The 288,358-nt window shown below is 46.0% G+C and overlaps 1 protein-coding gene across 1 annotated transcript; it reads left to right on the forward strand.

Annotated features, from left to right (window-relative positions):
- The first annotated feature begins 33,101 nt into the window (after positions 1-33,101).
- On the forward strand, positions 33,102-156,864 carry LOC144767727 (persulfide dioxygenase ETHE1, mitochondrial-like). The gene is made up of 7 exons (XM_078651111.1): positions 33,102-33,256; positions 116,066-116,210; positions 137,862-138,010; positions 146,801-146,930; positions 150,288-150,377; positions 156,371-156,487; positions 156,658-156,864. The coding sequence occupies exons 1-7, from the start codon at positions 33,143-33,145 to the stop codon at positions 156,702-156,704; spliced, it is 792 nt and encodes a 263-aa protein (XP_078507237.1). The 5' UTR covers positions 33,102-33,142; the 3' UTR covers positions 156,705-156,864.
- The last annotated feature ends 131,494 nt before the right edge of the window (positions 156,865-288,358 follow it).

Here is a 288,358-nt window from a genome sequence, read left to right on the forward strand (position 1 = left end):
TGACCACGGTCTCGATTCCCAGAGCACGGACCCTGAAGTAAACTGTCACACTTGAGGGGCTAATTTCCCCGGCGAGAGGAAACCTAACAGACTCATTCCTCCACAATCTGGGACAGAAGATTGAAAGAACCCTTGAACTAACCCCTAATATGTTGTTGCCACCAACATCCTTACGGGGCCCTAATCCAAAAGCCGACCACAATCTTGGGAACGTCAGCATAGACGCAGATCTGGAGAAATCTCCCCTGACCGAGACAAACTCTTCCACCAACAAAGCTCTTCTCTGACAGTCATCCAAAATGGAAGTCCAAATGGACCTCCTACAAGCCATTGCAGCTTGTTTAGTCAATATAAGCACCAGGGTGAATGAATTGAACAACAGGGTTTATCAGTACTCAACCGCCAATCCGGGGGACTGTACCTGTTGCCACTCAACCCTTATGGAGAAATGGGCTTCCCTCCCCGAGATCCTAACGGACATAGTTGAAATAGCCAAAGGAATGCTGGGAGACATCATTTATATCCATTACTGATGATTCAGAGTTGTCAAACCGCAAACACCTGGAGGCAAAAAAGCTAGCAGGATCCCAAGTGGGCCTGGACTCAGAATCTCAAGACAAAAAGCTCAGCCCCCTAAATGCCAAAGGGACATCAAGCACAATCCAGGGGCAGTGTGGGGGGCGCGACACCCTGGTAGTCGACCTGCAGGAACACACCCCCAGTACAACTAACGCACAAGACTCCACTCTGTCAAAACGAGCAAAAAAGAAGCTAAGGAAACAACGAAAAAAAACAAAGACAAGAGGGAGGCAACTGCAGTTGAGGAGGAGTATCTCCCAACCCCTGCAAGGGAACATCAATCCTGTCCAGTCCTATCCTATTTTTTTGGGGGCTAATAACTGGGATAAAAAGGTCCCCCATGGCGTTCACCCACGGGCAGAAGAGCAAAGCCAATTAAGTTCTCTGAGCACCTCAGCTGTGATGGACCATAAACCTTCAGCGAGGACAGAATTTTCAGCAAAGCTAGACCATTTCATCGGACATGTCTCAACAGCCACAATAAGCCGGGCACCAAGTGAAGCAAGACCCCAGACAGCAACAGCCACAACAGTGCCACAACCGCCGGACCTATCTTCATTTGAAGCAGAACTGGGACAAGAGGTTGACGCTGGGGCCAATCAAGGTCACACCAACTGGTCCCAAGCAGGACACTCATCGAGCAAACAAGAAAGCCAACATACAGGTTCAGGTCAGGAAGAGCCCTCCCCATATAGGGGAACAGTGGCTTCAATCCCGGGCTCACCAACAATAGACCAAGAGATAATCCTCACCTCTAGGTATCAAAGTACGGGTCAGCACGACATCTTGAAGAGGAGCAATATACTCCGCCTGTGTAAACATCTGGCATCCCTAGATCAAATACAATCGGGTGACATAGAATGGGCGAAATTCTTGAGTATGAAGGGGGACACACACGGCGACTCAACAGTGGTGGGTCTAAAGCATATAAAACAAGCCATCACAAACAACGCCATTCAAATAGCCGAATGAGGCATCAATGTCCAGACGGTGCCGCACCCTCATATGCTGCCACCGAATAACAGAGCAAAGGCCCCGTGGTCAATCTTGCACCAGACAAATAGCTTGGGCACATTTGGCAAAATTCAGACAGACCCCAAGGTCCCAACGGGTATCAGATCTCTTGCCAAAACAACCACCGGGTCATTAGTGCAGGCCCCTCTGTCCCTAATCAACCAGGAAGGGTACATGGGGGGAACCAGCATGCCTAACATTAGAGATTCCAGGCTGGCAAGGGGAGAAACAATGCGAAGATCACTCCACAAAGAGAAATTAACCATAATCTCCCCGAACATAGCAGGAATAGACTAAATCAGTGGCAATGAAATTCTGAAGCAGTTTCTGGAAACCGCCCACATACTCTGCCTTCAAGAGACCTGGGGTGACAAATGCAAAAACAACAGTTTGCATATGGCCATGTCTGAACTGGGGTGGTGTGGAGTGCAAAAAAACAATGGATTTACGCCCAGATCTCTGTACTGGGGTGAATGTATGACATTGTTCTGCATTCTGTCCATCAACTGTTGTTTTTGCATTTGTCACCCCGAGTGGGATGGGTATGCTCAGACGTGAGTCCCATGCTCTCCACACCTCTGGAGTCAAGCTATCCTGGCTGAAGACGGCTGATAACCAGAAACCGGACCTAGGATGCTTGATTCCCGTCCAGGAAAGACATGGCTTGGCAGTTCGGGCTGGACTGTTCCCATGAGGCACAGGGTCAAGGCTGATTTGCATATGGCCATGTCTGAACTGGGGTGGTGTGGAGTGCAAATAAACGATGGATTTATGCCCAGATCTCTGTACTGGGGTGAATGTATGACATTGTTCTGCATTCTGTCCATCAACTGTTGTTTTTGCATTTGTCACCCCGACTGGGATGGGTATGCTCAGACGTGAGTCCCATGCTCTCCACACCACTGGAGTCAAACTATCCTGGCTGAAGACGGCTGATAGCCAGAAACCGGTTCTAGGATGCTTGATTCCGGTCCAGGAAAGACATGGCTTGGCAGTTCGGGCTGGACTGTTCCCATGAGGCACATAGTCAAGGCTGATTTGCATACGGCCATGTCTGAACTGGGGTGCTGTGGAGTGCAAAAAAACGATGGATTTAGGCCCAGATATCTGTACTGGGGTGAATGTATGACATTGTTCTGCATTCTGTCCATCAACTGTTGTTTTTGCATTTGTCACCCCGAGTGGGATGGGTATGCTCAGACGTGAGTCCCATGCTCTCCACACCACTGGAGTCAAGCTATCCTGGCTGAAGACGGCTGATAGACAGAAACCGGTCCTACGATGCTTGATTCCGGTCCAGGAAAGACATGGCCTGGCAGTTCGGGCTGGACTGTTCCCATGAGGCACAGGGTCAAGGCTGATTTGCATATGGCCATGTCTGAACTGGGGTGGTGTGGAGTGCAAAAAAACGATGGATATAGGCCCAGATCTCTGTGCTGGGGTGAATGTATGACATTGTTCTGCATTCTGTCCATCAACTGTTGTTTTTGCATTCAAGAGACCTGGGCCCTGTCCACCACCTCATTGGCAGGGCACTACGAACACTTCATTCCAGCCATAAAAAAGAATCTATTCGGCCGACCGGCGGTCTATCAGTTTTTATAAAGCATTACAGTGCTCTTGAAGCTAAAGATATCATCTTAAACACAACGGTATTGCAAGCACTAAAAATCAGAGGCCTGAATATTAACTTACATTCTATGCTTCTTTTAATAATTAACTGTTACATCAATTCGGCCCAGCTTACCATAAAAGAGAAGTTGAAGGGGCTACTGGGGAAACTAGAAGACTTCTTGTGTAAATATAAATCTCACCAGGTTACCCTAGCGGGGGATTTCAATCTGAGGGATCTGGATATTAACAAACCCCCTCCCCTGAGTTCAGGCAGGGCAGCACCCTTGATCAACCTCATCAGTAACCATAAGCTGACCTCAACTCATGCACTGAAAAAAGCCCACTCGAACATATGGGACCCTCTTCCTACCTTCCGAGACATCTCAAGAATCGACTACATCATGATCAGCGAAGCATTGGTCGGAAGACAGAACGGAAAGTGATCACAGGCCACTGAGAGCGGTCTTCCTGATGACAGTTTTGAAAGCTCCACACCATCAAACCATCGGAGCATCAAGACGGTACGAAAAACACTGTGTCCTGAGGAGGATCAAATGGTCAGTCAAGATAGGCAACATATTACAAACATGGCAGGAAGAAAAACAGGAAGGTTATTTGTCTACGCCAGAATCACCAATAAAGGTCTGAGAAGATATCGTGGAGGACTTACAAGAAAAGCTTGGAAACCCCCAGACAAAACACATCAGGCCTAAAGGACAACCAAGAGGGTGCAGCGTAAGGTAAAATAAAGACATACAAGTTTGTAAACGCCTCCTGCGTAAGGCCCTAGTAAAAAAGAAAAGAGGGGACGGCGTTTTGGAGGAACCGTCGGTCGCCGCACTGAGGGCAGCACTAAGAAAGAAAAATTGGGAACATAAAAACGCCATCACGGAAAGGGAATGGCTAAAAGTCTTCGCCCTGATAAAATAGAAGAACCCAGACCATCTGTGGAGACATACAAATCAACTGAGCAGCAGAGGAACCTCAAGAGAGCACGGAGTAGCCAAAATGGCCTGGCTGATTTACGTCAAACAGCTTTACGCAATTACCACTGACAATAAAGACAGCCCAGAAGGTGCCAGTGGCAAAGAGGGCCCAGACCGGCAAACAAACATCATTCCATGAGACACGAAAGTGGGCCCAGACCGGCAAATAAACATCATCCCAGGAGACAGGAAAGCCAGCAACACAACTGACCTGAGGGTAATAGAACGCCAGCGGAAGCCAAGCTATATCCCCATACGGTCAGTAAGATCATTAGGAACATGAAGAACAATGGGGCCCCCGGACCAAACGGAATTCCAGCATCGGTCTTTAAAATGGCCCATGACTTCTAGGCAGGCTTGCTAACTCCTTTATACAACCACACATTCCAATCAGCATCGACCCCCGATTCTTGGAGGGGCTCCATATTGGTCCCTATTTTCAAAAAAGGAGACCGCTTAAAACCATCAAATTATAGGCTTATTGCCCTGCTTGACCTTGAAGCCAAGGCTTACGCTCGCCTTCTACTAAAGGATTTGGAGGGATGGGCAGATGAGAATAGCATCATACAATCCTATCAAACAGGCTTCAGGTCACAGGCAGTGACCATGGATAACGTACTGGCACTGGCCTACTTATCCACCCAGGCTACCATGAAGAACCACCCCCCACTCTTCTACTGCTTCGTTGATTACAGCACAGATTTCGTTAAAGTGGTGCGCATAAGACTATGGTGGAAGCTAGAAAACAGGGGCATCCCACCGAACCTACTGAAGGCAATAAGATCGCTCTACGAAGACACCTGGGTAAGAGTCAAAACCAGTGCCAGCACGGTGTCCTCGAAAATTAACACGGAGAATGGGCTGAAACAAGGTTGCGTGTAGGTTCCCATTCTTTTCAATCTGTACACGGCGGATCTGGGAGACGCCCTGAAAGGAGCTAGCCTAGTAACACCTAGACTAGGAAACGTGAGGCTGCAGGTTCTTCAATACGCTGACGATTCCGCCATAATAGATCATACAAAGACGGGTCTACAAAGAGCCCAAACTGCATTAAATCACTTTAATAACATCAATAATCTGACAGTAAACCAAGGAAAGACCAATCTTTGGGATTTACCATCAGAAAAAGAAGGCACAATGGCATTTGGGCAACCTGCAAATCAAGACGGCGGAGTCATACAATTACCTAGGGGTCTGGCTGACGGAACGGGCTAAGGTGACTGCCCATTTGAAACAACGGAAAAACAAGGCCAACTGGGTCATATATCTACTCAAGCAACTAAACCATCATCTTATCAGTCTGACTAACGGCCCAATATTGAAAGCCATGAAAGCAAAACTGCTACCAGAAATTAGCTATGGTCACCAGGCTTTCCCCAGGTCACAGCATGCATGCCTAAATACAGTGCAATCTAAAACTTATAAAACAGTTCTTCAAATCCCAAGGGCAGCAAGGAACACAAGGCTAAGGCTGGAGCTAGGAGTGGCAAGGCCGGACTTTATGTGCCAGGGAGACACAATGAAACTCTATCTCAGGATCTTAAGGGCTCCAGTTAATTCCTTAAAACACCAATTAAGACCAATCTCCGCAGAGCCTTGGACGCCCTATCACTCCGCCCTTGATAAAGCAATCAAAACATTGAATATAGTGGAAGAAAGCATATTGAGGCTGGAGATCCCCTGAACACATGAAAAAAATTGATTAACAAACAATTGTGCGAAATCTCATTTGACCTGTACTATAAATCCCTCCGTTCAAGTTCACTCTTACACCCGCTGAATAGTTCTTACACAGCAGATAAAGCCCAGCCTTACCTAAGTGACGCTATCACACAATTAGCTCGAACCAAAATTTTGTTCATGAGACTAATCACCTTAGGAATCGCGGATATTATTCCCGCGTGGGCTCTTAGAGGGGAAACCACTAAATGCAGACTCTGCCCATACAAGAGGGAATCGTGGCTCCACCTTCTATGTAGTTGCCCCAATCTTATCAAGGAACGAAGGCGATTACTGCGCCTGATTTGTTTCATCAATGGAACAAAATTCTGCAGCGAAGTGTCAGCCAATATTTTCTTTACTAACATGAATAATAAACTCTGGAACACGGCATCCGGGCTACATTCTCAACCCAGGAACTGCCATTGCAGATCACTGTAACTTCATTGTCATCACTCAAATGATGACACTAATCCACTCAACCAAACAGAAAGTAATACTACGATCTATGTGGAAAAGGCTAAGATTTAACTGATTGGAAAGTAAAATCACATCAACTCTGTGTGTTCATGTCATTTTTGCACGCCCTCGCTTTCCTATGCAACCTGTGTTCTCATTACATGTGCATCACAGTGTAGTGACCTGACAGATGGGCGACTGGACAGGAGGGGACACTAGGACCCTGTGGGTCTTGAGGGAGGTGACCAGGTCACCGGACACCACATCCTGTTAGAGGACAGGAAGGGGACGGACACAAGGAGGACTGACCAAGAGGACGGGACGTGCTGAGGCTCGCTGCTGCAAATACAATAAAGAAGATTGCATATACTCACCTGTGTCCCGTGTGTGGTGTATCGGCAGTCCGGCTACAAGGACATGACAACTGGCGACGAAGGGAAATGAGCCGACGCGCAGATCGACGTGTAGTTCTACGCGTGGATCGACATTCGCATGCTGACCTTGCCATCAGGAGTAACCAGGTGCCCACCCTGGATAAGCTGTTAAAAGAAGATACGAGGAGAGGAGCAATATCGGAGCCCACCCGACAGCCTCTGAAGCAAGTAAAGAAACGTCTGCGGTAAGCGCGAAGCTTCGAAATTAGACGCGCGAGCTCTCGCGAGAGGCTGAGATTCTCGGTGGCCATTTTAGATCCAGGCGGCTGGACCAATAGGAGGCGAGAGCGTGGTGGGCGGCCATTTTAAAGTCAGGCGAGAGCGAGATTTCGAGCGCGAAATCTCGCGAGAAGAGCGGAGGCCATTTTAAAGAGGACATCAAAACAGAAGGGCATTGGAAACAACAGAGCAGCCATAACAGAGTCAGGCAAAAGAAGAAAAAGAAGGAAAGGTGTTAAAAGACTGAAATAAGAGCAAGAGAAGCTAAAGAAAGGTTCAGAGAAAAGCGAGAAAAGCCAAAAAGTGCCAACTTAAGCACCAATGGAGCAATAAAGAACAGGCAAATGCAATAAAAAAAAAAAAAAGAGAAACAACAAAGAATAGAAGAGTGCCAGGAAGAGCACAAGAAACAATAAAAGAGTGCCTGGAAGAGCACAGAGAACAGAAGAGTGCCAGGAAGAGCACGGGAAACAACAAAAGAGTGCCAGGAAGAGCACATAGAATAGAAGAGTGCCAGGAAGAGCACAAGAAACAACAAAAGAGTGCCTGGAAGAGCACGGAGAACAGAAGAGTGCCAGGAAGAGCGCGGGAAACAACAAAAGAGTGCCAGGAAGAGCACACGAAAGAGTGCTAGGAAGAGCACAGAAAAGAAGAGATAGCACAGGAAACAAACAAAGAGTGCCAGGAAGAGCACAGAGAACAGAAGAGTGCCAGGAAGAGCACGGGAAACAACAAAAGAGTGCCAGGAAGAGCACACGAAAGAGTGCCAGGAAGAGCACATAGACTAGAAGAGATGGCAGAAACTAAACCAGAAAGACAAAGTGCACAATACAGAAGACCGCCACCCTTCAAGTTGTCTGAGCCACAAGTAGGAATTAAAGAACCAACGTCACCAGAGAATATCCCGTCGCTAGCAAGAGCGGAGGCAAGAGCGAAGGACACGCCAAGGAAATGGAGCGAGGAAAACACAAACGAATGGAGCTACAAGGACATGACACACAGCTCTTGCCGTACATGTCAGTACAACAAACACTGCTAGGCTTCAGCGCTCTCTTTTCAACGTTGCAGAATCTGCAATATCTGTCAAGTTTCAGATTGCCCAGGTCTCTCATGTTGCTGCATTGCTCTCTCCTGTGTTTGCCTCATTTTTCGCTGCACGTCTATCAATTTCACCTCTCTCGTGCTCTCTCTCTCTCTCTCTCTCTCTCTCTCTCTCTCTCTCACACTCTCAAACAGTCTTTCTCTTTCTCAGACACAACACTTTCCCAAACAGACCTTTATAAGAAATGCTTCTTGAGTTGTTTATCAAACACATTCTCATGGACACATTTTCTCTCAAATGCTCACAACCAATTTATACCCACACACATTTCTCTTGCACATGGTTTCAGACACCTCTCCCTTCTCTCACACACTATTTCACCCTTACAGACACTCTCTCACTAAAGCTCTTTCACTCTCACTCTCAGCTTGCCCTAGCTGATATATTCCTTAAACGGTGACCCTCCACATTTTGAGCAGGTGAAAGAAAAAAAATCCCTTTTCATCGTTCATTTTCCCCTTAAATATGTCGCTTTGAGCAACCTCTAACTTTCAGAAGAATTGAATGTTAAAGAACATAGATGTTGCAGTGCTCAGTATAATGTGCTGCATGGCTAAATACTTACAATGTCCCAAAGCTGAGACCGATTGCATTGCAAATGCTTGTTTTATCCCACTTCGACCATTGTCCTAGACACACACACACACAGACACACGCCATATGAAGGGGCGTAATAAAGGCTACTATGAAGCGCCCCTTTAGTAGACATCCATTAGGACCGGCCCCGTTTGGGATGTAGGGGATAAGCCAAGGAGCATTACGGGGGCCCTCCACCAAATATTGCCGAGGATCACACATTTAGCTTTAAACCACTCACTGTATACATTTCGGTTCCTGTTAAACAATTCCTGACGAATATCGGCACACTTAGAACATGGATATATAAATGTACCCCTGTAAGATAAGCGAGCAGTTCACATTCGTGTTTTGCGATCAATTTAAAAAAGCAATTCCGAAAGAAAAAGCAGTATTACAACAGTCACATACACGGAACAACGGTACCCATTTGGCATTAATAGTTAATTCCCCACCGCCCTTCCCCCCTCCCCCCCCCCAAAAAAAAAACCTTTTTGTAATGCTAACAAGACAAAAAGTGTACAGAACAAACCTAAAGGGCACAGAATAGTTAGCAGGTTCGAGACTTCATATCGTGGGAAAGGAATCATCCCATTTATGAAGTCGCCCAAAGCTCTCCTGGAAAAAAACCACATCCCTCCAGCATCCTGCAACAAATGGAAGGGTGGCCGCCTTCCGGCACCACAGCTGTCAAATACAAGTCTGTGTCATTGATTCCAGACCATGTGTTCTGACTAGATGTGCTCCCCCGTCGGTTTGTACCTTCCCTACGTTGCGCAGAAACGCGGGGGGAGCACATACAGAGGGGGAGTTGGGAACAACATAACACCGGCGCCTGCCCTTTGGGCACAACTCCATCCCGCTGCCCAGGGCCACCCCCCCCCTCCACACCCCCTCCTGCCCTCCCCCCTCTCCGCTCAGGCCCTCCCACACCCTTCTTGGGCTGTCCCCCCTCACCCACCTCATGCTCCTCCCCTGCACGCCCGCTGCTGTCAGTGTCACCCTCTGCCCCAGCCCTGCCGGCACCCACTCGTCTCTGGTGCGCTGAGGATGTTGGGCTCCCTCTGGAAGGCCGGCCCACGGGCCCTTGGACACCCCGTGTCCGGGGGGCTCAGGGGCTACTGTGCCCGCGCAGGGCAGCTGCAGGGGCTGATCTTCCGGCAGGTGAGACTTGTGGGGGCAGCGAGGTCAAGGAGCATCGGGATGGGAGGTGGGCAGGAAGGGCAGGGGTCATTGGGAATGAGCGGGGCTCTGGCCAGGACATTGACCCTGGTGTGCGGGAGGGGTCTGGGAGAGGGCTGGACCAGGGTGTGGATAACAAGGAGGGGTCAAGGGGCATCGGGATGGGAGGTGGGCATGGAGGGCAGGGGTCACTGGTAGTGGGGAGAAGGACATAGAGGGAGAGTTGGTCCGGGATCCTGTAAAGGGGATCGCAGAAGAAGGCAGGGGGTGGCTAGGTGTTTCAGTAACGTGGGCACTTGAATAGGGCGGATGAGGAAAACTGGGACCAGAAGGGTCACAAGGAGTAAATCTCTTACAGACAATAGAAAGGAAATACTGCAAAACGCCGCACAAAATGGCTCGATAATGCATTTCCTTAGGAAAAGGACTCTATGAACCCAGACGATGATACAACCCATGAGACACCCCTTGGTGATCTACCTCATGGCTTCAGAGCGCCCCAAGTCAGCAGTCCCAAGGGGCTGGGCAGAGCAGCTCCGGAGTACACCCAAAAAGGCAGGGAGGGTCAACTCCCGAGTAAGGAATCCAAGGGACAGGAGGACAAACGCAGTCTAAAAGCACAATTATATGTCCAACTCCCCTCCAAAGCTCTGTTATGTGGCAAGATGCCACACCCACCAAGTTAAACAAACCGGCTTTAATCAAGGAAGCACCAACATTTGTGACAAAAGCACAAATTCATCAAGTCAGTGACCACGGTCTCGATTCCTAGAGCACGGACCCTGAAGTAAATTGTACAACCACGTGGTCCCACTCAGTTAACGAGGGACTAATTTCCCCGGCGGGAGGAAACCTAACAGACTCATTCCTCCACAATCTGGGACAGAAGATTGAAAGAACCCTTGAATTAACCCCTAATCTGTTGTTGCCACCAACATCCTCACGGGGCCCTAATCCAAAAGCCGACCACAATCTTAGGAACAACAGCATAGACGCAGATCTGGGGAGATCTCCCCTGACCGAGACAAACTCTTCCACCAACAAAGCTCTTCTCTGGCAGTCATCCAAAATGGAAGTCCAAATGGACTTCCTACAAGCCATTGCAGCTTGTTTAGTCAATATAAGCACCAGGGTGGATGAATTGAACAACAGGGTTTATCAGTACTCAACCGCCAATCCGGGGGACTGTACCTGTTGCTGCTCATCCCTTATGGAGAAATAGGCTTCCCTCCCCGAGATCCTAACGGACATAGTTGAAATAGCCAAAGGATGCTGGGAAACATCATTTATATCCATTACTGATGATTCAGAGTTGTCAAACCGCAAACACCTGGAGGCAACAAAGATAGCAGGATTCCAATTGGGCCTGGACTCAGAATCTCAAGACAAAAAGCTCAGCCCCCTAAATGCCAAAGGGACATCAAGCACAGTCCAGGGGCAGTGTGGGGGGCGCGACACCCTGGTAGTCGACCTGCAGGAACACACCCCCAGTACAACTAACGCACAAGACTCCACTCTATCAAGACGAGCAAAAAAGAAGCTAAGGAAAAAATTAAAAAAAACAAAGACAAGAGGGAGGCAACGGCAGTTAAGGAGGAGCATCTCCCAACCCCTGCAAGGGAACATCAATCCTCTCCAGCCCTATCCTATTTTTTGGGGGGTTAATAACTGGGGTAAAAAGGTCCCCCATGGCGTTCACCCACGGGCAGAAGAGCAAAGCCAATTAAGTTCTCTGAGCACCTCAGCTGTGATTGACCATAAACCTTCAGCGAGGACAGAATCTTCAGTAAAGCTAGACCATTTCATCGGACATGTCTCAACAGCCACAATAAGCCGGGCGCCAAGTGAAGCAAGACCCCAGACAGCAACAGCTACAACAGTGCCGCAACCGCCGGACCTGTCTTCATTTGAAGCAGAACTAGGACAAGAGGTTGACGCTGGGGCCAATCAAGGTCACACCAACTGGTCCCAAGCAGGACACTCATCGAGCAAACAAGGAAGCCAACATACAGGTTCAGGTCAGTTAGAGTCCTCCCCATATAGGGGAACAGTGGCTTCAATCCCGGGCTCAACAACAATAGTCCAAGAGTTAATCCTCACCCTTAGGAATCAAAGTACGGGTCAGCAAGACATCTTGAACGGGAGCAATATACTCCGCCTGTGTAAACATCTGGCAACCCTAGATCAGATAAAAAATGGGTGACATAGAATGGGCAAAATTCTTGAGTACGAAGGGGGAAACACACGGCGACTCAACAGTGGTGGGTCTAAAGCATATAAAAATACAACAAGCCATCGCAAACAACGCCATTCAAATAGTCGAATGGGGCATCGATGTCCAGACGGTGCCGCACCCTCATATGCTGCCACCGAAACCCAGAGCAAGGCCCCGTGGTCAATCATGCACGGAACAAAAAGCTTGGGCGCATTTGGCAAAATTCAGACAGCCCCCAAGGTCCCCCAACGGGTATCAGATCTCTTGCCAAAACAACCACCGGGTCATTAGTGCAGGCCCCTCTGTCCATAATCAACCAGGAAGGGTACATGGGGGGAACCAGCATGCCTAACATTAGAGATTCCAGGCTGGCAAGGGAAGGGACAATGCGAAGATCACTCCACAAAGAGAAATTAACCATAATCTCCTGGAACATAGCAGGAATAGACTAAATCAGTGGCAATGAAAATCTGAAGCAGTTTCTGGAAACCGCCCACATACTCTGCCTTCAAGAGACCTGGGCACTGTCCACCATCTCATTGGCAGGGCACTACGAACACTTCATTCCAGCCATAAAAACGAATCTATTCGGCCGACCGGCGGTCTATCAGTTTTTATAAAGCATGACAGTGCTCTTGAAGCTAAAGATATCAACTTAAACACAACGGTATTGCAAGCACTAGAAATCAGAGGCCTGAATATTAACTTACATTCTATGCCTCTTTTAATAAATAACTGTTACATCAATTCGGCCCAGCTTACCATAAAAGAGAAGTTGGAGGGGCTACTGGGGAAACAAGAAGACTTCTTGTGTAAATATAAATCTCACCAGGTTACCCTAGCGGGGGATTTCAATCTGAGGGATCTGGACATTAACAAACCCCCTCCCCTGAGTTCAGGCAGGGCAGCACCCTTGATCAACTTCATCAGTAACCATAAGCTGACCTCAACTCTTGCACTGAAAAAAGCCCACTCAAACTCATGGGACCCTCTTCCTACCTTCAGAGACATCTCAAGAATCGACTACATCATGATCAGCGAAGCACTGGTCGGAAGACAGAACGGAAAGCGATCACAGGCCACTGAGAGCGGTCTTCCTGATGACGGTTCTGAAAGCTCCACACCATCAAACCATCGGAGCATCAAGATGGGACGAAAAACACTGTGTCCTGAGGAGGATCAAATGGTCGGTCAAGATAGGCAACATATTACAAACATGGCTGGAAGAAAATAGGACGGTTATTTGTCTCCACCACAATCACCCATAAAGGCCTGGGAAGATATCGTGGAGGACTTACAAGAAAAGCTTGGAAACCGCCAGACAAAACACATCAGGCCCAAAGTACAACCAAGAGGGTGCAGCGTAAGGCCAAATAAAGATATACAAGTTTGTAAACGCCTCCTGCCTAAGGCCTTGTAAAAAAGAAAAGAGGGGACGGCGTTTTGGAGGAACCGTCGGTCGCCTCACTGAGGGCAGCACTAAGAAAAAACAATTGGGAACATAAAAACGCCATCACGGAAAGGGAATGGCTAAAAGTCTTCACCCTGATAAAATAGAAGAACCCAGCCCATCTGTGGAGACATAAAAATCAACTGAGCAGCAGAGGAACCTCAAGAGAGAACGGAGTAGCCGAAATGGCCTGGCTGATTTACGTCAAACAGCTTTACGCAATTACCACTGCCAATAAAGACAGCCCAGAAGGTGCCAGTGGCAAAGAGGGCCCAGACCGGCAAACAAACATCATTCCAGGAGACACGAAAGTGGGCCCAGACCGGCAAATAAACATCATCCCAGGAGACAGGAAAGCCAGCCAACACAACTGACCTGAGGGTAATAGAACGCCAGCGGAAGCCAAGCTGTATCCCCATATGGTCGGTAAGATCATTAGGAACATGGAGAACAATGGGGCCCCCGGACCAAACGGAATTCCAGCATCGGTCTTTAAAATTGCCCATGACTTCTGGGCAGGCTTGCTAACTCCTTTCTACAACCACACATTCCAATCAGCATCGACCCCCGATTCTTGGAGGGGCTCCACATTGGTCCCTATTTTCAAAAAAGGAGACCGCTTAAAACCATCAAATTATATACTTATTGCCCTGCTTGACCTTGAAGCCAAGGCTTACGCTCGCCTTCTACTAAAGGATTTGGAGGGATGGGCAGATGAGAATAGCATCATACAATCCTATCAAACAGGGTTCAGGTCACAGGCAGTGACCATGGATAACGTACTGGCACAGGCCTACTTATCCACCCAGGCTACCATGAAGAACCACCCCCCACTCTTCTGCAGCTTCGTTGATTACAGCACAGCCTTCGTTAAAGTGGTGCGCAGAAGACTATGGTGGAAGCTAGAAAACAGGGGCATCCCACCGAACCTACTGAAGGCAATAAGATCGCTCTACGAAGACACCTGGGTAAGAGTCAAAACCAGTGCCAGCACGGTGTCCTCGAAAATTAACACGGAGAATGGGCTGAAACATGGTTGCGTGTAGGCTCCCATTCTTTTCAGTCTGGACACGGCGGATCTGGGGGACGCCCTGAAAGGAGCTAGCCTAGTAACACCTAGACTAGGAAACGTGAGGCTGCAGGTTCTTCAATACGCTGACGATTCCGCCATAATGGATCATACAAAGACGGGTCTACAAAGAACCTTAACTGCATTAAATCACTTTAATAACATCAATAATCTGACAGTAAACCAAGGAAAGACCAATCTTTGGGATTTACCATCAGAAAAAGAAGGCACAATGGCATTTGGGCAACCTGCAAATCAAGACGGCGGAGTCATACAATTACCTAGGGGTCTGGCTGACGGAACGGGCTAAGGTGACTGCCCATTTGAAACAACGGAAAAACAAGGCCAACTGGGTCATATATCTACTCAAGCAACTAAACCATCATCTTATCAGTCTGACTAACGGCCCAATATTGAAAGCCATGAAAGCAAAACTGCTACCAGAAATTAGCTATGGTCACCAGGCTTTCCCCAGGTCACAGCATGCATGCCTAAATACAGTGCAATCTAAAACTTATAAAACAGTTCTTCAAATCCCAAGGGCAGCAAGGAACACAAGGCTAAGGCTGGAGCTAGGAGTGGCAAGGCCGGACTTTATGTGCCAGGGAGACACAATGAAACTTTATCTCAGGATCTTAAGGGCTCCAGTTAATTCCTTAAAACACCAATTAAGACCAATCTCCGCAGAGCCTTGGACGCCCTATAACTCCGCCCTTGATAAAGCAATCAAAACATTGAATATAGTGGAAGAAAGCATATTGAGGCTGGAGATCCCCTGAACACATGAAAAAAATTGATTAACAAACAATTGTGCAAAATCTCATTTGACCTGGACTATAAATCCCTCCGTTCAAGTTCACTCTTACACCCGCTGAATAGTTCTTACACAGCAGATAAAGCCCAGCCTTACCTAAGTGACGCTATCACACAATTAGCTCGAACCAAAATTTTGTTCATGAGACTAATCACCTTAGGAATCGCGGATTTTATTCCCGCGTGGGCTCGTAGAGGGGAAACCACTAAATGCAGACTCTGCCCATACAAGAGGGAATCGTGGCTCCACCTTCTATGTAGTTGCCCCAATCTTATCAAGGAACGAAGGCGATTACTGCGCCCGATTTGTTTCATCAATGGAACAAAATTCTGCAGCGAAGTGTCAGACAATATTTTCTTTACTAACAGGAATAATAAACTCTGGAACACGGCATCCGGGCTACATTCTCAACCCAGGAACTGCCATTGCAGATCACTGTAACCAGTGCTTTAAATGGGAAAAAATAAGTGCAGGTACTCATTAAAATGCGCTAGAGGTGTAGTGAGTGGGCGGGGCTAGGGGCGGGGCTAAGGGCAGGACATGATGATACTTAACGACTTCTATAATAGTTGCAGCACACACCAAAACACATGATAAATGTGGTTATATAAACAAAGCAGGTTAACTCATTACATAAAATGAAAGAGAAATGCAATAATATGTTAACATTTACTTTTTTTTGCAATATTTGCACTTTGTTAATTGCTGTTTAGCACAATACTATATATTTTTGAGCAAGTGAGTAGGAAGAAACTGAAAATACCCCCACTTCGAACCAAAGCTCTTATGGCACCAAGCAAATCATCATGACCCTCCCCATAAGATATCTCTTGTCTCTTCCATCGATCTATCCATTCATCCTTTCATCCAACCATTTACCTGCTGATGTTCACCATTTACCGTTTACATTCTGTTGTCTATTCAGTTTTTCATCCATCATTCAGTTGATTTTCACCATTCCGTCTGTCCACCCTTCATATCCAAACCTATCCATCCCTCCTTAAACCTATCCATTAATCTTTTCACTCATCCATCTCTTTATACACCTTTTCACTCACCCATCAATCCTTTCGCTCATCTATCCATCAACCCTTTCACTCCATCTACCCTTTCACTCAATCCCTCCTTTCACTCATCCATCATCCACCCTTTCATCCATCTCTACCTTTCATTCATTCATCCAATATTTAACTTATCCATCCACCCATCGTCGGCCCTTATATCCAATCATCCACACTCTTTCACCCATCCATTCACTCATCCATCCATTCATCTGCACATCCACCCTTGCTCACTCATTCACCCATCCACTCACTAACCAACCCTCCCTACTACGTTATTTATGAACCTTTGTCGCCGAGCAGACATGTACACACAAAGGGCCACCCATTTTCTTTAAAATACCTCCTGAGAGTGTCTTGATTCTTTCTCTCTCACTTTTTTCTTACAAAAAACAGGCTTACAAATGCAGGCAAACAGACAAACAGACAAACATAAGCAGACACACAAAAAATTTTGGTATGTTAAAAGCCATGTTATACTCTTCAGTATGGCTTTTTTAATTGCCACTGCCAGGGGATTGCCAGGATTCCTGTGTTTACGCAAATGCAGAGGATGGTGTGAATGTGTTGACAGCTCAGGACCAGAATGGACCCCAGAGCTGCCAAGGTTTCAGATTTCTATGTGTGACATTTTCATATTTTCATTGTAATTATGAGTGACATTTCAACGATGTGAGTGACACTTTCTCACTAGCAAAATGAGGGTATCATATAAATATAAAAACAAATACACATTTGAGTCGAGCTGCTGTTTCAGATTGCTTATGTGTGACATTTTCATAGATTCAGTGGATTTACGAGAGTCAGGCAACAACTAGATGTGTAACACTTAGAGGGGCACATTCTTGCGAGCATAACCATGGTATGGAAGTCAATGGAAGTAGACAAATATCAAAAATCACACTCATTTGAGCAACAAGGAAGTCAAACTCGGCAGCAGGTGCTTTTGAAGCTATTATTTAATTTCAATAAAAATCAGCACCCTCCACCCCAACCTCAGCTTCAGGTGCGGCCAAACCACATGTAACAAAGGGATCTCTGTGACAAAAACAGCAACTCATTGAGCTATCCACATACAATACAATACGCCTTTTGAAGACCCATTAACCATCTACGCTACTTATTGGTCAGAGTGCGAACTGCCAGTAGAGAAAACTCTGACTTCTCGACAGCGGCAACAATAATCCCATGAGTTATCTCTGACTTAGCAAATCTAACTGTGCTGAGAAAATAAAGGGTGCTGCTTTGTAGTGTCACTGTCAAGCAGGGATGGTAAACACTTTGCACTATTAATAAATCAGCAAAACTGCTAGTTTAGACAAAACTTAGCGCATATTCAGCACACACAGAGAACTCTAGTGTGCCCATTTGCAAGGCCCTATGCCGTGCTGGAGCCCTAATCATTTTTGTAACAAACAGTTTAAATGTCAGCAGCAGGAGAATATTAAATGATCTCTTTATTGCTGTACGAACGATCCACGAGGAGCTGCTGGCTGGCACTGCGGGGATCGCTAGCCTGTCTCTTCTTCAGAGAGTCAGACAGCGAGCCCTGATGCAGTGTCTCTGCTTGTGCCACCTGCTTCCACTATGAGACTCACGATGGCGTGGTGAGTCTGGGGCAGAAGTCGGGCTCTACTGGGCAGAGCAATAACAGGCAGCAGGGTAATTTCATGGGTGCACTGGGGCACGGCTGTCAGGCAGGAAATGAAACATCCTGCCACAGCATTGGCATATAAGAAGCAGACCGGCCAATGGATGCCTTTGGAAGGTAAGCGCCTCAATGCAGAAAACAGATTAGCGCTCCAGGGGCCACTTCAATCGCATTGTCTGGGCATTAACACTCACATCAAACCGAAAGGACGTGTGAGATTCCGCCGCCCTTTTGTCTGAACACATTTATGTTCAAAGTGTTACCCTGCACTGACTTACTTTTCACTTATCACTACCTGAAGTGCGGCGCTTTGAAAATCACACGCGCACACTAGCAGGTAAAATGAATCCTGACCCACCTCTTTTAAGCACAGCATGACGGCGAGCACCGGACATTATCCAAAAGAGCTCTGCTGAATAGCTCAGCTGGGGCTCTGATGGGTGGGAGGGGGCTGCAGAAGCGGCGCCTCGGCTGCCAGTGACATGTCCCACTCCGGCTCACCAGCACAGCCACGAGTCTACCTTTTTATGAGTACCGGTACTCTCCTTTTGAAGAAGAGAAGTGCCGGTACTCAAAGTGATAAATTTAGGAAGTGCCGGTACTCAGTACCGGTGAGTACCGGCCCATTTAAAGCACTGACTGTAACTTCATTGTCATCACTCAAATGATGACACTAATCCACTCAACCAAACAGAAAGTAATACTACGATCTATGTGGAAAAGGCTAAGATTTAACTGATTGGAAAGTGAAATCACATCAACTCTGTGTGTTCATGTCATTTTTGCACGCCCTCGCTTTCCTATGCAACCTGTGTTCTCATTACATGTGCATCACAGTGTAGTGACCTGACAGATGGGCGACTGGACAGGAGGGAACACTAGGACCCTGTGGGTCATGAGGGAGGTGACCAGGTCACCGGACACCACATCCTGTTAGAGGACAGGAAGGGGACGGACACAAGGAGGACTGACCAAGGGGACGGGATGTGCTGAGGCTCGCTGCTGCAAATACAATAAAGAAGATTGCATATACTCACCTGTGTCCCGTGTGTGGTGTATCGGCAGTCCGGCTACAAGGACATGACAACTGGCGACGAAGGGAAATGAGCCGACGCGCAGATCGACGTGTAGTTCTACGCGTGGATCGACATTCGCATGCTGACCTTGCCATCAGGAGTAACCAGGTGCCCACCCTGGATAAGCTGTTAAAAGAATATACGAGGAGAGGAGCGATATCGGAGCCCACCCGACAGCCTCTGAAGCAAGTAAAGAAACGTCTGCGGTAAGCGCGAAGCTTCGAAATTAGACGCGCGAGCTCTCGCGAGAGGCTGAGATTCTCGGTGGCCATTTTAGATCCAGGCGGCTGGACCAATAGGAGGCGAGAGCGTGGTGGGCGGCCATTTTAAAGTCAGGCGAAAGCGAGATTTCGAGCGCGAAATCTCGCGAGAAGAGCGGAGGCCATTTTAAAGAGGACATCAAAACAGAAGGGCATTGGAAATAACAGAGCAGCCATAACAGAGTCAGGCAAAAGAAGAAAAAGAAGGAAAGGTGTTAAAAGACTGAAATAAGAGCAAGAGAAGCTAAAGAAAGGTTCAGAGAAAAGCGAGAAAAGCCAAAAAGTGCCAACTTAAGCACCAATGGAGCAATAAAGAACAGGCAAATGCAATAAAAAAAAAAAAGAGAAACAACAAAGAATAGAAGAGTGCCAGGAAGAGCACAAGAAACAATAAAAGAGTGCCTGGAAGAGCACGGAGAACAGAAGAGTGCCAGGAAGAGCACGGGAAACAACAAAAGAGTGCCAGGAAGAGCACATAGAATAGAAGAGTGCCAGGAAGAGCACAAGAAACAACAAAAGAGTGCCTGGAAGAGCACGGAGAACAGAAGAGTGCCAGGAAGAGCACGGGAAACAACAAAAGAGTGCCAGGAAGAGCACACGAAAGAGTGCCAGGAAGAGCACAGAAAAGAAGAGATAGCACAGGAAACAAACAAAGAGTGCCAGGAAGAGCACAGAGAACAGAAGAGTGCCAGGAAGAGCACGGGAAACAACAAAAGAGTGCCAGGAAGAGCACACGAAAGAGTGCCAGGAAGAGCACATAGACTAGAAGAAATAGCAGAAACTAAACCAGAAAGACAAAGTGCACAATACAGAAGACCGCCACCCTTCAAGTTGTCTGAGCCACAAGTAGGAATTAAAGAACCAACGTCACCAGAGAATATCCCGTCGCTAGCAAGAGCGGAGGCAAGAGCGAAGGACACGCTAAGGAAATGGAGCGAGGAAAAGACAAACGAATGGAGCTACAAGGACATGACACACAGCTCTTGCCGTACATGTCAGTACAACAAACACTGCTAGGCTTCAGCGCTCTCTTTTCAACGTTGCAGAATCTGCAATATCTGTCAAGTTTCAGATTGCCCAGGTCTCTCATGTTGCTGCATTGCTCTCTCCTGTGTTTGCCTCATTTTTCGCTGCACGTCTATCAATTTCACCTCTCTCGTGCTCTCTCTCTCTCTCTCTCTCTCTCTCTCTCTCTCTCACACTCTCAAACAGTCTTTCTCTTTCTCAGACACAACACTTTCCCAAACAGACCTTTATAAGAAATGCTTCTTGAGTTGTTTATCAAACACATTCTCATGGACACATTTTCTCTCAAATGCTCACAACCAATTTATACCCACACACATTTCTCTTGCACATGGTTTCAGACACCTCTCCCTTCTCTCACACACTATTTCACCCTTACAGACACTCTCTCACTAAAGCTCTTTCACTCTCACTCTCAGCTTGCCCTAGCTGATATATTCCTTAAACGGTGACCCTCCACATTTTGAGCAGGTGAAAGAAAAAAAATCCCTTTTCATCGTTCATTTTCCCCTTAAATATGTCGCTTTGAGCAACCTCTAACTTTCAGAAGAATTGAATGTTAAAGAACATAGATGTTGCAGTGCCCAGTATAATGTGCTGCATGGCTAAATACTTACAATGTCCCAAAGCTGAGACCGATTGCATTGCAAATGCTTGTTTTATCCCACTTCGACCATTGTCCTAGACACACACACACACACAGACACACGCCATATGAAGGGGCGTAATAAAGGCTACTATGAAGCGCCCCTTTAGTAGACATCCATTAGGACCGGCCCCGTTTGGTGTGTAGGGGATAAGCCAAGGAGCATTACGGGGGCCCTCCACCAAATATTGCCGAGGATCACACATTTAGCTTTAAACCACTCACTGTATACATTTCGGTTCCTGTTAAACAATTCCTGACGAATATCGGCACACTTAGAACATGGATATATAAATGTACCCCTGTAAGATAAGCGAGCAGTTCACATTCGTTTTTGCGATCAATTTAAAAAAGCAATTCCGAAAGAAAAAGCAGTATTACAACAGTCACATACACGGAACAACGGTACCCATTTGGCATTAATAGTTAATTCCCCACCGCCCTTCCCCCCTCCCCCCCCCAAAAAAAAAAACCTTTTTGTAATGCTAACAAGACAAAACGTTTACAGAAGAACAAACCTAAAGGGCAGAGAATAGTTAGCAGGTTCGAGACTTCATATCGTGAGAAAGGAATCATCCCATTTATGAAGTCGCCCAAAGCTCTCCTGAAAAAAAAACCCACATCCCTCCAGCATCCTGCAACAAATGGAAGGGTGGCCGCCTTCCGGCACCACAGCTGTCAAATACAAGTCTGTGTCATTGATTCCAGAGCATGTGTTCTGACTAGATGTGCTCCCCTGTCGGTTTGTACCTCCCCTACGTTGCGCAGAAACGCGGAGGGAGCACATACAGAGGGGGAGTTGGGAACAACAGAACACCGGCGCCTGCCCTTTGGGCACAACTCCATCCCGCTGCCAAGGGCCACCCCCCCCCCCCCTCCACACCCCCTCCTGCCCTCCCCCCTCTCCGCTCAGGCCCTCCCACACCCTTCTTGGGCTGTCCCCCCTCACCCACCTCATGCTCCTCCCCTGCACGCCCGCTGCTGTCAGTGTCATCCTCTGCCCCAGCCCTGCCGGCACCCACTCGTCTCTGGTGCGCTGAGGATGTTGGGCTCCCTCTGGAAGGCCGGCCTACGGGCCCTTGGACACCCCGTGTCCGGGGGGCTCAGGGGCTACTGTGCCCGCGCAGGGCAGCTGCAGGGGCTGTTCTTCCGGCAGGTGAGACTTGTGGGGGCGGGGGGTCAAGGAGCATCGGGATGGGAGGTGGGCAGGAAGGGCAGGGGTCATTGGGAATGAGCGGGGCTCTGGCCAGGACATTGACCCTGGTGTGCGGGAGGGGTCTGGGAGAGGGCTGGACCAGGGTGTGGATAACAAGGAGGGGTCAAGGGGCATCGGGATGGGAGGTGGGCATGGAGGGCAGGGGTCACTGGTAGTGGGGAGAAGGACATAGAGGGAGAGTTGGTCCGGGATCCTGTAAAGGGGATCGCAGAAGAAGGCAGGGGGTGGCTAGGTGTTTCAGTAACGTGGGTACTTGAATAGGGCCGGATGAGGACAACTGGGACCAGAAGGGTCACAAGGAGTAAATCTCTTACAGACAATAGAAAGGAAATACTGCAAAACGCCGCACAAAATGGCTCGATAATGCATTTCCTTAGGAAAAGGACTCTATGAACCCAGACGATGATACAACCCATGAGACACCCCTTGGTGATCTACCTCATGGCTTCAGAGCGCCCCAAGTCAGCAGTCCCAAGGGGCTGGGCAGAGCAGCTCCGGAGTACACCCAAAAAGGCAGGGAGGGTCAACTCCCGAGTAAGGAATCCAAGGGACAGGAGGACACACGCAGTCTAAAAGCACAATTATATGTCCAACTCCGCTCCAAAGCTCTGTTATGTGACAAGATGCCACACCCACCAAGTTAAACAAACCGGCTTTAATCAAGGAAGCACCAACATTTGTGACAAAAGCACAAATTCATCAAGTCAGTGACCACGGTCTCGATTCCTAGAGCACGGACCCTGAAGTAAATTGTACAACCACGTGGTCCCACTCAGTTAACGAGGGGCTAATTTCCCCGGCAGGAGGAAACCTAACAGACTCATTCCTCCACAATCTGGGACAGAAGATTGAAAGAACCCTTGAATTAACCCCTAATCTGTTGTTGCCACCAACATCCTCACGGGGCCCTAATCCAAAAGCCGACCACAATCTTAGGAACAACAGCATAGACGCAGATCTGGGGAGATCTCCCCTGACCGAGACAAACTCTTCCACCAACAAAGCTCTTCTCTGGCAGTCATCCAAAATGGAAGTCCAAATGGACCTCCTACAAGCCATTGCAGCTTGTTTAGTCAATTCATACAGGGTGGATGAATTGAACAACAGGGTTTATCAGTACTCAACCGCCAATCCGGGGAACTGTACCTGTTGCTGCTCATCCCTTATGGGGAAATAGGCTTCCCTCCCCGAGATCCTAACGGACATAGTTGAAATAGCCAAAGGATGCTGGGAGACATCATTTATATCCATTACTGATGATTCAGAGTTGTCAAACCGCAAACACCTGGAGGCAAAAAAAATAGCAGGATCCCAATTGGGCCTGGACTCAGAATCTCAAGACAAAAAGCTCAGCCCCCTAAATGCCAAAGGGACATCAAGCACAGTCCAGGGGCAGTGTGGGGGGCACGACACCCTGGTAGTCGACCTGCAGGAACACACCCCCAGTACAACTAACGCACAAGACTCCACTCTATCAAGACGAGCAAAAAAGAAGCTAAGGAAACAATGAAAAAAAACAAAGACAAGAGGGAAGCAACTTCAGTTGAGGAGGAGCATCTCCCAACCCCTGCAAGGGAACATCAATCCTCTCCAGCCCTATCCTATTTTTTGGGGGGTTAATAACTGGGGTAAAAAGGTCCCCCATGGCGTTCACCCACGGGCAGAAGAGCAAAGCCAATTAAGTTCTCTGAGCACCTCAGCTGTGATTGACCATAAACCTTCAGCGAGGACAGAATCTTCAGTAAAGCTAGACCATTTCATCGGACATGTCTCAACAGACACAATAAGCCGGGCGCCAAGTGAAGCAAGACCCCAGACAGCAACAGCTACAACAGTGCCGCAACCGCCGGACCTGTCTTCATTTGAAGCAGAACTGGGACAAGAGGTTGACGCTGGGGCCAAGCAAGGTCACACCAACTGGTCCCAAGCAGGACACTCATCGAGCAAACAAGGAAGCCAACATACAGGTTCAGGTCAGTTAGAGTTCTCCCCATATAGGGGAACAGTGGCTTCAATCCCGGGCTCACCAACAATAATCCAAGAGTTAATCCTCACCCTTAGGAATCAAAGTACGGGTCAGCAAGACATCTTGAACAGGAGCAATATACTCCGCCTGTGTAAACATCTGGCAACCCTAGATCAGATAAAAACGGGTGACATAGAATGGGCAAAATTCTTGAGTACGAAGGGGGAAACACACGGCGACTCAACAGTGGTGGGTCTAAAGCATATAAAAATACAACAAGCCATCGCAAACAACGCCATTCAAATAGTCGAATGGGGCATCGATGTCCAGACGGTGCCGCACCCTGCTGCCACCGAAACCCAGAGCAAGGCCCCGTGGTCAATCTTGCACGGAAAAAATAGCTTGGGCGCATTTGGCAAAATTCAGACAGCCCCCAAGGTCCCCCAACGGGTATCAGATCTCTTGCCAAAACAACCACCGGGTCATTAGTGCAGGCCCCTCTGTCCATAATCAACCAGGAAGGGTACATGGGGGGAACCAGCATGCCTAACATTAGAGATTCCAGGCTGGCAAGGGAAGGGACAATGCGAAGATCACGCCACAAAGAGAAATTAACCATAATCTCCTGGAACATAGCAGGAATAGACTAAATCAGTGGCAATGAAAATCTGAAGCAGTTTCTGGAAACCGCCCACATACTCTGCCTTCAAGAGACCTGGGCACTGTCCACCACCTCATTGGCAGGGCACTATGAACACTTCATTCCAGCCATAAAAAAGAATCTATTCGGCCGACCGGCGGTTTCTCAGTTTTTATAAAGCATGACAGTGCTCTTGAAGCTAAAGATATCAACTTAAACACAACGGTATTGCAAGCACTAGAAATCAGAGGCCTGAATATTAACTTACATTCTATGCCTCTTTTAATAAATAACTGTTACATCAATTCGGCCCAGCTTACCATAAAAGAGAAGTTGAAGGGGCTACTGGGGAAACAAGAAGACTTCTTGTGTATATATAAATCTCACCAGGTTACCCTAGCGGGGGATTTCAATCTGAGGGATCTGGACATTAACAAACCCCCTCCCCTGAGTTCAGGCAGGGCAGCACCCTTGATCAACTTCATCAGTAACCATAAGCTGACCTCAACTCTTGCACTATAAAAAGCCCACTCAAACTCATGGGACCCTCTTCCTACCTTCAGAGACATCTCAAGAATCGACAACATCATGATCAGCGAAGCACTGGTCGGAAGATAGAACGGAAAGCGATCACAGGCCACTGAGAGCGGTCTTGTAATGTAATGTAAGTATGTACTTATATAGCGCATCTGTCACTCCAGGGAGCATCTTGGCGCTGTAGCCCGTAGCCTAGATGGAATGGCCGGAAAAGTCAGCTCGCACATCAATCTCATCCATACTGATCACCCTGTGTCTAAACCAAAGTCATGCAAACTGTATCTGGGAGGTTGAAAACCCAGGTTTTCAGAGCCTTACGGAAATTGTTCTCAGCGGGAATAAGGCGCAGGTTAAGTGGAAGTTTATTCCAAGCTTTTGCGCCTAGTGTTGCGAGGGATTTTCCTCCCTTTGTTGACAATCTGAATTTGGGGGTAAGTAGCAGATTCATGTTGGCAGATCTAAGGGTGCGTGTTGGTACATACTGTTTAAACCAGGGGAGGAAATATTTGGGTCCTTGTTGGTGGTATGCTCTGAAGGTAATCACCAAGATCTTAAACAGTATCCGTTTGTGGACAGGCAGCCAGTGTAGGGCCCTGAGTGCAGCCGAGGCAGATGACCTCCTCGGCCAATTTAGGACCAGGCGGGCAGCAGCATTTTGGACAACCTGCAACCTATGCAGGACAGATCAATTTGATCCTGCATATAAACTGTTGCAGTAGTCCAAGCGTGATGTTATAAGCGCTACTGTCACCGTCTTCCTGGCTGTCAAAGGGAGGAAATCAAAGAACTTTCTGAGTCCTCTAATGATGTTAAAACAGGACCCTGCCACTGCCCCTGCCTGCTGTTTGAAAGATAGGGCTCTATCAAACCTGATCCCTAGGTTGCGGGCTGCATCGATAGTATCAGGGGGAATCTCCGCGTCCAGTGGCCACCATAGACTAGGGGAGAAAGGGTTTTGGGGTCCGAACGGTATAATTTCGGTCTTCCCGGTGTTACATTTTAGGTGGTTTTCACGCATCCAAATAAAGGTTGCGGTGAGGCAGTCTTTTAGATTTTCCTCTGCCTTTCCATTTTCCCTATCTAATACCAGAATGAGCTGAGTATCATCAGCATATGATATAGTGCTGATGTTAAAGGATGAGATCAGCTCAATCAAGGGGGTCATGTATAAATTAAACAGTACCGGGCTCAGGCTAGAGCCTTGAGGTACCCCTGTTTGTGTGATTTTTTCTTCGGAGCAATATTCTCCCAACAGCGTGACCTGTCTACGGTGGTCAAGGAAATTCTTTAACCAGTCCAGCACAGTGCCCGCTATCCCTGCTGCTACTAGGCGACTGATCAGTATTGAGTGGGACACCGTATCGAAGGCCGCCGATAGATCGAGTAGGATGAGGACGGCCTTCTTCCCCTGATCCATGGCGGCCTTCAGTGTCTCCACAGTGTAGAGGAGGGCAGACTCGGTGGAGTGTGAGGCCCTAAACCCGGATTGATTAGGGTGCAGAATGTCCTCGTCCTATAGGAACTTAGTCAGTTGTTTGTTCGCCACAGTTTCAGTCATTTTAAAAAGCAGCGGAAGCAGGGAAATCGGGCGAATCTTCCTGATGACAGTTCTGAAAGCTCCACACCATCAAACCATCGGAGCATCAAGATGGGACGAAAAACACTGTGTCCTGAGGAGGATCAAATGGTCGGTCAAGATAGGCAACATATTACAAACATGGCTGGAAGAAAACAGGACGGTTATTTGTCTCCGCCACAATCACCCATAAAGGCCTGGGAAGATATCGTGGAGGACTTACAAGAAAAGCTTGGAAACCGCCAGACAAAACACATCAGGCCCAAAGTACAACCAAGAGGGTGCAGCGTAAGGCCAAATAAAGACATACAAGTTTGTAAACGCCTCCTGCCTAAGGCCTTGTAAAAAAGAAAAGAGGGGACGGCGTTTTGGAGGAACAGTCGGTCGCCTCACTGAGGGCAGCACTAAGAAAAAAAAATTGGGAGCATAAAAACGCCATCACGGAAAGGGAATGGCTAAAAGTCTTCACCCTGATAAAATAGAAGAACCCAGCCCATCTGTGGAGACATAAAAATCAACTGAGCAGCAGAGGAACCTCAAGAGAGAACGGAGTAGCCGAAATGGCCTGTCTGATTTACGTCAAACAGCTTTACGCAATTACCACTGCCAATAAAGACAGCCCAGAAGGTGCCAGTGGCAAAGAGGGCCCAGACCGGCAAACAAACATCATTCCAGGAGACACGAAAGTGGGCCCAGACCGGCAAATAAACATCATCCCTGGAGACAGGAAAGCCAGCCAACACAACTGACCTGAGGGTAATAGAACGCCAGCGGAAGCCAAGCTATATCCCCATACAGTCAGTAAGATCATTAGGAACATGGAGGACAATGGGGCCCCCGGACCAAACGGAATTCCAGCATTGGTCTTTAAAATTGCCCATGACTTCTGGGCAGGCTTGCTAACTCCTTTATACAACCACACATTCCAATCAGCATCGACCCCCGATTCTTGGAGGGGCTCCATATTGGTCCCTATTTTCAAAAAAGGAGACCGCTTAAAACCATCAAATTATATACTTATTGCCCTGCTTGATCTTGAAGCCAAGGCTTACGCTCGCCTTCTACTAAAGGATTTGGAGGGATGGGCAGATGAGAATAGCATCATACAATCCTATCAAACAGGGTTCAGGTCACAGGCAGTGACCATGGATAACGTACTGGCACTGGCCTACTTATCCACCCAGGCTACCATGAAGAACCACCCCCCACTCTTCTGCTGCTTCGTTGATTACAGCACAGCCTTCGTTAAAGTGGTGCGCAGAAGACTATGGTGGAAGCTAGAAAACAGGGGCATCCCACCGAACCTACTGAAGGCAATAAGATCGCTCTACGAAGACACCTGGGTAAGAGTCAAAACCAGTGCCTGCACGGTGTCCTCGAAAATTAACACGGAGAATGGGCTGAAACAAGGTTGCGTGTAGGCTCCCATTCTTTTCAATCTGTACACGGCGGATCTGGGGGACGCCCTGAAAGGAGCTAGCCTAGTAACACCTAGACTAGGAAACGTGAGGCTGCAGGTTCTTCAATACGCTGATGATTCCGCCATAATGGATCATACAAAGACGGGTCTACAAAGAGCCCTAACTGCATTAAATCACTTTAATAACATCAATAATCTGACAGTAAACCAAGGAAAGACCAATCTTTGGGATTTACCATCAGAAAAAGAAGGCACAATGGCATTTTGGCAACCTGCAAATCAAGACGGCGGAGTCATACAATTACCTAGGGGTCTGGCTGACGGAACGGGCTAAGGTGACTGCCCATTTGAAACAACGGAAAAACAAGGCCAACTGGGTCATATATCTACTCAAGCAACTAAACCATCATCTTATCAGTCTGACTAACGGCCCAATATTGAAAGCCATGAAAGCAAAACTGCTACCAGAAATTAGCTATGGTCACCAGGCTTTCCCCAGGTCACAGCATGCATGCCTAAATACAGTGCAATCTAAAACTTATAAAACAGTTCTTCAAATCCCAAGGGCAGCAAGGAACACAAGGCTAAGGCTGGAGCTAGGAGTGGCAAGGCCGGACTTTATGTGCCAGGGAGACACAATGAAACTCTATCTCAGGATCTTAAGGGTTCCAGTTAATTCCTTAAAACACCAATTAAGACCAATCTCCACAGAGCCTTGGACGCCCTATCACTCCGCCCTTGATAAAGCAATCAAAACATTGAATATAGTGGAAGAAAGCATATTGAGGCTGGAGATCCCCTGAACACATGGAAAAAAGTGATTAACAAACAATTGTGCGAAATCTCATTTGACCTGGACTATAAATCCCTCCGTTCAAGTTCACTCTTACACCCGCTGAATAGTTCTTACACAGCAGATAAAGCCCAGCCTTACCTAAGTGACGCTATCACACAATTAGCTCGAACCAAAATTTTGTTCATGAGACTAATCACCTTAGGAATCGCGGATTTTAATCCCGCGTGGGCTCGTAGAGGGGAAACCACTAAATGCAGACTCTGCCCATACAAGAGGGAATCGTGGCTCCACCTTCTATGTAGTTGCCCCAATCTTATCAAGGAACGAAGGCGATTACTGCGCCCGATTTGTTTCATCAATGGAACAAAATTCTGCAGCGAAGTGTCAGCCAATATTTTCTTTACTAACAGGAATAATAAACTCTGGAACACGGCATCCGGGCTACATTCTCAACCCAGGAACTGCCATTGCAGATCACTGTAACTTCATTGTCATCACTCACATGATGACACTAATCCACTCAACCAAACAGAAAGTAATACTACGATCTATGTGGAAAAGGCTAAGATTTAACTGATTGGAAAGTGAAATCACATCAACTCTGTGTGTTCATGTCATTTTTGCACGTCCTCGCTTTCCTATGCAACCTGTGTTCTCATTACATGTGCATCACAGTGTAGTGACCTGACAGATGGGCGACTCGACAGGAGGGGACACTAGGACCCTGTGGGTCATGAGGGAGGTGACCAGGTCACCGGACACCACATCCTGTTAGAGGACAGGAAGGGGACGGACACAAGGAGGACTGACCAAGGGGACGGGACGTGCTGAGGCTCGCTGCTGCAAATACAATAAAGAAGATTGCATATACTCACCTGTGTCCCGTGTGTGGTGTATCGGCAGTCCGGCTACAAGGACATGACAACTGGCGACGAAGGGAATTGAGCCGACGCGCAGATCGACGTGTAGTTCTACGCGTGGATCGACGTTCGCATGCTGACCTTGCCATCAGGAGTAACCAGGTGCCCACCCTGGATAAGCTGTTAAAAGAAGATACGAGGAGAGGAGCGATATCGGAGCCCACCCGACAGCCTCTGAAGCAAGTAAAGAAACGTCTGCGGTAAGCGCGAAGCTTCGAAATTAGACGCGCGAGCTCTCGCGAGAGGCTGAGATTCTCGGTGGCCATTTTAGATCCAGGCGGCTGGACCAATAGGAGGCAAGAGCGTGGTGGGCGGCCATTTTAAAGTCAGGCGAGAGCGAGATTTCGAGCGCGAAATCTCGCGAGAAGAGCGGAGGCCATTTTAAAGAGGACATCAAAACAGAAGGGCATTGGAAACAACAGAGCAGCCATAACAGAGTCAGGCAAAAGAAGAAAAAGAAGGAAAGGTGTTAAAAGACTGAAATAAGAGCAAGAGAAGCTAAAGAAAGGTTCAGAGAAAAGCGAGAAAAGCCAAAAAGTGCCAACTTAAGCACCAATGGAGCAATAAAGAACAGGCAAATGCAATAAAAAAAACAAAAACGAGAAACAACAAAGAATAGAAGAGTGCCAGGAAGAGCACAAGAAACAATAAAAGAGTGCCTGGAAGAGCACGGAGAACAGAAGAGTGCCAGGAAGAGCACGGGAAACAACAAAAGAGTGCCAGGAAGAGCACATAGAATAGAAGAGTGCCAGGAAGAGCACAAGAAAAAACAACAGAGTGCCTGGAAGAGCGCGGAGAACGGAAGAGTGCCAGGAAGAGCACGGAAAACAACAAAAGAGTGCCAGGAAGAGCACACAAAAGAGTGCCAGGAAGAGCACAGAAAAGAAGAGATAGCACAGGAAACAAACAAAGAGTGCCAGGAAGAGCACAGAGAACAGAAGAGTGCCAGGAAGAGCACGGGAAACAACAAAAGAGTGCCAGGAAGAGCACACGAAAGAGTGCCAGGAAGAGCACATAGACTAGAAGAGATGGCAGAAACTAAACCAGAAAGACAAAGTGCACAATACAGAAGACCGCCACCCTTCAAGTTGTCTGAGCCACAAGTAGGAATTAAAGAACCAACGTCACCAGAGAATATCCCGTCGCTAGCAAGAGCGGAGGCAAGAGCGAAGGACACGCTAAGGAAATGGAGCGAGGAAAAGACAAACGAATGGAGCTACAAGGACATGACACACAGCTCTTGCCGTACATGTCAGTACAACAAACACTGCTAGGCTTCAGCGCTCTCTTTTCAACGTTGCAGAATCTGCAATATCTGTCAAGTTTCAGATTGCCCAGGTCTCTCATGTTGCTGCATTGCTCTCTCCTGTGTTTGCCTCATTTTTCGCTGCACGTCTATCAATTTCACCTCTCTCGTGCTCTCTCTCTCTCTCTCACACTCTCAAACAGTCTTTGTCTTTCTCAGACACAACACTTTCCCAAACACACCTTTATAAGAAATGCTTCTTGAGTTGTTTATCAAACACATTCTCATGGACACATTTTCTCTCAAATGCACACACCCAATTTATACCCACACACATTTCTCTTGCACATGGTTTCAGACACCTCTCCCTTCTCTCACACACTATTTCACCCTTACAGACACACTCTCTCACTAAAGCTCTTTCACTCTCACTCTCAGCTTGCCCTAGCTGATATATTCCTCAAACGGTGACCCTCCACATTTTGAGCAGGTGAAAGGAAAAAAATCCCTTTTCATCGTTCATTTTCCCCTTAAATATGTCGCTTTGAGCAACCTCTAACTTTCAGAAGAATAGAATGTTAAAGAACATAGATGTTGCAGTGCCCAGTATACTGTGCTGCATGGCTAAATACTCACAATGTCCCAAAGCTGAGACCGATTGCATTGCAAATGCTTGTTTTATCCCACTTTGACCACTGTCCTAGACACACACACACGCCATATAAAGGCTTCTATGAAGCGCCCCTTTAGTAGACATCCATTAGGACCGGCCCCGTTTGGTGTGTAGGGGATAAGCCAAGGAGCATTACGGGGGCCCTCCACCAAATATTGCCGAGGATCACACATTTAGCTTTAAACCACTCACTGTATACATTTCGGTTCCTGTTAAACAATTCCTGACGAATATCGGCACACTTAGAACATGGATATATAAATGTACCCCTGTAAGATAAGCGAGCAGGCCACATTCGTGTTTTGCGATCAATTTAAAAAAGCAATTCCGAAAGAAAAAGCAGTATTACAACAGTCACATACACGGAACAACGGTACCCATTTGGCATTAATAGTTAATTCCCCACCGCCCTTCCCCCCTCCCCCCCAAAAAAAACCTTTTTGTAATGCTAACAAGACAAAACGTTTACAGAAGAACAAACCTAAAGGGCAGAGAATAGTTAGCAGGTTCGAGACTTCATATCGTGGGAAAGGAATCATCCCATTTATGAAGTCGCCCAAAGCTCTCATGAAAAAAAAACCACATCCCTCCAGCATCCTGCAACAAATGGAAGGGTGGCCGCCTTCCGGCACCACAGCTGTCAAATACAAGTCTGTGTCATTGATTCCAGACCATGTGTTCTGACTAGATGTGCTCCCCCGTCGGTTTCTACCTCCCCTACGTTGCGCAGAAACGCGGAGGGAGCACATACAGAGGGGGAGTTGGGAACAACAGAACACCGGCGCCTGCCCTTTGGGCACAACTCCATCCCGCTGCCCAGGGCCACCCCCCCCCTCCACACCCCCTCCTGCCCTCCCCCCTCTCCGCTCAGGCCCTCCCACACCCTTCTTGGGCTGTCCCCCCTCACCCACCTCATGCTCCTCCCCTGCACGCCCGCTGCTGTCAGTGTCACCCTCTGCCCCAGCCCTGCCGGCACCCACTCGTCTTTGGTGCGCTGAGGATGTTGGGCTCCCTCTGGAAGGCCGGCCCACGGGCCCTTGGACACCCCGTGTCCGGGGGGCTCAGGGGCTACTGTGCCCGCGCAGGGCAGCTGCAGGGGCTGATCTTCCGGCAGGTGAGACTTGTGGGGCAGCGAGGTCAAGGAGCATCGGGATGGGAGGTGGACAGGAAGGGCAGGGGTCATTGGGAATGAGCGGGGCTCTGGCCAGGACATTGACCCTGGTGTGCGGGAGGGGTCTGGGAGAGGGCTGGACCAGGGTGTGGATAACAAGGAGGGGTCAAGGGGCATCGGGATGGGAGGTGGGCATGGAGGGCAGGGGTCACTGGTAGTGGGGAGAAGGACATAGAGGGAGAGTTGGTCCGGGATCCTGTAAAGGGGATCGCAGAAGAAGGCTGGGGGTGGCTAGGTGTTTCAGTAACGTGGGCACTTGAATAGGGCCGGATGAGGACAACTGGGACCAGAAGGGTCCCAGAAGGGTCACAAGGAGTAAATCTCTTACAGACAATAGAAAGGAAATACTGCAAAACGCCGCACCAAATGGCTCGATAATGCATTTCCTTAGGAAAAGGACTCTATGAACCCAGACGATGATACAACCCATGAGACACCCTTTGGTGATCTACCTCATGGCTTCAGAGCGCCCCAAGTCAGCAGTCCCAAGGGTTTGGGCAGAGCAGCTCCGGAGTACACCCAAAAAGGCAGGGAGGGTCAACTCCCGAGTAAGGAATCCAAGGGACAGGAGGACAAACGCAGTCTAAAAGCACAATTATATGTCCAACTCCCCTCCAAAGCTCTGTTATGTGGCAAGATGCCACACCCACCAAGTTAAACAAACCGGCTTTAATCAAGGAAGCACCAACATTTGTGACAAAAGCACAAATTCATCAAGTCAGTGACCACGGTCTCGATTCCTAGAGCACGGACCCTGAAGTAAATTGTACAACCACGTGGTCCCACTCAGTTAACGAGGGGCTAATTTTCCCGGCGGGAGGAAACCTAACAGACTCATTCCTCCACAATCTGGGACAGAAGATTGACAGAACCCTTGAATTAACCCCTAATCTGTTGTTGCCACCAACATCCTCACGGGGCCCTAATCCAAAAGCCGACCACAATCTTAGGAACAACAGCATAGACGCAGATCTGGGGAGATCTCCCCTGACCGAGACAAACTCTTCCACCAACAAAGCTCTTCTCTGGCAGTCATCCAAAATGGAAGTCCAAATGGACCTCCTACAAGCCATTGCAGCTTGTTTAGTCAATATAAGCACCAGGGTGGATGAATTGAACAACAGGGTTTATCAGTACTCAACCGCCAATCCGGGGGACTGTACCTGTTGCTGCTCATCCCTTATGGAGAAATAGGCTTCCCTCCCCGAGATCCTAACGGACATAGTTGAAATAGCCAAAGGATGCTGGGAGACATCATTTATATCCATTACTGATGATTCAGAGTTGTCAAACCGCAAACACCTGGAGGCAAAAAAGATAGCAGGATCCCAATTGGGCCTGGACTCAGAATCTCAAGGCAAAAAGCTCAGCCCTCTAAATGCCAAAGGGACATCAAGCACAGTCCAGGGGCAGTGTGGGGGGCGCGACACCCTGGGAGTCGACCTGCAGGAACACACCCCCAGTACAACTAACGCACAAGACTCCACTCTATCAAGACGAGCAAAAAAGAAGATAAGGAAACAATGAAAAAAAACAAAGACAAGAGGGAGGCAACTGCAGTTGAGGAGGAGCATCTCCCAACCCCTGCAAGGGAACATCAATCCTCTCCAGCCCTATCCTATTTTTTGGGGGGTTAATAACTGGGGTAAAAAGGTCCCCCATGGCGTTCACCCACGGGCAGAAGAGCAAAGCCAATTAAGTTCTCTGAGCACCTCAGCTGTGATTGACCATAAACCTTCAGCGAGGACAGAATCTTCAGTAAAGCTAGACCATTTCATCGGACATGTCTCAACAGCCACAATAAGCCGGGCGCCAAGTGAAGCAAGACCCCAGACAGCAACAGCTACAACAGTGCCGCAACCGTCGGACCTGTCTTCATTTGAAGCAGAACTGGGACAAGAGGTTGACGCTGGGGCCAATCAAGGTCACACCAACTGGTCCCAAGCAGGACACTCATCGAGCAAACAAGGAAGCCAACATACAGGTTCAGGGCAGTTAGAGTCCTCCCCATATAGGGGAACAGTGGCTTCAATCCCGGGCTCACCAACAATAGTCCAAGAGTTAATCCTCACCCTTAGGAAACAAAGTACGGGTCAGCAAGACATCTTGAACAGGAGCAATATACTCCGCCTGTGTAAACATCTGGCAACCCTAGATCAGATAAAAACGGGTGACATAGAATGGGCGAAATTCTTGAGTACGAAGGGGGAAACACACGGCGACTCAACAGTGGTGGGTCTAAAGCATATAAAAATACAACAAGCCATCGCAAACAACGCCATTCAAATAGTCGAATGGGGCATTGATGTCCAGACGGTGCCGCACCCTCATATGCTGCCACCGAAACCCAGAGCAAGGCCCCGTGGTCAATCTTGCACGGAACAAATAGCTTGGGCGCATTTGGCAAAATTCAGACAGCCCCAAGGTCCCCCAATGGGTATCAGATCTCTTGCCAAAACAACCACCGGGTCATTAGTGCAGGCCCCTCTGTCCATAATCAACCAGGAAGGGTACATGAGGGGAACCAGCATGCCTAACATTAGAGATTCCAGGCTGGCAAGGGAAGGGACAATGCGAAGATCACTCCACAAAGAGAAATTAACCATAATCTCCTGGAACATAGCAGGAATAGACTAAATCAGTGGCAATGAAAATCTGAAGCAGTTTCTGGAAACCGCCCACATACTCTGCCTTCAAGAGACCTGGGCACTGTCCACCACCTCATTGGCAGGGCACTACGAACACTTCATTCCAGCCATAAAAAAGAATCTATTCGGCCGAACGTCGATCTCTCAGTTTTTATAAAGCATGACAGTGCTCTTGAAGCTAAAGATATCAACTTAAACACAACGGTATTGCAAGCACTAGAAATCAGAGGCCTGAATATTAACTTACATTCTATGCCTCTTTTAATAAATAACTGTTACATCAATTCGGCCCAGCTTACCATAAAAGAGAAGTTGAAGGGGCTACTGGGGAAACAAGAAGACTTCTTGTGTAAATATAAATCTCACCAGGTTACCCTAGCGGGGGATTTCAATCTGAGGGATCTGGACATTAACAAACCCCCTCCCCTGAGTTCAGGCAGGGCAGCACCCTTGATCAACTTCATCAGTAACCATAAGCTGACCTCAACTCTTGCACTGAAAAAAGCCCACTCAAACTCATGGGACCCTCTTCCTACCTTCAGAGAGATCTCAAGAATCGACTACATCATGATCAGCAAAGCACTGGTCGGAAGATAGAACGGAAAGCGATCACAGGCCACTGAGAGCGGTCTTCCTGATGACAGTTCTGAAAGCTCCACACCATCAAACCATCGGAGCATCAAGATGGGACTAAAAACACTGTGTCCTGAGGAGGATCAAATGGTCGGTCAAGATAGGCAACATATTACAAACATGGCTGGAAGAAAACAGGACGGTTATTTGTCTCCGCCACAATCACCCATAAAGGCCTGGGAAGATATCGTGGAGGACTTACAAGAAAAGCTTGGAAACCGCCAGACAAAACTAATCAGGCCCAAAGTACAACCAAGAGGGTGCAGCGTAAGGCCAAATAAAGACATACAAGTTTGTAAACGCCTCCTGCCTAAGGCCTTGTAAAAAAGAAAAGAGGGGACGGCGTTTTGGAGGAACCGTCGGTCGCCTCACTGAGGGCAGCACTAAGAAAAAAAAATTGGGAACATAAAAACGCCATCACGGAAAGGGAATGGCTAAAAGTCTTCACCCTGATAAAATAGAAGAACCCAGCCCATCTGTGGAGACATAAAAATCAACTGAGCAGCAGAGGAACCTCAAGAGAGAACGGAGTAGCCGAAATGGCCTGGCTGATTTACGTCAAACAGCTTTACGCAATTACCACTGCCAATAAAGACAGCCCAGAAGGTGCCAGTGGCAAAGAGGGCCCAGACCGGCAAACAAACATCATTCCAGGACACACGAAAGTGGGCCCAGACCGGCAAATAAACATCATCCCAGGAGACAGGAAAGCCAGCCAACACAACTGACCTGAGGGTAATAGAACGCCAGCGGAAGCCAAGCTATATCCCCATACGGTCAGTAAGATCATTAGGAACATGGAGAACAATGGGGCCCCCGGACCAAACGGAATTCCAGCATCGGTCTTTAAAATTGCCCATGACTTCTGGGCAGGCTTGCTAACTTCTTTCTACAACCACACATTCCAATCAGCATCGACCCCCGATTCTTGGAGGGGCTCCATATTGGTCCCTATTTTCAAAAAAGGAGACCGCTTAAAACCATCAAATTATATACTTATTGCCCTGCTTGACCTTGAAGCCAAGGCTTACGCTCGCCTTCTACTAAAGGATTTTTAGGGATGGGCAGATGAGAATAGCATCATACAATCCTATCAAACAGGGTTCAGGTCACAGGCAGTGACCATGGATAACGTACTGGCACTGGCCTACTTATCCACCCAGGCTACCATGAAGAACCACCCCCCACTCTTCTGCTGCTTCGTTGATTACAGCACAGCCCTCGTTAAAGTGGTGCGCAGAAGACTATGGTGGAAGCTAGAAAACAGGGGCATCCCACCGAACCTACTGAAGGCAATAAGATCGCTCTACGAAGACACCTGGGTAAGAGTCAAAATCAGTGCCAGCACGGTGTCCTCGAAAATTAACACGGAGAATGGGCTGAAACAAGGTTGCCTGTAGGCTCCCATTCTTTTCAGTCTGTACACGGCGGATCTGGGGGACGCCCTGAAAGGAGCTAGCCTAGTAACACCTAGACTAGGAAACGTGAGGCTGCAGGTTCTTCAATACGCTGACGATTCCGCCATAATGGATCATACAAAGACGGGTCTACAAAGAGCCCTGACTGCATTAAATCACTTTAATAACATCAATAATCTAACAGTAAACCAAGGAAAGACCATTCTTTGGGATTTACCATCAGAAAAAGATGGCACAATGGCATTTGGGGAACCTGCAAATCAAGACGGCGGAGTCATACAATTACCTAGGGGTCTGGCTGACGGAACGGGCTAAGGTGACAGCCCATTTGAAACAACGGAAAAACAAGGCCAACCAGGTCATATATCTACTCAAGCAACTAAACCATCATCTTATAAGTCTGACTAACGGCCCAATATTGAAAGCCATAAAAGCAAAACTGATACCAGCAATTAGCTATGGTCACCAACCTTTCCCCAGGTCACAGCATGCATGACTACATACAGTGCAATCTAAAACTTATAAAACAGTTCTTCAAATCCCAAGGGCAGCAAGGAACACAAGGCTAAGGCTGGAGCTAGGAGTGGCAAGGCCGGACTTTATGTGCCAGGGAGACACCATGAAACTCTATCTCAGGATCTTAAGGGCTCCAGTTAATTCCTTAAAACACCAATTAAGACCAATCTTCGCAGAGCCTTGGGCGCCCTGTCACTCCGCCCTTGATAAAGCAATCAAAACATTGAATATAGTGAAAGAAAGCATATTGAGGCCGGAGATCCCCTGAACACATGGAAAAAAGTGAATACAAAACAAGTGTGTGAAATCTCATTTGACCTGGACTATAAATCCCTCCGTTCAAGTTCACTCTAACACCCGCTGAATAGTTCTTACACAGCAGACAAAGCCCAGCCTTACCTAAGTGACGCTATCACACAATTAGCTCGAACCAAAATTTTGTTCATGAGACTAATCACCTTAGGAATCGCGGATTTTAATCCCGCGTGGGCTCGTAGAGGGGAAACCACTAAATGCAGACTCTGCCCATACAAGAGGGAATCGTGGCTCCACCTTCTATGTAGTTGCCCCAATCTTATCAAGGAACGAAGCCGATTACTGCGTCCGATTTGTTTCATCAATGGAACAAAATTCGGCAGCGAAGTGTCAGCAAATATTTTCTTTACTAACAGGAATAATAAACTCTGGAACACGGCATCCGGGCTACATTCTCAACCCAGGAACTGCCATTGCAGATCACTGTAACTTCATTGTCATCACTCACATGATGACACTAATCCACTCAACCAAACAGAAAGTAATACTACGATCTATGCGGAAAAGGCTAAGATTTAACTGATTGGAAAGTGGAATCACATCAACTCTGTGTGTTCATGTCATTTTTGCACGTCCTCGCTTTCCTATGCAACCTGTGTTCTCATTACATGTGCATCACAGCTCTTGCCGTACATGTCAGTACAACCAACACTGCTAGGCTGCAGCGCGCTCTCTCCAACGTTGCAGAATCTGCAATGTCTGTCAAGTATTAGATTGCCCAGCTCTCTCATGTTGCTGCATTGCTCTCTCCTGTTTTTGCCTCATTTTTCGCTGCACGTCTATCAATTTCCCCTCTCTCGTGCTCTCTCTCTCTCTCACTCTCAAACAGTCTTTGTCTTTCTCAGACACAACACTTTCCCAAACAGACCTTTATAAGAAATGCTTCTTGAGTTGTTTATCAAACACATTCTCATGCACACATTTTCTCTTAAATGCACACACCCAATTTATACCCACACACATTTCTCTTGCACATGGTTTCAGACACCTCTCCCTTCTCTCGCACACTAATTCACCCTCACAGACACACTCTCTCACTAAAGCTCTTTCAAGCTCACTCTCAGCTTGCCCTAGCTGATATATTCCTTAAACGGTGACCCTCCACATTTTGAGCAGGTGAAAGAAAAAAATACCTTTTTCATTGTTCATTTTCCCCTTAAATTTGTCGCTTTGAGCAACCTCTAACTTTCAGAAGAATTGAATGTTAAAGAACATAGATGTTGCAGTGCCCAGTATAATGTGCTGCATGGCTAAATACTTACAATGTCCCAAAGCCGAGATCGATTGCATTGCAAATGCTTGTTTTATCCCACTTTGACCACTGTCCTAGACACACACACACGCCATATAAAGGCTACTATGAAGCGCCCCTGTAGTAGACATCCATTAGGACCGGCCCCGTTCGGTGTGTAGGGGATAAGCCAAGGAGCATTACGGGGGCCCTCCACCAAATATTGCCGAGGATCACACATTTAGCTTTAAACCACTCACTGTATACATTTCGGTTCCTGTTAAACAATTCCTGACGAATATCGGCACACTTAGAACATGGATATATAAATGTACCCCTGTAAGATAAGCGAGCAGGCCACATTCGTGTTTTGAGATCAATTTAAAAACGCAATTCCGAAAGAAAAAGCAGTATTACAACAGTCACATACACGGAACAACGGTACCCATTTGGCATTAATAGTTAATTCCCCATCCCCCCCCCCCCGCCCCAAAGTTTACAGAACAAACCTAAAGGGCACATAATAGTTAGCAGGTTCGAGACTTCATATCGTGAGAAAGGAATCACCCCATTTATGAAGTCGCCCAAAGCTCTCCTGGAAAAAAATCCAGCAACAAATGGAAGGGTGGCCGCCTTCCGGCACCACAGCTGTCAAATACAAGTCTGTGTCATTGATTCCAGAGCATGTGTTCTGACTAGATGTGCTCCCCCGTCGGTTTCTACCTCCTCTACGTTGCGCAGAAACGCGGAGGGAGCACATACAGAGGGGGAGTTGGGAACAACAGAACACCGGCCCCTGCCCTTTGGGCACAACTCCATCCCGCTGCCCAGGGCCACCCCCCCGCAACCCCCCGCTGCCCTCCCCCCTCTCCGCTCAGGCCCTCCCACACCCTTCTTGGGCTGTCCCCCCTCACCCACCTCATGCTCCTCCCCTGCACGCCCTCTGCTGTCAGTGTCATCCTCTGCCCCAGCCCTGCCGGCACCCACTCGTCTCTGGTGCGCTGAGGATGTTGGGCTCCCTCTGGAAGGCCGGCCCACGGGCCCTTGTTCACCCCGTGTCCGGGGGGCTCAGGGGCTACTGTGCCCGCGCAGGGCAGCAGGAGTGGCTGATTTTCCGGCAGGTGAGACTGGTGGGGGCGGGGGGTCAAGGAGCATCGGGATGGGAGGTGGGCAGGAAGGGCAGGGGTCATTGGGAATGAGCGGGGCTTGTGGTAGCGTTCTAGTTGTTCCGATACAGGAACAGGAAGCAGTTAGGCAGGAAGCGGAAGGCGGCCATGATTGTTGCTGGCGCCGACCGCAAAGACAGAGCACAGCCCCGGCGCTCCTAATAAAGATTCCCAAACTTATCTCACGGTGTGGAACTCGCATCTTTACAATGGCGACGAGTCGGGATCCATAAAGACCCGTACACACGCGCGACGTATGCGCGAACACCCGCATTACGCGTGAGAGACAGCAGAATCACCGGAGCGCGGCAGAGGAGCTGGAACAAGCAGCGTTTTGGCGCGAAAATATACACATCGCGTCCCCCAGCCAAATAAAGCCAAGTAAGCCACCAGAGCCCCATAAACCACCCTGCCCAGCAAGTATCACTCCCACACAGCGCAGAGGGAACAGAAGGGCAGAGAAGGACAATCCAGTGGGACAGAAAGGCACACAAACTCAGTGCAAACCTTAGGGACCTCACACTGGGTCCTGGCACCAGGCGGTGAGGCGCAAACTGGCGGAGACAGCAGGACCATCGCGTCCAGGTACAGGAGGAGCGCCGCAGGCGACAGCCGTCCTCGTTAGGAGCACTCAAGAAGAAGACAGTGAAGGAGAGAACAAGGAAGACGGCGGAGAGGAACAGGACGCTCCAGGCAGTCCGGCCAGACAGCAAACTACCACAGCCACAGTCAGGAGGAAAACACCAGCCATGGCAAACCAAAGCACGTCTCTCACCCAGCTGGTACCTTTCCTGACGAAGAGCGGAGAACCAGAAAGAAAATGGGAAGACTGGAAGAGGTACTTTCTTAATTACTTGGAGGCGCTAGAAGAGGAGGGAGACACCCCGTTCACTAGCAAAAGAAAAAAGAAAATTTTGCTCCACAACTTAGGCCCAGAAGGGCTCAGGATATATGACACCATCGTTAAAGGTGAGAGGAACGCGGGAGACCCTGAAGTGTTTGATCATGCCATCGAGGACCTGGACGCACATTACAGACCGGTGGTGTGTGTCGCCATTGACAGGTTCAACTTCTTTCAGAGGAAGCAGAAAAACGGCGAGTCAGTAGATGAGTACGTGGTTGCGCTGAAGAAGTTGGCCCTCACGTGCAAGTTTGGAGGCTTGCACGATGAACTCATCAGGGACCAAATCATTATGCATACCTCCAGCTCTCACATACAGGAGAAGTTGTGGGTTAACGGCGACGCCCCTCTCAAAGAGATCTGGGCGATGGTCAAGAAGGCCGAGCTATCGAAGAGGTGTGCGCAAGCAGCGAAGAGAGATGCCCAGGAGTCGCAAACGGTATGCTGAGTGATGACGGCAAATAGAAATGACCGATGGAAACAGAACGAGTCGCGGAGGAACCAAGGTGGAGGTAGAGCTGATTTCGCGTCCAGACCACAGGTGGACATTAAGTCACACAAAGCAGGGAAAACACAATGCTACCGGTGTGGCAGCAGCAGTCATCTAGGAAACGACAAGGCATGCCCCGCCTTCAGAGCCAAATGCTCCTACTGCAACATCTTTGGACACTATGAGAAGGTATGTCGCAGGAAGCCCAAAAACGCCATGGTGAGGTTGGTGGACCAGGAGCAACGAGACGACTCCAGCGACCAGGAAGATACGGTGGAAGAGGAGGAATTTCTGTACATTGACGTACAGATATTGGAGATGGATAGCTCCAGCTCGGACAGACCCAGGTTAGACATGCACATAGGTGGAGTACCCTTGGAGATGATTGCGGACAGTGGAGCGCCCATATCCATCGTTCAGAGAAAAGTGTGGGAAGACAACTTCGCGACTAGAATCAAAGATTCTCTGCTACCCATGGACGTGAGGCCGGTGACGTACACAGGACAGAAGATTCCCATGTTAGGGTACTGCCCGCTCATGTTTGAATTCAGAGGACGGCACGCGCAGTGCAAACTGTATGTCGCGGAAAAAGGCCCGTCCGTACTGAGTTGGAAGGACCAAGGAGCATTGGGGATCCAGCTCAACCCAGGAGGCATCGAGAAAGTTCTTCTCATGGACATGGAAGTCAAAGAAAATGTACAGCTGTGGCAGACAACGTATCCGAGAGTATTCAACGGGCAAATTGGTGAATTGAGTAAATACACTCACCTGATCAAGCTTAAAGACGGAGCGGTGCCAGTGGTGCACAAAGTGAGGAACATCCCGTTCCGCAGCAGGGAGGCGGTGCAAATAGAACTGGAAAGACTAGAAAAGGAGGGAGTCATCAGGGCGATCGAGAGCGCGGAGTGGCTGTCTCCCCTGGTCGTGGCCCAAAAGCCCAACGGTAAAGTCCGTCTCTGCGTGGACCTGAGGGAATTAAACAAAAACATTGTCATAGATAAATTCCCCCTACCGCGCATCAGTGAAATGTTGGCTAAAACCAAAGATGTCACATGGTTTTCCACGGTGGACCTATCATCGGCCTACCACCAAGTGAAACTTCACCCTTCATGCACCCACCTCACCTCGTTCATCACTCCATTCGGGTGCTATGAGTTTGTGAGGATGCCGTTCGGCCTTGCTTCGGCAGCGGCTGTGTTCCAGAAGATCATGCACAAACTCTTGAAGGATCTGAAGGACGTACTCTTCTTCCAGGATGACATCTTGGTGATGGGGAAGTCAAGACAAGATCACAATGTGAAGCTCCACAAGGTGCTGCAAAGACTGCAAGACAATGGGCTGACTGCTGAATGGACCAAATGCAACTTAGGAGTCCAGTCGGTTACTTACCTCGGCCATGAAGTGAGTGGGCAGGGTATAACGCCTAAGTAGTCGAACATGAGAGCCATCGTGGAAGCACCCACTCCAGAAAGGAAGGAGGATGTCCGGTCATTCCTAGGAATGGCCGAGTATTACAGCAAATTCATTCCTCACTTCGCGACAAAGACACACTTCATTAGACAACTACTCAAGGAAAGAAATAAATTCCAATGGGGAAAGGAGGAACAGACAGAATTTGATGCACTCAAGCAAGAAATGAGCACGGCCATCCCCCTCAAAGGTTTCGACCCAAGAGCCGAGTCCATCCTCACCACTGATGCAAGTGACCGCGGCCTAGGGGCGGTCCTGATGCAGAGAGAGGAGTCCGGAGAGATATCTACCGTCAGCTTTGCCTCTCGCTCGTTGGCTCCCAATGAAGAGAAGTTCAGCGTGGTGGAGAAAGAGATGCTGGCGGTGGTCTGGGCGGTAGAGAAATTCAGGCAATATCTGTGGGGAGCCAAGTTCCTAGTCAAAACGGATCACAAGCCTTTGGTCCGTGTCCTGACGTCGAGCGGGCATGATCATGCCACACCCCGTATTGCCAAGATGACCCTTCGGCTATTGGACTTTGTCTATGAAGTTGAGCACATTCCGGGGCCGCAGAACAAAGTGGCTGACTTTCTTAGCAGGGCGGCAGCAATGGAGGAGGCAAAGGACGAAGAGAAGCACGAGTGGGAAGGCTATGTGGTAGCCACCATCCAGGACACCGAGGGAGTGATAAGTGCCCAAGACTGGGAGTGTGCCTACAAGGAAGACACAGATCTGGATGCAGTGAAAGGATACGTCATCCACGGCTGGCCTGAAAAAAGGCATCTGAAGGAAGAGCTGAAAAGGTACTGGGAAGTCAGGGAGGAGCTGTCAATAGCGGACAACCCAGTGTTCTTACTCCGTGGAGACAAGGTAGTTCCACCACAGAGCATCTTGGAGCGGCTGATGTCCTTACTCCATGAAGGGCACCAAGGGATCACGAAAACGAAAGCTTTGGCCAGGCAGGCTTACTGGTGGCCGGCCATTGATGCGCAAGTCGAACGGCACGTGCGTGCCTGCGAGTCATGTGCAAAGTCGGACAAATCCCAGAGTATGCTTAGGCCGCCATTAGGGAGATTCCCTGTTCCGGATGGTCCATGGGAAATGTTGTCTGTGGACATAATGGGGCCAGTCCTCGACAAGGAGGGCATTGCGAAGTATGTGGTGGTGGCAATTGACAAGTATTCCAAATGGCCGGAGTTGCAAGTTTTGGAACAAGTGGACACGGAGGCAGTAATACGTTTCTTGCGCACCACATTCGTCAGTGAAGGCATCCCAAGGATCATCATCTGCGACAATGGTCCTCAATTCACGTCTGAGAAGTGGGTCGCATTTACCAACAGGAACGGCATTGAGGTGAAGCACACCCCGATCTACCACCCGGCAGGCAATGGACAGGTGGAACGCTTCAACCGTGTAATAATGGGCACCATACAAGCAGCCATTGAAGACGGTCTAGATTGGGAAAGAGAGCTAGAAAAGATGATTTGGGCATACCGCATCACACCAGGGAGCACTGGCTACAGCCCCTTTAAGATCTTGAGAGGTAGGGAAGCATTCACCAAGGACAATACAGCCTGGAGGAAGTTGATTGTACAGAGCAGGTGGTCCCCGGCGGTGGTCAGAAAGAATCTGGAGAGACCACAAGATGTCTACACGGCTCATTACGACAAAAGAAGGAACACCCGCAGTACGGAATTAGACAAGGGAGATTGGGTGAGGGTGAAGCTCGCCATCAGGAAAAGAAAGGGGGAAAGCAAGTTCTCCCCACCCCTCAAGGTAGTGGAGCCCTATGCCCGGTCTGCCCTGCTGAGCGATGGAAAGGTATGGTCGATGGACAGAATGGCAAGGTGCAGCAAGATTGTAAAGTGGGAAGAGGAAGTAGAAGAAGGCGTGGAGCAGGTTGTCGAGAACGAAGAATCAGAAGGAAGAGAAAGGCAAGAAGAAAGTGTTGGAGGCAGTGGAGAGAGACAAGGAGAGAACGTCGAGAGCGCAGAAAGGCGAATAGAAGGTGAAGAAAGAGAACGGAGGAGATCAACAGAAGGAAGAAATGGAAGTGAAGATTGCAGTGAAAGGAGAATGAAGATCAGAGAAGGGGAGAGTGCGAGAGAGCGTAAGGAAGACAAGACTACAGAAGGAGAGAGAAGGAACGAGGGAATGGAGACTCGAGTAGGAAGAAGGATCAAGGTACCGGAGAGATTCAAAGACTTTGTAATGGACTAGAAGTAAGACTTTTTGTAAATATTGTTGGGTGCACAAAGGGGGGAGATATGTGGTAGCGTTCTAGTTGTTCCGATACAGGAACAGGAAGCAGTTAGGCAGGAAGCGGAAGGCGGCCATGATTGTTGCTGGCGCCGACCGCAAAGACAGAGCACAGCCCCGGCGCTCCTAATAAAGATTCCCAAACTTATCTCACGGTGTGGAACTCGCATCTTTACAGGGCTCTGGCCAGGACATTGACCCTGGTGTGCGGGAGGGGTCTGGGAGAGGGCTGGACCAGGGTGTGGATAACAAGGAGGGGTCAAGGGGCATCGGGATGGGAGGTGGGCATGGAGGGCATGGGTCACTGGTAGTGGGGAGAAGGACATTGAGGGAGAGTTGGTCCGGGGTCCTGGGAAGGGGATCGCAGAAGAAGGCAGGGGGTGGCTAGGTGTTTCAGTAACGTGGGCACTTGAACAGGGCCGGATGAGGAGTGGACAACTGGGACAGGTGGGCTGGGGCAGGAAGAGAAGTGCGGTGCTTTGAGGAGACGCCGTGGGGGAAGTAGGCGAGGCATGGGGAGCATCAGTCTGGGGTTGACTCCGACTATTAGGGCTCAGGATACGAGAATGGGGTTGTAGAGACACGAGATAGCGCCTACAGCTACCTTTCAAGATATTGGCACTTCATTAATGGTGATCTCAGGTGTATACAAGGGTGCAGCCATTCAGTGGACATAAACTGTTTCATAGGGTGGTGTAGGTTGAAAGGGGGAGCTACTGATGCGTCTTCCTTTCAGGAGGGTGAGTAGCACTGACAGGAGGGTGATACCGTCCAGGAAGAGAGAGTTCAGAGGTGTGTGAGGGGTTGCAGCAGGAACGTGTCATAGGTAGAGTAGACTATGGGTTGGAGCATGGACATATTGGAATCGGAGGCATGGCAATAAACATGTATTGGCTCTCGGGTCACATGTCGTGTGTACCAAATCCAGCCAGCCATGCATTGTTAGCCACCAACGCACTGCATTCTAGGGCCTGTAGTTTAACAGCGGCTGGAACATTACGTACGAAAAGCGTTGTGGGGTGAAAAGGTCAGTCTGTCTTAGGGTGTCACATGTGGCAGGGTGTCACTTTATAGGTAAGGGCCTGTGGGCGAGGCGACAGGGACGGGTGAATAGATGAACAGCGACTGGGGGGTTTTGATCTGGATAAATATACATGGGCATGGGACACTGCTGGGTGGCGGCCCAACAGTACTTGTGTGGTTGAGTGTTGTATTCATGGTTTGTAGCCCTCTGGGGCCCAGAGGTGAGCATGAGGTAGGATGGGGAGCGCTCCCATCACACGTGTGACCTGGCACTTTTTAGGTAGAGCATTGGGGACCTCTTGCATATACTTTAGTATATACTTATATATTATTATCTACTTATATGTGTATGTAATTTGTGGGCTCTGGATATCAGCCCTAGGACTTGTCTGCTTCCGCTTCAGGATTTTTTTTCTGTTTAACTGCCTCTATTTAACTGTCTTAATAAAAAATGGCCAGTAGAGGTCAGTAAAATACCAGAATTACTTTCTGCTGAGGGACTTTCTCTTTCAAATTTTTTGGGACACTGACTCCACTTAACTTTATTGATAGAAAACGACCAGCAGAGGTCAGTAAAATACAAGAATCACTTTAGCATACTCTAGATTCCAGTCCATAGAAATTGTCTTCCACGAGCACCCATAGACAATATTTTTTTTCAAATCTTGTATTTTCAGTGATATGACAACCTAAGCCCTGATTTTATATTAAAAACAGAGCTTTGGGCTACACCATTTCTTGCTGAAAGGCAATATTTCTCTTCATGTGTTCCCATACCTGGCGAATCACACAGTTTGGTGCTTACTTTTCACCATGTTAAAGAACAGTAGATGTTTCAGCACCTAGGCTAATGTTCTGCATAGCTAAAAACATATAAGGTCCCAAAGGCGTTCCCAACAATAATGAATGTGTCTGTCTGTAACGCAACTGGTGCTCATGTAAAGCGATCTGATACCTAATATCTTTGGGTCTAGTTTGTGCTATTTAAAACTCTAAAAAAACAAAAACAAAGAAAAGGAGAGACTGATTGCATTGCAAATGCTTGTTATCCCTGTAGTATCTTCTACCCGGACACCAGGGCTTTAAGACGGGAAAAAAACTTAGGGTGCTCTAAAAGTGGCGGGACAAACCCCTTTAAGGGGCGTGGCCTATCCATGTGGGGGCGTGGTCTAAATAAAGATATGTATGGATAATGCCATACACCCTCTCCAGAGGCGCAAGTAGAGTCAAATTTCGAGGGGGGGGCTAAGAAAACTTTTCGAGGGGGGGCTAATTCTTCATCAATAGGCAGAGTGGAGCTGCAGGGGCTCTACAATGGGGTGAAAAACAACTAAGCCTCATTAGTTCTAGGTAACTTGCCGAACAAACAATGATTTACTCAGAATGACTTGGAGATAGGTGCCTGAAAAGTCATTAAGAGAGGACTTTCTGTCCTAGACTGTGATACTTCCCCACAGTCCTGTGTCATATGATAAAAATCTGCGTGAAAGGATCTACAGCATGCACAAAGGTCAGCGGCCTCAGGATCTAGCTTGGCAATTCCAGCTAGAGCAAAATAAGTTTGGTGCAAGAAAAAAAAAAGAAAATGGACTACCCCTGCGAGGCTCGAAAATAAAGCCCGATAGAGACCCATTTTGAAGCCCCCTGAAAATAACTGCCGGTGCTCTGACCCGGACAGACCCGGTCCACCTAAAGCCCTGCCCGACACTGTCATTGTACCCGTGCACTCCCCGTACTTCCCCAGGCGGAGCAACTTGGACCTCACACCCCCTGTGAACTCTAAAGGGGGTTCAGGACAGGCTGTTTCCGACGTCACTTCCTGCCGCCTATCTTCCCTTCCTCTCTCTCACCCAATTTTGAGCAGACGTCCGTTTGCAAAATGTCGTAGAAACGTTGGCAAGCGAGTTTCCAGAGATTTAACTTCCCACACAATATACAGCCAGTGACACCTCATCTCCCCCCTAAACACTTGTCTAATAATGCTTTGACTCTGTCCCTTAAACGTCCTCCCTGCGCGGCCACCTGTCACTGTGACATTCCTCGGTGACAGGCAGTACATGACCCAACAGCCAGAGGCTATCCTGACTGGATGTGACGCTGCCTGGGGGCAGGAGCCAGCATTCGCAATAAAAACTGAAACAGATCACTGGCATAGAAGTAGGACTGCAAGGGGGCTCCAACCAGAGATCGGATGAAGGACCACTGTCAGCCTTCACCAACACAGAAGAAGGGCGACGGAGCTCTGGAAAGACTACTTATAATAAAAAATGTGAACAAATTTGTGACAAGAATTTTCAATTCTATTACTGGCACAGAGGCGAGGATTATGCCTTCTCATTTCTTTTCTACTAAAACAGCAGCCAATGAAGAAAACTGTACATAAACACTACATTACCCATGAGTCACCTGATCAACCATAGAGTGTGCCCATATATAAACACATGTAACAGTAGTAGAGACCTCTTTCTTTGTATATCCATCCAACAGTTAAGCACGATCAGCAAAACTCGATCATGTAAAACTATTGAGCCAACAAGATCTTTTACCTAACCCATCAACTTGGTGCCCAACGGGGCTCAACTCTCGATTTGTTGATTGAACCAAACAAGGTCCGATAACTACCTGGACGATTTGATGAGAGACACCACCCTTTCTGCAGAATGCTTACGCCAGAGCTCCAACACGGCCTGCTTTACTTGCTATCTGCACTTGGAAATACAAAGGAGAAAAAGACCGTAATTCTGGTCTCAAGACTCATGTCAAAAGGTAATGATCATAAGAATAATATTTAGAGAGGGACATAAAAATAATATACAGAAAATCATACAATGCAAAGACATTTAACCAAGTAGGATAATCCTCGCCTCAGTGTCCTTAATAGAATTGAAAATTCTTGTCACAAATTTTGAATTCTGTGTCAGGACTTGAGGCTCCCATTATGCTTGTTTAAAGCTTAGCCACCACTACAGAATCCATATCGACAATAGGTTTAAAATAAAATGCTTTAAAAGTAGTCTCTGTAGACACTCGTTTAAAGTGTTATTATTTTCCAGTAGGTTCCATTTATTTTTCTTTATCCAAATTATCTTATAGATTTATCTATTAGCATTGTTCTATCAGTGTTATTTAGTTTTTGTTTTGCCTCTTCGACCATTGTTTGCAAGTAGTTTATTTTGTAAAATGTGTTACACATTTAATTTTCCCTTATCTAGTATTATTCTTTGTATTTTTTTATTTTTAATTTTTTTTATTTTTAATAAAGACCTTTATTGTCCGATATACAGCGTACACAGCATCTCTGCTTACAACCCAGCCGGGCCAGCTGCAGTCAATGAAGTTCGTGGTATATAAAGAAATTAAACACAGCTTCAAGCTCGGCAACCCTGGGGTCCGGCAGCGTATATCAATATTTCACATTACATCATGACGCGTACACCTCTAGTGTCCAGTAAGTGTGCGGTCTATAGGTTTTTCAGCATGGATGTAGTGGTTCTAGGTGGCTGCGCTAAATTTACCCCCATCTGCGGCCGTAGTGACGGTCGTGTCCGTCGCTACCAATACGTGTCATTTGCGAGTGTTTCTGTGGGAGTCGGCGCTCGGATGGGTGTACCATCATGTGAGGGAGCATGGAGGGTATTCAGCGACTTAGTGTGATTGGGGCGTGTAACCTCCATGTGTATCCGCATCGGCGGAGAGATATGTACCACACCTCAGTGTCCATGTGGGGCGTCCAATCCTCGGCCGCTACACCAGAGGGTGTCCTGTGACATGAAATGGTATAAAGCATGAAGTTGTATGCGTATGGACATGGTCCAACGGAGGATTAAACCAGATCTACAACTAACTATAAAACAGGGACATGGGTTTCACGGGAGGTGGGTAGGGGTAGGTGTGTGCAGAGTTCGCCATAGCGCCTAGTAGGTAGAAGTCTGTGTCAGCATGTCAGTTGCATCTCGCGGGGTGGGCAGACGGGGGGGGTCGGGATCCAGGGGAGCGCGGGTCGTCTGTGCAGCAGAGTAATTAGGGGGGGGGTCTTCCGGGTGATCGGAGGGTGTGGTTTCACGGTGTAGTGCTCGGGCTTCCGCCGCCGTTTTCCTGTGGCGGTGTGGCTCCGGGGTTGGGGTAAGTGGTCGGCAGTGTGAGATATGAAAGCATCAGTCAGACAGTGTGTCGAGTCCGACGGTAACGGGAAGTCGTATGGAGTATCATGTGTGGTCAGTGTGGTGCCGCATCAGGGAATGGAGGTGGGAGTACATGCGTCTTCACGTGATTCCCTGTTCCGCGCATTTCTGCAGGAAGGAGTGTAGTATGCCCTCCCATTGATGTGCAATGGGGAACTTTCTGAGCCCCGCCGTCTCCTCCCGCTGTAGAACAGAGTTTTCAGCCCGTGCCCAGTTTGTCAGTGACAGGCGCCAGTGTCGGAGGTGGGGGGGTGTGGCTGCCTTCCATCTCCTGGTGAGCAGTCGTTTGGCCGTGATAAGTCCGAGATCCCAGAATCTAGTTTGGACTCTATTCAGGTGTGTGCGTTTATATAACCCCAGTATACAGGCTTCCCACGTACTCGGTACGCGTTCCCCAGTACAGTGTTGGAGTATCTTGGTCACACCTTCCTAATACTGCTGAAGGGCGGGGCAGAGCCATAGCATGTGAAGGAGATCTGCGCCTATGAGGGAACAGCGGCCGCAGGCAGTATCAGTTACCGAGAAGTATTTATTTATCTTATCAGGGGTGAGGTATGCACGGTGTAATATATAAAATTGTATGATTTTAAAACGAGGGCTGCGGGGGATGTTCACTGGGCCAACGAGGATCATAGCCCACTCCTTGTCCGTCCAGTCCCGCCCCCTGTCCGTCGCCCATTTTTCCCTTAGGTGTACGGTCGCCGGGTATCTATGTAGGAGAAGTGCTTGTGTCAGCCAATGAATGATGTGGGTGCCGTTGCTCATGACATGCAAGTACTGTATGAAGTGGTGTGTCGGTGGTTCACTAGACATGTCTCCCCAGGCGGCGGTCAACGCATGAACGAGAGATGCGTGTGTCAGGAACTGACCAGCTGGGAGGGACGTGTCCTCCGCGAGGGTCGCAAAGGGTAGAAGGGCGCCGTCGGAGTAAAGGTCGCCCAAAGTTTCCACCTCTGCGGTGATCCAGCTATTCAACCGCGTAGCGGTCAGGGTCCCTGCCGTCGTCGGGGTGCCTAACAGCGGCAATATCGGCGCGCAGGGTGTCGTTGCTCGTGTTAGGCGCAAGCATCGGAGGAAGCATTTGCGCGCCACTGCGAGCAGTAGTTGCGATGGTCTGGGAGTCCGAGTCAGTGGGTGGAACAGAGTTTGAATTTGGGAGTGGGACCAAACGGCGGCGTCTGTAGCCGTGTCGCTTAGGTTCTTACCACCCAGCCAGCACGACACCCACTGCATTTGTGCAGCCAGATAATATAACTCCATATTGGGAACTGCTAGCCCGCCCTCCGTAGTGGGCATGTAGAGTTTCGTCAATGCTACCCGGGGTCGGCCTTTGTTCCAAATCAGGGTTCGGAGCAGGACCTCTATGTCTCGGAACACCCGGGCAGGCACATACGTCGGTATGTTCGCGAAATAGTACAACAGCCGCGGAAGTACTATCATTTTAGCCAGGGCTGTGCGACTAGGGACATTGAGCGGTAGTGTATTCCAGAACCCCACCTGCGCTCTGGTGGAGGCGATCGCCCTCATCAGATTGCCTTCCAGGATATCTATTGGGTCTCGGTAGACGTATATTCCAAGATATCTAAACGTGCTGGGATACCACTGCAACCTCCCACCCCCGATGTGTATGTCACATTCGGGAACGTTCGGGTCGAACGAGTAGGCCCCCGATTTGGCCCAGTTCACTCGCAATCCCGACATTTCCTCGAAGGAGCCGAAAATGGCGGCGAGGGATCCCGGGACGTCATTGAGGTCCCTGACGTATAGAAGCAGGTCATCAGCGTATAAGGATACTACATGCAATCCGTCTGCCATAGGTATTCCCCAGTCGGCTCCTTGCGACCGGAGCATCTCGGCTAGGGGTTCCACAGCTAGGGAGAACAGCAGGGGTGACAGTGGACAACCTTGCCTAGTGCCTCTCCGTACGCGAATAGAGTCAGAGAGTAATGTTCCAGTGCGGACCCGGACCGTGGGTTTGCGGTATAAGAGGCCCACCATCGTCAGATAGTCATCTCCCAGCTCAAACTTTTCCAACGCCGCTCGCAGGTAGGGCCACTCCACCGAGTCAAAAGCCTTCTCCAGGTCGAGCACAAGGCACCCCGCTCTTGGCCATTGTCTCTTGGCGTATTCCTGCAGGCGAAATAATCGTCGGATATTGTGTGATGTGTGTCTTGTCGGCACAAATCCGTTTTGGTCGTGATGTACCAACGTAGGCACGATGGGGGCCAGCCTGCGGGCAAGCGCGGAGGCAAGGATTTTATAGTCTGTATTCAAAAGCGCGAGAGGGCGATAGGAGCCCATCTGCGTGCTATCCCTTCCAGGCTTGGGCAAGGAGACAAGTGTCGCCTCATTGAGAGTCGGGGGCAGGGTGAAGTCGTCGGTGGCCGCGGAAAACATCTTCACCAGTTGTGGGATCAAGATATCCGAGGCGGCCTTATAAAACTCGGCCGGTAAGCCATCCGGTCCCGGAGTTTTACCGTTCGAGAGGTTAAAGATGGTGTCTCGGAGTTCCTCGGGGTCTAGTGGTGCCCCTAGGTCATCCTGTTGCGCCGCAGTCAAGGTGGGTAGGCGTATGTCAGAAAGATAGTCTACAATGGTGGGCAGGGAGACTTGGAGGCGGGAGCGGTACAGGTCAGTGTAGTGTTCCGTGAATGCCTCGTGTATTTGGCGCTGAGAGTATAGTGTCCTGCCATCTCCGGTTTGTATGTTCGATATCGGAGCTGATTGGTCTTCCCGCGCGATCAGCCAGGTCAGTAGTCTGCCCGGCCTATCACCTTGCCTATGCATCCGAGCAGAGTGTGCCGCAAAGTTGACACATTTCAGACGGTCCAACAGGCGGTCACGTTCCGTTTTAGCTGCAGTCAGTCGGGCGCTCTCACCCCCACCCGCAGGGCATTCGAGGTCTAGCAGTTCCGATTCCAGTCGCATCAGATCACGTTCAAGTTGGCGTCTCACGTGTCCCTGTGTTCCCAGGCAGTACCCCCGTGTCACCACTTTGAAAGCGTCCCATTCGATTTGAGGGGAGGACGCTGAGTCAGCATTTAGTTCAAAATATTGGGCCGATTGTGTGAGCAGAGAGTCTCGGAACGGTGCGTCGAGTAAAACGTCCGGCTGGAGGCGCCAGGTGGGAATGGGGGGGTGCGGGATGTCCCATGCAATGGTCAATGTGTGAGGGTTGTGATCCGAGTGGGTGCGGCCCATGTATTGGGAATCTAGGACTAGCGGGAGGAGGTCTGGGGAAACCATGTATCTGTCCAGGCGGACATGTAGCGCATGTGCACCTGACCAATAGGAGTATGTGTGTGTCGTGGGGTTGCGGGTCCTCCATGCGTCTTGCAGTCGCCACTGTTGGGCCCAGGTGAGGAGAGCTTTCGACGTGACGTGTGCCTGTGCGTTGGGTGGGGGAGCAGTGGACCTATCTAAGTGTACGTCCAGGACACTGTTGTAATCGCCTCCAAGTGCCCATGGAAGCCCATGCCAGGGCGCCAGCGCTGTGGAGAGGCAGTCGAGGAATCCGCTTTGTTCAGTGTTAGGGAAGTATATGGACGCAAGTACTATCGGGTGCCCATCGAGTCTGCCCCTGACTGTCACGTACCGGCCTCCCACATCTACCTGTGTGTCCATGACTGCCCAGGGAGTGCCCGGCCTTACCCATATGAGCGCCCCACGGGCATAGGAAGAATATTCAGTAGCATAGATTTGTCCGCGCCATCTCCTGCGCAGCGCGTGGACTTCTGCCTTATTGAGATGTGTTTCCTGTAATAAGGCTACATGGAATTTGTGGCGGCGTAAGTATGAGTATATTTGGTAACGCCTCGATGGTGTGTGCATTCCTCTCACATTCCATGTGCATATCTGAATCTCAGCCATATCCACTATCTCGGTACGAGGCCTCCGCCTCCTCCGTCACCCATCCCCCAGGCGACCGCCCCAACAAGGCCACCCGTCCCTCCCCTCCACCCCCCGCAGGCACAGATATCGACACGTACATCAAGGGCATAGGCAGTTCTCTGAGGTGGGGAAGAAGGAATATAACTAGGGTCACTAACAGTGTAAAACAGTAGAAAATACCAAGAGGTCAGCAACAGAACATGTTGCCGTCCAAATACGCCAATAGGGCGAAAGCTTAGCGTTCAAGTCTAGGGGGCAGCTTGAGCTAGGTATCAAGAAGGTAGTCTCTCAATGTCCAAACAAGTGAGACCGATCTGTTGCCCTTCCCCGGGCCATCAAAGGTTCCCACTATGCAGTCCGCTGCGACATCCGATCAGGTCATATCCGCCCCAGTGGTTCTGCCCCCGGGTGACTATGCATGTATCAGTGAGGGTAGCAAGCCGGGTTCCCCAATCATGTGGGGTAGGAGTGCGGCCACGTGATATGAACGGACGTCGCAGCAATCCCACCCTCTAATCGCCTGTTCAGCGTCCATACCTCTTAGGTGAGTACTCACTGCGCTAGAGCTTCTCCGTCTGCTTCCAGGGCGGTGAGGGGTTTCTCCAGGTGCAGCCGTGTCCGTAGCATCTCAGCGATTGGTCGCTCATGAGTCCCACCTCTGCCGCCCCGGTGTCAGCTGTTGGTCGCACATGTCGTGATTCAATGGGGCATGTCAGCCGTTTGTGGCGTGACTTCCGGAAGCTCTACCGAAAGTTGAGAGTCTGGAATTCCGTAGATGGCTTCATCGTCATCGCTGTGTGCCAATGGCGGGCTCGTGGCTCGTGCATTCTCTGAGGTCGGCGAGGCGCTGAGCTGGGAGACCCTCCTGAGGGCGTCTCGTTGTTCCTGAATCATTTGGTCCAGTGGCGGGGAGTGGTGAGTCGCGTCGTCTAGGCGGTCAGTTGCGTGGCCTCTGTTCCTGCGCCTACGCCGTGGTCCGCGGCCTCGGGGTCGCGTCTCAGGACGGTGCACATTTCTCGGTATCGTGTCCGTTCCGCTGTCGAGCCAGTCGCTCACTTCCACAGGGTTGTTGAAGAAATAAGTTTTGTCTCGCGCCACTACTCTCAGCTTTGCGGGGAAGAGTAGGGAGTACTTGAGGCCTGCCTCTCGTAGTCGGCGCTTCACTTCCAGGAAGTCATGGCGTTGACGTTGGACCTGTATGGTGTAGTCCGGGAAGAACATCACCGTGACGTTATCGATCCGGACCTCCCCAAGTCGTCTGGTTTCCCTCAAAATGCTGTCTCTGTCTCGGTAGTTTAGGACCTTAAAGAGTAGCGGCCGTGCGTTGGAACCGGTGGTATAAGGCCTCGTGGGCACTCGATGTGCCCGTTCCACTACAAATTGCGGTGTGAGTGTGTCTTCAGGTAACAGCTCACGTATCCAATCCTCCACGCGTTGAGCCGGTCTGGCGCCTTCCCATTTCTCCGGGACACCGACGAGTCTGATGTTGTTGCGTCTCGCCCTCCCTTCCGCATCCTCAGCACGGTCCTCTAGGAATTCTACTCTTGCCAGGAGGTCTTGTACTTGCTTGTCAGTTTGTGAGACGGCGGGGCCAAGGTCTTTCACTGTCCCCTCCAGTGTTTTAGTGCGATCGGCCAATTTCTTGTGGTCGTCCCGTAAGTGGGTAAGGTCTATGGCTACACCATCTATCTTAGATTCCAGGGACGTCCTGGTTTGGTGAAGGGATTGTTCCAAGCGTTCCATGGCAGCAAGCATGGTGTCTAATCGTGATGTGACCTGGTCCGCCGCCATTTTGCGTGATGTAGTATCAGATTTTCCCTTCAGCAGGGCTCCTCCGGTGCCAGTGCGAGTCCTCACCCCTCCGGACATGTGCGAGGTAGCTCCACCGGTGGTGAAGCCAGGGGGCGGGGTGGTCGTCGCTCCCAGGTTCAGCTATGTCGTCCGGGCACAAGGGGGGCGCATTCGGTGTCCGTTTCCGCAAGGCAGCGCAATCTGCCCTCAGCGTGCCTCCTGCTTGAGGGGTGTATTTGTACAGCGGTGTGCTGCAGCAGGCTGCCAATGTCAATGTCAAATGCTGCGCGTCTCTTGCAGGTAGCCGAGTTCCCAGGTTAGTCCGAGCTTACAGTTGCAGACGTCTCGAGTCTTCTTCCAGGCCAGTGAGAGGGGCAGCTCGTGGCCCGTGATCTCCGGGGAGTTCAGGAGCATCTAGCGCGGTTATGGTGCGTTGTCTAATGGCTTCGCAGTGTAGCGCCTTTGTGGCCCCCAAAGTATGTTCAATGTTGCAAGTGGGCTGGACCCCCAGCGTCCATCCTATGCGGATCTCCACTCCTCAAAAGGTGGGTCACGCCCCGGAGTTCCACCACCAGCTGGCACTGTGTCTCGTGGGTCTGCCAGCAGCGCTGGGAATGAGAGGGGAAAGTTCCAGTCCAGCAAAGTTGCCTATCCCCACTCAGGTCGTTCAGTGAGGGGGTGCGGGGCCCGGTGTGGTATGAGTGTTGTACCCACGTGCGTGCTGCTGACGTGATCTGGTCGTTGTGGGTATCAGTCCCTCCGTGCAGTCCGGGCACTGTTGTGGTGGGGGTGGCAGCGGGTGGGGGATTGCCGTGATGTCGCTCAGTTAGGCAGGCGGGGCCCTCATACCTCCATCTCCGATCCGCTCTCCAGTCACCGGTCCCGCCTCCACCGATGTGTAGGTGGTCAGTTCGTCTGCAGCTCTGCAAGTGCGGGCGCCGTCCGCTGCATCGTGGCGCTCAGTCGGGTGTCGGCTAGTCAATCCACCCGCGGCAACAGCAAAGCGAGGGGGAGAAAGGTACCCGTCAAGGAGACCAGGCAATGTCTGAGCCCGGGGTCCGATGTTCAGTCACTTCTCCAAGCCGCGCTGCAGAGCCAGGTCAGCGGGCCTCCGCCTCGGGCTCCCGTTGATGTCCCCGTTGCTCCGGCCGCATCAGAGGCCCCCCAGCGTGGCCACCGCCACGTCCCCGGGCAGACAGCAAGGGGGTGAGGGGGGTGCAGGGAGCAGGTCGCTTGGGGACCCCTCGAGGTCCGGTCTCCGACGTGGACGGGAGCGGGCAATTCCGGATCCCAGGTCGCGGTTTGGGGCCTTGACGTACGGCCTGGTCCCCGACCTCTCGTGGCCGTCCACACTGGTCGCGTAGCGGCGAGTCCCGCCCGGGAGCCGCAGGAAAGTCCGGTGCTCCGGCGGCGGTCCGTAAGAACGAAAGTCGGCCAGATCGCCGAGGATGCTTAGCTGTTGGTCCGCCTGCAGTTTCAGGCGGTGTCGGGTGGAAATAACGGATAAATCGCCCGGGGAAGGGGAGGCTCAGCGCGGAGCTCTACCCGGGTGCTACCGTTCTCATTGCGTGCCTAGCCACGCCCCCCTCCTAGTATTATTCTTTGTATGTGCTTATTTATTTAATTGTTAAGTAATGGCTGAAGGTTAAATTTGTGATTAAAGATTCAGGGTGGAAATATCTTGGATCAAGTGTACTATTTTGTGTCTTTTGTTTTTACATACAAACCTGTAATTAATTTAACTTGTCAAACATTAATTCTTCAATCTAGGAAAGCCACATCTAGTTGTTCAGTATTTAATGTAAGCCTAATCAAAATGTGGCATGTATTTAAATGACTCTGGAATTCTCTTAGTCCCCCATCTGGCCCTTTCCATACACCCAAAACATCCTCAGTATCACACCTCCGTAATATGACCTTTCCAATATTGGTTGGACAATATCTTTTTTGTTCAATGTGATGCATAAGAATGTCGATGTATGCTGGGGCCATATTGCTGCCCATCGCCACACCCCCTACGTCTGTAGGTAAAATGTATCTGTAATTCTGAAATGTGAATGATTTAGGATGATATGGAATAAATGTATCAGGGCGGGTACTTTTTCTTCAAGTTCATGATGTACAAGAATCAATATTTTAGCATGATTGATTTTTATTGCAAGTGTTTGTATGTGCATGTGGCAGCTGTCTTGAGGGTAAACACACTGGCAAAGTCAATAGGTATCACCTGATTTGTGCTCCCTTTATCAGCAGCAGTGTCCCTCATTGGATTCTTTGTACATATTGAGTTATTTCTTGAGCCTGTCACATGGAACTCCTGTACCATTCACATTCTCTAGCCATAGGAGTTTTTTCTTCTCTTTGCAGCTTTTTCCTCCTGAAACCCCCTCTTAAGGAGACACCTGAAATCTTTCACATGTGCATAAGGTGCGGGGTGGGACAGTAACAACTTGGAGCTGCCGTACTTTACTCAAGAAGGAAAATAGAAATAGCATTAAAGCATCCCATTACATGACCCACTTTTATTGACATAAAGCATTGATGGAGCAAGGTTTTGTGGTAAAGAGACTTGCTCAGATGCAATCCACTCATTAACTCACTAACAAAGTTGTTACGTTATTAATCATGTTAATAACTAATGTGCACCACATAAACACACGGGTCAGTGTAGCTAGCTTGCGTATGTGTGTACTAATGCGGATAACAATGAATACTGACTAATACCGCTCTAAACAGGGAACTGTTTTGCGCATGCGTCAACTGCATCTACGTAGTATGACGTAATAATGCTTGGAGGAAAATTCTGGCGCATGAGCAGAAGACACTAAAATGGAGTCTTGAAGACTCGCATGCATGGCATCTGCTTACTTGAATCGAAAACAAGCTATTTTACTAACACATGTGGGATAAGTATTAATAAGTAAAGGGGAACAGAGTAGAGGTGGATGGTATACAGTGCGACCACTTTAATTGTGAAATTAATATTTGTCTTTCTGACTTTATCACTAGTGTTTATTTGGGCCTCTCTCGTATAACTGGATTAAGCTGAGTGATGCGAACTCCACCCATGTCCCGTGAGTAAAGCCATGAAGCCCAAGACTGTGCTATTGAAAGGGAGCCAAGATACAGCCAAGATAGAGTGTTACAGCATGGGAACGGATGGTGATAAGTTCAACGATGAAGACTTGTATTCTGAACGTTATTAAATTGTTTCAAAGTGAACTAAAAAAAATATGAGAACTAAATTTAAGAATACAAATTAAGGGGATGGGTCATAATTGTGTATGGTTGGAGAATTGGGTGGAATATACAAAAGGTGATGGTGTTCTAGCTTTCCCACAACATGGTACGTTTAATGGGAGAATTCTTCATAATTTGAGAATCTGAATGAACGATCTAGAACCAAGACTTAGGTTAACTCAGTATGAGGCTTTGGAAGATTGGGAAACTGAGGCATTTGAACGAGAGAAATTCAGAGGTGGTAAGAGATTTAGAGAAATTTTACATAGATATCAGTATGAGTCACGTGAGGATCAGATGAAGCAATGGAGAAGAGCTATGGTACCATAGGGTTTATATCCAGAGTTAATGGCAGAAGAGCAGTCCGGAGGCAAATGTGAAGAAAAGAAAAAACACATTAATGTGTCAGGGTATGGAGAGTAGGATGATGAATTGTTGGGGGATATTTTAATTAATTAAAAGCTGTAACAGTTCCTTTAAGTAATTTTAGAACAGAGATAGTGATGTCTGATGATCAGGCTAGTGAGAGTGATTCAGTCATTTCATTAATGGATCTTCCAGTAATGGAACCTTTAAGAGAAACCCCAAAGAGAATTTCACCCGAGTTTTTGAAAGAAAAGGGGTCTATGGTCCCTACAAGAGCAGGAGGTACAACAACGGTTACTCCTGAAGATTTAGTGAGATGGGCACAGGGAATAGTCAAAGTCAAAGTCAAAAACCACTTTATTCGATTTAGTTAAAAATCATAAAAGCATTCTACAATCACAAAAAAGGGGCAATACAAATTTATGAGAAGTTGACAAGATCAATGGATCAATAGTATTTACATATTCACAATATTAAAAACAATTAAAAAAAACATCAAAAAGTAATTAATATATTCACAATATAAAAATACAGCAAAAAAAAAAAAAGTTACATTTTAAGTCTTCTCCTCCTGATCCTAACAGCAGAAACAAGATAATTGGCCACGCTAAACATAGCCAAAGCAGAGTCCAATAATTGGAGATACAGGAGGGCAGGTTTTGCCTGATGGAAGGCTTTATCCTTCAGTAATGGAACCAAGTATTTCTGTCTGGGCTCATTAAAAAAATGACAAAACAGCATAAAGTGCATGTTATCTTGCTTTGAAAAGTTGTCGCAATTACAAACAGGGGCGTCCTCCTCCTTATACCAGCCTTGACTATCACAGAGAACCGTATAAATCTGGTTAAACCGAAGTTTAACCAGAAGCCACCTGTGAAAAGGGATGTTGACAATGGTAAGGTACGGTTGTATAGAAAGGCTGGTGATGGTCAGGTAGTGGGCTCTGACCGTGGATTTAATCAATTGGCGTTCCTCCCTCTCCACATGTTTCAGTTTGATAAAATTAAGCTTAACCCAATCTAAATCAGATTTCTTCAGACCTTGAGGGACTGAAAAAATATCAGGACGTCCCAGGTCCGAAGAACACTTTTGAATATATGATAGCCAAGCAATATTTTTCGAATTGTCCAATTTTAAACAGTCCACCAATATTTTATGATTCAGGCCTAGATTATTATTGGTCCAGGTCCTTATCCATAGCAAGATCGGAGCCATTTGAAGGGTGTCAGAAATATACCCTAGACCAAGTTCCTGGTGAACTGAAAACGTGGCTGTAGATTGGGGAGCCCTAAGATGGAACGCAGGAACTTGTTTTCTTCCCTTTGAACAGATTCGCCATTTACATAGCCCCACAAACCTCAGCCGTACCTGGCTATTGCCACAGATTTCGCCCTGTACAAATTTAATAAAGCGCCAGTTGGCTTCCCGCCCAGTCTCCTGGAAAAACTTAAAATAGCATTGGTCGAGCTCCTCACCGCTTTAGTTTTAGCTAAAATTTGGGAGGCCCAGCTCCCCTTGGTGTCAAAGATTACACCCAGGTAGGTAAAGATTTTGACGTTAGTGATCACGTCACCATTGCAGTAGAACTGTTTGGGATTATTTTTGACAGCCCTAAAAGCCATGACGTGAGATTTAGAGTTGTTTATCACTAAGTCGAGTGAAAACATGAAATCATTAAAAGCATTTAAAAGTCTTTGCAAACCTATGGGGGTCCGAGATATCAGAGCTGCATCATCCGCGTACAGGAGAACCGGAATACGAGTATCCCCTGCACGCGGAGTGTCCAAGGTAGCAGTTAAAAGTGTCTTCTCAAGTGAATTTATATAAAGAGTGAACAGCATGGGAGCGAGAATGCAGCCCTGCCGCACGCCCCTACTCGATTTGAACCAAGCTGAACGGTTACCTTCTTGGTCCATTCTGATGGAAGCTTTTAAATCCTTATGCATTTCTGCCAAAAAATATACAAGGGGAGGATCAAGACCCAATTTTAGCAACATTGTCCACAACCGGGCTCTATTGACCAAATCAAAGGCCGTGGACAAGTCCATAAAAGCAACAAAGATTGACCCCTTTTTAGCGATAGTGTATTTCGAAATTAACAAATGAAGATTTAAGCGTTGGTCCTCTGTCCCTCTGCCTGCACGGAACCCGTACTGGGCATCTGCTAGAATATTGTTATCTATGGACCAAGTGTTAATTCTAGCTAGCAATACTTTGCCCAAAATCTTCATAGAAGAATCCAATAGAGAAATTGGTCGAAAACACTTGGGGTCACTTCTTTGGCCCTTTTTAAAAATGGGTACTATAATTGAACATGCCCAGGTTTTTGGCAAACCCCCCTCCTGCACACAATTAAAAACATTAGCTAAAATCTCAGCCCACAACTCAGGGTTGAGTTTATAGAGGTCTAGGGGTACCCCATCTGGGCCCGGAGCTTTATTCGAGGCCGAGCCTACAATTGCCAGCTCCACTTCTGATTTGCTAAAGTATAACTTGGTGGGAGAGGATGGGGAGTAGGGTATTGCAAACACCTCAACTATTTCATTTGAGCCATAAATATTAGAGAAATGATTAATCCAGTCTGTTTCAGGGATATTTACTTCAAGATCCATGTTATTGGTATGAGCAAATAAAGGATTATTTATTATGGCCCAAAATTTGGAGCTTTGTTTAAGAGTTGTAGCGTCCATCAAAGAGTCCCATGCTTCGTCTTTGATGGCTTTTTTTCGTAATTTAACCGCCAGGACATATTCTCTTCTCAACTGAGCCACCAAAGACCTGTCTCTAGGAGATTGTTTAAGGGCTTTCAGCAAAGCCGAGTGTGCCTGCGAGCAAGTGCGGTCAAACCACCTAAACACGGGAGCAGGACCCCTCCTTGGTTTTGCTCTGAGTTCTTTCTCTATCTCAAATATTTTTGATATCAGCAGATGGAAAGTGGCTTTGGAAGAAATGATAGCTGGTAATGTGAGCACAGAAAGATTGAACGTTTACAATGATGAGGAGTTGTTGTTTTATGCAAGAGCATAACCAGGAGAGCGAAGGTATTCCATGAGCAGTTAACAGAAGTTACATCAGAGATTGGAATAGATATAGGGAAGTCGAAACAATTGCAAAAACCATATAGAGTGGAATTTACTGAAAAGGATTTAGAAAGTGCAAATGCTTCTGGTAAAAGATTACAGATAAAAGAGTTGATGAACATTTTGCGAAAGTGGTGAGACATTGACAAATGAAGGATTAGGTGATCAAGAAATAAAGAGGAAGTACAAGCGAAAGAAGTGTCATCTGCATTTCCAATGAGAGAATTAGATAAGATTGAGAGAATATGTCCAATGAGAGAAGTTACTGGGGGTGGATATGTTCATGTTCCTTGTAGTAGACAGGATATTTTGTCATTTGTGAATGGATTCCCTAGGTTAAGAGAAAACCTGTTGAATTGTATAAACAGGTGGAAAGATTTGTAAAGGTTTTGCTGAAAGATTTGGATGGTTTATTCAATAGTGTGGTACCAGCTGACTTCTGAACAGAATGAAAGACTACCGTTGATTGGCCAAATGAGGAATATCCAAGGGATTCTAAAACTTGAGCACCATCAGAGGAGGTGATGAAGAAATATCACCAAGTAATTACTTTCTTAAAAGGCAAAATTTCTCCTAAAGAGACAGATTGGGTAAAATAGATAGAACAACTCAGGAACCAAAGGAGTCTGTACACGCGTACTATGAGAGGTTGTTACAAGTGTTTATGCAGGATAGTGGATTTGAGAACATTGGAGATAAGGATAAGGGACATTTCCAAAAATGCTGAAGACCCATTTATTTCCAGCCAGATAATCATCTCATATCTGTTTGCTCTCTTCCTAGCGCTGGGAGGCCTTCGGGTAGCCATGCGCTTTACAAATGTCTTTTTCATTTCATTTTTCATTTCATTTGTATATCAGTTTGGGTATGGTCTGAAGCCAGAGATTAGTCAGATGATTGAACAGCACATGTTGTGCTGGAAAATTAAGACAATAGACGAAAAATTGAAATATACAAAGTACTGGGATGACGACATTGAGGCAAAACATAGAAAGCTTAAAGAGAAAATTATGTGGGCACTGGTGAAATTGGCAGAGCAACAGGAAGTACAATTAATTTCTCATACTGATAATGAGATGAAAGATCAGCATCAAGGTGAACAAGTGCTGAGTGGTGGTAAAGGATGAGGACGAATGAATAGATAGGAAGCAAGGAAAAAATTTCCCTGTTATACAGGCGGAAAGCTTGGACATTGGAAGAAGGAGTGTTAAGCTGTCCAGAATAATAATAGGCCAAATCAAAATTTCAATCCGCAGATGCAGAATGAAGTGGCTGTCAAACAGCAACAACAGCTAGTTACTCTACAGTATCAGTTACCACAGCCTCCTATACCAAACCATGTGAACAGTCAAAAATACAGTGGGAATACAGATTTCACAGAGAAACTGTGGATTTACAATATGTTTTGCAAAATAATGACGACTCAGACTAAGAGCAATGACTGTGCCTGTGGGGGAGGAAGAGGAGTGCGTGTTTGGTGCATCCTTGCCGGTAGATCAGACAGGTCCATTTATTGATGGGAAAGTTGAAGGTAGTGACATCACTGTTCTATTGGACACTGGTGCTACCCGGTCTACCGTGAGAACAGCAGACATCCCAAACCTACCCCTCTTGGGAAAAACTATTCAAGTTGTAAGAGTGTCAAATAAACAGATTAGAACCCAGGTTACAAAACCAATGGAAGTGCATATTGGAAATTTTAAAGACATGCATCGGTTTGTAGTGTGTGACTCAAGCCCAATAAATCCGTTAGGGAGAGACTTATTGTGCAAAATTAATTGTACAATCTACTGTATGCCTGATGGTGTTGCTTTCCAAACACCTGTTGAGGACGTTGTTTACAAGATGATGTTAGCTAAGCAAGGTACAGAAGTGGATGAAATGTTTTCATTAGTAACTGAAAGGGACTTACCAGAAGAATTGAGAGACACCATAAATACAGAGGTGTGGGGCTTTACAGGAAAGGATGTAGGGCTATTGACGAATATAGACCCAGTGAAAATAGTGGTGAAAGAAGGTGCAGTTTATCCAAACGCAAAATTGTACAAAGTGAGTCCAGAAGTGAAAGCAGGAGTTGCTCCAGCTATTGAACAAATGATCAAGCAAGGAATACTGAAAATAAATAGTAGGGAGTCCTTGTAATTCACCAATTATGGAACTTAAAAAGCCTAGTGGAAAGTACAGACAGGATACGGCAGGATTTGCAAAAAATAAACAAAATTGTTGTGCCTTGTTGCCCAGTGGTGCCAAATCCAGCAGTGATCCTTTATCAAATACCCTGGAATGCAAGTTGGTATACGGTAATTGACTTGTGAAAAGCATTCTTTTCTATTCCTTTACACCCAGACAGCCAGTATCTCTTTGTATTTCGGTTTGAAGATCGTATTTTGGCATGGTGTCAAGTTCCTTAAGGGTACACAGAGAGTCCCTCAATTTTCAATCAAGTCCTGAAAAAGTGTCTAGACTCATTAGTTATGCCCGGGAAATGAGTTCTGATTCAGCACATTGATGACCTATTACTGGTATCAAAGACACGAGAAGATTGTGTTACTGACACAATTGCATTATTGAACCATTTCGCCGAAGGAGGACACAAGGTGTCTCCAGGGAAATTGCAGTTCTGTCAATAAGAAGTTGGATATTTAGGGCATAAAATAGAAAGAGGAGTTAGAAAAGTGACACTGTAAAGAAAAAATCATCAAACAAATGCAACTACCTCAGACACAGAAGGCAGATGAGAATGTTTTTAGGAGTGGTTGGGTACTGTAGGCAGTGGATAAATCGCTTCTCCCTGCTAGCGAAACCATTGATATAATTGACTCGGAAAAGAGTGAAAGATTCAATTGATTGGAATGATGAGTGTTTGGAAGCATTTCTGAAACTGCAAAACTGTCTGTGTGAGGCCCCTGCCTTAGGCATGCCTGATTATTCAAAAGAATTTGCTCTGTTTTGTTGTGAGAGAGAAAATTGTGCACTTTCAGTTTTGACTCAGGGACATGGACTGAGCCAACGTCCAGTGGCGTATTTCTATGCCACCTTGGATCCAGTGGCTTCAGCATTTCCTGGCTGCTTAAAAGCAGTAGCTGGTATCTGTGTGAGTCTAGAACAAAGTGAGTCAATTGTGATGGGACATCCTGTAAAGGTATATGCTCCACATTCAGTTGGAATTCTTTTGACAAGAACGCGAACACAGCACCTCACGCCTAGTTGGTTGACTAAGTATGAAAGAGTGAATTTGGGAGCAGAAAATGTGACAGTGATAAGATGTACAATTATGAATACTGCCACATTATTGCCAGATCCATGTTGTGAGGAAGTGAAAGATGAGATTGATCATGATTGTTTGGATGTGACTGAATTATGTACGAAGTCCCATCCTGATATAAAAGAAACTCCCTTGAAGGAATCTGATCATGAATTGTTCATGGATGGGAAATGTCTGAGAACGGAAGTGCTGCATATGCTGTATTCAAAATAACAGGAGTCATTGAAGCATCCTGTTTACTGGGGGTCAAGTCTGCACAACTAGCCGAATTGGTGGCCTTAACAAAGGCATGCAAAATTAGTAAAAAATGGAAAATAACCATATTTACGGTTAGTCAATATGGTTTTGGGATTGTGCACAACTTCTGCCAGCTCTGGATGCAGAGGGGAAATTCTGACTTCTTCAATATCTCCTATCAGAAATAGTACAAATGTAACAGATTTTTTGGGAGCATTACAATTGCCAAAAGAAATAGCGGTTGTTAAATGTGCTGCACATCAGTCAGGAAATGACTATGTGATGACAGGTAATAGGTACACAGACCAAATTGCTCAATATTGTGCGAGAAATACAATGGCACTTAACAGAAAATGGGTAACAGGTGAAACCAGCTACCAACTTATGTTTTTCTCAGTTCCAGAAACATGGGATTGGGTCAGACAGTTGCAAGAAGAAGTTGAGGAAAATGAAAAGGATATCTGGATAAAGTCAGGTTGTACAAAAAGGACAGAAGATGAAGCGTGGGTACACTTGGATGGCAGACCAGTCATGCCAGATTGCTTACTCTCTCAAATGGCAAAAGTATACGATGGGACAGCACATATCGGCAATGATCAGACTATTCAGACAAAGTTCATACAATCCAAGTTTAAGGTGGTCGCAGAGAGCCTTTGTCAAAGATGTTTGATCTGTCAGCAGCAAGATCCAGGCAGGAAGACAGTTGTCAGTCGGGGAAAAATTGAAAAAGCAGAAGGGCCATTCACCAGGTTGCAGTTAGACTTCATCGGGTTGCCTCCATGCAATGGATTGAAGTATGTACTTGTAATAGTGTGTCTGTTCTCGAGATGGGTAGAGGCATACCCTACAAGAAGAAATGACAGTCTCACAGTTGCTAAATTATTGTTGAGGGAGTTGATACCTCGTTTTGGTTTTCCAGTTACTTTGGAATCAAATGGAGGACCTCATTTTACTAATGAGATAATTCGATTAATCTGTGCTGCATTTGACATTGAACAAAAACGGCACTGTGCTTATTGTCCAGAGGCTTCTAAAATAATTTAACAACTTAATGGCACAATCAAGTCAAGATTAGGGGAGGTGTGTGCATCCACAATGCTAAAATGGCCAGTTGTGTTGCCTCTTGTAATGATGGGTCTCAGAAGTATTCCTGATCAGAAAACAGGATTGAGTCCTCATGAAGTGATCATGGGAAGGGCAATGAGACAAGCATTTGTTCCTGGAAATAAATTGATGAATATAACTGATGACCTGGTATTGGACTATTGAAAAGGATTGGCTGAAATGGTGCGTTTTGTCTCTCATCAGGTTGGAGAAGACGCAGTTGCAAGGCAGCCAGACAAGGCACATGATTTGAATTCTGGAGACTGGGTGTAAACCATGTCAAGACATACTATTCACTACCACATCAGTGACGTGTGCAGGTTTACCCAATTGGATTCAAGCTAGCCATACCAGAATAGTTCTGAGCCCATCTGAAAACAAGAGCAACCCCCGACTGAACAAGCTGAGACGTCAGAAACTGAAAGTTGTGAAGTCGAAGAATCTAGTGTGATAGATTATGAAAGACAACTATATGACGAACTGCCAAGTACAAGCCAAGAACAGTGGATACCAGTGATTGAAATACCTGAAGCTGTTATTGAAACAAGAAGAACAAATAATTTAGAAAGACAGGCAGGTAGAGAGGAAAAGACAGGGAAAGAAGAACACACTCAGAAAGAAATAAACATAGCTATTCAGGAACCTGAGCAGGGTAATATAGAAGAAGAAGAACATGATCAGGCAGAAGAAGAGCGAATTGTAATAGGACCTGAACAGGACCAGATAGATCTAGAAGAACAGGTTCAGGCAGGGGAAGAACAAAATACAAAAAGACCTGAACAGGTGTAGGCAGAAAAAGATCCACATACAGAAAATATAGAACAAAAACAATTAGAAAGGGAAGAAGAAGAAGAACAGATTGTGCCCAGACAAAGTGAAAATAAAAGGACGTTAGAAAACGATAAGTAAGGCGAAAGTGCAGTTCAGGTCAAAAGTGTTAGAAAAGGTGATATTTGGCCAGGTGGCATAAAAAGATTATGATACTATTAAGGAAGTCAGAGAAGCAACCAGAACAAGTAAATAAAGTTTTAAGTCAAATTAGATCCAAACAGCCAATAGCAAACCTCATTGGAAGAAGTCCAAGACTGAGGATTCTGAATAGAAAACACAAGGCCCCTGAGTAAACCTATATAATTCTAGATGAATTTAGAATTCTTTCTTTTGATAACTTTATTTCGGTCGCAACGGACCATAAAAGTACAAAATAAAATACATGCATACACAGAAGGGCACAAATAAATAGTATATGACATTACAAGGACAATCACAATCATATATATACACTTAGTTTCACAAAGTTAAAAACTGTAACCTGTACATCCCATCATAAAATCAAATTAAACATTCAATATAGTTATCGATGGTATACATTACATTTTATGTAGATGTTCCAATCATCCGATTATTTTGGTAACAAATTCCTACGTTTATGCCACATCCCGTGCAAAAAACGGGAGACGGCAAAAACGATAGGAGGATGCGCATTGTACCTTAGTACTCTAAAAGCTAGACTACAATGTCTGAAGCCTAGGTTTCTACAAATAGGTACCACCCAACGTTTATGTGCAGCCTGATAAGCGGGGCAAAAAACACAGGACATGGATCTCATTTTCAAGTTTGTATTTGCATGGTGGGCACTCAGTGTTTTTTTTGTTGGCTCATTTATTGGTAAACGACATTAGCGGAAGACTGCCCATCCTGAATTGCATATATAGTTTCCTCGCTAAAGCTGGTTAAATCAGGTCTAGGAAGTCTTTCTTTTTATACTCGTCTTTTATTTGAAGTAACTGGATTGTCAATCTATCTGTTGCAGAACTCGCATGAAGAGACAATAGGTTGGAATCCCTGTAATGGCTAGATATTGCCAAACACGCTACTTCTGGTGTTCCCCACAACTCGGGTAATCAAATCTTACTGCTAGTTTCCTTGATGTGCGTTAACCACGGTATTTTCTTAGTTCTCATATAAACCCATACTTCCCTAAATTCATTTTTATAGGCAGCTAGCTCAGGGACTGTCCACAATCTTTTCCAGTACATAATTGGCCGTAGTGCCACTTCCTCCTCAATAGGGAGTAGCTCTAGGTCCAACCGGAGGGGGACTAGCGGCTTACTAGCTGGGAGTCCCAACAGGTTCCTCATAAATGTGTGCTCTACCCTTATAAGATTAGTAGGCCTATGGTGCCCCCTGAGTTCTGCCCCATAGACGGAAGCCGCTCAAGCCTGTGTTTTATACATTTCAATAACAGGGGCAGCTGGCTTAAATTCAGAGGCTTTGTGCATTTTCGATAACCCACCTGCCATTTGGGTTAACTTTAGAGCAGCCTTTGCTAGGTGAGTATCCCAGTCCAGTTGTTCTACAAGGATAATACCTAGGTACTCAAAAGTTTTTACTCGCTCCAATGGAGTACCATTCAATACTGGTTTTGGGCGGGACTGCCTGGGGGGATTAAAAATCATAAATTTGGTTTTAGATAGATTTATTTCAAGGCCTCTCAGTGCACAGAAGTTAGCAAAACCATCCAGGGTACGTTGGATGCCCATTGATGTCTTGGACAACAACAAAGTGTCGTCCGCGAACATCAATGCAGGCACCTGGCCTGAAACTAACTTTGGAGCATCGATCTCCTTGATGCCAAGTAGGTGATCTATAAGCCCATTAATATATAGGCTAAATAGGGTGGGGGCCAGGACACACCCCTGGCGCACCCCCTTTTGCAACGGGAAGCGGGCTGATAGTTCTCCGTGCTTCCCGCACCTCACTTGTGCATATGTTTCAGTGTGAAGCCTTGTTAGACATCCAAGAGATATGGTGGGATACCAAGATCTAGAAGTACACTCCACAGTTTTTCCCTAGGGACCAGATCAAATGCAGACCTCAGGTCAACAAAAATGAGGTAGAGGCTGCCGCCCTCCACACTCTCCGTTTTCCAATACAAGACCTGAAGTCTGAATATCTGGTCGATGGTTGATGTACTCATTCTAAAACCAGCCTGGAAAGGGCTTAAGATCTCGTTTTCCTCAATCCAGACCTGAACTCTTTCTAAAATAATCCGTCCCATTAAGTTTTGGGTAATGTCTATCAGGCTAATAGGCCTATAGTTAAATGGCAATAGGGGACAACCTTTTTTATGGATAGGCACTATCTCTGCACCATGCCAGGTATCCGGCGGGTCCATGCCCTTTAAAATGGTAATAGATAGAACACATAGACATGGGGCCCATATATTTGGTTCTGACCTAAATAGATCCCCTGGAAGCTTATCTAAACCGGGTGCCTTGTTAGGTAGTAGCTTGGCGATAGCAAATTTAACCTCAACTGGAGTTATATTCCAAACCCCCACCAATCGATGCTCATGGTGGGGGCTTGTGTTTGAGATTGGTGGATCGTCCCAAACCCCCACCAATCAATGCTCATGGTGGTGGCTTAAATTTGAGGTCGATGGATAATCTTTGCCCGAATGTGCATACAGGGTTCCAAAATGTGTTTCCCACACTGCTGGTGCTATGTTGGGTTCTGATGCTAATATTGGTCTTCCCTCCTTCCCCATTGCTCTAACTATTGCCCAAAAAGATTTCGAGCCCTTACGCTGAAGGGCAGTTCTGAGATCGTCCCATCTATTGGCTTCCCAATCTTTCTTCTCAGATTGGATAACCCGCTTGTGCTTCAGCCGAAGTTGCTTGATCCTTGGCTTGTCCCTAGCCTTTACAGCTTCCAACAAATCTGTTTTGGTTTTACGACAAGTAGCATTATACCAAGGATGGTCTGAGTCCAATTTTACCTTTTTGCTTCTTTCCGGGTAGAACACACCAAACAGCTTAGAAGTCAACTGTTTGTGTAATTCTATCGGCCTGTCATCCGTGCCTACCTGTGTACTAAATGTCCTAACCTCAGCCATTTCTCTGAGGTATGGGACAACCTGCTGGTATATGTGTGCTAATCTATTTGGGGAGTCTTGTATGTGAGGCCATTTTACTCTATGCCTGTTGTTATGTAACAGGAGAGGTTGAGGAATTAGGTCGGGCACTGCTGCGGGGTTGGACAGACCCCAACTCCCTGTCTTAAGTGTCATAACTAGAGCGTTATGGTCACTGTCTTTTCTCTGATGAATCTGAAAGTCCAGGACCCTATCCCATGATCTAGATTCAACCAGAATAATCAATCAATCAATCAATCAATCAATCACAGCATTTGTATCGCGCGCTACTCACCCGGAAGGGTCTCAAGGCGCTTGGGGGAGGGGCCGCTACTGCTCAAACAGCCAGGTCTTGAGTTGTTTCCTGAAGACGAGATGGTCCTGTGTCAGCCGGAGGTGGATGGGGAGGGAGTTCCATGTCTTGGCTGCCAGGTAGGAGAAGGATCTTCCTCCGGCGGTGGCTCTTCGGATGCGTGGTACGGCGGCGAGGGCGAGGCTTGAAGAGCATAGCTGGCGGGTGGGTGTGTAGAAGGTCAGGCGGTCGTTGAGGTACTTGGGGCCCAGGTCGTGGAGAGACTTGTGTGCATGGGTAAGGAGCCTGAACGTGATCCTTTTGCTGACGGGGAGCCAGTGCAGGTCCCTCAGGTGCCGGAGATGTGGCTGCGTCGGGGGATGTCCAAGATGAGTCGTGCGGAGGCGTTCTGTATGCGCTGGAGTCTTTTCTGTATTTTGGCTGTGGTTCCCGCGTAGAGGGCGTTCCCGTAGTCCAGACGGCTGGTGACGAGTGCCTGGGTGACCGTCTTCCTGGTTTCGGTCGGGATCCAGCGGAAGATTTTTCAGAGCATACGCAGGGTGTTGAAGCATGATGAGGAGATGGCGTTGTCTTGTCTGGTCATCGAGAGGGAAGAGTCCAGGATGAAGCCCAGGTTGCGTGCGTGGTCTGTTGGCTTGGGAGCAGTACCCAGGGCGGGAGGCCACCAGGAGTCATCCCAGGCGGAGGGCGACGGTCCCAGGATGAGGACTTCCGTCTTGTCTGAGTTCAGTTTCAGGCGGCTGTTCTTCATCCACTCGGCGACGTCTTTCATCCCTTCGTGTAGGCTCGTTCTGGCGGTGGCGGGGTCTCTGGTGAGGGAGAGGATCAGTTGGGTGTCGTCGGCGTAGGAGATGATGTTGAGGTTGTGTTGGAGTGCGATGGCTGCAAGAGGTCTGATGTAGACTATAATCAATAGTCAAGTTTTGCCCTACTCTATTGAAGGAGGATAGGCCAGGTCTGTCCGATTTTGGCCTCCCATTACAGGCCCTCAATGAGAAAGACAAGGTGAACGAGTTTATTTGGAGGACCAGCGGGGTTCATGCTCTAACAGGTGGGATCTGGGGTTCCGGAATATGCCAGTACTGGTCCTCATCATCTAGGTCATCAGCGCTTGCATTAGTAAGAGGCTCAAACTGGCAATTACAATCGCCCCCTATGATTAAGAAGGTTTCGGGGTCGAGAGTTAGTATCTAGTCCCTCAGTTGGTCAATGACTCTAGATTCCTGCCCACACTGTGTTTGCCTTGAATAGATATTAATTAGGGCGATTTGTATGTTAGCTGGGAGAGTTAGGAGAACACATTGTATATCCAGGGAATTGGTTTGTAACTGCTCTGCTTTGGCACCCAGGTGCGTACCCACCCAAATGCTTAGTCCCCCCGACGGTCCACCCCTGCCCCTCGTTGTGGCCAGTATGCTAAAGGTGGCAAAACCTCTCCTTTGGTTGTTTTCCAAAGCCCATGTCTCCTGCATTAGACAAACATCATGCTTCTCTACAAACAAACCCCAATCTGGGCAAAATAATTTGTTCTTGATCCTAGCTAGGTTCCACGAGAGAATTTTAATATTACCATTTACCTCCTGCACTTTGGATTTCTTTTGAACCATAGTACAACTGGCATCACTAACTGGTAAATCATCTGTACATGTCCCCACCCTCCCAGGGTCACGCCCTTCTTCGCTCTGCTCGCTATCATGGCCCCTTCCCGTTACTGAAATGGCTCCCCTGCTTCTTACACCCTCCTGTATGACTGAAGGAGGGGCTCCAGGCAATGCACCATCGTGCTTGCTCCTGCAGCTTCCCCCACCATTACCCGAATTTGCCTCCAAGATACTGTCACCACCTTGTAAGCTAAGTAGGGTAATAGGGCGTTCAACAACCAGCATACCTTCCCTAGCTTCTGGTGGATCCAAAACATCAACATTGTGGGATGGGGACAAACTACTCCTCAAACGTCAGTCTACTTGGTCCAGAACACTGAATCTGTTGCTTTGACAAAACCTTGCCAACACAGGGGTGACATTTTTGTCTCCCTTCCAATTAGCATACCCTGCCTGGACACCTGCCTGGACACTGTGACCCAAAGTCTCCCCTTGCCCCCAGAACTACCCTCTTCTAGAGAAATTGGGATTGGGATTGGTGAGAGTGGCCGGATAAAAATAGGTTAGGGGAAATGATTAAGTTTGCGTTACTGGACATAATAGAGCCCAATTACAGATATGCTCCATGGCCCTTCTGTTCCTAAAATTAATTACGACGCAATCACCCTGAATAGTTTTTACCCTAGGCCCCACCCAATCCACTCGTCTGGCGAACGGGATTTCACTAGATACCTGGTTGGGTAGTGGCCTATTATAATTCAGCCAGTGGATGCATTTGGTTTTAAGCTAGCTGTAGACCTAATTTTTTCCCTGGCTCAAAACAGGAAACCCTGTAAGAACCACCACGTACGGTATAGACTCGGGAGGGAGATCTGTACATGGTAATGCTTTCCTAGATACATCATGTGTCGTGGTGCTGTTAGTTGGAGTTTGTTGTTTCTCTACCCCTCTGTCCCCCCCTTCTCCACACTTCTATTAACTACTAGCTCATTAGTCACAACAGTGTCACTAAATTGAATTGGAACCTCAACAGGTAATACAGTGGGGGCGGATGATACAGCTACATTATTGGGGGCAAGCAGGATTGGAGGGTAACAACCTGCATTTATTTGCCCAGACAACCCCTCTGAGTTACCAGTACCACCTTCAACCCGCATACCACCCTCTACCTGTGCGGGCACAGGCAGTAATTCAAGGTGCGAGAGTCTGTCTTCTATGGAGTTAAGTCTATCATAGATATGAAGACATGTCTTTGTAAACATGTTTTCCAATTTAGACCAGAAGTCTTCTCCAAACTCGGTAGGGGATACATCACCAATGCTTGGTGTAGCCATAGTCACATGTTCAGTAAGCTGGGGTACATCAGGACTAGGTACAGTTCTTATCGACGGACTTACCCCCATATTACTACATTTCTGGATTTTCGCCTTTCTATTTTTCTGTGTGGCCCCTCCACGCTTCCTTTTGGCTATTGGGTCTGGTCCCGGATGATGAGCCCCCACTTTAGAGCTAGATGCAGACCCTGTTTGCAGTCTCAGAATTGGTAATCCGGGGTGCTCGTCATTTTGCGACGCAGTGCATAAATCAATTAATACGACGTCTGTGTTAGTAAAGGGACCAGGAACCCCCCAGCAGCTCAAGGTGACTGATTACCCTCGCCAATATGACCCAAAGACACAACATCAGTGGTTAGTTGTTGGACTGGCAACAACACTTGGGCCAGCATGCCCATTGACGACCGTTTGTTAAAAGCGGGCTCCATTGAGAGCCTTTTTTCGGTCATTTCAATTTTGTGTGCCAACACGGAGGTTGCCCTGGTTTAAAACTGGTCCAATGTGCCAACAATAGACCCACCTGCTATAGACTTCCTGCCCTTTCCCACCTTACTGGTAGTCATTGTCTGTGACAGTTAGAGTTAGAATGCCAGGCTGAAGCCCCTCCACTAGTCGGCACCAACAAAGATACAAAGAGAAATGAATATACCAGGGCGGTCTAATTATCCGACCTGTGTGCACTAGATCTTCCGATAAGGATTGAGGATTAGAAAGTGAATGAAAGGGGGGCCCCGTCCCGTCCTCATCCGTGCTCGAAAGGGCTCAAACGGGCCCGCCCTTGGCCCGGGCTTCGCCCGGCATGCCCGCACGCATCACACGTAGCGGGGGCAGCGACCCGTGAAATAGCGTTGAGGGTGGGCGAGGCTTAATTCTGTTCCAGGTGTGCGTGGCCAAAGTGCTCCTGGTCCTCGTAGTCCCTGGACTCCAAATGCGGCAAGGAAACAACCAGCGTGAACTCCGGCTGCGAGAATTACATGAGGAACCTTGAAAAGTTCAAGTTGCATAGATTGATGCCAACAGATTAAGACCACCTTAGAAATAAAGGGACTGAATTTTGAATACAGAAAGAAAAGAGAAAATAAATTTTCTCAGATTAAAATGGCAGAAGTAGAAGTTGCTGAACAACAGAAATGAAGTATTACACGATTATGCCTTAGATTTTGCTTATGTAGTTTCCTATTATTAGTACTAGTGTGGTTATTTTTAACAGTGGGCATACCTTTGATAATGGAAACAAGTAATAAGAATAATACAACTACTAATGAGAAGGTAGATAGAATAAAGGAAATTAAAATAGAAATAGGGGTAGAAGATGAGATCAACTATCATCATAATGAAGCAGACAATGATTCGTCTTTAAATGTGTTTACTAAATTGTTATTTCAGTACGTTAATACAATGAAAAGTAGTGATTATTATGTCTGTATGAAATTACCCTCATCCGTATCAGAAGGGGTGACCTATCACCATATACCTTTAACATATTGTGTGTCATGTAGTGTTCTATCAAGTATATTTTATGTAAAAGAAAGGCTTCAGTATTTTTACTCAAATTCAGATGTAGTATTTTCAGAACTACCTATTCGAAGGAATATGAATTCAGTACTTAGCAGTAAGGATGCACAGTTTATGGTTGAATTTTTCTTAGCAATGAGTTCAATAGATATAGCACAATCACATAGAGATAACCTAACATGTATATTATGTGAAGAAGAAAAAGAGTTTTTGAATTTAGTAGAAGAAAGGAGACAACATTTAATAAAGAAGGCTACTGAACAGAAATGTCATGTACCTGCATGGGCAGAGAAAGAGAGAATTTAGTCAAAGGGTGAGGCTCCTGCTGCGATGTCCCTAGACTTTGTGAAAAGGGGAACATTTTGCCTCCATAGATTAAAGACAGTGTTTAATAACATTTCATTGGTTCCAGTAAATGTGAACACAACTTCCTAATTTTTGGTGGATAGGGACTAAAAGGGGGAACCAATCCTGTATTTCCAGGATTTTACTAAGTATGCGGAAATAATCCCTATTATAGGTTACCTGCAAGATGGTATGGGAGCTGTTATTTTGGAATAGTTTTTCCAAACATTTACCATGTGGACAGTATGAATGGAATCAATGAAATATCTAATGGACTAACACGGATAAGAAGAGCTTGTTTTTCTGAAATTGTGGTTGATATATTTAGTGCATTGATACCCTCAGTTGGAGTCATCCTAAATTCCCGTAAAATTTTCAAATTGTCAACAATAGTTGATTGTCTTTCTACCGATACAGCTGGAGGATTCTTGATGATTAATACAGAAATGGTTGCGATAAGGTCTATGGTTTTACAAAATCTTCTTGCTCTTGATATCTTATTGGCAAAAGGGGGCGGAGTCTGTGGTATGTTGAAAATTCAACACTGCTGCACTTACATTCCGGACAAAAGTAAATAAATTAAGGGTATATTGAAAATATTACAAGAATGCATGAAGATTTGTCCCAACTGGAGGTTGACAGTTTATGGGTAAAACTAACCAAGAGTATAACATCAATAGGGAAATGGTTTGCTAATTTTGTAAAGAGTTTTCTCAGTCAACTAATATTACCAGTAGTTGTGGTAATGACAATAGTATTTTTTTATTTATAATTTTTACTTTTTTTTGTCCTCATTTTGCCAAATATATTGATGGGTTATACTCTAGTCTCTCTAGGTCTTATTTTTGGGAGCCTGACCGTAGAGCATAGAACAAGACCCAAGAATAATAGCCCACAAGTATACAGCTGTTTCCAATTCCATCTCCGCATACTAACTGGGCCAACTGGGGAGCAAGGAAATAATATGGCCAACAAAGTAGGTGGCATAATCATAGGACTCACGTTTCCTTTTCTCTCTACTTTATCATCGGAGCCGACACTTTCTCTCTGCTTTTGTGATCACACACCATATCAGATTCACTAATGTATACAATGTTCCTGAGCCATTCAGAAAAAGTCGGAGGGTTTACGGATTTCCGTAGTTTACAAATCTCCCATCTTGCCAACAAAACAACATAAACAAAAATATGCATTCTATGGCAGAAATTTGCACTTCTTGATCCAAACTTAGTCTGAAAAAATTAAACATAATGTTACTTTTAGTTGAATCCCAATGGTTTCTCCCAGAAAGACAGTCATCGCATTACAAAAGGGGACTATTTTTAAACATTACATAAACATATGTGTATCGTCAGCCTCTACCTGCATGTACCTCGCAAGGTATAGATGTTGCCAGTGACCTTAGATAGTTTTACAGTAGACCAATATACCCTATATGTGGTAAACAGGTGATTTCGTTTCAGTGGTGTTGATTTTACTACTTTTCGCAGCTTAACATATAAATTACTCTACATTTGCATCAAGTCCCAATTTTCAAACTCTTTACCCCACAATTTTAAAGTTTCATTCTCAAAATATACGTCTGTCTCCACAAAGGCCCAATACCAAAATGATGATTCCTTACGCCACTGACCTGTTCTCATTACTTGGTCAGATTTAGCATCCTCAACCTCAGCCAAATCTTTCCTTGCCCCAAAAGAGCTTACTTGAGCCAAGTAATCCTGGAACCTTTTGATGCCCAAATAAAACTTCCTATTCTTACCTGAAGTTTTGCTATATCTTTCTTTTGGAAAGTCAATGGGATAGTATTGAACAAAAATGTCACTTTTGGCGAAATAATCATTTTTATGAGATTAACCCTACCGTAAATATTGAGTTGTAGATTTGCCCATTTAGAAGGCAAGCCTATGACTTTGTGACTAACTTTCTCAAATTTACTTTTATAATATCTTCGATACTCTGAGTTATATGGACCGACAAATATCTTATTTCATTCTTCGCCCCACTGCTTGCCGCCCCCTGATTCCATTCCATAATCTCACTTTTCCCTGGGTTCACTTTATACCTAGAAATGTGGCTGAAAGCCTCCGCCTTCTTCATCAAATTTGGGGAGCAGGACGTCTGCATAGAGCCCTAACTTAACTTCAAAAGAATTGAATTTAAAGGGAAAAATAGCCATGTCCTCCCTGATCAATTTAGATAAAGGCTCAATATATATATTAAAGAGGAGCGGGGAAAGGGGGCAGCCCTGCCTTGTCCCTCTTAAGATTTCAAACCAGTTTGACAACCTCCCGTTTATTAAAACTCTGGCTTTAGGTCCATGATATAAAGTCTGGATCGCCATTACCATATTCGGTGGAAAACCAAAGCTTCGCAAGCCTCCCATAGATATGGACGGTGTACCTGGTCAAAGGCTTTGGCTGCGTCCACTGCCACTATAGGCATGGGTAATTTCTGAGCCTCTGCCAAGTATATAGCTCCTAATAATTGAAAAGTCAACTCATTTAATTGCCTCACAGGAAAAAATCCTCTTTGGTTAGGGTGGATGACTTCATGTATTGCTTTGGCCACCCGAGATGCAATAAAACCGGAATAGATATTGTAATCCGTATTGAATAAAGAGACCAGCCTATATGAGTCTATCTTCTGTGGATCCTTATTAGGTTTCTGAATCATGGTGACTGTAGCTTCGAGACAAGATTTAGGGAACTTTTCCACCCATGTATATCCTATTAAATAAAATGTGTAAAACAGGAGTTTCAATATCTATAATACAGAGGAAAACTTCCACAGGGAGACCATCCGGTCCAGCTGCCTTTCCCTTAACCATTTTGTCGCACTGGACTCTTATCTCACCCTCCTTGAACTCTCCTTCTAGGATTTGAGATTGCTCAGACTCGCATCGCTCTAGTCTTCCGCAATAGCCCTGCCACTCAGTGCCAGGTTCCGTATCCTGTCTCCACTCAAGGAAGCTGGAGTACGGTACCCACTTTACATCTGCTCCAAATCATATAAATGTTTTTTTGATCATTGCGCTAAGCTGCTTCGCTTCATGCCTCATGTAATCTGCACAATTTTATCCACTATTTGTCTCTCTGCCTCCTCTCCTCTCTGTCCTGGACCTCCCGTGACCGGCATCGGCCTGTCGCCATATTTCCCTAACCTATTCCAATCCTATAATGACAATAATATTGATAGTAATGATCACATGCAAGTGTAGTAGAAACAAGGGATAAAGAAGAATACGTTTAGAAAAGGAAGGGAAAGGAAAGAAACAAAAGAAGGAATATGGGGAGATCCAACAGGAAGAGATAAAAGGAGAGCTATATAAAAAGATGAAAAATTTGAAAAGAGAAGGAGAAACTGACAAAGAGCAGAGGGACAAGAGAAGAATCCGAGATGTGCTAAAGTTAGCATCTGGTTAGGATGGATCAAAAATGTCATTAGAGAGGGGATTGATGGAGCGAGGTTTTGTGGAAAAGAGACTAGTTCGGATGCAATCCACTCGTTAACTAACTAACAAAGTTATTAAATATGTTTCACGAATAACTAATTCGCACCACATGAACACGCAGGTTAGCGAAGTTTGCGTATGTGTGTACTAATGCGGTAACAATGAAGACGGACTAATGCCGCTCTAAACGGGGAACTGTTGTGCGCGTGCGTCAAATGTATCTACATAGTATGATGTATTAATGCTTTGAGGGAAATTCTGGCGCATGAGCAGAAGACACTAAAATGGATTCTTGAAGACTTGCATGCATGTCATCTGCTTACTTGAATCGAAACCAAGCTATTTAACTAAAGCTAATGCGGGAAAATAATTAATAAGTAAAGGGGAACAGAGTAGAGGTGGGTGGCACTGCAACCATTTCATTTGCAAAATTAATATTTGTTTTTCTAACTTTATCACTAGTGCATATTTGGGCCTCTCTCGTATAATTGGATTAAGCTGAGTGATGCGAAGTCCACGCATGCCCACTAAGTGGAGCCATGAAGGCCATGACTGTGCAATTGAAAGGGAGCCAAGATAGAGCATTACAGCATGGGAATGGATGGTGAAAAGTTCAACGATGAAGACTCATATTCAGAATGTTATTAAATTGTTTCAAAGTGAACTAAAAGACGTATGAGAACTACATTTAGGAATAAAAATTAAGAGGATGGGTTTGCAAGCAATAGTTGAACTGATTTTAATGACATGTACGCATGGTGTGACGGAGCTTCCCCCTTGCCTGACCAATCATATTTTGCATTTTTATGATATTGAAACTTTGGTGGGTGGAACATGAAGAACGAAAGGTGTAACTAAGATCGTTTTTTAGATAGTTCGTTAGAACAGAGACTCAGATGCTGGAGATTGGAGGATGCTGAATGCAGAGAGAGATGCTGTGAGATGCTGATGAATAGCAAATTGAGAACCTAAAGCAGAACTTTCTATCCTAATTAATTGGGTTAGATCAGAATAGCGTGGAAGAATCTCAAGGAGGAAGAGAGTGTCAAAGAGGGGTGCGGCACAATCATCGGTATTCTAGAGAGGTCAACTTTCCTGTCTTGAATCCTGTCCTGAAGTCTTTGTCTCCTGACCTATCTCGGGGGTCCCTTACCAGCTCTTTGGCCAGGGGGTTGGTCTTTTACACCATCCTTGCTAAATATAGTTTTTCGTTATTTGCAGATGTCCTTTTCTCTCTGTCCTCTCCCTTTTCTGAACATTGGTTATTGCTTGAGTCCGACGTAAATGTTGTTTGTGTTTAATGAATTGAATTTTCTCTCCTATGGATGTTGGTGACTGCACTGAATTTTGGAATGGTTCACATGCTTTTAATTTAGATAAAGATGTACACCTTCCTGAGTTTGTGGTTATTTACTTTGAATAAAGAATAGTTAGAATTATGGTAATTACCACCATCAAATAAATCAACTAATGGTCCATCGACCAGAGGAAAGAGCTTGTTGCTCTATGAAGGGTTGGTTAAGTGATGAATAAAAATATAGAATAAAGTAATCCTAAACAGCTTGTGAAAATAGAACAAAAACCCCATTAACTGACCAGCGGTTTTACCACTCATGAGTTTATGGGCCCTGGTGAGTATATGGTAGTGGAGTATCTGTTGTTGGTGACCCGCTGGATCAGCATACTTGTTACACTTCTCCATAGTAACACAAAATGGGGTCTCACAGTATTGTAGTGTTACAAGGCTAAGCTGACTAGATCACTTAATCAGACGTGGACATACATAAGTACATATGCAAATCCTTGTTAAACAGCAAAATGTGCTTGTTCAGAAATACGGTAACTAAACAGTAAGTACCCCCACTGTGTCACATAACTAAATGCTGTACACTTAACTGACCAAAATGTCAGCTGTGTCACATTTGGAAAACTTGAATAAATCGTAGCCAATCAAATAAATACTGCCTACAGCATCCAATTTGTTTATTAGAATTCTGTTTCATTTGAAAATGGACTGAGCACACATCAGGAGTGTTTTAAGTTTTACAGATTATACCAAGTAAAATCCCTCAGTAAAATCCCTTGACAGATATCTATTCCAACTGTACACAAAGTGTACATGTTGACATAGAGCTTGCCTTTCACATCCCTTTGCTGTCATTACTGGAACACATCAACGGGGTTGTACAAGTGATGAATAAAAATATAGAATAAAGCAATCCTAAACAGCTTGTGAAAATAAAACGAAAACCCGCTTAACCGACCAGCGGTTTTACCACTCATGAGTTTATGGGCCTTGGTGAGTATATGATAGTGGAGTATCTGTTGTTGATGAACCGCTGGATCAGCATACTTGTTACACTTCTCCATAGTAACACAAAATGGGGTTTCACAGTATTGTAGTGTTACAAGGCTATGAAAAAAACAATAGGAGGGAGGTAGAGTATAGGGCTAGGATTCTTACTCCACGGGCACTGTTACATAAACAAAAGGAATCCTACTCACAGTGAAAGGGAATAAGGGTGTCTTCCACAGTGTGGGGACACTCAGTGTTTTGTTAAATACCCCTCACACACCAACAGGCCCCTTGGTGTCATGCTTCATCATCGGGGTCTTCGCACCCCTCTAACGGGATGCGGCGTGCTGCGACCTACGACTACGCGGGAGCACTATAAGTTGGACTATGTGTGGTTTGTGTAATGTAAGTGAGGGGGTACAGAATGTGAGTGGTGGGGTTTGGTGAAGGTTTAAAAAGTACCTGACTCGTGGGTGTATAGAAAAAACTTTATTCACAACCCCGGGCTGGTACTGTTAAAAGGGTGCAGAGTGAGGTAGTTATCTGTCGTGACTATGGACAGTACCTCTGGTGTGCGTCGACATGTTTCGGAGCGTGTGCTCCTTCTTCAGGACGGGTGCACAACTTCCCACCTTACTCAGGTATTTCTAATATTTATGTAAGTTACAAAGAGTGAAAGACTATATATAGTGAATTAATATTAAATTAAGGCTATAATGTGCCTACAGTGGATTGTGACCATGCAGTTGCATGTCCTACAAAGAAAAAGAAGAAAAAGAAAAATGAATGTGGTTGCCCTTATTAGGGTGGCTCATACAGGTGCAGTCACCTGGAGCACCACATGGCATATTTGCCCTGTAAAGAAAACGACAAACAAAACACACAACCTAGAAGCACACATATATAGATGTTTAAAATATATAGGTCATACTCATTATAAAATTATGTCTTGCTTCATGAGCATTCTGGGACGTCTGGGGATGTTTGCCAATTTTGCAAACTAAAGGAACAAAGGAATGTTTTCAGTTTTTTACTCACTTTTTTGCTTGGAAAAAGGTGTTTCTATAGACCAATACTCACTAACTCGGGACAAAGTGCGTCTCCGTGTTTCCCCACACGCTGCTCCGCTGGTTTTGACTAGGAATGGGTGCTGCGAGCCTTTTATACTCCATATACTTACAGAGCCACGGCACCAGTATGGGCAGTACATTTGCTCCTAGTCTAGCTGGATTATACGTCCATCATCTAGAGCAAAACAGGATACTACATACAGATAACCCATACAGAACCCACATCAATACCTGGAAAAGGTCTATTGATGTCGTCTTCATCATTTGGGACGGGCAAACAGACACAGCTATCGATTTCGCCAACTGGCTAAATAATCAAAACGTGTATCTAAAATTCACGAGCACCATCTCCAACAAAGCGATGGTTTTTCTCGATCTTAACATCTATGCTGACGGGAACAGACTCAAAAGCACCACGCATTTCAAACCCACCGCAAGGAATTGCTTATTGAGGTATGATAGTTTCCATCCCAGGCACCTAAGGGAAAACCTCCCTTATGGACAATTCTTGAGGTTGAGACGCAACTGCACGGAACTGAACAATTTTAAGTCACAAGCCGGTGAACTGAAAACGAAATTGTTACAGAGAAAGTACCCCCCCAAAATCATTGAGAAGGCTATGAAAATGGCCAAGAACAATCACAGGGAAGCACTCCTGGAGGATAAGATATCAACCCCTGATGAGAAAAGAAGACCTATATGTGTCACTACTTACTCAACAGTGTCAAATGAAATCTCCAGAATTATAAATAAACATTGGAGAATATTGAACTGTGGGAGCCTCAATCTGGAGAAACCAATGCATACACACCGCCGTGGTAGGAACCTGCGAGACCTACTGGTACATACCAGGCCAAGCCCAGTACCACCACCAGACAGACCACTATTGGGATACAGGGACATTTCCCCTGTGGTAACTGTAGCAGCTGTCACCTCACGGAGAAAAGCAAAATCTTAACATTCAGAAACGGTACAACTTGGGAACAAAGACAATTCACAAATTGTAACACTAAAAATGTGGTGTACATGATCACTTGTCCATGTGGTCTGGAGTACGTGGGCATGACCACGAGACCTGTAAAAACAAGGATGGGTGAACACAAAAGCAATGTCCGCTGCAAAAAGTCCACGACAAAAAAGACAACACACTATCTGGAAGAACGACATTGTGTGAACGATCTAAAATGGACTGTGAACGAACACTTGCCTTCTGAAATGGGTCTTTTCCAGAAGGAACAACGGTGGGTGTTCCGTCTAGGAACACATATAGAGGGTCTGAATGATGATGTGCCCTGGGGCCAACTGTCCAGTTAGTAATACTGCCCCCTCGCCTTTTCAAAAAGATTTTTTTTAATGATTTTTATAATTAATAGATCACTAACAATAATATAGCTGCCTAGTGACCCAGAAATCCAACTCCATGGTTTCCATCTAAGCGTCCATGAACCTAAAAGATTTACTAATGAATAAAACCTTGGTAACGATCCTTGTCATGAAAAACTACTGCTCGATTACACCGGGTAGACTATCCCATTGCGCAATACACAGCTCTCAATGCGGACACTAAACCGTTGCGCATGCGCTTCTTATAACAATGAGAATGCGCTAACCCCCAGCGTACGTACGCATGCGCGTAGCACTGTTCTTCCGCGCATGCGCCTGCCCGCAAAAGCTAAAACTAAAACCCATCGATCGCACACAGGTGCAAGCCATAGATCCTACACGCACGCATCGTCTAACCCTAAATAGCCACACGTGGTATTTTTACCTACGCTCTCCCGTTCGACCGGACACACCATATATGGGGTATGGATACCTATGAACGGATTAGCCATATATGGGCATTAGGCATATCCGACAATAAGCCAATGAAGATACAACAGTACTTGAAAATCATAGTATAAAAGGCGCGCAGCACCCATTCCTAGTCAAAACCAGCGGAGCAGCGTGTGGGGAAACACGGAGGCGCACTTTGTCCCGAGTTATTGAGTATTGGTCTATAGAAACACCTTTTTCCAAGCAAAAAAGTGAGTAAAAAACTGAAAACATTCCTTTGTTCCTTTAGTTTGCAAAATTGGCAAACATCCCCAGACGTCCCAGAATGCTCATGAAGCAAGACATAATTTTATAATGAGTATGACCTATATATTTTAAACATCTATATATGTGTGCTTCTATGTTGTGTGTTTTGTTTGTCGTTTTCTTTACAGGGCAAATATGCCATGTGGTGCTCCAGGTGACTGCACCTGTATGAGCCACCCTAATAAGGGCAACCACATTAATTTTTCATTTTCTTCTTTTTCTTTGTAGGACATGCAACTGCATGGTCACAATCCGCTGTAGGCACATTATAGCCTTAATATAATATTAATTCACTACATATAGTCTTTCACTCTTTGTAACTTACATAAATATTAGAAATACGTGAGTAAGGTGGGAAGTTGTGCCCCCGTCCTGAAGAAGGAGCACACGCTCCGAAACATGTCGACGCACACCAGAGGTACTGTCCATAGTCACGACAGATAACTACCTCACTCTGCACCCTTTTAACAGTACCAGCCCGGGGTTGTGAATAAAGTTTTTTCTATACACCCACGAGCCAGGTACTTTTTAAACCTTCACCAAACCCCACCACTCACATTCTATACCCCCTCACTTGCATTACACACACCACACATAGTCCAACTTATAGCGTCCCGCGTAGTCGTAGGTCGCAGCACGCCGCATCCCGTTAGAGGGGTGCGAAGACCCCGATAATGAAGCATGACACCAAGGGGCCTGTTGGTGTGTGAGGGGTATTTAACAAATCACTGAGTGTCCCCACACTGTGGAAGACACCCTTAATCCCTTTCACTGTGAGTAGGATTCCTTTTGTTTATGTAACAGTGTTACAAGGCTAAGCTGACTCGATCACTTAATCAGACGTGAAGACATACATAAGTACATATGCAAATCCTTGTTAAACAGCAAAATGTGCTTGTTCAGAAATATTGTAATTAAACAGTAAGTGCCCCCACTGTGTCACATAACTAAATGCTGTACACTTGACTGACCAAAATGTCACCCGTGTCACGTAGGGAAAACTTGAATAAATTGTAGCCAATCAAATAAATACTGCCTACAGCATTCAATTTGGTTATTAGAATTCTGTTTCATTTGAAAATGGACTGCGCACACATCAGGTGTGTTTTAAGTTTTACAGATTATACCAAGTAAAATTCCTCAGTAAAATCCTTAACAGATATCTAGTCCACCTGTACACAAAGTGTACATGTTGACATAGAGCTTGCCTTTCACAAGCTCTATGTCAGATGTCCAAGATAGCTCTGCTGCGCGTGTTGGTACAAAGCCATTCTGATCCTGCTCAGTGGGTTCAGGCGCATGCAGCTGCTGCGGCTGGACAATGTCCCATCTCATACTAAACTGCCCCGTACAGACATATGCTGGCGCTGGGCAGTAGGGTGCAGTGGCATGCGGGTGCTCCACGCCTGGTACATGTGCATACCGGTGCCAGGGGGGACACACATTTATTGGTGCTGTGTAGCAAGTTATGACTTTACATTTTGACTGCACCAGACGGTGGTACCACCTACACGGATCAGGAGCATCCAGGCATCAGACTTCATGGTGCAAGAGCATAATGGTGCTGCGCCGTACGGTACATATGTACTGGGACCAGGGGGGCACTTAGCACAATGTGTGCTCACACCCAGGCAATTGAGCAAAAATGATTTTCACACTGAGAGGGCTCCAGGGCAGTTCAGCAGCACGGGGGCTCACACCCACTGGGCCCAGGGCAGTTCAGTAGCCCATGGGCTCACAACCCCTGGGCAGCTCAGTAGCACGGGGGCTCACACCCACAGGGTTCCCGGGCAGTTTAGCAGCGCCACCCTTTGGTTCATCACTTCCACATTCTGGGTCATCACTGCCACCCTCTGGTTCACCACTGCCACCTTCTGGTTCATCACTGCCACCCTCTGGTTCACCACTGCCACCCTCTGGTTCACCAGTGTCACCCTCTGGTTCATCACTGCCACCCTCTGGTTCACAACTTCCTCCCTCTGGTTCATCACTGTCACCCTACGGTTCACCACTGACACCCTCTGGTTCATCACTGCCACCCTCACTGCCACCCTCTGGTTCGCCAATGCCACCCTCTGGATCACCACTGCCACCCTCTGGATCACCACTGCCACCCTCTGGTTCGCCACTGCCACCCTTTGGATCATCACTGTCACCCTCTGGTTCATCACTGCCACCCTCTGGTTCACCACTGCCACCCTCTGGTTCATCACAGCACCCTCTGGTTCATCACTGTCACCCTCTGGTTCACCACTGTCACCCTCTGGTTCATCACTGCCTCCCTCTGGTTCATCACTGCCACCCTCTGGTTCACCACTGCCACCCTCTGGTTCACCACTGCCACCCTCTGGTTCACAACTGCCACCCTCTGGTTCACCCCTTCCACCCTCTAGTTCATCACTGCCACCCTCTGGTTCATCACTGCCACCCTCTGGTTCACCACTGCCACCCTCTGGTTCACCACTGCCACCCTCTGGTTCACCACTGCCACCCTCTGGTTCATCACAGCACCCTCTGGTTCACCACTGCCACCCTCTGGTTCACCCCTTCCACCCTCTGGTTCATCACTGCCAACCTCTGGTTCATCACTGCCACCCTCTGGTTCATCACTGCCACCCTCTGGTTCACCACTGCCACCCTCTGGTTGATCACTGCCATCCTCGGGTTCATCACAGCACCCTCTGGTTCACCACTGCCACCCTCTGGTTCATCACAGCTCCCTCTGGTTCACCACTTGCACCCTCTGGTTCATCAATGCCACCCTCTGGTTCACCACTGCCACCCTCTGGTTCACCACTGCCACCCTCTGGTTAATCACAGCACCATCTGGTTCACCACTGCCACCCTCTGGTTCACTACTGCTACCCTCCGGTTCATCACAGCACCCTCTGATTCCCCACTGCCACCCTCTGGTTCACCCCTGCCACCATCTGGTTCATCACAGCACCCTCTGGTTCACCACTGTCACCCTCTGGTTCACCACTGTCACCCTCTGGTTCATCACTGCCACCCTCTGGTTCACCACTGTCACCCTCTGGTTCACCACTGTCACCCTCTGGTTCATCACTGCCACCCTCTGGTTCATCACTGCCACTCTCTGGTTCACCACTGCCACCCTCTGGTTCACCACTGCCACCCTCTGGTTCACCACTGCCACCCTCTGGTTCATCACAGCACCCTCTGGTTCACCACTGCCACCCACTGGTTCACCCCTGCCACCATCTGGTGCATCACTTCCACCCTCTGGTTCACCACTGCCACCCTCTGGTTCATCACTGCCACCCTCTGGTTCACCACTGCCACCCTCTGGTTCACCACTGCCACCCTCTGGTTGATCACTGCCACCCTCTGGTTCACCACTGCCACCCTCTGGTTGATCACTGCCATCCTCTGGTTCATCACAGCACCCTCTGGTTCACCACTGCCACCCTCTGGTTCATCACTGCTACCCTCTGGTTCATCACAGCTCCCTCTGGTTCACCACTGCCACCCTTTGGTTCATCAATGCCACCCTCTGGTTCACCACTGCCACCCTCTGGTTGACCACTGCCACCCTCCGGTTCATCACAGCACCATCTGGTTCACCACTGCCACCCTCTGGTTCACTACTGCCACCCTCTGGTTCATCACTGCCACCCTCTGGTTCATCACTGCCACCTTCTGGTTCACCACTGCCACCCTCTGGTTTACCACTGCCACCCTCTGGTTCACCACCGCCACCCTCTGGTTCATCACAGCACCCTCTGGTTCACCACTGCCACCCTCTGGTTCACCCCTGCCACCATCTGATGCATCACTTCCACCCTCTGGTTCACCACTGCTACCCTCTGGTCCATCACTGCCACCCTCTTGTTTACCACTGCCACCCTCCTGTTCATCACTGTAACCCTCTGGTTCATCACTGCCACCCTCTGGTTCACCACTGCCACCCTCTGGTTCATCACTTTCACCCTCTCTTTCATCACTGCCACCCTCTGGTTCATCACAGCACCCTCTGGTTCACCACTGCCACCCTCTGGTTCACCACTGACACCCTCTGGTTCATCACTGCCACCCTCTGGTTCACCACTTCCACCCTCTGGTTCACCACTTCCACCATATGATGCATCACTTCCACCCTCTGGTTCACCACTGCCACCCTCTGGTTCATCACTGCCACCCTCTGGTTTACCACTGCCACCCTCTGGTTCACCACTGCCACCCTCTGGTTCATCACTTTCACCCTCTGGTTCATCACTGCCACCCTCTGGTTCATCACAGCACCCTCTGGTCCACCACTGCCACCCTCTGGTTCACCACTGACACCCTCTGGTTCATCACTGCCACCCACTGGTTCACCACTTCCACCATCTGGTTCACCACTTCCACCCTCTGGTTCACCACTGTCACTCTCTGATTCATCACTGCCACCCTCTGGTTCATCACTGCCACCCTCTGGTTCATCACAGCACCCTCTGGTTCACCACTGCCACCCTCTGGTTCACCACTGCCACCCTCTGGTTCATCACAGCACCCTCTGGTTCACAACTGCACCTTCTGGTTCATCACAGCACCCTCTGCGACAGAAGGGTCACAAGGTGAAATGAATTACAAATATAGATATACAAAAGTCTTTATTTTCTTTTTTTCCATTATTTAGTTTATATACTTTTTATTCAAAACATTAGATAACATAGTACATCAATAAATAATTACATAGAAATTGCATCAATAGATACACATCATATGAATTCCCCACATCAACCTCTCAACAGGCATGCACTCTTTTCTCATTCAGTCACACACAGACATCCACAAATATACCACACTAAATACACATTCCTCAACGTAATCCCCAGAGTGACAGAAGGAGGGGACCCTGCGGGACCTTCGTGGCACACTGCCCGGAAGTGCAGATCGATAAGGCAGGATCCAGAATTCAAGTAACGCCAATGTGCATTTCGGTGCAAGGCCCAGATCTAAGGGCGCACCTTCATCAGGGCTTTCACGCCGAGGGAGAGGGGAAGACACGACACATAAGAGATACACCAGTGACCAATCTGTTATAGAAAGAAATTGAATTTAGATTCAACAATCTGATATAAAGTTCACTAATTTACAGTTTTATGCTCAATAAAAACGGTCAACAGTGGAACATAGGATTTTTAATAAGGTCCACAGTTTCAGATATAGTTTATGCACATTTCATTCGATTAGATAGTCATGTACAATTCAATATGTAGCATTTTGCTTCGAGAAATCGCCACACATACACGGTGAGCTCCAATGTTGAAAATAGAATAATGAATAAACAATTATTATAAATCAAAACACCAAAATTAGCACACAGAAATCCCTAGATGCAAGAAATATCAAACATCACATTTCATCACATTTAAAAAGAGACAACAAACTTTACATATACGTTCTCCAAAGGTCATATGGCAACACCCAAAGAGATGGTATCCTCCTTCACTGAAAGAGGGAAAGATTCAAGTTTTCTTATAAACATAAGGCCAGTTCCTCTAAGGGCTCTACTATTTACTAACCCTGGGCGTAGTTCGCGTAGTAGCGCTACGCGAAGCTACGCGAAGTGTACTTCGCACTACGCGAACTTCACGTAGCACTACACGAGCTGCGTAGTAGCATGTTCGCACTGTGCAAGATGCGTTTTCAATGATTGCACAGTGCGGACAAGCATCCGGCACTGTGCAAGCATTGAAAACGGCATCTTGCACAGTGCGAGCTGTAGTTTTCTGCTGCTCGAGTAGATTATTACTCGAGCGGCAGCTTTCTCAACGCGAACAGGTAGTTTCTCATTGAGAGCGGTCGCGAGCATGCACAACCACTCACAATGAGAAACCTGACCCCCTCACGTTGAGAATCTAGCCGGGATGTCATTTTGCTTGCTCGCGGTCGCGAACATGACGTTCAGGACCGCGAACAAGCAAAAAATGACCGCTGCACTACGCATGTTTGCACTGTGCTACGTGCAGCTCGCGTAGTGCGAAGTTGCGAAAACTTCGCAAACTCCGCGAGCGTAGCGTAGTGCTTCGCCCAGGGTTACTATTTACATACTAATACGGCCCACCCCAGATTCAAATTAGAGGGTCCCCATTTTACCTCAGCCACCATTCAAGGATCCAAAAGGTCGCAGCTTGATATATCACTGGTCCGACCCAGCAGGCATAGAACCTCCACTGATCCGCTCGGAATCTGAATGAGATTAAGCACGAAGTGAAGATAAATAAAGATGGAAAGATTTCAACAAAGGTCACAGCTTCATGGGAGCTCGACTCAATCGCAAAGCCGCCCACAACCAACATTTCGTCGGGGGCTTACCCGCTAAAGATATTTGTTCCTCCAACGATCTTAAATAGGTCTCACACGGATAGTACCTTCCTGCTTCAAACGGTCCTCTGTACGTATATCTAGATAAAAATGCACATCAATAAATAATGCATAACGATCCACAGTTCCACAATGGCATTAAGACTGAGTACGAGTTAAATCTAATTCTCGATGTTAACTAGAGGGACGGTGCATAAAATTTTACGGATGGAAGACTGACGGAAGCTGGTTCGAATAACTTCTAGACAAAAGGTTGGGTGAAATTCCTAATTTGTACATACCGTGAGATACACAGCAAAGGAGGTCATAGTTTCCAGCCCAGAGTCGAGAGGAGAGTCTTCTAACGCTTCCGCCCACAGATAAAAAAACTTTGTATTCTGCAAGGGACAACAAGAGCGTGGAGGATCGATAAGGGTGCAGCCACAAGCTACGATTTCAAAGAGAGTGCTAAGGACACAGCTATCTTAATTCGGTAATCTCTGTTACGCAATAGCTAATTACCGGGAAATTAAATCGGAACAAGGCGATACTTCTACAGAAATACTTCTACAAAGAATAACCTATTTCCTACAGAAACCCGACAACGTGCAGCGGTTTGCATAAATAGCTAGCTGAGTGGTTAATCCACTTATCATAGGCGCGCCCTTCTCACCTCAGATATAGTATCGTAAGTGTGACTCTCCTCTCGTCTAACGGTCCTTACAGGCGGTCAACCGGTATCAAGCAACCCCACCTAGCATCTTCCCGCTGTTAATAAAGGGTAGAAGGCCCGCCTCTAATTCCAAGGTCTCCCACTCTGAAGCCCATGTAGTACGTGGTAAAACCCGGCGCGGATCTAACCACCGGTCAGGTCACGAACACGCACCCTCAATCGGTCCGCAAGGGAAAACAAATCGCACAGTAAACAGAGAGAGACTGCATACCGATCCCTCAATGGTACAGAGGGCACGCTGCCTAAACAATACTCGCACATCATGAGAGGCATCAGATAGTCATGCATACGAAACCAACTATAGGGGCCCATATGGGTTTCATCGTTTATAAACTTCGTATTATAAAAGCATCTCAAATATTACAAAGCGAGAGGATATCAGACAAACCAGATTAACCAAATTTAAGCAGGGAATCAAAACGGGAGGTAGGCTGACGGCTGCCAAGAGGTCGTTTCAATCTCAGCCACAGGGGGCATATAGGTAGAGCCATACAAACACACGGAATTTTGTATAGCACATCGAAAACAGTTCCCATCATATCTATTGCCCCACTTTTTCATTCGCGCTGGCGTATAGTGCAACCTAAATACAGTTTTAAAAAATTGCACTTGCAAATTTGCCGACATTAAAGTTTCTCTAGCTCTACCAATAGCAACTTCAATAGAAATGTCTGTTTCATTCTCACCCAAAATTTCAGTCCAGTATACCATATGTTTCCCCAAATCGTCCTCTTTTCTTGAATTTAACATTTTATACAGTCCTTCTATTCTACTATGAAACTTTATCGCCTCTATCAAAGGATTAGATATCAATTTAAAAAATTTTTTTTATCAAAAAATCCCTAATTTGTATATATTTAAAAAACTGTGTTTGTGGTATACCATAAGCATGTGATAATGAAGTGAACTGTTTGAGAATACCAGATTGGTCATACAAATCTCCTAGTGTGTTGATCCCTTTGCTTTGCCAAGACCGCGTGACACTATCTCTAAAAATAGCTGGCAGTAATTTGGTTGCGTTTAATGGGGTATAGTATGTTATAGATCCTAGGTTAATTAGCTTACGTACTTTTTGCCAAGTTTTACTAATTGCTTCTATAGTCTTGAACTTAGTTTTTTTGTAATAGCTCCATTCTATTTCCCTAATCAAGCTCCGGTTTGCAGGCATTCCCAAGGTTAAATAATGTATAGAATTATTGAAGCTCAATGTAGTTGAGTTACTTCCATCGTCACCTCCTATCAATACACAATACATCTTTTGTAGAAAACAAACATAATAATATAGCAAAAAGTCAGGGACCGATAGTCCCCCTCTGTCTTTTGGTAGCGTCATGAACAGCATGGCTCTCCGTGGTTTACCCTCTGGTTCACCACTGCCACCCTCTGGTTCATCACAGCACCCTCTGGTTCATCACTGTCACCCTCTGGTTCACCACTGTCACCCTCTGGTTCATCACTGCCTCCCTCTGGTTCATCACTGCCACCCTCTGGTTCACCACTGCCACCCTCTGGTTCACCACTGCCACCCTCTGGTTCACCACTGCCACCCTCCGGTTCAGCCCTTCCACCCTCTAGTTCATCACTGCCACCCTCTGGTTCATCACTTCCACCCTCTGGTTCACCACTGCCACCCTCTGGTTCACCACTGCCACCCTCTGGTTCATCACAGCACCCTCTGGTTCACCACTGTCACCCTCTGGTTCACCCCTTCCACCCTCTGGTTCATCACTGCCAACCTCTGGTTCATCACTGCCACCCTCTGGTTCATCACTGCCACCCTCTGGTTCACCACTGCCACCCTCTGGTTGATCACTGCCATCCTCTGGTTCATCATAGCACCCTCTGGTTCACCACTGCCACCCTCTGGTTCATCACAGCTCCCTCTGGTTCACCACTTCCACCCTCTGGTTCATCAATGCCACCCTCTGGTTCACCACTGCCACCCTCTGGTTCACCACTGCCAACCTCTGGTTAATCACAGCACCATCTGGTTCACCACTGCCACCCTCTGGTTAACTACTGCCACCCTCCGGTTCATCACAGCACCCTCTGATTCCCCACTGCCCCCCTCTGGTTCACCCCTGCCACCATCTGGTTCATCACAGCACCCTCTGGTTCACCACTGTCACCCTCTGGTTCACCACTGTCACCCTCTGGTTCATCACTGCCACCCTCTGGTTCACCACTGTCACCCTCTGGTTCACCACTGTCACCCTCTGGTTCATCACTGCCACCCTCTGGTTCATCACTGTCACCCTCTGGTTCACCACTGTCACCCTCTGGTTCATCACTGCCTCCCTCTGGTTCATCACTGCCACCCTCTGGTTCACCACTGCCACCCTCTGGTTCACCACTGCCACCCTCTGGTTCACCCCTTCCACCCTCTAGTTCATCACTGCGACCCTCTGGTTCATCACTGCCACCCTCTGGTTCCCCACTGCCACCCTCTGGTTCACCACTGCCACCCTCTGGTTCACCACTGCCACCCTCTGGTTCATCACAGCACCCTCTGGTTCACCACTGCCACCCTCTGGTTCACCCCTTCCACCCTCTGGTTCATCACTGCCAACCTCTGGTTCATCACTGCCACCCTCTGGTTCATCACTGCCACCCTGTGGTTCACCACTGCCACCCTCTGGTTGATCACTGCCATCCTCGGGTTCATCACAGCACCCTCTGGTTCACCACTGCCACCCTCTGGTTCATCACTGCCACCCTCTGGTTCACCACTGTCACCCTCTGGTTCACCACTGTCACCCTCTGGTTCATCACTGCCACCCTCTGGTTCATCACTGCCACTCTCTGGTTCACCACTGCCACCCTCTGGTTCACCACTGCCACCCTCTGGTTCACCACCGCCACCCTCTGGTTCATCACAGCACCCTCTGGGTCACCACTGCCACCCTCTGGTTCACCCCTGCCACCATCTGGTGCATCACTTCCACCCTCTGGTTCACCACTGCCACCCTCTGGTTCATCACTGCCACCCTCTGGTTAACCACTGCCACCCTCTGGTTCTCCACTGCCACCCTCTGGTTCATCACTGCCACCCTCTGGTTCACCACTGCCACCCTCTGGTTGATCACTGCCATCCTCTGGTTCATCACAGCACCCTCTGGTTCACCACTGCCACCCTCTGGTTCATCACTGCTACCCTCTGGTTCATCACAGCTCCCTCTGGTTCATCAATGCCACCCTCTGGTTCACCACTGCCACCCTCTGGTTGACCACTGCCACCCTCCGGTTCATCACAGCACCATCTGGTTCACCACTGCCACCCTCTGGTTCACTACTGCCACCCTCTGGTTCATCACTGCCACCCTCTGGTTCATCACAGCACCCTCTGGTTCACCACTGCCACCCTCTGGTTCACCCCTGCCACCATCTGATGCGTCACTTCCACCCTCTGGTTCACCACGGCCACCCTCTGGTCTGGTCCATCACTGCCACCCTCTTGTTTACCACTGCCACCCTCCTGTTCATCACTGTAACCCTTTGGTTCATCACTGCCACCCTCTGGTTCACCACTGCCACCCTCTGGTTCATCACTTTCACCCTCTTTTTCATCACTGCCACCCTCTGGTTCATCACAGCACCCTCTCGTTCACCACTGCCACCCTCTGGTTCACCACTGCCACCCTCTGGTTCATCACTGTCACCCTCTGGTTCACCACTTCCACCCTCTGGTTCACCACTTCCACCATATGATGCATCACTTCCACCCTCTGGTTCACCACTGCCACCCTCTGGTTCATCACTGCCACCCTCTGGTTTACCACTGCCACCCTCTGGTTCACCACTGCCACCCTCTGGTTCATCACTTTCACCCTCTGGTTCATCACTGCCACCCTCTGGTTCATCACAGCACCCTCTGGTCCACCACTGCCACCCTCTGGTTCACCACTGACACCCTCTGGTTCATCACTGCCACCCTCTGGTTCACCACTTCCACCATCTGGTTCACCACTTCCACCCTCTGGTTCATCACTGTCACTCTCTGATTCATCACTGCCACCCTCTGGTTCATCACTGCCACCCTCTGGTTCATCACAGCACCCTCTGGTTCACCACTGCCACCCTCTGGTTCACCACTGCCACCCTCTGGTTCATCACAGCACCCTCTGGTTCACAACTGCACCTTCTGGTTCATCACAGCACCCTCTGCGACAGAAGGGTCACAAGGTGAAATGAATTACAAATATAGATATACAAAAGTCTTTATTTTCTTTTTTTCCATTATTTAGTTTATATACTTTTTATTCAAAACATTAGATAACATAGTACATCAATAAATAATTACATAGAAATTGCATCAATAGATACACATCATATGAATTCCCCACATCAACCTCTCAACAGGCATGCACTCTTTTCTCATTCAGTCACACACAGACATCCACAAATATACCACACTAAATACACATTCCTCAACGCAATCCCCAGAGTGACAAAAGGAGGGGACCCTGCGGGACCTTCGTGGCACACTGCCCGGAAGTGCAGATCGATAAGGCAGGATCCAGAATTCAAGTAACGCCAATGCGCATTTCGGTGCAAGGCCCAGATCTAAGGGCGCACCTTCATCAGGGCTTTCACGCCGAGGGAGAGGGGAAGACACAACACATAAGAGATACACCAGTGACCAATCTGTTATAGAAAGAAATTGAATTTATAATAATAATAAATAATGGGCATTCTAGTGTAGGATGGCGTAAGAAATTCAGCTTCTTTAGTACATATATGCCCCACATCAATGACCCGAGTAACCAAACGAAGAATATGTTTTTTCAAAGCTTCCTCGGGGTTCCTAAGGATTCGACGATAATGGACATCAGAGGAGAGAAGAGAGGTCATTTTCTCAATGTAAGTGGAGGTCTTAAATACCACAATCCCCCCACCTTTATCGCAAGGCTTGATGGTAAGTTCAGGACACTTGCCAAGTTCTCTCAGGGCCAGGTTCTCATCACCCGTTAGGTTACTGGTGGAATACGGGACAAGTTTCAAAAGTGTGTTCAGTTTGTTTGTGAAAGCTTTCTCAAACACCCCTAAATCAGGTCTTATAGCATCTAGGCTAGGAGTGAAGTTGGAAGGAGGCTTCAAACTAGAGGCATTCTCGGCCCCGTCCGGGGCAGATTGAGAGAGAAAAAACGTCTTTAAACGGATCTTTCTAAAAAAAAGTATGAACATCATTCATTAGTTCAAATCTGTTCAATTTAGTAGTAGGTACAAAGGATAGACCATGGGAAAGAGGGCCATTGACTCAGCAGGAATCTCAGTTCCTGATACATTGCAGTAGTGTTAATTTTTGTGACAGCCTGGAGCATTGTGCCATACTTGTAACTATTCTCTGACCCTGCTTTGAGGGTCAGAGCAGGGTCAGAGAATAGTTGCATGTAGGCAACAACTCTGGAGGTGCCACTCAGGAAGCACTTAAAGGTTACAGCAGGGTCCCAAGTTGAAGTTAAATTCTTTGTAACCATTTTGTAAATGGTTACAAAGAAATTAGCTTCAACTTGGGCACCTGATGTAGCCCTGAAAGTGCTTCATGTACTTCAGTTTTTGAAAATCCGTCCTGCACGCGATTTCGCAGATTTTTCTGCAATTTCGCGAGATTCGCGGACCGCGAAATTGCAGAAAATCCGCAAATTCCGCGAACGGAACGATTTTCACACCCATGCTTACTTTTTAGGTCGAGCGACCTATCTCAATGCGCATGCGCATTGAGCGGGAGCGAGATATATAGGGGCTTAAATAAGCTTTACCTAGACTGGCGATTGACTGGCGATTTGATGCTGTGCCCGTGCGCTTTTAGGTCAATGCGCAAGCGCATTGACCTAAAATGCGCGTGCACATCATCAAATCGCCAGTCAATCACCAGCAGCACTCCTCCCACACCTTTGAACTGAAGCTTAGCTTCACTTCAAAGGCCCCTGCTGCTTCACACCCTCATGCCACTCTCCCCGCTCCACCCCCTCCCGCCGTGTCGCATTTCTCCTCCCCCGTCCCCACAGCAATGCCCTCCGCCGGCCGTACTTTCACTTTGACGGCCGCAGGCCGTCTCTCGTGTTTCTCCTTGTTTTGCCTTATTGCCAGCACTGGTCTCTTTCATTCTGCACACGCGCGTTCTCTTTAACTCGCAGACATACACGTGACCTCTCTGACTCGCCTGTCCATCTTTCTCCTCTGTTGTTCTGCCTCACACTTTTAATCTGCCAGTTCATCCCCTATAAACAATTCTACTCTTCTATCGCGCCCTTTTCTCATCATTTCCGTTCATCTTCCTTTGCCTAGACTCAACTATTTTTATTAGATACATTGTAAAAACTGTGCAAAATTATTGTATACTGTTTTGGCAGCACTCCAACGTTTCTATTATATGGCTCAAGCGGTCTACTTATTAATTCTGGTCTCATTCTGAAACACCCCTCTCTTTCACTCCCTCATTCTGCTTCCTTCCCTTTCTTATTGCCTTTCTCTTCCCCTCTATCTCAGCATCACTATTTCCCATTCATGTCATATTCTCTCACTTTGCCATGTGCCTTCTTTTCTTTCTACACCCTTTTTCCGTGCCCCTGCTCTTCTCGTCCTCCTACTTTCTCCTCTCCGTCAATAGCCTTTTAACATACCTCCCACCTTCTCTTCTACTCTCTTTTCCTTTATTCCGCTTCTTCTGTTGCAGCCTCCGATTCAATGTGTCCCTCATTTCCACTATTTTTGTGTTCTCCCAAGTCCGTGTTTACCTCTTATGTGCTCGGCTTTTTCTACACCCCCATACACATAACTGTAATCTTTTGTACACAGTTATATTTTGCTCTCTCTCAGACTATACGAATGTGGCGCAGGGGGTTTTCCTTGTCTGTTTTACAACCCATCGATTATGCCTTTATTTGGTTTGGTTTTGGTTTCCAATGGAAAAGCAGATAGTGCCGCAGTTTTTAATTTTTTTTTAAAACAATTGTGGCTCAAACCGAAACCCTACAATCAAGGCCGCCTTTTGGCATGGGTGGGTTTAGCCCAGGACCAGGGTGCCAATCTCTATGGAGCTGCCTGCATTAAAGCCCTGCAGACAGCAACACCCCTCTTACATGGTTCCAGTGATTCCGATTAAATTGCTTTAATTTTTCTTGGTGTAGGCGCCGTTTTACACTTCAATAGCCCCCTCTCATCAGCCCTCACCCCCCTGCCGCAACGAACCAACACCGATTTGCACCACCTACAGCTTGACATGCACAAGCTAAGAGGCCAATCTCTGCTTTGATGGATGGCTGACATGCGAACAACAAGCATTGTCTTAGCAAATAGGTATCGCCTTTGGGACCTTATAAGTATTTAGTTATGCAGCACAATATCCTTGGTGCAACAACATCAACGATTGCATGGCTAAACACTTATAAAGTCCCATAGGCGAGACCTATTGGCTATGCCAATGCTTGTTTGCAGTTATATCTAGCCCACACTTGGCAGGAGGGGATTAAAGCACTTTTTAAATGAGTAGTGCAAGTTCTACATGAAAGCATACTTTATTTTGTTTTTATGGCACAGAGAGCTGGAATCCCAGCTTCTGCTCAACATCCTGTTATTCTGGGTGATATTTCCCTACCTGAAAACAAACTATGTTTTCAGGTAAAGCTTCTGCGTCTCAAGTAAAAAGCTTTAGTGCGCTTGGGCCAAGTTTGCACAATATAAAACTGCATACAACACCAGTTACGACATGCAAATCTGTAGAAACTTGGCCGAAGGACACTAGAGCACTTTTGCATTGAATGAAAAAATGCCACCATTGTTAAATACCTGCTTTGAAGCAATGCCCCCAGACGCGCCCCGATGAGACCCTCAAGACCAATCCCAATAAATTTGGTGAATACGTCACTTTTCTTTTTCCATTCAAAACACTTCTCACGCCTTTTTAGGGGTGAAGCGTAACCAGGCATGCCCCCGGTTGCTCAGGTTTACAATCGCCAGTGAGACTAGTGGGACGCCGTCAATCTACCAGGGTATTGCCGTAAAGACTCCTAGGGTATTGGCATAATGCACCCTTATTGTGCTTCTGAAAGGGTACCCCTCGTACCAATCAGCCTCAGGATCACCCTGTAACTCTGCCACAGCCCTGGATATGGCCGCCGTAATATCTAGGGCCCCAACCCACCATGGCAGGCTTCATAACTTTCTGCAGGGTGTGATTAATGGTCCTTCTAGCTGGACACTTCCCATCTACCTTTAAAGGTTCCCAGTCATTCTCGATGGAAAATTCCAATCCACATCTGCCGGTGTACCCCACCCCTATCGGGGAAACCTGGTGGCGTTTCCACTCAAGAGACCACGCCATATTCACCAAGTCTTTTTCATTTGATTTGATTTTGCATGCAAGTTGCATAAAGCCCTCCTGCTTGTTGGGCTTGTGTATGGCTTATTGACCCCATCGAAGGCAAGTCTGCTGGCTCCACTGAAATGTGGGACTACTGTTCTGTTTTAACCATAGATTTATTTACCCATCCATAAGCTTGTTCGATGGCCTGCCTGGAATTTAATCAACTGCTCTCTTCTTTGACCGCAGTTCTGGGTGAAAACCCGATGGTGCACTGTGCCAAGACGGGCATACTTGTTAGGTATGTCTGGGTTGTGCATTTCAATCAATCAATCAGAGTACTTGTAAAGCGCGCTACTTACACGTGAGGGTCTCAAGGCGCTGAGGGGAGGGGGTGCCGCTACTGCTCGAAGAGCCAGGTCTTGGGGAGCCTTCTGAAGGCGAGTAGGTCTTGGGTCTGCCTTAGGTGGGTAGGGAGGGTGTTCCAGGTCTTGGGGGCGAAGTAGGACAAGGATCTGCTGCCGGAGGTTGTTCGTTGGATGCGGGGAACAGGGGCGAGGGCGAGGCGTGGGGAGCAACCTGCCTCGAGCACGGTCAGAGGTCGCTCCTATGCCACTGCTCGGCCTCCTTAAGAGGGGGAGAGGGAGGGAGGATCAGCTGGGAGGCGGGAGCGGGTGGCCAATGGGGAGCAGGGGGGCAGGTCTACAGGGACGCAACATCGGGAAGGAGCGGGAAACGGCAGGAAAACAGGCGGGTGGCAAGGAGCAGGTACGAGGCAGCTGGTGGCCGTGTGGTGGCGTGGGGAGCGATCTGCCTGCAAGCAGGGTCAGAGGTTTCCCAACACCGCCCAGTCATCGATTTCAGAATACACTGGAAAACATATTGGAGTTTTCCTCCAAGGCCCACAGTGAAATTGTTAACAAGTTATTGTGTGTGGCCAACAATATCCCATTCTCTCTGACAGCTTGCCTCCACCTGTGTAGGAGTACCATGCCGGCCAGAATTCTTACCCAAATGGATTGCAAAACTACGGCTCTTTGTAACCCTCATTCTGCCTGAATTAATCCATTGTGCACTGCATGCAATATAGTGCCTAACATGCATTGTTGACTACTCCCTAGTTTACCTCCGTCCTTGACTATTTCCAAAATTGGGGGTTCACACCCTTAACTCAGTACTGCACCAGCAGTGGAAGTTTACCTGCTCCTTCCAAATTTGAATTTTCTTAAATAATGGACATATCAAATATTCCTAATACATTGTAGCCTTTTGTGCTTTAACACCTTGTTTCCCCACCTTTTGGGACACCAGTACACTTGTTAGATGACAGCTTCCAAAACCAGCCTAGCTGCTATTGCTAGGCGTTACATACCCTCAGATCCAGAGTGCACATACTTTGATGAGTTTGACCATACATTTGCAGACCTTTTTGATTGCTAACCCATGCTGAACACATTAATGGTGTCAAATCTTGTTTGAGGGAATGTATGTATTGTGACCACTATTGCAGTCCCCGCACCATTTCTTAGAGTGACAACTTACGCAGCCCACCAGGCTTGCTTTACTGCTGTCCGATCACAGATTCACACTGCCTACTAACCAGCTGTGCCCCTTGGTGCATAATCCCGCTATGGACCTAATTCACTTAGTTTTCCCCGTAATCGTTTTTCCTCCACAGAATCAAAGCTGGGTTTGGCTTACATTCTAGTCACCTTGTAATTCATGTTGGAACATTTTTACCCCGCATAGCCAGAACCTGAGTCTTGCGTATTTTTTATCTAATGATAATGTCGGAATCCAAGATTCCCAGTTTCATGTTTTGCCGCAGTCCACCCTTTGTGGGTGCGCTGGGACCCCTCTGCCTCCCTGCAAGTAACCTTGTTACTTAATACAGCTCCCTTAATGCAGTTGCCTGTCACTCAAAGACACCTGGTAACTACATGATGCCCTACAGCTTGGTGAAGAGGATTTTTGAGCGAAACAAACACCAGTCCTTGTTTTCGCATTTATCCTTTATAGAGGCTCCATTTTGTGTGAAGTGTGTGTCAATGTCGTGGCAAGGCATACCCAATGGCCCAATGGCCTGTTCCACCTTGGTGAATATCCTACTTTGATGTGTAAAGGCTCAACTATCCAATGAGCTTAGACATATTTGTTATTAAGCAAGGGAGTCCTTGTGTACTTGCCATGTATCCCTCCTTTCTTACAGGAATTTTGCCTGTTCAGTTTAATCTGTGGTCTTTGCCCCCAGACTTCCCAGACTGCTTATGGCTAGCCATGTGAGCAGTTGTTGACGTTAATGAGGGAATCTCCTGGTTGCAATTGGAAATTATACACTGCTCGCCTTAGTGTGCTACGTTGTATTCGATTAAGTACAACCAACCACATTGGTCATGAAAACCTTAATAAGCACAAGATTTTAACATAGACATACCTCTAAATGAGAATGGATCTATACAGCCATAAGACCAGAGATACACATACATTAAACCCACAGATAGACCTGCCCAACATCTGCCTTCCCCTGCTCCTGAACCTGTAACATGCCAACGTTTAAAGAGTGCACCTAATTTGCTGAATCAATCAGACATTTGAACATGCAGTTATTGATAACTAAGGCAAATAAATTATTGGTGTAAACTCTGGTTTCAGTGAATGTTGTATATTGTGCATCTGCCACTGAGTGCATTTATTTGTTTGGCTGTGATAAGCTTGTTCCTTACGTCACACTTCAAGATTATGGAATTGTAATAAATTCCTCTTTTTCGTCACTGCTGAGTGAGGACAGCACATTCACAGATCATCCTTTACATTTTCCATTTCAGACTGCGAATGGAATGAGATTGCAAGCCTCAATTCCAGACCAATTTAACATATTCTATCGGGGGCCATGGCCTGTCTTTGCCCTCTTAGGTGTGATCTGGACTGTTACGACATGTGTCGAAGGGGCCGCACAATCACGTGTACCTGTGCATCTTGTGATACACCTCTGCTGTGAAACTAATCTGCTCCCTATCTGTGATACTTTGTAGTAAATCAATAGTTATAATGATAAAATCATGTTAACGACCTCAGAAATATGAAAGGCTGAATGGGCCTGCCAGGATCTGAACCTGTGACCATGAGGTCATGCACCAACCCCTACATTGAGTGCCCTATCCTTGTGGCCACTAGACTTGAGTCTGAATTCTATAAAGGGAACTAATGATTTTGTATCCCAGAAGCAGGGAGTGGGCACTAGTGCAGCCTTTCATCACTACTGAATAATATTCATCTGCACTGGCAAGTTGAGAAGGGAGTACAGGTGGGTGTAGCTTGATAAGCTGTGCTTTGTGCTGCCCCTTGCTGCTGGGTCCACCTTCCCTATAAAAGCGTCCTCTGACAGACTAGGGGAAATTTCATCAAACTATATTCTATCCTTAGCATTTTCCACCTGGCTCCCGATGGCAACCATTAAATTGTTGCTCTGTGTTGGGCTTATATATTTTAACGTATGCGCTGCCATACAAAGGACCTCTCAAACCAGTGGAGTGACCCAATGATTTGTGATCTGCCTTGTACATGTATTTAGCAGTCGGGTTGATCTGCTGCCCTATCCTCCTTGAGTCAAAGATTCCTCTAAGCAAACCCCCCATCTTTCAAGGCAGCAATAGCTCCTAACACCATCATCTGTAGGTCACATGACACACCTGCCCTAAGTCCGCAACCTGAGCGGCGGCACTGCTCTGTGGCTCGCCCAACTCACACCATGTGACTGTGTAGTGTACCAAGCTGAGTGCACACTGTGCCACCTCAGTTTGGAACCTTCCATATGCAAATCTGTCTTGACCCTGCTCCTATGGAAAGAGTCCAGTTCCAACTGTCAACCAGGGACTCTATGAAGCAGAACACAAGAAACCCAGGGCTGGTTTGGTCTGAGTTAGGGCCCTTTAGCCAGTTATAACTTGGTTCCAATTACAGGTTGTGCACTGGACCCACTTCTGGACATACCTGCATCACTAAAGTATACAAAAAAGTGGTTGACGGAATGCTACTGGTAATTACTCAGGCCACATTCCAGTGCATTATTTTTTTGCCTGCCAACTCAGTCTGGACCCTGCCATATGCAAATCAGTTTTGAGAGTTAATGCCTGGGAGTCGTTTACTCTCTTTTTTTAAAAATAAACTATACATTGTATTTTAAAAGATAGCTAAGATTGCCCTGTTTTTTATATGGTAGAAGTTTAAAACTCATTTAGGCTGAGGTTTTCAGGTCTTTCGCTTGAGTTTCATTTCCATGGTCTTCATTTCAGGATGCTCCTGGTGGGCGCTCTGAAAGATGACCGTCCCTCACTTCCACACCCATAAGCTTCCTATCTTGTTAATCTGGAGGGCTACTAGTACCAGAGGAGACTGGCTTATCTCGCCCCTTGCAACTTCCCTGGTTGGGTCACTCTTTGGAGAATGAATCATCACTCTGAGTACACTTTGAGAATGTCAGGGGTGGCTTAGAAAAGGTCCACCATTCCTGGGGAGTCCTCTTCCCTTTTCTGGTTCACGCTGGTAAACAACTTACTGCTGAAGTTCCAAGGATCTGCCCAATGATCAGAGAGGTAGCTAAGTGCTGACATAAAACGAAAATGAGACATCACTGCTAACCAAATGACAGGGGTTGGTATATCACCCCGAGCAAATATTTGTGATGGCTGTGTGCATCACACGGCGTTGACTCATTGAGGGTATTGTCATGTCTTTTTCGGCCTTCACAAAGTGCTATATGACAGGTGAAAATACTTACACTGTTTATTGGAGCTGGACACTGAACTGTCTCCCAATCAGATAGCATTTCCTTCCTTTGAACTACAGAGTAGTAAGCCACTATGGAGAAGAACATATTCCTCTTGGAAAATCTAGAGATAGATGGCCTGGCAGAAATGTGTATGTATTCCAGCCAGCTACCAGAAGGAATAAAATAACTCCATATATGGTAACAGATGTTTTTAACAGAGGCTCCTAGTCGAAGTTCATATACACAGGACAAGCAGTCAACTGATCATATGTGGCAATGCAGTGCGGCTTCAGAGTAAAACACAGTTTAAAATGTGCAGTAGGGGAGCTCAGACTGAATCGGAAGCATAGGGGCAGCGACTGAGGACTAGTCTGATAGTCACTTACCTCCACCCTGCAGCACGGGGTGGTGACTGAGAAATATGAATGTGCACTAGAACTCACACCGACATCTTTGTGTGGGAGCAGCAACTAAGGCCAATCAGATAGGGCCTGTTGAAAATTAGTACGGTTTGGTGAACATTATCTGCGCCATCTTGCCTCTTCCCCTGATGCCACACTTTTGTCGTGCGCACCCGCCATTTTAGAATGCCCTGATCAGAACGAACCCTTTTTCATGCCGCTGGCCCCTGACATAGCCCTTCGCCTTCACTAAGCCTGCACGCTGACCAACCCCCTGCTTGCACCTGCCTAGAATCATAAACCCCTCTTCGGCGCTGCTCTGCCCCAGGCCCTCATCCTGTTCCCAGCGCGACACCTCCCTTCTTCCCTTTCATGATCCCCGGCCCTTAGATGCAAACCCCCTTTTTCCCCGTGTGCCCGTTTGTCTTCCCCGTTCCCAGGCCGACACCCAGCTCTGCCGATACCATTCCTTGCCCCTCCCCGTACAATAGAAAGCTTCCCCCATCAAAGGATCCCCGGGTTGATCAAAGCCCCCACTCCATGAGATCCGATCAAACCCCCCACATCCCGTGAATCGGCGGAATATCCAGCTGCGCGATACTCATCACCTGTTGTGACTAGGGTGGGGACTTCAACTGTAAATGTGTGTGGGAACGGGCCCAAGGGGAGTTCCGGGAATGTCTTTTCCATACATCAAAGTTTTAACATGAATATGTAATCTGCAATAAAGTCATAAAACAGTGTATAAGAGGCCAGGCCTCAGAAATGTAGTTAGAGCACCTCAGAACGATACCTTCTGCCCGTTTTGTTGTGTTCTCCTCCGGAGAGAATAAAAACCTTGTTTCCTGCCTTCCAGTCTCCAGCGCCTGCCTCTTCATTGATTAAATAACTAGAGGGTCACAGAGGCAATACCGCCGGGCAAATACCGATTGTCCCCGACCCGACCCAAGGTTTCAACAATTGGCGTCCCAAGCGTGGGGCCCATCAGCGACTCGTGGATCCAGTGGGAGAGGTCCCGACGACAGAGTGAACGACTGCAACGATCGGGAGAGCTCTTGCCCAATAGACCCTCGTCTGGCAGCCGATCATCCGAACTTCACTAGTTCCGAACAGACCTCTCTCGAGTGATCTACGGTCCTGACTGGGGACCATTAGGAGTGCCGTGAGAAATACGAGAAAAAGAGGACGATCGGGCGCTGGATTCGGAAGACAAGAAACTGTCCACATGGTCCGGGTAAGGTCGTGTAATCACGACAAGTTGCGAAATTATTGCTTGATTGTTTGATTGCTTGATTGTTTAAAAATACTAGTATTGCTCTTTATTTATTTGGAGATTCACTGTCTACAAACGGAGAAACAACGGGCTCTCTCTTTGCAAGCAGTGGAGGATAGGTAGGGCAGCAGCCGTGCTTATTTTTTTTCTCCCCCACTCAATAATTACTTGAAACTGAACTGTTGTTCGCAAAACTATTGTTTCCTGGAGATTCCCTGTCTGCAAACAGGGAAGAGACCACCCTTTTTGCAGATAGTGAAAAGGGTAGGTAACGCAGATCTTTGCGGACCTACTCATTCTCCCCATTGTTATTTATTGGTCTTTTTGTTATTTTTGATCCATGAGGTATTCACTGCCTGCAAACAACGTAGAATAGAAATATTCTGTCCAGTCTTTGCACCTAGTGATAAGATAGGCAGTGCTGACTTTTTAGTCCCTCGTTACGAGCCGTCATGTCTGTCTTCTCCCCACTGATTAGTAGCCTGTTTAGCCCGGACCGTATATTAGAGGTGGACCATATAGCTCCACTAGAAGGCACCCCTAATAAGGACATGTTCATAAACTATGGATTAGTCACCATAGCCTATAATGAATTGTGGCACAGGTATACCGAAGAAAGTCAAGACAAACAGTGGCCACTGGCAGGATCCTTTGACCTTGATAAAATAGAAACGTTAGAAATAGCCCTTCGAAATAATAAGACAACGCCTATTATGCTCGACAGTCTCGGTATGTGGCGCAGAGAGGCTATGCAACGACAGAGAAAAGACGAGGACAAACCAAGTAGAGAAATATACCGACAGGACAACCCCAGGACACCGCTACCCACAAGTTATCCCCCGACACTACGCAAAAGACGACCAGACTTAGGGCCAGACCAATGCGCTTTTTGTAGGTATGTCGGACACTGGAAAGCCCAATGCCCGACTCTACTGAGCGTGAGTAAAGGCAAAGGGCCGACAGGAACGACAGACCGGCAGTACGAGAAAAAGCGCGAGACAAAGAAGAACCCGACTTACATAGACAGACCAGATAGAACCACCACGTTTGATTATGCCCGATGGCACAGATTTCGCCAGGACAATTTCAGCGGCATGCTCAAGTTCTCCTAGGTCGGGCAACGTCAAGACGGGAACCCAGCCTCGCTTTAAAATTCACAGACGGAAAGAGATAATCATGACCAATAACTGTTTTATATTCGTCTTGGGTCTTTGTATGTCGTACTTGTACTGTCCCCCGTCTGAGTTTGTGTGTATGTAATGTACGAATCTGCGTCATCCCTCTACACGTGTTTCCGTGTTACTCAACCTCTGTTAGCAGAAACTTAACATAAAAGCAACCTGGAAAGAAAGAAATGGTAAAACAAAATCCGTAGACCATTGATGAACTTGAACTTTTAATTTAGCACAACAAACAAGGAATAATAACGGTAAACTGTAGAAAATGAAAGTCAAACAGAACATTCGCCCCCCCCCCATTCTGGAACCTTCCAAAGTAGGGCAGGGTTACGGCTACGCCCAACCAACGGCAACCCATATAAGGCGGGCCCGGCCGCCAACTCTTGGTCAGGAAATCTTAACGTATGGGGGAGCCGGAGGAGAGGCAGGAGCCAGCAGCCTGGGCAGTTGTAGGTAGTCCCGCCACATGTCTCCTCGGCCAGCCGCAACGGGCCTGGATAGACTTAAGTAGTCCCGCCACATGTCCAGAGAAGAACGAGGCACCTCTTCCTTTTCCCTTCCGTAACAGCCGCAGCAGCTCTGGACGGCGGGATGTCCTGCACGTACCTCCACAACAATTTGTCCAAGTTGGGCTGGGAGGGAGAGGCGACGCGGACGAGCCTCTCCCACCTCCACCGATAGGAGGTCTCCCAGCCCCCGGCCCGACGCCGAACACCCCCAGTCAGGCGATGGTGCCAATACTTCCACAGCACCGAACACACCATGGTGGCACCCCAGTACTTGCGCAGCACCGAACGTGCAATGGTGGCCATATTTTCGGAACACCGAACCTGCAATGACTGCACTGATACTCGTGCCGCGCCGAATGCGCGCCACAGGTGGCCATACTCCCACAGCACTGAGCACAAGACTTGGGGAACACCGGATGTGGAGAGACCTTCATGCGGGGCGATGAAAAAGAACAGCATGGAGTGCACCGGGAGAAGGAGACGGCGCGAACGAGTCTCCCTCGCCCCCCCCAGGTGGGGGCATCACAGCTGCACCCCAGCTGAACGTCCCGCTTTCACACAACAGGGACCTCTTCCTTTCACTCCGAAGGATCTCATCCGCTCTTGCAAACTCGACGAGAGTGGCCCCTGTAGGGCCTCAAAATGGCGTCTGGGTCCGCTGGAAGGCGGGCCCCGGCCACTAGAGTAACTTTGACCAGCAATATAACTCGGACATTTGCCCACAGGGGCACGAGCCCCCATCTCCGACAGCATCTCCGCAGCCTTGGAGACCCTACAAAAGTCCCCGGCGGAACCTTCGGCCTCTGCAGGCTTCCGGTAAGGGACGGCTGCCTTGATCGCCAACGAAACAAACATGACATTCCCACTCCTTCTGTTAGCATGAATTCTAGAACTGCCGAAAAGGACCCTGGTCCAAACTGCCAGTAATGAGAAACATTTCCCCCTGATGCTGCTTCCGGACTGAGCCGGCCCCGCCCAAAATGGCGCTGGTATCAATCGGAACTTACGAACACCTCGTGGTGTTCCTTCGCACTAATATAAACTTGATGTTCTGAGACTTTATATGATCCTTTGTACACTTGGCTAGAAAAGACAAGGAGAACTCACTCGACGAACAGTATGAAAGGATCCCCGTTAAAAATGTTGATTACAAATGTACAATGTATTATATTTTTATAGCTGATGTAAACCTCATTTACGACGCACACGTACGGTATGCATATAGGAAATCTGATTGCAACTATTATGATTATGCTTCTAAATTATGAAAATAAATGCCCCCGAACCCCCAGCCAATTAATAGACGTTTTAGTTTCTTACAAATGAATGAATAAAACTTTCCGATGTTTTTATTGCTGCAAACGACACCCCCACTGTACGCACTTTAGCCATTGCCACGACCGGCCAAATACGACCGCACCCTCATAATCCACGTGCTGAAATGATTTTGCAAAATAAAGTTTTTTGAAACTATGGACGGGTATCGCATGCTTTATTTTAAAAAAATGTGGGATCGGTGGGAAAGTTCTTTTCTGTGCACCCTACTCTGCTCTCTCTTTAAGGTTAAAAGAAGATGGTTGCCCAGCCCTGGAGGACGGATCGGATCGACAACACGACACTCCGCCTTCGAAGTACGCGACTGACCCATGAACTCTCGCGTAGAGGAAGACCTTGACTTCCAAGGATGGGTAAAACGAACGGTGTAAATGAGGGAATGTAAAAGGAGGGTGAAATGAAATAATGTAAATGTTATAAAGTACAACGTTCCAAGGTATCAGGGAACGGAGCTGACCCAAGAACCGAAGAACCTTAGAACGCCACAGCGTTGAAAGAGGTTTAAGGATCCCGATAGTGAGATACATCCTTTGACTAGATACCTCGCACTAAGCACCTCTGGTTTCCTTTTCACGTTTCCCCGCACACGACCTATATGGACACACTACCCCCCCTCGACTCCAGAAACCATATCCCCGGGGACCCTGCCCCGAGGAGGAAAGACGAGTAAGAGGTAAGTAAAGGACTTATGAATCCATGTATTTGAATATGCGCGAATGCTGTCTCCCCCACCCCCTTTTTTCCTCCCTCTGCAGGTTACATCAGAGATTACAGCCGAGGTGTGGCGAAGATCTGAAGCCTTGCCATGTCTAATACACGAAGCAGACTAGCGCCGCAAGGTGGTGCCTAAGCACGCCTGCAAACTACTCACGTGTCGAACAAACCCGAAAAAAAAATTAGCACAACCTGACAAAAAGTGATCGCCCTTAAACCAGACCGGACGAATGAACCCATGTCACGTATGATGCGAAACTATGAGAGAATGTGTGTGTGTGACTGAGGCGTTGACCCAACTGGTCGAAGGACCGAGAATGCGAGAAAGTGCGACAAAATGGTACCTCCTTTCTTCTTTCCTTTTTCTCAAGGCACGTCCCCTCTACCCTGTCTAATGCTCAAACTGCATGATTACAAGATTCTAACGCAGACCCGTGAATGCCCTTTACTGTGTAATGCACTAAATAGCCTTTCTTGAATACACTGCCACCCTCTCTGTTGCACGTGTACTATTTAGCCTGCCGTTGCGCTCTCTCTCTCTCTCTCTCTCTCTCTCTCTCTCTCTCTCTCTCTCTCTCTCTCTCTCTCTCTCTCTCTCTCTCTCTCTCTCTCTCTCTCTCCTCTCTCTCTCTCTCTCTCTCTCTCTCTCTCTCTCCCTCTATTTTTGCACTCCCACTCTTCCGAGTGATTATCCCCGAAATTGGCAGACTGCCACCCCTAGCGCACCACCTAATTGGCTTCAAATACCGTCAGTATTTGCACAAAAACTTGTCTTTAATACAATCACCCTGAGACCGTGTCATTACCTCTCCTTTTCCGCTAGAAGTCAATGAACCGAGGTTGGGCCGTAAGGGAAAGGACAGGTAAGACGACAGAGGTTCCCTAATCTGGCCCGAAATAAGGGAACTACATGTCAACGGCTCCTATTGTATAAAACAAGGACCTCAGAATACGCGACCCTCCCCGCCCCGAATTGTCGCAATACCCAGACAGGAAAAATGATCACCCCTGTTACATCCCTTGTATCAGCCGCTCCAAATTGGAAGTTATGAAACTACCCCTCATTCCCGGTTGTGAGAGATGGGTCGATTTACGCCCTTACCATAAGTTTTCTATGTCCCTAGGTGTCTTCCGATGAGACCCCTGTCTTCTCTAATTTAGTAATCCGGCCGCGAGAGGCTGCATAGGGACCAGAATGATGTTTTGCAAAGTTTAAGATTAGACTGGAGCAAAGAAAACCATTACACTGTACCATGCCGAAAGCGAAAATGTTTAGTTGAAAAGCAGGAGGCATTGATAGAAAATAAATGTTTAGCCTATGTTCGTCCATCAGCAAAATATCTGTTTAGTACCATGTCGATAGCACACAGTACCCTTTGTAAATGTAAAACTCTAGAGAACGGCATATCTTTGCCAGGCTCGTCTCACGAAGGTGGGTCACCATCAGATGAACTGTCGAAACTGTAATAAATAATTGTGAAGGAAAGTCATAGTAAACCCAACAGGCCCGTCATCGGTCATTCATATGCCAGTTGTGAACACTAAAATAACGGACATTTTCATTCTTTGCCTGGAGCTGGGAGAGAAATAGATTTTTTGATTATCTTCATCTGCAAATTCTCTAAAGACTGTCTTTTCAAACTTGTTTAAGGGTACTGCTGTCGGAGGAAGGAAGGACCGGATGTGGGAGCACGAGGCCTGACTGCAGACTAAGGAACACCTGCGACATTAGCCAAGGCGAGACCACGACAGAAAAGAGCTGCAGGACGAGGCACTGTTTTCGACAACATGAGAAGAAAGGGCCGACCTGATGCCCCTGCTCGATGTCCAGCGTTTGCCGACAAGTCCCCGCTCTCTGAATTCCGTCACACGCCCGCCTATCTGAAGTCTCTCGTTCCCCTAGTTTGTTCCTAATTTGGCCTTGCTCCATCCCCCTTTTTCTCCGACCTACCCTATGGACTGTTTTGTACGCTCTTCTTCCATCTGAACTTTCTGACAATCACCTCAAAGGACACAGGGCGAAAAGGACCTTTCCGACCAGAAACGCGAGGAAAGGGTCGTGCCCTGCAACGCAGAACTTAGAATAGAGCTGGACTTGTAGCTCCACCGCCGGTGCTCCACAGCGCCAACGAAAGACAACAAAGAATAATGAGAACTCGTTAACTTCGAACATTTGACATCCTCAATCGCCGTTTCTGCTATGCCTCATTTCTCTCCCAGCCGCCATTGTATTGATCATGCTCCAATCCGAATCTGATATATGTAATAACCTACCAGTCCACATTATGAAATGTACTTGCTGCTCTCGCTACAGAATCGTTTTTGTATTGCATTTTTATGACTTTCCTGCTAAACAAATTGATCAAAGTTTATCAAATAGGTCCACCTCCTAAAAACTAGAAATGTTAAAATGTATTGTTTACAACTCTTTTTCATCTAGGGTTCCTACCGTTTTCTTTCTCATGCCCACCACAATAGAACCGAGTAGAAAATGAACCAGCAAGATGTCTTGAATATGTTAAAGGGAGGACTGTTGAAAATTAGTACGGTTTGGTGAACATTATCTGCGCCATCTTGCCTCTTCCCCTGATGCCACACTTTTGTCGTGCGCACCCGCCATTTTAGAATGCCCTGATCAGAACGAACCCTTTTTCATGCCGCTGGCCCCTGACATAGCCCTTCGCCTTCACTAAGCCTGCACGCTGACCAACCCCCTGCTTGCACCTGCCTAGAATCATAAACCCCTCTTCGGCGCTGCTCTGCCCCAGGCCCTCATCCTGTTCCCAGCGCGACACCTCCCTTCTTCCCTTTCATGATCCCCGGCCCTTAGATGCAAACCCCCTTTTTCCCCGTGTGCCCGTTTGTCTTCCCCGTTCCCAGGCCGACACCCAGCTCTGCCGATACCATTCCTTGCCCCTCCCCGTACAATAGAAAGCTTCCCCCATCAAAGGATCCCCGGGTTGATCAAAGCCCCCACTCCATGAGATCCGATCAAACCCCCCACATCCCGTGAATCGGCGGAATATCCAGCTGCGCGATACTCATCACCTGTTGTGACTAGGGTGGGGACTTCAACTGTAAATGTGTGTGGGAACGGGCCCAAGGGGAGTTCCGGGAATGTCTTTTCCATACATAAAAGTTTTAACATGAATATGTAATCTGCAATAAAGTCATAAAACAGTGTATAAGAGGCCAGGCCTCAGAAATGTAGTTAGAGCACCTCAGAACGATACCTTCTGCCCGTTTTGTTGTGTTCTCCTCCGGAGAGAATAAAAACCTTGTTTCCTGCCTTCCAGTCTCCAGCGCCTGCCTCTTCATTGATTAAATAACTAGAGGGTCACAGAGGCAATACCGCCGGGCAAATACCGATTGTCCCCGACCCGACCCAAGGTTTCAACAGGCCACTCACTTCGTTTCCTTAAATACACTCTGCTCGGCATAGTCTGTGCTTTCCGAATAACCTCCGCATAGGTGACTCTGTGCTTATCATTGTAGCCTGCTGGAGGCTTCTCAGTGCTGATTAATAATTTTAAATAAACTATTGGTGCTCCCTCTTCTCTGTCCTGATCTTCTTGTAGAATTGTTGGGTGCTCACTTGCCTCTGGCCTGATCTTCTTGTATAGATGTTGTGTGCTCCCTCATCTCTGTCACGATCCTCTTGTATGGGTGGTCTGTGCTTCCTCTTCTCTGTCCACATCCTCTTGATTTATGCCCTATGCTCCCTCTTCTTTGTCCTGATCAACAAAATTATGGGTAAAGCCATGTTTTTAGGAGCTTACGGAATGTGGATAGATTGGTTTCTCTGCGAATGCTGAGTGGTAGAGAATTCCAGAGTCTGTGCGCCCTCTTCTCTGTCCTGATCCTCTTGTATAGGTGCTCTGTGCTCCCTCTTCTCTATCCTGATCCTCTTCCATAGGTATTGTGTGCTCCCCTCTACTCTGTCCCGATCCTCCTCTATGTGTGGTGTGTGCTCCCTCTTCTCTGTCCCGAGACGCCTTTGTGGTCATGTATCCCATTTCCTTTTCTTGATCCTTGACCATCCATAGGTTCTCTGTCCTTCCACTATTCTACCGTGGCTCCCTCTCTCTTTGAACCCGCAGATGTTCGAGCCGGTGAGTGCCACCTACACCTACCTGCTGGCTGACCAGGTGACGAAGGAGGCCATCCTGATTGACCCGGTGCTGGAGAAAGCCCCGCGAGACGCCAAGTTGGTCAAGGACCTCGGACTCAACCTTCTGTACGCTGGTGAGTACTGGCCCCTCACTCTGGGCCAACATGTTTACCTCTATAAGCGCTCTGTGCCCCACATCTACTACCTGCAGTGCTCTGGGTGAGTACCAACTACGGCTCCTACATTGACGCCTACTGGTGGATACCAAGTGTGCTTCTTTCGTATTGCCCATCACAGTAGAGTGCTTCCTTGTCTCAGTCCTAAGGCATGTCGCAGGAGAGTATTGGGTACAACTCCATCTGGCGGGATGATGGTAGTGAGGTATGTGTTATATTGCTCTTTGTGTAATGCACATAAGTCTTTGTAGCATGTAGTAGGTACATTTTTATGTCGACCTGGCATTTTCTTCTTCTGTCTGTGCTGTGTTGTTCTAGTGTCTGTGTCTCCTATGTTCTCTTATCCTGTGTCCAAGCCGAACAACATTTTGTTGTGTTCTTGTTTATGTGTTCCCTTGAGGCTCTTTTTCTGGTCCTGCATTTCCTGGAATCAATAGGAAGAAAGTAACCACAGGTGGAAAGCAACTGGCCAGTCTGATCTGATAGATGGACGCAGAGGCCTGATTAGATTTTGGTGAATGGGTTACTCCAATCATCACAGTGACAGATATTCTTGCAGCGAAATATAATTGCCATTACATCCTATGGGATTTATATTTCGGTGGATGGGATATACGTCACCGTTGTGATGGAGTAACCCGTCCGCTAAGATCTAAATCAGTGAGGCCCAGAGTGCCAGAAGCGAAAGAACCAGTTAAGAAAGTTTCAACAGTCCATGAAGAGAAGATAGGAAGCTGAGGTGGGAGGGAATATATGCAAGCTACAGCCTAAATATCAGGAAACATTTAAATGGAAAAGGGCATTGTTAAAGCCAACCAGGACGAGATGTTGGATGGAAGCTTCTCAAGTGTATAAGAAAACTCTGGAGCCTGGTTGTAGGAAATGGCTCTTTTTGCAGGGTTATCCCTAAACTTTTTGCTTTTTCTCCTATTTTTTCCTGACCTGTGTGTGTTGGTTTTAGGACTCTGGGTGCTTTACCACTGCTAATCGGTGCTAAAGTGCATATGTTCTCTGTGTAACATGTGTTATGGATTGGTGTTTCCATGATTGGCCTATTTGATTTATGTGTCAGTCCCTAGTAAAGTGCACCGCGAGTGCCAGTGCCTATAAATCGAATGCTGTTGGTGGGCTGCAGCACTGGATTGTACCACCCAAGCAAACAGCTGTAAAGTGTAACTGCGGCCTGCCATTGCAGAGCCTGTGAGCAGCCTGGTGCTGCCATGTCGACTTGGCAAGTGCACACACTTGCAAGTCCCTAAACCTTCCCTTTTCTACATGTGAGTTGCCCCTAAGGTCGGCCAAAGGTACCCTCATTTGCAGGGTGCATTGTATGTGAAAGGTAGTGTGAGAAGTTGGCCTGGTATATGATGCTCACTAGTTCTAGTGATCACCTTGTACCATGCCAAGCAACCCTTATGGTGCAGGTTGTAAAGTCAACCTTATAGACAAGCTATCCTAGGAGTAGCATGGACTAAGCAGTCTTAGGCTAAACTCTGTAAAGGCATGTGAAGCAAGCTGTTTTACCATATACAATCCCTTGAATACCAAATGAAAGGACACCACACAGATATATATTGAAATTATATATAGATTTATTTCTCAAAAGATACCCTATACTCTTTATGAGCACAGAAGCACAAGCGTTAAAACAAAACACAGTTTAAATACACAAAAGTGGCACGAATATGGATGAGCCCTAGGGGCCACCTAAACCATATACTAAGATAGTGGTATAAGAACCACTATGAGGAAAGTGAAGAGGCCTAGGGCCTGGGGAATCGCTGGAGCTGTTCAGGACTAACAGTGATGAAGTCGGGAAAGGCCCGCAGGACTCGGGTGCAGTGCGGAAAGTGCACGCAATACCAATGCAGTGTCAATGGTGCGTAAAAAGTACAAAGTTAGTTAAAGAGGAACCTTCCGAGTGACCTAGAAGGATGAAACTTAAGACACAGGCCCTAGAGGTGTGTACCACAGTGGGAACACCGGCGGAGCTGAGTTACCTCACCCACAGGAAGCGGGTGCACAGGGTCGAAGTAGTGTCGGGTTTTCGTCACGCTGGTCGATGGTGCTTGGAGCTGAAGATGCTGCAGGCGGCTCGATGTGAAGAGTTCCGGTGGATCCAAGGGTGGATCTGAAGAGGTGAAGACCTGAAAGCAGAGGGGACAATGTTCAAAGTCACTAGCCAGTGACTACCGTGGAACCAGAGTGGAACCAGGCGATGTCGGGTGCAAAGAGGCATCGAGGTGTAGCTTCTCTCTGCAGCCACGTGGACACAAGGGGTTGAAGACGTCCAGGAGTTGGTCACGAGCTGTCCCACGCAGGCTTCTCGCTGTTGGCGGTGTCGGCAACCGGATGGAAGCAAACAGGCCTTGGCTAATGCAAGCCACGCCGGAATCAAGAAAGGCTTGTCACTCAGACCAGCAAGGTCAGAGCGGGTGCTCCTTTTCACAGGAGCAAGGGCAAGTCTGGAGCAACCAGACCTGCAGTGAAAGTTGTAGATTTCGTCGCCAAGATGGCCACTAGCCGCGTGGCAAGTGGACGGGATGGCACGTCGAGTGGCACAGTGCAAAAGGGCCCCACGCAGATCGTGGAGATGCTGGGGGGCGGATCTTCGGTGCAAGGGCTGCTCGAGGTTGGGGCTTCTCAAACCCCAAAGCACAGCGTTGAGGGTGCCTCTGGTGCTGCACAGCCAGCTTTTCGGGGGTCTTCCAAGATGTCCGGTCCCACGTCTCTCGGTGCCTCCACGGGTCCCTTCTTTGCAGGGACTGTGGATCGGGCGGTGAGAAGTCTGGGAGTCTGGGTCTTGTCAGGCTCTGGGCTCGGGCTCCGGCGGGAGGCGGCGGCAAAGCAGACGTTGAGTTGCTGGTTGGTGCCTGTGTTCACAGGGTGGTCACTCCTTGGCCACAAGGGAGATTCTCTTCCGTCTTCTGAGCAGCAGAATGTCGAAGTCCAGTCTTCTTCTTTATTTCAAGTTGATTCAGGATGATCTGAAGTCTCAGGACACAGCTCCCACTCTTATTCGAATCTGGGGGGCCGGATCACCTACTAGGTCCCTCCTCTGGGTGGAACCAGGAAGGGGGTGGTTACACCCCCTTTCCTTTGTCCAGTTTCGCGCCAGGACCGGGGCAGGAAAGCCCCAGCACCGGTTTGAACTGGCCTATGCACAGGGACACCTTGTGTGCCCCAGGCATGTCTGATTCTATTCAGCCCTGTCCTACCCAATACACAAAATCCTGTCTGGGGTGGTGCTAGCACCTCCCAAGGCAGGAAACCCTTTGTCCAAGCTGCCCTCGCTGGAAGGACTCCCAGCAGCAGGAGGTCAGACTTGTGTCTGTGGTGGCAGCATCCATTTTGTGATGCTGAGGCTCTGTTTAACTTTAACCGGGGTTCAGGCTAGGTACATGTCGTGTCCCTCTAGAAGGGTGGAATGCTACCCCCGTCGCCAGAACTGGCGAGGGGGTAGTATTCCAATTCGTATGACACCTTACTCGACATGTTTTGATAAAGCCAAACCTAAGATAGCATTTAACCGCGAGGATTATAATGCACTTAAGAGTATATGGTATGGCAGTATCATGAAACAGCTAAAGGACATGTTCCGAAAGCTGCAGACGGGCTCAGCTCATGCCAGAGCACCATCTCACATATTTCCAAGCACTCTGCCTCCAGGATTGATGAGGCCTTCCATAGGAGTGGCTGATAGGAACATATGTGTCCATTTTAGGTTAGGTATAGGCATACTACACCTAAGTAAGGGGTGGTTACACCGACTTACCCCAGCTGATTGATCAGCCAGTTGTGTCAAATATGGAGGCCAGGCCAGGGGTGGCACAATACATGCTGCAGCCCCTGGTAGGCCTTGGAAGCACCTATGCCCTGGGTACCTGGGTACACTGTTACAGGGGCCAATAAGGTGAACCAGTTCCAATTTCGTTATGCACCTAAAGTGCATGGGTTACAATTTAGAGAGAGAACAGCAGGCTGTGGGTCTGATTAGCAGGCCACATTAAGTCAGAAACCAGTGAAGCAAAAAGCAAAAATTTGGGGTGACCATAGGATAGCAGACCCTACTCTCCTACACAACCCCAAACGCAGGGACATTAGACTAACCTTGACCAGTTGTGTCTTCATGTTCTAAGTGGAAGTACCTGGAGAGACCATCTGCGTTGCCATGGTCAGTCCCTGGGCGGTGCTCCACTGTAAAGTCCATCCCCTGTAGGGAAATGGACCACCTGAGTAGTTTGGGGCTTTCACCCTTCATCTGATTAAGCCACAAGAGGGGCTTATGGTCGGTCTGAATCTTGAAGTGAGTGCCAAACAAGTATGGTCTCAACTTCTTCAGGGCCCACACCACAGCAAAGGCCTCCCTCTCAATGGCTGACCAACGTTTCTCTCTGGGGGTCAGCCTTCTGCTAATGAAAGCAATGGGCTGGTCTTGACCATCTACATTAAGTTGTGAAAGCACAGCTCCCACTCCCAACTCAGAAGCATCTGTTTGGACAATAAACTCTCTTGAGTAGTCAGGACTCTTCAGGATAGGTGCAGAGCACATGGCCTTCTTCAGGTCATCAAATGCCTTTTGACAGTATTCTGTCCACTGAACCTTTTTGGGCATCTTCTTGGATGTCAGATCATTAAGAGGAGTCACAATGGACCCATAGTTCTTAACAAACTTCCTGTAGTACCCAGTCAGGCCCAAGAAAGCTCTGACCTGAGTCTGGGTAGTTGGAGGAGTCCAGTCCTTTATGGTCTAAATCTTACTCTCCAGAGGTTGAACTTGGCCTCCACCCACAAGGTGGCCCAAGTACACAACCTTACTCTGCCCTATCTGGCACTTGGTTGCCTTGATAGTGAGGCCTGCCTTTTGCAGAGCCTCTAGCACTTCCTTCAGGTGGACCAGGTGATCCTCCCAGGTGGAACTAAAGACAGCAATATCGTCCAGATATGCTGCACAAAAGTTATCCAACCCAGTAAGGACTTGATTCACCAACCTTTGGAAGGTGGCAGGTGCATTTTTCAAACCAAAGGGCATCACCACAAACTGATAATGCCCACTGGGGGTAGAAAATGCTGTCTTGGCCTTAGACTCCTCAGCTAACCTGATTTGCCAGTAGCCAGCTGTCAAGTCAAATGTGCTCAAATACTTGGCAGAAGCCAATTTGTCTATGAGCTCATCCGCCCTTGGAATAGGGTGTGCATCTGTCCTAGTGACAGCATTGAGTCCTCTGTAATCCACACAGAACCTCATCTCTCTCTTCCCATCTTTGATGTGAGGTTTGGGGACCAGAACCACTGGGCTAGCCCAGGGGCTCTCTGAAGGCTCAATGACACCTAATTCCAACATCTTTTGTACCTCAGCCTTGATACAGTCTCTGACATGGTCAGGCTGCCTGTAAATTTTGTTCTTCACAGGGAGACTATCACCAGTGTCCACCACATGGGTACACCAGTTAGTCTGGCTGGGTGTCAGGGAGAACATATGTCGGAATGACTGCAAAACCTGTCTACAGTCATGTTGCTGATGTTCAGTGAGGCTGCCATCTAAGGCCACACCATCAACCGAGCCATCCTCAGGGTTCTGAGTCAGCAGGTCTGGGAGAGGGTCACTCTCTTCCTCCTGCCCCTCATCTGTAGCCATGAGCAAGCCCATGTCTGCCCTGTCAACATATGCTTTCAGCCTGTTAACATGGAGCACCCTGTGGGGGCTTCTGGGAGTTCCAAGGTCCACCAAGTAGGTAACCTCTCCCTTTTTCTCCATGATTGTATGGGGTCCAGACCATCTGTCTTGGAGTGCTGCTGGGGCCACTGGCTCCAGTACCCATACCTTCTGTCCAGGCTGGTACTCAGTCAGGACAGCCTTTTGGTCATGCCAGGCTTTTTCTGTAAGGCCTGGCTAGCCTCAAGGTTTTTGGAGGCCTTCTCCATGTATTCAGCCATCCTGGAGCGGAGACCAAGTACATAGTCCACTATGTCTTGCTTGGGCTTTTTGAGAGGTAACTCCCATCCTTCCCTCACCAGACATAGGGGTCCTCTTACAGGGTGCCCAAACAACAATTCAAAGGGGCTGAAGCCGACTCCTTTTTGTGGGACCTCTCTGTAAGCAAACAGAAGGCAGGGCAGAAGGATATCCCATCTTCGCCTGAGCTTCTCAGGTAATCCTTTGATCATGCCCTTTAGGGTCTTTTTAAATCTCTCAACAAGCCCATTGCATTGTGGATGATAGGGAGTGGTGAACTTATAGTTAACACCACACTCCTTCCACATAGCTGTCAAGTAACCTGACATGAAGTTTGCACCTCTATCAGATACTACCTCCTTAGGAAACCCCACTCTGGAGAAAACTCCAAGTAAGGCCCTGGCCACAACAGGAGCTGTTGTGGTCCTAAGGGGAATTGCCTCTGGGTACCTGGTGGCATGGTCCACCACCACCAGTATGAATCTGTGCCCAGATGCTGTAGGGGGATCCATTGTACCAACAATGTCAATCCCCACTCTTTCAAAGGGCACCCCCACCACAGGTAGTGGTATTAGGGGGGCCTTTGTGGTACCACCTGCTTTGCCACTTGCTTGGCAGGTTACACAGGAGCGACAAAACTCCTTTGTATCTTCTGACATGTGAGGCCAGTGAAAGTGACAGACAAGTCTGTCCCATGTTTTGTTCTGGCCTAGGTGTCCTGCTAAGGGAATATCGTGTGCCAAGGTAAGAAGGAAGCCCCTAAATTGCTGAGGTATGACCAACCTCCTGGTTGTTACAGGCTTGGGGTCTCTACTCTCTGAATAAAGGAGCCCATCATCCCAATAAACCTTATGGGTACCTTGAGCATTCCCAGCAGCCTCAGCAGCAGCCTGCTGTCTGAGGGGTTCAAGAGAAGGACAGGATAACTGAGCCTGCCCCAAGTCTGCCCTAGAAGGTCCCCCTGTCCCCAGAAACTCAACCTGATCAGGTTCAAGTTCTATAGGGACAGTTCCTTCAGGGGTCTCAGAATCATCTTCCTGTGAAGGCTGATCCTCACTTGTAGGCATTTGGGAAGGCACAGCCTTTGCCCTCCTGTTCCTTGTCTTGTAAGGTACTTGGTCCATTGTTCCAGGATCCAAGACCTGAGGTTCAGAGAGGCACTTTTTGGCCTGTGACCTGGTCACAGCAAGGACATGTGATGATATCCCTAACATCTCTGCATGAGTCCTGTACTCAACTTCTGACCATAGAGAGCTCTACAGGTCATTGCCCAACAAGCATTCTACTGGGAGATCAGCACTAACCACAACTCTTTTTAGGCCAGTTACCCCTCCCCAGGAAAAGTTAACAATTGCCACACTATGTGTAGTAGTGACATTGCTGGCATTGGTCACCAGGTAATTATCACCTGTTATGTACTGTCCAGGGTCCACAAAGCTAGGCGTCACCATAGTGACACTGGCACATGTGTCCCTGTATGCTTGAGCCACTTTTTCATTAATTAAAGGTGTCTGTCTGTACTTGCCCAAATTATTGAGACTGACAGTAGGGGAGAAGTCAATCTCCCCATCACAGATCAGAACAGCCTGTGTGGGGACTCTGACTAGGTCAGAATCTCCATCAGTTCCCAAGGTGATACCCACTACCCCCTTAGTCTGTGGTCCAACACTGCCAGCTGTACTAGTGGGTGCAGGTGCCTTAGGGGCTGCAGTGTTGGTGGCTCCACCCTTTTTACAATCACTTGTCCAGTGAGTGGTGTTTTTGCAAAAGCTACACCAGGGTTTTCTTTGACCTTCTTTCTTCTTCTTCTTGGAAGTTTGGGACCCACCCTCAGTATTAGTTTGGGGCCCTGTTGAAGACTTCTGGTCTTTAGCTTTCTGCTCCCCACCCTTCTGGTCTGTTTTCTTTTCGTCACCACCCTGGTTCTGGTTCTGGTTCTTTTGCTTAACTCTGGTTCTAACCCATTTGTCTGCCCTCTTTCCCAATTCTTGGGGAGAGGTTAGATCTGAGTCAACCAAATGTTGATGCAACTGCTGGTTCTGACAGTTATTTAAAATCTGTTCTCTCATAAGCAAATTGTACAATCCTTCATAGTCTGTAACCTTACTTCCCAGCAACCAGCCCTCCAGAGCCTTAGTGGCACATTCAACAAATTCAGACCAGTCCTGAGTCTGTGTCTTCTGGGTATCTCTGAACATTAACCTGTACTGTTCAGTGGTTAAGCCTAACCCATCAATCAGAGCACTCTTCAGGACTAGGTAGTTTCTAGAATCCCCATCACTAACTGTGAGGAGTCTGTCTCGGCCTCTACCTTCAAAGGAGAGCCACAAGATTGCTGCCCACTGCTCCTGAGGAACCTGCTGTACTTTGCAAGCTCTCTCAAGTGCAGTCACCCACTTGTGGATATCATCCCCAACTTTGTAGGGGGGCACAATCTTACTCAGGTTTCTATTGTCATAGGACCTGTCTTTATCCTTAAGGATATTGCTGCCACCAGTGGGTTCTAACCCACTCTCTCTAGGCTGCCTTGCTCTAGCAAGTTTCTCTTTGGCCAGGGCAACTTCTAATTCTTGTCTCTGGATCCTAAGTTCAGACTCTCTCATTTTGGCCTCATGTTCCCTTCTCTGAGGGCTAGTCAACTCCCTTCTGGAGTTGCCATGAGAACCTTTAGAAACATGGGAGGTATTGAATTCACCTGAGTGATTCCTCCTCCTCCTATGCTCCTGGTTAAGTCCATTTGGGGGTCTGAATGGGTTGGACCCACCTTCAGTCCCAAATAAGCTTAAGTTAGCCTGGTTAAGCCTGTTGACTAACACCTGGCTATTTCTACCATCATCAGAATCACTGTCTTCCTCCTCCTCCTCTTCTTCTTCCTCAGGCGGAGTATTCCCAGGGGTCTGGTCTTCCTCAACTATCTGGATGACAAGGGCAGGGGTATCAGAAGTATCATCTTCAGAGGGAGAAGCCTCCTCACCAGTCCCTGAGGGGCCTGGTTTGGGGTTCTTTAGAGCTTCAGACTGGTCTAATAGCTCTCTGAGGTGTCCTGCTGTAGGAGTAGGACCTGTTTTGATTCCTCTCATGGAACACAGTTGCCTCAGTTCCTTAAATGGAAAGATAGCAAATTTGGATAGTGCCTTTGGAGGGTCACTCTCAACAGAGATGGGTCCAGTGGATCCCTCTGCTCCAGACATTGCTCTAGTGTGGTGGATGTGTTGCAATCTACCTACACTTCTGTTTTCCTACAGAACCTATCTAGTAGTTGTAGTCAGGGTGTGCTACTCCCTATCCTCTACAACAACTAAGTTCAGTAGAACTTAAGTATATCTAGTCTTGTTTTAGTGTACCTATCAGGTACCTGTATGATCTTTCAAATGATATTTTCAAAGATTGTAATGGTAAAACAACAGCAAGCTCAAATCCCAATCCGCTGCTCACCAATGTGAGAAGTTGGCCTGGTATATGATGCTCACTAGTTCTAGTGATCACCTTGTACCATGCCAAGCAACCCTTATGGTGTAGGTTGTAAAGTCAACCTTATAGACAAGCTATCCTAGGGGTAGCATGGACTAAGCAGTCTTAGGCTAAACTCTGTAAAGGCATGTGAAGCAAGCTGTTTTACCATATACAATCCCTTGAATACCAAATGAAAGGACACCACACAGATATATATTGAAAATATATATAGATTTATTTCTCAAAAGATACCCTATACTCTTTATGAGCACAGAAGCACAAGCGTTAAAACAAAACACAGTTTAAATACACAAAAGTGGCACGAATATGGATGAGCCCTAGGGGCCACCTAAACCATATACTAAGATAGTGGTATAAGAACCACTATGAGGAAAGTGAAGAGGCCTAGGGCCTGGGGAATCGCTGGAGCTGTTCAGGACTAACAGTGATGAAGTCGGGAAAGGCCCGCAGGACTCGGGTGCAGTGCGGAAAGTGCACGCAATACCAATGCAGTGTCAATGGTGCGTAAAAAGTACAAAGTTAGTTAAAGAGGAACCTTCCGAGTGACCTAGAAGGATGAAACTTAAGACACAGGCCCTAGAGGTGTGTACCAGTGTGGGAACACCGGCGGAGCTGAGTAACCTCACCCACAGGAAGCGGGTGCACAGGGTCGAAGTAGTGTCGGGTTTTCGTCATGCTGGTCGATGGTGCTTGGAGCTGAAGATGCTGCAGGCGGCTCGATGTGAAGAGTTCCGGTGGATCCAAGGGTGGATCTGAAGAGGTGAAGACCTGAAAGCAGAGGGGACAATGTTCAAAGTCACTAGCCAGTGACTACCGTGGAACCAGAGTGGAACCAGGCGATGTCGGGTGCAAACAGGCGTCGAGGTGTAGCTTCTCTCTGCAGCCACGTGGACACAAGGGGTCGAAGATGTCCAGGAGTCGGTCACGAGCTGTCCCACGCAGGCTTCTCGCTGTTGGCGGTGTCGACAACCGGATGGAAGCAAACAGGCCTTGGCTAATGCAAGCCACGCCGGAATCAAGAAAGGCTTGTCACTACGACCAGCAAGGTTAGAGCGGGTGCTCCTTTTCACAGGAGCAAGGGCAAGTCTGGAGCAACCAGACCTGCAGTGAAAGTTGTAGATTTTGTCGCCAAGATGGCCACTAGCCGCGTGGCAAGTGGACGGGATGGTGTGTCGAGTGGCACAGTGCAAAAGGGCCCCACGCAGATCGTGGAGATGCTGGGGGGCGGATCTTCGGTGCAAGGGCTGCTCGAGGTTGGGGCTTCTCAAACCCCAAAGCACAGCATCGAGGGTGCCTCTGGTGCTGCGCAGTCAGCTTTTCGGGGGTCTTCCAAGATGTCCGGTCCCACGTCTCTCGGTGCCTCCACGGGTCCCTTCTTTGCAGGGACTGTGGATCGGGCGGTGGGAAGTCTGGAAGTCTGGGTCCTGTCAGGCTTTGGGCTCGGACTCCGGCGGGAGGCGGCAGCAAAGCAGACGTCGAGTTGCTGGTTGGTGCCTGTGTTCACAGGGTGGTCACTCCTTGGCCACAAGGGAGATTCTCTTCCATCTTCTGAGCAGCAGAATGTCGAAGTCCAGTCTTCTTCTTTATTTCAAGTTGATTCAGGATGATCTGAAGTCTCAGGACACAGCTCCCACTCTTATTCGAATCTGGGGGGCCGGATCACCTACTAGGTCCCTCCTCTGGGTGGAACCAGGAAGGGGGGTGGTTACACCCCCTTTCCTTTGTCCAGTTTCGCGCCAGGACCGGGGCAGGAAAGCCCCAGCACCGGTTTGAACTGGCCTATGCACAGGGACACCTTGTGTGCCCCAGGCATGTCTGATTCTATTCAGCCCTGTCCTACCCAATACACAAAATCCTGTCTGGGGTGGTGCTAGCACCTCCCAAGGCAGGAAACCCTTTGTCCAAGCTGCTCTCGCTGGAAGGACTCCCAGCAGCAGGAGGTCAGACTTGTGTCTGTGGTGGCAGCATCCATTTTGTGATGCTGAGGCTCTGTTTAACTTTAACCGGGGTTCTGGCTAGGTACATGTCGTGTCCCTCTAGAAGGGTGGAATGCTACCCCCGTCGCCAGAACTGGCGATGGGGTAGTATTCCAATTCGTATGACACCTTACTCGACATGTTTTGATAAAGCCAAACCTAAGATAGCATTTAACCGCGAGGATTATAATGCACTTAAGAGTATATGGTATGGCAGTATCATGAAACAGCTAAAGGACATGGTTCCGAAAGCTGCAGACGGGCTCAGCTCATGCCAGAGCACCATCTCACATATTTCCAAGCACTCTGCCTCCAGGATTGATGAGGCCTTCCCTAGGAGTGGCTGATAGGAACATATGTGTCCATTTTAGGTTAGGTATAGGCATACTACACCTAAGTAAGGGGTGGTTACACCGACTTACCCCAGCTGATTGATCAGCCAGTTGTGTCAAATATAGAGGCCAGGCCAGGGGTGGCACAATACATGCTGCAGCCCCTGGTAGGCCTTGGAAGCACCTATGCCCTGGGTACCTGGGTACACTGTTACAGGGGCCAATAAGGTGAACCAGTTCCAATTTCGTTATGCACCTAAAGTGCATGGGTTACAATTTAGAGAGAGAACAGCAGGCTGTGGGTCTGATTAGCAGGCCCACAGCCACATTAAGTCAGAAACCAGTGAAGCAAAAAGCAAAAATTTGGGGTGACCATAGGATAGCAGACCCTACTCTCCTACAGGTAGGACATGCCCTGATGTGTGTGGCATGTCCTGATAGTGAATTACAGCCTACTTCGTTTTTGACTATTGCAAGGCTACCTGTTCTCCATAGGACAGAGTGGGCAGTTAGATTATAACATCCTATAATCCTAACTGACTCAGGGAAAATATTAGAAATTCCAGTATAGTGGAAGAGCTGCCAGTAGGAATACTGCCCCTTTCTGTGTTGTTGCTTTGTTGGGTTGGCCTGCAGCTGCTGCTGCTGCCTTGGGCAGTGAAAAGACTGGACTGAACTTTCTCTACTTGTGCTGAGTATTTGGATTTGGGCTGAATTTGTATAGCGCAAGGCTACCCAGAGGTGTCCCAGCACTTGCGGAGGTAGACTAACGGGCCAGAGAAAATTATGGGTAAAGCCATGTTTTTAGGAGCTTACGGAATGTGGATAGATTGGTTTCTCTGCGAATGCTGAGTGGTAGAGAATTCCAGAGTCTCGGGCATTATAGGAAAAGAGGCGACCCCCCTGCGCGTGTATTCTTGATTCTGGGTATATCAGCTAAATGAAGATGGTCCGAACGAAGCTCTCCATTGGCTTTATATGGTTTAATCAATGATTGCAGAATTGGGGGACCCTTGCCATGAAGAATTCTGTGAGTCATGCAGATAGATTTAAAATTGGTTTTCTCCTGAATCGGAAGCTAATGCAGGGCATTTAGGGTGGGCCTAGCAGAGCACCAGGAGTTTGTAACTGTGAGAAGTCTTGCTGCAGAATTCTGGACTAATTGGAGTTTAGAGATGACTTTTTTTGGAGCGCCAAGATAAAGGGCGTTGCCATAGTCCAGTCTTGAGAGAATGATCACCTGGAGTTTTCTATAGATGGTAGGTGGAAGGGGGAGAATTTTCTGCGCGGTTCGGAGTAAACCAAAGCAGGCTCCCGCCATTTTCCTAGCTTGAGTGTGGAAGGAAAGTTCCTGGTTGAGCCAGATACACAGGCTTTTGATCTCTTTTTCGGGGTGGGGGCCATACCCATGGAGGTCGCCCACATTGAGCTTGGGGTAAATCGTAACTGGTTGCCCAGGACCAAAAGCTCAGTTTTTTCGCCGTTAAGCTTCAAGTGGACAGTATTCATCCAGCTGGTAATATCTCTAAGACATGAGCGCAGGTTCTCCAGGGATTGGTCAAACTGGTTCAGGGATACAACTAATTGCCTATCATCTGCGTAAGTGACCAGTTTGATACCATAAGGGGCAACTATTTCCTCCAATGGGGACATATAAACGTTAAAAAGGGTCGGGCTCAGGGATGAGCCCTGAGGGACCCCACTCAAGAGTGGCATCGTACGTGATCGAATATTATCCTCGGAGACCTGGAACGTTCTATTTTCCAGGAAATATGTCAGCCAAGATAGAGCTGAGCCCGTGACTCCTATTCTGTTTAGCCGGTGTACCAGCATACGGTGATTCACTGTGTCGAACGCTGCGCTCAGATCCAGGAGGATCACGGCTACTGATCCCCCTGAATCGAGGATCTTTTTTGTCTCTTCCACAACTGCTATCAGCGCAGTCTCGGTACCCTGGCCAGGGCGAAAGCCCGTCTGGGAGGGGTGTAAGTGTCCTCCAGACTCCAGAAAGACCGAGAGCTGGCAATTGACGAATTTCTCCGCCAACTTGCTAATGCCTGGAAGTAGCGAGATGGGGCGGTAGTTGCTCATCTCGGTTGGATCGAGGTGGGGTTTTTTCAGCAGTGCCCTTATTGTAGCCCTTTTCCAACTTTGGGGCACAATACCCTGTGTTAGGGAGATGTTGATTAATTCAGAGACCGGGGAGTAGATAATGGGGGCGGCTAACTTCAAAATATTGATGGGTACTGGGTCAAGTGGAGAGCCGCTTTTAATTGATTCTAGAATGGAGGGAAGTAACTCCTCCGTGATAGGGGTGAATGCACTTAGGGAAAGGTTGTTTCCTAAGGATTCTATTAAGTGGGGCTCTACTGATTGATCATTATTGGTGGCTGGAAGAAGTGATAGAATATTTTGGATTTTTGTGTCAAAGAATTCTGCTAATTTATTACATCGATGACCGGACGGGTCAGGGGGAGGGACGGGTTCAGGAATTTGTAAAAGTTTTTTTATGATGCGGAATGTTTCCCTAGAGGAATTGAGATAGAGCTTGCCTCTTGTTCAAGAAGTATCAGGAATAGCAAAGACTTCATGCCCGACACCTTCTATGACACCGCTGCCGACTCAGTCTACAATGACGCTGCCAACTCCGTGTTGTGAAGGCACCGCTGAGGGCACTGCGAGCCTGGTCTCACCGACGATGCCTGCAGACACCGCCACCGAGCCACTGCTCGCACCGCGACCTGTGGGCACAGCACTCTGCACCGCCTCGCTTCGCGACGACGCCGCTTCTTGCACCATGGTTCGAGGACACCCCTCGTAAAGTTACACAACGCACCACCCTCATCCCGCACTGCAGCCTTGGCCTACCAATGCTGGTACCATCGACTCCAGTTTTGAGCCAACGACATCGCTTCAGCAACAGAGACGCAGTTGCCGCCCTGTGACCTGCTAGCACAGTGACGAGCACCTCCTTCATCTCACACCGCAACCCTGGTCTCACGAAGACGCCACCTGATGCCGCCACCAATCCGCTGCTCGCACCGTGACCTGAGGGCACCGCACGCCGCACTGCTGCACTTTGCACCGCAGCACCTGACGCCTGCCAACACCAGCGCTCCTGATTCCATCAGAGAGGAGATCAACCTGCAACGGGTGTGACAACGAGAGGTCGTTGATGACCTGCATCTCTGAAAGGTACTGTTTGCAGGTCTTCCTGACACCATTGCTGACCCGCTACGCAGCGGCCAGCCAGAACTGTTTGGATTTGTTTGTTCACGACGACGTGATAGCCCTGGACGGAGCTATCAACATCAAGGGACTGTGTTTTCAACTTATCTTTGCAATTTAAAGACATTTAGCAAATTAACTATTTCTAAAGTACTGTATTGTGGGTTTCTATCGTATTTGGTCTTGTTTTAAGTATATACATTTTATTTTATTTTTTTACCTGGTGTGGTGTCCTTTTGTAGTGCTTACACTGTATTATTGTTGGTTATGTGCAAGTGCTTTACACACTGCCTCTAAGATAAGCCTGACTGCTCATGCCAAGCTACCAAGGGGGTGAGCAGGGGTTATTTTATAAGTGTGCCCTAGCCGTTAGGCTACATCCTCTCCCCATCATTAAGATATTATTCCTATTGAGAGCGGCAGACCCAGATAATCTGCCGGCTCTAATGATAACATTTAATATTGAATACTGGAGTGAGAGTCTGGTAGTACTATTTAGAGCAATAACCACAACAGGCTTAGTACCAGAAAGCTGTAATGGGGTAATCCTTAAACCTCAGCATAAAAAGAACCCCATTCTTGAGCCAAATAATTATAATTTGATAAGTCTCGTAGATGTAGGTGAGAAAGTTTTTTTGTAAATCAATTTTAAAAAGCATTAAAGACTGGACAAATAAGGAGAAATTGATACCTATGGAACACGGTTTTTTAAACTAGTACAAGAACTACAGTGCAGCACTTCCCCCTCCCCCAGCATTACCTCCGCGCAGCATTGTGAAAACCTGGCTACATTTTTCATAGAAAAAGTGCAAAAAATCTACAGCTCCTTCCCACAGCACTCTTCTAATCTGCCCAGCTCCAGTAACTTCACCTTTAAAGGTTCTACCATGAGGCTCATACCAGAAGTCACATTGGAGGATCTAACTAAGCAAAGTCAAGTCGGGCTCTCCAGCAGACCCAATGAAGCCGGCCCAATTCATTGAATCCTTAGAATTCTTTCTGCCTTCTCTGGCCTCCATACTGAATCTCTCCTTTTCCTCGGCCAGAGTCCCGACTGTCTGGAAACAAGCCTGGGTTTCCCCTATTATTAAAAAGCCTACTCCAGCCCTATCCAAGCTGGAAAACTATAGACCCATCTCGTTGCTCCCATGGTTGTCTAAACTTGCTGAGGCACATGTAAATAATGTCCTGTCCCAACATCTGGATCTAAATAACATCCTAGATGCATCTCAAAATGGGTTCAGACCGGGCCACAGACCTGAGTCGGCCCTCCTGGCCACGACTGAACATCTCCAGACGATTCTCGAAGCCGGCCAAAGTGCTGCGCTGATTCTGTTAGATCTCAGTGCAGCCTTTGACACAGTGTCCCATAACATTCTGCTAAATTGTCTGGAAACAGTTGGGATTTCCGGGCTTGCCCTGGAATGGTTCCGCTCCTTCCTGAAGGACCGATCCTTCCGGGTGTCAGCTCCCCCCTTTATTTCCCAGTCCCACTACATCGGGCAGGGGGTCCCTCAGGGCTCTGCACTTAGCCCATCCCTCTTCAATCTATATGTGCAACCACTCGCGGCAGTGGCTAAGGAGTGGGACCTTACGCTGGTGTCATGCTCTGATGACACGCAGTTGGTCATCACGCTCGCCGAGGGACCCTCTACTCAGGCCACGAGATTCAGGGATGGCCTGGCGGCAGTGGCTCAGTGAATGATGGACAACTGCCTGCAGCTTAATGCAGGAAAGACGGAGGTACTGCTCCTCGGAAAGAACAGCAGCCACTGGAATGAGCACTGGTGGCCCTCGTCTCTGGGCACAATTCCACCATCAAAAGCCTTGGTCAAAAACCTAGGTGTCTGGATGGACTCCAAGCTGAGTTTCCAGACCCACAAAAAAAAAGTGTCAGCTACTTGTGTGGGCCTGTCGAGGAGTCTCAACCCCATACTCGGCTTCTTTGACTCCAAGGTTCGCCAACTCATCATCCAGGCCACATTTCTCTCCCGTTTGGATTACGCCAACGTCTTACTCCTTGGCGCCAATAAAGCGGAGATTGCGCGACTGCAACGCGTGCAGAACTCTGTGGCAAGAGCATTGACGGGTCTTCTTCGCAAATGTTCCGTCAGAGCCACCATACAGAAACTGCACTGGCTACCCATCGAAAGCCAGAATCCAGTTCAAAACCCTCATTATGACACATAAAATTCTCAAATCCGGACGCCCAGAACTTCTGCACCCTCTCCTAATACCGTACGTGCCACAGCGCAACCTTCCCTCATTAGGTCAGCACCTTTTGACTGTACCTCGCACAAAGCTCTGCCGTACTGGCGGTCGCTCTTTTAAGGTTCTGGGGGCCAAGCTCTGGAACGCTCTGCCACTGAACATTCGTTCCTTGGAAAACCTGGTTGCCTTCCGGAAAGCCATCAAGACCCATCTGTTCCCCCCTTTAATAATATATCCATCCTTCTCTTCCCTTCCTCAGTACAGTTTCTGTGGTTCCTTAGCGCCGGGACGCCTCTTTGCTGGGGCAGCTGTTGCGCTTTACCAAAATGTTAACATAACATAACATAACGGTGGCTTTAGAGCTGGTCATTCGACTGTAGACCACTGACAGTTTATGGGCTATTTCAAGGAAGGTAGTTCTGAAAGCAAATCTCTACTGCTGCTTCGTTGAATTTTGGGTGGCCTTTGGCTTTGTGAATCAGGAGATTCTATGAGCTAATTTAGATAGTATAGAAATGCCAGGGGTGGGAGGGGAGAGGGGCTGAGGGGAGGGGGCTGCTGAGTATACCAAAGGGACTCCATCAGAGGAATTGGGCACTGGTAGAATTTGATATGGATGGAGCTTTATCTGATAAGATTGAGATTCAGAATGGTTTACGGTAGGGATGTGTGCTGGCCCTAACCTTGCTCGCACAATATTTAAGAGATCTCCCATAAACCATTATGCGAAAAGCACCTATACATGAGGATTAGAGCAGAGAAGAGGGAACAAACAGCACCTGTACAAGAGGATCAGGACAGAGAAGAGGGAGCACAAAGCACCTATGCAAGAGGATCAGGACAGAGAAGAGGGAGCACACAGCACCTATAGAAGAGGATCATTGCAGAGAAGAGGGAGCACAGAGCACCTTTACAAGAGGATCAGGGCAGAGAAGAGGGAGCACACAACACCTATACAAGAGGATCAGGACAGAGAAGAGGGAGCACACAGCACCTATAGAAGAGGATCATGGCAGAGCAGAGGGAGCATAGAGCACCTACACAATAGGTTCAGGGCAGAGAAGAGGGAGCACAGAGACCTATAGAAGAGCATCCAACAGAGACAAGTGTGCCCACAGCACCTATACCAGAGGATCAGGACAGGGCAGAGGGAGCACAGAGCACCTATACAAGAGGTTCATGGCAGAGAATAGGGAGCACAGAGCACCTATGGAAGAGCATCCAACAGGGACGAGTGAGCCCACAGGACCTATACAAGAGGATCAGGACAGAGAAGAGGGAGTACACAGCACCTGTGGAAGAGGATCAGGGCAGAGGAGAGGGAGTACAGAGCTCCAATACAAGAGGATTAGGACACAAAAGAGGGAGCACAGAGCATCTATAAAAGAGGATTAGGACAGAGAAGAGGGGGCACAGATCAACTACAGAAGATGATCATGGCAGAGAAGAGGAAGCACAAAGCACCTATACAAGAGGATCAGGGCAGTGAAGAGGGAGCTCAGAGCACCTATACAAGAGGAAATGAGATGGCATTTAAAGATAATGTAAGACCAAGAAACTCATGATTAACATGGAAAAAACCAAAATATTAGTATTCGGTCAGAAGAAGAAAGAGTTTAAATTGTACTTAGAGAGGACACGGAGATGTGGAAATGTGACGATATTTTTGGGCATGCATTGTACAACTAACTTAAGGTGGAACACATTGAGAAGCAGTTAAATGCTGTGCCTACTATAATGGCGTAAATACATTTGGTAAGGAGTCCGGCGGGCACGATCTGGACCCAGTTATTATTGCTTTTAAAGGTATGGTTCAGACAAAATAGTTGTATGGCGATAATATTTTATTTTAGAGGTGGATGCATAGTTGAGAAGGAATTGGAGGTCAGTGCTTAAAAAGGATTCTGAATATGCCCTGATCTGTCATGGTCCAGGCACTGAGGCTGGGATTGGGAATGGTCTCATGGTCCTGACTCTTGGACAGGGCTACCTTCAGGTGTTGAAACAAGCCGCTAGATCAGAGTAAGCTTGAGATATCCCAGATGTGCAAAGATGAGCTCTTAAGGAGTGAGAGGAACTGGGCTTTGAGCCTAAGGGAGAGTATATCAGTAAATAAGATGTGTCAGTCAGTCAGTCAATCAGTCAATCCACTTTATTTGATTAATTAAAATCGTAAAAGTACAGCACAAAGAATACAAAAACCACTAGACAAATAAAACAGCACATTAACAATAAAATTAATCTGGAATAAAACATAATGTGTCGAATTATATAAAATCTCCTTAAAATATAGATGTATGGGCTTTAAGCATAAGTTATCATAGAAATGTTCCTTTTCCTGAGGCGAACAGCAGCAACAAGGAAACTAGCAATATTAAAAATATCCCAAGTACTGATAAACATCTGAAGGTAAAGCAACGCTGGTCTAACCTGCAGAAAGCCTTTATCCTTCAATAAGGGGACTAAAAACTTCCTGCGAATATCATTCTAGCAACGGCAAATCATCATAAAGTGAAATGAATCCTGTGGGGAATGGTTATCACACAGGCACCATGCAGCATCTTCTGGTTTACACCACCCCGGCAAATCCCCAAGCGTGAAATGGATCAGATTACAACAAAATATAGTGAGGAGCCAGCGGTGGAAAGGCTTGGTCACAATTCTCAGATAGGGCTCGATTAACATAGAGGATTTTGTAAGATAATGGGCCCTAACCTGAGGTTTCTGTAGCTCCTGCTCCTCTCGATTCAACGCCACTAGATTCAGAAACTGGGATTTTACCCATATCACATCTTCTTTTTTAATCCCCTCAGGAGAATTAAAAAGATCAGGCCGCCCCAATTTAAAGAGCATGAGTTTAACATAAAACAGCCATGGAATACTACTGGCTTTGTCCAGCTTATCACAGTCCCGCAGGATCTGATGGTTCAGAGTAATATCTGCATTAAGCCAGGTTTTAAGCCAACAAACCAGCGATGCTATGCTCAACAGATCTGAAACATAGCCCAACCCCAATTCCTGATGGGAAGCAAAAGTTGAAGGAGATTGTGGTACAGACAGAAGGGCACATAGAAATCTATTTTTGGCTAACTGTACCCTATCCTGCTGTTTGTAACCCCAAATAGATGAGCCATACCTAGCAATTGCCAAACACTTAGATCTGTAAATGTTAAGTATGGCCTCAAATTTCCTCACCCCTAAGCGCTGTGCAAACCCTAATAAAGCTGAGGTAGATCTCATACCTAAATTCTTTTTCACTCTCTGTTGGGGGACCCAGATCTGTTGGTAAACTAAGGATGGAAGAAATAACAAGAAGGAGAGATTATAGCTATGTCCTTACATGGTAGTCCACCGCACACTCTTGGCAGAAAAATACGGTATTCACTTATCTGTCAGCATTAGTAAACCCCGTTATGAGGTGGAAACTCTCAAGGTTTCGAGTCGGGGTCAAACCTATGTATTTGGGGGCTGAAATTGCCAAGAGGCTAAAAAGAAACAGTCTATCTGAATGTGGGATGCAGAAGAAATCTAATAGTGAGCACATTATGAGACTGCTTTTGATGGGCGGGGGTAGGGAATATTTAAACCAGTTTTAAGAAAATATGGAATACTTGTCCACGGGGAGCTTCTAATTCCCTATTTAACATGCAATTCTTAGATGTGATCTGTGCAATAGGTGTTTTCTTTTATAGCAAGTAGGAAGATATGGGAGACATTATAATAGGGCAGGAATATATGTGGCTCTTGGGTACCTAGAGGTCTGATACAATTGGGTTTGTGAGCATTAAGCAGATCAACTCTGCTGTATCTTAACCTGCGTGCGTTTTATTAACGAAATTGTATCTTATTAATGGATATGAAATATTTAGTTATAGATTGGTAGATTTTATTCTGTATTGCTTTTTATAGTTGTGTATTTTTATGTTTTATGAACTAAACATATTTATGACTGACTGAAGTGAAGATCTTTGTATCATTTACGTTGTAAAAAAAATATCAGTATGTAGCAAGAAACACATATTTTTACTGTTTCGAACATTTGTTGCCAATCTTCAAAGAAAAAAGTCATACTTTGATTTGTCAAATGTCCCATGTCAGATGTGTGTGTTTCAAATAGTAATTTCTTTTCCATGGCATTCTGGCACATGTCCTTTTTTCGCTTTCAGAATAAACAGACAACTACATATCCTAGAATGCAAACAAAATTTGGGATTGACAATCTCTCTGTCGCAACACGGTTCTCTTTTAGAGAAGGAATCTCTCAGCAGAATTCCACATGTGAGGTTCAGACATCACTTGTAGACGGAGGGGGTCTAAGCCCAAGGATGGAGGGGGTCACAAGCCCAACGGAGGGGTCATAGGCCCAAGGATGGGGGGGTCACAGGCTTCCCATTAGAACACTTCTCCTCACCCTCCCCTCTCTCCCCTGCAGCCAACACCCACAGCCACGGGGGGCACATCACAGGCACTGGCCTCCTGAAGCGCATGCTGCCCGGCTGCAAGAGCGTCATGTCGAAGGAAAGTGGGGCCCGCGCGGACGTCCATATACAGGATGGAAACGTCATCAAGTTCGGCAAGTTCGTAAGTGTCTGTGAAAATGAAAGTATGGATGGATGGCTTGTCTATAAAAGTAATATGGAGCCTGGTCTGAATAAAAGGAGCACATGTTTACTTCCCAAACTGAAATGTTGCTAATTTTAAAATTGAATACCATTTTTGACACCCCTTAGTAGCACGTAAGTGTTATCGCACAACGAGATTGTACCAAAATATCACTTTGTGCTGTATACCTTTGATGTTTGAATGTAGAGGGTGTTCAAAAAGATATTCTGATGGCGTGAACCAAAAACACCTTAAATCCCTTAAACGGCATCAGGGCAGCAGACAAAGAGGGCAACCAGTCTGTGTCTTGTTTTTGTCTGTCAGATGCCTTCTGACAGTGGTGTGTTTTTACGCCACATTCATTTTGAGTGTTTTAATTGCTGTTTAGGTTGTCTTATTGATGTGTGACGCTTTGTCACAGTTGAGGTTGTATCACAAGGTCAGCGCTGTGATAAGCCGTGGGTTGCGGGCAATGTGGTTTGCAGAAGTGTCAGCAAGTTTTATCGCAGAGTTTTGTTTTCATCTGTCAAATGTCTTCTGGCGGTGATGAGCTTTTGATGGCTGCCGAGACAGTTGCCTTCTGACAGTGATGAGTTTTGGGTGCCTGCCGGGGCAGTTGCCGTTTGGCAGTGATGGTTTTTTGTGCCTGCAGGGGCGGTTGCCTTCAGGCAGTGATGAGTTTTTGGACGCTGTGTTGCTGTTTCAGTTTCACAAGGTTAGCGCTTCAATGGGCCGCGGGTAGCGGTCAAAGGGGTTTGTAGAAATTTCTGCAAGTTTCTTGATCAGTGGGTTTTGTTTTTGATCCAATCCTTTGTAGAATGTCCTGTTGAGTTTGCGGAGATGGTCGTCCAACATCTCAACGCCTAGGTCTCTGTGGAGGTCTGCTGTTCTTCTGAACATAGGAGCACCTGCTGCAATCCGTAAGGCCTTGCTCTGTAGTCTCTGTAGGTCTTTCTGATGCTGCTGGCGGTAGCCACTCCAAACTGGTGAAGCGTAAGTCATAGCTGGTCGAATTTTTGCGGTGATTGCTCGCAGCTTGCTCTGCATGGGCATTGACTTGGTCTTCAGGAGTGGGTATAATGCAGCCTGTTTCATTGCTGCTTTCTGGCAGGTCTTCTCTATGTGGTTTCTCCAGCTGAGTTTGGACTACAGAGTCACCCCCAGGTAGGAGCTGCTGTTTTCCCATTTGATCTCTTCCTCATTGAGGAGGATCTGTGAATGTTTCCTGTTCAGCTTTCTGGTTAATAATGTTGCTGTGGTTTTGCTTGTGTTCAGGGTGATCTGCCAGTAGCTGTACCATTTGGAAAGTCTGCAGAGTGATGTCTCAAGGTTCTTAGCCACTTCCTTGTCACTGAAAGATTGGGAGAGGACTGCAGCATCATCGGCGTAAAGGGCAAGATCAGTCTTCTTTAGGTCCGTGGGGATGTTGTTGCTGAATATGTTGAAGAGGAATGGTCCTAGGATTGATCCCTGAGGCACTCCAGCAAAAATTGGGTGTGGCGTTGAGCATTCTTCTCGTACCGCCACTTGAAAGTTCCGTTTTGACAAGTAGCTAGACAGCAGCTTAACCAGGTAGCTTGGAAACATGAGCTTGATAAGTTTGTAAAGCAGTCCCTCATGCCATACTCGGTCGAATGCTTTGGCTACATCCAGAAAGCAGACTTGTTGATGTTGAATCCATGGCTAATGATGTCCACAACTCTGAGGAGTTGGTGGTTGGTTGAATGGTCTTTCCGGAACCCAAACTGTTCTTTGGCGAGGAGGTTTTCGCTTGTCGCAAAGTCCACGAGATGGGCGAGGATAACTTTTTCGAAGAGCTTTGATAGGCCAGATAGCAGACTTATGGGGCGGTAATTTGCAGGATCTCGTAGTTGTTCCCCAGCCTTGGGGAATACAACGACTCTTGCTTCTTTCCAGGCACTATAGAAATACTGGTGCTGCATACACGTGTTGAATATCTCAGCAAGATGATCCACTGTGGTATCTGGGAGAATCTTGATGGCTTACTTGGCTATTCTGTCCTTTCCTGGTGCCTTGCCGTTTTTCAGTGTCTTTACCAGGGCCAGTAATTCGCCCATTGAGCATTCCTCAATAATTGCAGCTTCTGTTTCTGGTGGGTGCTCCCGGTGGTGCTTAGCGACCTCTTGCTCTACTTCTGCTGCCAGTTTATTTGCCTGATTAGGCCTGAAGGATGCCTCCAGTGTGTCAGCGAAGACCTCAGCCTTGTCCCTGTTGCTGCATGCAAAGTGAGTCTTCCCTTGTATTGGTGGGTTTAGTTCCTTCTTCCCAGTCAAGCGTCGGGTCATTCTCCAGAGAAAGTTGTCTGAGTCATTCAAGTTAACTGTAGCTGCTTCCCATTTTTCACCTCTGTGCTGGCTTATTTCCATCTTCAGCTGTCTTGTTAGCTCATTGTACTTCTTCAGCAGGTGGGGGGTGCGATTCCTTTGCCACTCTCTCCGGGTTCTGTTCTTGTCAGCTATCGACTGGACTGCTTGATGCCATTCGGGAGGTCGTAGATAGAGCATCGTTGGAGTTTCTGGTCAGGACTGCAGCTTTGAAGTGGTGAACCACCTTGTCAATGTCTTCAATGCAGCGGGCCAGGGACCAGTGTCTACTCCAGGCTTCTCTTGTATAGGCTCCAGTCCGCCTTCTTGAAGTTGTGCCTGGTGCCATGTTGCTGGTCTTCAAGTATGTCTCCAACTGTGATCAACACTGGGTTGTGGTCGGACATCAGTGCTATTAAGGTATCAAGCTCCATAGACTGGGAGAAATTCTTCATGACGACGATGTCCAGAACATCCGGTTTATGCAGTGCAGAGCCTGAATAATGTTTTGGTTGAGTCGGGCCAGCCATTACCAAGTCCTCCTTCTTTGAGTGGGCAAGTAGGGTGTGTCCTTGGCTGTTTACCGTGCGAGAGTTCCAGCACGGGTGCTTGGCATTAAGGTCGCCTCCAATTAATGTTGGGATCCAGTAAAGCATCCAAGTCCTTTTGGCTTAGCTTGCCTGGGGGTGAAAAGGCAGCAATCAGCCGTACAGGGCCTGCAGATCTCTGGATCTGTATGCCAGTTGCTTCAATACTCCCCACTGGTGGTAGTGAGATCTCGTGGTGCTTCACTTTTGTGCTGACAATCACCTCTGTTTCTCCGCCCTTGGCTCCAGTGGTACAATCTGTGCGGAACACCCTGTGGTTTGCTATGTTGAGCTTCTGGATTCCTTGGAGGTGGGTCTCGGAGATAAACGCTATACTCACATCCATGGTTTCCATCAGGTGCAGGAGTTCTGCAGTTTTCTTCTGAATGCTGTTAGCATTCCACGGCAAGAAGAGGGAGTTTCTTTTAGATTTTGCTCCTATTGCGGGTGTTTTCTTCACCGTGGTAAAGTCTGGCAATGAGATTCACCACCATTGTCACCACAGGGAGGATGTTTATGTCTGCAACTGTTTTCGCAATCTTTGTGATTAGTTCCTGCCAGTTGATGACTGAGTCTATTTCACAGGCTGGTGCTGGGGCAGTTGTTGGTGTTGGGCTGTCCTGTTTGGGTCCTGTTGCTTCTGCGTATGTTCTTCCATCCACACGCGTGTTGCTATGGCTGTTGGTTGGATTGCCAGATGAGATCATGTGTGCTAATGTGGGTTTGTAAGTCTTCATTTGTCCCTGGTCTGTTGTTGTTGAGTGTAGGGAAGTCTTTTGTGGTTGAGGGGGTTTGCGCGGTCCATCCTTCTTTACCTTCAGCAGGTAGGGACAGCCATGATAGCTTGCTGGGTGTGGTCCTGTGCAGTTAGCACATATTGCTGGTTCGGTTTCCCGGTTCCTTGTGCATTGGTTAGAGGTGTGCTCGCCTCCACAGCGTACGCACTTTGGCTTCTGATGGCAGAAAGCAGAGGTGTGCCCCAAGCACTGGCGGTTGTAGCACATGACTGGTCCTTGTTTCCCTCTAGGTGCTTCAGTGGTGTCGCAGCAGCTGCAGAGCCGTGGTAATGCTGAGAGGTCTACTGGCATCCCATCATGGCTTGCCGACAGAGTTACATCAAAGAGGGGACATTTCTTGTTCTTGTCCGCTGGAGAGGCAATCTGTGTTATGTTTTTAACTTGCAGTCCAAGTTCCGATAGGTCCTGAGTGATGTGCCCAAGGGATGTGTTTGCTGGTAGTCCCCGTATTACAAAGCGCTGGGTTTTTGCGGTGGTCATTGAAAAGGTGTGGTACTCTATTTTCTGTTCTGTAAGCATGCTGGTCACACTCCTGTAGTCCTCTGATGTGGTGAGCATGATCTTGGCGTGGTCCTGCTGGGGTTTGATGGTGAAGGGGGAGGTGCTGTGTTCCTTCAGTAGCTCCACGAGGACCTTGTGGGTGGCTAAGTTCTTCAGGATGATGGGAGGGATCCGTAGTCGCTTAGTGGGGCCTGAAGAAGTCTCGGTTTCGGATGCCTTGTGGTCCTGAGGGTGGGCGTCACTGTCCTGGGTTCTTTGGAGAACCATATAGCGGTTTGTGGTTGAAATTGCATTGCTTGTGGTGGGTGCGCGGGCAAGCTTTGCTGCTTTCTCTGTTGAGTTTGGGCACGATTCCCGTACCCTCTTCATCTTAGTGTGCCATTCCATTTCGTCTTCAGCGGTGGTGCCGGATTGAGCCATGACGTCTGCCTCCATGGTCAATTGATGCAGCTAGTTGGGGGGTTAGAGGGTTTAAGCTCTTCTCCTTTCCCTCTTTGGCACGCAGCCTGGCACCTTAGAGGAGTGGGAGAGAGGGCAGAGCGGGTCAGACCGCGAGTCTCCCGGCAAAAATCGGAATGCAAGATAAATCATGCAAAGCGCAGCAATGATAAATTAAAAATTGTAATATGAATGCAAAATCAATCAAGTATTGAAAATTAAACAAGCAAGCAGAGCGCAGCAATGATAAGTTGTAATCAGAATACAAAATCAATCAAGCCGAGGAAATGAATCAAGCAAGCAGAGCGCAGCAATGATAAATTGTAATCTGAAAACAAAATTAATCAAGCAGAGAAAATGAATCACTCAAGCACAGCGCAGCAATGACAAATTGCAATATGAATACACAATCAAGCAGAGGAAATAAATCAAGCAAGCAGAGCGCAGCAATGACCAATTGCAATCAGAATAGAAGATCAAGCAGAGGAAATGAACCAAGCAAGCAGAGCGCAGGAAAGACAAACTGCAATCAGAATGCAAAATCAAGCAGAGGAAATTAATCAAGCAAGCAGAGCGCAGCAATGACAAACTGCAATCAGAATACAAAACCAGTCATACATGGGAAATGGAACAAGCAACAAAGCAGAGTGGAATAGCTGCCGCCAAAAATCGGAACACAAAATGAGCCAAACAATGAATCAGGGCAAATCAGTCACAAAGGATAGAAAATGGCGCCTACCAAGCATGTTCTTCTCTCGGTACTGCGAGCTGGAACCAATTCCCCATCATGGTGGCCATCCGACAAATCAGCTGCAAGCAGGAATCAAATCATCTGGAATCCAAATGGTGGATGCGGATCAGCTGTGAGTAGGAATCCTCATCTCCGACAAATCCAAATGGCCAAAATCATGACTCAGGTCATGTCCGAGCAGGAATTAAGTCATCCGGAAACCAAATGGCGGATGCGGATCAGCTTCAACGCAGCTGTGACCAGAAAATGTGATGCAGCTGTGACCAGCAAATGTAGTGAAATCAAATGTCAAGAGGGCGACTAGTGTCCAGGAGAGGTACGAGTACATTGCCCGGTCCCCTCCTGCCCGAAAGTGACGTGATCATGGGGACCGTCGAGGGTCCCAAAACACTGGGTGGCTGACTCGTGTGCCATCCTGTGGCACTAAGGGGGGCACCCTCTTAGGAGGCCCCCCTTCGTGGGTCCGGGCAACCCTGCATTCTCAGTGTCTAAGCCCCCTCATGTGGAATTCCGGGGGAATAACAACACTGCATTTTCAGTCTAGTGTAAGTTGATATAAGAGCAACAACAGGCTTTCCTTAATGTGACCCCACTCCCCCTCCTTTTGCTTAGTAATCCAAGAAGTAATCCTTTTTATGGCCGTGCTATGTTGATGTTCATTTTTACATGGTTACTTTGGATTCATTCATAATGTTTCCACTGCGCCATCCAAAACAGTGCATTGTAAAGAAGATTGCTCTACTCTACCCAAGCCTGCATTCTGGTTGGCCCTACTTGCTCGCAATCTACCCAGTTGAGTTGATACGTGAGACAGGTCTCCTTGCAGTATTAACTCACATATAACAAAGCCTTTTTCCTCTGACATCTACCTGGGGAGATCAGAATTCTACTAAAGGACTTGAACGCACACCTGGCTCACAGAATGTGCTTGCAATGGCCGCCATCCTGCTGGAAAGATTGCTTTTGAGTCAATCATCCCTCAATGCTTATACTCTTCATCCTGCCACACACTTTAAACAGCTCCTGTTCTAGCAACACTGTGTCCATGAGTGCTTAACCTTCTTCATGCTGAATGTTTACACAATATTAGGATGGCAACCTAATTTTCTTGTTCACATTAAACTTTTCAATTCGAATGGCATGTATCTGTAATCACTCATTTGTTTTCAATTACTTTCTATATTTTGTTTTTCAATTAATTTCCAGACGTTGATGTCTTTACCCATAAAGTTCTTTTTCTTAAGTATTCAATTACATCACACTTAAAACAGATCCCGCCAACGCCTTTCATCCCTTATGTTAACTTCATCGGGACAATTTGATTCATCCTCCTTCTCAAAAGTCTTCTTTTCCTTTCATTACCCCTTTAAATGTCTGGGTTCCTTTCGAGCAGCCTTGTTGTGTGTGTGTGCTAGTCCTGTCTGATCCCAGGATAGAGTTTTGTGGGCAGTCAGAACTCAAGGAGTGGGCATAAGAGAATTATAAAATTGGAATATTTGACTGATGCCCTCCAGAAATACCACTGCTGGCTGTCTTTTGGAAAAAACGTTCATCATGAGTATAGCATTACATATAGCATGGCAGTAAGTCATTGGAAAATTCTAGCGAAGCTTCTGTAGAAGACCTATGTTGTGAAGCTAGAATAGAGCTCAGGGGAGTCAGCTGACTGACCGTCCTCTCATGCAGCATTCAAGACTTTTTTTCTCACATGGACGAGGAAGATATTTGAGAATTCATAGCTAATGTTAGATTTCTAGAACACTCACCATAATTTCCATATGAAAATAAAACTCTGCATTTTTTCAGTCTCACTCATAGGATATTATTTCAGTCCTACATTGTCTATTCCAGCTGCATGGCGGTCAGCTGTACCCCACGTTTGACAATAATATAAACTGTTAGCGTTCTAGTTGTTTATTGCAACTCAGTGTGGAGCTTGCAATGGAACATTGGGGAAACCTTCAAAAAGCTGCTGCTGCTGTTGGAAGTCATTCTTTTACTCAGCATGTCAGACAGTTTTCTCATGAAAACGGAGAAATATTTGGGAATATATACAAGCAGTGAAATCATATTCTTTTTTAGACCACAAGCCATAATTTCCATTAAAAAATCATGAACGTACAATTTTCTCTCCAACATGGTTCGTCAAATCCCAGTAGAGAGACAGCATGTTACACAGTGTGAAATCACCTTAGAACTCATCACAATTCCTACAATTAGTATTTCACTGCCAATAAATTATGTTCACTGTGAACACAATCTGTTATCACCCTTCCTGCATGCTTCTTCATGTGATCCCCAATTCCAGGCATTCATTACAATGATTATCAATAGGGCAACATTGGCCGAGCCTTTTCACCAAAATACCCCAATCGGTGGTCTTCATGTAGCCTTCCATCTACGTACTAGTCAGGAAAAAAAACATCTAACAAACAACTGGTGAACTTCACCCCACATTTTTACAGTCTGATGTTTCAGTAGCAGTATTATCAGGGAGGGGGCTGCCTCAGACCACATTACTCCATCCCAGTAATTACCTGGGAGTGCCTTCCCCAGGGATGAAATTGCTTAAGTATTTTCTGTGTGGCCAAGACACGTTCACACAATTATATGTTGTGCTTTGGAGATTTCAAACCCAGCATCACTTTCTTAAAGCCCTTTACTGATGGATTGGACTCCGAAGTCAAGGTCTTAGCAGGTTATGAGGATATGCAAATTACCAAATAAAGAGGGTCATCGCCTCATTATTTTCAAGTACAGTCTTCCAAAAATCTTATGATCTTTTGTTGGTGGAAACGTAAGCGTGAATGTCAGCGTTGAAACACTTCTCCAAACAGGCCTTTGATTGTAGAACATCTTTGAGGTGTACCTGGCTGTGGCTGTGCCTAAGGTCTATTATTCATTATTTTTTGCTTGGGTATATTGAAAGTCAATAGGAGGGTCTTTCTTGGTGAATCCCACAGCTTTCGGCATGGCAGAGGGGATTCGGGGCTCCTGTGGTACAAGGCCACATGGGTTCTGTATTTGCTTCTGTGCTTTCCCTTGCCCTAACATTAAGGGTACATCAGTGTTTGCAATGTACATACAGGAGCTTTGCCCTACATCACTTGGAGGGCTTTAGAAGAAATAGCCAAGGATTAGTCTCTGCTGTGAAAGGCTGCAGAGCTGGACCCGAGCCAGTCACACCATAGTCTGGTGCTTTTAAGAGGGTGGGAGGGCTGGTGAAGAATCAGTCACATATCAGACCAGTGCATCCGATAGGTCAAGCCACCTTTGTCTGAAATCCCTCGTCTTTTCAGTTAGCACACAAAATAAAACAAATTGAGAATTAAAGTGTATCCTGTGTTCCCTCTCAACCATTCCTTCTCCAGGCTCTGGAGACTCGGGCCACGCCTGGACACACGGACGGCTGCCTGACCTATGTGCTGCAGGACCATAGCATGGCCTTCACCGGGGATGCGCTGCTGATCCGGGGCTGTGGGCGCACAGACTTCCAGCAAGGTAGGCTCAGGGTGCTACAAATTCTGATTTTTGTAGTGTGGAGTCGCGTCACAGAAATATTCCATTGCACTCAATAGAAAGTCAGCCTGAATGTTTCTGTGTCACATGTCGAGTGTCTCTCTGAAAAGAACAAGCTGCTGCCAGTGCAAGGCTACTAGTGCTGTGACCATGGCAGTTACCTGTGAGGATGAGAAGGGACTCTCCTAGAAGAGACTATCATGGCAGGAGAAAGAGCGCAGAGATGGGCTAAACAAGGGCGCTGAAGCGAGATTCCGCAAGAGCCTTTAAACTTTAGACTGAGGCAGCAGTTAGCTTATGTTCTCCTTCCAGACAGCGCCAAGAATCTACAGCTTCATTGCGCTTTATAGATACCTTAAACTCAGTGCCTAATTTAAGCCAGTGGTTTCCTGTGCTCGGTATTAGCACTTAATTGCCACACTGCACTTATGACAGTCTGCCACATGGTGGCACTGTTTGTCTAAGTTAGAGATGAACACACAATAGTTGTATATTCAATCAATGAATCAGGGGTTTGTAGAGCGCGCTACTCACCCGTGAGGGTCTCAAGGCTCTGGTGGGGAGCAGCTCTGGATCAGTCAAAGAAGCAGGTCTTGAGGTCCTTCCTGAATGTGTGCAGGGTCGGGGAGTGACTGATGTTCACAGGAGCTCATTCCAGGTCTTGGCCATGATGTAGGAGAAGGCTCTCCTGCCTGCTCTGTTTCTGCGGATACAAAGGACATCTGACAGGGCAAGGTCGGCGGAGCAGAGGTTCTTCTTGGGTACGTGGAAGGGTAATCTATTGTTGAGGTATTTGGGTCCAGAGTTGTTAAGGCATTTGTAGGCATGGGTGAGGAGTTTGAAGGTGATCCTCTTCTCGACGGGGAGCCAGTGGAGGTCTCGTAGGTGTTGAGTCATGTGTTCGTGGCGTGGTGTTCCGAGGATGAGTTTGCCTGCGGTGTTCTGGATGGTTTGGAGTTTTTGTCGAAGGGTTCTGTTGATTTCGGCATATAGGGGGATCCATTTTAAGGTCTTACGGAGAATGCAAAGGCAGTTGAAACTGGTGGAGGCAACGGCGTTGATCTGGCGATTCATGGAGAGGGAGGAGTCGAGGATGATACCGAGGCTTCGTGTGTGGTCTGTAGGTGTGGGTGGATTCCCCAGGGTGGTGGGCCACCATGTGTTGTCCCAGGGGGAGGTGCAGGGACCTAGGAAGAGGACCTCGGTCTTCTAAGAGTTGATCTTCAAGCAGCTGTCTTTCATCCAGGCTGCCACATTCTTGATTCCTTCCTGGAAGCTTAGTCTGGTGTCTTTGGGATTTTTTGTGAGTGAGAGGATGAGCTGGGTGTCGTCGGCGTAGGATACGATGCTGAGCCCATGCTGTCTGATGATGGTGGTGAGGGGGGCCATGTAAATGTTGAAGAGCCTAGGGCTGAGCGATGATCCTTGGGGTACTCCGCAGTTCATGTTGGTGGGTTTGGAGAAAAAGGGAGGGAGCCTGATTTTCTGGGTTTGGCCAGAGAGAAAGGATTGGATCCTGTTAAGTGTGGCTCCTTGTATTCCCATGTCGTGGAGTCTGGCTGCGAGCGTGCAATGTGAAACGGTGTCGAAGGCTGCAGAGAGGTCAAGAAGGATGAGGGCCGCAGTGTGTCCCAGGTCGAGTAGCATGCAGATGTTGTCGGTTGCGGGGAGGAGGGCGGTCTCGGTGCTGTGGTTGTTGCGGCATCCAGACTGATAGGCATCCAGGATGGAGTTGTCTTCTATGAAGGCAGTCAGTTGGGCATTTGCGAGTCTCTCTGTGACTTTGGCTGCAAAGGGGAGGTAAGAGTTGGCCTGTAGTTTTTCAAGTCTGCCAGGTTGGCCGTGGGCTTCTTAAGGAGGGGTTTAAACTCCGCCCACTTCCAGACGTCTAGTAAGATGCCGGACCTGAATGAGGCGTTGATGGTTCATTGTAGTTCAGGTGCGATGGCGGCGGCGGCTGCCCTGTGGAATATGTGTGGTGGACAGGGGTCCATTGGGGTTCCTGAGTGGGTTATCTTCATGATAGCGGATATGTGTTCTGCGGTGGCAGGATCCCAGGTCATGATGGTAGGCTTGTCGCTGGCGTGGGGTGGGGCTGGTGTCCGGCATCTGTTCAGTGAAGTTGTCGTAGAGGGCCTTGATCTTCAGATGGAATTAGGAGCCGAGTTTGTCGCAGAGTTCCTAGCAAGGTGTGACATCTAAGGCTTCGCAGGGGGGTTTAGCAAACTGCTTTATGACGTTGAACAGTTCCTTGGCATTGGTCTGGACTTTGTCTCTTATGAAGCTCCGTTTGGTGTCTCTTATGCGCTGGTGGTATTCCTTCAGGGCATCCCTGTGGATGTTCCGTAGTTTTTTGGTTTTGCCAGGTTTTCTCTGGGCGTGTTTAGGTGCATCTGGCCTCTTGAAATTCTGTGGTGAACCAGGCGGCCTTCAGAGGGCGTAGTATGACGGGGCGGCAGAGGGGTGCAAGCTTGTCAGTGCAGCAGGAGATCCAGCGGTGCAATTCCACAGCTGTGGCGTTGGTGTCGGTCGTGGCACTGGGGGGGTCTTGGAGGAGGGTGGTGTTGAGGTGTTCCTCCGTGACCTTGCTCCAGTTCCTTTGCGGTGGGCACAGGGGGGCTTGGGTGCGGTGGTGGTGCTGAAGGTGAAGTGGACGCAGTGGTGGTCTATCCAGAAAGGCTGGGTGGTGTGGCTGAAGCGGATGTTTGTCCCTCCCGTGAAGATAGGGTCAAGGGTATGGCCAGCTTTGTGAGTAGGCATGTTGACCAGCTGCTTCAGTCCGATGTTGGCGAGGTTGTCGAGGAGGGTGGTGGAGTCGGGATCTTAGCTGTTATCGAGGTGGACGTTCAGGTTCCCGAATAGAATTTAGTCCGTGGAGGTGATGGCGTGGGTGTGGCGAGCTCTGCGATGATGGTTGCGGACTAGGCACGAGGTCCCGGCGGTCTGTCAATGAGGGTGCCGTGTAGCATGGTCCTGGGGCTGGTTCGGATGTGAAAGTGGAGGTGTTCTGTGTCAATAAGCATTTAAAGTGACTATTACTTGCCGCATAGGCCATTCTTATAGCTTCGGGGCCTGGAATAGACATGATTAGTAATTCTGTTGGTACTGTCATTGGGAGAACTTGACAGGGGCAATGAGTGATGCAAGCTACAGTAGGTCCTGCCACTTATTTCTTTTTGCAAACTAAGCACTACCTGAACCTAAAGAAAAGAAAGAGCAACAAAGGGGGCAGAGGGTCATGGAGAAGAGAAAGGACACCAGTGGTATAAGGAGGGGCAAAGATAGTACAAGGGTGTCACTGATGAGAGGTTCCTGACAGGTTTCTCTTCTTCTTTGCAGGGTGCCCAGAAACTCTGTATCAGTCTGTCCACAGCAAGATCTTCACCCTGCCAGATGACTGTCTGCTGTACCCAACGCACGATTACACTGGTGAGTAAGGTAAACCATGTCACTATGTAATATATTATGTCAAAAGTATTTTGCTGTGCAAGCCACCCCTGTAGGGCCTCTCAGTTCCTCCCTTCTGCATAGTTATCTCCTTGGAGTAACAAGTCGAGATTAGGGGGCGCACCTGCTGGTCTAGAAAGTTTGTAAATTTGTGTTTCTGCCCCCTGGTTAGGCCTTTGGGCTCCCCCAGAGGCCTAGGCTCCCTTTGGTCAATAGTGGTTGTGCTTGTGGGACTCGGAATGTAGGTGGTAAGTCACACAGTCTAAGACTGTTAGTTGCCGAGGAGCACACGCTGTGGCGGTATGAGCAGCATCAGAGCAGGTCAGAACACACCAGACTGTAATGCTATGAGATACAGGTAACCACAATAGGGCAGATGTCGAACAGATAGTAGGTTGGCCTCTCATCCCAGATTTTATTAATTTTATTTATAAAGTTTTATACAGCACAAACTTGATCCCGGAGGATATTTGAGTGCTTTACAATTTTAGGCAAAGGTAACAAATCAAACAAAACACAAAAAAATAAAAATAAATAAAAAGCATGAGTCTAACATGGGGAATCTAATAGGCATTGAATCAAATAGTACAAACGTAACGGCTCATTTATAAACCTGAGAGATCGAGTATGAATGGGCTATACGATGGAGCATAGAGACATAAAGGGAATATGTACAGTAAATGTATACAGGAATAGTGACCAGTACCAGAACAATTGTCAACACATAAATCAAATGAGGAGTCTAATAAGAATTGAATTTAATGTTGAACAAACAGATCATTTATACAGCTGGGTGAACGAAGAATGGGCTAGACAATGGAGCATAATGACTTAATAGGAGTAAATTCAATAATCATGTACAGCAGTAATAAAATCAAAATAATGATCATATACAAGAATAATAACCGATACTATAATATGTCCAATGTGCTTAAAGCTAAAAATGCCCATCATGTTAAGGTAAGAACTTGTTCATGAGGAATCTTTTTGCTTCCAGTTCAAAAGCAGCTTCAGAAGAGATCCTCAGAATTTCTGGTGGGAGAGAGATCCAAATTTTAGGAGCGGCGCCAGAGAAGGCTTCTTGGCATGTTCTCTTTTTGCGGAAGATCTGTGGTTTCAAGAGAAGGGAATTAGCACTCCTTGATGGACTACCCCCTCTGGATAGTTCTAGTTTTTTTGCAAGGTAGATGGGAGTTTTGAAGTGGAGGGCTTTGTGTGATAGGCAGGCAATCTTCAGTTGAATTCTAGCTTCGTAGGGTAGCCAGTTTAGCGATTTTGAAACCGGGGAGATGTGTGCATTTCGCTTGTTGCCCATGATCAATCTGGCTGCAGCGTTCAGTGAAGCCTTTAGGGTGGCCAAAGTGTATTTTGGGAGGCCACATAGCGTAGCACTGCCATAGTCAAGTCTCGACCAAAACAGACGCAAGGACCACTTACTTGCAATCTGCTTGAGGTAGGAAAGGTTTGAGATTCCTGAGTGTTGTCAGAAGGTGGTTGGCTCCCTTGCACACGTTGCTAATGTGAGTCTTCATATTCACATTCGTGTCCAGGGTAATTCCTAGAGACTTAGCTGAGTCAATAATGCAGGAGGAGCAGTTGAAGGTGGTGAGTTGGTTCATCCATGCGTCATTTTTAGGAGTATGTTTCGGGGGAGAAATGAGGAGGAATTCTGTTTTGAAGGTGTTTAGCAGGAGGTGATTTGCAGTTAACCAGTTTTGGGTAGTCAGTAGGGTGGAGTTGAGTGATGTGAGGTCATCCGGGGGGGGGAGATTTTCAGATAGAGTTGGGTGTCGTCTGCATACATGTGGAAGTGAATGTGCAAGGATGTTAGAACAGTAGCTAATGGTTCCAGGAACAAATTTAAGAGAATGGGAGATATAGAGGACCCTTTGGGGCACCCCCATGCTGACTGGGGGTGGCTGGGAGAGTGCGTGGTTCGATTTAACTCTTTGTGTTCTGTGCTGCAGAAAGGAAGAGAACCAGTGCAGTACCTGACCAGAGAGGCTCCAGAATGACTAGGAGGTTGTCATGATTGACAGTGTCAAATGCTGAGGAAAGGTCAAGTAGGCAGGATTCATTTTGATCAAGCATTATTAGGATGTCATCCATTACGTGGGTGACTGGACGCATTTTTCAAGGAGTTTGGCTAGAGTGGGTATGCTGGAGTTAGGTCGGAAGTTGTTAAGGTCTGTACTGTCGGCTGTGTTTTTTTTTAATATAGGTGTTACCTGAACCTCTTTTAGGCATTCTGGGATCGTGCCTTGTGACAGAGACCCATTGACGATCTTTGTCCAGCAGGGGGATATTTCCTCCTTAATTACTTTGAGATGGTAGGTGGTAACGGGTCACTGCAGTGATTAGAAGGGTTTATACTCCGCAGCACCTTTTGATATCAATTTCATTGAGGGGGTAAAGGTGTCCGAGGAAGCGTTATTCTTGATACCCCAGCTACATGATGCTGTGGGGGTGCAGGTTTATTGGGTAGCAATAGAGCCTTCCTTGCTTCCAGATCAATGTTAATAAGTCTTGTTTTCTCAGTAAAAAAGGAAGCCAGAACATTACATGAAGGAGGTCTGACTTCGGAGGCTGATTGGTTAGGGGCTACCACGATTGTTGTTTAAGCAATTCAAACAATTTCTTGGGACGATTCGACACTTTGTTAAGTTGGGATCTGATATACTCCGCCTTAGCTGACTTGATTTGTTTGTTATATGCACTTCTTGCTGTTTTAAGGTTTTTTAGATGATCCGCAGATAGAGTGGTTCTCCAGGAACGTTGTATGGACCTTAGATTGCGACGTTCCGAGTTTAGGTTGCCATTGAACCAAGGTTTAGAAATGTTTGCAGGTGCATTTTTTTGTTGCAGTAGGGCCACAGCATCCATAATATTAGACTTCAAGTATATCCAATTGGGGAGAGAGGGCCTGATTACAGCGGGTTGCTAGGTCAGCTGTATTGATATCTCCGAGGTCCATGTTCCAAATCTTTGGTTTGTTTTTTTGTGTCTTACACTGATGAACCTCAGAGTAGACGTGGAAGGAATTGATGTGATGGTCAGACCAATCACATGGTATGTTGGAATCCAATGAGATGGTATGAGCTTTGGAGATGATGAGGTCTAAAGTTCCACCTTTAGTGTGAGTAGGCTGGTCACAGTGTTGAATCAATTCTTGGTCATGCAAGAAGGAATTGAGGCATAAGACTGCTTGATCAATAGTGTTGGACCAGTGAAGGTTAAAGTCCCCAAGGTAGATGTGGGACTGGACTGAGTCCACATTGCCAGAGATGATTTCCATTAATTGCTCAATGAAGGGGAGATTTTCGCCTGGGGGGTGATAGAATGTGTGTAGTTTGCAGACCAGATGATTGTTACTAGAGATATTGAGACAAAGGTATTCGCAAGTTACTGGCAGCGATAACTCTGAAAGGGAGACCGCAAGCGTACTCCGATGTATACAAGCTAGGCTGCCACCCAGCTTCTTAACTCTGTCAAGACGAATTATGTCGTGGGTGGGTGGCACCAAGAGGTCAATAATTGGAGTGGACGAATGGTTGAGCCAAGTTTCTGTTAGGATAATGATATCTATCTCCTTCTGTTAAATGAGGTTGAAGATCTCGGAGGCGTGTTTGCTAGCTGACCTACAATTGAGTAGTATGCATTTGAGTGGACCCGGAGTATGGGGGGGGAGGAGTCTGAGTGATGTTCACTCTCTTGAGGTTATCTTTATTTATAACTCTGAGTTTGTGGTGGGTTTCTCTGTTAGGGTTAGGATGATTGGTTTGAATTATTCCCTTTGGGCTCGAGTTGAAGTCAGTGTTGGATGAATAAGACTCGAGAAGGTCGTCAATATCATTGGGTGTTAGATAGGACGTACTTCTTGGGCGAGAGGCTGCGTTAGGTAGTGTAACAGAATTGGAGATGGTCGGTGGCAGGGGATGGTCGCGGGGAGCTGTGTCAGTGGCGTTGGCGTTGGCGGGGGCTCTGGGCTGGTTCAGACTAGGGAGGAGGGGGCTTACAAAGGGTAGATATTCGAGTGAGAGGGCTTTCAAACCATGGAGTCCGAGGGAGAGAAGGTGCAGCTGGATGGAGATATCGTCCAAGCGTGCCAACATGTCTGGGTGTTGGGTAAGGGGAGGAAATTGAGTGTGGAGATCTGAGGAAGGTGGAGGGTGACTAAGTGTGATAGAGGGATCCGAGGTGGTAATGGGGGATACTCTGGGAGAAGGTAGGTCCCTGAATATGAGCGGTGTTCCAGGATGCACTGACCAGGAGGCTGCAGAGAGGGTAGGTTGCTGATGAGTTTTAGGGGGTCAGAGGCACTAATGGGGGAATTCCAAGGAGGAGGTTGGTTTACAGAGTGTTAAAGGTGTGCCAGGGAGTATAGATAAGGTGGTTGGGAGTAGTGATAGGGTTAATGGTCGCGAAATGTGTGGTTCGAACAGTTCTGTAACCGGCAGGGGCAAGGAAAGGGTGGTTGAAGAGGAGGGATGTGAACCTAAGGGGGGATTAGGAGCATTGATTTGGAATGAACTTGAGGCTATTAGTGTTGTATCTAGTCGCTCTGAGGTTGAGTAGTTAGCTACAAAACCTTTGCTCTTCAAAAAGAGTTTGTCAAATTGCTCTAGGTTTCGATTAGAAGCTTGAATGAGAATGATCCCATTATTATAGATAGTAATCATGAGATCTATTTTTTGGATCAGACTGTGACGGCACCAACAAGGGCGAAAAACTAAAGCCTGACACCGAATTAAGTGTTATCATGCACTGCATTTAATATGATGCATCGGGGCAAACTGAGTGCTGGGATGTGAAGCAGTATGCACCCACCCTCCTTCTGTTTGAAAAGGCTCCCTTGAGCTAATGAGCTGACAAGCTCTGGTTGATGCACCTGCGCCCTGCAAGTGGTCAGAGACCTGAGAAGACTTTGGGCAGCATTTCCAGCACCCCCAAAGAATGTGTTGCTCTCTACTGATGACGTACAACTATCCTGAAACACATGTCTATAGATGCACAGCACTGGCTGCACCAACAAGGGTTAAAAACTAATGCCTGACACCAAAGTAAGTGTTATCATGCACTGCATTTAATATGATGCATCGGGGAAAACTGAGTGCTGGGATGAGAGGCAGTGTACGCCTACACTCCTTCTGTACCTAAAATATTATTTTCTTGTACTTCGAGGCACTTGCAGCACTCTCAGTGGCATGTTTAATTGAGGGGCTATCGAGAGTAGGGATTACAGATGCTTAGGCCGCAGAGCATGCATCCTCGAAGGGAAACAGGACAGCAAGACAGCATGGGAGACATTCTGAGTAGTAGAGAGAATATTTCCTGTTACGCGTTCTCATTCTCCTCTCTCTTCTAGCCCTTCTATCATTCTCATTCTCCTACATCTCACTCAAGACATGGAAGGACCTCTCTCAACACATCAGAGTCTCCTCCTCACTGAGTGTTGCAAGAAGCGGAAGACCTGGCTCTTCATATAAGCACCTTGGGGGACACACCTCCATATACAAATCAACATAACATAACTTAACATAATATAACATAAGGCAGATCACACTGAATGGAACAAGAGATTCCTGAGTCTAAGGAATTGGCTGTGCTCAAAAGAAGCCATTCCTGGCCGATCCTGTAGCCGACGTCAGCCCAAAATACACAGTGCAGGTTGAAATTAAACTGAGGCATAGGCCTGCGTGTCACATGCCACACATAGCGCCCTTATCCAGTCTCACACATGAAGCCGTAGGCGCCCCAGAGTCTAATCCACGACAAGGGATGATCAGCAGGTATGGGGACGTGTTTGAGTAGTGGTTGAGGCCACTCTCCACTTCCTTGTCAGGAGTATGAAGTGCAATGTAAATTCTACAATACATTATAATGCAAGACCTCCTCCCTCACCCCCTCCACTACCAGTAGGTGTTTCACAAGGCTCTGTGCTCTGGTGTCTAACAGTTCTCCTCTCTCTCCCTCAGGCCAGAGCGTGACCTCAGTTAAGGAGGAGAAGCAGCTGAACCCCCGATTCACAAAGACTCTGGAGGAGTTTGTGAAAATCATGAATGGCCTGAACCTGAAGAAGCATGCAAAGATAGGTAAGGGCCTCCAAGTGCCACATGTTAGAGATGGGGACCGGTTTTATTTTTATTTAAGACCAGTTGGACATTCTCATCCTCCCCCAAATGCACCCTAAATAAGCATCCTGTATTGTTTTTTACTTAATTTTTTTAATTCTTAGATTAATTTGATTCATGCCTTTCCTCAGATATTTTCTTGCCAGCCAACCTGAAATGTGGCATCCAGGACCCTTGATGCAAGGTGCCAGGGGTAGCCGGTGGACCAATTGACAGCTGATTATGAGCGACAATACCGCCCCGAAAATTCTTTGGTTCAAGCAAACAGTTGCAGATATGATCTCCAAATGTATTCATGTTATCCCCAGATGCTACTCTGCAGACGTTTTACATCAGAAAAAAACTCTATTTTTTGTATATAATAGATTTAATAAATAAAATGTCTTTATCAGTTGATTTACAAGTGTATCTTTTGGGTATTACAGATAATACTCACCCTGCCTTCTATCTGGAGCACTGTAGTGCATTACCTTTAAGGATGCAAACATGGAACTATGGGTCCAGGACCAAGGAACAGCAAATAATTTTTCAGAGGCTGTTTTTATTGCATGATGACCTTGTATATGCAACAAGATGCACATATTTGTTGGTCAAGTGCTAAAGCCAGGATACAACCCAGAACCCCCAACCTCTGGACCAGTTCTTGGAGCACATTACAAAGTCTCAGACGTCTCCATCCATCTGAATGAACTCACCAGTAATGCCTCCTGGGTGGACCCCGCCTCATGTTGAAAATATTTGCCTAAAATGAAGCTATGCGAGGACAGTGCCAGGCCACATGCATTAACGTTGCAGAGTTTATTCTGCATCTCCAACACCCTGAGGTGAGCCGCAGCCCATTGCAGTGAAGCTGGGCTGGGGTTCTGTAGTATATGTGTAAATATTTAAAATTAATCAATCTCAATTTTTAATTCAGGGACAACATCCTCAGTTGGTCACAGCAAAATTTCCACAGTTCCTCTGAGAGTGGTGAGTCGGGCTCGGAGTTCCATAGCTGGAAGGAGTTGGGCTGCAAAATAGGGCAGGGAGTCTGCATTGATCTATATAGTTTGGTAATGAGTCTCTGGTGGGAGAGGCAAGTCAGCAGTTGTTCCAGGGCCAACAGTGTAGGTGGTGCGTTGGGAAAGGTAGAATGAAGCTGACAGCAAGCAGCCTTAATGTGGTAATATAGGAACGAGGCTGAAAATGAGGGTGTAACATCTGACTCCCCTTCCAGGGCGGTATAAATCACTGTATGTGGTTATGCCTAGTGTATGGGCCTGATTAACATTATCCCTATCTTCCATCACTGGCAATTGGGAGTTATATGCCAGCACTATTGAGGGGGCAAATACTCATTACTGTTATTAGGATTAGGTGGTGTTGCTCTCTCCTCCCTTCTCCCTCCTCTGACACACCCACATCCACGCTGTTACATTGTCACATTGTCACATTGTCACCTTGTCAACTTGTCATAGACCACACACATGGTCCCTGTAACCTTGCCGGGGGTCCCAGACATCCAGACCCCCCTACACAAACCCTATCCCTGTACCCTGGTGTTAAAAGGTGGGTTTCTTGCTTAATAATGATGAACAGGAAACATGTAGATTGAGATGATGATTTATTCTTTAAGTTATACAGGATACAACATCTCATCCATCCAACTGTCACAGGCTCTTTCTTAATCTCCTACCCAAGAACCTAAGCTAATTATGTGTCTTAAACTCTATTCCAAAACTCAACTAAGTCACAGGCAGAACCGTACTCAGATAAATAAATAAATAAATAAATAAATAAATAAATAAATAAATAAGAACATTACAACATATCTCCCTCCTTTATGGATCATTTACACAAAGCAGGAAACTAATTTTTTAGAGATCACATAACACAAAGAAATAAGATAATCCTAAAAAATTAAATACGACAAAACATTGTTAATAACCAGTACACATTCTAAGTGGTATATTCCTGTAGATATGAAGGATTGCGAGTAATCCTAGAAGTTTTTCGTACAGCAGGAACTTTTTTATCAGACAGAACTCTGGATGAATAATGATTTCTATCAATGAGATCTTTTGATGAACAGTCAGGAACTACTTCACCTCTGTATACAGCAACACGGTTCAAATTCCATATCCTATGGTCAGATGTTTTCACAGCATTGCTAAAAACGTTGATAACTTTACATTGTTTAGAAAATTTAGAACCAGAAACACAAAATCCAGGTTTCTTAATCATTACAAAGTCACCAACAGAAACTTTGGTAGTTTTTACAGCATGTCTTGAATCATAGTAATTCTTACTCTTTAAACACCTCAAATCCTCCTTCTCTTTCCATGAGTTTGAATCTAACAAACCATTTTTTAGTGAAAGAAATTTAGTAGCCCAAAAAGGTTCAAGGAAAGTGTCAGCTTGTCTGCCACGAAATAAAAGGAAAGGAGACTTCTCAGTAATGGAATGAGGTGCAAATCGATATACACATACACTTTTTGAAACCTCATCTTTCCATTTAAGACCATTTTGTTTTGCTAAAGAAACAGTTTCTTTTAACACACAAATGAATCTCCCAAGTGTGCCATTTGATTCAGGGTGATGTAATGCACTCTTTTTATGAAAAATTCCACAGTTACTAAGAACATTTTCCATATAATTTGAGACAAGTTGTACACCGTTGTCAGTAAGTAACGTCTGAGGTATCCCTTCCCTTGAAATGAGTGTTTTGAGAAAATCAATCACAGTATTAGTATTCACATTATTAGTGAACAAAATCTCTGGCCACCTAGAATACAGATCCATCGTTACTATAATATAAGTATCATTACCATCACCATAAATTGGTCCCAATATATCCAGTGCAATGTCCTTCCAAGGATCACTAGGATGAGATCTCTTTTCCATAGGTTGTGTTCTTATTTTAAAACTCTTCTCACTTAAAGAACACTGAACACACTCCCTGACCAATCTTTCAATTTGAAAATCAGGACCAGGCCACCAATAGCTAGAACAAATCCTTTCCTTAGTTTTTGAAATTCCCAGATGAGCCTCATGAGCCAAATCCAACATCTCTTGCCTTAAAGACAAAGGAGGGACCAATTTATGTCCTCTTGAAAGTAACCCTTCACAGCAAGGGAGCTGATCTCTAACACACCCAAAATCTTTTACATCTGAATCAGATTGATCTTTGTGATCCCAACGACTTTGAAGGCGTTTGAAAAGATTTTGAATAACTATATCCTCTTTACACGCATCCAGCCATCTCTTATGTGAAACAACTTTGTAATCAATTTCACAAACAAAATCATTTGAATTATGAAAAGCTGTGTCAGAAGACAGATCAGAGCCATCAACAGGAACTAACCTCGAAAGCGTGTCAGCCACAAAATGATCAGAACAAGGAACATGTTTTACAGAAAAATCATATCAATGTAAACCAATGATCCACTTAGAGATCCTAGGAGAAATGGCATCAATACCTTTATTAACTAAGATCTCACAGAGAGGCTTATGATCAGTTCTGACACAAAAGGAAGTTCCCCATAGAAATGTTTTTAGTTTCTTGATAGCCCAATAGGCAGCAAGGGCCTCCCTCTCAATTACTGAATATCTGGATTCGGCACCCTTTAAACTTCTAGAGATAAACATTATAGTGTTCTCAGGAGCAGTCCCACATTGATACAAGACCGCACATAGACCCTTTTCACTAGCATCTGTAGAGATAATGGAACTCATTGTGGGATCAAAATTTCTCATATTAGGTGCATCTTTTAATTTTCCTTTAATCACAACAAACTCTTTTTCACACATCTCATTCCATAAGAACTTGTTTCCTTTCTTCAATAAACTTCTCATGTGAAAAGTTACTTCAGCAAAATTTTTAATGAATTTATTATAATACTCAGCCATACCCAAAAAACGCATGATCTCTTCCTTTGAGATGGGAGTATTCAAATTTGCTATAGTGTCAACCAAATCAAATTTTGGAACCACACATTCAGCTGTTATGATGTGACCCAAATAGTCAATTCTGTCAAGACCAAATTTACATTTTTCACGCTTGATGGTGAGATTGTGAGAGGTAAGTCTTCCTAATACTTGTCTAACTCTGTTACCATGTTCAACTTCATCATGCCCATATACTAGAATGTCATCTTGTTACACAGAGACACCTTCAACATTCACTAATACTTTCTCCATAACGCTTTGAAAAACGGAGGCTCCAGAGACCAACCCAAAGGGAAGCCTGACAAATCTAAAGGTACCATAAGGTGTGACAAACGCCGTCAAATCTTTGGAAGACTCATCTAATAATATCTGATGATACGCGGAGGTTAGATCGATTGTGCTGAAAAGCTTTGCACCCCGCACCCCGCATGCTTAGAATCTCAGAGATGTTTGGGAGAGGGTATTTGTCAACCAAAACACATTTATTAAGTTGTCTAAGATCAACACATAGCCTCAGGGACCCATCTGCCTTTCTAGCTGCCACAATCGGAGCTAGCCATGAAGTCCCTTCAACCTCCTCAATGATTCCCTGCGATTTTAATTTGTCTAATTCCTTCAATATTTCATCCCTTACAGTAAAAGGAACATTGCGTACCTTGCTGGAAACAGGAATTGACCCAGGGATTCATTTTATTTTATGGCAATAGACTTTGAGACATCCTAACCTCTCACCAAAAACTTTAAGACATTCTTCCATTAATTGGGTTTGTAACAAGGTTTGATTATCTGTAACTAAGGACTTATTTACAGAATTCACAGATTCTTTAAGAATAATGGGAGGACTGACAGACTCCTTAAGAATTTTGGGAGGACTGCTATTAGGATCTAGCATGACCCCAAGATCTCTGTGATGCCACCAACTAATAATGCTATCACCCTTCTTGGAAACATACATTTTACCATATTCAATAAAACCCACAAAATACCCACTCAACTCTATTAGATCACCACCATAGGCAGCAGGTCTAATGTCAGGTTTCAAAAGTTTTACCTTGGAGCATAAATTGTCACTAAAGAATGTATTAGAAACAATAGTAATTTTAGCACAAGAGTCAAAAAGGACTTTAGTCTTGTGACCTTCCACAAGAATAAAATCTAGAGGTCCATCACCACCAACCTGGACAACAATTTGGCCACATTCAAAATCATCTTTAACATTCTCATCATCATGAGTAATTTCACTAACACTCTGTTTGGAAGCCTTGATTCTACAAGCACTTACAAAGTGACCTTTTTTATTACAAAAGGAACACGTAGCATTTGAAGCTGGACAGCTCCTGTCATTAGCCCAATGACCTGACTTATTGCACCTGAAACATTTATTCTCCTTTTCGAATGTAATATTAGATCTATTGAATATGTTCTTTTTTGAGTAATTTCTAACTAGAGGCTCTTTAGACTTGAATGACACATTTGTACTAACTTATTCAAGTCTTTTTTGATTTCCTTTACACATTCTAGAGAATTTTCAATTCTTTTAGCTATTACTAAAACCTCATCTAATGTAGGTTTATCTTTAAGCCATAGTTCATCACGTATTTTTTCTGAAACACACCCAAGCTTAAATTGATCGCAAATCCTTTCTTCAATAAGAGTATCAAACTTACATGTAGAAGCTAAGCGTCTAAGATCAGTGAGATAGTTTTCAATGGTCTCCCCTTCTTTTTGCATACGCCTACCAAAATGATAACGTTCCAAAATTGTACTAACTTTTGGAAAGTAGTGAGCATCAAGTTTGTAGATACATAACTCAAATTCATTTAAGGTTGTTGCTATACTATCCGGGACATCAGCAAGATGGCCAAATAAGTCCTGCCCCTCCGAACCCATGCAGTGCATGATTAATGCTGTCTTCCTTTCAACACTAAGTGATTGTAGAAAGAAAGGAGCTGCTGTTACGTTTTGCATGTTTAATGAAGAGAAAAACAACAAATAAAATTTAAAAGAAAAAAAAAAGAAATTACTAATGTCCTAATTTGCGTCAGTGTCAAACTGTCACAGGAAGCGAAGAACTAAAGAAATAATCTATATGTGCCCCTAAGCACTATGAAGTGTCTGAAGGGAATATAGCACGAGCTAGGGTACAGTGGCCGCTTCCCTCAGCACAGTGAGGGAGGAGGTACAGGGTGGTGATATACAGATACACGGACATCTTCATTCCCCCCGGCACTTCTTTTTGGCATCCCCCTCCATCCCCTTCCCACATAAAACTTTACATCGTATGAGTGTTATTCATAGGAAGTAAATGTCAACCATATGGGGGTCAACGCCACTTTGTACCTGGGTGGAGATGAACATGTGAATGTAACCCATCTTATGTGCATGTACATTCCTAACTCGTTCTAAATGTTTGAGTGTTTTAGCTCGTCTTGGAACACAGGAAGTGCATCCATTTTTAATAAAACAAAATAACACCAGAACGCCTGCAGCCAGCGCCAGAATAACGGGAAATCCACCAAATAGGCTGGAAAAGATTGAATGGAAGAAAGCAGGAATGACTCCAAATATCTTTTCTAATGAAGTCACAAGACCACTGCTAACCACTTTAAAAAAAATGTGCCAGCCCCCATGTGGAGGATGCGTTAAAGATTGTATGAATCAGTTCACTGAAATGCAACGGTAGGTCAGTATTTAATAAAGCTTGCACCTCTGTGCGGTTGTTAGCTGCATGAAGGACAAATGTTTCACGAGCTGAAGTCAGGGCAACTTCTTTTTGTGCCAATAGGGCTCTTCTTCTACTCATTCCATTGAACTCTGCCTTCAAGGTCGGAATTCTCGGCCAGATGGAAACATCCAAGTTTCCATGCGGGGGTGGATACAAAACATTTTTACAGCAAACCACACGTTCACTGACTGTAACCAGATAAGCAATGCCTTTTATTAACCCACAACAATCTTCATTATTTAAAAGTAAATAGCTGCTGTTTGCCAGTAATGTGAATGTGGGGACGATTGCGGGAACGGGGGTACCTTTCACAACTCAGGCTAAATTAGGCTGTTCTTGATTGCAAATGTAAATGTTAATGTAGATGTATTTGAGCTTGTAAAGTGCACTGCTACCCGTCCATAGGTCTCCTGGCGCTGTATAACTCTGGGGAACCCATCCTGGCTTTCCCTGTGGGATGGTCCCTGCTGGGAGTCCCCAAGGTGGAGCCAGGCATCCCCGGAATTGATGGAGCCATTGTGGAGATTAGGCAAGCTAATGCCCAGAGTTGCCGAGTGAAACCCCTGATTAGAGTATGCACCGAAGCGAGAATTATCGAGTCCGCTGACCCAGGTCCACGACCCTGCCGCGTCCAGAATTGAACCCTGGTCCTGGGCCAACTTCTGCTCTCAGGTCTGCTGCCTCTAACCAGTGAGCCACACTACTCCACAAGAGCCGTGTAATTGAATATGTCTACACATTAATGAGTGATCTGGTGTTTCTGTGCAGTCTTCACCTTTGAGAAAAACTTCTGTTCCTTCCCTAAGGCATCTTATGTAAAAGGAAGCGATCAGGCTTCATGGAGATAGGAGCTACCAAGAGGCTCGTATCTTACAAACGCAAAATATTTCATACAATTTGTAAATTTGAATAGAGCAAATAGTAAAGTTATTAACCTGTGGATAAGCCACGTTGCAGCAGTGGCCTCAGCCAGAGAGAATGGCAAAGACTCTAATCGTTCAATGTGTAACATGGAAAAAGATGCATCTCTCATTGAAAGCAACCGCTGCTTTTCAGTCAAATTAAACGGGGCAAAGAGAGAAGAGACATTCATGTAAGTCCAAGGCACTTTTCCGCCCTTAAGCATCTGCAGGGTCCACGCAAACTGCATAACGGAATGCAATTGATTTTGACCATGGTATAATACAGACACTTCATCTTGCACAATATCAACAACAGATGACACATTATTATCCAATGTGTAAATGCGGGAAGAAAGCGTGTTAATGCTATTATCCACAACTGCAAGCACTTTTTCGAAATTAGCTTGATTAATAGCCCTAAGGCGGGTAGCCGCCTCAATCTGTGATGTTTTCCAGATTTCATTATAAACTGCATATATCCATCTTTTAGATCTACCGCTAGCCGGGCCTTTTATGAAATCATTCAAATCAACATTGTCAGTTAGTTTAGAAAAATGCAGTTTAACTGACGCTAAGGTAGAATGTTTGAGCCAATTCTGACCTAATTTGCCCACTGAAATAGTGGTCACTGAATGGTCACTCTCAAAACGGGGATCAACCCTGACCTGTGTAAACCCAGAATTCTGCAATAGAGTTTGCAATTCTCTAATTGAAAATTTTGTAGTATTACTCCAACCCGAATATTCTTCCAAATCAGGGAAGGAAGGAGTATTTCATTTTTTAGAAGTAGCCAATCCAAAGCACGTTGTCTGTGAAATGGTTGAATTAAAAAACAACATATGGTTCGGGATGAGACATGCACGGTGCAAAGCCTCAGTGCCTTGTACCTGCCAACTTTTAGAACCCCAAACCGATTTAAGGTCAACTGTTTCCTTCCACAACTCGTAACCTCCAACAGCTAACGGATCTAGAAAGGACTTCGAGTACAATAACTTAGTATCGGTAAGTCTAACCTTGGACATGGACTTTTCTGTCATTTTAAAATAAAATGAAGCGGGATTGGACTGATTAAAATCAGTGAAATAAGTGTAATTTTTCAAAAAAATACTTTAAATGCCTTGTAAAGGAGCTGGGCAATGCTCCCACTGTGTATAATTTACAGCACTACTTATGGAATTAGTTTTATGTAGGTAGTGGTTGCCAAAATGTTGGAAACAAAATATATCACCATAATTAGCAGATTCCAAACACAAATCTTCAGCATCAAAAGCAGCATAATATTTCAAATCAGAAAACAAAGCCTCTATGGCCTGAACATCCCAATCATCAGAACATATGTTTAGTTTTACTACATCCCCCCTGTTAACTCTAAGCACATTAGGGACATTTATAACCTCAGTGGGGCCATGGATTTGAAATTTAACAGCATCCCATACAATCCCATCCAGGACAGGCCAAGCAGTGATGTTAACAAAAGCCAAGTCTCTCTTCAATCTGTTTGCAGAATGTGATGAGGAAAGGGGTGCCAATGTTCCATTCAGATGTCGAATGCATGTTTTCTCTTTGACATAGTGTCCATTGACGAATCGGAAAAAATAAAACACAAAACCAATTGACATAAAAAGGTAATTGAAAAAAGCACCAGCGAAATAAATGTCCAAGGGGGAATCAAAAAATGTTTTTTAAATAAACTTGTATAAATTGCAAAACGTGAGGGCTTTTCTGATGTATGTGAAACAGTGTCAAATGAAAATCTGGATTCTGTGGCCAAACGAGTTTGCAAATCAGGCATCGATAAGTCAGTTGGGTAAGTGTAGTCAATTTCATCAAGTTGAGTACCAGGCAATGTACTCATTACAGGACTAGAAATAGCAGGCATCTCAATGGCCACCTCTGGTTCTGGATTCGAAGCAGTGGCCAATACAGAATTTCTCACAATCGAAGGACAGGAGACTGCCGGTGTCATACTAAGAAGAATCGACAACTCTGTGTATCTTGACATTGTCAATGGAGATATACCTGTTTTCCTTACGACCTGGAAGTGGTGGTAAAATGACTGTTCTTGTGCCCTTCACACCAAGCACAGGAACTGGAGTACGGTAAGATGGACCAAATTCTTCCTTGTTTTTGATCTTCTCCTGAACCAATTCTCCAACTTGGGGTAGCCAGCCAACTACCTGGATCTGCATTGCATCATCCGAGGTGGAGGGTAAATGTTCCTTTGCAAGACTGTCTCTTGTCTTTTATAGAGTCTGTAAAACATTGCAATGTTCATCTACATCAAAGGAGGTAGCGACAGCCACCGAGTCTAGACCGTCAAGGTCCGGTACATACATCTTGATACCAAAGAGCATTTCGTATGGGGTCCGCCCACCCAGAGACCTTCTAGGGAGATTATGAAGTGCACGCTGCACGCCAATGAGATTGGCCAGCCAGTTCCTGCCAGTGCCTAGAACTCGAGCTGTCAATGATTGCTTTAAGTCACGGTTCATTCGTTCCACTACACTATTACCCTCAGGTCTGTATGGAGACGAAAACTTGACTTGGACCCCCATCGAAGCCATGGCATCCTTATACACCTTAGAGGCGAAAGCAGGACCCTGATCCAAATGGACGGTACCACAGGCAAAAATCCCTACAAAGACACGCAAATCCCTTATGACAGTCCGTGAATCAGCGCTGCGGTGGGGCCAGACCCATACAAAGCGTGTGCATGAATCAACTGCGACTAAGACGTACTTATATGCAGTATCAGAAGAAAAAGGACCGCAGTGATCTAAATAAACACAACCTAGTGGTTTATTAGAAATGTAAAACTGTGTTTGGGGTGGACGCACAGCAGTTGAAGGCTTAATCTGCTGGCAAATGTCACATTGAAGGACATAATCGCACATCTGTTTGTACAGTCCCCGCCACCAAAAACGCTGTTGCAATTGAGACACAGTCGCTGAAACACCCGCATGCGCAGACGCAACTCCTTCCTGGGCCGCTGTGATCAATGTATTCCTGCAATCCGAGTTGGGAATCAATCTCTCCCCAACATCAGGAATTTTCACATAAGGAACCTTATCGGTACTTAAGTGGTATGAGTACTTCGAAGGGAACCCGGTAGGATATTTACCTCCCTTCTCAGTGGCAGCAACAGCCGCCAAGATATCATCATCAATCTTACTTTTGGACCGTGTAACTGCTGCAACTAAATATGTCGATACAGCTGTTTTTGACGCCTCAACAGCAAGCGAGTTACCAACAGCGTGAACTCCTACGCGCTGATGACCAAGAGTATGAAGTACAAACACAAGTGGTAACTGCTCTTTAAGCTCAGCCACTCGGACCCAGATCATTTTATGTTTTATTGTGCTACCCTTGGAATCACGAAAATCATTCTAAATCCAAAAGAACAAGTTTTCATTGTAAGACTGGACACAGTAGTAAGAATCACTCACAATAAGAGTCGTCACACTAGGATCAGCGTATTTCAATGCAAGCATCAGAGCACGAAGCTCTGCCAATTGTGCGGTGCAGTCCCCAAGAGTCTGCGTATGCATGACTCTGTACTTGAAGTCATTGTTCACCATGGCAGCTACCACATGGCGCATGCGGAAACGTAGGCGTGTTTAGAACCATGCGCAACCTGCGCCGAACCAGCAGTGTATATGATGCAATGGAAATCCTCCAAAGGCCGCATAGCCAAAGGTGCAGGATGAACAAATTCATATTGTAAAAACTCCTGCGACCGTAAGGAGGCATAAAAAATAAACGTGACATCCGGGGACGTCAATGAAGCAGCCCATTGTATCCACCGAGGGTGCAAAGCTTTTGAATTTGGTAACATGGCTTTCGTAACTGCCTCCAAAGCAGGACACGGGGTAACAACCAACATGCGCTTTCCCTGTGACAGAGCACGTTCCTTAAGAATCGCCATCTGTACAGCCGTTAAAACTTTCTCCACAGTGGAAAATCGCATTTCAGCCGAACTGTACAAGTGTGACTTGTAGGCAATAGGTACTGTGTCTCCTTCGTTAAAAGTAAGGTAAGTGAAACCCACCATCCCAGGGATGATTCTTATCACCAGGTTGGTGTGGTTGTCACGAGTCAGTAAGTATTTAGAATCAAGCAGATCAGCCTGCAAAGAATGCAGAACTTCTGAGTGCTCAGGCAGCCAGCACGATTTGGTAAAAGTAGGTTGTATCAAAGCATACAAAGGCTTGATACGCTGGGCATATTCCGGAATGTATGTCCTTCCGAAATTAAAAAATCCCAGCAAAGACTGTAATTTTTTCAGAGTTGTCGGAGCGCGCAGTTGTGTGCATTTCTTCAAGAAGTGAGGAGCTGACCCTCGACCTTCATTGTTGAGCTCATAGCCCAGAAACAGCACTGTGTACTCTGCAATGTGCGACTTTACAAAGTTGAATTTGTAACCGAAGTCCGCAAAGCTACAAATTAAGCGGTCAACTCAACATAGATGCTCCCAAAGTTCGTCGTCTGTGAGATAAATGTCATCCACATACGAGCATGCATCAGGGTCGATTCTCTCTAAGAGAGAGACAATGCGGGCAGCAAATACCCCGGACTATTTTTATAGCCCATCGGTAAACGTCGAAATAGTTTTTGCACACCGCCGCAAGTAAAGCTGGTCCATTGGGAACTGAAACCATCCAAATGGTGGGCATAAAAACCGTTGGAAATGTCAAGCGTGGTCTTAAACCGCTAACGCACAAGACTATCCACTAAGGCAGAGCGGTGAGTATTCTGTACTGCACAGGTACGGCAATGCGAGTTTAAATGCCGGTAATCCAATACCAAACGATATGAACCGTCAGGCTTGGTCACAGTAAAAAGAGGGTTATTCATTGGTGATACACATGTTTCAATGACTCCTTGATATTCCAATTGTTGAAGGATTTCTGCAACAGAATTTTAGCTTCACGTCTTATGGGATATTGAGCTTGAGGCTGTGGCTGCAAGCGCAAAGGAATTTCGTGGTGCGGGGAAAATTTATCCCAACCACAGTATGTACGGTACAGAGCAGGCGCTAGAGCCTTAGCCCACTCTTCTGCAAAATTCAGCGCATGCTCCTTCGAGACTTTGTGCGCGAAACTAGGGAGGATTACCTCCTCCCCTCTTGGAGCTGCGAGAACAAAAGGTGGGGGCCAGTCAGCCTCCGCTAACAAAATGTCATAGGTAGTTGTAAGATTTTCCCAAAATATCCCTTTTATGGTACGCTGTATGTCACCTTCAATTAACAGGACTATTTCATAAAGTCTGTCAGGGGGAGCAACTCTAGTATCAGCCGTTTCCACCACAACATAACGGTCAGTCGCTGTCACCTTCAGTAGTGGACTCAGGGCCTCTCGCACTATGGTAATCTCTGCCGCGCTGTCCAGCAAGGTCAGAGTCCATGTCAGATTCCGAAGCCACGTTCTCACTATCTGTGGCATATCTCGCTGTTAAAGCGGCGACCTTTTTCTTTTGAAACTGGGGTCTTTTCGGTGTAGAATCGTCCTGCTTGCCTTTACCGTCCTTCGGGCGGGGCTGGTCGCGTCCTTGCTGGCCACCCCGACCCCTGCCGCCTCCTCCACTACCGGTCTCCGAGGCCGATGACTCCTGAAAAGAACTAGGAGAGCGTTGATCAGAAACCTGAAATCTCAGGTGATTTTATCGTCGCGCGATCGCGCAAGTCATAAACACGTTCTGGGGACGCAGGCAATGGAGACGCAGGACGAGACTCCTGTTTTTGTTGTTGCTGCTTTCCATGTTTTTATTTTTTCGGCCAAATCTGTTTTTTGGTCTTGGGCTGGTCGTCAGTTTCTGACTTCTGCCCTTGGGGTTGTTTTTTCTCTTTAGTGGAAAAAGGCTTGAGACCCCTACTATTGCGGCCCACGGTTTTATAAACCGCCACAATAATCCTTGCTAACTGTCGGGGTTTCTCGGCATCGGGAATCGCCAGCAAAGCATTGGCTACCTGAAAGTTCACTGTATCCCCCTTGACATTAGCAAGAATGAGATCGCAAACCACATGAAAGGTGCCACATAGGCGCATACCCAATTCAACTGCAGCCTCAGGTCTGTGCTCATCCTGAACACGCTTAAGGACCGTCGGCAGGACAGTCATAGACGGAGTGCTGTAACACCTCGCATAGACTGCCGCAAATGTTCTACCCCAGGTCTCACAGTCACCAATTTCAGGGGTCAAGTCTTTGGGTAAGCTAATTGTCAGAATCCTGTGCTTTTCACCAGGAGTCGTGTTAGGAAATACAGCTTCAAGCTGGTCAAACTTTTCGGCAAGCCAGAAAGGAAAATCATCCTTATCCTGACGACGTTTGCCCATCACAGCGTTGACCATAACGGGACTGAGCTACATTCCGCCCTGTCCGGCAGGAAGCGCCGCACCACCCGGGGCCCCGCCCGGGAGATTTTGCGTTATGTATTGTACTAACGTCCTAATCACGTTAATTGCGACTACATGTAGTCGTCTTAACTCAACCACGGTACAAGCCCCGTGTTGATGATGAGGTGTAAATCCAGCCAAAACAGGCCAATTTGCGCCCGGAATGGACAAAGGACCTCGGAGCTGTCAAAGAGTGGGGTAGGGCGCCATCAACCCAAACGTGGTGCTGCCAAGTATCTATAGGAATTTCCTGTGCCCTATATGGAGTATATTCCTGTGGTACTGCAGTGGGAGTGTATGTGTCGTTCACAGCTGGGAAGGTCACCCACGAATAAAAGATTTCGTTAGGGTAAGCCACCTCTGCACTCACCACCATAATCACAGCCATGCCATCCACAGGAGCATTATAATGTTGTATATGATTACGCACCGCAATTCGACTATGTTGCGGAATGTTCACCATGGCCATAGCGACACAGAAAGAAAAGAGGTACAAAGTAAACTTTGTAGCACAACTGGGTAGCAATTCAAGGAAACCGTTTAGAAAGATTCAAGCTTGAAAGGATCTATATAAATATAGGTAGGTTTGTCCGACACCACCGTTATCCGGAAACAATAGTGAAGGGGTTAAGGACTGAATATTGTACTACTCAAGTGTCATGTAATAATACCACCAACGGTTGGGCGCCATGTCGCAGGGATTCCGTTCTCCTACAGAACTTTGCATAGAGACTTGGAACCTCAGTGAATTAGGGTGTACCAAAACTCACCTTAGTACCCAAAATCCCCTACCAGACTAGCTACAGTGTCTCATTGGTCATTACAAACTCCCAATGCTTAGACAAACCAGAACATGGACTTAGTACACCTCAGGTAACATGGAACACATGAACACTCTTTCGTTATACAATCATTTCAATCCAGAACAAGGAGTAAATGAGGACGCGTGCACATTTGAAATATTTATTTATTAATGCAGTGTTCTCAAACGCATTATCTTAGCTAATGCAAGCAAACATATTATAAGAAACAAAGTAATCAGCATAGTTACTAGTCCATAGAATACAAAAGATGAAAGCATGTTAAAATGCTAAAATGAATAGTGTTAAACAACACCTAATTCTCACCCTCCCTAGCTAGTATTATATATTATATTTAAGAAGTTCTCATTGGGTTTTAGCAGGGCGGCCCCATACCTCAAGATCCTAGTGGTAAGGGATCACATCATCTTCCACCAGCTCTCTGCATGCGAAGCACCATCAAGTGTGTAGGTATGCTCTGCGTGAAGCAATATAAAAACGCGCCTAAAGCCAGAATTTGGCTGCATCTGCGTGTATGTTATGTCTAGGAAGGTGCGAAGATCAGACCTCACAATAACCACTGTGTCGAGTTATCCTTGAAGGCTTCAGCACTCACTGTACAGACACAGCTCACCAAGCAAAGCTGATATCAGAGCAACAACTTATTATTCGTGTGTGAATCAAAACACTCTACTAGACTCAAAGCTAAAACAGCAGTTATGTGTCGTGTGCAGAAGCAGCAGAAAGGCAAAATGGTGTTTAAACTCCTAATAAGCTCATGCTAACTTAACACAGCATATAGGCAAAGCATATCTATATGACATCTTCTCATATAATTTTTTACTGCCCCCCAACATAGTGCGCATCTCCAAAGCACTCACTTTACTGGTGTGCTCCTGCCACAGGGACACCCTCTCAGCACCAGCATGTGGAGGAAGGCCAGGAAACTCACTGTAGTAATCGACTGCATAACTATACCCAGAATTTGGAGGAAGCTTCATTGGCATCCACTCAAAATGTGTCACCTCATACACAAAGCTCTACACTATGACACATCTGAAAATATAGTCGGCCTCTTGTCCATTTCCGGTGGGGTGAGGCAATCTACTAGTAAGACCTCACTTATCTTGGAAACTCCAAATTTCAGCTCTTCTCAATCCTTTAAACATTTCTTCAGAGACACGATATCACATTTTTGGAAATTCCTCCCTCTTCACCTGAGAAGAGCACTTAAAATCCTGTTGTCTTGGAAAAGACTAAACACTCAGATCTTCAGGTCTCACCTCGACAGATCTGGTTCTTCACATATCTCTATTGATTAAGGACCAGTAGTGGTCTACCACTCACAAATATTGAGTATTGATAATCGATCTGGGACCTGGAATTATGTAACAGTCACTAATGTCCAGAATGAGGCTCGGTGAAGTCTATTTTTATGTTTATTTCATAGGGGACCTTTACCTCCTCCTGATTCATAAGGATTATTATTGTTTATGTCACGAGACATTTCTATTTTGTGTACAGTGAAGTCACGATTATGTTCTCTCTGCACTACTCTAAATTAGGTATCCACGAGATTATGGGTGCCTTCAGAATACTCTCCTTCACCATTATTTTCATTTTGCTCCCTTTTCTGTTTTTTTGTTTCTTGTTTTTATTTTTGTTTTGTATTATACCTTATGCTTGTGTCTTTCCCAGCCTGAAAAGTCACAAGTTAACTACTTTGTGACGAAACAGGTGTCGGCTAGTTTTCTTTCTGTATTGGCCTAAAAAAACTTGCTATAAAAGAATCTTCTTAAAGACATTCCTGATGTCGACCTTCTTAATTTCGGAACGCAAAGTACTTTGAAAGTTGGTCTCTCACACTGAAACCTATACTCTTTAAACTATAAACACAGTGGAAAATCGCATTTCAGCCGAACTGTACAAGTGTGACTTGTAGGCAATAGGTACTGTGTCTCCTTCGTTAAAAGTAAGGTAAGTGAAACCCACCATCCCAGGGATGATTCTTATCACCAGGTTGGTGTGGTTGTCACGAGTCAGTAAGTATTTAGAATCAAGCAGATCAGCCTGCAAAGAATGCAGAACTTCTGAGTGCTCAGGCAGCCAGCACGATTTGGTAAAAGTAGGTTGTATCAAAGCATACAAAGGCTTGATACGCTGGGCATATTCCGGAATGTATGTCCTTCCGAAATTAAAAAATCCCAGCAAAGACTGTAATTTTTTCAGAGTTGTCGGAGCGCGCAGTTGTGTGCATTTCTTCAAGAAGTGAGGAGCTGACCCTCGACCTTCATTGTTGAGCTCATAGCCCAGAAACAGCACTGTGTACTCTGCAATGTGCGACTTTACAAAGTTGAATTTGTAACCGAAGTCCGCAAAGCTACAAATTAAGCGGTCAACTCAACATAGATGCTCCCAAAGTTCGTCGTCTGTGAGATAAATGTCATCCACATACGAGCATGCATCAGGGTCGATTCTCTCTAAGAGAGAGACAATGCGGGCAGCAAATACCCCGGACTATTTTTATAGCCCATCGGTAAACGTCGAAATAGTTTTTGCACACCGCCGCAAGTAAAGCTGGTCCATTGGGAACTGAAACCATCCAAATGGTGGGCATAAAAACCGTTGGAAATGTCAAGCGTGGTCTTAAACCGCTAACGCACAAGACTATCCACTAAGGCAGAGCGGTGAGTATTCTGTACTGCACAGGTACGGCAATGCGAGTTTAAATGCCGGTAATCCAATACCAAACGATATGAACCGTCAGGCTTGGTCACAGTAAAAAGAGGGTTATTCATTGGTGATACACATGTTTCAATGACTCCTTGATATTCCAATTGTTGAAGGATTTCTGCAACAGAATTTTAGCATCACGTCTTATGGGATATTGAGCTTGAGGCTGTGGCTGCAAGCGCAAAGGAATTTCGTGGTGCGGGGAAAATTTATCCCAACCACAGTATGTACGGTACAGAGCAGGCGCTAGAGCCTTAGCCCACTCTTCTGCAAAATTCAGCGCATGCTCCTTCGAGACTTTGTGCGCGAAACTAGGGAGGATTACCTCCTCCCCTCTTGGAGCTGCGAGAACAAAAGGTGGGGGCCAGTCAGCCTCCGCTAACAAAATGTCATAGGTAGTTGTAAGATTTTCCCAAAATATCCCTTTTATGGTACGCTGTATGTCACCTTCAATTAACAGGACTATTTCATAAAGTCTGTCAGGGGGAGCAACTCTAGTATCAGCCGTTTCCACCACAACATAACGGTCAGTCGCTGTCACCTTCAGTAGTGGACTCAGGGCCTCTCGCACTATGGTAATCTCTGCCGCGCTGTCCAGCAAGGTCAGAGTCCATGTCAGATTCCGAAGCCACGTTCTCACTATCTGTGGCATATCTCGCTGTTAAAGCGGCGACCTTTTTCTTTTGAAACTGGGGTCTTTTCGGTGTAGAATCGTCCTGCTTGCCTTTACCGTCCTTCGGGCGGGGCTGGTCGCGTCCTTGCTGGCCACCCCGACCCCTGCCGCCTCCTCCACTACCGGTCTCCGAGGCCGATGACTCCTGAAAAGAACTAGGAGAGCGATGATCAGAAACCTGAAATCTCAGGTGATTTTATCGTCGCGCGATCGCGCAAGTCATAAACACGTTCTGGGGACGCAGGCAATGGAGACGCAGGACGAGACTCCTGTTTTTGTTGTTGCTGCTTTCCATGTTTTTATTTTTTCGGCCAAATCTGTTTTTTGGTCTTGGGCTGGTCGTCAGTTTCTGACTTCTGCCCTTGGGGTTGTTTTTTCTCTTTAGTGGAAAAAGGCTTGAGACCCCTACTATTGCGGCCCACGGTTTTATAAACCGCCACAATAATCCTTGCTAACTGTCGGGGTTTCTCGGCATCGGGAATCGCCAGCAAAGCATTGGCTACCTGAAAGTTCACTGTATCCCCCTTGACATTAGCAAGAATGAGATCGCAAACCACATGAAAGGTGCCACATAGGCGCATACCCAATTCAACTGCAGCCTCAGGTCTGTGCTCATCCTGAACACGCTTAAGGACCGTCGGCAGGACAGTCATAGACGGAGTGCTGTAACACCTCGCATAGACTGCCGCAAATGTTCTACCCCAGGTCTCACAGTCACCAATTTCAGGGGTCAAGTCTTTGGGTAAGCTAATTGTCAGAATCCTGTGCTTTTCACCAGGAGTCGTGTTAGGAAATACAGCTTCAAGCTGGTCAAACTTTTCGGCAAGCCAGAAAGGAAAATCATCCTTATCCTGACGACGTTTGCCCATCACAGCGTTGACCATAACGGGACTGAGCTACATTCCGCCCTGTCCGGCAGGAAGCGCCGCACCACCCGGGGCCCCGCCCGGGAGATTTTGCGTTATGTATTGTACTAACGTCCTAATCACGTTAATTGCGACTACATGTAGTCGTCTTAACTCAACCACGGTACAAGCCCCGTGTTGATGATGAGGTGTAAATCCAGCCAAAACAGGCCAATTTGCGCCCGGAATGGACAAAGGACCTCGGAGCTGTCAAAGAGTGGGGTAGGGCGCCATCAACCCAAACGTGGTGCTGCCAAGTATCTATAGGAATTTCCTGTGCCCTATATGGAGTATATTCCTGTGGTACTGCAGTGGGAGTGTATGTGTCGTTCACAGCTGGGAAGGTCACCCACGAATAAAAGATTTCGTTAGGGTAAGCCACCTCTGCACTCACCACCATAATCACAGCCATGCCATCCACAGGAGCATTATAATGTTGTATATGATTACGCACCGCAATTCGACTATGTTGCGGAATGTTCACCATGGCCATAGCGACACAGAAAGAAAAGAGGTACAAAGTAAACTTTGTAGCACAACTGGGTAGCAATTCAAGGAAACCGTTTAGAAAGATTCAAGCTTGAAAGGATCTATATAAATATAGGTAGGTTTGTCCGACACCACCGTTATCCGGAAACAATAGTGAAGGGGTTAAGGACTGAATATTGTACTACTCAAGTGTCATGTAATAATACCACCAACGGTTGGGCGCCATGTCGCAGGGATTCCGTTCTCCTACAGAACTTTGCATAGAGACTTGGAACCTCAGTGAATTAGGGTGTACCAAAACTCACCTTAGTACCCAAAATCCCCTACCAGACTAGCTACAGTGTCTCATTGGTCATTACAAACTCCCAATGCTTAGACAAACCAGAACATGGACTTAGTACACCTCAGGTAACATGGAACACATGAACACTCTTTCGTTATACAATCATTTCAATCCAGAACAAGGAGTAAATGAGGACGCGTGCACATTTGAAATATTTATTTATTAATGCAGTGTTCTCAAACGCATTATCTTAGCTAATGCAAGCAAACATATTATAAGAAACAAAGTAATCAGCATAGTTACTAGTCCATAGAATACAAAAGATGAAAGCATGTTAAAATGCTAAAATGAATAGTGTTAAACAACACCTAATTCTCACCCTCCCTAGCTAGTATTATATATTATATTTAAGAAGTTCTCATTGGGTTTTAGCAGGGCGGCCCCATACCTCAAGATCCTAGTGGTAAGGGATCACATCATCTTCCACCAGCTCTCTGCATGCGAAGCACCATCAAGTGTGTAGGTATGCTCTGCGTGAAGCAATATAAAAACGCGCCTAAAGCCAGAATTTGGCTGCATCTGCGTGTATGTTATGTCTAGGAAGGTGCGAAGATCAGACCTCACAATAACCACTGTGTCGAGTTATCCTTGAAGGCTTCAGCACTCACTGTACAGACACAGCTCACCAAGCAAAGCTGATATCAGAGCAACAACTTATTATTCGTGTGTGAATCAAAACACTCTACTAGACTCAAAGCTAAAACAGCAGTTATGTGTCGTGTGCAGAAGCAGCAGAAAGGCAAAATGGTGTTTAAACTCCTAATAAGCTCATGCTAACTTAACACAGCATATAGGCAAAGCATATCTATATGACATCTTCTCATATAATTTTTTACTGCCCCCCAACATAGTGCGCATCTCCAAAGCACTCACTTTACTGGTGTGCTCCTGCCACAGGGACACCCTCTCAGCACCAGCATGTGGAGGAAGGCCAGGAAACTCACTGTAGTAATCGACTGCATAACTATACCCAGAATTTGGAGGAAGCTTCATTGGCATCCACTCAAAATGTGTCACCTCATACACAAAGCTCTACACTATGACACATCTGAAAATATAGTCGGCCTCTTGTCCATTTCCGGTGGGGTGAGGCAATCTACTAGTAAGACCTCACTTATCTTGGAAACTCCAAATTTCAGCTCTTCTCAATCCTTTAAACATTTCTTCAGAGACACGATATCACATTTTTGGAAATTCCTCCCTCTTCACCTGAGAAGAGCACTTAAAATCCTGTTGTCTTGGAAAAGACTAAACACTCAGATCTTCAGGTCTCACCTCGAAAGATCTGGTTCTTCACATATCTCTATTGATTAAGGACCAGTAGTGGTCTACCACTCACAAATATTGAGTATTGATAATCGATCTGGGACCTGGAATTATGTAACAGTCACTAATGTCCAGAATGAGGCTCGGTGAAGTCTATTTTTATGTTTATTTCATAGGGGACCTTTACCTCCTCCTGATTCATAAGGATTATTATTGTTTATGTCACGAGACATTTCTATTTTGTGTACAGTGAAGTCACGATTATGTTCTCTCTGCACTACTCTAAATTAGGTATCCACGAGATTATGGGTGCCTTCAGAATACTCTCCTTCACCATTATTTTCATTTTGCTCCCTTTTCTGTTTTTTTGTTTCTTGTTTTTATTTTTGTTTTGTATTATACCTTATGCTTGTGTCTTTCCCAGCCTGAAAAGTCACAAGTTAACTACTTTGTGACGAAACAGGTGTCGGCTAGTTTTCTTTCTGTATTGGCCTAAAAAAACTTGCTATAAAAGAATCTTCTTAAAGACATTCCTGATGTCGACCTTCTTAATTTCGGAACGCAAAGTACTTTGAAAGTTGGTCTCTCACACTGAAACCTATACTCTTTAAACCTGTGCACAAGGCTTGGTTCTAAAAATGTAAAGGTATTTGCTGGTGTTTACACCTAATGATAAAACCTAGGGTTTTAGGTATCAAATATCTGATAAATGTTCTAGAAAATGCAACATGTGTGGTTTAGTATGAAATTAAATGAAATACCGGTATTTGTAAAGTGCCTACAATTACCTGTAAGGGTGTCAAGGCACTGGGTGCCATCAGGAAGATTAAGCAAGCTATTGCTCAAAGTCACAGGGTGCTGGGCTAGCCAGCTGCCAGCACCGGGGATTGAACCATGAACCTTGGCCGCAGCACCACACCTCTTCCAATATGGTTCTTAAGGGAGGAAACCCTAGTCTTTCCATTATTGTTGAGGGTGTCCTTCTGCACATGCAAGCTCATTGACAGAGAGACTGAGGCTGCCCCCTATCTTAACCTTAGGCCCACCAATCACACTATAACACGGATCAGGTAACTACGACCCTCTAACAGTGCATGATAAGAAATAACCTCCACCCATACACAGGATCCACGTGTATAACATATCTAGCAGCTGAAACCTCTGCTGTCGCCCAGTGAGGACACAGCTGGTCAAGGGTGTCATCAGCCCAATGCAAGCAAGAACAAGGACTGGCAAAGTCAATAGACTGATGTTGGCTGGCAGCCATTTGGCTTTGTCAATATTTGCTTTCTTTGTTGGGGGAGCTTCCCTGCCCTAGACAATATAAAATAAAACTTGGCTAAAAAAACTCATATGTTTTGGTCTCAAATAGCACACATTGCAATAGTAGTCCCTAGTACTGAAGTGCACTACTTTATGTAGTGACATGATCCTTGTTAAAGAACAGAATCCCATTGCTCGTAGTCAAGTGAGCCTATGACTGAAGTGGGTCGACCCATTGCCCACTCTGGTATACTGTAGTAAGTGGCACAAAAATGTGAATGGCATAGCAATAGATCAATAGATAAAGCAGGCGGGCTGAAAGCCTCTGTAAAGAAGTATATTACATATAATTTTAGTGAAAAAAGAAGGACTTGACCATTGCCAGACCTAAAATCGATTTATCTAAACTTTCAAGTGGGAATTAAAAGACAGTTGTTGGACTTGGCCCTTTTTGCAGGGTCAACCCTGAACTTTTTACCTTCCTCCTATATTTTTTCTGACCTGTTATTGGCTATTTTATGACTCTGGGCATTTTACCAATGCTGATCAGTGCTAAAGTGCATATGCTCTCCCGATTGTAAATTGATGTATTAATTAGTGATTCCATGATTGACTATTTGGTTTACTTGTCAGACCCTAGTACAGTGCACTGAGTGTGCCCAGGGCGTGTAAATCCAAATGCTGCTAGTGGGCTTACAGCACTTGTTGTGCCACCCACAGAAGCGGCCTTGTAAAATGTGTCTAAGGTCTGCCATTGCAGAGCCTGCGTGAAGTCTGGTACTGTCATGCTGACTGGGCAAGTGCACCCACTCGCCAGTCCCTGAACCTGCCCTTTTATACATATCAGACACCTCTATGGTAGGCCCAAGGGCAGGGTGCATTGTAAGTATAAGGTAAGACAAGCCCTGATGTGTGTGGCATGTCCTAATAGTGAATTACAGCCATTTTTGTTGTTCACTATTGCAAGGCTACCTGTAATCCATAGGCCAGAATGGGCTGTTAGAATTATTACATTTTATAATCCTAACTGACTCAGGGAACATGGTAGAAATTCGAGTTTAGTATGCCTGAACTCAGAATGATAAAATACATATTTTAGTAAAGTTGATTTTAAAAGTCTGTGTTTGAAAATACCACTTTTAGAATATAGGTATTTGCTTTCCTAACCATTTGAGCCTGCCTCTGTGAGGTTGTGTATTCCTTCATCTGGTTTTGTGAGTGACAGAACTGGGGGATTCCAAGAGACAGGCTGGGGCAGCCCGGTGGTGAATAGGGAGATATGCATCTAGATGGGAGGGAGGAGTTGCACCTGGGACCTGAATAGGGCTGGGCCTTTCCTCTACAATGCCGGCTCACCCCCCTGTGGTGCGTCTGATGTTTCTGCCCTGCACACTGAAGGAAGAGAAGGAAGACTGTCAACAAAGTCAAACAAAATCCCTCTGCTGAAGGTGACTATTCGGCGCACTGTTGTCTAGATTGCCATCTTGGTCCTCTCCTTCGCAGGCCCTCGCAAATCCCCACAGCCCCCCAGCTGACCGTTGCTACACTGCTGAGTTTGGTGGCATTCAGGGCTTCTCCGGTATGCCCTGCATGCACGATCGGGCAGCTACAGTCCAGCCCTGCTGGTGAAGCTACGGTGCAGCTCTGTTTTGAAAAGCCTGCACTGCGGCACGGGGGTGCCCGCCTGCTACTCAGCCCTACAGCCTGGCTCTTTCACCTTGGTACTTTTGCATCGTGTCTGGTGTCTACCCCGGACAGGATCTATTGAGAACATAAGGTATTTACATTCTACCTGTAAACTGTAAGACTCATTTCACTTTTGCTCTCTACACGGCCCAAAATGGCCGGGGCCATAAACCTGGAGCAATAAATCGCCTCCATGTCCCCCTGATGTACACGTGGCTGCACAGCATCTCAGCCAGGATTCACCAAACACAGATAAGACTGTCTCCGCCCCTCCTAGCATCTGGTCTAACTCGACCTGTCTCTGCTTAGAAAGGGAAACGAAACTGTAATTACAACAGACAGAGGACTTCTATTCTTGTCTCCCCTTCCCCCTTTTTGGAGGCCATCTTAGACTAGTCTTCCACCCTGGATATAATATTATTTTATCTAAGGCTAGTCTTCCACCCTGATTATATCATTATCGTATCTTCCTCCCCATACCCCCTCACCTACCTACACCTTCCTCCCCAGTATGTTCTGGCAGTTTGATCTTTTCGTTTAGTGTTATCCAAATATCTGCATTGTTCCCTTTTGCAATTTGCACTCATCACTTTCCGTGTAACACAGTGTCTACTACCTCACACATTGGCTGCCGGTCTTTGCAGTATTTTACCCCTATATGTATTTTATACGCTTTTTCTTTGTAACCTGCACACGTATCACTTTTCTGCTGTAATGCACCGACTGCTACCTCATGTATTTTGGTCGCGCACTAGTGTCACTTTTATCCTTGTAACTTAATGTTGTCTTCCAATTTGTTCCTTGTGGTAAGCTCGCTGAAACCGCCGGGTAAAGTCCGCACTGCATAAAATTGCATAAACAATTACACCACCTCTCCCTACATGGATCCCACGGGCAAACACACCTATAAAATTACCTACCCACCCGAGCTCACCAAAAAAAACGCCAAACGCTTCAAACACAACTTCCTGAAGGCCCACCCGGAAGTCCCCTTCGTGGACACCTACCACTCACTGATCAATGGAGCCACGAGCACCAACATCATCTTCTACACCACACGTAGAGCACAATGGAGGAAAACGTTCCTCGCCTCTCTCTCTGTCTCCACCACTAGAAAATCCGCCCATGGTCTAACACTTTCTATCACACCATCCCAGCTCTTCCCAGGCAAAGCTACCATCACTATCTACAACAACGGGATCATCCTTTGTCAATCCACAGATAGGAACCTTGAACTACTGGACAATGTGTTCCCCACCCTCAAAGATCATATCTCCAACCATCGGATCTCCTATCCGAGCCCCTCAGACTACACAACACCCCCCACCTCTAATCGCCTATCTGACTCTCCTAACCCAGCACAGCATCAGAATGACACGCACCTCGCCCCTCCCCCCAACGCGCTTGTCACTCACCCACCCACTGTAACTACTACACACCCCTCACCCACAGGCATCGAGCACTCCTCTTCCTCCTCCTACATTCTCCACACCCACACCCCCCCACCCCCCACCTCACACCTCCTACTAGTCCCGCAGAACCCCTCACCTCCCTTAACTCATCTCCCCTTCCCCGCAGCAGTTTCATCTCCCACCCTATCTCACTATCCACGCTCAGTCCCCACTTCCCCACCCTCCCAACCAGTCTCTTAGAACACACCACCCCCTCTACCCTATCACCTCCTCCTCTGTCCCCCCATTCTCAGCCCCCACTTCCCTCCATGCACCTCCACCATCTCAAGCCTATACTCATCCCCCAACTCGCCTTCACTGCCTCCCGCCAATGCCCTCACCTTTACCACCAACGTCCCCCCTATCTCACCCACACTTTTCACCCCCAAACTCCCTCACCTACCGAATTTCATACCACTTACTGATTCCGCAGAGCCCTGCACTAACACTAGCGCAACCCTCCCCCCCCTCGCCAATTCCCTACTCAATCATTCACCCTCGGCTCTCTTCCCCAACACCATCCCTAATCCCACACTGGACATGATTATCTCCACCCTCTTACAAGTCAAAGACGATCTTCACACCATCAAAGAACTCCTCTTCGTACACCCCAGACATCCCCGACTCACCTCTACTTCCACGCTCAACAAGCACCCCACCCGCCCTGCGCTCAAAAAGCACCCCACCCGCCCCACTGACCCACTCACTCAACACGCCCCACATTGGCTATCTATCCCTGCTCGCAATAACACCAACCGCCCCCAACGCGCCCGCAATCCCTTCTCGGACCACGACATACACACCCTCCTCCGTTCATATGCCCCAGCTCCCCTAAAGAACACAACCACCACACACCTTTCCATACCCACGATTCTCTCAAATCCCCTCAGGTCCCCCACACAAAACAACAGAAGCTCCGTCCCCAAGAACCTCAGAAAAGTCCCTCTCTCACTAGTACCCCCCACCACCCTCTTCACCCCCAGACTCAAATGCATCCTACTCAACTGCAGATCGGGCCCTAGACACTCCTCCGCCATCGCGGATCTCATCATCTCAATGGACCTCGACCTAGCTATTCTGACAGAAACCTGGCTATCCTAATCTTCTACACCTATATTGGACATCCTAGTTCCCCCCAACTACCAAATCATTAGACTCGACAGGAACAGCAAGACGGGCGGGGGAATCGCATGCATTTCTAGGAACAACCTTTCTGTGACTAAAGTCACCGTCCCCTCACTCACCTCCTGTGAACTCATCTGCCTCGAGATCACCAGCGGGGGCAAACCTGTATGCTCCTTACATGTCATCTACCACCCACCCAGGGACAACCTCACCTTCTCCCAACAACTCATGGGCACGATTTTAACCAACTCCGGACGGCAGAACACTCAAATCTACCTGGGTGACTTCAACCTCCACTGGAATGATCAGAAAGATGCAGTGGTGAATAGTCTCAAATCTTTCCTTAATGCGCTTGACCTCACCCAAATTTGCAACAGCCCGACACATGACAAAGGATCTATCCTCGACCTTATCATCGCCAAAGAGGACTCTACCCAACTGGAGGCAATCCAACCCTGTGACTGGTCAGATCACCACATTATCACATTCTACATAAATGAAAAGGTTAAACTTAACCCGGTTCAACCCTACAAACCCAAGATCTGGAAAAGGGACATGAAGAAACTTAGCCCCAACTCCCTGCCTTCCCACAGCACCAGCCTCCTCCTTCCCCCCACCGGCGCTTCTGACGTGCAATCTCTGACCGACCAGTACCTCAACTCTATGACCTCAATAATTAATGAAGCCGCCCCACTGCAACTGAAGAGAGCCTCCACCAAGATCTCGAACCCATGGTATGACGGCAGACTCAATGAAGATAGGCGTGCCATGCGCATGGCAGAGCGCACCTGGAGATCAGTTCCCTCGCCATTGCACCTTAAAACGCTCAAGAAAAAGAGGAACGCCTACTTCAGGAAAATCAGGCGCTCGAAAACAAACTTCTTCAGCCTCCAGCTTGACCAAGCAAAAAATCGACCAAGAAAACAAACTGTTTGAACTAGTCAAAACTCAAACCAAGGAACAACCTCTTCAATCTAATAGCACAACAAGTAATATACCATCCTGTGAAGACTTTTCTGCTTTCTTCAAGCAAAAAACTGATAATATAAAAAGCGAACTCCTCAATGATGTAAACCGATACTCCAGCCACATCAGCAGAACCACCACTCAACCTAAAAATAACGCGGCATGGTCGTCCTTCGACACCTACTCAGAAGAATCAATTAACAAACTGCTCGGCACCCTGAAACCCTCTAATCACCTCACAGACCCCTTACCTGCTAATGCTGTAAAAGACTTCATCCCCCTGCTCCTCCCACTCTGGACTAAAATCATTAACAGTTCCCTACAACAAGGGCTCATCCCCGACTCCCTCAAGGTAGGACAAGTCTCGCCTATACTCAAGAAACCTACAGCTGATCCGCTCGACCTAAACAATTACCGCCCTATCACCAATATCCCCACCTTGGCCAAACTTCTGGAAAAATGTGTACAACTCCAACTGACAAAACACATTGATCAGTTTGACCTCCTCAACCCTCATCAATCAGGCTTCCGAGCAAGACATAGTACGGAAACGGCTATGACGCACATAATTGATGACGCCCTCCAATTCCTTGATCACAATGACTCTTGCCTTCTCATCCTACTTGATCTCTCCTCGGCATTTGACACCGTCAAACATGAGAATCTACTTGAACTGTTAAACACCAGAATGGGTCTATCTGGGACTGTTCTCAAATGGTTCACTTCCTTCTTACATAATCGGTCTCAGAAGTTCAAGATCAACAACATGCTGTCCTCCGCTGTACCCGTAACATTAGGCGTCCCTCAAGGATCTTCCCTATCTCCCACTTTGTTCAATCTAGTCATGGAACCACTCACCACCTTGCTTCAAGCATCGAATGTGCACTTCCACATGTACGCTGATGACACTCAACTCTGTCTCAAACTAGAATCCCCGGATGACATCAAACTTCTAAACTCCACGCTCAGAAACACCCAATCTTGGTTGGCCGATAATCACCTCAAACTTAATACGCAGAAAACTGAGTTCCTTCTGATCTCACCTCCTGCGAAAATCTCCACCACCCAATCTTGGCTCAAGCACCTAACCGCACTCAATATCCAACCAACCATCGTGGACTCAGCGAAATCCTTAGGCATCACACTTGACACCAATCTCAACATGCAGCAGCATATCAGTAAAGCAACTAAGAGAGCTAGTTTCCAAATCAACACTTTGAGGAAACTAAAACCCTTCTTCCCAGCTAAGGACTTCCAAACCGCAGTACAAGCCCTAGTCATCCCACGCATAGACTACGGAATTGTGGCTCTCAGCGGACTCCCCCTATCTACAACCGCACCACTAAGAGCCTCCCTGAACGCTGCTGCGAGACTGATCACTGGATCAAGAAAACATTCGCATATCTCCCCTGACTTCAGATCCCTGAACTGGCTGCCTTTTGAAGCCAGAATACAGATGAATATTGCCTGCATGACACACATGGCTGTACACCACAAGTCACCCAACTACCTCACCCAAAAGCTGACAGTTTGAGGAGGATCGAGAACAAACAGAAGCTCAAAAAATCTCCTCCTGAAACCTCGAAGATTCCGGAAGGAGAAAACATACAAACGCTCCTTCTCAGGAATGGCACCTAGGATCTGGAATTCACTCCCTCCCGAAACGGGGCTGATCTCCTCCACTGCATTTTTTAAGAAAGAAGTTAAAGCCATCCTAATGGCTAAATTCACTTGAATTCTATTTTGTTCCGATCTAAGACTATATACCGTCTCTTTATTAGCTGTTTACTTTATTATCTACTTGTTTTATGCTTTTATCGGACTGTGATCTTATTGTGTTACTCACATATTACCTACTACTATTATTGTAACTAAAGTCTGCTCATTCACCCTCTAATTCCCCTTATCCCTTCCTTATGTAAAGCGCTCTGATATCTGCAAAGATCTTGTTCGCGCTATATAAAACTTTGAAAATAAATAAATAAAATAAATAAAGTGCTCCAGGACTGGACTTGCCTTCCACATTGCCTCCTGTGGGGCATCTGATGTTCCTGCCCTGCACTGTGAAAGGAAAGGAGTAGTCTGGTAAACGGAGTGCTTTAGCACTTGTTTTGACTGGACACAGGTCCCTCTCCCCTCAGAGAACAAAGGATTTTGGGGTATAAGTATTGGGATATAAGTATTGGGACCCTGATTCCAAAATATTAGATCACTTCTGGACTTACAAGACTATTCCAAAGCTGAAGTGCTGCTTTGGGGATTGGCCTGCAATGGTTGCCTGACTGCCAAAGAGAGGAGAAATATATTTGTGTAGTTTACTTTCAACTTGTGCAAAGATCTCCAAGGGCTTGGAAGAGAGCTTGCCCCTGACCGAAGTCCCAGGACCAGTGGACTTCACCAGCCTTTGTGAATTGTTGCTGGAAACGCTGTGTCAGTGGCTACAGAGGCAGGGAGCTGTGACCGACTCTCACGACCAGCCCGGTGTCCTGTAGGCACCGCGTCAAGCAACGTCCGCCTCAAACAACGCAAGCTCTGAGCTCACCGACTCCGTCCTGACGCCGTCACGGAGCCGTTGCCTGCACTGTGATTGGGGGACACCGTGACGTGCAACGCCTCGCTACACCCACTCGTATGCTGCCGACTTTGAGTCCTGTGAACGCACCAGAGTTGGGCACCGCCTCGCACGCTTCGCGACCCACCGCCCGACTTGCAAAAATGTCCAAACTGATGGATGCCAATTCCCGAACTCCGGCTCTGTTGCCTCACTGCAAGCTGCAAGCACCGCATCGAAGCACTGTCTCGCCCTGCAACGCACGCCTTGGATCCACAACTCTGTCAACGGGCCGCTGCCTGCACCGCATCGAGGGACAACGCGTCCTGAAACGCTTTCTTTTCTGCACCGCGACGAACACCGGAACCAGCTCGCACCTCGTGCCGGCCGCCTCAAGTAAAAGGTACTGTGACTGAGTCTGTCGACATTTGAGTGGGCCCGTACCAACGCGGTCCGCTGGATCTGTTGGACTCTGTTTTATTTCAGCAGCACTGTAGCCAGACCGGGCTACCGACTCACATAGAACCTTGATTTAAGCCTTTTCAACCAGAACTCTTGAATTCTAATAGTACTGTGGATTATTTGTGTCATTATTGGTCTTGTGGTAACTCCATATAAAATATACTTATTTTTGATACAAAAACCTTGTGTGGTGTCCATTTGTAGTGTTGTCACTGGTTTACTGTGTGTGGTCACAAATGCTTAACTACTTAACACCTCTGAGATTAAGCCTTGCTGCTCGTTCCAAGCTACCATGGGGGTGAGCAGGGCTTATTTTAGGAGTGTAATCCCCTTCTCCTGACTAGAGGAGAGGGTCCTGATTTGTCACAAGTACCTACATGTGCCAACTAGAGACCGCCAATTCTAACTAACAGTCATAATTGGGGTTCAGTTCGTTGTTGTAGTTCCTGGACACTGGTGACCCTGCACCTACTACACGAGTTGATAGCAACACTAATATTTAGGTTTGAGTCCCTCATTCTACCTGACTTTCCTCACTCTTTCATCACTCATCTCATCTTGTTCTTTTCTTTGACCCTCTCTCCTCTCCTCCTTATCCTATCCCCTTCCACTCTTCCCCTGAATACCAGTAGTGCAGAGCAGATGCTGGTGGGATACTACTCTGCCCGATTAGAAAAATAACAGGAGAACTAGCCTGACCCCGGCCTCTACCCGATTACTTCCCACTGTTCCACCTAAAATCTCTCAGTCTCTCCTGCCACTTTACACATCACCACACTCTGCTTCCATTCCCCACTCTTGACCTACTCGGCACCCCAGTTCAATTTACCACCTGCAGATTGGAAATGACAGTGGTACTCCACATGGAATTTGTAACTCTGGGCAAGATTTGACTAGGAAAAGAGCCCACAGGCCATTATCATATTTGCTGGATTCATTAGCAGGGCTGCTACTCAGATACAATGTGAGAATGTGAATTCTTATATGGTGTGGGTGTGTTGTCTTGCCATGTAGACACAATTCTTAATCAGCTCCAGTCAGGTTCGTTCGTATAACCGTGGCTCAGTGCCAGGTAGCAGTGGCTCAGAGCAGTCAGGCTTTATCAAAGGAGTAAGTGTGAAGCATTAAGAAGTATTAAAAGAAGTTGAATAAGAAGGAAGTGCAGCACAAATCAAACACCAATTTATAAAAGTAGGTTTTATTTTGCTCTACAATTATACACCTCAATGACAAACATCAACTAGAGGGTTCTGGAGATACACATTTGTAAGTAAACAAAGTAAACAAAAACTCACTGTTTTTCACTAAATGCAGTAAATCTTAGAGGTATGGCCAAGCCGGCATCCACGATAGCCCCTCGGTGTTGACGCTTCCAAGCACAGTCCGTAAATCTCCTCATTGCTGAGAGAATCATCATCCATCCTGTAGCACGGGACTAGGGGCAGATGTAGATAAAAAGATATTTGCGAGTTCCTAATAGCGATTTTTTTACTGAATCGCTATTAAAAACTAGCAAACCGCTATGTAGATGAAAAAATCGCAAATAGTTAGCGATTCGGTAAAAATCACAAACCCTGTACCGAATCGGTATTTCTGATTTGGAATTAGCGAAATCGCAATTTAAAAAAATTGCAAATTTCGAATTTGCTATTCAGGTGCACCCTGATGATATCACACTCAGGAAGTGGACACACCCATGTGCCTGAGGCTTTGGGAGAGGCAGAGAGCAGGAGCACACATCCAGGAGCTGCACAGGAGTTACCAGGCAGACACCAAGTACCAGGATGGACACACAGGAGAACGGAAAGGAGCCTGCATAGAAGAAGAGGAAGCAGAAATTTAGTGAGAAGGAGTTGGAGGTTTTAAATGAAGAGGTGCTGAAGACTCATGACCAGTTGTTTGGAAAGAAATAACTGCATGTTCCAGAATCCCAGAAGAAAAAGATCTGGCTGGAAATACATGGCAAATTTAATGCCATTAGTGTCTCCCACCGCTTCAACGACGAGCTGAAGAAGCGCTTGTTTGACCTGCACTCCCATGTGAAGGAGAGGGTGGCTGACAGGCTAAAACAAGCAAATAAAACAGGTGGTGGACCATCCACAGTGCTTGCAAGCACACCCGTGGGTGAGACAATCAGTGGCATAGGAGACTTGGACAGCTCAGCCAGAGACAACAGACAAGGTAAGATGAATGCACAGCATTGTCTGATCCCCCCCCAATCCCCAATTCCCATTACCCATGAGCAAGTCAGAATTCTACTCCAGTCAATATTTTGCAAACAACCAGCAATGCATCATGGGAGACGTAGTACAAAAACCCATATTGCATATCAGTGAGTTAACTGAATACAGGTGCAGGGACCCCACATCAGTCAATAAGCAAGCGGAGGACTGTTAGTGTGAATAGCAACTCAAGTAATTTAACGTAACACAAATGCTGCAAGGCAGGTCAATAAATGGACATTCTGTATCCACAGGCGAACCTGCGCCCCAGACTGAAGAGAGGGAGACACAAGAGGCACCTGGGGAACACCATATTCAGGAGGAAGAGACCCAGACACCCACAGATATCACACCACCACCACCACCACCACCCAGACCCAGGAGCTACACAATGGGATGCCTGCAGGAGATGGAGGGGTCAGAAGAGGAGAGCACGGGAGCTCCACAGACCATGCACGAAGAGCCAGCATAGTCCCCTGAGGCACAGTTACTGATGCAGCACAGCCACACCAGTGTTCCACGACGCAGACCAAGGGCACACAGTTCAGATGCGCAGGGTGATGGATCCAGTGTCTTCGCAGGTCTTCAGGGCACCATGGTGAAAGTGCAGCGTCTCCAAGGGAAAATAAAACGATCAAAGCAATGTCAGATGGTGTCCATGAACAAGAACCTTAGGGGCATTAAGGAGGGCATCAATGGACTGAACAACACTGTTGTAGAGGGCATGCGGGACATGACTGAGGTAGTAAGGCAGTTGTGAAGCAAATTGGACAGTGAACGTGGCGCAAGGCACAGGGAAAAACAGCGCATGGAGGGATACACAAAGGTGGTGAACCGCCTATGCAATGCCACTTCTGCCCTCAGCAGACGCACAGTGGCCATGCAGTTGGAAATGGCCCACTGCAACCAGGATGTTGCTAGGGGGTTGGTGCAGGACACCACTGCAGTAGAATTGCTCCAGACAGCCAACATTGCTGCCACAGGGTCTGGGGATGGTGGAGACAGTGAGCAGGTCACCAGCCGCAGCAGCATAACTCCACCCGTGGCTGAGTCCAGACGGCGCAGTGCAAGGCAAGGGCCAGCAGCAGAACAGTCCTCTAGGGAGGGCAGTGTGCATACTGAGCAAGGCACTGCTGTGCGTGGCCGCGGGAAATGAGTCCCTGCTGCTGCTGACATTCACAGATGGGCGAGGTAACCCATGTCACCCACTGATTGTGGATGACAATGTGCATGCAGTGGGTTAATGCCACGCTGGGCTACTCAAGGCACTCAGAGGCCAATATGGTGAGGAGGTGTGCATTCCTATTGCCTGATGTAAGGACAATAAAACACTGTTACACAATTGTCATTAATCGTTTTGTCTCATGACTTACTTAGAAATAGTTGCATGTGATCTCAGCACATCTGTGTCTCCCACCAGCCACTCCTATGACACCTGCTGTGCTGTGCAGTGGCCATGAACATTCCTCATCCTCTGAGTCTGAATCGGTGATTTCAACTGGGGTTCCCTTCTTTTTGGCTAGGTTGTGTAGCATGGCACAGGTAGCAATGATCTTGCAGCATATCTGGGGTGGTACTGCCGTGCACCTCCACTCTTGTGGAGGCAGCTGAACCTGCTCTTCAGGAGTCCAAATGTCCACTCCACCACATCCCACGTGGACTTATGGGCAGGATTGTATCTCCTCTCACTTGGGGTAGATGGGTTGAGGAATGAGGTGAGTATGACTGCACGCACCGCATATGCGCTATCACCTAAGTGAGAAAGGATGAATCATCAAACACAGGCAACAACAGATACATCCAAGGTATACATCAGGGGGTTTCACATGCATTTATCTAGCAGGTATCCTTCTACAAATTCACTTCCAGCCAGACGTGCATAGATTCCACTGTGCCTGAAGATGTAGGAGTCATGCGTGCTCCCTGGGAATTTCGCTACTATATCAGTTATGATGTGAGACGCATCACAAATGACCTGAACGTTGATAGAATGATATGATTTCCTTTTCGGATATATGTACTCAGTAGATGAGGGGGGCAGATTGCGATATGTGTCCATCGATGCACCCTATGATGTGTGGGAACTGGGCCATCTGATAGAAATCCATCTTGGTCTTATGCAGTTCCCTTTGCGTTGAGGGAAACTGAATATAATGGTGCATTCTTTGAAGCATGGCATCCATGAAGATGTTGAAGAAGTGTGACAGGCAACCTAGTGAGACACATCCAGACACAGCTATTACCCCCTGGTAATTACCTGATGCAAGTAGGTGCAGGGAACAAAGGACCTGCACATGTGGTGGAATCGCATGCACCCTGCTTGTCTGCTGCTCCAGGATGGGGTGCGGGTCACTTATCGGGTCTAGAATGGTAGAGGGGTGAAGCCTGTACCTCTCATGTATTTCTTCTTCTGTGATTTGGAAAAGGGTGATGCGCACTCTATATGTGTTCCTGTCGCCTCCTGATCCTCTGTGCTGCTGCTTGTATCCCCATTCACCTTGCAATGACATAGAGGGCCGCCATTGCGTCGAGGCTGATGCATTCTGGGGCTGATTATATGCAGTGCACCTGGTTATGACCTGCTTTGAGTTGAGTTGGTTGAGTTGGCAACTCGCAAATAGCGATTTTGTGGGAAATCTCTATTTGCAATTTTTCTTACATTAGTCTGTGCTTTATTTTTAGCGATTTCGCACTTTGCGAGGCGCTATTTGAGAGTTTGTGGGTCAAATTCGCAAAATAAGGAATTGCTAACTGACGTAGGTTTTTTTTAGTGATTCCTTCATTTGCGCTTGCCTTTTTCCCTCTCTACATTTTACATGGGTCTTTTGCGATCGCAAATGTAGAATATCTGTGAATTTCTGCATTTGCGATCGGTATTTTCCTTCCTACATCTGGCTCTAGGATCGGACAGCTGCGAACCGGAGACGCCATACCTGAAGGGCGGTGACCGGATTCTGCCTTTGCTCTGCCGTGCGGTAGGTGGCCCTGCACTGCGGCCTGACACGTTCTTCAGAGGCGAAACTGGGTTGCGGTGTGATGAGTTCGGGGGCAGGAGTGTTTGCTTTGGTTTTTCTGTGTCTGCTGAGGATCCCAGATTTGTGCTGCAGGTGAGGCCGATGCCCTGAATGAATGTTGCTCCCATTGTTGAGGAATTGAGCAGCTGACGCACTTGGTGGCTGGGGCGCGGAGCACTCCCGGCATGCGTCCTGTTGCCCCTGCTGCCGTGCCTGGCTCTCGGCAGGACCCATCAGCCATGGTGGCCCTCTCCAGTGGACGGGTTGATGCCTGCCTGGGTTGCGCCGGGCGAGGGTTATCTAGATTAAAAGGTAGGGCCCATCATTGCTGCTGGACGTGGTGCAGCTGTCCTGATCATTACACCGGTTGCTTCTGCTCTGCCCAGCCATCCCTGCCCTTGCCCCATTTGACCACCTGCGGCATCTGGTGGTGACCACTTTGAGATTAATTTGCTCCCCAGCATGTGATCTTGAGCTCTCCCTCGCTCATTTCCTCCCATCTCCCATGACCAGCTAGCTGTCAATTGCTCCCGATCTTGCAACAGGTATGAGCTGTAGTGCCATGTACTGGGGCTGGGGCTAGAGGGTTCAGGGTTCTTGCATTATTTGATGCTCATGCTCTCGCTCACACAGAAGCTGGCAGGCCTAGTGTGGCTTTAGTCCCCTTAAATGGCCCTTCGGGATCTGCTCTTACTGTGATATCCCTGGTATATCGTCTGTGGTCTCCAGAGGCCTGTTGTCTACTGGGCTTGTGTGGCTGGGCTACTGGGCTCAGCTGGCTGCTTTTTCTATAGTCACGCTCCACATCTGCTACCTACCTGAAACCATCATTTAGTTCACACCTGGCCATCCCTTGCTGCATTTTAGTTATCACAATAAAACTTAGTGTCTCCCTTTTGCTGGGAATGGTGTATCTGTTATGATGGGAGGTGGCCATCCTAAGCAGAAACAACTTACCTTTCAGCCTGCCAGAACCCTGCGCCAGCAACGTTCACCCTAAGAGTCCATAGGGCTTCAGATCCTCCATCGGACGGTACAGCTGCCATTATGGCCGAACTGTGTGCTGGCTTTAAGTCTATTGACAACAGATCTGACGCCCTGATGTGAGGCTTTGATGCCATGATCAAGAGCCTAGATTGCCATAGTGTGAGATTCAATGGCACTAAGCACAGAATCTTGGATATTGAGGATGGCAACACAGATACAGCGAAGCGTCTTGAGCATGTGGTGCACCTCCTCAAAACTATAGAATGAAGATTTTAAGGAGCGATCCCTCTGAATTACCAACTGTATGGTTTGCATTCCTGAATCCACCAATATGGGATGGATGGACACTTTTGTGGAACTGTTACTGGCGGAACTCTTGGACAGAAAGTCCTTGTATACCTTAATAATCAAGAGAGCACACCTGGCACAGGAGACGATTATACGGCTGGTGCGTGCTGCAGAGCTACACAACACCTGGTCCTCAAGACTACCTGCATGCGGGCTTCAGCCGGAGGCTAAAAGAGAAATACCTCAGGTTTCGATTGGGAATTCTTTCTGTCCTTCCGCATCTACCACCATGGAAGCGAACCGCAGAAACAACTGAGTGCCGCCTCTGCGGAGAAGCTGAAGAGAGCGTCATGCATCTACTATGCATTTGCCATGGTCTGGACCTAGAACGACGCTTGTTATCGAAATATATCTTCAACAGCAAGAGGATAAGAACCTGCAGGCAAGCAGTGAAGGCTTGCTTTGGTGGAGGAGACATACAGCTGGCATGCCGGCTTGTACAATTTATGGGGGCGGCAGAAGAGAAAATGAAAGAGCCTGGAATACCATAAAACAGGTCTAAATTAAGGGGTTACTCTGTCCAGTCGTCAAATGGCCTCTTCTTTTTAAATCGGAGAAATGCCTGACATAAGCTTTCCTTCGATGCCTGAAAACGACGGTGCTAAGGAAAGGCTCAAGTTCAAGAAGGACCAGTAATAATTATATCATAACAACTGAAGAAACCTGATATACGCAACTATTAATTGTGTGACTTTTAAATAAAAAAAGTAAGTCTTACTTTTTTTTTTTATCTAGGCTTTTATATCTCAACTTTTTGACTAACGATTGACTAAAGGACACCTGTTGATATAGACACTTTGTTGGAGGAAGGCTCATACACGCTGTAAAGGAAAACTTCCTCCCATATCTTTTCGTATCTTCATTGTTTGTGCAATAATGATGATTTCAGTGTATTATTTTAGTTTGAATTTGTTTGGATTTGAGCGTTCTCTTTTTTTGTGTAAAGGTTTTTATTAACTTGTACAATAAATATTTACTTACTTACTTACACCTGGCACTTGGGCCTTGGCCAGTTCCGGGGGCCCCACCCCAGCAAATTATTGCCAGGCTCCTGAACTTCAGAGACCATGATGCTGCCCCAAATCAGGCCCATGGTAAGGGGTCCCACCAACGTCGGGGGTTACAATTTCATTATTCTGGACTATACTCCAATGGTACATGAGGCCCGCTGCACATGTGCTGATGCTAAACACTCTCTTCAAAAATTGGGCCTCTTTTGATGCTCTATCGTGCACGGCTCCAGGTGGCGCTAGACGGCCAACATTATGTTTTCAACACTCCTGCAGATACTGAAAAAGTTTGTAAACAACACTCTCCCTTTGGGTCCTGGACTAGTGTAAGTCCCAGTGCACTTCCTCTGAGGGGTTCGGTGACAGAAACTCACACACTGTGCTTGTTTAAGCAGCGCTCTATTAATATACATTGTTGGGCTTTGCTCTATACTGTCATGTATGCTACTGACTGTTAGGGCCTCATTTATGAGGTTTTCCCTACGGCAAAAGAAAACGGCAAGAATGCGCTGTATCTATAGGGTATGGCGCATTTCTGTCCTTTTCCCCTGCGCCGGTGCACAATGGGCTGCCTGCGCAAACGCAGCCACCTTTGCACAATGGTGCATGGGTGCCTGCGTTGCCAGGATGATTATTTTTGTACAGGAAGGGAAACTTGTCTTTACAAAAATAATCACAAGAGGCTTTTCCTCTTTCTACATAGAAAAATGAGGGAGGCTTTATGTTTTGGCACTGCCTAAGATTTATGATTTCTCGTAAATCTGGGGCAGTGTCAAAACGCCATGGATGTGGCTGGGAACGCCCCCAGCATCACCCAATGCATGCCCCTTTAACGCAGAACACTGCGTTGAAGGGACTGATATTTATCAGGCAGCATTAAGCCAAAAAAAGTGGCTTATTGCTGTCTGATTACTATCACGCAGGCTTCTGCGCCACAGAACGTCACAAAAAGTGACGTTCCGGTGGCGCAATGGGAGGCTCTTAGTATATTGCTCTTTTTTGATCAATATTACCTACATGCAATCGTTGTTTTTCCGGACCTGCTCTTCGGAGTGTTGTCACCCCCCTATGGTGTACACCACTATATTTGTTGCTGAAATACTTTTTGTGTTAATTGAGATCTCCAGCTTCTGTTTTGACTGGAATGGGTGGGAGGTATTAGGGGTTGTTTTGTTAGATTGTTTTTTTAGACCATTTCACTGTTGTGGTCCGCATCAGGTTTACTCTTGCACACACTCTGCTTCTCACTGTTAGCTTTAAACGCTATGCTCCTAATGGCTAGTAGAGACAAGACTTTCACACTTTTCTGCTTGTCGTAGAATATCAGAGATTTGAGTAATCACCACAAAGGGAAACAAGTCATGGCTTACCTGCGCCAGCCCAGGACCCAAGTTGCCTTTCTATCGGAGACACATCTAGCGGCATATTATCAAGAAACGGCGTTAAAATTATCACCGCTTTAGCAACAGAAAACTGCTGCTAAAGCAGCGATAAGGGGCTTGATAATATGCCCTTAAGAATTCAAATAGAAGCCCATGTTCTGGTGTCTACATGGGCTTCTATTGGAATTCTCAAGGGCATATTATCAAGCCCATTATCGCCGCATTAGCTGCAGTTTTCTGCCGTTAAAGCGGTGATAATTTTAACGCTGTGCTTGATAATATGCTCCCTGCTTCCCAGTGCAGATTGCAGATATGCGGCTACATGGGGTTCACATCGATATCTCTCTCACTATAATTCCTATTCACGTGGGTTTTGCATCCTTATACATAGCAATGTCCTTTTCCAACTGCAGTGGATTGTCGCAGACCATGCTGGTCGCTACCTGTTAGTGATGGGCGAATTGGCAGGCTGCACAGTCTTGTTTATCAATATCTATGCACCAAACACCGAGGGGCATTTTAGCAAGTGCTGGCGATATAAATATTGTCGCTTTAGCGTCCGTTTTTGGGCGAAAAGCGGCGATAACTATATCGTAATATCATCAAGGACACGCTAGCGCGTGTTTCCTTGATGTAGAGCCCATTTTTTCACAGCCTCGCCCCGCATCGCTAAAGAGATGCAAAGAAGGAGTGGCTGTGAAAACAACACATGTTAATATCGTGAAGGCAGCTAAGCGATATTAACAAGGAGGTGCAGCTATAAAAAAAATTGCACTACCTCAGCCTTAACTCAGGAATTTAGGGGCATATTAACAAGGAGGCGATAAATACATTATCGCCGCTTTAGCGTCCGTTTTCAGACGCTAAGCGACGATAATTATAGCGCCGTATCAACAAGGCCACTTAGCGTTGCTTTTCAACGCTTAGCGACCAGATTTTTTATCACCTAGCCTCGCATCACTAATGAGATGCAAGGTAGGCGTGTGGTAGGCATGTCTGGGAATACTTCAGGGAAATCTATCGCTAACGGGGCTTTGCGATATTAACAACGAGGCCCCATCAGCGTTAGCATTGCAATTTATATCGCTAACAGTGGCTTAACTCAGGAATTTAACATCTGCTAAATTCCTGACTTAGACATACCTGTAATGGGGGTGGATTATGAGGCTAAAACCACAGGCCCTATCAACAAGGTTATCGCCATTTTCAATGGAATATCGCTGGAAAACCAGCGATATTCCATTGAAAACTGCGATAATCCCGGCTATTGCTGGGATTTTCATCTCCATGGCGTTATGCGTTGTTAATACAACGCTAACTTGGAGATTATCGCCAGCGATAGCCTGCGATAGATTTCTTTACGCTAACAGTGGTCAGCGATAATTGTCACTGCCGCTTGTTAATATGCCCCCTAACATCTGTTAAATTCCTGACTAGGGCATACTTTTAATGGGAGATGGATTATGCTGATACGACCACAGGGTCGTATCAGCAATGTTTTCGCTGTTTTCAATGGAACATCCTATTGAAAACACCGCTATCGCTGAAATATTATCGCCACAGCGCTATGCGTTGTAAATATCGCCTTACTAATATTATCGCCACAGAGCTATGCATTGTAAATATCGCCTTACTATGGCGATAATATTCAGCGATAGCCAGCGATAATATTTCTATTGCTATGTACGGCCAGCTATAATTATCGCTGGCCGTTGATAATATGCCCCCGACTCACTTCATTTATTGCCGGTCTATCGTCACATTTTAATCAATCCAGGCGGATTATATTCTCATGAGTGGAGATCTGAATCTCCCTCGTCAGTCAGAGCTTGACTCCACTGGATCTACTACAATTTTTAAATCTCATTCCGTACAGGCACTTACGGATCTCCTTAACCCCTTGAATGATCATGACGAGCTGAGCTCGTCATGAGCCACGGCGCTCCGGTGCTCATGACGAGCTCAGCTCGTCATGAGCCGTGGAACGCTCGCATGCGGGGATAATTCCCCTGCTGTGCTGAGCGTTCCACGGGAGCGGGTGTGGCCGTGACGGGCTGAGCTCGTCATGAGCATGTGAGCGCTGTGCGCGCCCCCCTGCCCCCCAGCACAGCGGGAGAATATCCCCGCAGAGAAGGAGTTAATACATTCCATCAGTCAGATGCATGGCGCCAGAAGTTTCCTAAACAGAGGGAATACAACTTTTAGTCTTCCCCACATAATGTGTGGACGCGTATTGATCATTGGTATATGTCCCCAAATTGGCTTCTGTGGCTACACACTATTGCTCATTTCCCTCATACGCTGGCCGACCATGCTCCCGTTGTGATCTCGATACACATAACTATATCTGTCCCTGGGTTTTGACAATAGTGCTTCCCCACTGCAGCCCATCATGATACAGCTTTCCGTTCTCAAGTTCTGGAGGCCTTTGTCAATTCTTTTTCTCCATGAATACGGGTTCTGTGGAAAGCCCCTCCCGCCGTGGGGTGCTCCGCAGGATTCGTGCTGATCTCGCTCGAGCGGAGGATGGGCTTCGACTCTTCGGCTTTGCTGTTAGAGATGTGACTCCTGGGGAAACATTTTGCTTGCCGTTTTCCTGCAGCCCGTCTTTTGCCACCTACGGACCTTACAGAAAACACCCCCAGACCTGTGCCAAGCCTCGTGGACCTGCACCACTTGTCTCCCGCCGCCCTACGCTCCCTGACCACCTGGAGCGGGGCCGCCGAGTGGGGACGAGCGAGGGGTGCACTACACCTTCCAGAAGCCCCAGCGCTCTGCCGTGTCATCTGCCAGCGCCAGGAGGCGCATAAAAGCGGCATTGTCCCCTTTGAGCGGGGGAAACATTTTGCTTGCCGTTTTCCTGCAGCCCGTCTTTTGCCACCTACTGACCTTACAGAAAACACCCCCAGACCTGTGCCAAGCCTCGTGGACCTGCACCGCTTGTCTCCCGCCACCCTATGCTCCCTGACCACCTGGAGCGGGGCCGCCGAGTGGGGATGAGCGAGGGTTGCACTACACCTTCCAGAAGCCCCAGCGCTCTGCCGTGTCATCTGCCAGCGCCAGGAGGCGCATAAAAGCGGCATTGTCTCCGTCTCGCGGGACGCCGGGCGAAGCCCGGGCAAAGGGCGGGCCCGTTTAAGCCCGTTCAAGACCGGGTAAGACTGGACTGGGCCACGTTATTTGTCTTTGTTATTCTAGACATTTTGTGTAAAATTGCTTATATGCCACGTTTGCTGTTGAATTCTGCCGACCATTTGCTTTAGCTTACTACCATATTCCATGCTTAGACATGAATAAAGGCACTAGAAGCAAAACGGCATTAAAGGCCGCACAGATAACAGGCCCGATAGATCTGTTCATCACCAGGACCAACGAGGTGATAGAACAGAGCATAAATATGCTGGAGCGTCGAGTATCTCATGAACTGGAAGTAGCGAGAAGATCCTCTTTGGGGCTTCTCGCTTCAGCCCAAACACCGATCCACCAGGGAATGATTACCCCCTTGCTTCTCCCATCTGAAACAACAAATGCAGTGATCCACACTGTCCCAAACTTAGTGGATCTATCCGCGACTCAATTGTCTTTTGATTCACATATCACCGATGATTTAGAGAAAACACCTGACTTACAACTATGTAAATGTAAATGTAAATGTATTGCGACTTATATAGCGCACGTATCACCCGAAGGTATCAAGGCGCTTGCTTAGGGAACCCGTCCTGGTATTCCCCTGTGAGATACCCTGGCAGGGTCTCCACAAGGTGAAAGCCAGGCATCCCGCCGCGAGGGGCTGTAGTGGAGATTAAGCAAGCTATTGCCCAGAGTCGCAGAGTGTGACCCCGTGAGTCGAGTAGGCACCGGAGCGAGAATTGTCGAGTCCGTGGAATTTTTGAGCCTGAGACCCGCCAAGGCGGGGAATCGAACCCTGGTCCACGGCCGATCTCAGCATCCGGGTCTGCCGTCTCTAACCACTGAGCCACGCTTCTCCCTCACGCTCACGTTGATACGTTAGAGATCAACGCGAAGGGCAAGAGGGAGGGCGCGATAGTTAAAAGGGTGAAGAAGAAGAAAAATAAGAACATTCCCACTCCAAATAAACCTATACCACCTACAAATACTTGTATATCAGCAGTATATCAGCCTACTCATACCCTCATAAATGTTAGTAACACCTCTTCAACCAACAGCACAGGCTCCCCTGAGAACTTAAATAGTATGGGAGCAGTGGGGGGTATACGCAATACATGCAATTCATGTTCATCTACAAACTAACTCCTCTTAAAGAGTATGGGGGAGCTTTTTAAACGTTACTTACAACCTGTAGAAAAAAGTCTCATGAACATTGAAAAGCAATTAGCAAAACTAAATACACCACAGTTTACCCAGAAAACATTAGGCCCACTTATCACAGGGGAGGGGAAATCCAAAGTTGCTAGTAATTTAGAACAACCACTTCAACCTGTCACCCAATCAAAATCTGCAATCCCTGGAAAAACCGTAAATATACAATCTGAGCAGAAAGGCCCACAAGATACCTCAATGCTTATAGCAAAAGACGGGAAGGCAAAACCCAATCAAACCTTAGACACTCCCCAACTAATTCTGGGTCAATCAAAAGGCCCAACCCAGCCAGCTAAGTCGAAGGCGACCCCTTTTAAATTACATAAAGGGCAGGTTTCGCAATCCCAGGGCGAAGGAAGGAAAGGAGCAATGTTCAGGCGTCCGACACATCTTCCACCTGAGGCGACCCCATATACTGCCATCCTTACTGGGGTCCCTGAGCTGTCGGACAATATGGATGAACCTCCTTGGTCCCTCCGCAATAAGGTTTTGCAGTGGCTGAGCCAAAACAGACCTCTTCAACCACCAAACCCTAGTAGAATTACCTCGGCACGAAGAGTGTTCTGGATTGGCGAAACAAAAAAAAAGCATCCAGGGTGACTGTGTTATAGTCAACTGTGATGACCCTTCCACAGTTGACTATATCTGCACACCGGCTTTCTTTTTTTTACCCACCCTCTAATACCTTCAATTATGGAGAACCCCCTAGCTGGGAGGACGGTCAGGATTGGTCTTGGAACCAGGTGGGTTCTTGGAATAGGAACAGAAATAGGAATTGGCCCAGGGAGTGGGACTCTCGGTCCTGGTTTCCAAGAAGGGAACAGCCCAACCTGGAAGGTTGGAGGGGTTTCCCTACAAGGAATAGGTTCGACTGTTTAGATATGGTCGATTGACCAATAGGGCATCCAAATGGGGAAAATGGGGCTCAACAGTCACCTGGGTCTTTCCCCGTTTCTCCAACCCCAGAGAGAGCACTTCAGTCGCATAACAACTCACAAAATCTTTGTTACACTAGCCCGGCTCTGATGAATATTGCACGTGCACCTGGGCGGGAGCTAGTGACTCAGGACCAGCGCCCTGCACATCAGTTACCTATGAGACCAAGATCGGTGGGAGCCACCGCCTTAGATAAAAATAAGGAATCCGATATATCCCCTGATGAGTTAATAACTACAGCTACTTTAAACATGATTGAACATAGTACAGATATTACTGCTACCTTACCCCAACAGGCAAAAGGTTCTACACAAAAGGAGGGGAGAGTTAACCTGAAAATAACATCATGGAATATCGCGGGACTTTCCAGAAAATCAAAGGACCAGACACTTCTAACTTTCATGGATAACTTTGATATAATATGCCTTCAGGAGTGTTGGGACCAGGAGGAGACCCATATGGAGGGTTTTAGTACTTTTTTTATCCCTTCCATACAGGGCAATCGAGGTAGGGGTTCTGGAGGTTTATGTACCTTTGTTTCTAACTTGGCTAATCTGACAATGATCAGACATGAGGTGGAAGGGCCCAAAACTAGGGTGCGCAAATCCTTACAGGGATTTTTTGTTAAAGGGAAAGGGCTGAACCTTCTTTTGATTAATTTATACAACAATGTGTTGAAAGAAGACGTCAAAGCATTTATAGACGAGCTAATCTCTATCTTAAATAAAGGTGTGGGGGAGGCAGATTGTATTTTGATAGTTGGAGATTTCAACTGCCAGTTATGCCCATATGGTGACTCTAATACATGTGGCATAACAAATTTAAAAGGGGAACCCAGTACGCATTTTGAACACACTGTTTTTGGCAACATGTTAAACCAAGTAATGCATGACTGGGACATAGGATTCGCAAATGAACTCTGTGAACCCATGGTTACATTTCAATCAACTTTTCATGGTCGAGGGGCAGGCACTGTAATAAACTTCATGTTATTATCCAATACTAATCAGGGCTCCATATTGGGTTTTGACACCGAAGATCTAGCAATGAGCGACCACTTTCCAATAAGCGTCAGCATTGTCTCGGGTAATCATGATACTCATGAAATAAGTATACCTGAAAGACTGTACAGACACTCTATCTCTCTGTCCAGAAAAACGGGTACGCTATCAAGTGGGCCAAGATTGACTCCCAAAAATTTCTGGACGTGCTAGTCAAGAAAGAATGTGAACATTTCGCAACATGCTTGGAACAAAATCCTAATCCTCATTTGATTAGAGTGGTTTATGGTAAGATAGCTGCCACCATAAATGAAAAATTGATCCGGAAGCAAAAAGATGGTGAGAAAATAAGATCAATTGGATGGTTTAATTCAGATTGCACCAAAGCCCATAAAGCTCTCTTACAGGCAATAAAGACCTTACCAAAAGATATCAGTTTAATTAGAGCTGCCAGGCGAGATTAAAAACAGGCTCTACGAGATAGGAAGGAAGAACTTAAAAACCGTGCCTGGGAGGCTTTAATAAAGGCTAGTGCCCTCCGGGACAACATCTCATTCTGGAGAGAAATAAATGCCCCTTTTTTTTCTGAGAGTAGGACGGATTCTATGGAGATGGTTTTAGCAGAAGATGTATGGGTCAGCCACTTCACGTCTTTGAATAAAAAAGACGTACTAGCATCATCAAACCCCTGTGTTACCCCTCAAGATGATGACACTATCTTGCAGTTGGAAGTTTCATTAACTCGAGATAGTTTCCCACTTAACATTGCTTTTACCCCACAAGAGGTGGAGCTAGCAATCTGTGAGAGTGCTAATGCAAAAGCACCAGGGCCGGATGGAATTCCCATTGACTTATTTAAAGAAAATATTGAACTCTGGGCCCCTCTTCTTACAAATGTAATAAATGCTTACAGTCAATTAGGTTTCCCTGATACATGGCATGAAGCCATTGTAATCCCCATATTTAAAAAAGGTGATAGACAGGATCCAAAATGCTACCGACCTATTTCCTTGCTTGATACCCTGATGAAAGTAGCAGGCAGAGTATTATTAACAAAACTGCAAGTCTGGGCCAAATGTAACGGGGTCCTCTCTAAATTCCAATACCGATTTAAGAGCGGCCTGGACACGGTCGAGCAGGGACTAAATCTGACACTAACAATAAACAAATATATGGTAGTGAAAAAAGGGAACCTGTTCCTGACTTTTGTCGATCTAAGCTCGGCTTTTGATTGCTTGGATGACAATCTGTTATGGAACACTCTGACCAAAATGGGGATAGATCCACACATTTTAATTTTTATAAAGGAACTCTACAGAGATGCAGGTGCAACAGTTCGATATGGCAAAAACGGAGAACGCACCAAAAAATTTCCCATAGAAAAGGGTGTTCGTCAGGGCTGTATCCTCGCCCCTTTTCTTTTTAACCTATACATAAACGAAGTGGCAGATTTTTTAACTAACCTGGAAGTCGATTATCCCAAAATTAACGGCTTGTCGGTACCATTGTTATTATATGCCGACGATGCCGTGATTATGTCACAAACCCAAATGGGGCTCCAGAAGGCCCTAACTGGATTCTCGACTTTCATGAGCACTAGAGGTCTGAAGATCAACGTGGGAAAAACTTTTACCATGTGTTGCACCTCTAAAAATATCTCCAAGATAAACTGCAAAACCTTTGTTAACCAAACAAAGATAGACTTAACCAAAACTCTTTCATACCTAGGTATTACTTTTAATAATAGAGGAACATGGGCAACAGCCATCACCACTCGCAACCTGGCATTTTCCCGCACCATAGGCGCAGTAAAACAATTTGCCAAGAGACTGGGCGGAAAACCCGTAGACACCCTGCTTAAGATCTATGCAGCTAAGTGTGTCTCTACTGCGACATATGGTGCCGGTATTTGGGGGATGGCAGACTGCACACAAATCCAATTAGTGGAAAATGCATTTTTTAGGTCCTTGCTATAAGTCCCAAGATCAACCTCTACGACCATATGCCACAAAGAATTAGACAGAGTCCATATCACTGACATAATAAAGATAACTCCTGTCATGTTGTGGCATAAGATATGGTCCTCTGAGGACACAGTTTTTAGCAGGGAAATAATTCAAGATTGCATGAATCAATCAGATGCTAGTAAGTTTGCATGGTTATCCTATGTTAAAACATTTCTGTATTCCATTGGCCATCCAGAATTTTACCTAACCCCCAGCTCATGTACAAAAATGACTAAAAAAGCTCTAAAAGAAGCATGTTTTGAGTTATTAGAGGATAGGCGGTGGTACCTAGACGGAAACAAGTCCACAATCATCTCTCACCGTCGCATTCTTCATGGTCCTGGTCTACATCCTTATCTGACCCCGGTTTTCTCCAGTTATTACAGAATGCTACTTACACGGATGAGGACTGATTGTTTCTACAGGTTGATCTCATTCCCCGCCCCAAATGACTGGTCTGCTAAATTAATAAATTGTCCTTGTGACGATTGATCTACTCAGTCAAACATTCACTGCATCTTTTTTGCAAATACTACGAGTGGGGCAGAAAGAGGTTTTTGCTACCCATCTTAAAGCTGTGGGGACTGAGACAATGCAAACCAGCTCTGATTAGACTGTATATGTTGCAAGACAAACCCACTATGAACGCAGCTGTCAATTTTCTGAAATTTGCTGTAAGATGCAGAGGGACGATGGCCTAACGATTAATGATTGTAGAACTGTATTACTTTGTGCATTATCACATTTAATAGTACATTACAATCTTTTAAGTTCCACTTCCTTTTGTCACAGCATAAACTGTTTGTAAAATATGTTTTTATTCACTATTTTGTAATTTATTGTTACGCAATGCCAGCGTTCTTTTTATATTTGACAAATGTATGCCATGTATGATATGTTGTATATTTTTTAATCTGTGCTTTTATGGTCTTTTTTAATACCGAATAAAGCTATCTTTGATTTGATTTGATTTGATTTGACTCCTGACTCTCACCTACATGATAGATAGAAGTTATTGCATGACTTTCATAACATGGCCCATGGGAAGGTCGCATATTTGGGAAAACATGCTCAGGCGCATTGTTAACAGTGGGTTCCCCCCCATTTTTTGTCATCTATCTGTAAACTGCAGTTTGCCTTTTTCCCTTTTGCAGAACACGTAGACTGACTCCCATTCAGCTGCTAACAGCAATGTCTGTTATGTAAGTATGAGAGTTTATTCAGTTTGCCGTGCACTGTGGTAATATTTACGGTGTCACCCGAGCGACTGACTGCAGCGCATGCAATCACTGACCGGGCACAATATACGGAAAAAACAGGCTCACACAAGCCCGTTGTGGTGGCTTACCTAGAATCCATATCAGATGTTACTTTAACCTCTGTATTCCTCCAGAATTTTTCAAGCTCGTACTTCCTGCCAGGTCTTGTTAGCCTCCCTAAAATGCTTTTGCATTGTTTAGTGGTCTCTGGCGCTCTCTTGTGGTGAGAAATTATAACACACCAAGGTATATCCCATGAAGGTTTTCACACGAAAAGCAGCCCTGGAACTAACTGTTTTTCAGCATGCCAGATGGATGACTCCCTCCGAGGGGGTGCTGGATATGTGGGAGTAGCGGTGACTGTGTAAGTTTAGTGGTAGCAGAGAGGTGGGCAAGGCAGAGATGTCAGGGCTAACCCCGAGCCAGTGCCAAGACGGGGGTCTAGCATGGGTCAGAGTCACAACACGAGCGAAACTAGGACAAACTCGGCCACATAACTAGTCTCTCACTTTCTTTTCTTCCATTTCACCATCTGCCTCGTCCTTCCTCTTAACCTCTCGCTATTTTCCTCATTCTCTCTTTCTGCTTCTGTCTCTCTTTCACTGTCTCCTCTATTGCTTTCTGCCTCTATTTTTCTCTCTCTCTGCTCTTTTCTTTCTACATCCCTCATCACTTTTTTTTAATCAATTTTTCGTTTACAATCTCTGACTTCCTTTTCACTCTCCTTCATTCTCTGCCTTTCTCCTTAACTTTTTGTTTATTTTTCTGCCTATCTTGCTCTTACTTTATGTCTTCCTCGTATAAAGGTGGTTCCTGATTTACTGGCGATATCACACAACGCATCACAACAAGTAAAGTTACTGTGCTGTGTTGTGTGAACCTGAGGGAGCAGAACAGCCCAGTATCCACTAAGATGTGGCGCTGTTCTGCTCTCTCCCTGCGCTGATCACTTTTAACTGCCATGTGCCAGCAGAGACACTCTTGCACCACACTGCATGGGAATCTGTTCTGTGGTAAACATGATTTTTGTGCAGAGATCAATCCCCTTGAATACAAAACTAATGGTTTAAATCGTTTCCCACGTTGTGTTCTGTACAAGGCAGCACACATGCAAAGAGGCAAAAACAACAAGAAATTAAACACTTTCTCCTCGTTACACGTGCCTCAAGGCGGCACAGGATTTTGGTGCAAATCCCTATTGGCAATTCTTTTTAGATAGGGATTTATGTCAAAACCCGCAAGTGGTTGCACAGGGACACCCATGCACCACCAGTGAAATGCCCCCTTAACAAATTGTAAGGTATGGCATTGCTTTCCGTAGCTTAACGTTACTTCTGGTTACAATCCATAGCAAATCACGATTTGACTTGGATTGTAAATCCTACCACAACACTTTACATTGGGTTTGTGTTAAAAAAGTAAACACAAGGTGTTTGTAAATCTGGGCCACACTTATCAAAACCTCTTTCACTAAGCCCTTCCTCACTGCCTATCTTCCATTTGTACACTATCACTTCTTTCTCCAAGCCACACTAGGTGCAACAGAGTTGGGACGGGCCACAGTAATTGGGCTTTTTGCCTATTGGCTTTAGAAATACTAACCAGCACCAGCAGAGATGGCAGACCCCTACACTGCTGCTCTTAGAGGTTATTAGAAAAATGTGATAGCATGCTGAGGAGGCGAAAGCTATGGTGGCTCAACTCAAATTAGGGTTGCAGACCCTAGTGGACCTCGGCCGAGCCAGAGCCAGGCATCCACCTTGAACCTTCGTCCACCTCTATGATACTCGTGCATCTGTTTTCTGTGATGGGCTGAGTTGAAAATTCTGTTCTCATGTAGCTGGACAGCATTTATATTTTCTGGGCTTCAAATCATCACTTGGCCATAAGAATGTAGCAACAATCTAAGAAAAACAGCCACATGGATTTGTGGCATCTACTCTTGCATGCCATAATATAGCTGCTCAACTCGCTCCTGCATAGTCTGCTCTTCTTTGTCATGAAAGGACCTCACCTTGTATCTCGTGACAATATTTGTACTGCCACAAATGATTGCATATGCCAATGCTTGTTTCAAACTGCTGTCAAACATAATGTGCTATGGCCTCCTTAAAAACATTTTGGAAAACAGTTCAAGGTTGTAACCTGCATTGATGAAAAGAGGATGTATGACGTTACAACGCATGCTTTTACCACGCATGCTGTTACAACACAGTTTTTACAACGCAAACCTTTACAACGCATAGCGCTTTGGGGTGCTGGATAGTGAATAGTTTAATTTACTATTCCACCTCCAGTCCCCGTGGACACTAGGGAAGGTGTTGGATAGTAAATTAAATCTATTCCCTATCCTAGAGCGCCCCCCCAGCGCAATGCGTTGTAATGGTTTTCGTTGTAAAACCTGTGTTGTAAAAGCACTGCGTTGTAAAAGTTTCATTGTAAAGGATGTTTCCCATGAAAAGAATATACCAGCGAACACATATATTTAGCAAATATATTAGTAGATGCTTCTATATTTGGATTGGAAGATCGGTTATGTATGTTGCTTTTGTGATGTGTACAAGACCCCTTCCATAGTCACTGCAGAAGGAGACACACTAAAAAGGTTTAAAGATGACCTGTGCTGAGTAGATCTCCCACAGATTAAAAAGAACAACAACAACAGTAATTTATAGTGTTTCTCCCTCCATAGTTCTCTAAACATCAGTGTGTGGACAGTTCTGGAGCACATGCTCACCTACAGCGCTGATAGTCAGGAGGAGGCTGAGGACAGTGATAAAGGCTCTTATTACGATGAAGCAGTTGGTGGTGAATTAGTACAGGATCCTCAGTTCCTTCCTACTATCTGATGTGCTGAGGAGGAGATGTTATGATCTAAAGAACTGAGGTAATGTGGTTCACAAACACTCTATTGGTTGGTTACATTTGTTTGTCTGATCTCCAGCCACCCTTTTCTGGAGAAGATGAGTGTCTGTCAGGCTGAGCAAAGGTCATCTAGACAGGCACTCTTCTTGTTCACGTCAGACATCCAGGAGCTAGACACGGAGTAGGTGCCTGTGCCAACTCCCCTTTGCTCTCGTCCATCAGGTCTCCCTGACACTGCTGCTCGCATCTATGGTTCACCACTTACCGTTGCATTGCTGCTTTCACCGCTCCACCCATTGACTGTATTTCTTGACATTAACACTCCTCTGTAACTGTTCTGTAAGTATTGTCTAAAACATGTTGTATCTGTAACGGTAATGCAACTGTATCTGTATTATCCTTTCTCTGCCATAGTCCAATTAGTATTGTTTCTTTTTCCTATGTATTACTTGTAGCCTCATTTTATTTCTGGATATTTTGTGCTGTTTTGCTTGGCTTTGTTTTCTTGTATCTTTGTTCAGCCAGCCGGCCTGCTCCATCGCCCACTGTCCTTCCCATTTTTGTGCTCCCGCCTCCCACTTTTCACCACCCTGTGCCCCTCTCTCCTCCTATGACCTACTTAATGGAACCTGCAGCGCAAGCTCATTGAGAAGGTCCTTGTGCCAGCTCCTCCTCGCTGTCCACCAGCAGGGCTCCCTGACACCGCCGGTCGCATCTCTGGTTCCCCGCTTGCCGCTGCTTTGCCTCCCTGCCCATTAAGTGTAATTCTTGACAGTGAAGCTCTTCTGTAATTCTATTGTGTGTATTGTCTGAATAATTTTAAATCCATAAAATTACTTCAACTGTATCTGTATAATCTTTCTCTGCAATAGTCTAATTTGTATTGTTCTGTCTCCTATGTATTAGTTTTAGCCCCATTTCATTTCTGTATGTTTTTTGCTGTTTTCTTTGGGTTTGTTTTCTTGTCTCTTTGTTATTCGAGCTGGCCCGCCTCGCCCCTTACTGTCCGACACATTTCTGCACTCCCAGCTTTCTCTTCCCACCACCCAGCTCCAATAATCTCCTTCCAGGACCCACTTATTGGAGGCTGCAGAACAGACCATGCCTAGACCCAGGAACCCTAACCACCTACAGAAATTCTGCCATGGAGCTCCGAACCCTGAAGCCCAAGTGCCTCAACAACTGCTGTTGCCTTACATCGCATTGATCAATGGTAGTACCAATCACTTGCTTTCTCAGCAATGCTGGACCACCGCCCGCACCACCACACCACACCACACCCACCCTATCAATCTCAACCACCCCAAAACCATTCCACTACCTCCCGCTCAACGCCTATCGCTCTGCAAACACACTGGTGAAATATGGTACACCATCATCTCCCTCACCCGATGTCATTATTTTCACTGAGACCTGGCTAAACCCTGCTTCTGCTCCCAAAATCTCCACTGCCGGTCCCAGCGGCTTCTAGATGGTTCACCATGACCGCACCAAAAAGCATGGAGGTGGCCTCATCATCATCCACAAATAAACTATCCGCTGCGCCACCAAGGAAGATGACAGCACACTGATCATGGGACACCTCAACTTCATACTGACTGCAAAAGAACCATTAGAGGCACCCACCTACAGACTCCCAAGACCACCAAACAGACTAGCTGGTATATTCCTGAACTCAGAACAATGAAACACCACAGCAAGCATGTAGAAAGGAGATGGCGCAGCAGTAAGGACCCCACAGGCTGAGCCACCCTCAAGATAGTTCTTAAGAAAACAAGTTATTTTCCTGTAACTGTAGTTCTCCAGTATTGGAAGCTTTCATAGATTCACATACCTGAATAATTTCCCCGTCGTCGAGACGGGAGCCTCCGGTATATAAAAAAGTAATTGTTAGCAGTATAGCTAATTGTAAAACAGGCCTAGGCCCATTTTTCTTTTGCAACCCATAACCATCGTTATGTAAAAAAGGACCAAACTTTTCTCTTAGCCAATCAGAGGCACTCACCCTCTAGAACCCTCCTGAGAGAACCTCTTGCCCCTCAGATTTTCGGGCACTTGTGCTATAATACTTTCCGTACCCAATCCGAGGTGAGCCTCTCAGGGGAGGAGGCTGGGCGTATGTGAATCTATGAAAGCTTCCAATACTGGAGAACTACAGTTACAGGTAAGTAACTTGTTTTCTTACTCCAGTATTGGAGCTTTCATAGATTCACATACCTGAATCAGAATAGCGAGCAGTAAATCATAGCACATTTTGTCTTTGTCACCTTGTTGTCAATAACATGCAATACATGATACTTGCACATAGTAGCAACCATATCAATATATACATAGACATATTTCCTCTCAATGACATATCCAATATCAATCAACAATAAAATGTGCTTTCCTTACCCAAGGAAAGGAAGGAGGGATGAGAAAGACGCTCACCAATATTGGAAAAGGTTCCTCAACACTGCCTGTCCCACTGCTACATCGCTCCTTGCATGAGCATCCAGGCAGTAATGCCTGGTGAAGGTATGCGTAGACCTCCAGGTGGCTGCTCTGCAGATGTCCTGTATGGAGACGTCTGAAAATAGAGCAGTTGAGGTTGATGCCGCTCGTGTGGAATGCGCACGAACACGTGAAGTCAATGGCTTTCCCGCTGCTTGGTGACAGAACTGGATAGCACTCGAGATCCATCTTGAGATCCCTCGTTTAGATAACGGGAAACCTTTTCTGGGGGCACTAATTGCCACAAACAATTGTGTAGACTTTCTAAACGGCTTTGTCCTTTGCAAATAGAACTGCAGGCAACGCTGGACAGCCAGAGTGTGGAGAGTCCTTTCCGCCACCGTCGATGGTTGAGGAAAAAATCTTTTCAAGATTAGGGGCTCATTCAAATGGAAAGTTGTTGGTACTTTCGGAATTGATTTTGGATTTGTTCTGAGGCCTAATCTGTCTTCCTTGAATTGGAGAAATGGCTCTTGCGTTGTAAGGGCTTGTATTTCTCCTACCCTTCTGGCTGATGTTGTAGCTATTAAAAGAGCCACCTTTCAGGAGAGGAATTTTAGATCGGCTTGGTGTATTGGCTCAAATGGCGGTTTCATAAGTTGTGACAAGACAACGTTCAGTTGCCATTCAAGTGGTTGAGGCCGGATGGGTGGGTAAACTCAAAATAACCCCTTCATAAATTGCTTCACAATTCTCTCCGACCACAGAGAAGGACGTGCTGAGTTTCTCCTGTATCGTGAAATTGCCACCAAATGCATCTTAATAGAAGCATGGGCTAATCCTGATTTCGCTAGTTTTAGCAAATATGTGATAATCTGATGCGCCTTTGCCCGCAGAGGATGTAAGGCATTCTCCTGACACCATAAACAGAATCTCTTCCATTTCATCCTGTACGTTCTATCAGTGCTTTCCGCTCTTGCTTTCGCCAGAATCTCTCTGCATTCTGCTGGAACGTTCAAGTGCTGAAATTCTCCGTGGTCAGGAGCCAGGCCGCTAATTGCAATGATGTCGGGTCTGGATGCCGTACTTGTCCCTTCTCCTTAGTCAGCAGTGTTGGAATTGGTCGAAGACGTATTGGCTCTGTCTCCGATAAAAGGAGCAGCTCTGTGAACCAATGCTGCCTGGGCCACCAAGGAGCTATCAATATTATCTTGCACGCTTCTTTTTTCATCTTCGTGAGTACTCATGGCAGGAGAGGAATCGGCGGAAATGCGCAGGCAAAGACGCCTGACCATGCCGTCAAAAACGCATTCCCCCATGATCCCCTTTGGTGACGCCAACTTGCAAAGAATCAGCATTTCTTGTTCTGGGCTGTGGCAAATAGATCCACCGTTGGTATTCCCCACTTGGCAAAGATGGACATCATCATCCTGATCCAGCTCCCACTCATGACAGGTCGTTTTCTGCCTGCTGAGGGTGTCCGCTGTTGTGTTTTGATCTCCTGGCAGATGTATGGCTTTCAGAGTCACTCCGTGATCTATCGCCCATTTCCATATTTTCTGTACCTCTTTTGACAGCGAGAGAGATCTTGTTCCTCCCTGCTTGTTTATATAGTGCATTGCAGTTGTGTTGTCTGTCCGCACTAACCCTGATCTCCCTTCTATTCTTGGTAGGAAGGCCAACAACGCTAATCCTATTGTCCTTAACTCCAATAGGTTTATGTGAAGGTGTTGTTCTTGTCTGCGCCATCGACCGCTGACCTTTAACTCCTGTAGGACGGCTCCCCATCCCTCAAAAGAGGCATCCGTGGTGACTACCAACGGAGCTTGTTCGGTCAGGTAAGTGAGACCCACAGAGATATTGTTCCTGCGAGTCCACCACTTTGCTGCCTGCAACATTGGACGCTTGATTCTTATCTTGTCCTCGAAGTATCCCTTTGCTTGGCACCACTGAAGATTCAGTTATTCTTGTAACGGTCGCATTCGTAAGCGACATAGGGGAATGAGTGGTATGCATGAGGACATTGTTCCCAGAGGCGACTTGTATCTTCTGACTGAAAGAGACTTTCTTTTGCCGAATCCCTTGGCTAGATTTACCAGTCTCAACTGCCTTTCCACTGACGGGAATGCCTTGTTTTGTGTTGTATCCAGGATTGCACCTAGAAACTTGATCGTCCTGGATGATTTTTCTACATTCAAGGTCAGGCCCAGATCCGCAAACAGCTCCCTGAATGCTACGGTGGAAGCGTGAGCTGCTTCCTGCAATGGTGCCTTTATCAACCAGTCGTCCAGGTATGGAAATATCTGGTGTTTTTGTCTTCTTAGATAGGCCGCCACCGGCGCCAGATATTTTGTAAATATTCTCGGTGCAGACTTTAGGCCGAATGGTAGCACCTTGAACTGGTAATGGTCTTTTGCCACTGCAAAACGAAGGAACTTTCTGTGGGACTGATGGATGGGGATATGGAAATATGCATCTTGTAAATTGAGGGAGGTCATCTGATCCCCTGGGTTTAAGAGCAGTAGAATATCCTGCAGGGTTATCATTCTGGATGACTGTTTCTTGAGGTAAGCATTTAGGGACCTTAAGTCCAAGATTGGACGCCACCTGAGAGCATCTTTTCTGATCAAGAAGAAACGGGAATAAAATCCTCTTCCTCTCTGGGAGTTCGGCACCGGTTCTATTGCTCCCTTGCGGATCATTGCCCGAATCTCCCGACGCATCTGGGATAGGTGTTTTGCTTCTTGATATGTCGGTGGCGTGGGAGGAGGGAAGTGGCGGAATTCTAATGTATGTCGGAATTGTATCACATGCAGAACCCATTTGTCCGATGTTATCTTCCGCCACTGTGGTAAATAATGAGTCACTCTTCCACCCAGTGGAACATTTGACAGGATAGGAGGAGAAGGATCCGCAATCTGTAGGTTGTCATTGTCTTTTATTATTATTACCTCCTCCTGAACTCCCTCCTCGTCCTCTGGGAGTTGACCTAGAGTAGCCTCCCGATTGTTTCTGGCGATATTGCTGCTGATAGGGCTGCGAAGAGGAAGAATAGGATGTATATCTTCCTTGCTGGTATCTACCTCTATACGAGGGTTGTCCGCTTCCACGGGCGCCTCGAAAAGGCCCCTTCCGGTACTGTAATGCACCTAAAGATTTCGCTGTATCCGTGTCTTTTTTAATATTTTGAAGGGTGTCATCCACCATGCGCCCAAAGAGATCCTCCCCATCAAAGGGTAGGTCCAGAATCTTATTTTGGACCTCCGGTCTAAAGGAAGTGGCCCTCAGCCAACCTTGGCGCCTCAAAACTGCTGCTCCTCCGAGGGAACGAAACGCTGTGGTAGCTATGTCCATAGCGCAATCAATAACTTCAGCCGAATTTCTCTCCCCTTCTTGTAAAACCTTCTTTGCCTCCTGCTTAGAGTCTTCCGGGAGGAGGTCGATATAGGGTGCTACATCACACCACAGCTGTCTGTCATATCTGCCCAGGATGGCAAGGGCATTAGCAGCTCTGACTAGGAGCGCTGACATGGAGGAGAATCATTTTCCTGCGTTATCTAAACACCGTCCCTCCCTGTCCGGAGGTGGCGAAATAGGTGCTGCTGAATTTTTTGACTTCTACTGCGCTGCTTGCGAGATGATGGCGTCTGGTTTAGGATGGCCCAGTAAACACGTTGGAGCGTCCGCAGGTGCCTTATATTTTTTATCCTGCCTCACTAGTACTAGTGTAACTGTTAATGGAGTTGTCATGACCTGCAATCCTTCCTTCCATAAGTGGTCAATAATTGGTATAGACCTGACCAATCTTTGATATGGCTCTTTAAAGTCATAAAGAAAACATTCTGTTTGAGTTGTTTTCATTGACAGTTGGAATCTTTTCGCCGCCCTCTCCATCAAGCTGTGGAATCCACCAATATCCCCCGGGTGGAGAATCTGCCGGTACTTGGGTGGGCGAAGGAGGAGAAGGAATCAGATAATCATTCCATTCTCTGTGGGGTTCTGGTAGTTAACCTTCTTCATGGTCATCATCATCATCTGATGTCACAGGATCCTGCTGCTGATGGTTCGGAAGTGTCAGCTTAGCAGTGTTCAACAGGTTTTCTGTACTGCGGACTGGAGTGGCCGGAATTGAACGAGGACATGAAGGTGGAATGTCGTGAGAAACTCCTGACCTCGGAAACTTCCGTTTATAATCCGCCAACATGGATTGTAAATCCGTCAAAATGGATGATGGCATTGTTACCATCTGCTCCTGAGTTTCTTGTTGGTAGCGGTGGTATGTGACACTGTGGTATTCCTCATACCCTTCTTCATCATCCTCATCTTGCCATTTCACATGGAGCTCCGATGGGCTTGTGGCATACCCAAAGGGCCCATCATCTTCCTCATCTTCTTCCTCCAAAAGGTGCGACGGGACCAATGGAGTAATTTTACTAGGAGAAGTTACTGCTGGCGTGATCTTCTTCCTGCTCTTTTCCGGGGTTTGTCTCGTCGACTAGCCCAACGACAAGATCGTCGTCGATACCATCGTCGACGAAGCTGTTGTCAGCGCCATAGATCCACTATTCGCCTACGACATAGTAATCGTCGTCAACATTACCGTCGACGATCTCATTGTCATCACCGTCGACGACGATCCCGTCACTGTCGTTGTCGACGCTCCCGTCGTTGACGCTCCCGTCATCGATACCTTTGCTTTTGACGCCTCCGCCGTCGATAATTTCGTCGTCGACGCTCCCGTCGTCGATGCTCCCGTCGACACTGGCTCCAATACCTTAGTCGTCGCCGTAGTCGATGATTTCATCGTCGATGGCCTCGTCGACGCTCCCGTCGACGAATTGGATTTTTTAACTTTCTCCTCAGGAATACTAGAGGATGGCTTCTTGAATGATACCGGAGCCGATGGTGGTGTCTTTGAAAGGATTCTTTCTCTTTTAACGTGAGTCCTTTACTCTCCTTTGATTTTTTCTGAGGAGATTTTGAAGGACTACGCCCAGAAGACCCTCTTTTTTATGGCCTTCTCAGGACGGTCCCCTGAGGAATGAGCCTCAGGAGATCTTGATCTTTTTTGAGATCTCCTGGAAGAAGTGGAGGATTCCTGGTCACTATTGCTAGAAACCACCTCCTTTCTGGCCTTGATCTTCTGAAGCCAAATTAGAAGGCGTCCTTCACAATCTCTAAGGGTCTTACTAGAAAAAGTGCGACATACCTTGCAATCCTTTGCTTGGTGGTCCGGGTAAAGACAATATATACAGACTTCATGTGGGTCATCTGTGTAGAGTCTCTTTTTAGAGCAGGTAGCACAGGCTCTAAACAGACCCTTTTTCTCCTTTCCAGCCATTTTCAGGAATGTAGATAAGAGACAGACTCTAATTTCTCTAATTCCAGAAGAAATAGTCTGAATATGAAGCTTCTACAAAGTTGGAAATCCAGATTTTGAGCAGAGCTCAAAGGAGACTCCCTAGCACAACCTGCCGGTAGAAAATCTGAGGGGCAAGATGTTCTCTCAGGAGGGTTCAAGAGGTGAGTGGCTCTGATTAGCTAAGAGAAAAGTTTGTTCTTTTTTTACATAACGAAGGTTATGGGTTGCAAAAGAAAAATGGGTCTAGGCCTGTTTTACAGTTAGCTGTACTGCTAACCATTACTTTTTTATGTACCTGAGACTCCCATCTTGATGACAGGGAAATGATTCAGGCATGTTAATCTATGAAAGCTCCAATACTGGAGTAACAATCAGTTCCAATACCTGAAAGATACGAAAAGATGTGCCCTGGCCAACCGCATCCTAGCCAGCTCCAATCACAGCAAAGATCTCTTGAACATCATGGAAGGGTTCACCAGTCCATCAGTCACCTAGAACACTGCTAAACACATCCTAAGTACTCTGCAACACCCAGGCGGACTTCTTCCACACAAGAAAACCACCATCTATAAATACTTTGAATCCAAACCCTCTGACCTATACAGCCTCCTCGCTCCCACTGCTACCTTTACTGACCACCAGCTCACAACATGGGAACTGCTCATCCCAGAGGACACCAAGGCCATCATGAACTCCGTCCACACCAGAGCACCCACGGACACTTTCACCCCCACTTCTTCAACCTTAGAAGCGAGAAAATCAGCAACAAACTAACTTCCACCCTCAATGCATCTATCGCCACCAAAGAATTGAAATTTTCAGAGGTCAAACTTCTCCTCAAGGAACCTTCTGCTGACCACAGTGAGCCCATGAACTGCAGCCCCTTCTGTCTGATTCCCATGCCCGCCAATGTTTTTGAGAAGGCAATCAACCAACAATGCACAAAACACCTGGAAAACAACAATCGGCTGAACAAATCTCAATCCAGCCTTTCGTGTAAACAACAGCACTAAAACCACCCTTATCACTGCCACTCTCTTTATCAGAACCATCCTTCATCAGAACCATCCTGATTAAGAGACTTCATCATATCAGGAATGTAAATGTCCACAAATGTATCGCATCCTTCCACACAGGAAGATATCAGAGAATACGCCTGCTACCTTGTACCTCAGAACCGAATAGTATCATCCATAGCATACCTAGCAGATCATCAGCCCCACCCTGTTGAACAACTTGTCAATGTTGTCATAGCCTACGGTTTCAACATCATACCCTATGCAGGTGACACCCAGCTTATCCTCTCACTTTCAGGAGATCCCCACTGCGCATGAAGAGTGTCTCTTTCTGGATGATGAACATCATCTTGAAGCTCAACACACACAAAATGAAGTGCTGATTTTTGGGAACAACACCTCCTCTTGGAGTGACTCCTGGAGGTCATCTGAACACAAACCCTCACCCACACCGACTGAACATGCCAGCAACCTTGGCATCATCGTGAATAGCAAACTCACCATGGAACAACAGATCAATGCAGTCTTTTATGCCTTCTTCCTTATCCTGAATATGCTCCAGAAAATCTTCAGATGGCTTTATGTCAACATAAGGAAAACTGATATGCAAGCCTTAGTCACCAGCCACCTGTACGATGGGAAAGCACTCTACGTAGGAATCCACACCTAATTCCCGAAGAGACTCCAGAGGATACAGAACTCTGTTGTCAGACTGTTGGACTTCGCCTTGTTGGCTAAAGTTCACATAAACTTTTTGCTTTTCCCCTAGACCGTTTCCCTGACCGAGAGTTGTGAAGTTAGATGTTGTAGGTACTTGCCACTGCTAATCAGTGTGCAAGTACATATGTTCCCTGTATAAATTGTACTGGTGATAGGTTGTCTCTGGTTGGTATGCTTGCCTTACAAGCAAGATCCCTAAGTGATGTGCACTGTGTGTGCCAGGGCTAGTGTTAAAGAAATGCGCAGAGAGGGAACATAGGTCTTCAGTATAGTGCCTGCACAAATTATGCTCAATTAGCATGTTGTCCTGACAAGTGCTACCACTTGTCAGGCCTAACTTTCTCTTTTGCATACACATGGGGCACCCCTGTAGGACGTCCTGGGTAACCCCTAGGCAGGGTGCAGTGTAGGTAAAAGGCAGGACCGATCCCAATGTGGGTGCTAGGCCCTGACCGTGGGAAATACTCCATTTAATTTTCCCTGGTGAAAGGCCATCCAGCTCATAGGACAGAATGGGGGAGGCTGGTTGTAGTATTGTTAGTCTAGTTTCCCAAGAATTGGAAATGGAACAGTGAAGTTTGGTATGTCTGAACTCACAGCATCATAACGCATCTTTTTGGGTAGATGGTTTTGTCACTGTGTCCAGAAACTGCTAATTGAGAAAATGTCAGAGTTTGTGCTTTAGACCTTTTTGTGTGTCTCAGCAGAATGTGAATAGCCTGCCTAAATCTGGGAGAGGTGAGCAAGACTGAGGGAGGTCATGTCGCAGGGGAAGGATGGAGACGGCGCCAGGCCTGGAGCGGCGAGAAGGAGAGGCTTTGCGAGGTGAAGAGGCCTGGGTCAGAGCCAAAAAACAATAGCCCAATGTCCCTCTGAGTGATTAAAGATCCAGGCCCCAGTATCAAAGAGAGGATGGTGACACTGGGCGGGAGATACGCATGACTGATTTAGGGAGGGGTCGGGGACCCCTGAGCACAAAGAAACTTCAAAGACAATGAAGGGTATAACTGAAAGAACTGTAACCCCAAGACTTGGGTTATATTGATGATGTCGTCGAGAACGGTCTTGGTATTATTTAGAGAAGTGGTGGGAATGCTTTGAAGGCGCTGTGGACTGGTCAAGTCTCTGGCGGCTTTGACCTGTCCGCGATCGGGAAGAAAACCTCTGCCTCAGGAAGAGCAGCTGAATAGGCTGCGGGAGACACTTGACCCTTGCTTGGTGGGCTGGGGCTTGTGGGCAGTTTGTAGCTCTTGACCAAGGAGAGACTGAAGGGGCACGGCAGTGGGTCGTGTCCCCCCTTCTTCCCGAGCAGAACTTTGCAGTGTGTTGCATCCTGTACCCCAAGGGCCAGAGGTGAGCTGGCTCCCTGTTCGGAAACACTGGAACATAAATGTATCAACGCAGTGGTGGGACCGTGTCGTGGCAGCCTGAGACCTCTGAAGGGGTGCCTAAGGTGATCGTGGGAACCCGGAGCGAATCAAGACTCTGACGCACAGCGTGCGTGTCTTGGTGCGACTGCAGGTGTTGGAGCGCCTGTGGATTCTTGGCATTGTGGAAGAGAGCCAAGATTCGGGATGCACAAGGGTTGTGTGTCGCAGTGCAGTCCAGGCACTAGTGAAGAGTGCCGGGACATTGTGGTCACTAAGAAGGAGTGAGTCTCTGACACGTGGGTCAGCTTGTGGTGGTGCAGCCAGGGCATTAGTGGAGAGCGCCTGTTACTACATGTGCACCAGGAGGAGAGGTGAGACTCAGATGCGCAGTGTGCGTCTCGTGTTGTGACCAGGGCGTTAGTGGAGAGCGCCTGGATCATCGTGTGCACCAAGAAGCGAGGTGGGTTTCCAGCATGCAGGGTGCATGTGGGGGTGCAGTTGCGGCACCTGAAGATCATATGCACCTGGAGATGGAGCGAGACTAGGACGTGTAGGGTGTGTATCAAAGTGCTAGCCGAGGCGTAGTGAGGTGCGCCTGGTCATTAGAGGTCGAAGGTGCCACCGGAGCTGCTGATGAGGAGTACCGGGGAGCGGTGAGCACCGGGGAGCTGAGAAGCCCTAACTGTGCTAGAGAGGAGGGCCAAGTGATCGAGCTCTCGGAGACAAGGTGGGGCAGCACCAGCGGTGTTTGGAAGGCTTCGTGGAAGGAGTTTGTGCTGAACGTTGGTGGCCCGGACTGGCAGCCCATCAGGACCTGAACTACCGGCCTGAACGCGCCTTGCCCATAGTGACAAGGTTTTGGAATGAGGCCAATCTGCTGCTGCCGGAGAGGAGAGTGGGGTCGCAACCCCCTCAGGTAAAGTGGAACATGCTGGCTTGGAGGGACACTCTCTCGGCCTCTCGCTGCTGGCAGCAGTGTGCACCTGTTGCTTTGGCCCAGATCTCAGCCAGTGCTGGTCCCGGATGGGGCACTACATGGGCCGGGGCTCAGAGTGGAACTTGGGTGTTATTGTTGATCTGTATTAGGGTCAACCGGGTGCATAACTTCTAAAAACACTTGTATAACACTTTGCATAATTGCTGCTAACGAACTATCAAATTATTGGACAACGTTTGACACCAGTGGTGCTTAACGAACTCAGGGGTTGTTGCGCTACTCACTAAGTTATGTTTCTCTTGCAGGATACAGGATCCTAGCGTAGCGCATTGCACTGCACTGTACTGAATTGCACTGTGATGCATTATCTTATTACTTGCCTGCACAGCGCATGCTTGTGGCAATATGCATTGCACTGTCTTTTTATCGCACTGTACGTAATTGCAGTGAGCCGCATTGCTGTATTACTTCCTAGAACAGGGCATGCAGGTAGCGAACCGGGTTGCATTACCTTGTGTTGACTCAGTACATCATCGTGACGCTAAGCATTGATTGTTTCACTGTGGCTCTGTACAGGAACCCATCGTTAAGTAGTGCAGTATTTCTTGTATTTTGTAACGTGTGTGATTCTAGTGATACTGATGGAGCAAGATTTAGAAATGTTTTTCATTTCAACTCGCTAAGTCACATTTCCATAACAAGAAATAATAAAGCTAATAATTGTGCTGTATGTGTATTAATTCAACTTAGTTTTAAGTTATATACACGAAAATACATGTGGGCTACTAACATTTGTGCTTATAAACGTGCATTATGTTGCATTTCCTTGTATGTGGAAAATAATAAATTAATTGTGTCTATTGTCGTGTCAAAAATTAATTGCAGCTGTTTAGAATAAATGGCATGTGCTTAATTTTGCTTTCCTGTCTATGTGGTGTCACTCTATTCTTTACAGGTGCATTAAGAATCCTGCTGGATTAAATGAAGAATGGTAGATATAAAATGCTTTGACCTGTCCGCGATCGGGAAGAAAACCTCTGCCTCAGGAAGAGCAGCTGAATAGGCTGCGGGAGACACTTGACCCTTGCTTGGTGGGCTGGGGCTTGTGGGCAGTTTGTAGCTCTTGACCAAGGAGAGACTGAAGGGGCACGGCAGTGGGTCGTGTCCCCCCTTCTTCCCGAGCAGAACTTTGCAGTGTGTTGCATCCTGTACCCCAAGGGCCAGAGGTGAGCTGGCTCCCTGTTCGGAAACACTGGAACATAAATGTATCAACGCAGTGGTGGGACCGTGTCGTGGCAGCCTGAGACCTCTGAAGGGGTGCCTAAGGTGATCGTGGGAACCCGGAGCGAATCAAGACTCTGACGCACAGCGTGCGTGTCTTGGTGCGACTGCAGGTGTTGGAGCGCCTGTGGATTCTTGGCATTGTGGAAGAGAGCCAAGATTCGGGATGCACAAGGGTTGTGTGTCGCAGTGCAGTCCAGGCACTAGTGAAGAGTGCCGGGACATTGTGGTCACTAAGAAGGAGTGAGTCTCTGACACGTGGGTCAGCTTGTGGTGGTGCAGCCAGGGCATTAGTGGAGAGCGCCTGTTACTACATGTGCACCAGGAGGAGAGGTGAGACTCAGATGCGCAGTGTGCGTCTCGTGTTGTGACCAGGGCGTTAGTGGAGAGCGCCTGGATCATCGTGTGCACCAAGAAGCGAGGTGGGTTTCCAGCATGCAGGGTGCATGTGGGGGTGCAGTTGCGGCACCTGAAGATCATATGCACCTGGAGATGGAGCGAGACTAGGACGTGTAGGGTGTGTATCAAAGTGCTAGCCGAGGCGTAGTGAGGTGCGCCTGGTCATTAGAGGTCGAAGGTGCCACCGGAGCTGCTGATGAGGAGTACCGGGGAGCGGTGAGCACCGGGGAGCTGAGAAGCCCTAACTGTGCTAGAGAGGAGGGCCAAGTGATCGAGCTCTCGGAGACAAGGTGGGGCAGCACCAGCGGTGTTTGGAAGGCTTCGTGGAAGGAGTTTGTGCTGAACGTTGGTGGCCCGGACTGGCAGCCCATCAGGACCTGAACTACCGGCCTGAACGCGCCTTGCCCATAGTGACAAGGTTTTGGAATGAGGCCAATCTGCTGCTGCCGGAGAGGAGAGTGGGGTCGCAACCCCCTCAGGTAAAGTGGAACATGCTGGCTTGGAGGGACACTCTCTCGGCCTCTCGCTGCTGGCAGCAGTGTGCACCTGTTGCTTTGGCCCAGATCTCAGCCAGTGCTGGTCCCGGATGGGGCACTACATGGGCCGGGGCTCAGAGTGGAACTTGGGTGTTATTGTTGATCTGTATTAGGGTCAACCGGGTGCATAACTTCTAAAAACACTTGTATAACACTTTGCATAATTGCTGCTAACGAACTATCAAATTATTGGACAACGTTTGACACCAGTGGTGCTTAACGAACTCAGGGGTTGTTGCGCTACTCACTAAGTTATGTTTCTCTTGCAGGATACAGGATCCTAGCGTAGCGCATTGCACTGCACTGTACTGAATTGCACTGTGATGCATTATCTTATTACTTGCCTGCACAGCGCATGCTTGTGGCAATATGCATTGCACTGTCTTTTTATCGCACTGTACGTAATTGCAGTGAGCCGCATTGCTGTATTACTTCCTAGAACAGGGCATGCAGGTAGCGAACCGGGTTGCATTACCTTGTGTTGACTCAGTACATCATCGTGACGCTAAGCATTGATTGTTTCACTGTGGCTCTGTACAGGAACCCATCGTTAAGTAGTGCAGTATTTCTTGTATTTTGTAACGTGTGTGATTCTAGTGATACTGATGGAGCAAGATTTAGAAATGTTTTTCATTTCAACTCGCTAAGTCACATTTCCATAACAAGAAATAATAAAGCTAATAATTGTGCTGTATGTGTATTAATTCAACTTAGTTTTAAGTTATATACACGAAAATACATGTGGGCTACTAACATTTGTGCTTATAAACGTGCATTATGTTGCATTTCCTTGTATGTGGAAAATAATAAATTAATTGTGTCTATTGTCGTGTCAAAAATTAATTGCAGCTGTTTAGAATAAATGGCATGTGCTTAATTTTGCTTTCCTGTCTATGTGGTGTCACTCTATTCTTTACAGGTGCATTAAGAATCCTGCTGGATTAAATGAAGAATGGTAGATATAAAATGCTGCTTTATTTGTGTGCTATAGCTAGGTAATTTAGACTAATGGGTTAATCATTAGTAATGGAGGGTGGCAACAGAGCGAACTGTATTACTCGCATTAATTATTCTTTAGTGTTTGTTTATATAATAGTCTTTGAAAAAGGCTTTGGGCCTAGTGAATATTCGTGTTTACTAAAATCTGCTTGGAGCCAGAGAGAGTCCATGTTGGCAACGACTTCCTCCTGCCTGAAACAAATTTGTCGTGTTGAGCTGAAAATCTTTTAGTCGAGCAAGGCCAAGGCCAGGAACCGGCAAGAAGGCCTGTGACAAACTGTATATCCGAGGAAGCCAAAACTTTCTTGTATCTAATGTTGCAAACTGGAGGAAGCTGCGTTGTTCGAAAACTAGAGACAATGGTTTCTAAGAACGTGACGGAACTGAAAGTCTAAAAATGTGGTGACACGTCGCCTGTCACTTTTTTGACCAATGAGACTCCAATTTCAGCAGAGAAATATGCTTTTTCTTAGATTAGCTTAGCATAGAAAGGTATAAAAACTCTTGCCCCGTGGAAGAGTTGCTGCTGCTTCTTGCTGACCTTTGATGAGGGTGTCATGCAGATGAACTTCCCTTGGAACACGTAAGAGCCCTCAAAGACTTTATTCTTTAATTCTTTATTTTAGTTAAGCATTAGTTAGGGACTTAGGTTTTGAAAATGCCAAACTGATAATTTTCATTTACAAAAATATTTTGACTCACATTAAAACTGTCATAACTATTTGCAATGATTCAAATAAAAATGCTTTAATAAAATTTCTAATACATTTTCCAAATGAGTAGCAAATAAAAATCCTACTTTGGAAAACAAGCTGGTCTTGTTATTTCATGAGTTTAGGTTACCATTAGCAAGATCTTATCGCCAACAGTGGCTTAATTAATTTGTAAGGTTTGTAAAGTGTGATGAATTCATTTACCGCGGTTGTATATAAATGTATATAATTTGTGAATAGGTTAATTAGGTCACATGATTCAGTTGGACAAAATATGTCATGTTAGATTATGGGCCTTGTGATTGATTATTGATAAATAGTGTATACTGTGGAGTTGGGTAGCGTAGCTTATGACATATTTCCTATAGCCCGCTGGATCAATTTCCTGGTAGCAGACTTGATGGTTGCTATGGTAACCGACATGTTACATGATAGTTGCATAGGATCGATCATTAAAATATGTTGAGTTTGTTCAATTGCGTTATGTGTAGTCGAAAGGTTTTTTCCTGCAGTGTGAAAAATCCTAGTTGTACCAGTACAGAGTAGTGTGGCAAGAGGGAAGTCACACAGTGCATTTGATCTGTTTCAGAGTTGTGGTATCGTCGTATATCACAAGTGTTGTCGTCGCGCAGCACATGTTAGGGATATAGGTGTGTTAGATGGAGTATATGAATAGTGAGGATTGTCTATGAAAATCAAAGTTTTGAGTATAGGGACAATGAGCCCGTTCTAAAACTCACTGTGAGAAAAGTAATAGAATATATTGGAGCTTGAGTGAAGGGTAAATAAGTAACGTCGTTTATTTTACTGACGATTCATGTTATCTGTGGTGGGTTAGAATCCTACCAAGATTTCATGTGTGTATGGTTAAGGATACTTTCCGTTTAAAAGTGCGTAAATGGTTCTGTAATTTCGTTCGAGTCAAACTTTGAATTGCTACTTTATGTGCATTCAGAGGGAAGCACGTTCGCTATTACCTATTTGAAGGGTAGAGTAAAAGTTTACTTTATCGGTGAATGTATATTCTGTGAGAATAGCGTCGTCTATTCCACCCAAAGAATTTCTTGTATGTCTGTAAAACTATCACTTTATTAGAGAAACAGACAGATTATTTGTTTTTGTTGTTGTTGTTAATGGAATTTCATTTAAAAGGCGTCTTTAAAATGGCGCTGTGAAAAGTTTTTGTGAAGGAGGGGTGAGCACTGAGAGTGAGACGCAAGAAACCGCAGCGGCTGTGTACGTCACACGGTCCGCGCAGAGATTGGGTACTATACGTCACAAGCTATACTCTGATTGGCTCACGTGACTTTGTCGAGCTGAACACTGATTGGCTTTTGTGGGAAGCTCTGTCTTTACTGGTCGAGCAAGGTAGTGACGTAGCTCGAACCTGATTGGCTTGTTGGTGTGTTTCGCGCACGGATTGGCTGGTGTTGCGGAACAACCAGAAAACTTTTACGATCATTTCTGATTAAACGAATTCGATTTAAAAATGACTTATTATTATAAACATGTTGAGAAAAAGACTACGATGCTTCAAAAATTTAAAAATTGTATTTCACCTGACAAGAAAATACAAACGCGAGGTGGTAAATTACTTCATAAGCACAAGACACCTGCAGCGTATATGGAAGGTGAATATGGTTATCATACTGTTCTGTGGTTTGATGTTTGGAAACTTTACACAAAGGATGACGGAGTATTGGTTTGGGCGGATGATGGTTCTTTTAACATAAAAATTTTAAGAAATTTAAAAGAAAAGATGTCAGCTCTTGTACCAAAGCCTAGACCAACACAATTTGAAGCTTTAGTGGAATGGGAAGAAGAGATGTTTTAGGTTCAGAAAGAAGCAAGTGGAATAAAACGACCTCCGAAAACACCGAGTTACAGACGAGAAACGCATGAAGATAGAATGCGTATGTGGAGACAGGGAGATATGTGTGATGGTCTCTATTTAATTAGGGAAATGGTTTTAGGGTCTCCAGGTGAAAAGAGAACTGAAAAGAAAAATAACACTGTTGTAGAAAGCGAATCTAAAGACGCAGTCTTAGAAGAAATTTTCACTACAAATAATAAGAATGTCCCATTAAGACAGCCTCGTTCATGGTCCACTCCGATGGTTTCTACCGGAACCACTCCAAGTGCACCTCTTTTAAATGACACACCAAAATTGTACCCAAATAATTCTGAATCTTTTGAAACTCCGGAACGATTTGAAACAAGAACTAAATCTAGTGCTTATATTGAAAACAGAAGTTTTCCAATGGAAAGGGAAGCCCCTAGAAATTTAATGAGAACTGACAGAAATGAGGAAGTTGCAAATACTTCAAAATACTTGCGATCCAAAGAGGAATTAATTCGGCAGATAACTAAAAGCATGGATGCAGTGACATTTCCAGTAACGATTGGTCCTGTTCAACCTGTTTTCGATCAAAAGGAAATTAAACAGCCAGGTTTAACAATTCCATTAAATGCAGAAATTCAAAAAGTAGCTGAAAAATGTTATTCAGATTTATCTGAAATTCATCGTGAAAAATGAAGAATGCCTGACTTGACTTTTAATCAAGGTTCTTTTAACCAGTCACCAGTGGGTGCAGAGTCAGATGCTGAGACTCCCGAGAAAAAAGAATCAAATCCAAAACTTGATGTTGCAAAATTAAAAGCAGATTTGAAAGAATTAATAATTGGCACAATTAGTCCTGACAGTTTAAAATTCTATCGAGATGATGAACTCCTGTTCATTAGTAAAAGTATTCAATGGAAAACAAAGAATAAATATGATCAATTGGAAGAACTGGCAGCAGAATTAGAAATTGATTTGAGCAAACAGAAAAATTTGGGAAAGCACTACAGACTAGACTTTACAGAGAAGGATATTGGGAATTTCAATACAGGAGGGAGAATTACTCACATAAAGGAATTCATTGTATACATTAAGAAATTAGGTGACGTGAGTAAATGGAGAGTGAAGTGGACAAAAAAGAAGGAAGATGAAAGGTTGGATAAGTTGGATAATTTGTCTAAACAGTTTCCAATGAGGGATATTGCAGGTGGAGGGTATGTACATGTTCCATGGACAAGACAGGATATTTTGCTTTTCACTAATGATTTTCCTCAACTGAGAGAAAAGCCCGTGGAATGGTACCGACAGGTAGATAGATTTATTAAAGTTTCAAAGGTTCTGTGGATTGATTTGGATGGATTTTTTGATATTGTCGTCCCATCGGATCTTTGGACAGAATGCAAAATTGCTGTGAGTTGGCCAAAAGTTGAACCGGATCGAATTAAAGAGACAGGTGCTCCAGCACCAGAGGTCCTGGATCTCTATAACAAAGTGATTTACTGGTTGAAAAAGAAAATTGTCCCGAAAGAAGTAGATTGGGTTAAAATAGACAGAACAAATCAGGAACCAAAAGAATCAGTTCATTCATTTTATGAAAGGTTATTACTGGTTTTTAAACAATATAGTGGCTATGAAAAGCTAGATGAAAAGGACATGAGCCACTTTATTTACAGATTTGTTTATGGTCTTAGACCAGAAATTGGAGAAATGATCAGAAATAATATTGTCGGATGGCAATCAAACTCAGTTGATGATATTTTGAGGAAGGCAAAATATTGCAGTGATGAGTTACAAGCTAAACAGAAAAATTTAAAAGAAAAGGCAATGTGGGCACAGGTGAAAGTGGCTGAGCAACAAATTGCAAGCCTTGACAATAAAAATGGAAATTTCGTACAGAACCAAAATCAGGGTCAGGGAAAGTTTAAAAATAATTTCAATAATTTCAACAAGCCTAAGTTTAATGCAAAAATTGAAAAATTAAAACAAAAGTTACCTTGTTTTAATTGCGGCGAAATAGGTCATTGGAAGAACGAGTGTAAAAATCCACCCAGAAATTTTAAAAATACATCATTAAACCCACAGATGCAGAATGATGATGATCTGCAGCAACAGCTACGGCTACAGCGTCAGCTAAATGACCTGAGTCTTCAGCGACAGCTACAACAGCAATTAACACAACAGCAGAACCAGATTCCACTGCCTCCATTTCCTAATTGTGGGGGAGGTCAGAAATACAATCCAGATATTGGATTCAGCTGAGGTGAACAGGTAATAAGAGCTCAAAGGCAAAATTTGCAAAATGCAACAGGAACATTTTTATTAACAGGAAACAAAGGAAGTGATTCTGATGACTGCTTCTGACGATGCCCGAGAGAGGGGGAAGAGTGTGTGATTGGAGACACTCTTGAGGTTGACCAGTCTGGTCCATTTGTAAATGGGAAAGTGAATGATGTAGAGATCACTTTTCTTGTGGACACTGGTGCTACGCGTTCTACTGTTAGATCAGTAGAAATTGAAAACCTACCTCTCTCTGGGGATACCATCCAAGTAGTCGGAGTAAGTAATCAGCAATTGAAAACAGACCTTACAGAGCCTGTGAATGTGGAAATCGGCAGTTTTAGAGACAAACATAGATTTGTAGTTTGCAACAGCAGTCCTGTAAATTTGCTGGGGAGAGATATACTGTGCAAAATGAATTGCAGAATATATTGCTCACCTGATGGAATTGAATTACAAACCATGGAGGAAGATAGTCTATACAGACTGACAATGCTGATGGTAGAGGCAGAAGAAACAAGGTTGTTTCCAAATTTTGATAAAGAAAATTTACCAGAAGAACTGGGAGATACAGTTAAAACTGAAATTTGGGATTTGACTGGAAATGAAATGGGTCTGATGAAACATGTCGATCCAGTAAAAATTATAGTGAAGCAAGGAATAGAATTTCCAAACATTCCTCAATATAAAATGAAAGCTGAAACAATTGAGGGTGTTATTCCTGTGATTGAAAAATTCTTTAAGCAAGGTGTTTTGAAAGAGATTGTGAGTAGCCCTTGTAACTCACCGATTATGGGGATTAAAAAGTCAAATGGAATGTACAGGATTGTTCAAGATTTGAGAAAGATTAACCAAATTGTTGTTCCTTGTTGCCCAGTGGTTCCAAACCCAGCTGTCATTCTTTACAAGATTCCGCATGATGCAGAATGGTATACTGTCATTGATCTTTGCAATGCGTTCTTTACTGTTCCATTGCATCCAGAGAGCCAGGAAATCTTTGCTTTCCAGTTCCAGAGTAGGACCCTCGCATGGTGCAGAATTCCTCAAGGGTATACAGAGAGTCCTTCTATCTTTAATGAACTATTAAAGAGATCTTTGGAAGATTTGAATCTACCTGGCAGATCAACATTAGTCCAGTACATTGACGATCTATTGGTTGCAGCAAAAACAAGAGAAAACTGTATTACTGATACAATCACTCTTTTGAATCATCTGGCAGATGAGGGACATAAAGTGTCTCCTGCAAAATTGCAGTTCTGTAAACAAGAGGTGAAATATCTTGGTCATAGAATTGCAAAAGGAATGAGGCGAGTGACAATCGAGAGAATTAAAATGATTCAGGGAATGCTTCCTCCTAAAACACAAAGACAGGTCAGAATGTTTTTGAGAATGGTTGGTTACTGTCGCCATTGGATTAGTGGATTTTCAGAGATTGCGAAACCACTGCAAAGATTGACAAAATCAGATGTCTACTTTGTGTATGGCTCCTGTCTGAGATCAGAGGGAGGTGTTTTAAGAGCAGCATACTCAGTCTGCACAGTGGCAGATGTTGAAGAAGCATCATGTCTTGAAGGAATTCGTTCAGCACAGGTGGCTGAGTTAATTGCTTTAATTCGTGCATGTGAATTAGCAAAAGATAATTACAGATAGCCAGTATGGGTACGGAGTTGTGCATGATTATGGACAGCTCTGGTCTCAGAGAGGCTATATGACATCAGCAGGTTCACCAATCAGAAATGCAGAATTTATCAAAAGACTAATCGATGGCATACAGCTGCCAAAAGAGATTGCTGTAGTAAAATGTGCAGCACACAGATAAGGTGAAGATTTTATCACCAGAGGCATTGCTTATGCAGATGAAATCGGAATGTATTGTGCTAGGAATAATTATGCACTTAATCAGGAGAAAAACAAAGATTTTGGTTCAAGTTCACTGATGCTAACATCTGTTGTTGAGACATGCCAGGAAATTAGAGATTTGCAAAATGAAGCTGATGATGAGGAGAAAGACACATGGTTAAAAGCAGAATGTAGACAGTGAGATGAGGACGAGTTTGGACTTACAAAGATGGCAGGGTAGTTTTACCAAATTGCATGATTGCTGACATGGCCAGAATGTATCATGGACCTGGTCATATTGGAAGAGATTCTATGATTAGGCTTTTCAAAGAGACATGGTTTAATACCAAGTTTAGAACAATTGCAGAGTCTCTTTGCCAAAGGTGTTTGACTTGTCAGCAAATGAACCCAAACAGGAAATCAGTTGTGGGAACGGGAATCATAGGCCGGGAGGGTGGTCCTTTCACCAGATTACAAATGGATTTCATTGAGATGCCCAGACACAACTGTTTGAAATACGTTTTGGTGATTGTGTGTTTATTTTCAAGGTGGGTAGAGGCATTTCCAACACGTCACTGCGATTCAATAACAGTAGCAAAGTTGCTTCTACGTGAAATAATACCAAGATACGGTTTCCCTGTGACTATTGAGAGTGATAGAAGAGGACATTTTGATAACAAACTATTAAAATTGATCTGTGAAGCATTACACATTGAGCAGAAGTTACATTGTGCATACAGGCCAGAGGCATCTGGAGTAGTTGAGCAGATTAATGGAACAATAAAAAACAGAATTGGAAAAATGTGTCTTGATACTGGCATAAAATGGACAGATGCTCTTCCACTTGTTCTGATGACTCTAAGAAGTACACCAGATAAAAAGACAGGTCTGAGCCCTCATGAAATTCTTATGGGCAGAGTCATGAGACAGGCTTTTGTACCAGTAGGAATACTGTTAAGTATTAATGACAGTGTGATTTTGGAATATTGCAAAAGGCTGTCTGACGTAGTGACTTCTGTGTCTAATCAGGTGGGAACTGAAGTACAATCGAAAGACAAAGTGCAGACACATGACCTGAGACCTGGAGATTGGGTCAGAACAAAAGTTCATCGAAGAAGAAATTGCTTGGTCCCGAGGTGGCAGAAACCAAGGCAGGTGATTCTCATGACAACAAATGCAGTGAAATGTAGAGGAATAAAAAGGTGGATCCATCCCAGTCACACTATTCCAATACCTACACCTGAAAACTCTGACGAAGAAAGTGAGACAACAGATGATTCAGATTCTGAAGAAGAAGCTGAAGGAAATCCAGATTCTGAAGATCGACAGAGGGGTCAACATCTCGAAAAACCATCTGTGAATGGAGATTTGATTGGAAAAGACTTGAAAATTATTGAAATAGATTCTGAAGATGAAGAAAATCTGCTAGATAAAGGACCAGCAGAAGAGGACACAAGAAAAGTAAAAGGAAGTGATCAGGATAAAGGAAGAGAAACAGAGACAACAGAAAAATCTGATCAAGTTCAGAAGCAAGACCAGGAGAGTATCGAAAAGCAGAAAACAAGCTCTGAAAGCAGGAACGAGAAGTCCGGAACTGGGAAGTTAAAGGTGATTGAAGAAGTGGAGGAAGACGAATTGCCAAGTACCAGTGACGGAAGAAAGAGTGCTGTTCCTAGCGGAGTGAGACTGCCAAGTAGAGAAGATCCTGAGTCAAGAATCGAAATTTCTGACAGTGACTCTGGAGAGAGTGATAAAGAATGTCAGAGGGAAAGAGTGAAGAAAAGATCGTGGAAAACAGAATCTAATGTGACTGAGCCAAAAAGAAAAATTTTGAGAAAAGGAGAGACCTGGCAAACTGAAAATGGAGGGTTGAGAGTCAGGTTAGTAAAGAGATCAAAAGAACAGGTGAATGAAATCACGAGTCAGGAGGATCCTGAAAAGAAAGCAGAAAAAGGAAAGAAAATAGAAGTCATCTCTAGAAAAACAAAAAGAGTTTTGAGGCCAAATCAAAAGTACAAATCTCCTGAGTGGGCGTATATAATAATTCCACCTGTAATTGAGATAAACAGTAGCAGTCAGGAAGAAATTGAGGACAATAGTGACAATGATTGAAGTACTAACATGTTAGAATTTAGGATTAAGTTTAGGTTTCTGATTTTGGCATAAGGCTGAAGAAATTGTGTTAGGTGACACAAGGCTACTAACATTTGTTCTTATAAACGTGCATTATGTTGCATTTCCTTGTATGTGGAAAATAATAAATTAATTGTGTCTATTGTCGTGTCAAAAATTAATTGCAGCTGTTTAGAATAAATGGCATGTGCTTAATTTTGCTTTCCTGTCTATATGGTGTCACTCTATTCTTTACAGGTGCATTAAGAATCCTGCTGGATTAAATGAAGAATGGTAGATATAAAATGCTGCTTTATTTGTGTGCTATAGCTAGGTAATTTAGACTAATGGGTTAATCATTAGTAATGGAGGGTGGCAACAGAGCGAACTGTATTACTCGCATTAATTATTCTTTTGTGTTTGTTAATATAATAGTCTTTGAAAAAGGCTTTGGGCCTAGTCAATATTCGTGTTTACTAAAATCTGCTTGGAGCCAGAGAGAGTCCATGTTGGCAACGACTTCCTCCTGCCTGAAACAAATTTGTCGTGTTGAGCTGAAAATCTTTTAGTCGAGCAAGGCCAAGGCCAGGAACCAGCAAGAAGGCCTGTGACAAACTGTATATCCGAGGAAGCCAAAACTTTCTTGCATCTAATGTTGCAAACTGGAGGAAGCTGTGTTGTTCGAAAACTAGAGACAATGGTTTCTAAGAACGTGACGGAACTGAAAGTCTAAAAATGTGGTGGCACGTCGCCTGTCACTTTTTTGACCAATGAGACTCCAATTTCAGCAGAGAAATATGCTTTTTCTTAAATTAGGTTAGCGTAGAAAGGTATAAAAACTCTTGCCCCGTGGAAGAGTTGCTGCTGCTTCTTGCTGACCTTTGATGAGGGTGTCATGCAGATGAACTTCCCTTGGAACACGTAAGAGCCCTCAAAGACTTTATTCTTTAATTCTTTATTTTAGTTAAGCATTAGTTAGGGACTTAGGTTTTGAAAATGCCAAACTGATAATTTTCATTTACAAAAATATTTTGACTCACATTAAAACTGTCATAACTATTTGCAATGATTCAAATAAAAATGCTTTAATAAAATTTCTAATACATTTTCCAAATGAGTAGCAAATAAAAATCTTTCTTTGGAAAACAAGCTGGTCTTGTTATTTCATGAGTTTAGGTTACCATTAGCAAGATCTTATCGCCAACAGTGGCTTAATTAATTTGTAAGGTTTGTAAAGTGTGATGAATTCATTTACCGCGGTTGTATATAAATGTATATAATTTGTGAATAGGTTAATTAGGTCACATGATTCAGTTGGACAAAATATGTCATGTTAGATTATGGGCCTTGTGATTGATTATTGATAAATAGTGTATACTGTGGAGTTGGGTAGCGTAGCTTATGACATATTTCCTATAGCCCACTGGATCAATATGACGTACCTAACCTGTTGAGAATGGTTAAAAGTTAGCGTAACTGTTGGTTAGAAGCTGTGGTTGGGGATTAGTACTGCCCAACCCACCGGAAGCAATATTATCCATTGTATATGTGTGGAAGTTGTATGGTGTGGTCATTTTGTATATCTTTCTATATAAAGTATACTCGTTGTATACAAACCCGTGTGAATTCCATTTGTGGTGACATCATTGGGATTGCTGTGGGCGTGGTTGCACATACTGACCACTTGGGCCTTGGAGATAAGCCTGGCTGCTCATGTCAAGCTACTAAGGGCTGTCTCAGATGGTGTCCTTTCTTGCCTAACATGGGAGCAGGTGGGTCCGGGTCGTGCACTTGACAACAACATTGCGAGCGGGAACTCTGACTTCTAACATAGACTCATCCTCGACCTCCCTAAACATGCCTACATCAATTCCCTACCTCAAGAAGGTACACTGTCTCATCATCCAGATCCACTTCAAAGCAATGCACACACATACAAAACCACCCACAATTAAGGACCAGCATACACCAAGCACCACATGCACTTCTGCTGATCCTCTCGATACTCCTCTCTCACCCTTGCATGCACACCCGACATCTGCTGAAGCTACAGTGGGGACACTCCTTCTCCTACCTCGCCACCAAGTTCTGAAATGTCCTTACCCTTCACCTCTGAATTTCTCCCTCCCTCCTGGAATTCAGAATGGGAATCAAGGCAAGGCTCTTTGACTAATACCACCCTCAGAGCTAGACCTCAGTGCCTGGATACCTTGCGGGTCATTAGCCGCACTTCATGAATCCGGTTTTATTGATTGGTTGATTGACATATGCTAAATCTTCTGGTTGACTGGCTGAACTGTGCCAGGATGAGGATTTCACAGCCCTGAGGGCATGACCTCCTCAGCATGCAAAAGTGCCTTTGAGGCTCTTCGCCTCATGACGAGGGGGAGTGTCACTGATTACCTCGGACCTGGGCGCTTCAGGTTTCAAGCCCTAAAGTGTGCTGGGCCGAATGTGTCAATCAGGACATCTCATCGCAGAATTGGGTAGGGTCAGCAGTCTCACTGACCCCATCCCACTCTGTGACGAGTGAGGGACTTCTGCCTTCCCTCATTGGCTGGCATAAGATCCGCTAATGAGGGAAGGTAACAGTACCAACCTGCCCCAGACTTCCGAGGCTTACCTACTGGAGAGCTGCGGTGAAGGAAAGTTTTTTTTTTTACACTTGGTGCATAGGTGTGTATTAGTATGAGTTTATGTGTTATATATGAATCCGTATTATTGAGTGAGTGTTGTGATTTGCTGTGTATGCACATGTGTGAATGATGGATGTGAGTGAGTGAGTGTGTATGTGTGTGGTCCCCCACCTCCCTGATAAAATAACCAGCCTCCACCGCTGATCTTCTCCTCTTCTTGTTTCTGACCCTAGTGGACAAGAAGGATTCTGATGACAAAGGTTTCTGCAGTTCAGTGAGTGGTCCCCTATTCAAGTCATCCCTGCAACTGGACATGGTGTTTTTGTTATTAATACTAATCAGTGTTGGATCAGCCAGCTGGAGAGTCTAGCGCTCTGACACTTCTAGACGGACCAGCTTGAAACACCCATCAATCTCATTTGCCATTACAAGATGGCCCTTCTGACATCACCAGAGTGCTACACTGCCCGACAGACCAGCCCAAGACTAACTAATGAGATCTTTCAGTATTCCCTTAGGCACTATTAACAGGATAAATATACAATGTATATAGCAAAACTGAGGCATTTGCAGTCTTATCATCTATTACTTGTACACATCCTCTACTACAAGACTGCATAAAACACTGCATTAACAATGCATCATCTTATTTTTGTACACTATTTGTCATGTTTTTGTTCAGTCATGTTCTGTGAGACATGCCATTGTTCCCTCTCATTGAGAACCTAATTCATACATTAACCTTTCTGACTCTCCCACATTCCCAGGTCCCACAGACACAATAACCGAGGTAGTCTATGTGGTTAGTATCACCCACCTGGGTACCAGTAACAGTCACTGTTCTAGCTAAGATCACATCCTTAGCCCACTAGTAGTTGTACCAGGATCATAAACATATTGTGAATTGGCTGTGGATGCTGTTTGAATAGCTGTTAATACATGACACTTTGAAATGCATTTTTATTCTTTGTGGGACTATTACTTGCGCAGGCCACACAACTAATAAACTAATTTCCTACAAGCTCCTTTGTGGTTATGGTATACATGAAACTAGAGTCAACTATAAGTTATCTGTTTTCACTTGACAGTAAATGAGTCTGTTGGTCTGGATAATAGTCTCCCATAATGTTGTTGTTTCCTGTTATTGAGAAAGATAGATGTGTTATAAATTTAGTAGCTATTAGAATTTTGTTGTAATATAATGTTTGCATTCTGGCCTGATATAATGTTACTTTGGAAGGGAGTTGCTGCTAAGCTGGCCTGCACAGAACTCTTTTAGGGTCCTAAGTGAATAAAAAAGGTGACAGTTAACTTTTTATGCCAAGCGTATATTTCCGCACCATATACATTCCATAAACACCGGAAAAACACTGTTTCTGTTGTTTTTAATGGCGGGAAAATGTGTAACCACTGAGAACCACTGTTTTTTAAGATATTGAAATTACTTGAAAGCACTGAAAAAAAACCACCAGAATTTACCAAAAATAGAAACTGAAAACAGGAAAGCCTAGATACAATTGTTTGAAAACTTCTGTTCAGGAATTTAGAAATTTGAGATTGGTAGCTATCTGGTTGTCCAGTCACTTCCACATTTGGATTGGTCTCCAAGGAACTTTTTGCATATATACAGACTGTTGAATCTGTGCACACTTCAGCGCTCTTGTTATTCGAATGGAGAATTATCAGTATACACCATACTGTATATGGATATACATTGAACAAGCCCTGAAGAAGTCTTATTGGACAAAACACATTGCCTACAGCAAAATCAAAGAATACAAAGTAATGTTTTAGCTGAAAAAATAATTAATAAAGATTTTCCTTTTATAAAAAAAAGGGAGTATCTGCATTTTGCTGTTTAATTATAAGTAACAATGTTATTAACTAAAACTTGATTAGGTGTGGGTGCTGAGTCACATTTCCTTTGAAGTTGAGGGAGATTCTCTCCTGGTTTTGAAGACTAAGGTGGATGTTCCTCAAGACTGAATATCTTGAGTAATAAGCAACCCATGTATGTGATGTGTGCAGTATTCCTGTGCTTCAGCCTCTTCTTTTTAAATTGCTTGGAGTGGAATTATGTGAGTTGTATTGCTACTTGTGGAATTGTGTGGTCTGGAATAGTGTGGTATGGGGTGGATTTGTGTAGTGGAATTATATGCTTTGGCGTGAAGTGGAAGTATATGGATAGTAATTATGTGGTACTGAGTGTACTGGAATTATTTAGAGTAGGATTGTGTATCATGGAGTGTAATTATGCGGATTGGTATTTTGTTTTGGGGGTGGTTTGTAGTGGAGTTTAATTATGTGGTGTGCTGTTGGTGTGGATTCAATGCATGTGGTGTGCTATGGAATTGTGTTGTTGAGTTATGTGATTTGTTGTCAAATTATGTGGTGTGGATTGAAAATGTGTGGAGTTCAGCTGTGTTGCATGTAAATGGGTGGCATTGATTGACATTTTGCTGATTGGAATTATGTGCCACAAGGTGGAGTGTATTCATGTGGATTGTTGCTATGTGGCATACACTGCTTTTATGTGGGGTGTGTTTATGCGCTATTGAGTAGAGTGCAATTATGTAGAGTTTAATCATGTTACGTTGAGTGGTAATATGTAGCATTATGTGGAATATAATTATGCTAGGAGGTGATAAATTGTGTGGCTGGAAATTGTGTAGAGTGTAATTCTGAGGTGTTGTATGTCACACTAAACATCCTATTATGCCACAAAGTACCCATGCAAGGGGATTGATTCTCTTTATTCCGCATCTTCTTCAGAGTATTCAGATACGTTTTGCATTAATGAAGATTACCAGATTTCCCCAAGATTACACAATGTAGTCAAATGAGAGAGTCATGTTTAAAACCCAAGTCTACTGGTTCCACAGTCAACAATTTCAGCTTCAGCTCCTTTCTAAAATATCAAATGTGTACATGGCTGATGATGTGTGCTCTTATTTGCACCACAGCAATCAACAAAAGAGTGATCCTTTCTAAGCAAATTAAACCTGAGACCGAAATCGGAACTCAGGAACACCAAGGTATTAAAGTGATAGGTGAATGAGCTGCAATTCAAAAAGAACCCTCAAGCACCAAACAAGCTGGTGACAGTTTGCATCATTGGGTTCATTTTTGAGGGCTAGCGAATTCGTGCCCTTACATGTGATAGTGAAAAGATTAAAAGAAGACAAAGCTAGACCCATACCCATTTTAATAAAGGGCTAGACAATCTTCAGTTAAAAACAAAGTGCAAGCGGACAATAAATGGTTGAGTGAAATTGAACCAAAATGTCCTGTCAAATCAAAATGTTCGACATGTTTCAGGTTTAATTTGCCTAGAAAGGCTCACTCTTTTGTTGATTGCTGTATATTTATAGGGGTGTAAGAGTGATTTTCTGACCCTTTCTCACTTGTTGGTTTAAGACTCTTATTTGCACCAACATTGTGATTCAGTGGCTATAAATGTGGTGTATAATTTGTAAACGTTGATGTACATTTCCAAGATGACTGATAGGTACTTAAGAAGCTTTTAATTTTTTTTTAAGTTGCACAATGCCGCATAAAGTGTGGCCTGGTAGTAATGCGGGCCCTCATTGAAATAAAGAAATTGGAAAGGGGAGGAGAGGGCAGGGAGAAATGACAAGTGGGGAAGTGAGCAGTCCAGTATCAGTGTGAAGCTGTTGGGCTATTGCAGGGGCATATTAGCAAGGGCCTTATCGACGCTTTAGCGGCACTTTTTGCCGCTAAAGATCCAATATTTTAACACCCTATGAGCAATAGCGACCGGTTTGGGGTCCACTTTGCATGTCAGCGATACTTATCGCTAATGACATGCAAAGTGGGCGTACCCAAACTGTTAGCGACGGAAAGCAGTCGCTAACACAGCTATAGCCTATTAGCAAGGCAGACTGTGCGATTAAAAAAGTCGCGGTAAGCGCGATTATCACCAGATTGTAACTCCTGCTCAGACCATTACTTAACCTGTTTATCCAATGGGAGGTGGATATTCACATTAGTGTTAATGCCTGAATGTCGCTGGATTTCCAGCGATATTCACGCATTAAGCTGCTATCGCCAGATATATTACCGCATTAGAGATAACCGTTGCTAATAGCATGTTATCTCTGCAATAATATCCGGCAATAGGAGGCGATAAAAAAATGCGCTGAGCGCGTTTTGCGGTAAATACCGCATGTCCTTGCTAATATGCCCCGCAGAAAGTATTAACATATAAATCAAATAAAGCAGGAGGAAAGAGGGATCGAAGAATAAGCGGCATAAACAATGTATTGGCCAGTACCTGCGCATTGCCTTGTTAATATATCGCTTGAAGTTCACTGATACAGCTCAGTCAGCAGAGGCGCTACAAAGTGAGAAGCACTACAGTGAAGAATGCTCACCAAGGAGAAGTTGCGGATCCAGACTTGTTGAAATTTCCACAGATTAATTGATAAAAATTCATAAACAGAAAAATGGCCCACTCTTTACAAGTATAACACAACCAACAGAAATGTAAAAACAAATAATGCTCTGAAAGGCAAAACAAAATTGCATAACATTTAATCACTTTTTACGTTTTTTTATAGAAATAACAAAAAAGAACGCCTGGATGCTGCATGGAATCTAAACAACCATTGCCTCCCCATTGTGTGATAACAAATAAATGTGCTCATGTAAGAAGCCTCAGAAACGCTGGGCGGCCTGTGGCAGAGTGCTTAGCATAGCAATGTACAGCTGTAAAAACGCCCATGATGCACGTGCTAGCATTTCATATGTCACGCACAGCAAACAAACAAGTAATAGAACACGTAGCTCACCACGGAGTATTCCAAAGCTGAGACAGGTCTTATTTGTTGAGGAAGTGAGTAAGGGATAGGGCGTCGGACGTTAAAGCTGGGTAACCAAGTTGAAGTCTGGAGGAGGCTATATTCTGTGGTTTTGGGCACATTTGTGTAATGGAAGTAATGCTTATATAAAGTACCCTGATACCTTCGTTCGCGCTATGTGAAAATGCAAAAAATAAATGGAATGAACGGAGAAGTGCTTGCAGGTTTAGAAAAATGCAGTGTGTAAAATGTTTAAACAAAAAAGTATTTGTCACCAGTAAATTAAATAAAGCTGAAATAAATAAGGCATGTTTGGATGTGAGATCGATGTGGCTGAGGTGGTGTGGCAGGGTAAAGAGGTGACATATGTTTTTGATTTGCATCTCACTAAAACCATCCTTTACCAGAAATGTTGTAATGGTGGCTAAAAACTTGTTGGTGATTTTATTTCCTTGACTGTTGCTGGTTTAAACATTTACTCAAATTAATACGCTTGGTCATGCCAACCCACTGCTCCCAAATACTTACTTTATGCAACCCTGTTTCCGTTCCGGAAGCTTGCAGGAGTGTGTAAATGTGTGACTGCTATCTTCTCGGGGGTAGGGTGTTCTGATGCAGTTCTGTGAAACATGTCCCTATTTGAGACCGTCTTTGGCGTAGAACACGCCCAGATGGCAGCTTTTAGGTGGTAGATACTTTAGGCAGTGCGATGTATGTCCACCAGAATATTCCTTCTCTTTTTTGCATTTTTATATTGTGCACATAAAAGTATCAGCCCCAATCCACTGTTCATTTCTGTTGGAGTCCCAGGAAAATATATAGAAGCACCGTAGAGCGGGTGCCTTGTATTTTTTTCTTTTGTTATCCTGATCAAATATTCATAAAACCATTGCACAGCAGGGAGGGGGCTGAGCCATAAGTGGATGGTAATGGGCACGGGGTGAAGATGCCGGTGATGCAGACACAGGACCCTGTGACGGAGGCTGTGGTGGAGGGCATCCCTGGAGTGAGAGTCAGGAAGTATTGGGAATGGGCTCCAGCCGGGAAGCCCACTCTCGAGACTTCACTATCCTTGCTGTGTCGATGACTAGCTGTGGGGCGCTTTGCTAATAATCAAATGCGAGATGGTGAAACATGAAAGTGGCGCCATGCTCATAATACCACCTCTGGTGTTAAGAGCTCAAACACACAGTATAATGCTAAACAACCTCAAAAGAAGAAAAACGAGCGATCATATTAATCCTTTTATAAACACATAACAAGCGCAGCAGGGGGAGGGGACAGAGGAGGGATCCTGGGCCGGTTTCCCTTGTGGGAACGAGCAAGTTAATTACCAACATATTGTTTGCAAGCTCGCTCCTGCAAGGGAATCGCCAGATGTGCACATGTTGCCATTGGAAGCAATGCAACGTATTCACGTTTTTGCCCGCAAAGCTGTGCCGATGGCTAAAGATCTCTTTCCAATGCAGCACATGTGTGCTGCATAGGTGAGATCTAAAAACAAGGGGAGATTGGGAGAGGGGAAAGAGGCAATGGAGGACGGAGGGAGTGGACACAGAAACACACACACTCTGTGACATGCTCAAAGTGTTATGTTTTTAACCGTTACAAGACTGGCTCATGTATTAATGTGAGTGGAGCCAGTGTTCTGTAAAGGGGTCTGGAAGGCCGAACACTGGCAATGTTATGCTTCAAGGAAGAAGTGAAGTTTGAGCAGAGCAGGGAGGCCAATCTGCTCAGGGGAGTCGTGGAATAAAGCTTACATTTAATAACACACAAACAGGCTCCAAATTATGTGTGTACACACTACAAATTGGTGACGAGTGAATGACTCATCCACGCTGAGTGCAGACTAATAATTACACTTGAAACTTGGCTGCCCAGTGCACGAATGAGTGTCCAACAATCCAGGTAACCGTCTTGGTTCCCGGTCCTCCCACACTTCCTGCAGTATAAAGAGATGATGATTATCCTCCGGTAAACAGACCTCTTCATCAACCACCCTCCCCCTGGTTTCCCCTTTGTTCTACCCTCATTCCCCCTTCACTTCCTCACATATTTCTCACAACATCGGGAGTGCCAGCGTCGTATTTGGTAAAATTTTCCCCATGACCAGCCCAGATGTGCCACCGATGTGGCTGCTCCTATGCGGAAAGAATGGGTTCCATAGTCCGATGACTCCTTGCCCACACTTCGGAGTGTCCTTCGTAGCACTGCCAGTAACTGAAAAGCTGTCACTCTTTGACCAGAAGCATGACAGAAACTTTCCACTCCAGACCACCTTCTATTTAACTCATACACCTGCCAATCTCGCAAAGAGCACGCCTTGCTGCACTGACTCTCCTTCAACCACACCCATCTTCCCCTCCCCACCTGATCCAACTCGTCACCGCACCCACCCACGCCGCCGGCCACACGCTGGACCCAGTCTTCTCCACAGGCACCCACGTTGCCTTCAACCACACCACCAAACTCCACTGGACCGATCACAGCTGCATCCACTTCACCTTCAAGAAACCAACCACGCATCACCGGACCCAACAGCTGCCCCGCCGCTGCTGGAGCAAAGTCACCATAGACCAGCTGATCACCACCCTCACCCAGAACCCATCCACCGACCCCACCAACCCAGAAACCGCAGCCTGCATCCTCAGACAGTGGACCGACGACTGCGCCAACACCCTCACCCCGCTAAAGAAACTCTCCAACAACCACGCCAGCAAGAGAGCCACCTGGTTCACCGACGAGCTCCAGACCTCAAAACGCGCATGTCAGAAACTGGAAAAGATATGGCTCCACGAACGCACATCGGATAACCACGCAGCCCACAAGGAAGCCACCCGCAGACATCACCACCTCATCAGACTAGCCAAGAGATCCTCCTTCAAAGACTGCCTGGATAACAACGCACACAACAGCAAAGAGCTCTTCAGCATCGTAAAGGAACTCTCCAACCCCAGCGCCAATGACATACCGCCCTCACAAGAACTGTGTGACTCACTAGCTATCTTCTTCCACCCCAAGATCGCTGACATCCATGACAGCTTCAACACCACGACCGCCCCAACTACGCCAGTCCCCACCTCCCCGGTGAACACCACCTGCTCCAACCGCCTGACCTCCTGGTTCAACGTCAATGACAATGAGACACGCAAGGTCATGAACTCCATCCACTCAGGATCTCCATGAGACCCGTGCCCACACCACGTATCCAACAAAGCAGACACTGCCATCGCACCCCAACTACGGAAGGTCATACAACATCTCCTTCAACAAAGCAACATTCCTGGAAAGCTGAAAGCACGCCAAAATCAAGGCCCTCCTCAAGAAGCCCAAGGCGCACCCCAAGGACCTCAAGAACTTCCGGCCCATCTCCCTGCTCCTGTTCCCGATGAAGGTCATCGAGAAAATCGTCACCATGCAACTGGTCCGCCACCTGGAAGACAACAACATCTTGGACCTGTCCCAGTCTGTGTTCAGATGAAACCATAGCACCGAGACAGCCCTCATCGCCACCACTGACGACATCAGGTGCCAACTCGACAACGGCAAAACATCAGCCCTCATCCACCTGGACCTGTCAGCTGCTTTCGACACGGTCTGCCATCGCACTCTAAAGACACGCCTCCTAGAATCTGGAATCCAGGAGAAGGCCCTTTACTGGACCACGTCCTTCCTCTCCGGCAGAACCCAGAGCGTCCGCCTCCAGCCCTTCCGATCCAAAGCCACCAACATTATCTGCGGCATCCACCAGGGCTCATCCCTCAGCCCGACGCTGTTCAATGTCTACATGGCCCCCCTCGTACAAGTGGTCCGCCAACACTACCTCAACATCATCTCATACGCCGACGACACCCAGCTCATCCTCTCCCTCACCAAGGACACGCACACCATCAAAACCAACCTCCATGAGGGAATGAAGGCCGTCGCCGACTGGATGAGGAACAGCCGTCTGAAGCTAAATTCGGACAAGACAGAGGTACTCATCCTCGGAACCACCCCTTCAGCCTGGCGCAACTGGCGGCCGACCACACTGGGTACTGCACCAACACCCACCGACCATGCACGCAACCTAGGATTCATCCTCAACTCCTCCCTCTCCATGTCTAAACAGGTCAACGCAGTCTCCTCCTCCTGCTACAACCTCTCTGCATGCTTCGCAGGATCTACAAGTGGATCCCGACTGAAACAAGAAGAACGGTGACACAGGCCCTTGTCAGCAGCAGACAGACTGGACTACGGCAACGCACTCTACGCAGGAATTCCAGCCAAACACCTACGACGACTACAACGCATCCAAAACGCCTTTGCCCGACTGAGCGTCAACGCCCCCCGCCGCAGCCACATCACCCCTCACCTTAGAGCCCTACACTGGCTCCCCATCGACAAGAGGATAACCTTCAAGCTCCTCACCCACGCACACAAAGCACTCCACAACGCCAGACAAGCCTACCTGAACAACAGACTCAGCTTTCACACCCCCACCCGCCAGCTCCGCCAGCCTTGCCCTCGCCGCTGTCCCCCGCATCCACCGAACGACCTCCGGTGGCAGATCCTTCTCCTACCTCACCGCCAAGACCTAGAACACCCTCCCTACCCACCTATGGCAGACCCAAGACCTACTCTCCTTCAGATGACTCCTCAAGACCTAGCTCTTGGAGCAGTAGCGCCCCCCCGCCCCAGCGCCTTGAGACCCTCACGGGTAAGTAGCGCACTTTACAAGTATTCTGATTGATTGATCCGTTTTTGATTGCCTCAATGATATTCACAGATTACCTTCATCCGACCTCACCTCAACATACAAGAGTCCAGCCCGCAGTTGGGATCCGAACAATTCTGAGACCCTAAAAGCCTAAAAACATCCAGGTTATGCATGAACTAAATATGGACACCTCAACTGTTTCATAACAACAAACTATTAGAACCCCCAGAAACTCCCTTAACAAATCGGACGTAATGGCTTCCCTCAAAGCCCCCCCGTCCCGGGCTCCTGCCCCCAACCTTTCAGCATTCTGCTCGGCATTTTATTCCTGGCAGGGTCAAAACCAAGACATAGTTTATTGTAGAAATCTATACCCACTAGTGTCCCAGCTATGGTCGTTAGTGATAGACCTTTATCAATACAAAGTTACACAAAACTCAACACTCCCTTTTCCGCCGCTTGTGGTGTGATAATCCTTGTCGCTACCCCAGGGCCCAGAAACTCTACAAACTCGGACCAAGCCAATCTGTAACTCTGTTGAGTGGATTCCGTCAGCAATCTCTCAACCAATCGAAGGATAGAAATACAAGGGGCATAACGCAAGACAAACAAGGTGGTGTGGAAATCAAGAAAGGGAGACGAACTAGAGCAAAAAGCATTACAGACAGTGGTACGGAGGGAGACCACAAAATCAAGATCAAAGGAAAGATACAGACTGCGTCACAGAGTCAGATAAAGGAACAAAGAGAAGAAGGTAGAGGGTTTGAGAACGGTGGAAGGAAAGATGTCCACCGAACCACAGGGTTAAAAAGGGAAATAAGCTCTAGGCCAAAGTGGGACAGACAGTCAGAAGTAGAGGGGACCACAGAGATAGAAGCACAGGAAGGAAAGGACCGAGAGAAAAACAGGGGCATATATAGCCAGAGGGGCAGGACAGGGATAGCACAGAAGGATAGACCCAAAGAGAGGAACAGGCAAAAAGATGGTACAGGGCCATAGATATAGGGGCAGATTAACAATCCCCTTGCATCATCTTTACGACACCATTGCATCACTTTTGTGATGCAGCGGTGTCGTAAACCATGCGCCACTATGCGACAGAATTACAACGTGACACATCTAGAGAGATGCGTCACATTGTAAAGCCCTGCGCTACATTATACCTGCGTCAGGTATAATGTATGTAGGCTGGGCATTCCGTTGCAAGGAAGCCCAGTAAAAGTGATGCAGTTCACTGAGTCACTTTTACGTCTATGCTGCGTCGATACCTTACGCCTGCTTGTAGAAGGCGCGAGGAGTGACGCAGCATTACAAGTATAGGCCGCCCCTGAGCACTGCTGGACTTGCGTTGTGCTTGCGACACGACTCCAGCACTGCATCACCTATACTCTAACAGATGCGTCACGCATCTGTCTCTCCTTGCATTCGCATTATAAATGTGGCGCATCCATGGTGGCGCAAGGGCTCCCTAACGTCACGTAAAATACCTGGTGCATCCCTGCTGATCTGCAGGGATGCTCCAGTTATTGTAAATCTGCCCAATAATATGGTCCTATGAAAAAATGTTTAACATGGCTGCCGGAAACAACCAACTTGTTTTTTATGGTGATCCGTGTGATATGTCCTATCTTCACTGTGAGTCATTTCCATTCATCATAAACGTATGTTAGTGAACAGACTGACAATGAGCGATAACGTAATATTATTAACGGGGGTTCTGCCTCTGCAACTGGAAGTCGCAGCTAACAAAGATGGCTTGCGCTTCACTCGCCAGCAATGCTTCCTTTTAATTTAATATTAACATTTTGACGCGATGCATAATTGTACAGAGTAAACAATATTCTGAAATATTACCAGACAGGAGAGACCATACATTAATTAAAAAGAAGACTTTGGAAAATTCGAATATAGGAATTCATTGACATTTTCTCAACAATGAGGATGTAGTCTGTTTATTTCCTGACATTCTGTTACTTCCAGTCCCCTAATTATTCCTGTAAAAAAAGAGAAGTTAGAAAGTGAGAAGGGCAATTCCAACTCAAGGAGAGACCACAAAATGGTATTGAAAATGGAAGACACTCCAAAGTGAGACAAGAAGAAAAAACACTGACAAAAGTAGAAGGGAGACCGAGCTTACTGGACTGAGAGAGGGGCACATAATAACGAGGAGCTACAGAAAAGGGTGAGCATTGCAGGCGTATTTGCTGCACGGAGGGAGAGGGCAGTGACACAAAAACCGATAAGAGGAATGTCGGAAAATAGGAATGACTGATATGGAATAAATGGAGTATAAACCACTGGTGAGGATAGGGCAGAAATAAAGCTACACCATTGTTCTTGGCTGAAATTGAATACTCTTGGCACCTCACCACCTTTTACCAAGACATTTTGTTCGACATAGATACCAACTTTGTTTACGAGCAGGATTCCTCTCCACTCTGTGGCCATTTAAGACTGCTACAAGACTGTGCAGAATCTAACTCAAGGCTGCAAGCCTAGCATTAGTTTGGTACCATGCATATAAATAAATCAGCTGATGTGTATCCCACCATTGTCGACCTCCCCTTCCCTGCCTCAGCCGCCTGGTATGTCCCCCCAGGCTGCGCTAACCTGAGGGGTCCACAGCACCACCGGGCCTCATCACCGTGCTAGATGTCCCTGCCCTCTAACCTGTCTGCTGCGCAGAAGAGACCCACACCAACTTACCCCCAGCCATCTCCTGTTCATGCTCCTGAAAACTGTCTACGTCCCCTATTTCACCCCATTCCTCCTCCCCATTTTCTCGGTCTCACATGCAAGACCTCTCCCTGGCCTCACACATGGCTGCCCACTTGGCCTCATCTCCTGGATCAGTTGCCTCTGCTCACGGATTTCCTCTTCCAAAGAGGGCCCCTCCCATCGGGGCAAAGATGGGGGCTTAATATCCCCTGTCCCAGCCCACCCCAGAAAAAACAGCTATGGATCCCCTTCCCTTGCCTATTGGGCCTGCCACCGGTATTTGTACTTGAGGCTCTGCCTTGTTGGCCTTTTTAACAGCTGGGCCCTGACACCCAGGCTCTTCCCTTGATTCATTCCCAGGGGGTTGCCTTTTGGCGCCCGAACTCAGCGGTGTCGGATTATTCTGAAGCGGCTCCACCCCTGCTAAATTCCTCACCTCGTTCTCCGTCGTCAGTCAGCCGCGCGGGCAGGCTCTGCCTCTTGCCTAAACGCTTCGGCTGCATGACCTTTCCTTGGCCAAGCCCTCTGGGCCCAGAGGGTTTCCTGCTGTTAGTGGCTCATCGATAGGGTGACCAGATTTTCAAAATTAAAAACCGGGACGGGCACAAACATAGAAAATGGACTAAATGTTCTGTTAGGTTTCAGGGCTATATATATATTCACTGAAAAAAACCATAGGTTTCAGGCGTTATATAGTTAGGAATTAGCTTTTAAAAAACCTTTGAAATTCACTCAAAATACTATAAGTTTTAGGGGTGTTATAGTTAGCTGGACATTTCACTCATACAAAACCATTGAAATTGCTCCTATATAGTTAGTTGTACTAACTATATTTCGCGCACCCGCAATCCACTGCTGATGATGTCACATATTAGATCATTCATGACATGGTCAGTGAAATCACTGATGACATCTCAAATGACATCACTGATGACATCACTGATGACATCATCCAGTGAATGTGGTTTGCTTCGTTATGTAAATATGCATTATATATATAGCAATTTGCATTGAAGAATGAGTGGATATATATAAATAAATATTTGGATGGAGGATTTAGTAGCAGTGTAATTGACTGTTTACTTGACCAATTTATAATGTCTCACTAAATATAGTGGATAGTGACTAAACTGTGTGAATATCTGTATCACTTTGTCAGTTGTTGTGTAAACTGATTCTACAGTTGGTTACTAGCTATGTGAAAGTCTATATTAGTTATTGATTAGTTAACTGAGTATGTGTATGGGAGTGTGAAAGTGAGTGTGGTTCGGTGGGGTGTGTGTGACTGTCCAAAGATGTGTGAATAGTTGATTCAGTAGATATATGAAGTTAAAACTACATGTTCTAACAGTTTGGGTGAGTGAATCTTTTTATGGGTGTGGTGAGGAGCAAATATATTTCTCAATGGTACACTACCAACAAACTAGAAAAATAAAAGGCAGTGTATGTGTCAGTTGTTGTATATAAATAAGTATACATAAGACTCAATGATTGTGTGAGTGACTGTATGGATAACTGTATACTTGTAATAATGATTTTATAAAGCTCTAAGTATGACTTACTATCTAAATGAATAGATGAAGTGGTGTTTGTATAAGTGTTTTGCTAAGTAAATATGTAAGTATGATCCATTGTTTGCATAAGTGAGTAGGATGACTTTATATGTGAATAGGATGTGTGCTGTTGTTTAATTTCGATATAGGTGTATAAGTATTTTTGATAGTGTTCTATTGTTCATTGACAGCATGTATGAGTGAATCCACAGGAAAGTGATTAGATGTGTGTATACATCTATGATTCACTAAGTGGATTTTTAGATACTTGTATTGCTGTGACAATGGATTCAAATATGATACTCTGTATTTTACAAAGAGTGATAAAAAATTGTAATAGTGTATGAAAAGGTGTATGTGATTGTCACATGGATGATGTCATCAGTGATGTCATCAGTGATGTCATTTGAGATGTCATCAGTGATTTACTGACCATGTCATGAATGATCTAATATGTGACATCATCAGCAGTGGATTGCGGGTGCGCGAAATATAGTTAGTACAACTAACTATATAGGAGCAATTTGAATGGTTTTGTATGAGTGAAATGCCCAGCTAACTATAACACCCCTAAAACTTATAGTTTTTTGAATGAATTTCACAGGTTTTTTAAAAGCGAATTCCTAACTATATAACGCCTGAAACCTATGGTTTTTTCAGTGAATTTCAAAGGTTTTTTAAATGCTAATTCCTAACTATATAAGGCCTGAAACCTATGGTTTTTTCAGTGAATTTGCAAGGTTTTTTAAATGCTAATTCCTAACTATATAAGGCCTGAAACCTATGGTTTTTTCAGTGAATTTGGAGGTTTTTTAAATGCTAATTCCTAACTATATAAGGCCTGAAACCTATGTTTTTTTCATTGAATTTCGAAGGTTTTTTAAATAACAATTTTTAAATCTATTAATTGTTATTTTTTTTATACTGATTTACTACATTTTTGCAGGCAGGTGTTCAGAGGGCACGCCCCCTTTTTACAACGTTCTGCAGCGCAACCCCTGGCGCATTTGCAGAGGAGGAACTAATTCCCCTTGCATACTGGGGGTCCCTGGTGGGCAACTAGCCCACCAGGAGCCTCCAGTATAAGCCAGGGAGCTGCATTACAGAGAGGTGTAATGAGGCCACACCCTTTTTTACACCTCTCTGCAACGCAGCCCCCGGGCGTGTTTTCAAAGGGGGAACTAATTCCCCTTGCATACTGCGGATCCTTCGGGGCCAACTAACCCACCTGGAACCAGCAGTATGCGCCAGGGGGCTGCATTGCAGAGAGGTGTAATGAGGCCACACCCTTTTTTACACCTCTCTGCAGCGCAACGCCTGGCGTATTTGCAGAATAGGAACTAATTCCCCTTGCATACTGGGGGCCCTGGGGCCAAGTAGCCCACCAGGAGCCTCCAGTATGCGCCAAGGGGCTGTGTTGCTTTACCCCGGGGGCGGCAGTCCCCGGGGCAGTGTTGGGGGGATTGTGGACCCCCCACACTTCTTTATCACTATGCCACCGCGATTTGGTCCCCCTGGCGGGTAATTTAAAAAAAAACAGACCAGGTTTTTTTAAAAAAGAAATGTGGGCCTTTTTGGTCCTTGTGGGACCACCTGGGCAGGCCTAGGGGGTCAGGGTGTATCTACCCTGCCCCCTTTTTGTGTTCTTCACGTTTGTTTTTCTGCTTTCTTGTGCCTCGGTCTATCTACACGCACACATATACACATATATATATATATATATATATATATATATATATTACCTACTGGCGGTCGCCAGTAGGTATATATAGTTAGGATTTTTTCTCTATGGGTTTTTTGAAAATTCTATGTCTAATAACTTTGGCGTTTGTGGACGGAATTGGCTGAAATTTTCAGGAAAATGGCACATTTTGTTTCTGAGCAGCCCTTGAAAATTTGGGGGGGGTTCGTCCAGTGGGGGCCGAGAAAAAAGGGGGGTCCCAAAACGTGTTTTTAACATTGAGTTTTCCATAGGGCGGTTGGCCTCACTTTTAGCCCGAACGGCTGAATGGATTTGCACGAAACTTGGCAAAATTGTAGGGACTGGTAGCCCGATGTGCCTTTTGTAGGTCTCAATATATGTGCTCCAGTGGATTTTGAGAAATTAACGTTTAAAAAAAGATATATATCTGTAACAGCGGACCGGGCAGCGCACTGGTTCGCGGACTTTTCGCGCAACGGAGCTTTGTGAAGCGAAGCTGATTGGTTCTCCGGCGTCTGTCAACATTCCAAACAGTCCGTAGCGGCCGCCATCTTGTCTCTCGGTAGGATCGAGAGACAAGAGGAGGTCAAAACAAAGGGGGAAATAACTATAAGGGGGCATAGTAGATCCTCGCTGACCCCCTAGGTTTGATGTGGAGGTTTTAAAAGGGCCCCGCGGGGCAAAAAAAAAAAATAATAATAATAATCGAACGGCTGAATGGATTTGCACGAAACTTGGCAAAATTGTAGGGACTGGTAGCCCGATGTGCCTTTGCTAGGTCTCAATATATGTGCTTCAGTGGATTTTGAGAAATTAACGTTCAAAAAAAGATATATATCTGTAACAGCGCACCGCTTCGCGTACTTTTCGCGTTACGGAGCTTTGCGAAGCGAAGCTGATTGGCTCTCCGGTGTCTGTAAACATTCCAAACAGTACGTAGCGGCCGCCATCTTGTCTCTCGGTAGGATCGAGAGACAAGAGGAGGCCAAAGCGAAGGGGCAAATGACCATAAGGGGGCATAGTAGATCCTCGCTGACCCCCTAGGTTTGATGTGGAGGTTTTAAAAGGGCCCCGCGGGGCAAAAAAAAAAATAATAATAATAATCGAACGGCTGAATGGATTTGCACGAAACTTGGTAAAATATTAGGGACTGGTAGCCCGATGTGCCTTTGCTATGTCTCAATATATGTGCTTCAGTGCATTTTGAGAAATTAACGTTCAAAAACAAGATATATATCTGTAACAGCGCTCCGCTTCGCGGAGATAAAATTATATCTGTATTACCTAGCTGTTGCTAACACCAGTTAGCGACGGCTAGTAGGAGATAGCGACCATCTTGGGTCCCACTTTGCATGTGAGTGATATTTATCACTAATGACATGCAAAGTGGGCATGCCAAGATGTTAGCGACTGGAAACAGTCGCTAACATCGCTATCTCCTATTATCAACTTTTGGAAATATTCGAGATAAGCGCGAATATCTCCAAAAAGTAACAGCTGCCCTGAGCAGTTCTTAGCCATGTTATCCAATGGGAGGTGGATAACATGGCTAAGAGCATTAGCTCGGTAATGCATGAATATCGCGGAGTTTTCAGCGATATTCATGCATTGCGCTCGTTTTTTATCGTATTTGCGATAAACCTTGATAATAGCAAGGTTTATCTGCGATAATTTCTGACGGTAAAAAAATCTTTGCAATGCATCGTTAGGGATAAATATCGCTTAACTTTGGTAATATGCCCCAACGTCTGTTAACGTTCGATTCGAAGGAAATCAGGAATTGTTGAAAAACATTGTGTGCGCCATCTTGTCTTTTTTCAAATGCCACACTTTTGTCGTGCACGGCAGCCATTTTAGATGCCTTGACCAGACCCACTCTGTGCACGCTGTCGATCCTTAGCATGGCTCCCCACCCTCGCAAGCATCTCACCCAGGCAGTGGTCACCCCCGCTCTCTGTCTTATGCATGGGTAATAAACCTCCCCCCATCTGCGCTGCTCTTCCCTGAGAATCACACCCGGTGCCCGCCCGACACCTCCCTTTCGCCCTATTCACTACCGCACCCTCTGACACTCCTTTTCCTCTGTGTCCGATTGTCCAGGCCGGTCCTAGGCTATCAGCTAGCCCTGCAGATGTAGTTTATGGCCACAGCTGTAAAGAATCACCCCTCTTCAAAGGAGTTATAGTAGATCAAGGCCCACACTCGATGAGATCCGTCACAGCAGAAGCGTTGCTATTATCTGAAAACCATCCTGTATTGTGATTGGGGAGGGGACCGAGCGTGAAGCGGAAGATTCCAGGGATGACTCTTTGTACATCAAAGTTTTTACAATTATGTGTCACATTAAAAATATATATATATAGCACTCCGACAAAGTAGTAAGATTATAAAACTTTAATAATTTATAAATATATACAAGAAAACAAAAATAGTAATAACATATAAACATTTTTAGAGAAAAACAACGAAGTAGCGGTCGGCTGTGCGAATAGTCCCAACGCAGCACAACGTCCAGATTTCCGGCGTGGGGCGTCGCGGGGGGTGGGTCATCAGTAGCAAACTGTTGTGCGAATAGTTCCAAGGCAGCAGAACGCGCCGAAATCTAGATGACACGAAAGTGATGTCTAGTAAGTTGCCACCCAGCAAATAACGGCGTGGGGCGTCGCGGGGGGTGGGTCATCAGTAGCAAACTGTTGTGCGAATAGTTCCAAGGCAGCAGAACGATGGCACCAAGGTGATGTCCAGTAAGTTGCCGCACTGGTTTTGGTATCCTACAATGCTGCTCCGAATAACGGCGTGGAGCGCCCCGGGGGAGGCGGCGTGAACGGGCCTCTCCAGGTGGAGTCTCATCTGTTTTAGTGGGGCGCCCCTTTACCGTTTCAGTTGCCATTCCGTCCGCTTTTGGTCCACTGTGTCAAAATCCGCCATTCAGCTGAGTTGCGCCCACTCTTGCGGTGCAGCGATAGGCGGCTGCCACAGGACTCTCAAAATGGCGGCAGGCTCTTTCCTTTTTGGGCGTGGTCCACTGAAATGGCCCTGGGACACCTTGGAAATCGGACGCTTGTCTGCTAGGTCTTGGACCCCATTCTCGAAAGCGTCCCCTCCGCCTTGAGAATTCATCAAAAGTTTTGGGGGCCCCGACTCCTGCAGGCTTCTGGTGGGGAGCGGCTGCCATGATTGCTCGCGGAATGACCACGACGGAGCTACGAGATGGTGGTGCTCTCATGCTGACGCCAGTTTAGTCTGAAACATCCAGAAACAAGGTGGGGCTTTCATCGTTTGGGGGAAAAAAAAAGTTTTCATCCAATGAAAAGTGTTGTTTTTAGGTCATATGATCAAGCCTTCCATCATTCGGAAACCAAAAGTAAAATGAACCAATGAAAAGTTTTATAAACAAGTCACATGACCTGTTATGCGGCATAGGGTATAAAATGCGGAGAAAATACGTTGGCACGTGAGGCGGCGTCAGTAGCGGACCGATGTGCGAATAGGCCGAAGGCAATACAACGCACCAAGATCCGGATGGCACCGAGGTGGTGTCATAGTTGAGAGTTCTGAGCAGCGGTTGTAACACTGTCTGAAGCTTATTTGCAGCTGCTGCAGCTTCACTACGCGCCAAGATCCGGATGGCACCGAGGTGGTGTGTAGCAAGTTGCCGCACTGGTGTGGCCATCCTACAATGTTGAAAGTCGGCGTGGGGCGCCCCGTTGGCCTGTGAGATGGCGTCAGTAGCGGACCGATGTGCGAATAGGCCGAAGGCAGCACAACATTATTTTCTGACTGACACCACAAGGCGCTGAGATGCCAAGATCCGGATGGCACCGAGGTGATGTCTAAGTTGCGGACTGATGTGCGAATGGGGCCAAAGGCAGCGTAACAATATTTTTTGTATGGAAGATACCACTAGGCGTTGAGATGCCAAGATTCGGATGGCACTGAGGTGATGTCTAGCAAGTTGGTGTGGTCATCCTACAATGCTGAAACTCGGCGTGGGTCGCCCCATTAGCCTGTGAGATGGCGTCAGTAGCGGACCGATGTGCGAATAGGCCGAAGGCAGCACAACGCGCCAAGATCCGGATGTCACCGTGGTGGTTTCATAGTTGAGAGGCACTTCATCTGCAGTGGGGCGCCGAGATCCGGATGGCACCGAGGTGATGTCTAGCAAGTTGCTGTACTGGTGTGGTCATCCTACAATGCTGAAACTCGGCGTGGGTCGCCCCATTAGCCTGTGAGATGGCGTCAGTAGCGGACCGATGTGCGAATAGGCCGAAGGCAGCACAACGCGCCAAGATCCGGATGTCACCGTGGTGGTTTCATAGTTGAGAGGCACTTCATCTGCAGTGGGGCGCCGAGATCCGGATGGCACCGAGGTGATGTCTAGCTAGTTGCTGTACTTGTGTGGTCATCCTACAATGCTGAAACTCGGCGTGGGTCGCCCCATTAGCCTGTGAGATGGCTGTTCTTTGGATTTGGGCCTGGTCCACCAAAATGGCCCTGGGACACCTTAGAACTCGGACGCTCGATTTTTTTTCCTTTCCTGTACATGCAAAAAAAGGTAAATGCCCGGTACGTTACACGCTTCATCTGCCACGATGAACTCTCCAGAGGAACCGAAAAAAAATATAGTTGTGGTAACTATACCATGCATCGTCATATGGAGAGGTGGCACCAATTAATTATAGTGCTGCATAAAAGAGAGATTTGGAGGAGAACCCCTGACCTGCTAGTACATTCATCAAAGAAGTGGCACTGAGAGCTTCAGAGGCAAGGGAAACGGTCCCAAATATTTAGAAGAACTTTGGAAAGATTAAAATGACATGTTTAGATTGTGGCAAATTAATTTCATGTGGACAGATGAGTGTTACTCTAATAAATACAGCATATGAACATCATCATAGTCGATGGTTGGTAGAGACATTTTGACTATATCCTGGACCTGCCCGTCCTCGCCCAAAATGGCGCCAGAATAAATGGGACTCGTAACTCCTTGTTGTGTACTGATTGCAGAACCTTGAAATCACGAGATACGTATGCAGTTTTGAAGCACATGGCGGGCGGGGACGAGAATTGATTGAATATTTCGACATCCCTATTGATATTAAGTTCTGATGTGTTATTGATTACTGTACTGTTGAAAGTTCGAATTAACGTCACCCATGGTACTTGCCCGCAAATGTATATCTAGATAATTTTATTGTAACTGGCCCTGTCGTATTTTAATTATAAAATGTACGTCCACCGATTCCGTAACTGTTAGACACCTTAGTTCTTGCAACCTAATGGCCCGCCCGTTACGTTCCTCTACAGTGTAAATGTCTATTCATCATATACGATTACAGTTTGCTCTGTGGCAGGCCCACGTGGTTATAGGCTCGTATTTGTATAATGAAATTTTCTCAATAAAGGTTTTTAAAAGAAAACATGGTAGTAGTATATACATTGGTAAAGTTTTTAATAATAGTGACTGTTTTAGAATCATTAAAAGGCAAGTGAAATAAAGCAGACCAATTACATGAAGGGTAAAAGGTATAATACGAAGGAACGCAGTAAAGATAAATGGTCAAGGGCTGTTGTGTTTTCTATTCCTGCAACATAAAGTGATCGATAAGAATCTCATATTCAGGCGTATCGGCGACTAAGACAGAAGGTCGACCCTCTTTTGCTCAACGGCTCCGTCATGGGACGAAGAAACGCTCTTTTTCTCGAAAAAAGAATATATTTTACTTGCAGGACAGTTGTAAAATTTCCGGGAAAGTACATTAGCCTGGAACATTATAACATATATTTAAGAAAAAATAATGTTCGGAAGTAATGAAAAGCGTAATTTTTAGGTCATATGACCAAGCCTTTCATCATTACAATAAGAAAAGTAAAATGAACCAATGAAAAGTTTTATTAACAAGTCACATGACTTGTTATGCTTACGTTACGCGCTGCGCGCCCCGGATGACTTCCGGATGCGCTAACGCGGCGCGTCATATGACGCATTACGCGACAACGCAGGTACAGAATATAGTCAAAATGTCTCCACCAACCAGCGGTCGGAACACAACCCCTTTCAGCAGGCTAAATAGTTCTGTTAAATGACAACAGAAGGGACAGGCAACAAGAACCATCAGTCAAAGAGGGGAGAGCTAGTTCTTCTCTACCGGGTTACATTGGGGCGCTACCGGAACTGATCGAATTGGTAGTCTACAGTGTTTCTGGATGTTTCAGACTGAAGCTGGGGTTAGCATGAGAGCAGCACCATTTCGTAGCTCCGTCGTGGTCATTCCGCAACCAATCATGGCAGCCATTCTTTATCGTTATTTTGGGCGGGGTGGGTGGCGGAGCCGAGCTGTTTTGCAGCCATCATTGTGTGGAGTTCAGTTCATCTCACTAGTTTTGTATTTGTCATGAGGGGTTGTTCCTAATGTTTCTATTTTAGCGAGGTCAAAAAGAGATCCCATTAGTGGCCTACTGATTTTGCTCGATTCCTTTTCTTTTTTTTTTACACGATTTTTCGTTATCTGCAAAGACTAAACAGAGTATTGCGACTCTGTGTTTGTTTGTAAATAGAGAATGAACCAAAGAGAACTAATTCTAAAACAGTAAATACTTGGATAACAATCAATCAAATGGAGAGAGAAGCAGGCACGACGGATTACAATGGGGGCAAAGACCTGCGTTAACTACCTTTCACTATCTGCAAAGAGAGAGTACTCCTAATAGAAATGAGGGGGGGGGCACCATTCAAAGCAGATCAGTGTGCATAAACACGAAAATGTTTTCACTTACCACGTACTTGACATTCGACAGCTTATGATATTTGCTATTAAAAAACCATTGAAATTCACTGAAAAAACCATAGGTTATAGACCATATATAGTTAGGAATTAGCATTTACAAAACCTTGAAAATTCACTGAAAAAACCATAGGTTATAGACCATATATAGTTAGGAATTAGCATTTAAAAAACCTTATTTTACTCACACAAAACCATTGAAATTCCATATATAGTTAGTTGCACTAACTATATATCGCGCACCTGCAATCCACTGCTGATCATGTCACATATTACATCATTCATGACATGGTCAGTGACATCACTGATGACATCACTGATGACATCTCAAATGACATCACTGATGACATCACTGATGACATCTCATTTGACATCATTCTTGTGCTAATACGATAAACCTCTTCAGACTCTAATATAACCTTAGATACACTCAGTGTATACAGACACTCACACACTTCCACTCATCCATGGAGTTACTCACACACCCAGTCAGTCATGCAAAGAAACAATCTCATCTCCATTTCTTCAACTATACAGTTAAACACACCTTACTTATTGAAACATATACTAACACATATTTACTCTCTTATACAATCCCTGATACAAGTTCACAATGATCGATACAACCACTCACTCATTCGGTGGCTCTCATGCACAGTTATTTATATATGCCAACTCTCACATGTACTGTGTTTTACATATGTACTTACTATGACATGTAGCATTGAGATATCCATTCACTCATCAATACACTCATGCACACAGTCAACTGCCCATGTAGCTGTTTCCACATGCACTCTTGAACTCATACACCTAGTGAATAAACTGTTCACACATCTATGCATAGAGTCACACACCTTCCAGCCACCCCCACACAAACTCAATCTCCCATAGAAATACTTGGGCAAGCAATTAATAACACATATAGCCTCTCGTATAGCTAATGATCAACACATGCAGCAGTTTACAGAACAACAGACATAATGATGCACAAATTAAGACAGTTTAGTCACTAACCCATGCATTCAGTGAGACACATTTAATCACTCACTCATACAGTCAGTCACGCACCTACTAAATCCTTCATCCAGACACTTATACATCCACTCATTCTTCAATATGTAAGATATATTTTAACTTTACAGAAACATACAGTCACTGGATGTTGTCATCAGTGATGTCATCAGTGATGTCATTTGAGATGTCATCAGTGATGTCATCAGTGATGTCACTGACCATGTCATGAATGATGTAATATGTGACATGATCAGCAGTGGATTGCAGGTGCGCGATATATAGTTAGTGCAACTAACTATATATGGAATTTCAATGGTTTTGTGTGAGTAAAATAAGGTTTTTTAAATGCTAATTCCTAACTATATATGGTCTATAACCTATGGTTTTTTCAGTGATATATATATATATATATATATATATATATATATATATATATATATATATATATATATATATATATGCATATATATGCATTTATATATATATGTATGTGTATATATATATATATACACATACATATATAAACACATATAATCTGCATATCTATATAAATACAAATATAAATGCATGCATACATATGCATATATGCATACATATGCATGTTATTTACATGAAAGTTTGAAAAACACTATTAAAAGCAAAGCTAAAAAGCCACCTCATTACAAACAGAATGGCTTTAACTTAAACGAGGGCGAGATCTATTGCATTTTCAATGCTTGTTTACTTTGGTTCCATCAAGAAGGCATTCGGATGTGTCACACATTTGCCATAAATTCTTAATGTTAGCACTCTAGTTGCTCATTATATCACTGTAGTAAAGCTACTGCTCACCAGGGAAGTCTGCTGCTGGTATTCAAAGGGCATGTTTCAGTCTGCATGTCAGAATTCTTTTAATGAAATAGAAGAAGAGGATTTGAGAAGTCACTCAAAATGTGCCCTAATTTTTCTTTCTGAAGAACTAATCATACTTTCTATGGCAAAATGAACCCCCTCATTTTGTTCCTTTTTAAATTAAATGTTTTCAGACTTACCACTTCATTCCAATCAAGATGGCTTCTGTTGTGCCATACTTTTGTCATAAATAAAACTGTTAGCGCTCTAGTTGTTCTTTAGAACACTCTGGGACATTCTGTCATTGGGCTATACTTGGGCTACATCTGGGTGATATGTGGGCTACATTGGGCCTCTTTTGTCTCTGGTGGCCATCTTGAGAGACTGCATGTCAGAATTCTTTAATGAAATAGAATAGGATTTGAGAAGTCACTCAAAATGTGCCCTAATTTTTCTTTCTGCAGCACTAATCATACTTTCTATGGCAAAATATATCCTCATATTGTTCCTTTTTAAATTAAATGTTTTAAGAGTTACCACTTCATTCCAATCAAGATGGCTTCTGTTGTGCCATACTTTTGTCAAAAGTAAGACTGTTAGCTCTCTAGTTGTTCTTTAGAACACTCTGGGACATTCTGTCATTGGGCTATACTTGGGCTACATCTGGGTGCTATTTGGGCTACATTTGGGCTGTTTCGTCTCTGGTGGCCATCTTGGGAGACTGCATGTCAGAACTTTTTAATGAAATAGAATAGGATTTGAGAAGTCACTCAAAATGTGCCCTAATTTTTCTTTCTGCAGCACTAATCATACTTTCTATGGCAAAATGAACCCCCTCATTTTGTTCCTTTTTAAATTAAATGTTTTCAGACTTGCACTTCATTCCAATCAAGATGGGTTCTGTTGTGCCATACTTTTGTCATAAGTAAGACTGTTAGCACTCTAGTTGTTCTTTAGAACACTCTGGGACATTCTGTCATTGGGCTATACTTGGGCTACATATGGGTGCTATTTGGGCTACATTTGGCCTCTTTTGTCTCTGGTGGCTATCTTGGGAGACTGCATGTCAGAATTTTAAATTTGCTAACATTCGTGCCAAGAATTTTCAATTCTATTAAGGACAGCAGGCGAGGATTATGCTTTTCTCAATTTCTTTACTGAACACAGCAGCCAATAAAAACACAGTAAAGAAATCAAAAAATTACATTACCCATAAACCCGGGGTAACCATAGAGTACATAGATAGTATATAAGGAGTCATAGAGGTTCCAACTTCCTCTTTCTTTGTCCAGAACCATATATAAAGAACAACAGAAGTCCCAAAATCCATTAAGAAAGTCCCACGGAGAAGTCATCATCCGGAGGAAGGGACGAAGGAACTTCCCATAGCCACAGGAACAACAGTAGACCAACGAAAAGTAGAAACTCGCAACACATCTCATTTAAGGTCGGAGCCTGGAGGAAATAAAAAACAGAGCCGTGAAGGCCATTCCAAAAGGAAGGAGTACAAAGTTCAAAACAGGGCGGGAAAAAAGTCATAGATTAATTAACATTACAGTATAGCAAAAAATGCATACATCAATACAATATAAATACTGCAAATAAGGGTGGGATAATCCTCGCCTCCTGTCCTTAATAGAATTGAAAATTCTTGGCACGAATGTTAGCAAATTTTAAATTCTATGTCAGGACGGAGACTCCGATTATGCTTGTTCAAAGCTGATCCACCACAACAGAAGCAACATCAACAATAGGTTTGAAATAAAATGTTTTAAATACAGATTCCGAAGACCAGTCAGCGGCCTTCATGATATCCTGGAGGCCAACCCCCAAGGAAAAAGCCTTTGAAGTCATGGCTCCCCGAGCAGAATGGGCTCCAAAGACGGAAACGTCAATGCCCGCTTCTAACATGAGCCAGCGCACCCAACGTGCCAAGGTAGCGGGAGAGACAGGCTTAAAAGGCTTTTGCAAAGCTATAAGCAGTTGACCCTGCAAATCATGTCGAAAAGGTGCAGTACTCACCTCATAATCCTTAATGCATTGTACCACACACAGCTTCGGATTGTGTGGAAAAGAAGGATAAGACACAGAAGACGTGTTACATTTAGTACGGCGAGAAATTGAAAATGAAACACCTTCCGGCGAGAAAGTGAGACTGGCAAGATCCAGTGCACGAACATCTGACACACGTTTGCAGGACAAGAGGCATAGCAACATTGTCAATTTGTCAGAGAAAGATCCCTGGGTGCACACTAGTGTATGGATTGACTATGTTTCCATACCCTTTCTATCTAAGCATTCATACACTATTACTCCAGCGTGGACAGACAAACCGATAGTGATAAAAGTAAAAGGTTGATTTCCACACTAAAATTGAACGTTCACAGTCTCTTTATTAAAAAACATAAAGGCAAATCTTCACAAAACAACACATTAAAATTTCAAAGAACACTCTTTGAACATATACAGCATAAAAACTAATATTCATAACAGTTCATTACATACATAAGGCAAGCACAACTTCATTTGTTGAATTATTACATAAGGCAAGAGAAAACATTAAGTACAAATATGACCTACAGATACACAATTAAATCATAACAATACCCCCTACATAACGTGGCCTCTAGATTCACTCGCCACTCTTATTTCTAGATCCAATGGTCTTCGCTAGTGTACAAGTGGTGCAGTCAATAGTACCATTAATATAAGAATATCTATTGCTCCCTGGACCCTACTTGGATTCTACACAGTTAAAGAATGCGTCGACGCGTTTCGGTGCTGTAGTCACTTGATATTGTAGCGCCTTCCTCAGGACTGCCGTTTCTTTGGGGTCACCGGCTTCAAGGACTGTTTATTGACACCCTCTCTGTAGATACATAGGGAGAAAAGCAAGGTATCACTACTTTGGATTGGTTTGTGACACCATCATTGGTGTAGCAACTATTGGCACTTTGCTAAGTCAGTCTATTTCTGTCGTGGTCTGATACCATATACCCTTACTTCACATTCTTTCCAACATTTGAGTGTGTCTCTATCACCCTTCTCAGATGTCTATCACAGAACATAGAATTACGACACAGTTGAGATCTTTCAGGATATGGGGGCCCTCCTTCCCCCTTGAATATGTTGTTACCCTCTATACAATTCCTGAATCATCTTCAGTACAGTTTATTTATAATTTCACTTGTTCTCTAAGTATTAACCCTCCGTCTCCTTTTAGTGTGGAAATAGGCGGGGACCTGGGAGGCCACATTCATGCATTGTATGCAACTATGAGGCTATTTAGATTATCCAGAATTACCAGGCGCACAGCCAAAGTATCCGTAGAGTAAGTGAGAAAATGTTCCAAGTAGTGGGTATAGGCAATGAGGCAAACGGTAAATCCTCACAACCGTTCAGGGATGGACCAAGATTGGCCCATACGGAACATGAAAAAAACAACAATGCCCCTGCACTATACAAATGGATATATGATTCAACGGTTCTTAGTTTTGTCAGTCAAACAAACATTAGAGCACCACCAAAATTAGTAGACACTTTCAACATTCAGTGAACAATTTGGACAAAATTGAGGTGTCAATGCGTTCCGTTGTTGGTGTGAAAATTCGGTTTATTGTTCCTACATATGGGCCAACACGTGTTTCATCGCAGGGAAACAGACTGCGAATCTTCAGGGCTGAATAGAAACATAAAGCTTACATTTGTGATCATGTTTGTGATGCAGTTGAATAAGAAGGTGACTTGAAGGTGTCACCCATTGTGGAAAAAGCATGCCATTATGTGCCTATGTGGCAAAGTGCTTCGAGAACATTGGTTTAGTGACATTCGTGAAATTTAAGTTCTGTCTGACTATTTTGTTTCTATCTGTAGACAAAGGACAAATTAAGGCCGTAAGAAATGCTACTGGTGACGTGTAAAGAAAGTGAAGTGTATAGACAGAATTCGAAATCCCAAGTGACTAATATAGTGTATTCTAAAACAATTTTTTGATGATATTTAAGCATAAACATTCGGCGAAAAATTTTGACGGTTTGTATCTATATGACAGTGTTTTTGCATATATATTCTTATAGTTGACTTGTCTTGGGGGATACAACCAAACCTATTCTATTCATAGCTATCATTCACTCAGTCTACAAAAAAGTCATATATTTGTTGTTTATTCACCCGTTTTAAGTATGGCCTCCAAATGAGGGCGAGATCGTGTTAACAGTTGTTAAAATTTTGTTGACCAATGGCTCTAATTTCTATTTTGTCTACATTATGATGAGTCTCAAAATTAAAGCATATATAGACTCTATGAGAAAATTAGTACTACTATTCACAAGAGAGGTCCTTAAGTGTAGAAAATTCCAGAAAAGAGGCAGCATCGGCATTTAAACCCAGGCTTAGGGGATAGACAACTAATAATCTAAATAAAAATAAGCGGTGGAAAGAAAACGTCCAAGAAAATGAAAATGAAAAAAATATATAAGTAAACTCCCCCTCATGGGTGAGGGGCATAAACACATCGGTTTAGCCGTATTATGTAGTCGTGTTTCCTGACTTTCTCAGCACTATATGTATTGAAGAACCTTCATAAGACCTGATGAGTCTACAATGAATGTAAATGAATTCAGATTTTATACAAAAGTCTCATTATTTTGATGGTCTAATTGTAGACCAAAGGAACCGTCGAAAACATGAGAAGAACCTACCTCGTTTTCAATAAAATGTTGTTTAAACCGGGAGGAGAGAAAAAAACAGTTTGCACAGTAGTCGCAACACTGTTTTCATAAGAGGCAAGGCGGGTACACCTAAAACGATAAGTAATGAGGAAGGAAAACAGAAAAATGTATTGGAGAGGATCTGTTGGGCCGTGGTGATAAGCGTCCGGTGTTTGTTATTAAAACAAAAACGGAGCACAGAACTAGCTTACCTCCTCTTAGTCGCACTCCCTCTTGTGTTTCCCGGCGCCGTTTTCCAAGGACGGTCACGTGACCGGATACCCAGCCGGAATATGTACCGGTGAGGTCCTTCCTTTACTGGAAACGACTAGACCGTCAACAGACCAGGAGTCTGTCGATTAACCGGCCAGAATAAGAAGACATACTATGGGCAGACACCCGTATGTTAATTGTTGGTCGAAAATCACAAGTTGTGTGAAATTCTATCGTTTGGCCTCGTTTTTTGTCGGGAGTTTGTATTTTTGAAGCGGTTCGCCTCAAATTCAATAAGTAGTTGATATTCGGTTGCTAGAGAAGATATTATGAGCATTTGGTTAATGAGATTGATATATGTCAAATTATTCGGTTTATTTAGCCGATATATAAGAGCAATTAGTTTGTAAGGTTAGTATATATCAAATTATTAGCTTTCAAAAGTCGATATTTAAGAACAATTATTTATTCGGAGATTAGTGTCCGTGATTAATTCTGTACCGGAATGTCCACGTATGTGACATATATGTCAGGTATCGAGCCTATGTATATCTCATTATAAGGTAAATTACTGGTGTAGGACATCCGGATAGGATCCAATAATCTGGGGTCATAGATATTATGGTCAATTTGTGTAATTCCACTTTTTAAGATTACTACCTCATATTCACTTAGTATCTAAAATCTGGGGATTTCACTCAGTAAGTGTATTGCTGACCATAGAACACAGATGATTATATATTCTATATCGAAACAATTCAAGACATGGTTTGAGAAGGAAAATTGATTTGATTTGGTAAAAATCACTCTACTCAGAACGTCTCATCTCATTAAAAAATATATATGTCTGTGTCAGACCTGGCTAACAACATTACTAGATCAAAAGAACACATTGCATGTGAAAAACATAATGCAGTAAGATTAACACAGTGATTAGTTTCCTAGAAAGAATTGCATCTCAGGGTCATAATTTAAACCATGTTCAATACTTTGAAGACGCATAATCCAAGTCGCTTCTTTACGTCTGAGTGCCAACTCTCTATTACCACCTCTTACATGCATGGGTACAGTCTCAATTCCGAAGAAAGATACCGTGAAGTCCTCTGTATCAGTTTGGCATGTGGCCACATGTAAGGCTACTGGGTATTTCAGATCTTGCTTTTGTATGGCTCTCATGTGCTCGGAAATTCTTTCTTTCAGTGCTCTGATAGTACTTCCGATGTATTGTTTGCCACATCGGCATTCTATTATGTATACCACATATTTTGTAACACAGTTAATGTTCACTCTTATGTCGTATGTCTCTTTATTTGGTCCGCTGAAGTGTTTTGTTTTGTGTTTTGCCCATTTACACATGGTGCAAAAACCACATTTAAAAAATCCATTACTGCGTTGTGTTAACCAGTTAGGGGTCATATCACTTCATGGAACTGTAGGACTGAGTCTATACCTCAAGGTTTTCCCTTTGCGGAAAGTGATTTGTGGAGTTAAGGGTATTATTTCTTTCATTGTCTCGTGCCCCTGGGTCATACCCCCCAATACCACCCTTCTCTTATCACTCAATCACACTCTTACCCTTGGAGTGTAGATGAATCCACCCCAATCAGTGCTTGTTTGAGCTGCCACCTCAATTCGTGGCCTGTTGTTGAGGGTCAAGGTCCTCCTAATGCGGGGACAGATAGGCACAGTTAGTACCTGCATATATTTAACCCTTCGCCTACCGGGGCCTATGTCTGAAAGTAAGTTACCTCTTCACTGGTTTACTGCTGAAGTAAAGGAAAGCTCTTCACGTCCTTGTAGATATATGTAGAAAGTTCCACTTTCCACTTTCAATTTGGCCGACAATTGCTTACGTGAAAGCAATGAATTAACAGGCCAAGAATTCAAGAAACGCAAAACCACAGAGACATCCCATAATGTAACATACTTAGGGCAAGGAGGTTTTACCATCCGGATGCCTCTGAGTAATTTGGAAACCAAAGGATGCTCCCAATAGGTTTACTATCCACAGGAACGTGACCAGCCGAAATAGCAGAACGAAAGTTATTTACCGTTCTGTATGCCAAACCAGAAGAAGCCAGAGAAGCAAGAAAGTTCAGAACTAAGGTGACATCTGCAGAAGAGGGATCCACTGATCGTTGAGTACACCAATCACACCACCGTTTCCAAGCTGACGCATAACGTTTGTGTGTGTTGGGGGCCCAAGCTTCACCGATAAATCGGGCAGAGTCTGGAGAAAGGCCTGAGACTTGCCAGCGTCCACCGAAATCCGCCACGCCACAAGACGGAGATGTCCCGACAGAATGAGAGGGTGGGGCTGCAGAAGAGGATCCAGCAACAGGTTCCACCTGTTGGGGAGAAGGAGCGGCGGAGAGCAACTCATCTCCAGAAGAACTGGAAACCACGCCTGAGCCCTCCAAAGAGGAGTGATGAGAATCATGTCAGAGAGAAAACGCCTCGTGTGGGCCAGAACCCTGGGAATCATCATGAAGGGAGGAAACACATAGCACAGGAGAGGAGGCCAAGACTGGAGAAAGGCATCCGTGGCTAGGGCCTCCGGATCCGGACGCCAGCTGTAAAACAGGGGAAGCTGTCTGTTTAGTCGAGAGGCAAAGAGATCCAAGTGGCATTGGCCCCAAGTCCTGACCAAAGTCCGAAACACCCGAGGGTGAAGACGCCAGTCGCTGTTATCCCGGAGATGGCGAGAGTTCCAATCCGCAATATGATTGTCGCCACCCGGAAGGTACTCGGCAATAATCGTGATCTTGTGTTGCAAGCATAGGTGCAAAAAGTCCTTCGCGATCTCCGATAGGTGTTTGTATTTCGTGCCCCCCAGTTTGTTGACATACCTCACCGCTGAGATGTTGTCCATGCGGAGGAGAATGCAACAGTTCGTCGCCTGAGGGGAAAGACAACGGATTGCAAAAGAGCCCGCAAGAAGCTCTAGACAATTGATGTGGAGGGATAATTCCTCCTGGGACCAACGGCCCCCTGTCATCAGAGAACTGCAACGGGCTCCCCAACCCCAAAGACTCGCATCGGACTCGATAACCACGTCTGGAGTCTTCCCGAACAGCGCAAGACCGTTCCAAGAGTCCATGTGGTCCAGCCACCATAACATCTCCCAGCGAGCGTCCTCCGAAAGAGGGACGAGATCGGAGTAACGAAGGCCCTTCTGAAGATGCCTGATCTTGAGGCACTGAAGAGCGCGATAATGTAAGGGACCCGGGAATATGGCTTGGATTGAAGAGAACAATAGACCCACGATCCGAGCCACTGTCCGCAAAGTGACCACTTGTTTGAACAAGACCATGCGCAATTCTCTTTTGATCGCTCTGATCTTCTGACCTGGAAGAAGAAGCTGACAGGCTACAGAATCGATGCGGAACCCGAGGAAGTCCATCTTCTGTGAGGGTTGAAAGTTCGACTTCAGAGGATTGACAAGAAACCCCAGAGATTGTAAGAGTTCTATGGACCATTGTAAATGAAGTTGCAGAAGAAGAGGGCAATGAGCCATCAAAAGAATGTCGTCGAGATAGACCGGACTCCACGGGCCCGCAAAGATTCCATCACTGGTCGCATGAGCTTCGTACAGCACCATGGAGCAGAAGAAAGACCAAAGGGGAGTACAGTGTACTCGAACCATTTCCCCAACCACCGAAACTGAAGGAAGCGACGGTGGGGAACATAGAGTGTTACAGACAGATAGGCGTCCTTCAGGTCCAAACGGACAATCCAGTCCCCTTCTTGAAGAAGATCTCGGAGAAGATGGATACCCTCCATCTTGAAATGACGGTATACAACACCGCCATTGAAATCTTTGAGGTTGAGGACCAAACGGGAACCTCCCCCTTTTTTCTCCACTAGAAAAATGTTGCTGACGAAGCTGTCGGGATGACAGGAAGAAGGAATGATGGCTCCTTTCGGCAGAAGAGATTCGATTTCTTCGGAGATGAAGTTCTGATCTAGTTGGGAAAAAACAAGGGGTAATGGAAGGTGGTGTTGGAGAGGGCGTTCGTAGAACTCTAGTTTGAAACCTTGCACCGTCTCCAACACCCAGGCATCGCTGGAGATTAGCCACCAATTGTGGAGAAAATATTTCAGTCTGCCCCCCAAAACAACCTCGGAAGCCAGAATCAAGCTCACCTAAATTGGAGGAATCTTGACGTCCTCCGTAGCCTCCCTTGCCGTAGTTGTTTCTGCCTTTGCGTGAAAGGTAGAATCTAGTTGTTCCAGAGCCATAGCTGTCTTGGCCGCATCCTCTCTGGAACTGACCACCTCGATGGGTAGGCTGGGTACCTCCCCAGCCGGACGTCCACTTCGTCCGGCCCGTCCGAAAACCGGACGGAAGACACGACGCAGATTGGACTGCGCCTTGTCCAGGCCACTGAACGTTGCAACAAAGTTAGTTAATTCTTTGAGAAAGGGAGGGCCAAAAAGAAACCCTTGCGCCAAGGGGCCTGATTCGGAAGGGGCGAGATCCGTCAACTTAGGGTCCAACTTCATCAGAATGGAGCGGCGTCGCTCGCAGGACAGGGCACAATTTGCATTGCCCAAAATGCAGATGGCCCTCTGAGACCATCCCACTAATTCATCGGGATCAATCAACGAGTTAGAATTTTTCGCACACTACGCCAAATCCAAAATCTTGGACAAAGGACCCAAAAGATCCAATAATTTGTCCTGGCAGGACCTTCATGACCTGTCCAGACCTTTCTTCGGGTCTTTGGCATACTTGCGCATGTAAGTTACCATAGTTGGATCAACTTCGGGAGTATCCGCTAACTTGTCTGCAAGGTCCGGTCGGGGACACTCAGAGCGCAACCGCGTGCGAATATCCTTTTCAAAGGGGCGACGAATATGTGACTGCACATATTCAGCTAACTCAGGAGAGGGAAGCCAGGCTGAAGAATTTGGATGAATAATGTCATCCGGATCAAAGGTTAACACTTGTGGAATTGAAGGGGCATCTACAAAATGTTCTTTGCGAGCCTTCTTCTTTGGAGGCGGAACCACAGGATCTGAAGTAGTGTCAGTAGAAGAAGAATCATCAGTCATGGTAGAAACTTGATGCGTCTGAAAAGACGAAGCAGATATTTTAGAAGTCTTGGAGGTGGATAGATTTTTAGCCAATTTTACAAAATCCGCCTTATGAGGATTCTTAGGTGACTTCTTGGAACGACCTGAAGTAGGTAGCCAGCCTTGCTGAGTGGCATATTCAGCCAAATGTCTTTTAAGAGGGGCTATAGCCTGGTACAAGGCTTGGTCCATGTATTCAGCGCCCTAAGAGCCTGCGGGCTCATCCTCAACATAATAATATGCCTCTTCATCCTCATAATAGTCTGCCATTCTGACCTTTAAGAAAGGTAATATGCCCAAAGAGGAGAAGTAAAATATTGACACCCAAAGGGCAATTCAGGGGGAGTGTATACCCCAAAGAAAGCCAAAGCAACAGGCACCAACCTGTCAACACAGTTTTAAAATGTGGAGGGAGGGCTTGCTGTCACACTCTAGGCAGAGCCTATTCTACAATTTTACAACCCCAGTTCTTCTTTTAAAACTAGGGCGTGAGGGGCCTAATGACAGGCAGTAGGACAAAGGCTGAAAGCCAAGTAACTTATCTTCAAACGGAGATAACCTAGAGCGCTCGATAGTCCTGTCAAACTCTCACAGAGACTAATTGCGCAGTACCACCGTCGACCGCTAAGGCGAAAGAATGGTGTACTGCGCATGCGCCGAGCGAGCCTGCCGAAAATGGGAGACACGCGAGAAGGACGCGCGCTCTCAGACCCGCTCCCGCTCCACAGAAAGAACAACAGGCGCAACAAGCAAGCCTGCAACCGGGGGTGAGCGCACGCCCCCGAAGCCACGCCGAGAAGCGGCAAAGAGACAAAATGATAAGGAAGCAAAGCGCAGATGGTAACAGCGCGAACACGCAAACCGGAAGGTTCGAATTTGCATATAGCGATATCGCAACAGGTAAAAAATAAAGCGCGCTCAATATTAACACCAATAAAGGCACAAATAGTAATAATAAAGGAAAGAGCACTTAACTGGCTGCGGAGCAGCAAAGAAAGATGAAGTTGGAACCTCTATGACTCCTTATATACTATCTATGTACTCTATGGTTACCCAGGGTTTATGGGTAATGTAGTTTTTTGATTTCTTTACTGTGTTTTTATTGGCTGCTGTGTTCAGTAAAGAAATTGAGAAAAGCATAATCGGAGCCTCCGTCCTGACATAGAATTGTTTAATGAAATAGAAGAGTATTTGAGAAGTCACTCAAAATGTGCCCTAATTTTTCTTTCTGAAGCACTAATCATACTTTCTATGGCAAAATGAACCCCCTCATTTTGTTCCTTTTTAAATTAAATGTTTTCAGACTTACCACTTCATTCCAATCAAGATGGCTTCTGGTGTGCCATACTTTTGTCATAAGTAAGACTGTTAGTGCTCTAGTTGTTCTTTAGAACACTCTGGAAAGCTGCATTAGAACACAAAGGAATCAACTGACAGTCTCTGTCCTTGTTGGATGTACATGTTTTACTGAGAATGTCAGACTTCGTTCTCATATGACTGAGAAAGATCATGTGAATTTACAGAAAATATGCTTTCAGTTTAGCTTCTAGATCCCCTTCCAAACCACTGTGGGAAAAGCATGAGATAATAGTTTTCTTTCAAACATGATTCAAGATATCCCAGCAGAAGGCTTTTTCACATGGTAAAATCACCTTAGAACACACCACAATTCCTAAAATGAGTATGGTACCATCAACAAATGATTTATAATTTAACTAAAGTCCTAAAACCCTCTATTAACTACAATGCTTTTTAATGAGGTGCTATCATGTATATTGGTCCCAAGATGGCTGCCAACACTTCTTGGATGAAGAATTTGAATTTTGAAAACAATTTTTTTTTGCCTTGGGGGTCCTTGTGGGACCCCCTGAGCAGGTCTAGGGGGTCAGGTTGCTTCTACCCTGCCCCCTTTTTGAGTTCTACACGTTTCTTTTTCTGCTTTCCTGTGCCTCAGTCTACTGAGGCACAAGATGGCTGCCAACACTTTCTGGTTTGGAGTGTTGACAGACATTGGCAGCCAATCAGAATGCAGCTCATGCTCGGAAAGGTAAGCTTACAGTAAGCTTACACGTAAGCTGCTATAGATATATATATTTTTTCTCTTTTGATTTTCTCAGGAACTACTGGAGGGATTTTCACCAAATATAGCAAAGGCACATCTGCGTGCCAGTCCCTACAATTTTGCAAAGTTTGGCGTAATTCTGTTCAGCGGTTCGGGCTGTAGACTTGTCAGACCGTCCTATGAAAATTAACATTGGGAAAACACGTTTTGGGAACCCCCTTTTTTCTCAGCCCCTACTTCACAAATCCCCCCAAAACTATCAGTGAAGGAGCGCAGCAGAGCTGGCCAAAATTTTGGAAAATTACACACTAATTCCTCAACCGGCGCCAGAGTTATTCCCAATAGAATGTTGCGGATTTCCTATGGTAGCCAATCCTAACTATATATACCTACTGGCGACTGCCAGTAGGTACTATATATATATATATATATATATATATATATATTCACTGAAAAAACCATAGGTTATAGACCATATATAGTTAGGAATTAGCATTTAAAAAACCTTATTTTACTCACACAAAACCATTGAAATTCCATATATAGTTAGTTGCACTAACTATATATCGCGCACCCGCAATCCACTGCTGATCATGTCACATATTACATCATTCATGACATGGTCAGTGACATCACTGATGACATCACTGATGACATCTCAAATGACATCACTGATGACATCACTGATGACAACATCCAGTGACTGTATTTTTCTGTAAAGTTAAAATATGTCTTGAGTGGATGTATAAGTGTCTGGATGAAGGATTTAGTAGGTGCATGACTGACTGTATGAGTGAGTGATTAAATGTGTCTCACTGAATGCATGGGTTAGTGACTAAACTGTCTTAATTTGTGCATCATTATGTCTGTTGTTCTGTAAACTGCTGCATGTGTTGATCATTAGCTATACGAGAGGCTATATGTGTTATTAACCACATGAGCGCTAGCGAAATTCTGCCCCTGTGCTTGTTTTTTAAAAAACCCATTATTCATGACGAGCTGGGCTCGTCATGAGCGTGCGAGGAGGCTACCTCATGACGAGCCCAGCTCGTCATGAGCGTCGAAGGGGTTAATTGGTTGCCCAAGTATTTCTATGGGAGATTGAGTTTGTGTGGGGGTGGCTGGAAGGTGTGTGACTCTATGCATAGATGTGTGAGCAGTTTATTCACTAGGTGTATGAGTTCAAGAGTGCATGTGGAAACAGCTACATGGGCAGTTGACTGTGTGCATGAGTGTATTGATGAGTGAATGGATATCTCAATGCTACATGTCATAGTAAGTACATATGTAAAACACAGTACATGTGAGAGTTGGCATATATAAATAACTGTGCATGAGAGCCACTGAATGAGTGAGTGGTTGTATCGATCATTGTGAACTTGTATCAGGGATTGTATAAGAGAGTAAATATGTGTTAGTATATGTTTCAATAAGTAAGGTGTGTTTAACTGTATAGTTGAAGAAATGGAGGTGAGATTGTTTCTTTGCATGACTGACTGGGTGTGTGAGTAACTCCATGGATGAGTGGCAGTGTGTGAGTGTCTGTATACACTGAGTGTATCTAAGGTTATATTAGAGTCTGAAGAGGTTTATCGTATTAGCACAAGAATGATGTCAAATGAGATGTCATCAGTGATGTCATCAGTGATGTCATTTGAGATGTCATCAGTGATGTCATCAGTGATGTCACTGACCATGTCATGAATGATGTAATATGTGACATGATCAGCAGTGGATTGCGGGTGCGCGATATATAGTTAGTGCAACTAACTATATATGGAATTTCAATGGTTTTGTGTGAGTAAAATAAGGTTTTTTAAATGCTAATTCCTAACTATATATGGTCTATAACCTATGGTTTTTTCAGTGAATTTTCAAGGTTTTGTAAATGCTAATTCCTAACTATATATGGTCTATAACCTATGGTTTTTTCAGTGAATTTCAATGGTTTTTTAATAGCAAATATCATAAGCTGTCGAATGTCAAGTACGTGGTAAGTGAAAACATTTTCGTGTTTATGCACACTGATCTGCTTTGAATGGTGCCCCCCCCCCCTCATTTCTATTAGGAGTACTCTCTCTTTGCAGATAGTGAAAGGTAGTTAACGCAGGCGTTTGCCCCCGTTGTAATCCGTCGTGCCTGCTTCTCTCTCCATTTGATTGATTGTTATCCAAGTATTTACTGTTTTAGAATTAGTTCTCTTTGGTTCATTCTCTATTTACAAACAAACACAGAGTCGCAATACTCTGTTTAGTCTTTGCAGATAACGAAAAATCGTGTAAAAAAAAAGAAAAGGAATCGAGCAAAATCAGTAGGCCACTAATGGGATCTCTTTTTGACCTCGCTAAAATAGAAACATTAGGAACAACCCCTCATGACAAATACAAAACTAGTGAGATGAACTGAACTCCACACAATGATGGCTGCAAAACAGCTCGGCTCCGCCACCCACCCTGCCCAAAATAACGATAAAGAACGGCTGCCATGATTGGTTGCGGAATGACCACGACGGAGCTACGAAATGGTGCTGCTGTCATGCTAACCCCAGCTTCAGTCTGAAACATCCAGAAACACTGTAGACTACCAATTCGATCAGTTCCGGTAGCGCCCCAATGTAACCCGGTAGAGAAGAACTAGCCCTCCCCTCTTTGACTGATGGTTCTTGTTGCCTGTCCCTTCTGTTGCCATTTAACAGAACTATTTAGCCTGCTGAAAGGGGTTGTGTTCCGACCGCTGGTTGGTGGAGACATTTTGATTATATTCTGTACCTGCGTTGTCGCATAATGCGTCATATGACGCGCCGCGTTAGCGCATCCGGAAGTCATCCGGGGCGCGCAGCGCGTAACGTAAGCATAACAAGTCATGTGACTTGTTAATAAAACTTTTCATTGGTTCATTTTACTTTTCTTATTGTAATGATGAAAGGCTTGGTCATATGACCTAAAAATTATGCTTTTCATTACTTCCGAACATTATTTTTTCTTAAATATATGTTATAATGTTCCAGGCTAATGTACTTTCCCGGAAATTTTACAACTGTCCTGCAAGTAAAATATATTCTTTTTTCGAGAAAAAGAGCGTTTCTTCGTCCCATGACGGAGCCGTTGAGCAAAAGAGGGTCGACCTGCTGTCTTAGTCGCCGATACGCCTGAATATGAGATTCTTATCGATCACTTTATGTTGCAGGAATAGAAAACACAACAGCCCTTGACCATTTATCTTTACTGCGTTCCTTCGTATTATACCTTTTACCCTTCATGTAATTGGTCTGCTTTATTTCACTTGCCTTTTAATGATTCTAAAACAGTCACTATTATTAAAAACTTTACCAATGTATATACTACTACCATGTTTTCTTTTAAAAACCTTTATTGTGAAAATGTCATTATACAAATACGAGCCTATAACCACGTGGGCCTGCCACAGAGCAAACTGTAATCGTATATGATGAATAGACATTTACACTGTAGAGGAACGTAACGGGCGGGCCATTAGGTTGCAAGAACTAAGGTGTCTAACAGTTACGGAATCGGTGGACGTACATTTTATAATTAAAATACGACAGGGCCAGTTACAATAAAATTATCTAGATATACATTTGCGGGCAAGTACCATGGGTGACGTTAATTCGAACTTTCAACAGTACAGTAATCAATAACACATCAGAACTTAATATCAATAGGGATGTCGAAATAGTCAATCAATTCTCGTCCCCGCCCGCCATGTACTTCAAAACTGCATACGTATCTCGTGATTTCAAGGTTCTGCAACCAGTACACAACAAGGAGTTACGAGTCCCATTTATTCCGGCGCCATTTTGGGCGAGGACGGGCAGGTCCAGGATATAGTCAAAATGTCTCTACCAACGATCGACTATGATGATGTTCATATGCTGTATTTATTAGAGTAACACTCATCTGTCCACATGAAATTAATTTGCCACAATCTAAACATGTCATTTTAATCTTTCCAAAGTTCTTCTAAATATTTGGGACCGTTTCCCTTGCCTCTGAAGCTCTCAGTGCCACTTCTTTGATGAATGTACTAGCAGGTCAGGGGTTCTCCTCCAAATCTCTCTTTTATGCAGCACTATAATTAATTGGTGCCACCTCTCCATATGACGATGCATGGTATAGTTACCACAACTATATTTTTTTTCGGTTCCTCTGGAGAGTTCATCGTGGCAGATGAAGCGTGTAACGTACCGGGCATTTACCTTTTTTTGCATGTACAGGAAAGGAAAAAGAAATCGAGCGTCCGAGTTCTAAGGTGTCCCAGGGCCATTTTAGTGGACCAGGCCCAAATCCAAAGAACAGGCCGCCATTTTGAGAGTCCTCTTGCAGCCGCCTGTCGCTGTAGCATCAAGAGCAGCCGAAACTCAGCTGAATGGCAACTGAAACGGTAAAGGGGCGCCCCACTACAGCAGACGAGCCTCCACCTAGGAAGGCCCATTCACGCCGGCTCCCCCCCCCTTCGGGCACCCCACGCCGTTATTCGGAGCAGTATTGTAGGATGGCCACACCAGTGCGGCAACTTGCTAGACATCACCTCGGTGGTAACCGAATCTCAACGCCTTGTGGTGTCTTCTATTCAAAAAACATTGTTATGCTGCCTTCGACCTATTCGCCGCAAGTGCGCACACAACTCAACTGCATAGCTTGCTAGACACCACCTCGGTGCCATCCGGATCTTGGAATGTCAGCACCTTTTGGTGTCTTCTCTTCAGAAAATATTGTTGCGCTGCCTTTGGCCCCATTCGCACATCAGTCCGCTACTGACGCCATCTCAAAGGCTAATGGGGCGCCCCACGCCGACTTTCAGCATTGTAGAATGACCACACCAGTACAGCAACTTGCTAGACATCACCTCGGTGCCATCCGGATCTCGGCGCCCCACTGCAGATGAAGTGCCTCTCAACTATGAAACCACCACGGTGACATCCGGATCTTGGCGCGTTGTGCTGCCTTCGGCCTATTCGCACATCGGTCCGCTACTGACGCCATCTCACAGGCTAATGGGGCGACCCACGCCGAGTTTCAGCATTGTAGGATGACCACACCAGTACAGCAACTTGCTAGACATCACCTCGGTGCCATCCGAATCTTGGCATCTCAACGCCTAGTGGTATCTTCCATACAAAAAATATTGTTACGCTGCCTTTGGCCCCATTCGCACATCAGTCCGCAACTTAGACATCACCTCGGTGCCATCCGGATCTTGGCATCTCAGCGCCTTGTGGTGTCAGTCAGAAAATATTGTTGCGCTGCCTTTGGCCCCATTCGCACATCGGTCCGCTACTAACGCCATCTCACAGGCCAACGGGGCGCCCCACGCCGACTTTCAACATTGTAGGATGGCCACAGAAGTGCGACAACTTACTAGACACCACCTCGGTGCCATCCGGATCTTGGCGCGTTGTGCTGCCTTCAGCCTATTCGCACATCGGTCCGCTACTGACGCCATCTCACAGGCCAACGGGGCGCCCCACGCCGACTTTCAGCATTGGTGGATGGCCACACCAGTGCGGCAACTTACTAGACACCACCTCGGTGCCATCCGGATCTTGGCGCGTTGTGCTGCCTTCGGCCTATTCGCACATCGGTCAGCTACTGACGCAAACTCACAGGCCAACGGGGCGCCCCACGCCGACTTTCAGCATTGTAGGATGGCCACACCAGTGCTGCAACTTGCTGGACACCACCTCGGTGCCATCCGGATCTTGGCGCGTTGTATTGCCTTCGGCCTATTCGCACATCGGTCCGCTACTGACGCCGCCTCACGTGCCAACGTATTTTCTACGCATTTTATACCCTATGCCGCATAACAGGTCATGTGACTTGTTTATAAAACTTTTCATTGGTTCATTTTACTTTTGGTTTCCTAATGATGGAAGGCTTGATCATATGACCTAAAAACAACACTTTTCATTGGATGAAAACTTTTTTTTTTTCCCAAACGATGAAAGCCCCACCTTGTTTCTGGATGTTTCAGACTAAACTGGCGTCAGCATGAGAGCACCACCATCTCGTAGCTCCGTCGTGGTCATTCCGCGAGCAATCATGGCAGCCGCTCCCCACCAGAAGCCTGCAGGAGTCGGGGCCCCCAAAACTTTTGATGAAATCTCAAGGCGGAGGGGACGCTTTCGAGAATGGGGTCCAAGACCTAGCAGACAAGCGTCCGATTTCCAAGGTGTCCCAGGGCCATTTCAGTGGACCAGGCCCAAAAAGGAAAGAGCCTGCCGCCATTTTGAGAGTCCTGTGACAGCCGCCTATCGCTGCACCGCAAGAGTGGGCGCAACTCAGCTGAATTGCGGCTTTTGACACAGTGGACCAAAAACGGACGGAATGGCAACTGAAACGGTAAAGGGGCGCCCCACTACAACAGATGACACTCCACCTGGAGAGGCCCGTTCACGCCGCCTCCCCCGGGGCGCCCCACGCCGTTATTCGGAGCAGCATTGTAGGATACCAAAACCAGTGCGGCAACTTACTGGACATCACCTTGGTGCCATCGTTCTGCTGCCTTGGAACTATTCGCACAACAGTTTGCTACTGATGACCCACCCCCCGCGACGCCCCACGCCGTTATTTGCTGGGTGGCAACTTACTAGACATCACTTTCGTGTCATCTAGATTTCGGCGCGTTCTGCTGCCTTGGAACTATTCGCACAACAGTTTGCTACTGATGACCCACCCCCCGCGACGCCCCACGCCGGAAATCTGGACGTTGTGCTGCGTTGGGACTATTCGCACAGCCGACCGCTACTTCGTTGTTTTTCCCTAAAAATGTTTATATGTTATTACTATTTTTGTTTTCTTGTATATATTTATAAATTATTAAAGTGTTATAATCTTACTACTTTGTCGGAGTGCTATATATTTTTAATGTGACACATAATTGTAAAAACTTTGATGTACAAAGAGTCATCCCTGGAATCTTCCGCTTCACGCTCGGTCCCCTCCCCAATCACAATACAGGATGGTTTTCAGATAATAGCAACGCTTCTGCTGTGACGGATCTCATCGAGTGTGGGCCTTGATCTACTATAACTCCTTTGAAGAGGGGTGATTCTTTTCAGCTGTGGCCATAAACTACATCTGCAGGGCTAGCTGATAGCCTAGGACCGGCCTGGACAATCGGACACAGAGGAAAAGAAGTGTCAGAGGGTGCGGTAGTGAATAGGGCGAAAGGGAGGTGTCGGGCGGGCACAGGGTGTGATTCTCAGGGAAGAGCAGCGCAGATGGGGGGAGGTTTATTACCCATGCATAAGACAGAGAGCGGGGGTGACCACTGCCTGGGTGAGATGCTTGCGAGGGTGGGGAGCCATGCTAAGGATCGACAGCGTGCACAGAGTGGGTCTGGTCAAGGCATCTAAAATGGCTGCCGTGCACGACAAAAGTGTGGCATTTGAAAAAAGACAAGATGGCGCAGACAATGTTTTTCAACACTTCCTGATTTCCTTCGAATCGAACGTTAACAGACGTTGGGGCATATTACCAAAGTTAAGCGATATTTATCCCTAACGATGCATTGCAAAGATTTTTTTACCGTCAGAAATTATCGCAGATAAACCTTGCTATTATCAAGGTTTATCGCAAATACGATAAAAAACGACCGCAATGCATTAATATCGCTGAAAACTCAGCGATATTCATGCATTACCGAGCTAATGCTCTTAGCCATGTTATCCACCTCCCATTGGATAACATGGCTAAGAACTGCTCAGGGCAGCTGTTACTTTTTGGAGATATTCGCGCTTATCTCGAATATTTCCAAAAGTTGATAATAGGAGATAGCGATGTTAGCGACTGTTTCCAGTCGCTAACATCTTGGCATGCCCACTTTGCATGTCATTAGTGATAAATATCACTCACATGCAAAGTGGGGCCCAAGATGGTCGCTATCTCCTACTAGCCGTCGCTAACTGGTGTTAGCAACAGCTAGGTAATACAGATATAATTTTATCTCCGCGAAGCGGAGCGCTGTTACAGATATATATCTTGTTTTTGAACGTTAATTTCTCAAAATGCACTGAAGGACATATATTGAGACCTAGCAAAGGCACATCGGGCTACCAGTCCCTAATATTTTACCAAGTTTCATGCAAATCCATTCAGCCGTTCGATTATTATTATTATTATTTTTTTTTGCCCCGCGGGGCCCTTTTAAAACCTCCACATCAAACCTAGGGGGTCAGCGAGGATCTACTATGCCCCCTTATGGTCATTTGCCCCTTCGCTTTGGCCTCCTCTTGTCTCTCGATCCTACCGAGAGACAAGATGGCGGCCCCTACGTACTGTTTGGAATGTTTACAGACACCGGAGAGCCAATCAGCTTCGCTTCGCAAAGCTCCGTAACGCGAAAAGTACGCGAAGCGGTGCGCTGTTACAGATATATATCTTTTTTTGAACGTTAATTTCTCAAAATCCACTGAAGCACATATATTGAGACCTAGCAAAGGCACATCGGGCTACCAGTCCCTACAATTTTGCCAAGTTTCGTGCAAATCCATTCAGCCGTTCGATTATTATTATTATTATTTTTTTTTGTTTTTGCCCCGCGGGGCCCTTTTAAAACCTCCACATCAAACCTAGGGGGTCAGCGAGGATTTACTATTCCCCCTTATGGTCATTTGCCCCTTCGCTTTGGCCTCCTCTTGTCTCTCGATCCTACCGAGAGACAAGATGGCGGCCGCTACGGACTGTTTGGAATGTTGACAGACGCCGGAGAACCAATCAGCTTCGCTTCACAAAGCTCCGTTGCGCGAAAAGTACGCGTCCTGGAGCGCTGCCCGGTCCGCTGTTACAGATATATATCTTTTTTTAAACGTTAATTTCTCAAAATCCACTGTAGCACATATATTGAGACCTACAAAAGGCACATCGGGCTACCAGTCCCTACAATTTTGCCAAGTTTCGTGCAAATCCATTCAGCCGTTCGGGCTAAAAGTGAGGCCAACCGCCCTATGGAAAACTCAATGTTAAAAACACGTTTTGGGACCCCCCTTTTTTCTCGACCTTCCCTGGACGAACCCCCCCCCCCCAATTTTCAGGGGCTGCTCAGAAACAAAATGTGCCATTTTCCAGAAAATTTCAGCCAATTCCGTCCACAAACGCCAAAGTTATTAGACATAGAATTTTCAAAAAACCCATAGAGAAAAAATCCTAACTATATATACCTACTGGCGACCGCCAGTAGGTAATATATATATATATATATATATATATATATATATATATATATATATATATATATATATATATATATATATATATATATATATATATATATATATATATATATATATATTCACTGAAAAAACCATAGGTTATAGACCATATATAGTTAGGAATTAGCATTTACAAAACCTTGAAAATTCACTGAAAAAACCATAGGTTATAGACCATATATCGTTAGGAATTAGCATTTAAAAAACCTTATTTTACTCACACAAAACCATTGAAATTCCATATATAGTTAGTTGCACTAACTATATATCGCGCACCCGCAATCCACTGCTGATGATGTCACATATTACGTCATTAATGACATGGTCAGTGACATCACTGATGACATCTCAAATGACATTACTGATGACATCACTGATGACATCATCCAGTGGTTATGTGTTTCTGTAAAGTTTAAATATGTTTTACATATTGAAGAATGAGTGGATGTATAAGTGTCTGAATGAAGGTTTTAGTAGGTGCGTGATTGACTGTATGAGTGAGTGATTAAATGCGTCTTACTGAATGCACGGGTTAGTGACTAAACTGTCTGAAAGTGTGCATCAGTATGTCTGTTGTTGTGCAAGCTGCTGCATGTGTTGATCAGTAGCTATATGAGTGGCTATATGGGTTATTGATTGGTTGCACAAGTATTTGTATGGGAGACTGAGTGTGTGTATGGCTGGCTGGGAGGTGTGTGACTCTGTGCAGATCAATGTGTACTTGTATCAGTGATTGTATAAGAGAGTAAGTATGTGTTAGTATATGTTTCAAAAATGTAAGGTGTTCTGTGTTTAACTGTATAGATGAGAAAATGGAAGTGTGATTGATTCTTTTCAGGACTGACTAGGTGTGTGAGTAACTCCATGGATGAGTGGCAGAGTGTGAGTGTCTGTATAGGTGTATGAGTGCATATGATAGTGTTGTAAAGATGAGTGATTGTATGTATGAATGATTGTATGGGTGAATGAGTGAATGTGTGTGTGGACATAGGAATCAGTGAGTGCGTATGTAGTAACTAGTATTGGTGTGTCAATGGTTTCAAAAATTATACTCTGTATTTAACACTGGGTGTAACGGAGGTTATATTAGAGTGTGACGCGATGCATTGTATTATCACATGAATGATATCATCAGTGATGTGATCATTGATGTCAAATGAGATGTCATCAGTGATGTCATCAGTGATGTCATTTGAGATGTCATCAGTGATGTCATCAGTGATGTCACTGACCATGTCATTAATGATGTAATATGTGACATCATCAGCAGTGGATTGCGGGTGCGCGATATATAGTTAGTGCAACTAACTATATATGGAATTTCAATGGTTTTGTGTGAGTAAAATAAGGTTTTTTAAATGCTAATTCCTAACGATATATGGTCTATAACCTATGGTTTTTTCAGTGAATTTTCAAGGTTTTGTAAATGCTAATTCCTAACTATATATGGTCTATAACCAATGTTTTTTTCAGTGAATTTTCAAGGTTTTGTAAATGCTAATTCCTAACTACATATGGTCTATAACCTATGGTTTTTTCAGTGAATTTCAATGTTTTTTTTATAGCAAATATCATAAGCTCTCGAATGTCAAGTACGTGGTAAGTAAAAACATTTTCGTGTTTATGCACACTGATCTGTTTTGAATGCTGCCCCCCCCCTCATTTCTATTAGGAGTACTCTCTCTTTGCAGATAGTGAAAGGTAGTTAACGCATGCCTTTGCCCCCGTTGTAATACGTCGTGCCTGCTTCTCTCTCCATTTGATTGATTGTTATCCAAGCATTTACTGTTTTAGAATTGGTTCTCTTTGGTTCATTCTCTATTTACAAACAAACACAGAGTCGCAATACTCTGTTTAGTCTTTGCAGATAACGAAAAATCGTGTAAAAAAACAAAAGGAATCGAGCAAAATCAGTAGGCCACTAATGGGATCTCTTTTTGACCTCGCTAAAATAGAAACATTAGGAACAACCCCTCATGACAAATACGAAACTAGTGAGATGAACTAAACTCCACACCATGATGGCTGCAATACAGCTCGGCTCCGCCACCCACCCCGCCCAAAATAACGATAAAGAGCGGCTGCCATGATTGCTCGCGGAATGGCCACGACGGAGCTACGAAATGGTGGTGCTCTCATGCTAACCCCAGCTTCTGTCTGAAACATCCAGAAACACTGTAGACTACCAATTCGATCAGTTCCGGTAGCGCCCCAACGTAACCCGGTAGAGAAGAACTAGCCCTCCCCTCTTTGACTGATGGTTCTTGTTGCCTGTCCCTTCTGTTGTCATTTAACAGAACTATTTAGCCTGCTGAAAGGGGTTGTGTTCCGACCGCTGGTTGGTGGAGACATTTCGACTATATTCTGGACCTGCGTTGTCGCGTAATGCGTCATATGACGCGCCGCGTTAGCACATCCGGAAGTGATCCGGGGCGCGACGCGCAGCGCGTAACGTAAGCATAACAGGTCATGTGACTTGTTAATAAAACATTTCATTGGTTCATTTTACTTTTCTTATTCTAATGATGAAAGGCTTGGTCATATGACCTAAAAATTACGCTTTTTATTACTTCCGAACATTATTTTTTCTTAAACATATATGTTATAATGTTCCAGGCTAATGTACTTTCCCGGAAAATTTACAACTGTCCTGCAAGTAAAATATATTCTTTTTTCGAGAAAAAGGGCGTTTCTTCGTCCCATGACGGAGCCGTTGAGCAAAAGAGGGTCGACCTGCTGTCTTAGTCGCCGATACGCCTGAATATGAGATTCTTATCGATCACTTTATGTTGCAGGAGTAGAAAACACAACAGCCCTTGACCATTTATCTTTACTGCGTTCTTGCGTATTATACCTTTTACCCTTCATGTAATTGGTCTGCTTTATTTCACTTGCCTTTTACTGATTCTAAAACAGTGACTATTATTAAAAACTTTACCAATGTAAATACTACTACTATGTTTTCTTTTAAAAACCTTTATTGTGAAAATGTCAGTATACAAATACGGGCCTATAACCACGTGCGCCGGCCACGGAGCAAACTGTAATCGTATATGATGAGGAGACATTTACACTGTAGAGGAACGTAACGGGCGGGCCATTAGGTTGCAAGAACTAAGGTGTCTAACAGTTGCGGAATCGGTGGACGTACATTTTATAATTAAAATACGACAGGGCCAGTTACAATAAAATTATCTAGATATACATTTGCGGGCAAGTACCATGGGTGACGTTAATTCGAACTTTCAATAGTACAGTAATCAATAACACATCACAACTTAATATCAATAGAGATGTCGAAATATTCAATCTATTCTCGTCCCCGCCCGCCATGTGCTTCAAAACTGCATACGTATCTCGTGATAACAAGGTTGTACAACAAGTACACAACAAGGAGTTACGAGTCCCATTTATTCCGGCGCCATTTTGGGCGAGGACGGGCAGGTCCAGGATATAGTCAAAATGTCTCTACCAACCATCGACTATGATGATGTTCATATTCTGTATTTATTAGAGTAACACTCATCTGTCCACATGAAATTAATTTGCCACAATCTAAACATGTCATTTTAATCTTTCCAAAGTTCTTCTAAATATTTGGGACCGTTTCCCTTGCCTCTGATGCTGTCAGTGCCACTTCTTTGATGAATGTACTGGCAGGTCGGGGGTTCTTCTCCAAATCTCTCTTTTATGCAGCACTATAATTAATCGGTGCCACCTCTCCATATGACGATGCATGGTATAGTTACCATAACTATATTTTTTTTCGGTTCCTCTGGAGAGTACATCGTGGCAGATGAAGCGTGTAACGTACCGGGCATTTACCTTTTTTTGCATGTAGAGGAAAGGAAAAAAAATTCAAGCGTCCGAGTTCTAAGGTGTCCCAGGGCCATTTTAGTGGACCAGGCCCAAATCCAAAGAACAGGCCGCCATTTTGAGAGTCCTGTTGCAGCCGCCTGTCGCTGTAGCATCAAGAGCGGCCGAAACTCAGCTGAATGGCAACTGAAACGGTAAAGGGGCGCCCCACTATAGCAGACGAGCCTCCACCTGGGAAGGCCCGTTCACGCCGCCTCCCCCCCCCACCTTCGGGCACCCCACGCCGTTATTCGGAGCAGTATTGTAGGATGGCCACACCAGTGCAGCAACTTGCTAGACACCACCTCGGTGGTAACCGAATCTCAGCGCCTTGTGGTGTCTTCTTGTCAGAAAATATTGTTGCGCTGCCTTTGGCCCCATTCGCACATCGGTCCGCTACTGACGCCACCTCACAGGCCAACGGGGCGCCCCACGCCGACTTTCAGCATTGTAGGATGGCCACACCAGTACGGCAACTTGCTAGACACCACCTCGGTGCCATCTGGATCTTGGCATCTCAGCGCCTAGTGGTATGTTCCATTCAGAAAATATTGTTGCGCTGCCTTTGGCCCCATTCGCACATCGGTCCGCTACTGACGCCATCTCACAGGCCAACGGGGTGCCCCACGCCGACTTTTACCATTGTAGGATGGCCACACCAGTGCGGCAACTTACTAGACACCACCTCGGTGCCATCCGGATCTTGGCATCTCAGCGCCTTGTGGTGTCTTCTATTCAGAAAATATTGTTGCGCTGCCTTTGGCCCCATTCGCACATCGGTCCGCTACTGACGCCATCTCACAGGCCAACGGGGCGCCCCACGCCGACTTTCAGCATTGTAGGATGGCCACACCAGTGCAGCAACCTAGACACTACCTCGGTGCCATCCAGATCTTGGCATCTCAGGGCCTTGTGGTGTCTTCTATTCAGAAAATATTGTTGCGCTGCCTTTGGCCCCATTCGCACATCGGTCCGCTACTGACGCCATCTCACAGGCCAACGAGGCGCCCCACGCCGACTTTCAGCATTGTAGGATGGCCACACCAGTGCGGCAACTTACTAGACACCACCTCGGTGCCATCCGGATCTTGGCATCTCAGCGCCTAGTGGTGTCTTCTATTCGGAAAATATTGTTGCGCTGCCTTTGGCCCCATTCGCACATCGGTCCGCTACTGACGCCATCTCACAGGCCAACGGGGCGCCCCACGCCGACTTTTACCATTGTAGGATGGCCACACCAGTGCGGCAACTTACTAGACACCACCTCGGTGCCATCCGGATCTTGGCATCTCAGCGCCTTGTGGTGTCTTCTATTCAGAAAATATTGTTGCACTGCCTTTGGCCCCATTCGCACATCGGTCCGCTACTGACGCCATCTCACAGGCCAACGGGGCGCCCCACGCCGACTTTCAGCATTGTAGGATGGCCACACCAGTGCGGCAACTTACTAGACACCACCTCGGTGCCATCCGGATCTTGGCGCGTTGTGCTGCCTTCGGCCTATTCGCACATCGGTCCGCTACTGACGCCGCCTCACGTGCCAACGTATTTTCTCCGCATTTTATACCCTATGCCGCATAACAGGTCATGTGACTTGTTTATAAAACTTTTCATTGGTTCATTTTACTTTTGGTTTCCTAATGATGGAAGGCTTGATCATATGACCTAAAAATAACACTTTTCATTGGATGAAACCTTTTTTTTTTCCCAAACAATGAAAGCCCCACCTTGTTTCTGGATGTTTCAGACTGAAGCTGGCGTCAACATGAAAGCACCACCATCTCGTGGCTCCGTCGTGGTCATTCCGCGAGCAATCATTGCAGCCGCTCCCCACCAGAAGCCTGCAGGAGTCGGGGGCCCCCAAAACTTTTGTTGAATCCTCAAGGCGGAGGGGACGCTTTCGAGAATGGGGTCCAAGACCTAGCAGACAAGCCTGCGATTTCCAAGGTGTCCCAGGGCCATTTCAGTGGACCAGGCCCAAAAAGAAAAGAGCCTGCTGCCATTTTGAGAGTCCTGTGACAGCCGCCTATCGCTGCACCGCAAGAGTGGGCGCAACTCAGCTGAATTGCGGCTTTTGACACAGTGGACCAAAAGCGGACGGAATGGCAACTGAAACGGTAAAGGGGCGCCCCACTACAGCAGATGAGACTCCACCTGGAGAAGCCCGTTCACGCCGCCTCCCCCCCCCCCCGGGGCGCCCCACGCCGTTATTCGGAGGGCGGCAACTTACTGGACATCATTATGGGGCCATCGTTCTGCTGCCTTGGAACTATTCGCGCAACAGACCGCTACTGATGACCCACCCCGCGCGACGCCCCACGCCGGATACCGAAATCAGTGCGGCACCCAGGCAACATCACCTGGGTGCCGTCCAGAAATCTGGACGTTGTGCTGCGTTGGGACTATTCGCACAGCCGACCGCTACTTCCTTCATTTTCCCTAAAAATGTTTAAATGTTTTTACTGTTTTTGTTTTGTTGTATATATTTATAAGTTATTAAAGTTTTATAATCTTACTACTTTGTTGGAGTGCTATATATTTTTAATGTGACACATAATTGTAAACACTTTGATGTACAAAGAGTCATCCCTGGAATCTTCCGCTTCAGGCTCGGTCCCCTCCCCAATCACAATACAGGATGGTTTTCAGATAGTAGGAACCCGTGTGCTGTGACGGATCTCATCGGGTGTGGGCCTTGATCTACTATAACTCCTTTGAAGAGGGGTGATTCTTTACAGCTGGGGCCATAAACTACATCTGCAGGGCTAGCTGATAGCCTAGGACCGGCCTGGACAATCGGACACAGAGGAAAAGGAGTGTCAGAGGGTGCGGTAGTGAATAGGGCGAAAGGGAGGTGTCGGGCGGGCACAGGGTGTGATTCTCAGGGAAGAGCAGCGCAGATGGGGGGAGGTTTATTACCCATGCATAAGACAGAGAGCGGAGGTGACCAGTGCCTGGGGGAGATGCTTGCGAGGGTGGGGAGCCATGCTAAGGATCGACAGCGTACAGAGAGTGGGTCTGGTCAAGGCATCTAAAATGGCTGCCGTGCACGACAAAAGTGTGGCATTTGAAAAAAGGCAAGATGGCGCAGACAATGTTTTTCAACACTTCCTGATTTCCTTCGAATCGAACGTTAACAGACGTTCGGGCATATTACCAAAGTTAAGCGATATTTATCCCTAACGATGCTTAGCAACGAATTTTTTACCGCTAAGCATCGTCAGAAATTATCGCAGATAAACCTTGCTATTATCAAGGTTTATCGCAAATGCGATGAAAAACGACCGCAATGCATTAATATCGCTGAAAAGTCAGCGATATTCATGCATTACCGAGCTAATGCTCTTAGCCATGTTATCCACCTCCCATTGGATAACATGGCTAAGAACTGCTCAGGGCAGGTGTTACTTTTTGGAGATATTCGCGCTTAGCGCGAATATCTCCAAAAGTTGGTAATAGGAGATAGCGATGTTAGCGACTGTTTCCAGTCGCTAACATCTTGGCATGCCCACTTTGCATGTCATTAGTGATAAATATCACTGACATGCAAAGTGGAGCCCAAGATGGTCGCTATCTCCTACTAGCGGTCGCTAACTGGTGTTAGCAACAGCTAGGTAATACAGAGATAATTTTATCTCCGCGAAGCGGAGCGCTGTTACAGATATATATCTTTTTTTGAACGTTAATTTCTCAAAATCCACTGGAGCACATATATTGAGACCTAGCAAAGGCACATCGGGCTACCAGTCCCTACAATTTTGCCAAGTTTCGTGCAAATCCATTCAGCCGTTCGATTATTATTATTTTCTTTTTTTTTGCCCCGCGGGGCCCTTTTAAAACCTCCACATCAAACCTAAGAGGTCAGGGAGGATCTACTATGCCCCCTTATGGTCATTTGCCCCTTCGCTTTGGCCTCCTCTTGTCTCTCGATCCTACCGAGAGACAAGATGGCGGCCGCTACGGACTGTTTGGAATGTTTACAGACGCCGGAGAACCAATCAGCTTCGCAAAACTCCGTAACGCAAAAAGTACGCGAAGCGGAGCGCTGTTACAGATAT

The sequence above is a fragment of the Lissotriton helveticus genome, chromosome 7, assembly GCF_964261635.1.
Source record: "Lissotriton helveticus chromosome 7, aLisHel1.1, whole genome shotgun sequence".
Taxonomy (NCBI): domain Eukaryota; kingdom Metazoa; phylum Chordata; class Amphibia; order Caudata; family Salamandridae; genus Lissotriton; species Lissotriton helveticus.

What these genes read in the sequence shown, in the direction of transcription:
- LOC144767727 (XM_078651111.1), top strand. Translation starts at nt 33,143, where the DNA reads ATGTTGGGCTCCCTCTGGAAGGCCGGCCCACGGGCCCTTGGACACCCC. An exon ending in ACTCAACCTTCTGTACGCTG is followed by an intron (nt 116,211 to 137,861) that starts GTGAGTACTGGC and finishes TCTCCCCTGCAG; the next exon opens with CCAACACCCACAGCCACGGG. An exon ending in GAAGAAGCATGCAAAGATAG is followed by an intron (nt 156,488 to 156,657) that starts GTAAGGGCCTCC and finishes GCCTTTCCTCAG; the next exon opens with ATATTTTCTTGCCAGCCAAC.